Source organism: Sabethes cyaneus, chromosome 3, assembly GCF_943734655.1.
Source record: "Sabethes cyaneus chromosome 3, idSabCyanKW18_F2, whole genome shotgun sequence".
Taxonomy (NCBI): Eukaryota; Metazoa; Arthropoda; class Insecta; order Diptera; family Culicidae; genus Sabethes; species Sabethes cyaneus.
The window spans coordinates 4,555,440-4,814,288 of record NC_071355.1 but is presented as its reverse complement, the minus strand read 5'-3'; the positions used below and the strand labels follow the sequence as shown (position 1 = coordinate 4,814,288).

Sequence of the window (258,849 nt, the reverse complement as noted above, 5' to 3'; positions counted from 1 at the left end):
AAGCTATCATTAACTACTGATAGTTATCAGTAAGCAATACTATCACTAAGTATCAGTAAGGTTTCGCGGTTATCGATATTTACTGATACAGTTGCGTCGTCACGTTACAAAAAATAGTTAAATTAAACTTATTGGTCGGTAGTTCCGTACGATCGACAAGGATGACACATTTTAACGTCGTCATCGTCAACAGCCTAGAGCCGGGGCATCTCGAGCTGTGTCAAGCAGTCGTCTCCATTTAACTCGAACTTGGGACCACTCGTCGCCAATTTCCCAGGCGTCTCAAAAGTCGCAAATTACTTTCAACCTGGTCGAGTCATTTTGCGCATTGAGCCCAACTGTTTCTGATGGGGTTGCTGAAGACGACTGTTTTCTTCGCACTCTCGTTCGGTATCCTTACGACGTGTCCGGCACACCGTAGCCTATTGACTTTCGCCAGATGTACGATGGAAAACAATCACCCTTATTGTTGTTTTCGTTCGAAAGTTAAATCCGTATTCTTGTTTTCGTTCGAATCAATTCGAACGTTCGAACTCCCCTTCCTTTTGTGTATTCGAATATGAGAATAGTGCTTCCCGATTCGTTCGAAACAAACTATTCGTACGAATGCAGGATACGGCCGTAAACAAGAATAAAGGTGAATACCTGTTACTGATTCATACATCTCTTCCCTTCTTCGCTTTCAGTTTGTGCTCCGCCAAATATCGTCCGCAGTACCTGTCGCTCGAGCATGGTAAGACCACATATGTCCTCCGTGAGCAGCCTCACGATTTCAAGCCCATAAAAAACTACTGGTCTTAAAAAAAATAAATAAAAGTTTTGTACAGTGAAAGCCAAAATAGGCCCGATTTCCCGTTTGAATGCGCTGCTGGATCTTCTTACTAGTGTTGTTGTCCGCGCTGACCAGCGATCCCAAACACACGAGCTCATCTACCACTTCTAGTTCGTCACCGTCAACGGTTACCGTCCGTGGAAGGCACGCGTTTGTGTCTTTGGAGACCTGTTCCTTTCCATTTGATCTACAACGCATTTATTTTTAACCTGATTTTCTTAAACTGCTGCTTTCGCCGCTTTGATATCAAAGCCATCTTCACCTATCAACCCTCGCCGCGTCTCGAAGAAACTCGAGAGAGTCCCTGAGATGCGCACGAAATACATCACTCGATCCATGTTAGCTCTAATTAGTCGCGTCAGTTTATCTGGGAAACCGTGTTCTTGCATTAAACGCATAGCTGGTTTCGATCGACTCTATCGTATGCTGCTTTAAAATCAAGATGTGATGTGTGGGCACGCTGTACTTCCAACATTTCTGCCAGGTGGTAAAAATCTGGTTCGAAGTTGAGTGAGCCCCATGAAGCATGCTTGGTAAATTACAAAGCAAACGTACAATGAATAACGCCGATATAATATTACAATTTCCTATTTTTTGCTTCAATGCCGTGATGGGTAAAATTACTGATATTTACTGATAGTTATCAGTAACGTACTGGAAATACTGATAGAAAAATAGATGCCTGAAAAAATAAAATTTTGTCTTCTTTTTCTTTTTCCTCAAGCTGTGTTCTGTTTACAAAACTGAAAAGTTATAAAAGTCTTTGCCAAGGTACTACCAACACAACAAAAAAAGTTTGTTTCAATACGTTGTGTAGTTTCTGAGAAAAAGGTACATTAAGTTTAAATATCATGGTTTTTCAGGAGCGGCGTTTTATTCCGCCGAGGTTGTTCCACGCCGCACTAGAATGCTTATGTGTATGATCGTTTTTCGGCCACTTTCCTTGGTCGGATCATTAAAATTTAATATCAAAATAAGCGGAAAAGATTGCAGAATCAAAATCTGATATAAAAAAATAATGATTTTTTCAAAATTTTTGGTCGTTCATATCCCCTTAAATGCTTTTGAACAGTTTGGTGTTTGTTTACAGCACCTGTTTGTATTTTGTAGTTTTGGTCAAATAATGATCATGCTACAATAATTTGGCAACGTTAACTGAGAAAATTAGGGTAAAATGACTAATTTTGCCGCGGTCAAATACCCTACCATCGGAAACTACATAAAGTTAGCTTTCTTGTGTCGGAAAAAGATCGGTTTTATCTCAGCGGATTCCAGAGTTATTGATCAATACATCTCTGTACTCCTAGAAAAGTAGGGTAAAACCCACTTTATTTAGCCAAAACTACTAGAAACAGGCGCGTGCCGTAAACAAAGACCACACCATTGGAATCCCCATAAACATATCTTTCTTTTTAAAATCAAAAGATTGATCCTAGCCCAGCGGCATTTGGAGATATTGAGATAAAGGACTTTTTTGCAAAAAAATCCCCGCTGTAACTGTTGGGATAGGGAAGTGAATAGATCCAGATAGCAGCTTTTACGTAGATTCGACTCTGCTTCAATCACGACTGTCTCGAATACCTCATCGCTAGGATATCGGGGATGATCCGCAATGGCAGATGTAGCGGATTTAACGGAGCGCACCATGCGCTCCCAAGAGCCACCCGCATGCGGTGTCGATGGCGGATTAAACAACCAGCTTGTTTCACCGTTCGCGAAAGTTACGACGCAGTCCTCATGGATGTTCTCATAGGATGTTCATCATAGGCGGAGCTGGAACAACTTTTCTAATGCGACAGTTCAATAGTCCGGGTACAAAGAACCATCGACGCATTTCGTTGCAATCTGTTTCCCCATTGCTATGTAGAAACCTGCGGTGGTAGTCCTCAGTTAGAAGACGTATTACCGGGTGCTTCCTTGGTAGCACCATTGGGAACTGAGTGTCTGCTATTCATTTGGATGACACCTCGGAAAGCAACGAACTGATGATAGCGTCGACTATCAGATCGAAACCAGCACAGAGCCGTTGTCGAATCCGTCCACAACAAACGCTTGGTAATTTGAATATCCAGCGCGCTTAGAACGGAATCCATCAACCTTGGTTCGATCATTGCCGCTTGAAGTTCAAGAAGCGGGATAGAAAGTGGTTTCAGCGGGGCAACATTCATTTTCGCGGTTACCAGGACACATCTGGGTTTACCGTTGTCCATGAAGCGGAGATACAGAACCAGTGCACGGGCCATCTCACTAGCATCTACGAACAGGTGGACTTCAGTATCTTTGAGCGCAGTAATGCCTACCGCTTTGAAAAGCAACGAGATACCTTCACTTCGTCCAAACGCTGCAAGCATTGACACCACAGCCTCCACTCGTCCCACAATTTTTCCAGGTCCATGGATATTTGTTGACGCGCTACTGGTTCTCCGATACTTGCCAGGACTCCGACTGAATTGGGACAGAAGTTGGGAATCTCGAATCCTGTTTGAAGATGTATGTGCTTTACTTCGTTGACCAATTGGGCGGCCACCTCTTCGGTATCTACGCTATCTAGAAGATCATCTACATAGTGGTTTTGCGTTATAGCTTTCGCCGCCCCACAGTGGGACGGATCCAAAAAAAGGCGGACATCAGCTTTTACGGGGAAACTAGTAAGTTTTCCGCATTTGTGTCTTCATAAAAGTTTCTTGGTTTTTGAATTACATTTTTGTTTTCTTTATTCTTGTATTAAAAAAATGCCTTGAGACGGCAGGTCAATAAATAATCAATTAAACTTTTTTATTTAAAGCCAAAAATAAACAATGCCTAAGTAAAAGTTTCACAAAATATAACTTAAAGAGTTTTTGTCGAAAAAAGAAAACTTCCATCTCTTAAGAGAAAGAAGTTATTTGCTTTTAAAATAAAGCCCCTTAAAATTTGTTTGAAAATTAGACAAAAACTGCAATAACTCTGAAACCCAAAAGGGAGGAGTTACACCTCCTTCAGTGAAACGATGTATTTTTATAGTGTGTTCAACTTTGTGGAACTTCAAAACTGCGTAGAAATGGAAATAACCGAAAAAAATTAGAAAACCCGGTTTTGAAGGGATATATTAGTTTGCAGTACCATAACTTCTTATGAGATAGAAGTTTTCTATCTTTCTTTCTTCGACAAAAACTCTTTAAGTAATATTTTGTACAACTTTTCTTGAGCATTGTTTATTTTTGGCTTTAAATAAAAAAGTTAAATTGATTATCTATTGACCCATCCCCTTAATGCAATGTCTTTTAATATAACAAAAAAATAATTCAAAAACCACGAAACTTTTGTGAAGACCCAAATGCGGAAAAATTAGTAGTTTCCTCCTAAAAGCTGACGTCTGCTTTTTTTGAATCCGCTCCACTGTGTGCCCTCGGTAAGGCTCCAGCAAATTCCAAAGCGTTTTTGTTTTTTATAAATTATGCCAGACTTGGCGAGCATGACGCCACGAAGGTTGCTACGTCCAGGACGTACTCTTGGGGTTCCAGTTCTGGACCCCCCCTTTAAAGGGGGAGGCTCTCATGCGAATGAAATACAAATTTCCTCATAACTCAAGAACTAATAAAGCAAATGGAGCTAAATTATGCATGTAAGGGGTTTAAAGGCAGCATTTTTGTAGTATAGTGAATTAGGATGCCCCCCTTCTTTAAGAGGGGGGGGGGGGGGGCTCCCGTTCAAATGAAACACAAATTTTAGCATAACTCGAGAACTAATCAAGCAATTGGAACCAAATTTGCCATGTGGGGGTTTTCTGGAGGCAAGAATTATTTCTATCCCTTCCTTCTCTGGAACCGTCTATGGAGGAAACTTGAAACACTCGAGTTCAGTTTAATTTGTGGCAATACAAAGTTTGCTGGGTCAGCTAGTTGTATGTAAACTTTTATGTAGCTGTTCATCGTAAAATTTCCTCTGAAATTTCCACTTTGTTTGCAACCAATCTGCCTGTGTTAGGTCTGGGTTCTTGATGGATACTTCCCCGAGCGTCAATAATTTTTATAAATCCATTTCACAAATTGTTCTTCTCGGTATAGTGGAATAAGTTTCGGACCACTTCAAGAATATTATTGGTCTTTCTAGAGCAATTACGACTTCAATTAAGATATCATTTCTTTTAAAGGTGCAAACGAACTTTAACAAGAACGGCTTGAAAACTAACTTTGCAGACATGTCACATTGCTATACATAGTCGAAACCGAGGTTCAAGAGCACTCAAGCGAATTGCATCAAACATCAAACACCAAGCACGATAGACAGAAAAGTTTACGATTTAGGCTAGATCTACAACCATTCTCGAGCCGAACTGGCTTTTCCGATATTTTGGCACCTTTCTATCGCTTTTGAAATGCCGAAAACAAACCATCCAAAAAAGCAATGAAACGAACGAACTTCTCTGGCAAAGATCCATCGCCAAGCGTTTAAACAACGCCGACTGACGTACATTTCACGAAACGGATTTCAGGCTTAATCGCACATCTGGCTCAGTCCAAAAAACAACAAAAAAACAACATTCCATTAGATCCGGCACCACTTTTTTTCTCTCCGCCTGGAATCAGGTAATCAATTTTCCATAATGGTCGTTTTTCCGTCCAGCCGAAGGTGCATACGCTGCCAACACACCCACCGGAATCGGCGTCACCTGTCAACGTACGCCACCAGTCAGTCCGCAGCAGTCGATTTGCAGGGCTCCTTTCGGGGCACAGGCAACTGGCTAGCATGCACGAGCCAGCAAATCTCCCGCGAGGCTTGCGGGCGAACTTACTTCAGCTAAATTAGATTTAAAGATGTAATTTTTCATTGGATTCGAATTTCACGGTTCATGATTCCGATCATGATTATCGATGAACGAACAGCGTAACCATAAGCTATTAATTCATCCTGAAATCGTGGTTTATAATATATCGACACTCGCATGTGCAGTATTAGGCAAACAAAAATAACCAGCAATTGCGACGTACAGTTTACTGACTGAAACCCACTTAGCACAATATAGAAAACAGCCGACGTCGGTATTATGCGACTATTTCCATGCACAGCCATCAGCCAAATCCGCCTTTGGGGCCAATTGGAATGATGCATTTTCCAGCCAGTTGCAAACTGCATAGGAATCGAGGGACGCCGCCCGTTGCTGCTGTTCGATCCGGAGGCGGTCTGCAGCGCAGTTATTGTTTGTGGCCTGTTTATTAAGCCATTCAATATTGCAGCAGCGCAGCGAGGCAAAATGAGCTTTCCGTTGTACATGCTCTACGTTACACTACGGGCGCGCACCGTACGAAACCGCGGCCGCCTCCGGTTGAGTTATTCGTGGAAATATGCCATCCACCACCATCACCCGATTGCAGATATGTGTATGACACATCGGAATGCGACCGGCAGCCATCTGCTTCAATCGCATCGGTCGGCACTAGCACTAGGTAGGTAGGTACCTACCTATTTGAGTGTCAGCTCGTACGATTTTGCCCCAACTGTTTAGTTCAAGCCGGACCGGACACCGAAGTATGCAATGATCCGTGCCGTGGCTTTCGTATATGTAGGTCTGAACGGGTCATTGTGGGTCAAGTTTTATCATATTTTCACTTGAATGCTCATCGTACGACGAAAGTTACTTACTCTTCAGCTGTTTTAGTTTAATTAAAAACTAAGGGGTTTTTCGTTTACCTGTACAGTGCTTGTGTTGCATGCCTACAACCAAAGCAGGAACAACAGAGTCGCTAAATCGTCATTTTTTCTATCCAACGACATATTGACAATCAAATTGCATGCAGAGGTAAAAAAGTTATTGATGTCTGATATCTCTCATTCAAATGTTACAGTTCCATTTTCGTGTTCACAAAGACGTAGTCCTACGTCAGAAAAACTGCATAGTATTTTGTAAGTGATGGCCGAAAAACTCGATTTTTCTGGTGGACCTAGAAAAGGTAATCGTGCTGGTTCTGGACAGAAAAAAAATGAAAACCATCACCCGGGTGCAAACGCGACAAAAACTAGACAAACGGGATATAAAAAAGGGAAAATGCGACAGAGAAAAGGAGGAAAAACTGACTTTAAAAAAAGAGAAACGAAAAAAAAGGCGAAAACTGTAACAGAAAAGAAAAAAATAGGAAGAAAAATCAGAACTGAAAAGAGTGATAAACGAGAAAAAAAGAAAAAAAGCGAAAGGAAACTGCGGGCAAGAAAAAAGAGAAAAAACAGAGAGCGAGGGTGGGAAAATGAGACAAAGAGATGGCAGACCGAGCAAAAAAGCTGGAAAAACCGGAAAACAACAGGAACAGAAAACAAAAAAGAAAAGGGAAACGAAGACTAGCGAGAGAGAAAAGAAAATCGACAGCGGAAACGAGAAAAATTGGAAATAGAAATCAAACAGGATATAAAAGGAGAAAGATGAGACAAAATGGATTGGGAAAAAGGGACAGCAGAAAAAGAAAAGAAAAAAATTATCAAGAGAGAATAAGACGAAAACACGAGAGATTAAAAAGTAAAACTTGTGAGCAAGGAAAAAACACGAGAGCCAAAAGCAGAATAAACGTGACAGAAAAGAAAAATCAGGGAACCTAAAGGAAGAAAAACAAAACAGGTTAAGATGAATGAAAAAATGAAAAGGAAAGGAGATACAAATAGCTGGAAGAAAGCGGACTGGAAAAGAAAAAAGGGAAGAAAAAATTAAAGAAAGAGAATATTGAAGCGGAGAAAACTTCAAAGAACAAACAGAACCCTAGAAAAGGAAAAAAAACATGAAAGTAGAGGAAGGACGGCACAGACGAAAACCGGGAATAAAAAAGATGTAAAAGCGAAAACATACGAAAACCGGAACCGAATACAAGGCAAAATTCGGAACGGGACAGAAAATGATAAAAAACGAGACCGGAAAAAAGACGAAGACAAAAGACGAGACGAGGAAAAACGGAATTATTAGGACAAAAAAACGGAAGAGAGGAGAATCAGGACGCAGGAAACAAACGAAAAGCAAATGGCACAGGCAATGAACACAAAAACAGCACAACAATGGAAAAAGAAAAAGAAGGGAACACACGGCAATGTTTAATGGAAAACAAGAGAAGCTAAAGGAAAGAGGAGATTAGCGAGAGAGATAAAAGAAAATCGATAAAGGAAACGAGGAACTGTATCTAGTAACGGCGAGAGAAAAATCCTAATAAGAACTGGGAAATCGGAATCAGAAAAGAAAAACGGACTGGAGAAAAAGGCGAACGGAAGAGAAAAGAAGGAAAATCAATAAAGAAAACGAAGAAAACGAGAAAGAATGTGAGAACAAACTGGACAGAAAAGAAGAGAAACGAGATAGAAATAGAGAAAAAGAAAAGAGAGTAGCACAGTGGAGAAACGAGAACAGATAAGAAAATGGAGAAAAGAAATCGAAAGAGATAAAGGATAAACGAAAAAAACAGTACGTGATGGAAATGAAAAGCAGCACATAATAGGGAGACCGGAACCGGAACAGATGAAATCAGAAAGAAGACGAGAAGAATAGCGAACCGATAGACATAACACATAAAAAAATAACGACAAACTGGACAGAAAAAGAAAAAAAGTGGAATAGAAAAGGAGAAAATACGGGTGCAGGAAATTTAAAAAACGAGAACAAAAAAGCGGAAAATGAACAGAATATACGTAAACGGAACACAAATGGGAAAGAAACGTGACAGAAAAGGAGGAAAAGTAGGACATAATAAGAGATAAACCGGAACAGAAGAAAACGAAAAACTAGAATCGGAGTTGACGGGATAGAAAGCAAAAAAAAATGAGACAAGACAAGAAAAACGGGCCTGAATGTGAAACTTTTTCCTCATGTCCAACAAATTTTGACAAAATTTGGAAGCTATTTGAGTTCGTTTCACGGGTGGCAAATAAGTTTTTATACAGTTTAATTAGCTTTTATCATAATTTTTGGGGAAAATAGGACAAAATGGACCACTTCCCGAAGTCTACGCACGGGATGAAACCACCACCAATCGATTTCCTGCTTTTTTTTACATAGAAATAGGTATCTTGTAAGATTCTAAGCTAAGCTTCTAATTCTTGGGATTACGAACTCGTTTTTGCCCATTGTGCAATGTAATGACCGAAAAGCAGTAAATATTTCTGTCGATTTTCTTTATCTATTGGTATTGGTTAAGTAAATCGTTTAAAACGTTTTATTTCTATTTTTGCCGATATATTCTCCGAAATGTTCTCTCTATTTGCATGTTGTGTGTTTTGATTTCGCACCAGTTTTGTGCAGAGAATATGGTTTGGTGAACTATTTGTGGGTAATGCCGAATCATGGGTCGTTTGAGTTCGGGACCGGATGAATTCTGTGTGTCAATAGGATGCCAATACACACTTTCTTTGCTGTTTTGCTCAACATTCATGATTTGGTGCTGGCTATACCGAAAGGAGGGCCGAATCGTTTTTTAATGTTGTCTGTGGGTTGCAATCGTAATATTTTTCGATTTATTATGGGAACGGTACACCGACGCCTGAGACTGAGTCCACCTACGTTCTGGTAATACCGAGTGATGACTGTAGCATGAAACAGCTTAATACTTCGAAGCAGTTCTTTAAAGATTGATTTTCTAGTGCGATTGCCATGTCCAATATGTTTCGATAGTTACAACAAGCGACTGCAAGCTTTTATTTCAGTTTCATGTTGACGATTCTATCAGAATGTGATAATCGTGTTAATTACGTACTTTTCCAGCGATCAATCGTAGCCCAACTCACGAAACGAAACTGTGTTAGGTTTCATTTCCGTTGCTATCAACTGGTTGATTTCTGCTTTTCAAATTTGCTGATCAGCAAAACAAACTGACCGCAGCAGACAGCGGCCGGTCATCGAACGCAGCACGGCCGCCATACAAAACGTTAATAAGACAATTAGAGTCATTTTTCATTAACCGCCTTTGAATGGCTAGTGACCCAGCCAGCCAGCCAGCCAGCCGGGTTTACGTGGCGGCCCATCATCATTGTCAATTAGATGAACGACCTCGCCGGCCATCCATCAGCAGCAACCATCCGGTTGGGGCTAAGCTCGGGCAGGCAAATGAAAGGGAACGGCGAAGACTACTCTCACTCGCATCGATCATGTTGAGCTAGAAATTAAAGACGTGCTATTTATAATGTGTGTTTTGCACGTTCGTATATAGCTAAACATGTAGAAATAAAGCAGCATCAAAGCTCTTGATGTGATCAACATCAACAGTCAGTGTAACCCAATTTCAAAATTCGCTGCTAGCGCGACTCGACTGACTGACTGATCGATGAATGTTGTTTTTATTTATCTTTTTTTGTTGCTTCTACCGGTAGCCCTGAAAGTGAGAGGAGATCTCGATCGGTGATCTGCTTTTGGCTTTTTTTGTTGCTTTTGAGCCAACGCTGTTGGCAAACTGGGCCATCGTCACACCATGGTGCAACGGGTCAAAACAATCCGTCTGTCGCCACTTGCCAACACGACCGACGACGACGACCGGTAGAGGATCACTGTTTTACTATCTTAATTTTTTAGAAATTACGAGGAGATTTGCCGTATTTTTCATTAACTCAGTAAAAGCTTCCGACAAATAGTGGTAAAATTTACGACCGGTTGACTACTATGGGCAGGCCACAACATGGTTTGATAGGATTTGGTCGGTTTTGTTATGTTCTGGCAGGCAACGGTTGTCATTAGCGCCGACGCGTTAAACTGTCAAACGAGCGTCGTCTATGGCTTCGTACGTGGGCGGATCTTGTAATTGACTGGAGTTAATACCCTTCGGTGGAGCCCCGGCTGGAAAAAGATCAGACAACAGTCGAATAGTTTCTTCGATCAAACCGAAATTCGAATCTGAAATTTAAATTTCAATAAACTTCAAACAAGTTCCTCGGAACATTGTGTGAAAAATTCCGTCTTCCCCGTAATATTTTTAAAAAAAAAACTCATCTAGTTTCTGTTTGCTCGGGGCTGTTCAACCCACGGCGGCTTCTTGCGACCGGATCATATGTTTAGTAGAACATGCAGCTTAGGATCACTCCAAAAACGGGCTTCCAAGAAGCATATATCTTTCTCGCTTATTAACTTGCACACAAACCGTCCAACGCAGCACACTCGTTCGGTTATGGCCGTCTCAAGTGTAAACCACTAGTTTTAGCATGTTACGAGACGGCATCGGCTCACACAGCCGCATAAAGCAGGAAAGAAAGAAAAAAAGAAGCAAAGATGTGTTAATTTATTAAAATTAAGTGGACTGGGTGCTGTCAAGATTATTGCGTCAGAGGTTCGCTGCTCGCGCGCGGTTTCGCCGTACCGCAAAAAGTAAAAGCCTCTTCGTTAAAGATTCAGATAATTGGACCCCGATTTGGGGCAACTGAAAGAAAATATACTATCTCGAGTGCAGAGTGGTAAATGAGATTTTCAGCTGTAGATGCTCGGACTGCGGCTGAATAAGGGCTTTAGAATGCCGCTGCTGGTGCGAAGGCAGTGGCCCAACGGGAGAGATGCTTGAATAAATCACTTCGCTTTTCAAATGATAATTTCTACGGCAACGGGCGTCGTTCGTCGTTGTCAGGTAGAAAAGCACCATTGTAGCCACTAGGCAAGGCGCAAGGCGATGTGTACAGATAGATAGCCGAAAAGGTTACCATCCATCCCCACCCACCCGAGAACGGTAAAGTTATTGTCGGAGCCACACGGCGAACTTTTCGGCCTGTTGTTATTAGGTGTGGCATGGGAAAATTGAAACTTTTCAGTTTCGATTAAACTTGCCGGTCTGGGAGCTGCATGGGTGCAGAATTCTGCCTGAAACTGCTCCTTATGCAATGCGCGGGACTTCTCGTTGGTTCATGTGTTTTATGTAATGGGTGTAGTGATTTGGCTAAAAACGCTGGAGTCACTTTTTACATATGCAATAAGATGCATGAGCTATTATCAGTAATTTTACCTAACTTCGGCGGAACAGTTAGAAATCGTTTTTACCGGTCAGTTTTTGTTCTAGAAGTAACAAATTAAATCGAACTTCTATCTACCGGTTGTACCTAATGGATTTAACGAAAATAAATGATTTTTAATTTGCAAACATTTTCGATGGATTCTTGTTTTTGTACTGTTCTTCCAGGTTTATGTATTGGATAAATATCTGCTAGAAGGAAGATAACCATGCGTCTCCTTTTTCCTCGCATTCGATGGAGGTGCATTATCTCTGTCGCAAGTAAAACATGCATGTACAGTTGCATATAAAATTAGTAACTTTTCAGACAACGAGATAAGGTTTCTTCAACATCTGGGTGTTGATTCGCCGTCCACCGGATTTCTCTGCAGATATTTTTCTAGTTCGGGAAAAATTCGAAGTATTTTCGTTTTTTTTTCTTCGTAAATATTCATAACTCCTAACCTAATACAATTTTGTCAATGTGACAGAACTTCAAAATCCAGTAGTAAAGGAATTAATTCGGCGGTTCTTTACAACCAAATGGTTGAAATTCTTGGCTTTTTTGCATTAGTTAGTGAATGTGTCCTAGTTCAGAACAAAGTAAATTCAACGGGTGTAAAAGTGAAGTCAATGTTTTAAAGAGAAATGAATCGTCAATAGGCCGCATGGAAAGAACAGTTTGCTTTGCTTTTCCCGTCTGTAAACCCCTGTGTGATTCTGTGAATTTTAAAAGCAGTTTTTTTTGTTTGAAATAAAAAGAAAAAGCTTTTGTCTTGGGCCCAAAAACTTCTTCCGAAATTTGAAAATGCATTGACTACTATGTTTGTATGTTCCGGTATAACTCCAGAACGCGTTGACCGTTCTCCACCAAACTAAGTAGGTACATAGGTAGAAGGTTGAAATATGTAAGATGTAAGTAAGATATAAAGGGGCCCCGAGTAAATATTAAACAAAACAAAAATTTAACGGGATGCATCAAAGCTTTATCGGTCTTATCAAAGTAAAGAGCATATTTAAATCTTACATATAAAAATGGACTTCTGTCTGTCTGTCTGTCGGGATGTTCCTTAAAGAATCGAAAACTACTGAACCGATCGGCGTTAAAATTTACATGTAGAGGATTTTGGGGCTAGGGAAGGTTTTAAGGATGGTTAGAGACCCCTCTCCCCACTAAAAGAGGGGGCTCCCATACAAAGGAAATACGAATTTCCTCATAACTCGAGAACTAATCAAGCAAATGGAACCAAATTTGGCATGTGGGTGTTTTTGGAGACCAAAATTTTTTCTATTATGAATTAGGACCCCTCCCCACTTCAAGAGGGGGTGCTTCTGTACAAATGAAATACAAATTTCCTCATAACTGAAGAACTAATCAAGCAAATGGAACCAAATTTGGCATGTGGGTGTTTTTGGAGACCAAAATTTTTTCTATGATGAATTAGGACCCCTCCCCGCTTTAGGAGGGGGGGCTCCTACACAAATGAAATACAAATTTCCTCATAACTCGAGAACTAATCAAGCAAATGGAACCAAATTTGGCATGTGTGTGTTTTTGGAGACAAAAATTTTTCCTATGATGAATTAAGACCCCACTTTAAGAGGGGGTGCTCCTGTACAAATGAAATACAAATTTCCTCATAACTCGAGAACTAATCAAGCAAATGGAACAAAATTTGGCATGTGAAAGTTTTCGAGGGCAAAAATATTTTCTATGGTGAATTAGGACCCCTCCCCACTTTAAGAGGGTGGCTCCTATACAAACGAAATACAAATTTCCTCCTAACTCGAGAACTAATCGAGCAAATGGAACCAAATTTGGCATGTGAAGGTTTTCGAGGGCAAGAAAATTTTCTATGGTGAATTAGGGCCCCTCTCCATTTTTAGAGGGGGGCTCCTGTACAAATGAAATACAAATTTCTTTATAACTCGAAAACTAATCAAGCAAATGGAACAAAATATGACATGTGGGTGTTTTTGGAGACAAAAATTTTTTCTATGATGAATTGGGACCCCTCCCCACTTTAGGAGGGGGGGCTCCCATACAAATGAAATACAAATTTCCTCAAAACTCGAAAACTAATCGAGCAAATGGAACCAAATTTGGCATGTGTGTGTTTTTGGAGACAAAAATTTTTTCTATGATGAATTGGGACCCCTCCCCACTTTAGGAGGGGGGCTCCTATACAAATGAAATACAAATTTCCTCATAACTCGAGAACTAATCAATCAAATGGAACAAAATATGACATGTGGGTGTTTTCGGAGACAAGAATGTTTTCTATGGTAAATTGAAACCTCTCCCCGCTTCAGGAGGGGGGGGGGGGGCTCCCATACAAATGAAATACAAATTTCCTCATAACTCGAAAAGTAATCAAGCAAATGGAACCAAATTTGGCATGTGGGGAGTTTTGGAGGCAGGATGTTTTTAATCATGGTTTGAGACCCCTCACCCCTGTGGTAGGGGGATAAGGAGTATCATACAAATAAAACAGAAATGTTTGCGTAACTCAAAAACTAATCGAACTCGAGAAATTTTAGATTCTTTCATAAAACATTAATCAATAGCAAGACCACCAAAAACTATCAATAGTAACATTAGATAATTCATCGCGAGACGGCCCCAGGCCGTGAGTGTTGCCGGTGACTTGCCGTCGGAAGCGCCAGCCACTGCGGGGGCAGCCCCCCGTAGAGATCACCACTATTTAGGTTTATTTATTTTCCTAGATCTACTGACCTCTATTACTTTCCTTCAGTTGGGTCACCCCTGCGAAATGGTACGAAAAGATTTTCCGTGAAATGGTACATCACGCGTAAGGTTTATATTCCGCGTTATGGTCAACCGAGAATTGGTGTTCCGCAAAATGGTATTCGGCGAGATGATTTGTAATCATGGCGAATATTTAAATGCTATCCGCTTTATTTTATCATGCTAAGTAATGGGGGGAGCTGTTTCTACTTTACTGTGAGGAAAATTTGTATATTAAAACACCCTTGAACTCCCCAGAAACTTGCAAAACTCAAGATTGTGACAAAGGTCATCTAAGATTCGCGATTTATGTACAACACAGTTTAATTTATGGCAATACGAAGTTTGTCGGGTCAGCTAGTATAAAATAAAATTCGAAAAACAATAATTAAAATAAAACAAAAAATAACGAGAACAGTAAAATAATTTTAGACAATATTAACACAAAAAGGATGGGTATCGTAAATGAAAAATTGACAAACTTTCCGCACTAACAGCAGCATATTCAACGTAGCCATCTATTTATACGAACCCACCAGACGACACCCGTACATTTTTCCACTTTTATACTGTCTGTTTCCCTCCTATACAGGCGAGAAACACAAATTTTGGACACACGCTCGCAAATTGATTTCCGTTCGCTTCATTCGTTCCGGCATTCATTCATGCGGTTCGAAATTTCCCGATCGAATAGTTCATCTTCGCGAGCCATGAGATGATGACCGACCGACTTTGCATGGTTGGACGTTGGGATAGCAGAAAATTCGAGAACCTTGGGCTAACGGAACGGAACACGCTCAGCCTGAGATAGCCGTCGATTCATCGGCTATTAGATGGACCCTTCGTGTTGCCTCTAGAAAAAAAAAATCAATTTATCTTCCGTTCGCTTGCTTCCTAATTTACGATCAACGACGATTGAAACGACAAACAGTGTCTATTTCTGAACCGTCTAGAGTCTCTGTGGCTCCTCCTCGAAAGAAAAATACGGTGCTGTGCAGATCGGAAATATAGAGCAAAACACCACACCGACGGACGACGCCAGAGGAGCTGCTTTCTATTCAGCTGATCGATGGACAACACGTTTTATTTTGTGATGGCGTATCGCTACTCGAACAAAGAAATTTCAAAAATTAAACTTTTTCGCTCAAAATAAAATAATTGATTTCCTATCAGTAGAAGTCCAAGGCATTCGGTCGAATGAATAACCACGAACACGAAACCAATCGTTAGCGGGAATGCATGAAAATGGTTGAAAATGGCACGTCTCTGGGCGGGGAGGGGGTGGTTTGCGTTATTCCTATTGTCGCAACAGCACGCGCTTCGTTTCGCTTCCATCTTCGGATTTCCCGGCTTGTGTGACGGTAATGCAGTTTGTTCGATGGGAGTTGTGACGCCAAAGCTGCTGACGAAGATGCCACCGTTGACCTTGGATAACAACACGCTGTCAAGTGGCGGGGTTCTTAGGGTGGGTCGTTTCAAGCGAGATTCTAGTGGCTACTTTTCTCGGTACAAAAGGCTGGGCAAAATTATCATCCACCTCACCCACCCGATTGCTTCGTATATATGTAATAAGAGACGAAAGTGAGGGACGCCTCAAGGCGTCCTTCACAAAGAATTTCGATTCGAAACGGGAACAGTTCCTCTTCGTTCTTGAACGGCCAAGTAAGTGGCCGAAATAAGCCAATAATCTTTCGCAGCCAATACCGTTTCATGGTCAGCATCCGACTGTTTTTTGTTGTGCTGCGTTCGAAGTTAAGCCAACGATTGGCGAATCCGACGCCGACGACGACTATCTCTTCATACAGCATAAAGTCACTAGTCGCTCGATACAGTATTTACTCTGCATCAAAGCAAAGTTAGCTGATTTTGAAGAGCCATTCTACCGGTGCTCATTGAGTTTGCTTTTCATAGATCAAACCATCAGCCATATACTGATAGCTATGTAGACGTACCTCGATGAAATGGCTGCCGGCATTGAGAATAAATGGATTTATTCCAGCTGGAAAAATTCTTTGCATACTCTTTTGATAGATTAACCCGTAACGTGCTCCAGCACGAACTAAAAGGAATGAATACATACTTTCTTCTGCACGATTCGAGGTGCTTTCGAACTGAAGTACGAAGTAGCATAATGACATCAATTATCACAACCATGTTACATCCGACGGCAATATTTCAACGGAATGTTTACACCGTTTTGTGTGTGGAAACTTGTTTCTGTTTTTCCCAGTGGCATAATGCATACATCGTCTCTGATTGCATTACCCCAAGCTTCCGCGTCCATGCGCCCATGTTTGAATAGGATTTAATACTCGCTGTTTCTTTTTTGTTTTCGTTTAGCGCCTAATAAATTCTTTCGTGGTACAGTCCCATATTTGCTGCGAAACAATCCGGTGTCTGGTGGCAGTTCCTTGAGGTTGACACAGTATAGACTTCTGGTGTCTGGTTGCGCAGTTACGGAAATAAATATCTGTGCTGTGCTGTGCTGCGCTGTGGATACAGCAGATTCGTCGACGCTGACTTGCATGTGATGGTTGACGAAGCTCTTATTGAAATTCGAAATCGACACCGTACCATCGGGTGACGTTGTTTTACTAGCTGAACAGGACGAAAAAGTTAGAACTTTTATTTCCACTGGTTTCACGCAAAACACAGAATACAGTAATTTGTACGTTTATCGAAACTATCTGGCGTCCCACAAGGTAACTTTCTAGGACCACTTTTGTTCGTGTTAATTATTGACTTATTAACGTTCTAAATTCCAGGCTATTGCCGTATAAACCGCATCAAATGATATATTTTTTGTGATTTTGACTTTAAATATTTTAAAGAAATCATTCATTCTTCACCCATTGTTTTTTGACGTAGGGCTACGTCTTATCGCAGGGTGTCATTCCTTAATTTAGATTCTTCTTCAATCACAATTTAGTGAAAATTAACGAAAAGTTTCCTCCAGTCACCTCGTCCCAACAGGACGAAAATTCTCTACGACGATTAAATCTAGACCAATTTGATGTCTGCGTTAGGGAAGTGTGCTAGAAAAAAAATAACAAAAGTCTCTTGTCCCAACGGATCGCAAATTCTTTACCGCGAGACGATTAAACCCAGACGAATTTATTATCTGTGTTGGAAAAGTGTTCGGTTCTAATATCGATTCTATGTACGTGCGCACATTTGCCATTTTATTATTGTTGTAGAATTATCAAAATGTAGCATACGCTTCGACCTGATTAAATGTTCAAATTTGATATCTTAATGTAAAATCTATAAGAAAAGATCTGTTGTACCAATGTTAAGTGGAGGGCAGTACCTATATACACACATTCGTAGTCCTACGGCAAGCCTACCTTTGTGTCCTGAGACACAAGCCATTCTACTTTTTTTGTTTCAAAGGCTATACCTATTTTCTAGTGCTTGACTCATCCTTTTTTCGAGTCTTTTTTAATTATAAAACCAGCGTTTTTGTTTGAACGTCCGCTATTTTGTTATATGGGTCAAACATGAGATAATTTAATATACTTTCATATCGTTTAGGGATTTTTCACATCGGATAAGCCCCCGAGCGCCATGGTAGTGCATTTCATGAAAAAATAAAAAAAATAATAATTCCATGTGCAATTTCAAGACCAATTTAATATCCTATTTTAAAAACGAATTCAAGTCTAACTAAATTCTTTTCAGAGAGCGAAATAAGGCGCTATATCCTTGGCCAATTGCAGCCTGGCTTCTGGTCTAAATACCATTAGTTCATCCCAGAGGGTCTGGAGTATCACTTAACCTTTATTAGCAAAGATACTCCCAACGATTGTAAATAAATCATTATCTATGTATACGGGAAACGTTTGGTACGGGAGGTCCACGCTTTCTTCCTTCCCCTTGATTTCAAGGAGTTTAATGGAATTAGATATTTTTTCTGGTTCCACTTGATTCCTTGGAATTCTCTCTGCGGTACATGCTGCGTAGTTGGCCTGGCCGTTGACAAGAAAAATGATTGATTCAAGTAATCGTCATTTTCCAGGATGCCTTCAAGAATTGGCTGCGTTAGTGTGAGATTAGATTAGATTAGATTAGAATTCAAGTCTAACTAAATTCGATGTGAAGTCTAATTTAATGTCCCATTTTAAGTCCAAGCTCAAATATACTTTAATTTTAATTGAATTTCAGTTTCAACTCTAATTTGAAATCTAATTTCAAGTTTGATTTCAAGTTTGATTTCAAGTTTGATTTCAAGTTCAATTTCAAGTCCAGTTTGACTGAAGTTTTTGGAGCGTCTTAGTAGAATGCGAAACCTGGAATTAAACAACATAAATAAAATAAAAATAGTAGAATTAAATTGGATATGTTTTCTTTTTATTTAAGTCCAATTTGATGTCCCAATATTAAGACCAATGACAATTCTATTTTAATTACAATTTTGCATACGGTTTTAAGTTCACCTTCAAGTCCAAATGAAGCCCTAATTCAATTCCAACTTAGTGTCCCATATTAGGGACAATTTCAAGTCTTTTTTAATTTCAATTCTATCTTTTAAAATTCAATTTTAAGACGAAATTGGAGTGAAATTTTATGTCCAATTTCCGTTCTATTTACAGATTTAGTTTAATTCCTGCGACAACACAATACCACAACGTGACGCCCAATTTTATGTTCAATTTATTGTCCCATTTAGGGTCCAAATTGGAGTCAAATTCAACTTTGGATTCCAATTTAAATTTAAACTCATTCAATTTAATGTCCCATTTGATGTCCAAATTCCAAGTTCAGCTTCAGTTTCAATTTAATATTCAATTTCCCTGGGCATGGCATAACCTTGAGGATTGCTTAACTGCAACCAGGTCCCAGGGTTGGTTTGTATCTTCTTGACACAAATGAAAGATGCACTCTAGTGATGCCAAATGTGATGCAGCGGTATCACGGTACCAGAGGTATCGGTCAAATGAATTAGTTTAACATCCAATTGCACACCCTTAATGAAATTGCAGTTTCAATTTAATGTCCCATTTAAAGGACAAATTCAATACCAATTTTATTCCGGTTTCAACTCTGATTTGAAATCGAATTTCAAGTCTGGTTTCAAGTGCAAGTGTCCTATATTAATTGTAAATAAATCATTAAAAAATTGAATTTTGTTTTGCATTTTAGAAGTTGGGTTTAAAATTTGTTAAAGTTTAAAATATAGTCCCGTTGTCCCGTCCCACGATCCTAAGTATGTGACCCGGAAAAACCGCCGGCACTGAAGTGCCCCATCAATCCGTATCAAATAAACCGTTCAAATTTCCGCGCCGACAAAACCGATAAGAAGCATCACCCTCAACAAGTTTCTATCCGCAATTCCGGATTGTATCTGCGAAACCGTCTGTTGCGATCGGTGTGCCGCGATGTGCTGTTCGAAGAAAAACCTGCCACCGCCCATCCTCCGAAAGAACTCGGCGTTTACGATATAACAAACCGTTACTTACAATTTCAAACCCAATTCAAAGTGCAATTTAATGTCCCATATTAAGAACAGTTTCAAGCCTTATTTAATTCCAATTTCTACTACGATCCAAGTCCAATTTCATGTCTAATTTCAAGTAGAATTACCATTTTAAGTTAAAATTGAAGTCCAATTTTATGTCCAATTTAATTCTAATTTCAACACCGATTTCAAGTTTAATTTCAAATTTAATATCAAATGCAATTTCAAGTCCAATTTCGTATCCAAGTTAATGTCCCATTTTAGTTTACAATTCGAATCTAATTTGGTTTCAGTTACACCTCCAATCTTGAACTAAAGTTCATATGCAGTTAAGGTCCAACTGGGGTCCAATTTAAAGTCCCATTTGAGGGGATAAATTTAAGCATAACCTAATTTTACTATTTTAATTCTAATGTAAAGTCCAGTTTACTGTCCCATTTCAAGTCCAAACTAAAGCCTAATTAGAAAATTGAAGTCCAATTTCAAGTCTGATTTCGAGTGCAATTTTAAAACAAATTTAATGTCACATTTTAAGACCAATGTCAAATCGAATTTAATTCCAACTTTGCTTCCGATTTTAAGTTCAGTTTCAAGTCCAATTGAGTCCCACTTACAGTTCCAACTTAATGTCCCGTATTAAGGACAATTTCATCTCCGGTCTCTGGCCCAGTTTGAAGCACAATTTCATAGCTAACTTGAGGACGAATTGCAAATTCAATTTTAAGTCGAAATTGAAGTCAAATTTTTTATTTGATTTTAAGTTCAATTTTCAGGTTTAATTTCAAGTTCAATTTTATTTATCCGATGTCAAGTCCAATTTCAACCAATTTCATGTCCAATCCCAAGCCTCAATTTAGAGTTTAATTTCAAGTCCAATTTATAGTCCCATTCAATCCAATTCAATTCAATCCCATCCAATTTATTGTCCCATTTATTGTCCATTTATTGTCCAATTTAATGTCCTATTTAAAGTCCGATGGTAAATTTATTTTAATTCCAATTTTGCTTCCGATTTTGGGTTCTACTTCAAATCCAATTGAGACCCAATTTCAATTCCAACTTAATGTCTCACATTAAGTACAATTTATAGACTTAATCCATTCCAATTTCATCTCCGGTCTCTAGTCCAGTTTGAAGCGCAATTTTATGTTTAACTTTAGAAAGAATTTCAGACTCAATTTAAAGTCGAAATTGCAATCAAATCTCAACTCAAGTCTAATTTAATTCTAAGTAAATTCCCGTTTCAACTCCAATTTGAAGTCCTATCTCAAGTCTAATGGCAATTTCAAGTCCCATTTAATGTCCCATTTTAAATCCAATGACAGTTCTAATTTAATGCCAATTTTGCATCCGATTTTAAGTTCATCTTCAAGTTCAAATGAAACCCAATTTCAATTCCAACTTAGTGTCCCATATTAGGGACAGTTTCAAGTCTTAGTTAATTTCAATTCCATCTCCTCAAGTCTCAAGTCCAATTTGAAGTTCAATTTCGTGACTCACTTTAAGTAGAATTGAAAATCCAATTTTAAGTACAAATCGAAGTTCAATTTCATGTCTGAGTCCAATTTCAAGACAAATTTCATTTCAAGTTTCAAGTACAATTTTATGTTCAATTTAGTTCAAATTTCCATTCCGATTTTAAGCTCTCTTTCAAGTCCCAAAGCAGTGTCCCATTTTAATTCCAATTTTGATTCTAATTCAATTCCAAGTTCACCTCCGATCTTATGCCAAATTTCAAGAAATTTTCGGTTTCAAGTCCAATTTAATGACACATTTTAGGGACAAATTCAAAACTAACTAAGTATCAATTTTATTCCAGTTTGAACTCTGATTTGAAATCGAATTTCAAGTCTGGTTTCAAGTACAATTTTAAGTGCATGTCCCGTATTAATTGTCAATAAATTTTGTATTTTGTTTTGCATTTTAGATTTAAAATTTGTTAAATTTTCAAATAAATCCCCTTTGTTGAGACGCCAGACGATGTGCGTGACCTGGGAAGACTCCTGATCCGTGTCGAATAAACCGTAGCGAAATGTCCGCACCGAGTAAACCGAGCAGACACACCCTCAACAAGTTTCAATCCATATTACATTCTGGATTTTATCTGCGATCGGCGTGCCGCGAAGTGCTGTTCGAAAAAAAACTGCCACTGACTATCCTCCGTAAGAGCACGGCGCGTACGATATATCAAATCGTTACGGTACAATTACAAACCAAATTCGTAGTGCAATTTCAAGCCCAATTCAAAGTCACCTTTTAAGTCCTATTTCAAGTTTGCCTCCGATTTCAAGTTTAATGCCGAATTCAGTTGAGACCCAAATTCGAGTACAATTTTAGTTCCAATTTAATGTCCCATATTAAGAACTGTTTCAAGCCCTATTTAATTCCAATTTCTACTCCGATCTCAAGTCCAATTTCATGTTTAACTCCAAGTAGAATTTTATGTCCAACTTAACTCTAATTTCAACGCCGATTTCAAGTTTAATTTCAAATGCAATGTCTATTTTCGTATCCATGTTAATGTCCCATTTTAATTTACAATTCGAATCTAATCTGGTTTCAGTTACACCTCCAATCTTAAATTAAAGTTCAAGTGCAGTTAAGGTCCAACTGAGGTCCAATTTAATGTCCCATTTGAAGGGACTAATTCAAGCATAACTTAATTACCATTTTAACTCCGAAGTAAAGTCCAGTTTGATGTCCCATTTCAAGTCCAATCTCATGTCTATTTCAATTCTAATTGAATTCCAATTTCAAGTTTGATTTTGAGTGCAATTTCAAGACCAATTTAATGTCCCATTTTAAGACCAATGACAAATCTAATTTAATTCCAATTTTTCGTCTGAACTTCAATTTCAAGTCCAAGTTCAAGTCCAATTTCAAACCTTATTTAATTCCAATTTCTACTCCGATCTGAAGTTCAATTTCATGTCTAACTTACAGTAGAATATCAATTTCAATTTTTAGTCGAAATTGAAATCCAATTTTGTCCAATTCAATTCTGAATTAAACGCCGATTTCAAGTCCAATTTCAAGTGCGACTTCAAATCCAATTTCGAATCCAATTTAATGTCCCATTTTTATTTACAATTCCAGTCTAATTAACTTCCAGTTACACTTTCGATCTTGAGTCAAATTTCAAGTCCAGTTAAGGTCGAATTTAATGTCCCATTTGAGGGGACAAATTCAAGCATAACTTAATTACTATTTTAACTCCGATTTCAAGACCAATTCAAGCTCCCATTTCAAGTCCAAACTCAGGTATAATTCAAGTCCGATTTCGAGTGCAATTTTTAAACCAATTTAATGTCCCATTTAAGTCAAAAGACAAATCTGATTTAATTCCAATTTTGCTGCCAATTTTAAGTTTAGTTTCAAATCCAATTGTGGCCCAATTTCAATTCCCACTTAATGACACATATTAAGGACAATTTCAAGACTTATTCTATTCCAATTTCATCTCCGTTCTCTGGTCCAGTTTGATTCACAATTTCGTGTTTAACTTGAGGGCGATTTGCAAATTTAATTTTAAGTCGAAATTGAAGTCAAATTTTATATTTGGTTTCAAGTCCAATTTTAATTCAAATTTCCTTTCCATTTTCAGGTTTAATTTTAAGTTCAATTTTATGTCCGATGTCAAGTTCAATTTCCCAATTGTCCCATTTGAAGTTTGATTTCATGTCTAATTTAATTCGAATTTCCCCTCCGATTTCAAACCCATTTTCTAGTGCAATTTTAAGTCCACGTTCGTATCCGAGTTAATGTCCCATTTTAAGCCCAATTCCGAGTCCAATTTAATTTCAATTTCACCTCCGATTTCAAGTTTCAATTTCAAATGCAGTTTCAAGTTCAATCGAGGCCTAATTTAATGTCCCACTTTAAGGACATAATTCCTATTTTAGCCTCAATGTGAAGTCCGATTTCGTGACCAATTTTATGTCCCATTTAATTTCAGTTTCAACACCGAGTTTAAATCCAATTTCAAGTCTGGTTTTAAGAGCAATTTCAAGACCAATTGGATGTCCCATTTTGAGTCTAATTTAATGCCAATTTTGGCTCCGATTTTAAATCCAATTGATGCCCCATTTCAATTCCAATTTAGTGTCTCTTTTTAAGAACAATTTCAATTCCTATTTAATTTTACAATTTCATCTCTGATATCCAATTCAATTAGAAGTCCAATGTCGTGTCTAGCTCTAAGTAGAATTTTGAAACCCAATTTCCCAAGTTAATGTCCCATTGTAGGCCCAATTTCGAGTCTAATTCAATTCCAATTTTACCTTCGATGTCAAGTCGAATTTTAAATGCAATTTCAAGTTCAATTGAGTCCCATTAATTCCGATTTTAACATCGCGTATATTTCATTTCTATTTCAAGACTAATTTTAAGTGCAATTTCCAACCCTCTTTCAAGTTTAATTGAGATCCAATTTAGCATCCCGCTTTAAGGACAAATTCAAGTCTAACATAATTCCTATTTTTACCTCTGAAAGAAGTCCAATTTAGCCTCCCAGTTGCCTTCGAGATATGACGCTGGCCTAATAAGCCAGTTGTCGTATGTTCGAATCTCGGCTGGGAGAGGTTGTTGGAATCAATATGATCATAAGAGCAACTGGCCCTGTAATTGTCCTGTACTCTAACAGCTGGCTGCGAAGTCTGTCGTATAAAAACAAAAGGTCAAGTTTCGACAACGGAATGTAGCACCTAGGCTTTGCTTTTTTAAGAAGTCCAATTCAATGTCCCATTTCATTCCTGCTTCAAGACCAAGTTTAAATCCCATTTCAAGTCTGATTTTAAGTGCAATTTCAAACCCGATTTCAAGTATAATTTTAAGTTCAAATCAGATCCAATTTAGCATCCCACTTTAAGGACAAATTCAAGTCCAACATAATTTATATTTTAACTTCAATGTATAGTCCAATTTCGTGTCCAATTTAATGTTTTATTTAACTCTAGTTTCAATAGCGAATTTAAATCCAATTTCAAGTCTTATCTTAAATGCAATTTCAAGACAAATTTAAAGTCTGATTTCAAATCTAATTTAATTTAAATTTAATTTTAATTTCGATTGAGGTCCAATTCAATGTCCCACGTTAAGGGCAAATCCAAGTCTAACATAATTCCTATTTTAACCTTAATGTGATGTCTAGCTTCATGTCCAATTTGATGTCCCATTTAATTCCAGATTCAACGCCGAGTTTATTTCATTTCTATTTCAAATCTAATTTTAAGCGCAATTTCAAAGCCAATTTCAAGTGCAATTTCAATATCAATTGAATGTCCCATTTTAAGTTCGATCTCGTGTCCAATTTAATGTCTCGTTTAATTCCAATTTAATTTAAATTTAATTGTAAGTGCAATTACAAACCCAATTTCAAGTTCAATGGCGGTCCAATTTAATGTCCCACTTTAAGGACAAATTCAAGCCTAACATAATTCCAATTGCAACCTTAATGTTAAGTCATATGTCATGTTATTTTCAATGTCCCATTTAATTTCAGCTTCAACACCGAATTCAAGTCAAATATTAAGTGCAATTTCAAACCTAAATTCAAGACAAATTTAAAGTTCCATTCTAAGTGTGATTTCAACTTCAGTTTAATTCCAATTTCGCCAAGTCCAATTGATGCCGCATTTCAATTTCAATTTAATGTCCCATATTAAGCACAATTTCAAGTCCAGTTTAATGTTTCAATTTCATCTCCGTTCTCAAGTACAATTCCATATGCCATTTCAAGTTCAATTGAGGTCCAATTTAATGTCCCACTTTAAGGACAAATTCAAGTCTAATATAATTTCTATTTTAACCTCAACGTGAAGTCCAATTTTGTGTCCAATTGAATGTCCCATTTAATTCATGCTTCAACACGGAGTTTAAAGCCAATTTCAAATCCAATTTTAAGTCCAATTGATGCCGCATTTCAATGCCAATTTAATGTCCCATATAAGGATAATTTCAAGTCCAGTTTAAGTTTACAATTTCATCTTCGATCTCAAGTTCAATTTGAAGTCTAACTTTAAGTAGAATTTTAAATTCAATTTTGAGTCTAAATTGAATTCTAATTTCAGGTCTCACTTGAAATCCAATTTCAATTTTATTTTCAAATTTAATTTCAAGTTCAATTTCAATACGCGTAAAAAAAGATTTTTTGACGTAGAACTACGTCTTACCGCAGGGTGTCAATCCAAAATTTGGATTGAAGCCAGCGTCACGAAAGAATGAAAGATTTTGAACGGTAATAGCTCTTCCAATTGAGAATGGACTTTGATGGTTCGCATACCATTCGATTCATAAAAGATGCAGCAATTTTATAGCTTTGTTGAAAAGATTGTTTTACAATCGCTGTAGCTATGTGGCGGTTGCGTAGTGCTGCCTTCTTGGCATATAAAGACTTTCTACTTAGATCTAAACTTGGACCCCACCAATGGTAATTCGACTTAGATATCGTCATTTGTTAATTTATTGTACAAGCTTCACTTTCGATCGTATTTTTTGCTTGCTATAAAGCAAAGCAAATTCTACGAGCTGCATTCCGAATGCAGGACAATTGACGGGCTAGTGCAACGATTCTATTGACTATATCAGCCTCCCCCAGTCGAGACTCGAACATGCAACGTCTGGCTTGTTAGACCAGTGTAGTACCTCGAGGCCAACTAAAAGGCTCAAGTGTTTTACTTGTTACATTACGCTGGCTGCAAACAGGACACGTATACAGTCATGGACTGGCTAATGTAAATCAATTTTCGTGCCCTAACGGATGCAGCCGCGGAACGAGAAACCAGACAAGAGCGAATATGTTCAGATGGTAAAGAATAGAATTAAATGGCATCTGCACGACAAGCCATTTTTGCGATAAGTAAATTATTTCCATAAGAAAGATCCGTTATCTTACAACTACTTGATAATTTTTGAAAAGTCGGTGCTTCACCTTGCGTTCGTGTTTGGGCACGCCATAGCCATTAAGGAATTGGAAAACTGATAACCATTCGCAACGATGAAGAATTGAACAGACTTTTGTCAGAGCAACAGTAACAAGCCCAAAATGGTGTTTTGCCGAATGTTATCAAAGAAAATTGAAGTTCCCAACAGTTTCATCAATTACCAAAAACCGGCCTTTTCAGGACGAACACATTCGCATATGAAGATACATGAACTTCACTATGTATACATTTAATGTTCAACAATAAAAACGAGCAAACCCACGCCAACACCGCCGCACGGTAAATGCAGACAAACGGAGATCACCTCCAATCACGGCCGGCATCCGTCGAGAAGAGAAACTACCCGCGGGCTGTTTTAGCTGGCATAACAGCGCATTTACATATCGAGAGGGGAACGGTACATTTAAGCGGAAGCCATTCTTCCCGGTGCGCTCGCTGTCAATTTCAATGACAAACTATGCTTGGATGACGCGCTTTGCTTCATCCCGCGGTCGTAACATCAACACGAGCCAACGTCGTCGTCGTCGTCGTCGTCATTGCCCCCGACGCCGACCGTCCGGCAACATTCTTTCGAGAGGATGGCTGTCTAATGGGCTGTGTGATGTATTGTTTTCGAGTGGGGTTTGATTTTTCGAGAGTTGGAAATCGAATATCTGGGTAATGATTTTTTTTGGCTCGAACTTATTGATCATGCAAACGATGATGATTATGATGATGATGATGAGCGGCAAACCAGTTCTAATTGTCTGACTGCAGTACATTTGTTGAAAGTTTAAAAAAAAAACACAAATTATACCCAGTGTGAAATTATACTTTGAGGCCATTCGCAATTGGATTAACAACTTCCTCTGTTAAAGTATGAATGGCGGCAATTTGCCTTTGTCGCGATCCAAGGTTTTGCTTTCAAATGTGTCGCCTCATTCAGAAGTGGATTCATCCATTGAAAATAGCCTCTCTCCTCTTGGTGGTGATGTGATGTGTGATACGTACGTACGGTCGACATTAATCGAGTCTGAATAATATACCGGCCAGTTGAAAATAAGCCAAAATTTCATTCGCACTTGATTTCGTTCTGAAACCTCGCCTCGAAATGTAGTCACGATTTGGTTGGCGACGAATGCAAAAAAACACCGTCGACGTTGTCATCGGAAAATTGATTATTGTTTACTTTTTCTCTCGGATATGTTTTACTTTGCAAGTAAATCCTTCCGATTTGATAAGATCCTTCAACCGGCAGCAGTATTAGCCATCGTCAACCATCTGCCAACGGAGGTCTTTTGAGTTCAGCACAAGAAAAAAAAAGGTGAAAGTTGTGCTAGCACCAACCTCGAGCTACCGACAGGCAGTGACCCGATCCGAAGAAAGAAAATAGCTGCCTCACCGGGGAATATTCCGACCCTTGCATGCCTCCCTCCGTGGGGTCCTGTGTGTGTTGTTGTTGTTGTTGTTGTTGGGTCGTTGTTATTTCGAAGAGATAATTTTCCTCCACATCTTCAACCTTTTTGCATTGGAGCGAAATCAATTTGCTGCGACCTGACCGCGCCGCGACGGCGACGGCGGCATCCGGCAGCTGTTATGATGCATCTGTAAAGCATCTCTCGAAACGTGTCACCCGTCCGTCTTGTAATCTAATGAACACCCAGGTAATGCGAAAATTACAAATCATTACACCGGTTATATTCTCTGGAAAATTATGATTTTCAAAGGAGTGCGTCTTTGTCACGAACAGTTAAGGAGTTGGGATTAAGTCGTCCGAAGGAAAGCAATTGCACGGAAGCCCTTGCTCAGGAAATAATATATCAGTTCAGAATTATCTTTAAATGCTCACTAATGTTCTAATTAATTACTTAATTTAAATTCTAGTTACCGTCACGAAAATATCAAAAGATTTTGAACGCCAATAGCTCTGCCAATTATGAATGGTTTAAATACCGAGCGAATCATAACAGATGTAGCAATTGTGTGGTTTCAATTATAATTTTCTTTTTCAAACACGAATGAGTGATAATTAAAGAAAACTTTCAAGGTCAAATTTTTCTCGCGATCGTCTTGCTTTACAGGCAGAGACGATAGTTGAATGCACCTTCTGATTTAAACTGTGATTTGATTAGAAAAACAAGTGACAGAGCCGCCTCATCCCAACAGGTCGAAGATTCTTTACGACGTTCAGACTTATATTAATTTGATATCTGTGCTTGGGAAGTAAAAGGGATAAATCTCCTTGTCCAAACAAGATTTCTTAGGAACGTGATAAACCTAGTGCGTTTTTGTTTTCTAGACTTAGACTTGAGATTAGACTTGATTATATATAGGAAATTAGACCTGAAATTGGAATTTTATTTTTACTAAAAATTGGACTTGAAATCAGAGTTTAAATTTGCCTTCAAAATGGATTTAAAATTGTATTTAATTACAGTACATTTAAAGTATAATTTGGACTTGAAAGTGGACAAATTGGACACGAAATAAGATATGAAGTTTTACTTGAAATTAGGATTGGAATTATTAGTCTTATTCTTTTTTTTTTTTTTTTTTTTTTTTTGAGTGGTTTTAACCCAAAGGATCATTCACCACAGTCGTCTTATTCTCTTACACGTTTTACCTCTTTTCTATTCCGTTTTTCTCTACTATAGTCCGTTTTTGCCACTTTTGATTCCGTCTTTCGACTTGACTGTTGGCTATGGACGTTTGGCTTTTGACTTTTGATGTTCGACATTCGATTCTCAACTTTCGATTTTTGAGTTTCGGTTTTAATCGTTTGACTTTTGACTTTCGATTATGAATTTTGAACTTTGAACAAGGAGTTTGAACTTTGAGACTTGGACTTCGGATTTTGGACTAACTTTTGAATTTTGACTTTTGACTTTTGGCTTGATTTTTGAGTTTGGACTTTTGACTATCGACTTTTGACTTTTGATTTTTGGATTTTAACTTTTGACTTCTGGCTTTGATTTTTCACTTTTGACTTTCGGCTTTTAAAATTCCATCCTCGACGTTCGATGTTCGGTCTTCGACTTTCGATCTGCGACCTTGGACCTTGGACCCTCGACTTTCGACCTTCGATTTTTGACTTTCGACATTCGATCTTTGTCTTTCGCTAGTCGACGTTCGAAATTACACTTTACTTTTCAATTTTAAAATTTCGACGTTTCAACCTTCGACTTTAAGTCTTCAAACTGCGACTTTTGACGTTCGACGTTAAACTTTCGATCTACGAGGTTTGACTTTCGACCGTCAACCTTCGACTTTCGACTATCAACTTTCGATCTTTGACTTTCGACCCTCAACTATGGACTTTGACCTTCAACTTTCAGCATTCGATTTTTTGACTTTTGATTTTCATCATTCGACGTTGGACTTTCGATTTTCGATCTTCAACTTTCGGCTTTCTTCCTTGGGCCCTCGACTTTCGATCTTCGACTTTTACATTCGAATTTCGACTTTCGATTTTGGACTTTCCAGCATCAAACTTAAACTTTCGACTTTTGAAATTTCGTGTTCGACATTTGATTTTCAGCTTGCAAACTGCGACCTTTGTCTTTCGCTGGTCGACGTTCGAAATTCAAGTTTCCACTTTCGACTTTTAACATTCGACTTTCGATTTCTGTTTTTCGATTTTCGGCTTTGTACCTTCGACTTTCGATTTTTGACTTTCGATCGTTGACTTTCGACTTTCTACCTTCGAGCTTTCGACCTTCAACCATCGACTTTCGCCTTTCAACTATCATCTATCGATTTTCGATCTTCAACTTTCGACTTTCTACCTTGGACTCTCGGCTTTCGATCTTCGACTTTTACCTTCGAATTTCGACTTTCGATTTTGGACTTTCGAGCTTCAAACTTTAATTTTCGATTTTTGACCTTCGACTTTCGACCATCGACATTCGATTTTTGACTTTCGACATTCGATCTTCGAGTTTCGAAATTTCGTGTTCAACATTCGATTTTCGACTTTCAGCTTGCAACCTTCGACTGTAGTCTTTCGCTGGTCGACGTTCGAAATTCAAGTTTCCACTTTCGACTTTCGATTTCTGATTTTCGATTTTCGGCTTTGTAGCTTCGATTTTCGACTTTCGATTTTCAACCTTCGGCTTTCGACTTCGACTCTTGACCTTCAACTTTCGATCCTCGATTTTTTGACGTTTGATTTTCGACTTTCAACGTTGGACTTTCGACCTACGACTTTCGCCTTTCTACCTTCGACGGTGACCCTCGACTTTCGACCTTCGATTTTTTGACTTTTGATTACTAACTTTGGACGTTGGACTTCCAACCTTCGACTTTCGACGTTCAACTGTCAATTTTTAAGCTTCGACCTTCGACTTTCTTTCGAATTTCAACCATTGACTTTCGACTTTCGACATTCGATCTTCAACTTTCGACTTTCTACCTTGGACTTTTGACTTTCAACCTTTAGCTTTCGTTTTTGTACCTTCGACTTTCGACCATCAACCTTCAAGTTAGACTCTCGACCTTCAAATTTAAGCTTTCGACATTCGACTACCGACCATCGACTTTTAACGTTTGACGTTTGACTTTCAACCTTCGACTTTCATCTACGATTTTCGACTTTCAACCTTCGAGCTTCGAATTTTTGACTTTTGATTTCCGACTTTCGAGCTTCAACCTTCAACCTTCAATCTTCGACTTTTGACGTTCGACTTCGACCTTCAACCTTCGATCTTCGACTTTCTACCTTCGGCTTTCAAGTTTCGACATTCGATTTTAGACCTTCGATTTTTTTACTTTTGATTTCCGACTTTCGTGCTTCGACTTTCGACTTTGAACCCTTCAACTTTTACTTTCGACTTTCAACTTTCGACATTCGAATTTCGAATTTTCAGTTTTCAATTTTCAATTTTCAATTTTCAATTTTCAATTTTCAATTTTCAATTTTCAATTTTCAATTTTCAATTTTCAATTTTCAATTTTCAATTTTCAATTTTCAATTTTCAATTTTCAATTTTCAATTTTCAATTTTCAATTTTCAATTTTCAATTTTCAATTTTCAATTTTCAATTTTCAATTTTCATTTTTCATTTTTCATTTTTCATTTTTCATTTTTCATTTTTCATTTTTCATTTTTCATTTTTCATTTTTCATTTTTCATTTTTCATTTTTCATTTTACATTTTTCATGTTTCATGTTTCATTTTTCATTTTGCATTTTTCATTTTTCATTTTTCATTTTTCATTTTTCATTTTTCATTTTTCATTTTTCATTTTTCATTTTTCATTTTTCATTTTTCATTTTTCATTTTGCATTTTTCATTTTTCATTTTTCATTTTTCATTTTTCATTTTTCATTTTTCATTTTTCATTTTTCATTTTTCATTTTTCATTTTTCATTTTTCATTTTTCATTTTTCATTTTTCATTTTTCATTTTTCATTTTTCATTTTTCATTTTTCATTTTTCATTTTTCATTTTTCATTTTTCATTTTTCATTTTTCATTTTTCATTTTTCATTTTTCATTTTTCATTTTTCATTTTTTATTTTTCATTTTTCATTTTTCATTTTTCATTTTACATTTTTCATTTTTCATTTTTCATTTTTCATTTTTCATTTTTCATTTTTCATTTTTCATTTTTCATTTTTCATTTTTCATTTTTCATTTTTCATTTTTCATTTTTCATTTTTCATTTTTCATTTTTCATTTTTCATTTTTCATTTTTCATTTTTCATTTTTCATTTTTCATTTTTCATTTTTCATTTTTCATTTTCATTTTTCATTTTTTATTTTTCATTTTTCATTTTTCATTTTTCATTTTTCATTTTTCATTTTTCATTTTTCATTTTTCATTTTTCATTTTTCATTTTTCATTTTTCATTTTTCATTTTTCATTTTTCATTTTTCATTTTTCATTTTTCATTTTTCATTTTTCATTTTTCATTTTTCATTTTTCGTTTTTCATTTTTCATTTTTCAATTTTCATTTTTCATCCTTTTCTATATTTCTTTTTTTGATTTTTGCTCAAACTATTTTTTCTTTCATTTTCGTGTTTCCTTTTTTTTATAGTTTATTCTTTTATTTTGCTTGTTTCTTTGCTCCGTTTTTCTTCATTTTCCGACCCATTTTTTATAAATTTTCAATCCTGTTTTTGCTCTTTTTTTTACAATATTCTTTCCGGTATTCCGTCCCTTTTTTTCTCTTTTTCCTCTTTTCGTTTCCAGTTTCCGCCTTTTTTCATCTACTTTCTTTCCCGTTTTTCGTCTGCGTCTGTTCCGTTTCTCTTTTGTCTTCCATTTTTGATTTTATTTCTCTCGTTTTTCTTCTTTTTCTGGGGCCCTATTCTCACAATTCACCTAAATTTTGTGGGTGAGAGCACGATTCTGAGAATCACCCGGGTGACTCCACTCACCTCCACTCGCCGAAAAAAGCGATAAAAAATTCCAAAAAAGAGCTACTCAAAAAAAGGACGAATAGTCAAGGAAAATACGTTAAGAAGATGGCAAAAAGGTCATGATAATATAACAAAAATACGACGAAAAGATGCCAAAGACCTGAACCTGAACGGACCGCAGATAAGAAAACAGAAGATAACAAAAACGCTTTCAGTTCCTCGAGGGGCAACACAAAAATATGATGACCAAAGAATAACGAAAAGACAACAAATAGATGACAAAAACACGACTAAGAAGCGGCGAATATACGATGGAAAAACAACACAGAAGCAGTAGAAAGATAACTCTCAACAAGCAAGACCACCAGGAGAATGGCAAAAAAACGACGAAAAGACAATTAATAAATGGCGAACACAGACGACACGACGACAGAAGGCAATAAAAAGATGACAAAAAACGAATTAAAAGACGCCTAGCAACAACAAAACGACAAAAATGGTAAGAGCAGTACAAAAAAACACAAAAAAGACGAACAGATGACGAAAATACGACAAAAATACAATAAAAATACGACAAACACATGACATCAAGTTGATGAATACGTAGAAACGACAACAAAAAAGTGACAAAAGCAGACAAAAGAACGGCAAAAATCAGTAAATATGCGACAGAAAGATGACGATAGAATAGCTAAAAAGCAGCAAAAAGAAATAGGCGAAAAAACCCATCGGAAAAAAACGGAAGACGACAAAAATACGATGAAAACCCACAGAAAAACGCCATTAAAGACGATAAATTATAGCAACAAATCGCTGAAAAGAGCCAAAGAAACGATGTAAAGATGGCGGAAACACGACGAAAAAGACGACGAATACGAAAAAGTAGAAAAACTTTGACAAAAACCGCAAAAAAGTAGCGAAAAGACAACAATAAGATGACGAAAAGAGCCCAAAACAGCGTAAAAATGTGACACAGAATAACAAAGAAAACAAAAAACACGACTAAAAGACGTTTAAAAATGACAAAAACGGACGACGGAAATGACTAAACTAAAACCCAACAAAAACAAACTCGACCGAAACGTTGAAGCAAGTAGCAAAAAAGACAAAAACAAAGATCAACAAATGACGAACAGACGACAGAAGGGTGACGAAAAAGTGATGACAAGTAGGCGAAAAGCCGATGCAAATAAAATACGAAAGACGACCAAATTACGACGAAAAAAGGTCGAAAATACGTAAGGATAGGTCCTAGAGATTTGAAATCTTCTGCAAAAACGTGTATTTTGAGTCCTTCAATGATCGCCCAGAACCATATGTTCTTGTAAAATGCAACCAACATAAGCTAAGTAGAAAAAACTAATTTTTAAGGAATTTCCAAGGAAAATGCTCTATAGCTCTGCACTCGATAGGAATAGAAATGTCATTTCTTTAGCAAAGTTGTTAACCTTTATATTTTTCATAACTTTGCCGAAGAAACCATGTGTCTATCTACTAACACAAAAGGATGGACGTGTATCGAGCCTTTAGCGAACGTGAAACACATAAAACGTATGCTTGTCGTACTCTCATTTGGATGGTTGGGGACAAGCAGAACCCATACAAGTTTATAGTACTCGACTTAAGCTTTAAGATGAAGCACTGATTTCATAAATCCGCTTGCCCCATTTTACCTCATGGGCTCGTGAAGCTATGGAAATTTAAAGCTTGAATATGCGATAACTCAGCAAGTAAAGGTCCAAGAGATTTACGGTCTTCTTCGAAAACAAGTATTTTGAGAGCTTCGATAATTGCCTAGAACATTGTATTCTTGTAAAATGCAACTAACAAAAACTAAGTATGAAAACCCAATTTTTAAAGAATTTTTAAAGAGTATGCCCTATAGAGTTCAGCACTCGATAAAGATAGAAATTTTATTTCTTCAGCAAAGTTGCTTGTTTTTACCATGTTTACAACTTTGCCGAAGAAACTATATTTCCTAACACAAAAAAGTTATTTTTTTATTTTCATTATAATAAGCGATAACTAACTTTTGATAGTTTTAAATTAGGGGGATATTCTTACGAACAAAAGTGCTAAAGACCATAAATGATAAAATGAAAGCAAAAGACACTAGGAAAAAAGTTCCGCTTTTCACCCTTTTGGACCACACCCTTTTGCAGGGCACGGATACGGATGCTGACTTAGGATGCCATCTCTCACTGGATAAATTAAGTAAAATCGAAAATATCATCGGGTTCATAATGTGCCATGTTAAAAATGATCATTTTATTTATTTCAATTTTTACACTCGCGGAGGATGTTGGGCCTAACGCCCCGTTTCAAAACACGACGCCATAATCTACTCACTCGCTTCAAGCGCAGCAGACAAAGAGCTGGACAAATCATCGGAATCGGAGGTGCTCATTCCCGTCTGTCTGCACATCATCAGCCAGCTGTTATTTGAACGTCATCTTCAATAGTAAGCAAAAGCTGTGCGCAAACCGCAAGCTTAGTGCTAAAAGACAAAACCCGAATTAGACAAACAAACATGCCCTTATGTTTAAAAAAAAAAATACGTATTTATTGCAGCTCATCTGCGGTAGTTAAATTTAGAATTTCTGCGTCAGAATTGCTCAACTGTAGTTTGATGAAATTTCGTAACCCATTTGAACACATTTAGAATACTGTTTTGACTTCTAACGCAACAACCTTGCAGTCACCTAATTGGAACAAATCTGTGGCAACACCAATTAGGAACACCCTACTAACTGTGTTACGATCGCTAACGCAGCTCTGACAGACCCAAATAAACTCGTTAGTCATAACCGATGCCTATATTTCGCTAAGTAAACAACTTCTCACCCAGCGTGGCAGAAACAAGTTTAATTGATTAATTAACACGAGCCGAACGAACCTCATCCAGTACTAGTTTATTCTTGCGCCTCGAGATCCGGTTCTGCTGGCACGTCGCGGAACGGCACTGGCGCTGTATATAGAGTTATTCTATTAGTGGTTTAACCGACTAATTTTGAGGTTCATCGAGATCAGTGCCGTGCAACGAAAACTTGAATCGACGTGGATGGCGCCCGCGCCCGGAGGGAACAAGCCATTTTTCACACCTAACCATATGGTGTCTTCATCCGGCGCGTAAAATTTTCAAAATATTTTGTTTTTTATTTTGATAGACTGTTAATGATAATGCTTAATTGAATTGTTTGAATTGATATCGTTTGTTTCCAAAGCAACTCAACTCACAATCATTTCTTGCCAGAACAAATTTTTTTGAAAACCTGACACCACAGACAGAATTCATTGGCAACTGGTTTCGCGACGGACGGCCGGTTTAATCCCAATTTTCATGCCTATTCGGTGGCACCTACCGCCACGCCGCCGGCTGCCAGCCGGTCCGCTCAAGCCGCAGCAAGAATTTTCCTTAGACTATACGCAGTCGTCTACCTCCTCACCGGTCGATCATCCGCCCGCCGCCGGCCGTATCCGTTATCCGTTATGAATTTGCCTCGCGAGAAACCGCGGCGAGATATGCTTTTCACGCGCGCGCGATAATCCCCAAACAAATATGTACCCGTCCGGCTCCTCCGATCTCCGGCTCGGGCCGGACCAATAGAGCAGCCCCAAACAGAACATCTTATTGGCGCATTGATTTTGCTGTTTGGTATTTATTCGCGTATTTCTTTCGCGCTTCGCGTTGCTAGTTGGTCGTTTTCTTGCCAGATTGCACACCATCTGTGTGATCACCCAGCCAGTCCCACCCATTTCCTCGTTCGTTTTCTCCCAGACAAAACATACTGGTGGTCTGGAATTGCTCCACGATCCACGCGGAAAATTGTCGTAAAAATAATCGTTCAATTGGTGTGCTGTGCTGTTTCCTCGTGCAAGAAATATTACGAGAAATATTGTACAATTGTATGATACTATGTTGCACATGATCGGAACCATTGGCGTGCCCAGGCTGGGACACAATGGGGCACATGTCCCACCTTCTCTGTAGCACAATTATAAATTATAATAACTCCGTCCATTCATATATACATATATTTTCCGTGGAAAAACCTTCCAAAATAGAGTCAAAATCAATAGAATTTTTTTGCCGATTTTCGGAAATTATATTGTTTGTACTTTCACTTTTGTTTTGTGCTAGAAGCGTTAACATTTCGTGCACTCTTTCTTTCGAGTTCTTTAGGCTGTAAAACTGATTTATTGAGCCAATTTTGAAGGGCGGGGGGACCAAAACTTTAAAAATAATTTGCAATGGCCTTAATAGTGTAGAAATAGTTCCAGTTGCAAGTGCAGTTATAGAGTAAATTTCAAACCTAGTTTCAAGCATAATTGAAGCTCAAATTCAATACAAGGTAAAGCAAACAATTTCTTATGAAACTGTTTGTCAATTTTCTTAGCATATTCACAGATGAACTACCGATGGATCTAGAGGCAGTCCACCTTCTGCTGTTCTCCATAAAAATAAGTAAAAAAGGACAAAAGAGACAAAAGGAAAATCACGAGAAAAAAACACGAAGGAAAATGTGACAAAAACTGAACAAACGCAAAGAAAAGAAAGCAAAACTGGCATAGAAACTGAAAGACGAAAGACAAAAACGTGGCAGAGTGGGAAGACAACCGAGGCATTAAAAGGAAAAAAAATCTGCAATAGAAGAAAGCGGGAGAGCAACACAGGCAAAACGCACAAACATTATACAAAAATGTAAGGAACGGGAGAGAAAAGTAGGAAAAACCGCAAAGAAAACGAGAACGAAAATGAGGACGAACTCGAGAAAAAAGAGGAAAATCGGAATAGAAAAGAAGGAAAACAGAAGGAGAAAATACGGGAGTGAAATGATGTAGAAGCGAGAATAGAAAAAAATTAAAATGAAGAGATAGAAAACAGAAGGCAAATGGCTGGGCAAAGAAAACCAGCAAGGGAGAAAACGCAGGACATAATAATAGAAAAAAACAAAACAGACGAGAAAATGAAAAACGAGATTGAAAACCAGGTAAAAAGCGAAAAAAGTCAAAAGCTAAGACCGTAAAAAAGTCGAAACGGGACAGAAAGTGACGAAAAACGAAACAGAGAAAGAGGGAAAACAGGCCTGAAAACAAAAAACATGGATCAGTGGACAATTATGACTCAGGAAAAGAGCAAAAAATGGAAAAGGAAACAAAAAAATAAGAACCGAGAAAGAAAAAACAGAGCGCAGATAAAAAAGGAAACCAAACAAAAAGAGGCAAAACGAGACAAGAAAGCGAACAGAACAGAAAAAGGGAAAAACAAGGTAGAAATAAGAGAGTCAAAAGATGGAACGGAAATGGGAAAAGAGATCAAATCAAACGGAATATAAAAAGAGAAAGATGGGACAGAAGAAACAACGGATGAAAGCAAGAGGTAAAACAGAAGAGACGTTAAAAAACGAGAGATGAAAAAGGAAAATTGAAGAAAGGACAAATAGGCAGCCAAAGCCAAAATAAACGTAACAGATAGGATGGAAAAAGGAGGCATTAGAAAGAAGTAAAAACGTAAGAGACAACGATGAAAAAGAAAGGAAATAGAAAAAGTAAGAGAAGAAGGAATCTGGAAAAGAAAAAGGGGGAAAAGAGGAGAGAAAAGACGGCAAACGGGAAAGAAAATCACAAAAACTGAGTGAAAAAAATGTGGAAAAAGAACTGAAAATAAGAAAAAAATAGAGAAAACCCGATTTAATCCACCTAGTGGTGAAAGGAACCTTTGTTATACGGTCTTACTTGCTATTTAAGATAGAAATCGACACGTCTTCGGAATATAATTCATCTATTGGTTATCGTTGCGTAGTGCGTTGATTTACATAAAAGTTTTGAAAATTGAATAAGTTTACAAAATTTGAACAAAATAGGAACATTTTTAAATTTTGATAGATCCTTTGTTCATGAAATTGCCGAGTATGGATAAGTAAGTTGTTCTTAATCTGAGTAAGTGTAAATAAAAGTGAGTTGTAAGTGGAAATCTTATCCTTTAGCATATACGTTGTCTAGTAAAGGTCTAGTTTATAGGTTTTTGAGCTATGCATAGTTTCCTGTAATGCCATTCTATTTGACTCACATCAATAGAGTTTTCTTGAATAATTTTCATCAATTTTTATTAACTCACGCTGTTGTATTTTATACAACACGTGTAGGTTTTTCAACGCCATATTGTTATAAAGTAGTCGAGTAATGCGGAGTCAAAATTAAGGTATTTTGTATAATCAAAGTTCCACAGATCCTAAACAAGCAAACATAGAGGTATAGTATTTTCAGCAAAGTTGTGTATTTTTACTATTTGTACAATTTTGTAGTACATGAAAAAGTCATACAACAATTACAAAAAGAGCAAAAATAGATAAACTGAATTTACAAATTCATATACAATAAATAAGATATTTCTATCTTCGCTGCAGAGATAGAAGGCTACTGTCTTTAGCAAAATTTCTTGTAATAATATGCTCTATAACTTTGCAAAACACATCAATGTGTTATATTGACACTGAAGAAAAATAATTTTTTTATTTCACTTTTAGGGGGATTGATCAAAATTTAAATTCCACCAGACGATAGAGCTTTCAATTTCAAGAAACTCTTCCAAAGGTTCGATGAACCTAAAACCAAGTTTTCTCAATCAAAACTCTAGTGCGCATGTTTTCTTTGGTTCGGGGCTATTGTGCGCGCGAGTAACCGTGTTACAAAAGTTGGCGCGATTGTTCGAGGGTTAATATCTTTTGACCGGTAAAACCAATTCTTATGCAATTTTGCATATATATTCGTAGTGTCAAAACCTCTCGTTTGATATTAAAATAATTGAAATTAGGTAAATTATCTTGGTTAAAATCATTATAAATTATTGTTAATTTTGGTGTGGTGTATACGGTTGCTCATAATTTTCAAATTAAACGTCCAATCAAAAAACCATTCAATAGTGATCTATTAGGATATATTATCTTTCAAATGAGACTAATAGCGCATAAATCGGTTTGGCCATCTCTAAGAAACAGGCGATAATTATTACCTTGTCAAAACAGGTTTTTCAAGCATAACTTTTAAACTACTTGTTTGTTTTCAATTAAAAATTCCTGAACAATTTAGCTTAAATAAGGGCTTTCATTTGATACTAAGATCGTTGAAATCGGTCATGTAGTTCCGGAGAAACCCGTGTCACGTATTTTTCACATTTTTGCTTATAACTTTTAAACGAAACGTCGTATCACGAAACAACTCAATAGTGATCTACTAGACAATAACACCTTTCAAACAAAAGTAATAGCGAACCATTCGGTTCAGCCATCGCTGAGAAACAGGCGATAGAAAAAATCATTACATACATACACACACACACACACACACACACACACAGACATTGCTCAAATCGTCGAACCCTATCGATTGGTATATGTGACTTGGCCCTCCGGGCCTCGGATCAATTTCGTGTTTTTCGACCAATTTTTAAACCTTTGTTATAGTATAACAAAGGTAAAAACAAGAACTGAAAAAAGGAAAACGAGCTTAAAATAGGAAAAATGCAAGGAAAATAAGAGCAAAAACCAATAAAACAATACGGCAAAGAAAAAGAAACATTAAAAAAAGTGGAAAAACGGGATTGGAAAAGAAAAAAAACGGAACAGGAAGGGAGTAAAGCTTGAGTAACGCTTGAGCTGTTTGATTTCATGTCTATGTCCGATTTGAAGTAAAATTTCAAGTTCAAATTAGTCCAAATTTAAGTCTAATTTAGTTCTAATTTTACGACCGCTTAGTCGGTTTCGAGGTACGATGCTGGTCTAACAAGTCGTCGTATGTTCGAATTTCGACTAGGCGGTGCTGCTAGATAGAGTCAATTGGATTGTTGCACTAGCCCCGTAACTGTCCTAAAACTGCCAGTCCAAATTGCCTACTCTAAATTTTAGACCAATTTCAAATCTAATTTCAAGTCCAAATTGCAATTCAACACGAAGCGAAGCTACAAGCCGAAATTAGTCCAAACTCAAGCCTAATATAATTTTCTTTCCCGTTTGGCGTCTGTTCTCTATTTCTTTTCCATGCCAATTTTCTTCTCTTTTCTTTCTCGTTTTTCGTCTTCGTCTGTTCCATTTTTCCACCATTAAATGCTTTTTTTCGTCCTTTCTATCACGTTTATTCTGTTTTTGGCACTCATTTTTCCCGTTCCTCTCCAGTTTTCCTTTTTCTACATACTTACTTTCTTTAGCAGCCTTTTTTTATCTTCCGTTTTTCACATTCTTCTCTTCCATTGTACCTCTTTCTCATCAATTTTTCCTGTTTTTTCTGTCCCATCGTTTTCTGTTTGATATTCTTCTCTCTCGTTTTTTTACTTGTTTTCCCTCTTTTTAGCTCGTTTGCCCTTTTTTCTACCTTCTGTTTTCACTGTCTCTGTTCTTTTTCTTTTTGGAAGATAACTTCCCCGTTTTGGCCCTATTCCTGAGCCCTGATTTTCCTCTGTTCCGTTTTTCGTCTTTCTTCTTTCATTTTTTATAGCTTTCGGACCTATTTGTTCTCTTTTCCTGTCTTGTTTCTGCGTTTTTTTCGCATTTTAACTCCTTTTTTATTCTGTTTTTCATTTTCACCTGTTCTTTCTCCAATTATGTCCTGCTTTTCTTCCTTTTCTGAAGAGTACTGTTTGTCTTTTCCGAATCTTTTGCCTTCCGTTTTCATTCATTCTTATTTTCTTTTTCTATTCTCGTTTCTCCATTATTCCGCTCTCGTATTTTCCGCTTCTCTTTTCCTGCTTTTCAATTCCGTTTTACTCTTTTTCTTTCCTCATTATTATCCTCATTTTCTTTTTCGTTTTCTTTGTGGTTATTCTTACTTCTATCTCATTTTCTACTTTTCTTTTTCGTTCTTTATATTTTTCGGAGACAGACAGAAAGTTCATCTGTGAATATGCTAAGAAAATTGAAATAAGAAGTTGTTTGTTTTAACTTGTTTGGTTAATAGATGAAGTTTTGAACTAGAAAATATTAAGGAAACCCGAGTTATTAGATGATAAGAATTAAAATAAGAGCTAAAAATTTAAGTACTGTACAAAATTTTTGTATTAAATGTTTAATATTATATGGAAAAAAACTGGTTTCTTTTCTTTTGTTTAGTTATTGGAGGTTTGATGTTTTTTTAGCGTCCCCTCTACCCCTTCCCCACACTTCAACAATATGTTGGGACCTGGACATAAACTTTTTTTCGAATTTGAAAAAGGTTTATTATTTTCCATGCAAAACCCTACGACAATTTCAGAAATTCCATCGATCAAATTTCTATTTCGGTTTCGTGCTAGAAGCGTTAGTTTTGGTGGTACACTAATTTTTCGAGTGCATACAGACAACTGTATTTTGTAAAAAAAAATCATCTGTTATTCCACAAATTATATTTTTGCCTTCCGATTTTTCAAGCCAATTTCAAAGCGGAGTTGACAAAAACTTTTAAAAATATTTGAAAAGGCCTTATAAGAATTAAAATAAGAGTTAAAATAGTTCACAAGAAATCCATGTGACAGCACATAATTTTCTGACATTTCATTGGAGTTTTTCACGGTTACTTACAATGAAACTGGACCTACAAATGGAAATAAATTGGTTTTAAATTGCACTTGAAAAAGACTTAAAATTTGACTTCCGATCGGTGTTGAAATTGGGTATAAAATAAATATTGAATTCAAGCTTCAACCTAAACCGAAAAGAATGCCTTTGCTTGCGTCACACCCGCAGACCAACTAGGTAATGCCTTTTTTTTGCGTTTCCCTCCAAATTTGAATGGTTATACCTTCATAACCGCTAGGGGCTGTACCTTCAACCAGAAGGCAAAAATTACACCGTCACAAATACATCGAAGGCTAAATTTGGCAGGATCGCCAATGTCATATCAGCTTCCCAGTAATTGAACTAAGGCGCTGATTTGATTATGAATCCTGATAAATTGATTTTGAGAGTATAAAGGTTTCAGTTTCAGTTCCTTCTTTTTTTTTAAAGGAATGATTGGAGTTTTGCTCTAAACTGGCGTCCTACTGTTACCAAGGTCGTTAAGAGTAGGATACCAAATTATAGAGACTCAATTCGAACAACTTTTTTCAGAAGTTTTATACAATGATTTTAAACGCGCAACAACAATATATAAGGGATCGATTACATGCCCAGGAGCAAGATTTCCGGCTTCTAAACACCTGTTTTATACGACATAGTTCGCAACGTTAGAGTGCACAACAATTGCGGGGCTAGTTCCGGGGTACAATCGACACGCACAAATACTTCCAGTAGACACTACTAGTTTGTTATATCTATGATGTACTTAGATAAACTGATTAAGCGACTGGAGATGAATACCCTAATATACTTTCTTAATAACTAACTTACGTGAAGAAATTTTATATGTTTTAAATTGAAATCACTCCATTGCTTAGCATGATCTCTTGAAGCTAATGTGACAGGATTAGCCCATTTAACGCTAACTTAATTTGCATCAACACTTCCCTTTAAAATTTATTGTAAAACGAAACAGTTTCTGAAACCCAGATGACCGCATTTTCTATCTGCGCATTTAATCTGCCACCATTTATGCCATTAGTAAATTAATTGCGTTAAAATTGTTCCAGTTTCAAGTCCTATTTCAACTTTGATTGTAGATCCAACTTCAAGTACAATTTTAATTCCGATTTATATTTTATGTTTTATTTAAAACCAATTTAAATTCATTTCCAGTTTTAAGTCCAATTTTTTTAAATATTTTTTTCCTGGTTGTCAATTTCAAAACCTTTAATCATAACATTTTCTGTTGTTCCTGAGTTATAGGCGAAAAACTCCGTTTTTCTGCTTGACCTAGAGGTGACTCGACTCGTGCTGGTCCGGGACAGAGAATAAACGGAAACGATCACGAGTTAACACATGATAAAAACTGGACAAACGGAATATAAAAAAAGGAAAATGCGACAGAGAAAAAGAAGAAAAACTGTCATGAAACAAAGAAAAACGAATGAGCGATCGTGATAGAATGCGAGGGAAATATGAATAAAAAGTAAATGGGAGAATATACATAGAATAACAGGCAGAACGGAAGACAAAAGCAGAATAATGAGAGAAAGGAAGGAAAACGATTAAGAATTGGAGAAAAGCAAGAAAAAAATGACGACAAACTGGATAGAAAAACGGAATAGAAAAGGAGAAAATTAAAAAACGAGAACAAAAAGAGAGGAAAATGGACAGAATATATGAAAACGGAACACAAACGGGAAAGAAACGTGACAGAAAAGTATAAAAAGCAGGACATAATAAGAGATAAAACATAACATATGAAAACGAAAAGCTAGAAAAGGAGTTAACGAGACAGAAAACAAAAAAACGAGTCAGGAAAAGAAGAAACATGAGGAAAAAGAAAAAGACGAAAAACGTAAAAGGGATGAGAACAAGAGGAGAATCAGAACTCAAAAAGGCGAATAACGAGAAAAGAAGAAAAAGAGGAAACAGCGGAAAGACAAAAGAAACAAAAACAGAGAGCAAAGGAGGGAAAACGAGACAAAGAGAGGGCAGATCGAACAGAAAAGTTGGGAAAACAGGAAAGAAAAAGAACTGAAAACAAGAGAAATCGAAACGGAAACGAAGACTATCGAGAGAGCAAAAATAAAACCAATAGAGGAAACATACATAATACGGGATTTGCTGTACCAATACTGAGACCTGATCTCCACAGGTATATTTTGTAACAAAGAGAACTACTAGTTTTTTTGCTGTTTAGGCAAGCTGAAGTATCTGAATATAACAAATTTTCACTTAAAGAACTACAAAATCTTGTATTAGTCCACCAGTTTACGGCCGTAGCATGACGTTAGCATAGATTGAACTGTAACTGAGTTGTGGATCACAACGGACACACGTACTGGTTGTCACTATTTGCACAGTGGGTTCGTCAACATCCCCCCGCCCGTGTAGTTCCGGTAATCCCGACTTCTTGTTTAAACCATTTCCTGAAGGTTCTAGAACGTCCAACAGCGCTATCTTGACAGAAGGTCTGGTAATCAAGTCTTCCGCCGTTTGAAAGACCGCTCTGCGAACTTGACCTGCTGACCCTTTGATCACCTCAAGAATCCTGCCACGTGTCCAGCCATTTCGACTCTTCTGATCAACCACTACTACGACATCTGCTGGTTCCAGAGCTTTCACTGATTGGAACAACCTCGTACGCCGAGTCAATGTTGGAAGATATTCGACGATCCACCTTTGCCAGAAACTGGCCACTAAACTCTGAGCGATTTTCCAGCTATTTCTTAGGACTAGTCCTTCTGTCTCCATGACCACGGTCGCTTGATTGATGCCTTCGATGCCATAGAGAAAAAAGTTGTTTGGCGTAAGTGCTGCTTGCGAAGAGTGCTCAATCGGGACGTATGTAAGTGGCCTGCAGTTTATGATTCCGTCAGCTTCGATTAATACCGTCTCGCGGACTTCGTCACTTGGATGGTGGAGGTAATCTACCATTGCCGCAAGTGTCGCCTTCATGGAGCGTACCATACGCTCCCACAAGCCGCCCATGTGAGGAGGTTGCGGCGTTTGTAAAGGTCACGGCACAGGATTCATTAATTTGCCGTTTCTGGTTTTCCAGTAAGTTGTTTGTGTGATTTCTACGTGCACAGCTATAGTGGAAAGGCATGTAAAGAGACACACCCATCGTTTCACTAGACTGCGCGACTGTTTTACCATAAGCGGTCCAAAGTAATCACCTTATGATACTTAACTTCTTAACTCTAAATGCCACAAACGATTGGAATTTTCGACTATCAGAACGGAGCCACGCTGGCACCGTTAATGAATCCGACCAGAGGAATCTGCGCTGTATAGTTTACCGATCGGATGAGGTAATCTCGTTTAGCAAACGAGTTCCGAGAAGTGCCGCCTGAAGCTCAAGTCGGGGGATAGAAAGCGGCTTGAAAGGTGCGACTTTGGTTTTTGCCGCGATCAAAGCAAGATTAGGAGTTCCATAGTCGAATCTATGGAAGTATTCGACCGCTGCATCGGCCAATTCACTAGCGTCCACGATATCTTCTCGTTCCAGTTGGATCCTGACCGCCAGATGTTTTGCATGATGACCTAGCGTTGCACAGTGAAATGGGCGATGAGCCCAAGGTGGTCGAAAAAAGACATGATTGTTCTAAGAACTTGACGTTTGGTTGGTACGATCTGACATTGAAGTATTGAAGTATTAAGTCCACGTACATGTCCGATTTTAAGCCCAATTTCAAGTCTAAATTAATTTAAAATTTTAAGTCAAGTTTAAACTCTGATTTCAAATCCAATTTCTAGCAAAACATGAATTCCAATTTCTAGTCTAATGTTATGCAGTTTTCCAAGTTTAATTTGAATCGTTTTTAGTTTCGTTTTCGGCCACCAAACTAGGTGATTCTAGGTTTACTATAGCCGAGCAAATCGAATGTATCATTTTTGACTTTAGACCCCATTTTTTACCGAACATTCTTTTACAAAAAGCACTAGTAGCTTTGTAGATCACTTGTTCTATATGTGTATTCCAGTTGAGTTTTTTATCTAGAGTAATTCCAAGACACTTAGCTTCTATAGAAAACGGTAGAGGAGTTCGGTCTAAATGCAAATGTTATGAAGTTGGTTTTACTTCTTTTTGTAAATGGTACAATTGTGGTCTTACTAGGATTTATCTTATTTATCTTCTTTTTTGCACCATGAAAGGGTGAAACTCAATGCTGTTTGCATTCGTTCTGAAACTGTTGTATCAAATTTGCCACGGACTAAAATAACGACGTCGTCCGCAAAACCAATCACTTCAAAGTTGTATCTATTTTCTTTATTGTGTTTTTCTTGACAAGATAAACAGAAAAATTACATTGAAAATTTGTATCGTTATACGCTATTTTCTAAATTCCCGAGATATTGAATTTTTTCGGTAAAAAAAATAGCACTTTTTTGAGCTCAAATATTTCTCAAGCTGGTAAATGGTGGCAAATCAAATAACTCACACATAAAATCAACACAAAAAACCAATAAAACCAACAAACAAAGCATCAGTTGTCTGTATCTGATTGTATCCTCAAAAGATATTAATTACATAAATAGATTTTTAATTGCTTTTTACAAACAAATCATCATTTCAACAACTATAAGAGATAGTTACTATATTCGACGAAGCTACTTATTTTAGTATACTCTACAACTTTTAAACTCTTTTTCGATTATATCAGTTTTCCAATTAGGCCATTGCAAATCATTTTCGAAGTTTTTGTTTAGAAATTGGCTTGAAAAATCGGGGGGCAAAAAAATAATTTGTAGGATATGAGGTAATTTATTTTTATAAAATCAATTCTCTGTGGGCTCTACAGCCTAAAAAACTCGAAAAATGAGTGTACGAGTTGAGTTAACGCTTCTATCACGAAATATAAATGGAAGTTCGAACAGTGAAATTTCCGAAACTCGGTCAAAAAAATTTTCTTTCGTTTTTGTCTTTTTGTTCGTAGATTTTTGCATGAAAAGTAACAACGCATTTAATAAAAGCAAGAATAGATTTGGTTTTCACGTTTAAACTTACGTAAAAATGCCTAAAATCCATATTTTTTTTGCTCGATAAAAAAAAATCTTTTTGTTCACGGAGTTTGTTCAATACTATATCATGTCTAATTCCAAGTAAAACTTCCAGTCCGAATTACCCCGAATTTGAGTCCAATGTCAGATCTAGTTTAATATATAATAAACCTCCCAGTTAACCTCGAGGTACGACGCTGGTCTAACAAGCCAATCGTCGTATGTTCGAATCTCGGCTGGGAGAGGCTCTGTTAGAGTCAATAGGATGGTAGCACTAGCCCTGCAATTGTCCTGTACTCTAACAGCTGGCTGCGAAGTCTGTCGTATAAAATGCAAAAAGTAAAGTTTAGATAACGGAACCTAGGCTTTGCTTTGGCTACGAAATAAAGCTTCAAATTAGTCCAAATTCAAGTCTAATTTAATGCCCTATGCCAGCGGTTCCCTACCCTTTTTCGGTTCGCGTACCCCCTGACGGATTTCCCTATACTATTCTGAAGCGAACTAAAGTTTTGGCGTACCCCTGGGGGTTCGCGAACCCCCATTTGGGAACCGCTGCCCTATGCCATTCTCGTCCATTTCCAACTTTATTTTTAAAGCCAATTGCATCGCAAAGGCCGGTATTTTTGTTATATATATTCGTCATCTTATGCTAATTCGATTTTTTAGACCAAAACATTCTTCTAAAAGTTTGGGTGCCCTACCTATTGTTCTGTTTATGTCTGGGCACGCTAGTGTGCATCAAACATAAAGAGGTATAAAATAATAGAGTCATATTTACTTGCTATGCATATCATGCGTACGGCTTTACTTGGCTCCATCTCTCCCAATTAACTTATTTTTCGACCCCATCATTTGCAGCACATCGCTGTCTGTCAATTGAGTTAACTTCAAACGTCATTTTAAACAATTAAAGTCGTGTCACAATTTGCTGAATGATAAATGATTTCTATGCTTCAATCGTAAACGTTACCTTTCTCTCTCTCCCCTCATCGATGATAGCATAAGGGAACACAACACACTACCTTGGCCCAGCAGCTCTCTTCCATCGCGAAATAAATATTTAAAACACTGGATAGAAAGTTGCGCACTGCAAGGGTTCACTCTGCGTATTGTATATACAAACAGGAAACTGCGCTAGTCTGCGCAGCGCACCGCTCCGACCGCTCGCTGCCTGCTGCTGCGCTGATCGCTTAGTGTGTATCGCTCATTTATTATTCAAAAAACGCAGTCCCATCTACACGGCACTGGAAACGCGACAATATTCACGGTTTTCTCCAACCAGCGACCCGTCGAACACTTTGCATTGGCAGGCACGCAGTTTCTAATTTTACACCATTTTTCGCCTCTTGGAAACTTATTACAACAAAACACTGTACCCCTAGCAGCGGACGCGCCTTCTTTGATTTGAGTAAAACTTTTGACAACCCACGTATGAATGACGGCTGTCTACTACTGAGCTAAGCCACGGTATCACACCAATGCACGGTGCTTGAAGTGCAGATTCTTGTCTTCCAAAACGGTGGAATTTGATGTTTCCTCTAGCTATGGTAACCCCCACGCGCGCCGCGAGTTCCAATGATCACACTTTATTAGTTCCATCGGGACATATAAATATACAGAAACATACACACACGCGCGCGCGCTCGAGAACAAAATAACAAGATCCGCTGCTGCCACCCCCGCGTGTGCCGTACACTTACTTTGCACGTACATACACACCCACACGCGACCATTTACATCCACATACCCTCGTCCGATTCTATACGATTCCCACAGAGGCCTAAATGAAATCCAGTTCGGTGGTGGCGGCGGCGGCGGCAAGATATACGACGAATGAAACAATAAAGTCACCGATTCACGACCGCTGTCGCTCTAGCACTGATTATTGACCGCGGTGCAGCGCGAGTACGAACTGATGATCTCCAGCCAGCCAGCCATCGGTATCGAAACGATCGATCTCGCTCGCACAGAACAGCTGGAATTCAATGAGCATCAGGCACCGGGACCGGAGCGTATGAGAGAATCGTGATTTTTTGGTATTCTCACGAAAGAGAGTGCCTCTCGTGGGTCGTGGCATGCTCATACATATGTTGCTTCCGTCCGATCACATACATTTATGATTGCGATCAACTCTATGCTGGTCTTTTATAGTGCTATACGCTATACATATCCAGCTGTACGTGTTCATGGCGTTCTCCAGAAACACCGTGCCGAGCAACCATAAATCCCTCTCCTCCATATATTATGGGTGCGAGTCTCGTGCCTGACGATCTACGCGCGTCACTAACCCAAGGCCATATTCGACAACGACGACGACGACGACCAACAGCGCAATAAACATAACATATTCCTGTTTTAGCTCTAGTAGCGGTACTGTACGGATTATGCTATGTAGTGTTGTTCACAGTCAGCTGTTGACATGCATTATCCTGCCAGCAGCCAGCCATCGACTTAAATGGTCGTATTTTTTCTGCATTTCATACTTAACATAACAACGGCTTGTCGTCTATGCGAGGCGAAGAAGAGAAAATGCTATGCTGGTTGACAGATATCCCCATATAACTGCGCTGCTTTGCAGCAGTGATTTACACTGACCGGCTTAGAGAAGCCACCTCTTTTTCATTATTGTGAATTGTTGTGCTCCATTCCATACCATTAGCGGCTGTACTTATCCTTGATTCTAAATAATGCGAAATGTTTTTGCTCAGATTTGATACACATATGTATATGCACAGTCTTTTACATTCACCAACGAATTTTCATCGTGATTCGTGATAAGCTTTGGGTAGCTATTATATAGCTATATGGCTTTCAATACATTTGACTACGTTTATTGCTCGCTTTATTGGGATACTATGCTCAATAAAGAGTTAGTACCTCATTTGTCTTCACGTTTGAATTGCTTGCTATTCAAGTCGTAGCATGTGTAGCTGCAACATGATGACAGCCAAACTAGAACAACTACTAAATTCACCAAACACTAACATCTATTCGTTTTACACCAGGTTGGATTTTTGTGAATCTATTCACATATCAACGAATCTATTCAATTTCAACGAAGAATATTTAAACCAAATTCATAGCAATGTTTTGTCAATTTAGATCTAGAGTATTCTTGTTAATTTATTTTATGTTTATACTAAAGACACAATATAATAGTGCACGGCGATTAACTTGAACAATAAAATAATTAGATTTTTATAATGAAATGATGTCGACTTGTTTTTCTCTAATTCTATGTTGCATACATGGCATTTATCGTTCATCCTCTTACTTCTAGCAGCAAAGAGCCCGGATGGCTCTTTCCGTATCAAGAATTTTTCTCCGCTGTACTCGGTCCTGGGCGCCAATTCGTTAAGCGATCTGATCAGCCACGTCAGTTCGTCCGGAAAACCGCTCTCGTGCATTATTTGCCAGGACTGTTCGCACTCGACTGTATCGTATGCTGCCCTGAAATCCACGAAAATATGATGCATGGGCACGTTGTACTCCCGAAATTTCTGCAGGATTTGAGGGAGAGTGAAAATTTGATCCGTACGAGGCTCGGGCCCCGTAGATCCCGCTCAATATGGCTGTACATTTTGTTTTCTTATTGTAAATAGATGGCGTAACAAAATCTGAGAGAGCACCTTGTAGGCGGCTTTGATGAGCGCAACACTGCGGTAATTGCAGCAATCGAGCCGATCACCGTAGTTTTCTTCCTTCCAAATCCTTGGAATTATTCAGTGAAGTGCCGTTGCTAGTGGTTCTTGGCCATTTTTGTAGAGTTGTATTATTCTTGAGCCTCTCAGTTGACCTCGAGGGATGATGCCAGCCTAATAAGCCAGTAGTCATATGTTCGAATTCCGACTGGGAGAGGCTGTTAGAGTCAATAGGATCATAGCAACTGGCCCTGCAATTGTCCTGCACACTAACAGCTGGCTGCGAAGTCTGTCGTATAAAAACAGAAGATCAAGTTTCGATAACGGAATGTAGCACCTAGGCTTTGCTTTACTATTCTTGAGCTGGCCGATTTCTCGCATCCGATCTGTCCGCGCTGTTATCATATGTAGGCACTTCTCGTTTCACATCAAAGAACGAATTGTAGAATGGTACGAGAGCTTTAAATTGGTAGATAGAAGCAATCAACTTTATCACACATCACACTGTTTTGGGAGAAATTTGATAATTTTCAATTTTCAATACGAAATTTTCTCGAATTTTCAATACGAAATTTTCTCGAATTTTCAATACGAAATTTTCTCGAATTTTCAATACGAAATTTTCTCGAATTTTCAATACGAAATTTTGAACGAAAGCAACAGAGTTGAGCCAGTTAGCATAATTTTTGTACTAGTGCTAATTTAAGGCAAACAAAACTGAAAAATAAAAATATTTAATAACGCTGTAATGATTGAGATTTGACCATATGCGTAAAAGGATTTTTATTAATCAACAATTCAATATTAATTCATTTGACCACAACGTCTACATGAACAGAAGTTTACATTACAACTAACTATAGTACACCCAAGCAGCACTTGTAAACATCTTCTATGTTGCAATAAAATCATCTTTAAATTAAACCCTCGCCGCTTACAATATTGAAATACAAAACAAAAGAGCAACCTTGTGTTATTGATATGTTGCTTTCTAGTTATTCGTAGCTATATCCTAAATATTAGTGTGTATCTTTATCTAGTAACATAAAACTTCAGCGCAACATCGTGTTATTATTATGTCATTGGTAAGCATCATGTGTCATTGATGTTGCATCATGTTGTTTCAGAGATATTTTTGAATTATATGCCACCAAACAAGTACAATAAACGTAACATCTCATTCGGCCATATTTTATATAAGAAAAATATTGCGCAGCGAAGAGGGATTGTTCCGTTAATAATAATTTTATGAAAATACATCAGAATGCAATCCCATTTATTAAAATATTATGTAATTAGGGTATGTTGCTGCTTCGTCGTAATTGCCTATTCCCGTTCTATCCAACACAAATTATTAAAAATATCAGCAATATTTATGACACACAATGCAAAATTAGGTATTTCCTGATATTTTGGTTTGTTGACTATCATACGTGATCAATCAAAGTGAGCTGAGATTTATTTAAATGCCATTTTTCATTAAAGAATTCCTACTGTGTTACCTGACTCACTGTGCATAGCGTTGTATTCGCGGTATCGTGTTGGTTCGAAAGGTTTCGAAAAATATCGCCCTTGTATCGAAAATATCGTCGATTTTGATCACTAAAAATAACGTACTTAAACGTTATATTGCAAGTGCTAGTAGTACGCAATAATTGTATTGTGAAACTGAATTGTTATTTATGCAACTTTTTACAAGTTAAATGCAATAACAAAAGCACAACTTATAAAAAATCGGTTGTTATCGATATTAGCTGCATATGCGTTATAAACGAATAAAACGCATGGTGACGTTTTATTTCAATAACACGCATATTCGCAGTGAGTCAGGTAAAACAGTAGCAGCCAAATTTCCTACGTTTTTTCGTGCGACGAAGAAAATGTCGACTGATCGTTTCAATTTCCGTCATTCATAAAATGAAAATAACCGACGCAACGCATTGTCGTTATTCTACAGCCGGGAAAACCTGACCTGCCTGACCTGCAGAAATTTTGCAGAATAACATTTGTCATGCCGTCCTACACAAATACATGCGCGCTAGCTTCGTAAACATTGGTGTGATTTTTAGTTCGGACGATGAAAAATTTAAGAATTTAAGATATAAAGTCAATTGCGTAATTTGAATAAAATGCTTTAATAATCGCTCTTTAGTGAATTCAAAGGGCACGGATCGGAAGGTAAGTGGGTTTGAGACAAATCAGCAGCAGAACTTTTGGAGTATTCATATATTTGATGCGTAACCGACATCACTGGCGCCCGAAAAATGGCCTGTTCACCTTAAAACAATGTAACAATGTTAAATCGAGTAACAAAACTTGTTGCTGGCTGTACCAAATAATGGCAGTTTAAGATTATTTATGCAGTTTAGTGCAATTTGCTGAATATTCTTGCGGTTTTGTAATATATTATACATCATACACTATTTTTCTGTTGAATGAGTGAAAATACGAAAACAGTTTATCCAGTTTTGGTGGAAGCGGAATGAAAATAGATGTTTGTTACGCTGAAATCCTAGCGTGCCATCCCGTTAGTACAGTGGGATTTTAAATTTGGCATGCCTCGATTTTGGCAACAAAAGTATCCGTTTTTGGCAACACAATATATTTCACATCCAAAAATATGTTTAAATATCAGTCAGTTTCTGTATACATGCTTTAAGGAGAAGGTCGTCAGAGGACAGCTGCTGTTTTACTGATTTCAGTACTTGTTTCCACTATCGTTTTGTTTATGCTAAGTTTATACTAAGTTGCTAGTAGTAAGTAATAATCTGTAGTGAACAATTATGAAACGTAGAATCGCGAATCTATTTTTGCTGTTGAACTAGATCCGACAGTGCCTCGACAGTAATCACATAAAATGTTGTTTACGGTGAATTTTATTATCAGAGAATTTTATAAGTATATTTTCGACACTTTACGTCCGTTAATTTAATAGTGAAAATTATTCAATTTCACGCTCAACGTAAATATGGCATCACTCCCGTTTCCTTGGTAACGTATCAACAACGACGGTCGCGGATTCGGAATTGCAATCGAAACGAAGAAAAGTTTTTCATATCAATTCAATTGAACAGTTTAGGCAAAATCATTATAATATCTTACCAGATATCTTACCAGTTCGGGTGGCAAATTAAAGTTTTCTATGTTTCAAGTTAAGTTTCACGTGTGACGTGATGAATGGAACGGCCGAAAAAAAATTAAGGAAAAATCGACGGCGAAAAAGTGTACATATAGTGATGAATTTTAATTGGGCAGAAATCTCGGTAATTAGTGAAAGTTATGCTCCAAAAAGTAATAGAACCTATAGAATGCAATGTTTAGTGCTTCGAGTTGCAAGATCTGATTACGGCTAGCAGGTTAGTTGAACTAATTTTATTTTTTGCGATGGTTTCCCGAGTCTATGGGAGCATGTTGATACACTAAAGAAGGGAAGGGAAGGGTGATATTCGGTGCCATACTGACTGCCATAAATGGACTCTGAGGACCTTGTCCTTAAGTAACGAAAAAATGATGCCCTCAGTGTGTTTATTAAAAAAGTTTGCGGTTATAGCATGTTTCGAGCAATAATATATTTATTGCCGTAGGACTACGTCTCACAGCAGGTTGTCAAAAACGTTCGATCTTTTGTGATATCGCTCGGGTGTTTGCTGTCTAACACGCACTTCATTTATTTTTGCTATAATCGCTATTGAGTGAGCGATATGCTTATTGAATTTTGTGCGTGCTTATGTGTAGTTGGGTACCCTTCCTTCAATGCTTTTATCTACTTTATCCACCTCTTTCCACCTTCCACATAACAGCACTGCACACTGCACTGGTCAAATTTTGAAAAAACGCGGACATTCGCAATTGGGTAAAAAATTCATAGTTTTTCAAGGGTAGTGTCTTCGGAGAAGTTTAATAATAAAATATAGCGCATCTTTCTGCACTATTAGGGTGATACAAACTTTTGTTTTTTTAAATACAGTAATGACCCGATTTTGTCACCCCCATGATGAATTTAGGGGTGACAAAAACGGAACAGTGACAAAATCGAGTATTTTTTCAATTTCTATTTTTTTGCAGATAACTTAGAATGAACTACATATATTTCATTCTGATCACTTTTAGGACATTTCGCACTTCCATCTACCTCTCTGTGGACATTTGTCACCTGTTCACAGCAGTCCCTCAGGTATGAAAACACGCGTTTTTTAATTGCGCCGAAATGGTTGATTATAGTGGTTAACTATGTTCATAGAAATTTCATAGCGTAAAAAGCTCTTTCTTTTGGTATGAACGATTCTTTGATTAACCCCCCTAAAAGTAAGATAGAAAATTTATTTTTCACGCAGTAAGAGATAGAGCAAAACAATATTCTACAAAATTTTTGAGAAGATGATTATAAAGAACTTTGTCAAAGAAAGTGACCTTCTAGCTATTATAGTTGTGGAGATAAGAAACAACTTTTGTGAAAACTCCACGATAATCAACACAGTTCTTTTCACAGTGTTTTAACACATTTGACATGTTTCAAAATGATTTTCAAACTAAGCTTTTGATAAATCAAAAACGTGACAAAATCGGGTAAAAAACGTGACAAAATCGGGTTAAAACGTGACAAAATCGGGGGTGACAAAATCGGGGAGTGATAAAATCGGGGAGTGACAAAATCGGGTTACCACTGTACTTGTAAAATAACGCAATCCCAAGCAGCTCCATTTGTTGTATGAAGGGTTACGCAACTATAATTGAAACATTCAAGTATGGTAAAAGTTCACATCAGTTACCTTTATCGAACTGTTATGTGATTGAAAAAGCGCCAGTGGTGGAGCCTATATGCAACCAATTGTTACACATATGTTTTATGAAACATCAATGCGCATTATCTATCCATTCGCGACTACGATATTAAAAGAGATTTTAAGCCTGTTCGCACTCCCACGAAATCCTATGCAGCGTTGTCAAAACTTGCGTGAAAACAAAAACCAAAATACTTCCTTCTCTTTTTTCTCGCATAAAAACCATTGCGCGTTATCTACATACAAGCAAGTATTCGCGACTACGATACTAAAAGAGATTTTAAGTCTGTTCACACTCACACGAAATCCTATATGTCGCGTTTTCAAAACTTGCGTGAAAACAAAAACAAAAATACTTTCTACTCTTTTTTCCTCGGACAAAAACCAAACAATTATGAGCAACTTTGCAATCGCGAATTATGTTTAGCAGGAAGCAAATTTCCTCTCTGGTCTCCAAGACGAAAATTATTTACATTAATATCCTTAATGCAAAACAAAACTTTAGTTTTTTGGACCTATTATGAGCTAATCTTCATGCCATTCAAAATTTATCGTGCAAAATATAATTTTGCTTTGTATTATTTGATGCGCCTCGTGAAAGTTATTAATTTGTTATTTTTCAAGTTTAAAGAATTAAACCAGCCAGATTAAGAATTCGTTTACGATGGAAAAAACCGGTGTAAAATCGAACTAGATACTGTAATCAAATAATATTTTAGTAAATTCCATGGATTCCTGATGAATGTTCGTGTAATTATTGTTAAAATAAAAATATGTCTACGTTGAAAAATATTTTTTCATAAAAATATGGCGGAATATGATGCTACATTGATTGTATTTGTTTGGTTACATTTTATTTAAAAATATGCCGTAATCAACATGATGCAACATCATGTGACATTATTGTTTAGCAACATTATAATAACACGATGTTGCGATGAAGTTTCATGTTACTAGATATAGACTAATATATTTGTGACAGCCAGTATAAGTATTGGATAACCTGAATCTAACATCTTAATAACATGAAGTTGCTTATTTGTTGGGTGTTTCAATACTGTAACCGGTGAAGTTTTTTTGCAATTTAAACAAGACTAAATAGCAACATGGAAGATGTTGCAAGTGCTGCTTGGGATGTCATTGTCGTTAAGGTATTCTTGTAGAGACAAGTTGCGCTTGAATAAGAATTATAAGAATTATTTAAGGGCACCAATTTTTTTGCAAGATAACCATTCTAGTAAAAACAAAGAAAACGAAAGAACTAACAAAGCGTCATTGTAAGGTGTTGTTTGTGCTGGAGATTACTACCGCTTTTAAAAAATCATCACCTTCAACTGCTTCAACCCCTTTAAACATTTTCCAAACAAATATACCGACTAATGACCTCTATACACTCAAGTCGCTTTTTACGCCAAGGATACGTTCTGCGTAAATCAAAATCATCGCGTAAATTCCGAAATTTGCGTAAAAAAAACTTCGTGGATTTCAACACTACGTTAAAAAATAGACTAATTGAGCACATCCGCGTAAATTCCGAAAATCGCGTAAAAAACCGTGTAAATTCGAACAACTCTTGAACAACTCTTGAAACCCACACCGCCTCCGACAAAACACAATTGAACGAAATTTATCTAAAATTAGCAAAGCATAGCATAGTTTGACCGCCCGTGAGTTGCCCGCGATTGATCTAGATCAGCTGAGATTGCACAAAGAACCATCAGAATGATGCTTGGGAGTAGCAGATCATTCTCAGTGTGCATTTTCTGGTGATCTAGTTCTATGTGATGATCAATAGCAAAGCTGGCCACGCCCATGCAGGTCAATTTGGGAGAGAAAGGAATGTTAGTCCGACACTTGCTGCTACTAGAGACCGAGGAATCATCTGGATCATCCACAAGTGTCACAGGAAGGAGTTGTTAGTAGAAAGGAATTGATCTGGATCCATCGAGGTAGCTGGTGGGATCACTATCATTCAAGCTCGCATATGAATGAAATTTATCTAAAATTACATACAAAACTACCATTACATCATCACCGACACGGTCCTTCCCCATCTCAGTTGGTCCTAACATCTTCATTTGACTTCGTTAATTGTTCATGTGAAAGAGTTTTTAAATATTGGACAGATTTTCGTTTAAAAGATCCATATTTTTGCAGTTCAGACGCCCAATTTAACAGATTAGTTGTTTGCGGTAAAATGTTCTTTCTTAGGAGTATGATTTCTCTTTCAAGAATATACGTTTTTGAGTTTTATGACAGTATTATTTAGATAAACCAATGTTGCAGAAGTACGTCATACATTTACGTTTTAGTTTACTATACTGGGTCTGGGTAGCACTTTGTGAAAACGAAAGAAGAAGTGTAACGTTTAAATGAAAGATTTCAAATAGTAATAACTACTAAGCTACTGAACGAAGCTGAACAATTTATATGTCGTTGGATAGATAAAATGACCAGCAAATTTATTGAGGGGGTAAGAGAGCATATAAAATTGAATTTCTGTCGGTCTGTCTGTCTGTCTGTCTGTCTGTCTCTATTTTTCTTATAGACTCGGAAACTACTGAACAGATCGGTGTAAAAATTTGCATGCAAGGGTTTTAAGGGCCGGGGCAGGTTCCCCCGTAAGGGGGGTTCTGTCATGCAAATGAAACACAAATTTTTGCATAACTCGAGAACTAATCAAGCAAATGGAACCAACTTTAGCATGTGGAGGTCTTTGGAGGCAAGAATTTTTTCTATTATGAATTAGGAACCCTGCCTTCTTTAAGGATCCCCCCTTACACTTATTGATAATGCAGTTTTATGGGTGTTTCTTCCAGTCTCCTTCAGTCTTCAAAAATGTTAATCAAATAAGCTAAAATTCACTTGAAGGAAAATACACTTGATACACTGATACACTTTGCAATGCTCTGATAAAACTAATACAAGAAATGAATAATAATAATTGAACGTGAGAATGTGTTGAGGAGGAAATATAAACATGCAAATATTTGCTTTTTTTCTGATAGTCAAGCAGCACTGAAGACACTAAGTGCTTGCAAATATACATCTAAACTCCCACAGGATTGCATCCTTTCTTTGCGACATCTATGTCACATGAACTCAGTCAATCTGTACTGGGTTGCAGGACACTGCGGCGTTGAAATAGCCGACGAATTAGCAAAGGACGTCTAGAGCCTTTTTGCTGAATATCAAATTTCACAATAAAAGTGGAACTTAGACGCTGGGAAGAACAAAAAGTTCCAACCAATTGGATGGCAATCAGAGGATGTAACTAGTCAAAAAGATTTATTAATCCAAAATCAAAAACCACTCAACCACCACTAAACACCAAAGCTCATAGAGCTCAATAAGAGAGTTTCTTTGTGCATACACTGGCCTAGTAACTGGGCGCTGTCCGAGTAGATATCATTTTAGTAACATTGGTCGGGCTGGTAATGATATCTGTCGCTTTTGCAATTTTGAAAGTGAAACTTCGGAACATCGGCTATGCGTTTTATACGAACAGAATTAGATTTCTCGACAAGGGTTGGCTAATCCCGAAAAGGTTATTCATAAACCAGAACCAGATTGGGAATCAGAAATCCGAAAAAAAATAGTTTTAGCAGCAGTGCTGCCAAATATTTTTAAATTAGATTTGGAAACTAAATTTGCATTTTTCTCGCTATGAGCATAATTTGATCTCAGCAATTCCAACTCCCCACTCGTATTACCCAGATTTTTTACATAAGCGTATAATTTTAGTCATCTAAAATTTGAATAGAATTGTGTGTTTCTGCTTATAATCGACTGAATTTAAAATTTTCCTAAATAGGTATCAGTTTGTTCACTGAAAACAACCAATGAAATCGCAATTTCCAGACTCCCCAAACATCGCGGGAGGATAGAAAATCGAAATAACCACCGCAGCCTCTGACTGCGGGCCAAATTAGATCCCGCATGCCGGCAGATTGTTTTTGTTTTCCTTCTCGTTTTTTGGTGGTGCCACTTCACTGCGCGCTAGGTACCTACTAGGTTGGTATACTTTATACTAGGTTGTTGACGGACTACTCACTCACAACTCAAACACATGTACGTAACCTACCGATGTATGTAGCTTATGCCTGCTGCTGCTGCGTGCAGTTTCGGTCAGTCCATCCGTCCGAGACCGATCTCTTCTCTCGAGCTAAATTTAGAACTTTTCAGCAAATATTTGCGTGCTTTCCCTCACTCTTTCTATCTCTGTCTTTCTTGCTCCTGGTGTGGTTAACCATTGACTTTTCAGCAACTCATGCATAAAAATGCAAAAAGTAGCTGACCCCACTGTTGATTTGAACAATATCATCCGATAATTGGACAATACCTTTTAAAAAAACAGAAATTATAACAGTGCCAAATCCTGTCACTTGTATAGTTTTAATTTTTTCCTGGATAGGACAAAACTACATCCCATTACCGGCGCGCGGTGCGGCGGCAGAAATCAGTGAAGCGAGAAACATACACCACCCGAAACGAAATTGCCTCTGCCTGCGTTCCGAGTGGGCTAAGCGACGTTTGTCACGAAATTTCCATGTAACGTAAGTAAACCGGTAAAATGTTTGCACGTTGTTGAGTTGTTGAGTGTTCCAACCGAACCGTGCGCGCGTTGCCATTTAAAAGGCGACGGACGGCGTTTGATGGGTTCGCGAAACTGCGAAGCCGAATTTCGACTCCAATAATACGGTGAAACTTCGTGTTTTCTTTCGACATTTGCCGAAAATAATTTGGTGGAATAATTCTGTCAAAGTTTAGTTTAAACCAAATGACTGCAACCTGCAAGACTTTAATCGGTATGTTTCACTAATAGGACAAAGATCTGTACCTCACCCTATGCATGGCATGTGAAATTTCGGTGAAACTGGAACGAAATGCTATATTTATAATTATTTTGGAATTAACATTTGCTCGCCACAAGCTGCGTCATTAAGGCTGCGAGAGGTAATTTAAACGTGGATCACACGAAGGGTTTGTTCAGTTTTCTTGGGTTGTACTCTAAAATATTAATTTAGAATAATGGGATTTTTTCCTTCGAAAAATGTTCGTCATCTATGCTAATGAAGTATGAGTATGGAAAATGGTTCAAAGTCTAATTAAAGTATCTTATCTGCGATCACTAGTCGCTGTGACGGTATCGTTAATGCGAATAATATCTATCACACCATGGTTAAAACAACTGAACGCCGAAACCCGCACAGTCATTAAAAAAAACTGTGAAACCGCAGGCCGAAGTCGCTTTTGGAACGTCCTGCATTGAACCAACATTTTCCAATAAACCTAATTGATGGATTTCGTGCCTCAACGTCCGGGAGTAATCCTTTTCCTGACCAACCCATAAGAATGAATTGATGAGCCCCAGTGAAGGGGCCTGTTCGGCGCTGTAATCCTGCTCGATTTCTTCAAATTTACGCCCACAGCAGCCGGATGTGTCCTAGTTTTTCCTGTTTTCCGCCTACATGTGGTACGAGAATCAACCCTTAAGCCCTTCTATAGCAGACGTTTTGTGAAATATCGATTCTTGACGTGGTTAAGTGCATTTCGTGCAAGCATTTTGAACGTCAACGTACATGTCAATGACACACCTATGAGCGTAAAATATGGCAAAAACTGGGACGCATGTTCGGTGGTGTTGCAATCGCTCATAAATCCGATCAAACCTAATGAGGCCGAAGGAAGCTCATTACATCCAAATATGCCCATTAGCAAGCGCTGCTACCATCAATCAGCAAAGGGAGGGACGGAAAACGGCAGCACTATGTATATTATCGCATTACGATTATTATCGCCTTTCGTGACGTGGTCTTACCAGCAGCTCATCATCGCCGGCAAGCTCGCTGTTTGGTTAAGAAAGTCCGTCCGTCAGCAGACAGTGACAGAGATGAATTTTCCCCGGGCTCCGACAATCAATAGTCGTTGGATTATATTCCGTCTTGGATTTAGCTTGCAAGCAGTATGAAGCGGACCCCGAAAATTAAATTTAATTTCAAGGACGAGTTCCAGAACTACCGACAGAGGGAAGTTTCAAAAACCTGACTGATTTTATGTTGTCCAGAAAATTTGGATGTGGGCAAAAAACAGTTGTTTGTGATATATTTTCACTACTGTGACTGTTACGCGTTTATTTGTAATATGGGACTGACATAATTTGATATTTTTTTCAACATTTTGGTAACAAACATAACTTTTTTGTTTGAAATATTGAAAGAATAGATAATTTAAGGACGATTCCTAGGTTTATCTCAAAAGTGATGAAAAGTTACATGGGACTGTTATGCGTTTATGGGCAGTATACCCCCCAGGGGTGTACTATTGATAAGTTAACTACCAAGGATTGCACTATCCTCTCGGAGGTACAAAAATCACTCGGTATATATGTGTTTGTATTTGTCCAAATTCTTCATCCACCCCTTCCTATTCCTCCTGTTTTCCTTCCCGTCCTCATCAGGCTCGAGCAGCACGTTCCTCACAATCATGCGAAAGATTTGTGCCTTGCTTATCTTGCCCGTGTCATCGTTTGCCTACGTGTGGGTTACATGAAATGAATAATATCCCGAAAAGCATAACTTTATTCTTTCTGAGAGAAAGAAGAGAAGAGAATACTTTTCTTTAATGAGAAGTGTATTAAAAAAGGAAGATTTGCTTTATTGCTGGTTATAAAAACTAGCATTTCTCGCTTTGACCGCAGATATTTATAGTAGGTCTAGTAAAGTCTAAGAATAAGGTATATTTCCGGAAAGTTTTGAACTGATTGCTTGAAAAATAAAAAAGTTATAGGCACTTTCATGAAGACAAAAAATGTTGTCATAGTCGGGCCATGTTGTACAGGTTGGGCCACCGCAGAAAATCTAAGACATACGTATTGAAAGTCTATATAGAGACATGAAAAGAATGAATTCCGTAAACAATGGCTCATATAGGTACAAATACCCTATTCGCTTGCGATTACTGCGCTACTGCGCTTAAAATTATGGTGGCCCAACCATGACTACTCAAGTGGCCCGACCTTTACAAATAGCGCTTTTCTAGTGTTTCACTTTAGCCTTCCCAAACACCTTACTGGAGGGATTTTTTCTATAGTCTTCGTGTGCAGCACAACACACTTAATACATTTTCAAAATTTATCTCGATAATTGCATTTCATGAATCATTTCTTGAAGAAAAGTTCATTGCGCCTGGAAAACATTTTTTGTAAGATTTAGTAACTGAATGCAGTACGGGTGTTTTGAATACACGATTGAAACTCACAATATTGTGAAAAGTTAGCTATCACAGTAAAAAGTTTTACAATGGTTGTATCATAGATATCATGAGTTACTAAAACTGTAAAATCGGGATGGCCCGACCATAACAGTGACCCGACGATAACGACAATACCCTAATAGTGATATTTTCCTGGTTGAAGTGCGGCAAAATGGCTAAATATTATCATTTTTTCCCACATTTTGGCAGCTCCGTAATTAAATTTCTGTAGTGCGAGAGAACTTCAAAATCAAGCGAATAAGGTTTATGCATCAATGCAATCTGCATCATATTCAATATGCTCTTTTTACGCGACAAATAAAAACTCTTGGACTTTCAGAAAGCGATGAAAAATCAATGGAACTGTGATTAAAAGATGGCAAAAATACAATAAAAAGACATTTAAAAACTGTCAAACAGTCGATAAAACATACAAAAAAGACTACAAAAAGATGGCGAATATACGTCATCAAAAAGACGCCGAAAGAACAACGAAAACACAAGAAAAATACAACAATTTTGTTGTCTTGGCAACAAACAGGACGAGAGATGATAAAAAAATGACAATGAAAACGAAGAAAAGGCGGCAAAATGTCATAAAACGAAAATACGATGGAAAGATGGCAAAAAAGCATGAACAGACGATAAAAATATAACAGAGAAATGACAATGAGATGACGAATACGGAGAAAAGGCAATAAGGATATTACAAAAAGACGGGTAAACGGTTCCGAAAAAGCAACGATAATATGACGAACAAGGAAGCGTAAAGCAAGGTAGCGAAAAGACGATGAAAGAACGATGAAACGACAGCAAATAATCGACGAACAGGCAGTGAAATGCCTGCGAAAATATATGACGAAGAAGTGAAGACTAGGCGAAGGTAGGCGAAAAGTTGAAAAACGACAAAAATACGGTTAAAAGACGCCAAAAACGTCAAACAGCAGCAAACAGGGACAAAATTGTCAAAAAAGCCATACAAAACAATGTAGCCTTTGGCTAAAGGTATTAAAGAAACAGTTAAAAGTCAGCAAAACAGTAACAGGCCAAAAAAATAACTAATGACGATGCCATCAAACCAAAATGGCCACAAAAAGCAATAAAAAATGACAAACCAATCACTGAAAATAGACAAAAAGGCGATGATTGCAGATGTTAAAAATAACGAAAAACCATCAACAAACGTTAAAAGACAACAAAGAAACGAAAGGTCAACACGGTGTAGTGGTTAGCATCCACATCTCTCACGTCGAGGACTCGGGTTCAAATTCCAGTCCCACAGAAACCACGAATGACCCGAGCTTTGTGACTATAATTACATTAAAACAAACAAAAAACGACAAGAAGATGACAATAACAGTGGAAAAGTTGACGGAGTATACTTAGCAAAACAAAAAAAACGAAAAATTAAAGACAAAATAGAAAATAACCAAACGACGACAAATGAAAGAATTCGGAAAAATAAAGGCTAAAGGCGAATAACGAAAGTCAAGATCATGCGTTCTTGAATAATATAGAGGAAATTTGAAATGTATCATAAACTGAATCGATTCAAAAAAGTATAAATTTGTTTTAAATGCAATTAAGAATGCCTATGCGATAAAAATGTCACTTTTTAGTAAAACTGAGAAACACTTTATATGAAGAACGAATGTCGGTCAAAATTCCATTTAAATCAAAAGTTTGATTTAAAATTTGATTCGATTTTATAACGTATAGCCCTTTCCTCTGTCATTAAAACACAGATGGTAAAACTACGGATTTTTCTTCAGCAAAACCACATCACTGCCAGGCATCACTGGCTGTGACTGTTATGCGTTTATTCTAGCCTATTCAAGCACAGATAAACGCATATCGATAACTTCGACAATTTTTCTAAGTTTTGGAACAAATTTGAAGTCACTTGTGAACAAATTGTTTGTAAAAGTATTCTGTTATGTACATTCAAGTGATATTATGACGATTTGTTTCCAAAACCGACTCAATTAAATAAAGAAAAATTATCGCAGTTTCAACAGCGTTTTTCGCAGATGCACGTTTTTGCACATGTGACTGTCTTCCACTTACGGGCAGTTGGCAGTATACTCATGATAAATAAGAGCTTTCGGTAATAAACATCAAAATGTCTCGTAATTTTTGTCTTGATTTTTGTTGATATGATAATTAAGTCTCCAGTGACCAGTCAGTGATCTGACAAGAATACTGCAATTTACCTTCGAGTGATGCAAGAGAAATTTCGCAACCTTCTCACAAGGCTTAATAATGAAACTTTTCGTTTGACGGCAAGTTTCAAGATTATTCCAATAACGTTCACGATCAGATAAAAACCAAGAACGAATCTTTTGTCTTATCTAACATGCCGCAATTGGCAAAGCAGTGTTTTAGTGGAGAATGCAGTAAAAGTTTTCGTCTAATACTATGCAAATGGTGGAAGAAGAAGTAGTCAAGAATTATCGCGAAAAATAAGTTTTATTTCTGGCTAATAAACAGCGTTGGCAAGAAGAGCAATGCTGAAAGTTTCGTATCTAAAAAAGGTTCATCGTAGCAAGATAATTATGATGGGATTGGATTTAAATATTATTTTTGTCATTATATGAATGCACGAACATAACCTCAAAGAATACCATACAATGTTTCCAACGATTGTACTCGGAGAAAAATGCAACACTTTCTTTTGCGTATAATTTTTTACGTATAACCTTCCGATACGGGACGTGGCCAACCATGCCAATTCCTCCGTCTGGTTTGTCCAGCCGATAATGAAGCCAACCGGACTTCATGTCGTCAAGGTAAGGAAGGTGCCAACCGAACCGATAAACAGAATACGGTGGGGAAATCCCGCGCCAGGAAGCTGTGCTGCCGAAATGCATCGTAATGGACGACAACACGTACCTACATTAAAACCGACGCCAAGCAGATCGCCGGCCTGAAGTTTTTTGTCGGCAAATCCCGCCTGGACGTTTAGGAGAATTTTCCGAAGAAGAAGGTCGACGAATCTGCCAAGAAGTACTTGGTGTGAAAAATAATAGATTGGAGTTACTCCAATCCATTATTTTCTTTATATTACTTTTTCCGAAAAGGTAGGGTTTATTTCTAATTCCCGTCGTAGTAAAGCCATTCTAATTGTCATCATTTGTTAGATGGATTTAATAAATACTCCAAAAGTACTTGTGCTAATTTGACTAAAACACACTTACTTTCCGATCCGTGAACCTTGATATCACTGAAAAGCGATTATGCTGATATTTTTAACAATTTGTGTTGGATAGGACGGGAATAGACAATTACGACATTACGACGAAGCAGCAACACACCCTACTTAACCGATTGGCGTGAAAATTTCTATGCAGGGATTTTGGGGTCGGGAAAGATTCTTATGGTGATTAGCGATCCCTCCCCCTCTAAGTGGGAGGACTCCCATACAAAAGAAATACAAATTTCGGCATAACTCGAGAACTAATCAAGCAAATGGAACCAAATTTGGCATGTGAGGGTTTTTAGGGGCAGGAATTTTTTCTGTGGTGTACTGAAATCACTCCCTCCTTTAATAGGGATGCCGTAAACACAACGAAAATGCGATAAAAAAATGAAAAAGGGATGAGAAAATGATGAAAATACGATGAAAAGTTAACAAAAAGTCAACGAAAAGCGACAAAAACGCAATGCAAAAACGCCAAAACAACGAAAAAAAGAACAAAAACATGACAAAAAGAGGTTTGAAAAGCGTCAGAAGTCGGAAACGGCCCAAAGCAAGAACAGAAATGCGACAGAGAAATGACAAAAAGACGACAACAAGACGACGAAAATACGTCTCAAAAGCAATACGATGACGAAAAGAAACCAAAACTGTGACAAAAAATATGACCAAAGGAGGCAATCAAAACACAAACGACAACGTATCAAAAGAGTGTCAAATTAGAAAAGACGATAAAAACGGCAAAATCCAACGAAAAAGCAGCAAGAATGCCAAAAGCAGACTACAAAAAACGACGAACCGACGACGAAAATACGTTGAAATGGTGGCAAAAAGACCATGAAATGACGACAGAAATATGGCAGAGAGATGATAAAAAGACAACGTATACGAATAGAAGAAAACAAAAAGATGATACAATAATGTGTTTTTAATCCAACCCTCGGATCGGCAGTTTCTACCATGGGTTTTCTTTCTGTGACAGAAGCTCTTCATAGACGAAAATTTTAACTTCAAACTACGCCGTATCTTGTTGGATTGAACGTAATTTGCTCTTAGAAATAACTTTTAGTGCATAATGTAGCACTGAGAGTAGCTCAAGCAATTCCCTTTCTTAACTGAGGCGAGGTTCAAATTTCTATCAGAACATTCCACTTACCCGAGAAATGCTCATTTGGTGTACTATTTTTAGAGTTTTAGTTTAGTTTCATTGGTATGGGAGCCTTCTTGCAGAGAGGGGAGACTTCTCGAACCATCATCAGAACCTTTCCCGGCCCTATAAACCCCTGCATGCTAATTTTCACGTCGATCAGTTTAGTAGTTTCAGAGTTTATAAGGACCATACAGGCATAATCTCATTTTTATGGGTATAGCTGTAAGGTGAAGATCGTCAAAGTCCAGTTGCTTTTTTACTGATTTCAGTACTTGTTGCCACTATTGTTTTGTTGAGAATAGGGTTGCTAGTAGTAGGTAATAATCTGTTATGAACAATTAAACGTAGAATCGGGTATCTATTTTTGCTGTTGAACTAGATCCAACAGTAATTCTATCACAAAAAATGTTGTTTACGGTGGATTTTATTATCAGTAACTTTTGTAAGTGTATTATCGACATTTTACGACCTTTAATTTAATAGCGAAAATAATTGGTCAATTTCATGCTCAAACGTTTACGTTGGCATCACTCCATATAAACGTCCGTTCCCTTGGCAACGGACGGTTGCGGATTCGGAATTGTAATCGAAACGAAGTGAAGTTTTTCCTATCAATTCAATTGAACAATCTAAACAAAATGATTATAATATCTCTCTAAATAACTGCTCGGGTGGTAAATTAAAGTTTTTTGTGCCTCAAGTTAAGTTGCGCGAGGATTTGACGACTGAAACGGCTGAAAAAATTAATGAAAAACCGACGGCGAAAAAGTGAAAATATAGTGATGAATATTAATTGGTCACTAATCTCAGTATTTAGTATAATTAATGACCGAAAAAGTAATAGAACTTATAGAATGCAATGTTTAGTGCTTCGAGTTGCATGATCTTATTACGGCTAGCAGGTTAGTTGAACTAATTTTATATTTTTGTGATGATTTCCCGAGTCTATGAGGGCATGTTGGTACACTGAAGAAGGGAAGGGTAATATTCGGTGCCATGCTGACTGCCATAAATGGACTCTGACGACCTTGTCGTGTAAACGAAGTTCACCAAAAATTTACCTCGCCACAAAATAGTATACATAATTCCCCAAGATGGCTCGCAAAACAAAACAGATAGTAAATGACTGCTCTATACCGGGATATTCGCTAACTTTTGCTAATCTCAACTCAAGGATCGTTTTATTTGAGAGTGAGAGGACAAAGATACGAAGATTACACAGCTAACTATTCGACCAACCGATAGACGACTCAGAATATATGAAAGTAGTAAGTTACTTTTCAAACCGAATTGTTGTTAAAGCCTGGCTAAAAATAAATGTGGACGCCTCTCGTGCGGCACCGACACGCCCCTTGTGGTAGGAACTGGAACCATTTGACATAACTTTGTTTACAGGTTTATGAAGGTGGCGCAAGTTTCGTCAAAATATACCACCACGCTGCGCAGTAGTACAGAATGGAACTCGAACGACGTAAAAAAATCTTGCACAAACAAGCTAAAAATCCAAAAAAAATCGCTAAAAAAGCTCTGGATTAAACTAGCTGCAGAGAAAAATCCTGTAGCAGTGTGACTTGATTGTTTTCAACACGATCCGCTTCGGTTTTGTTTACATCAATTTTGCACAATAGAGCAAAATTGTGGATGTAACGTTCTGAAAGGTTATAAGGAGAACCTAGGTGAGGGGGAAGATATTGAGGTGCGTAAGTTCAATCCTAGCATCTCCACCCGGGACATGGTTAGAAGGTACGACGTCAACCATCAAACCACGCAGAACATTCTTGCTCGAGAAGGCTATATAGGTTTTACAGTGCCAGTAAACATCCGAATCGGCACTTCAAGCAGAATTAGGTAGCCAAGAAGCGCGCTAGTCGTTTGTACGAGCAAATTTTGACGAAATGCCACAAAAGTATTTTAATGGACGACGAAATACATGAAAATGGATTTCAAGCAAGTTTCCGGGCAAAATTTAACATTGCAACTGGGGCGTGGCGATATGCCAGGCAAGTATAAGTTTGCGTTTGCCGATTAATTCGCAAAGAAGGACATGATCTGCTTAGGAATATGTAGCTGTGGACTGAATACCGAGCCTTTCATCACTTCCTCAACAATGACATTTAGTTTATACATGGAAGAATGCTTGAAGAAACGGATTTCCCCATACATTCGTAAACATAAGGGTAACGTTATATTCTGGCTTGACTTAGCTAGCTGTCACTAATCTAAAGTGGTGCTTGAGTGGTATGCAGCTAATGATGTCGATTTCGTGTCAAAAGCGGTGAACCCTCCAAATTGTCCGGAGTTGCGACCCATTGAAAATTTTTGTGCAACTGTCAAACAACGACTTCGGTGAAGCGGGGGGACAGTGCAAGGTATGATGAGTTTTATTAAGAAAAAAGTTCGAGATTTTATCTGAACTAGAGAAATGCAACAATGTAACACTATGAAACTTAAAACTAAATAAAAATATTGCAATCCAGTCATTCATGGGGTTTTCTGCGACACTTAAGTCCCGAGTTATAGATTGTTCTATGCGTCCAAACTTACAATTAGTCTTTGACTTTGGGAGAAAAATACAACGAAAAATGCATTAAAGTTTAGTTATTACGACATTGGTTCAGGTCCAAGTCCAGATCAATATTCGATGCCATTCGCATTTAATTATAAAGGAACCAAATAACGCCAAAGACGTTATTATCATCATTAACCGAGTGCAGCTAAATGTCAAGAAATACTAAGCTAATACGTTTCGGGAGCTATTATTTCAACTAAATTGTGTCATTCTTGCGGAGATTCCCACGATCTTCGACAGTTAGTGTGTATCAAAACAATATTCCTTCCCATTCCTGATGCTTGCTAGTTACAGTACGAGTGTAATTCATAATTCAAAATTTGGCCCAAAGTCAAATCTGACGGCTGGCTGATGTGTGTGGATGAATTGCGGATGAGTTAAATAATAATTCATTCAGAACATAAGGAATACTGAGTTTTGTAAAATATGTAATACCTAATCGGAGCGTTCTGCCAAGCAGGATAGTATTACATTAAACATTGTTAATTAAACATTTTGTAAATTTTTGTCTTTAAGGTTTATTCATTGTCGGTCTTTTCTCAGAATCTCAAGTATCGATTCAGTCCAATTGCGATAGTATTGCAAGAAGCAAAACCCTAAGCTAACATAAATCTCTCAGGGCACAAATATGTATTACAAAAACCGAAAACATCGCAAAAAGTAGAACATAAAATGAAAATCACACGTAGAACTTGGCAGTTCCATCAAACAAATTTAATTGTGAGGCAGATCAGTTTCAACGAAATAAGTTTCCATCATTTTGGATCTCCACTTTCCCATGGTCTGCTAGTCTGGTTCATGCAGTTTAGCAAACGTCATGAATTTTCGATCAGTCTCAGACATATGATCTCTCCACCTGCAAATTTATTTAGCCAACCACAAGCAGTGCCGGAACGGTCAAAAACGAGTTTTATTGCCCGATTTTATGAACTTGCTAATAGATATGTTTCTCTATTGAAACCGCTCGATTCGATCTTCAGTTAAAAATAACTTACCTTTTCTCTAGCAGACGGCTGCTGTTGCTGGTCTACCCGTGCCTGCCGACACTCGATTCCTTGTTACACCCGACGAACGTCTGCCTAAAAAAGCACTCCGAGCTTCTGTCCTCGGTACGTTTGTCTGGAAATCGTCAGCGGAAATGCGGCACAGTCTGGAATCACTACTCTTCAGCCAGCAAGTTTCATTTGCAACAGACTAGAACAACAATGCTCGGCACTTTTCGCACGGGACTTTTTTTTCTCACGGTCTCAATTACACAAATATCGATTACCCTAGTCGTACATTTCTATGGCGATTGTTAACCTATTTTCCGACAAATTTTTCCACAAAACCATACACTCTACACTAGTCAAACCCTTTTACGTTCACTGGATTCGTCTACTTCTGGTCACAGATCAATCCCTGGCACTGCCGGAAAGGTCGAGAAAATATGAAAATTTTCCGGCTCAGCCGAGATCCAGGAAAAAATTGAACCGTCTCCTTCGAAAAATCACAAGGCGATACACTTTAAGCTACGGCGACGGCGACGACGAACGACGACGACTTCTGCTGCACCTTTTGCTTTTGCACCGCCGTCGTGGTATTGGATTGGATCGGATTGGATGGAATTGGTTGGCGAGCCGAACGCGCGCGGGCACGACCGCGAGAGAGCGTGAAAATGAGCAGAAATTTTCCTGCCCGAGGCATTTCCCCCTGTTGTGTCTGCTGCACGCACACACACACGGCAGGCGCCGGATACCGGACAACACACGCACACAGCACCGATGAACCGCCGTCCCGCCGTGGTACCGCAGGCCTGTGTGTTATTGCCTGTATGCGTCCGTATAGGAATAAGGGACACCACGGAATCTCTTCCTGGATGCGGGAAAGCAAGCGCACGGTAGTTCAATGAAGCAATTTTCGGGAAATTGTCAGTGTGTTCTTATTCGGTTAAAAAACAAGAATTACACTTTCAATACCGTGAAGGTACCTAATTCCGCTCACCTAAGGCATGATTCATCTATGAGTCTTCACTGAAAAATAAAGCTTTGAAATTTATTTACATGGTATGTGTCTTTAGCAAGTATTTTCAATTATGGTTCATGGAAAAATATTGAAATGCCTAAATTATTTACCGAAAGTTACAAAAAATGCATCAACGTATGACGTATCAGTGCACCTAATTCCGATCATCAATTTTACGGTGTGGTTCTAATTACGATCACAGCTGTATCTAATTCCGATCACGTCATGATGAGCTGTTAAAGTATAAAACTATTGTCAACTTACACCAAATGGATCTGAAATGTTTTCGTTTATATAGTCTGACAACCAGTTATATTCTGCTTGCGTTAATGATCATTATTATCATTAGATTAATATTCATAAAATTTGTGTACTCGAGAGCTAGACCAGCGGATTATGAAACTTTTCCCTTCTTCGTTCAACTGTTACAGTTACAATAAAATTGGGCCACACTCGAAGTTTTCATAAAGCTTTGATTATAAATAATACTAAAAATCAAATCAGAAAGGTTGTGTTCCAGACATGACTGCGTAGTTGGCATAGAACTAACCATAACTTTGATATGGTGATCGGAATTAGAAGTAAAAAAAAGTTATGTTCATAATTCCGATCAATCACTGTAATGGAAAAAGTTCCGCAAATTCAACATATTTTTAACCAAATTTGATATGCTTGTATCTATTTGTTATTATAGAATACCAAAGAAGGTAATATGGTTCCACGCTGCTATGATCTTAGCAAATTTGATCGTGCGCTTAGCACTTTGGCTAATAAAATACATTTTGATGGCGTTTTTCGCTACTGCCTGTCGAATTTAATTGATTTTGAAGTGCATGGTGCCCCAAAGGCAGTCATTTCTTAACGACTGACACATAAACACATAGCACAATAACTGAGCATGCTCATTCACTACAGATTTTGGCCCAATTTTCTAAAAATTGACTATTTAGGTTGAGTGATCGGAATTAGGAACTGATCGCAATTATTTGCGGTCACGGTACCTCAAAACAGTGGAGTTCGCCAAGGGGCCCGATAGTTTAAAAAATAAGTTGAATTTTGAGCAAACTTGAGATTTATATCCGGTAGTTCTTTATGGACTTGAAGCCGTGAGGCTGCTCACAGAGGACACACGCACCCTTGCCGTGTTCGAGCGGAAAGTGCTGCAGACGATCTTTGACGGAGCACAAACTAAACGCGGAGAGTGGCGGAGGCGTATGAATCACGAGCTACAGGCACTGCTTGGGGAGACTCTCATCGTACATCTAGCGAAAGTTAGCAAGCTACGGTGGGCCGGACACGTCGTAAGGGTGCCGGACGACAGTGCGACGAAAATAGTCCCATTCAACAACCCCACCGGCACCAGGAACAGGGGGCCCAACGTGTACGATGGCTCGACCAGGTCAAAAGCGATTTGCGACTTCTGAGACAACTAAGAAATTGGCGACGAGTGGCTCAAGCCCGAGTTGCTTGAAACAGCACGAACCACCCCGGTTCTATGCTGAAGAAGAAGAAGAAGAAGAAGAGAATACTGAGAAAAACGGAAAATTTGGCAACACTGTTAAGAAAAAACTTATTATATACTGTATACATGCTTCCACGGTACCGCACAGTGTTTTTACAATGCATAGAGACTCACTGCTTCATTGACATATATTTTTTTTGTTTAGATTATAGTCACTTTAACCAGTTTTAGGTCATTCGTGGGTTGGGATTTGACCCCGGGTCCTAGGCGTGAATGCTAACCACTACGCCGGGACTGACCAATGAAATGTAATTTTACTCTTGATTATTTATAAAAATCGGCTTCAAATTGCTGTAACATTGGATCGGCAAAGAACTTTCGGGTATTTCACCCGAGGCTCAGGATGTTAGTGTAACTAATCTGGTGGTTGAAAAACTCGAAACATATGATGTCAAAGTAGTTAAATTGATTCCTCGTGGTAAAGATCGCTCAACTTTGTCTCATATAAGATTGGATTACCGTTGACGTTGAAAGACAGAGCCATGGACTCTGGCACATGGCCAGTTGGCATTGTTTTTCGCGAGTTTGAAGACAAGACTATTAATATGAGGGTTTTTTGAAAACCAACAACAGCTTCAGTCAATATGGTGCTAACGGATTTGGTCCCACCGGCAAATCCTTAGACCGAATTCCCGAACAATTCACGTGTCGCGATGACCAGGTGTAGTGTGATAGTTTTGCGGCAACAACAAAAACAATCTGTTTCAATACACCTCAGATTAAACCTCTTTCTATTTACTAAAAAAACGTCCGAGGATTACGAACGAAAACAAACGATCTCTTTCTTGCACATTCATCATTTGATTATGCCGTCATAGGTTTCACTGAAACATGGCTCCGTAGCGACGTATCCTCATCCGAATTATCTGCACAGTACAACTTCTACAGACGTGATCGAAATAGCTCCACCAGTAGCTCCTCACGTGGAGGAGCAGTTAAAAAAGGCCTCAAAAGTAATCTGGTATCTGTCCCTGGTGATAATCGATTAGAACTGCAGTTGGTCAAGAATTGCCGAAACAGTCAGTTTAAATTTGTTGCGTCTATATTAAGCCTAACTCCGATCCTTTTTACAATGAACATTGCTCGGCGATTTCAATTTGCCGAATCTTATATGGAACTTCGACTCCGACATAAATAGCTATCTGCCGACAAACGTATCCTGAGAACAGGAAACCAGCCTAACGGAATCGTTTTTAGGAAATGTTTCCTTGTAGGAGAATTAACCACTGCGACCAATAATAGAGATCTATTGTGGTATACTCCACCGTAATCTAAGTGCATACTCTTGGCTCATCACTATTGACGAGTTGACGACCGTGTCAGATTGCACATGTGTCCCAGTTCGGTACTGCACTTCGTCCTTATGTCCTATTATTAGAATTGATGCACACCACAGACCTAGTACTCAATACTCGACTACGGATTTATCCATAGTTTTACGAATTTAGGAACTTTTCACGGACCTACGGATCAAGTGCTTAAATTTACGGATTCTTATAAATTTTGCGGAAAAAATGAAAGTTTCATTTAGTGACAAAGAACAAAAGTACGCTACACGCAGGGAATAATTTCCTGAAAAGCATAACTTTATTCTTTCTGAGAGAAAAAAGCGAGCAGAATACACTGAAGTCGCATTTTACGCGGTTTGTTTTTTACGCGACTATTTTTACGCGAATTTCGGAATTTACGCGGTTTTTTTACGCAAATTTCGGAATTCACGCGTTTTTTTACACGGTTTTGATTTACGCGGGACGTATCCTTCGCGTAAAAAGCGACTTGAGTGTACTTAACTTTAATGAGAAGTATGCGGTCAATAAGAGCTAGCATTTTTCACTTTGACTGACTTTGAGTGATATTTATGTTTATAGTAATACTGATATTTTCTTGAGTACGGCAAAATGAAAAAGTATTTTCATTTCTTTTATTCCTAGATTTTGGCAGCTCATTAATGATTTTTGTAGTGCGATAGAATTTCAAAATCAAGCGAATAAGGTTGTTCTTTATAATTAAGTAGAAGAAATCCTTATTCTATATGAATTAATGTTTAATATGCTCTTCTTACGCACGTGATAAATAAAAATGCTTGGACATATAAACCTTCAAAAAGCGATGAAAAGATGATTAAAATATATAGCAAATACAATGCAGAGACGGCGAAATATTGACGAAAATGTGCAAAGTCAATAAAAAAGTGATAAAAAGATGGCAAAAATTCGATAAAATGACGACGAAAAGAGTGCCAAAACTGCGACAAAAAATGGGAAAGATACATTTATAAACTGCCTAACAGGCGATAAAACAAGCTAAAATGACTGCGAATTGATGGTGAACAAACGTCTTCAAAAAGACGACGAAAGACCAACGAAAAGACAAGAAAAAGACAACCTTTTTATTGTCTTGGCAACAAACAGGGCGAAAGATGATGAAAAGATGACAATAAAACGAAGAAAGGGCGGTTAAATTTCAAAAAACCAAAATACGATGAAAAGATGACTATGGTGACGAAAAGACGATGAAGGAATGATGGAAAGACAGCCAATAAACGACGAACAAACAGCGAAAAGATATGACGAAGAAGTGGAGACAAGTAGACGAAAAGACAAACGACGACAAAATACAATTAAAAGACACCAGTAAAGGTTAAAAACCGTGACAAAAATGCCAAAAAACAGTAATACAAAACGACAAAAAGACTATAAATATATGCCTTTGACTGAAGTAAAACAGTGACTATGCCAAAAAAGACACTAATTACGACGCCATCAATCCGAAAACACCACAAAAAGCAATAAAAAAATGCCAAAAGAATATTGTAAAGAGACAAAAGACGATGACAGAACACCAGATGTTGAACATAACGTAGAGCAGAATAGAACAGGGGTCAGTCCCGGCGTAGTGGTTAGCATTCACGCCGAGGACCCGGGCTCAAATCCCAACCCCGCAAAAGTCACGAATGACCCAAGCTGTTAAATCAAATAATCAAATCAAATCTATAATCAAATTAAAACAAAAAAAACGACAATACGAAATAATCAAACGACAAAAAATTAAAGATGAAATACGAAAAAACAAAGGCGAAAGGCGAATGACTAAAGTCAAGAGTATGCATTCTTGAATAATATAGAGAAAATTTAAAATGTATCATGAACTGATTTGATTCAAAAAACTATTCATTTCTTTCAAATACAATCAAGAACAGAACTTATGCGATAAAAGTGTCGCTTCTATCACTTTTCAGCAAAACTGAGAAACACTTTATACTAACAAACCTTTAAATACAGAACAAATGTCGGTCAAACCTCAAATCAAAAGTATGAATTAATATTTGACTAAGTTTTATAATTTATAACTTTTTCCTCTGTGAAACACAGATTGTAAAACTACGGATTTTCCTTCAGCAAAACCTGGCATCACTGCACGACGTTCGAAACTCCGTTTACGATAAATCACTTGACGCGTGGTAACATGATTTCTCCCGATGTGACTTCGAAATCATCAATGATGCTATAGCAAGTATTAATTGGCGCAGTCTTCTAGAATTGAGTTCCAGGTAAAACGAGATCCATCGTCCTTCTGGAATTTTGCTCAGATTTTGCTACCTACGACAGTCAAGTGGAATCCCGTCAAGTGTCTTCTATAAGGATAGTAAAGTATCTGAAGCTGTAGGTTCTGCCAATTTGTTTGCTGATTTCTTTAAAACTGTATACTACAGCGACCCCCCGACTATTCAAAACGAAGCAATCAGCAATATACCTACAAATGCTTAACTTGTTTCTTTCTTCGTTAACACTATCGACAAACGAAGTGTCTATCGCACTTACCGCAGTGGACTCTTCTAAAGACCCGGGACCTGATGGACTAGCTCCATTATTCCTGAAACATTCTGCCAAAGCGTTAGCATTGCCATAACGATGATTTTTAATAAGTCTCTCAGTAGCAGTAGATTTAATAGTTTGATTGAAAATGTAAATTAGTTTTAAGATACAATTAGTCTGTACTGCCTTGTGCCGAAGACTGTATAACAAATTAAATATCTAAATACTTCGTGGTTTTGAGCAATTCTTAAATTGAAATGAAATGAAATTGAAATTTTTGAAATCAAATTGTACTCATTGAGAGAAAAGTGCAAATTTAGTTTTTAAATCGAATTTAAAAATATTTGGCAGTGCTGCCGCTCAAAACTAATATTTTTTGGATTCTTGAACAATTTCCTTTAGAAATATGATAAAATAGTCTTTCTAAACCAAGTATTTCCAGCGATATAAGCAAAAGAAAATAAGAGGATTTGACAAAAACGTGTCTTTTCATTAAACATGGAGGTACTTCATTAATCGAGGGAACGTCCAATAGGCACGGAATTTAGGATTTTTTCTTGCTGATCTGAAACGAACAAGTTGACAAAATTTGGTTCAAATCCGAGAAGGTCGATTACAAGTTTATACTTTTTCTAGATCGCTTGACGTGGAATGACCCCTATTCATTACCTCGTTTTTCTCGTTTCCTTAACCGGATTTAATTTCTCATGTTTTCTGTGCCGTATTCTCTTTCTAGTATCGTTTTTCCTCTTTTTCTGTTCGTTTTCTCTCCGTTTCTTGTCCTAGTTTTAGTCCTTTGCATGAATTTTGACTTAAAAATGAATTATAAATTGAAATTAAACTAGATTTGAAATTTGACCTGGACATGAAATTAGATATGAAGTTTTACTTAAAATTAGAATTGTAATTTTTCCCCTTATTCTCTCACATGGTCTACCTGTTTTCTGTTCCGTTTTTTCTTTTTTCTTGATCCGTTTTTCCATAGTTTTTCTCCTTCTCTGTATCGTTTTTGTTTGTTTTTGGTCTCCCTTTTGTTCCTTTTTCTTCTAGTTTCCCTTTTTTACTTCCTGCATTTTTCATTGTTCCGTTGATCTACGTTTTGAGCCCCATTTTTATGTCATTTTCTTTTCCGTTTTCCGTCTTTTTATTTCCCTTTTGCTTGTTTTTCTAACCCATTTCAAATCCTTTCTTTCTCATTTTTCAACTTCGTTCTTTTGTGGCTTGTGTGGTTATTTTGTTTCTGGCTCGCTTTTTTTCCTTTGCTATCTGGTTTTATTTTTTTATCTCCTGTTTTTCTTCTTTTGCCCGTTTTCGTTGATTGCATTTTTTCTTCTTTTACTGTTCCACTTTTCTGCTTTTTATCTAATTTTTCTTCTTCAATAGACCTTTTCACTCCCTCGTTTCTCCTTTTTCAGTCCACTGTTTCCGCTTTTTTCCTCCTCCTTTTCAGTTTTATATCTTTTAGAATCTTGTTTCGTCTTTTTTTGCCTTTTTAACTCCTCTTCTATTTTTTCGTTTCCGTTTATTCCATTCTTTATCGTACTACGTCCTTTCCGTTTCCATTTTTTCTCGCTATTCATTCTGTTCTCGTGCTCCTTTTCCTACTATTTATTCCATTTCTATTTCTTTCCATTTTCATTCTCGTTTTTCTGTCTGGTAAAAACAAGTAAAATGGTTTTTCTTACCTTTTTCTTGACCAATTTTTTCTTTTATGCCTCTTTTTTCCCACTTTTTCTCCCATTTTTCCCCTCCCTTGTCTTTTCCTGAAAAACAAATGAAAACAGAGGATAAAATAGATAAAACAGATAAAGTGGCAAAAAAAAGATGTGGCAGAAAACAATCACAGGACAAACAGACGAAAATATGATAGTGAAAGAGTTTACGGAACAAAAAACCGATACTAGAAAAGAGGAAAAACGGATCTAAAAATGGTAAAAAAGAAAAAAGAAACAGCAAAGAGCAAACCGAAAGGAAAATCTGTACAAAGAGGATGAAGACTGGAACAAGTAACCAAAAGAAAGAGCAAACCGAGGACAAAAAAAAGAAAAACAAGTGAGAAAAGGAGAGAAACCTGATAGAAAAAGTAGGAAATGAAAAAGAAAAAGAAGGAAAACATTATGGAAAACTAGAGAAAAGAAAAACAGCGAGTGGGAAAAAAGATAACCGATAGAGGTATTACGAAAGTCGGGGAAAAGAGGAGAAAGATAGGACAAAATGGGATGGGAAAATGGGACAGAAAAAGCAGAGTTCCGGTAGAATTTTCGGGTTTCCATAGAACGATTCAACCGCTCCAACTCCCAACGCATACTTCTGCTTTTCCAGGTAGCGCTTTTCTCCCGGAAGATTTCGTTTCGCTGATTTGGTTCTGAAGTGTGGCACTTGGCCACCCGCACAATGTTCTTCTCGTCCATCATCGCCCTCCATTCATCGTCAAATCAATCGTTCCGTTGATTCCGTGCTACACTGCTAATGGCTGAGTCAATGGTATTCCAACAGTCCTTGAGAGAGGCTTCGTCCAGCCTGACCCCTTTCGGCAGCGCATTTCTGAGTGAGGGCGTTTAGAGTACTCTCTTGGATGTTGAGAGATCGGCAGTTCTACGTCCCGAGTTTCCAATTCCAGTTCCAGTCCGAATTTCTTTGTTCTTCGTTCATTGTATCTTGAACAATTTTGAACAAAATTCCTACAACTCCTACACCGCTCGGTAACATGAGTTTTCCTTGTAAAATATCAGATTATGAAAACAACAAACACGTAGCCTGTACACAGCCAATGTATTAGTATAACATTATTTTTCTCCTCCCACACTATCGGCACACAACCGCTAGTGAATCGAAATGTTGAAAGAAAAATGCAATGCACCCCAAATGCAAGGAGACGTACACAACCCACTTCCAGAACCAACCCATAGCTTTCACCCCACATACAGAAGGCGAAATACATTCACCTTAACCACACAGGCGGAAATCTCGATATCTCGGTTGTTCACGTATCCGGAAATTTCGCCGAGAGAGACCAAAAGGACAACAGGAGAACTGCGCGCTTTATGATAAAGAGCAGAGAGAGAGGGAGAAAATCAAAACGATCACACAACTACAGACGCAAGCCCTTGCAAAGATGCGTCCCGGTGAATTCCTAACACAAGTTGCACCCTCTTGCTTATTACTAGCTGACGGACGGTCACGGACGGCAGCCGCTGCTGCAGCAAACAGTGTATAAATTAGTAGTTTGTAGAACAATTACGTGCAGTGTTTTTTGAGCCAAACTTTTTAATTCGTTTGTTAACATTAGTGTACTGTGATTCACAATAATATAAACGAATTTCAGTTAAAATCAAGTCAAATATTTATCCGGAATTGAAAACCACCACACTCAATCCGATTCATACACACGGTCGGTGGTGAGTATAGGCAAACGTCAAAACTCAAATCGTGTTCATCACCACCGCAAGATCACCACGACACGATGAACACAAACAAACGGGAAGGGTTGAAGCCACAATCCACGCTCGTTGCAGAAGCATTTTAACTGAAATTACGATGCCGACTATTCGAAAATGGGCACCAATTATCGTCCGAATTTACTGCCCACTTTCGCATCATTAATACGTGTAAGTAGGAATTCAATTTTTATTGAACAAAACAATTTTAATAAGAACCATAAACCACGTTACAGTACGGATTGTTGGTGCTACTCTCGAGCTGTTGTTATCTTCCGTTCCGCAAGGGAACGTTCGTGTTCGACGACAGTGTGGCGATTGTGAAGAACAAGGATGTTATCGACAGCAGCACACCCCTGTGGGATGTTTTCCGGCACGACTTCTGGGGTACGAACATCACCGATGCGAGCAGCCACAAATCCTACCGGCCGCTGACCGTGCTAAGCTTCCGACGGGAGGTCGAACGGTACGGACTGGATGCAACCCACATGAAGACGACCAACTGGGCGCTTCATACGGTCGTCGGATTGCTGTTGCCGAAATGCTTCGAAGCTGTTAGTGGGAGCCGGCCAAGCCGGCCCTATGGCTTTGAGTACTGGGCTGCTGTGCTGTTTGTGGTGCATCCCATTCATACGGAAGCCGTTTCCGGAATAGTGGGACGGGCTGAACTGCTAGCCGCCTTTTGGTTCGTTTTAGGTGTGTTAGTTTATAGTAATTTGTTCGCAGGTGAGTTTGGTTTTGTGGTAAACTTTTAAATCATTAAATGGAACTTATAGTAAAACATACACTAGAAATCGCACTTTAAAACATTTAATTAAATTTGAATTTGGACTAGTTTTGGGCTAGTTTTAAATTGAACTGGGAATTGGACCAAAAATTAGATTTGCAATTAGACTTAAATTTGGAATAATTTGGACTGGAAGTTTTACTTAAAATTAGACATGAAATCGGAATTAAAATAGAATTTGAAACGTTTATTTAAAAACTTTAAAAAAAAATTAAATTTAAATTGCAATTAAATTACACTTGAAATTGTGTTTAAAATCGGACAACTTTTACGTCAAAGCTGATATTGACACAAAATTAGATATAATGCTTCACTTGAATTTAAAATTTAATTGAAGATTTAATCTGTATCCGTAAGATTAAATCCCGTTCAAATCATGGCCACGCTGCAGCTCCGGAAGTAAAAGAAGAAGACTCCGAGGATGGCGTAGACGTAGAGACGTTGAAGCTGAAAAAGACCAATCCGAAGTTCAAAACGGGCCAAACGAGCCAAAACGGGCTGGGGCAACAGCGATCGGGGCCGACGAAGGCTCAACTGGCGGCAAGAAACGGGATGACAATGAAACTGCCTCTTTTCTCAGGAAAACCGGAGGAATGGCCGCTGTTTTACAGTTCTTTTCAAGCCTCCAACAACGCGTGTCCAAACTGGCGAGCTTCGTTCTATTCGATCTAGTGGACAAACTCCCGGACAACGACAAACGTGACTGGGTGCGCTACAAACGCGGCGAAAGCTGGTGACACTACAGACTTTCACCAATTTCATTTCGGAGATTGTTTCCGATGCCTGTGAGGCAAACGTGTGCCTGGACTACAAGCTGCTGAGCAAACCCGTTGCGGAAGTTCGACCTGGAAAAGGGAAAGCGAAGGAGAACGGTGCAGTTTACAGCCATGGCGAAGGTTCGAGTGGGGTCGACAATGAAGAGCGAACGAAGTAGAGAAGTCCACAACCCTCTCCTACATCCGGTGCAAGGGGTAGTCAGCGCTCATATCCGGGTCGACAGTCTTACATTGTTTCGGATGATTCCTGTGAACCTTCACTGCGGCGAACGGACGGTTAGTTCCGGTCTGGTGGACCGACTGGGAGCTGTCGGCGTCGCGGAGAAGCTAACGATTAAATGAACGGCCGACATTGCACGAGTGGAGAAGGAGTCCCGACGGTTGAATCTTTGGGCGTCAGCGTTAGGTGCGGATGAAAAGCTGTTGCTGAAAACCGTTCCGATCGCGTCGTACAACGGACGGCCGGAAATGCTTATCGGCTTGAACAACATCCACACGTTCGCCCCGATTGAAGCGAAGATCGGCTCCGTAGCAGTGCGATGTAAACTCGGTTGGACTGTCTACGGGCCGAGGCAAGCAATCGCAGTTGAAGCAAGTGGAGCTAACCTTGGCGTTCACCGTGAAATCACTAACGAAAGTCTGCACGACCTTCTAAAAACCCATTACGCGTTGGAAGAATCGGTGGTGAGCGTGCCGCGGGAGTCAGCTGAAGACGAGAGAGCGCGGAAGATGTTGGAGCTAACCACCAAACGAATCGGCGATCGCTTCGATACTGGACTTCTATGGAACACAGATGATCCGCAGCTCAGCTGCGTAATCAGCTTTTTCGTTCCGCTGGGCATAGCGATTTATAAGCAACTGCATTCGTAAAAAGAATGGTAAGCGGATCATCACGACGAAGGGGACAGAAAAGCAACGGGTGCTGATCAAAGCTCAGTACTCTTCGGTCCAAAAGCCTCTTAGCCAGGAAGAATTCCAGAAGGCCGAGATCGTTCTGTGGAAACAAGCGCAGTTCAACCGTTTTCCAGACGAGATGAGTGTGTTGACGAAGAACTTGACACTGAAGCCAGGGCAGGAACCCGAAAGGATAGCGAGATCCAGCAGCATCTACAAGCTAACACCGGTCCTAGATCAGGACGGAATTCTACGGATGGGCGGCCGAATGGAGACGTCGACCGACATGCCGTTCGATAAGAGATTTCCCATCATCCTACCTCGAAAGCACGGGCTGACAGGAAAGCTAATTCAAGTCTACCACAAGAAACTCGGACATGGCAATCGGGAGACCGTGATGAATGAGCTTCGCCAGCGGTTCTGGATCCCGAACATCCGAAGTGCAGTTTTTCAAGTAACGCGACAGTGCATTCGGTGCAAAGTACACCGCTGTCTTCCAGTAGCTCCGCGGATGACTCCGCTTCCGATTCAGCGAGTAACGCCCTACCTTCGGTCATTTAGCGCGGTGTGCATAGACTATTTGGGTCCCATCGAAGTGACCGTCTGCCGGAAGAAGATGAAAAGGTGGGTCCATCCGGAGGTTCTGCAAAGCACATGGAGCTCCGGCAGAAATCTTTTCGGACAATGCCACGTGCTTCCGAGGTACCGCCCACGAGATGCAGAAAATTCACTACGGATGTGCATAAGCTCTAGCGAGCGATGCGCTCGTCGATGCGACAGCATTGCATTTCAATCCGCCAGCCACCTCGCACATGAGCGGAATATGGGAGCGGATGGTGCGGTCGGTGAAGGAAAGCGTTGGACGGTGGACGCACCCTCACAGATGAAGTGCTGCTGACGGTCCTTGCGGAGACGGAAAATGTGATTAATTCTCGACCGTTGACGTACATGCCGCAGGAGTCAGCCAACCAAGAAGCGATTACCCCGAACCATTTCCTACGGGGAACAGTAACGATAGCGGACATGAGAGTGGATAGTTCAATCGATGCTGCCGAAGCTCTACGAGATGTCTACAAGCGGTCCAAGGACCAAGAGAACCAGGATTGGGAAAGGTGGACCAAAGAATATCTGCCAACGTTGGCATCGCAACCAACGTCAATAAAGTCTTTGTTGACTTCTCTGTAGTATTTGACAAACGCCGCAACCTCTTGGAAACCTCAAGAACGTCACCAGGAAGATAGGCCGATGCTTCAATGATATTGAATTTTCCCCTGACGGTTGTGTACCTCAACTCTGATCGCGACGATGCCTGGTGTTATGAACTCTGTAATGGAAAAACAATTAATGTTTGCATTGACCAAGACAGCGGCCCCCGGAGAGTCATGCTTGTCATCATAAAATAACTTGCATGTACTTGTTTGAATACCTTGTATTCTTCCTTTGTAGACCCAGGGCTCTGGAATCAGGGCCAGATCCACACCGTCTTAGATAAACTTCCTGGAAAGTACTCCCGATGTAGCTTTCGCATGATGGAGGTTTATCTGCACAACCCTAGTGCTCTGGATTTTTGTTTTTGGGAGAGATGGAATCCTTGGAGGTTTAGGCCTCATGGAGGCCGCAGTTTTCTTACTACCAGTACCCGAACTCGCTTTGGATCGAGGGGGAGCTGGCTGCGTGTGGTCTCACCTTTCCCACTGATCTTACGGGAGTTTTCTGGGCCACTTGTGGAGACCACTTTTTTGGTTCCACTTGGCCTCAGCACCGCCAGACTGTTAAGATCCAAGGGAATGGGAGACTCACCTCGATGAGTCTTCTCTTAACCAGAATCTCTGTTAGGACCCCTTTGAGCGCGTTGTAAGACCCCCTTTTTAGTACCAATGGTGCCCCGATTATCAAAATTCTTGGAGTTTTGAGACTCAGTGCCAACGTACCCTTGATCTTCTTTGACTTCGATAGTGCTGGCCTCAGAAATTATTGCCTCCATGAGCTGGCTTGCGATTTGACGTTGCCTCGGATTTACTCTGCTCATTTCTGAACGCGGAATATTCTTTGCATCCAGAGCAACAAGTCTTGGTCCTTCCCAAAGTGAAAGGCTAGGAACCATTTTCGTTAACCAATCCGAGATTACCCGAGATTTGCTTTCGCACGTGCTGTCCCACTCGCTCTCGAGGGCATAGATTCCTCTTTGCCTTTTGGGGATCGGTTTTTCTCCACTATTAGGCAGCTCCAATCCACGTGATCTGTTATCTGACAAAGAGTCAGATTGTGTCAACACTTGCTCCCGTGCTTCCAGCAGACCCCTTTTCCTTTTCTGTGCTTTAGTCAGGTTACATCTCCACGGAATGTCACTCTCAGCTGAACCTTCCACTTTAGGTCCAGATCTGGCTACGACATTTATTCCGCCGTCTTCGTCGTCTGTCGACTCACAATGAGTCGGCGTGTTGAAGATAGAACAGGAACAGGACTGAACCTCTGCTAACGCATCGTTCAGATCCTGTTCCTCCCCTATTCTCATCTGATCCTCCTTCGCGTCTCTGTTTTCCGGCAGAGAGAGAGGCTGCCGGAGCCCTGTGGATTGTTTTGTTTATGATTCTCCATGTAAATCCCACGAGTAACTCGGTAAGAGATGGTCCACTGCATCAGTGACTGGCTTAATGCAGTAAGGGTGATTTACTGTGAATGGCGCCCTGGTACTCCACAGGTTCCGTTTGCGGCTGAGTATTTATTAAACCCCCTCCACCATTCATCCATCGGCACAGGTCGCGTCACACCTTGGATTAGGGGTTTATCCATTCAGATCTTTACGCAATGGATAACAGCTATTAAAACCATCCTCCTTTTGGAGGCTTTGGACCCTCTGCTTGATAAATAGTTTACAGCAAACCCCCTCGATCTTCTCTGGATTAGTTTGATAGCATATAATTATATTGATTACATTTTATACAATAATCATTCCCGGTAGAAAACCTATAAAAGCCATTATTAACTATTGTAAAGCCTCTTTCTCCATTTGGACGTCTAATAAAGTACATCGAACTTAAACTCGAGTCTGCGATTTATCAGTGGCGACGAGCGAGAATCGCCTAAGTATCGTGAGGAAAAACACGTGCTAAGATATGCTGCCCGGAGGAAGTAAGAAAACGGACGGCACGGAAGATGCCAGTGCACAGTGGTTCAAACAGCGAAATACGTTATCGTGTGATATTGCGCCAAAACGTGAAGTTTTTCGCATATAGTTTCTTTAGGAACATTTCTTGGTATAATAAGCCCCTTCTTGTGAGAGAAATCTTTGGGTGATTAATTCCCTTAAAAGTGAGATACGAAATTTATTTTCTCGTACATTCAAGATACAGGTTTGGTACTTTCGGCAAAGTTGTAGTAAATATTAATGCAAACAACTTTGTCAAAGACACCATACTTGTATCTCTTCATGGAAATTATCTATGAAGCGTTATTCGTGGACAAACCCTTTAAAACAGTTTCTAAACCCTGACTTATTCTGGTCAAATTTTACACGTTCATAGTGTTCTAGAAAGTTGTTTATCTTGCTAAAATCAATGTTTATGTAGAACATTGTTATACGTGATTTTCTGAAGTTTCGGAGATTTTGAGCTTTTTTTATGAAAAATAGTACTTTTTTGAGCTTAAATATTTCCCAAGGTGGCAAATGGTGGCAGATCAAACAACTCGTACTTAAAAGTACAACAAAAAGATGTGTTGCTTATTTTATTTTTGGTTTGAGAAAAGTTAATTGTTAACTGCTTGTTAATTCGTGTTTTCTAATTAAATAGTTATTTAGTCATTCCGAGAAAATTCGGCCATTTGGATTTCAGCCATTCGTGATTCGACCATTTGTGTTTCGGCCATTCGGTACCAGCCCATTATGAGTGTGATCTTTTGAAAAGACACCAATCGAAGGTATTGAACAAAATAGACTTAAGTTAGTTATTTAGAAGTCTTGCTCTTATTAATTGCGGCAAATAATTTTAAGTCTACATTCATTTTCGACTCGAAAATAGGCGAAAAAATTGCTGGTAACTCAACTTGTTAGAAAGAGATTGTCAACGTAAACAAAATGGCGTTTATTGCATTCGAAGTACATTTTAATTGTTCTATAAACATGACTGAGATGGATTTTTAAAACAACTATAACTTTTGAGGATACAAACGGATACAGACAATTGACACTTGCTTTCAAAGGTTTTTTGTTGTACTTTTAAGTAGGAGTTGTTTGGTCTGCCACCATTTGCCACCTTGGGAAATATTGAGGCTCAAATTAATACTATTTTTCATCAAAAATGCTCAAAATCTCCGAAACTGCGGAAAATCGCGTATAATAATGTTCTACAAAAACGTTGATTTTAGCAAGATAAACAACTTTCTAGAACACTATGAACACATGAAAGTTGACCAGAATAAGTCAAGATTTAAAAACTGTTTTGAAGGGTTTGTCCACGAATAACGCTTCATAGACAATTTCCATGAAGAGATACAAGTATGGTGTCTTTGACAAAGTTGTTTGTATTAATATTTACTACAACTTTGCCGAAAGTACCAAACCTGTATCTCGAATGTACGAGAAAATAAATTTCGTATCTCACTTTTAAGGGAATTAATCACCCAAAGGTTTCTCTCACAAGAAGGGGCTTATTATACCAAGAAATGTTCCTAAAGACACTATATGCGAAAAACTTCACGTTTCGGCGCTATGTCAAACGATCACGTATTTCGCTGTTTGGACCACTGTGCAGTGTGGTGAATAAATTAATTGGATCTTTGGAAAATTTCATCCCGAGCCAGCATTACGACAAGTTCATCTCCGGAATCACCAATACTAAGATTCAAAGGGAGCTAATGAAAAGTGATGATAGTTCGACCTTCGAGCAAGCGGTAGAAAATGCAAAAGTTTTGGAACAAATCGGAGAGGACACGGAGAAAGTGCCCAACAAACAATTTTTTTGAATAGTAGCTTGTTCAACCATTGTACAGCTAATTACTAAGTAACAAGCGTTTGACAAGCTGTTATTCATCAAAAAATGTTTGTTGGGTGAAGACGCGGAATGGTGCGGTAAATCGAGTAAATACAAACGCCGGTTCCTGTGCAAGGAGAGACAGAGACAGAACTCGAGGAAGAAGCAGCTCTTGAAAACGAAATTACTCAGCAGGTCAAGGTCAACGAAATTTGAACTCAAGGCAAGGTTCACAAAGAAATCTATCGGCAGTGCGCTGCTTCAACTGCTTCAAAATGGGCCACATCGCAAGATTCTGCAGATTCTCGAAGGAGAGGATCAATACCATGGCGAGAGTAACCGACGATGACGCTTCGAGCAATAGTTCGGAGTGTAGTCAAGCACGCGCTATCAACCACGTGGCGCCTGAAGCACTCTTCCATGAGCTTTGACTATATGGAAAGTCTATTTGTGTTGAGATAGATTCTGGGGCGTCGTATACAATCATGTCAGAAATTGATTATAGCAATAACTTTGCCCAGTATCCGCTTAAAAATTCCGAAATTCGATTGGTGGTTATGACAGGGGACAAGTTGCCCGATCAGGAGGCCATAACAAGATTATATCTAAAACATAACACATTTTGATATTTTTAATATATTATGTTACAAATCGAAAATAAACTAATTAGGAAGCAAATTCAAGTTTGTAACAGATTCAAATACAAGTAGCACATTGAGTTATGAATGAGCTATATAGATTTCACCACTAAGAATGACACCTTTCGCTTTAATAACAAAATATGTTACTTGCAAATTACTTTTATAACAAAATATGTTACTTGCAAAACTTATTTTAATTACCATCATCATTTTAAAAGTATATTAAATACGTCACTTCACAGTTACTAATACTTGCTAATATAGGTTTATAAGCTGTGTTATTTTTGGAATACCTTGAAATGTTGACAATTAACCTTTAACACAATGTGTTACAATTAAGATAAAATCATTACAGGGTTTGTTATGAATCAGATATTAATTAGAGGCAGTTTAGTTATAATTTTTGATATTTTAACCACTCACGGAGGCTAATTTATAACAACGGTTGTTAAAATATATTATATTATAGAAAATTTGATAACAAAACAACAAGATGTGTTACAGTTTTGTTAGGTCCTCCTGATCGGGTACCCACTTCCCAATATAAGTGATATTTTGGCAAATTTGAGTGATTTCCGATATTACGCTAAAATAGACCTATCGGGTGCATACATGCAAGTGAGGGTATCAGAAGAATCTCAAAAGTTTTTGAAGATTAACAACGACAAGGGACTTTATGAGTATCTGCGTCTGCCTTTTGGAATATCGAGTGCCGCGTCAACGTTTCAAGGTATAATGGATAAGATTTTAATCGATTTAAAAGGGGTTCAGTGCTATCTCGATGATATCCTCGTTGGAGGTGACACAGTCGAGGACTTAATAGAAAAAGTGTTTGAGCGGCTAAAGCAGTATAAAGTTAAAGTGAATTTGAAGAAATGGTCATGAAATCTCGGAGAATGGATTGAGCCCTTGTGAAGAAAAAGTAAAAGTGATTGCGAGAGTACCTAGGCCTAAAGACGCCACACAGCTTAAATCATATCTTGGAATGGTGAATTTTTACTCGAAATTTGTGCTCAATTTGTCTATACGGCTAACGCCTCTGTACGCGTTAATTAGGAAAAATACGCGGTTTTGTTGGACGAAAGACTGTGAACTTGTTTTCCAGCAGTCAATTACTCAAAAAGTTTTACAGTTGTACGACCCGAGGCTGCCAATCGTCGTTATTTGGAGCTGTTCTGTATCATAAAATAGGGAAAGTAGAGAAACCAGTGTTTTACGTCTCGAGCACATTATCACACGCGGAAAGGAATTTTCCAAACTTGCACAGAGACGCTTTGGCCATAGTGTTTGCGCTAACTAAGTTCGCAAAATATATATTCGGAAAGAGAATAATAGTGGTTACGGACAATAAGCCGTTGGTGTCGATTTTAACCAGAACGGGATTACACCGTTGGCCGCAGCCCGGCTTCAAAAGTACGCGTAAGCGATATCAATCTTTGACTTTGATATCGTTTATAGAAAAGGAGAGAAGATACCAGAAGCCGATGCCTTCAAGCAGCGGTTCCCAAATGGGGGTTCGCGAACCCCCAGGGGTTCGTCAAAACTTTAGTTCGCTGCAGAATAGTATAGGGAAACCCGTCAGGGGGTACGCGAACTGAAAAAAGGTTGGGAACCGCTGCCTTCAAGGTTACTAATTGAAGGCGAAACAGGTATAGATTCAGAAATTCGGATGAATAATTTTCGGGAAGAGATTTCCATTGATTGGAATGCAATTGGAAGAGAGACGCAGAAGGATAAGCTGTATCGAAAGCTGTTTAAGTGTGTCAGTGACGGTTGCGGTGAGTTCCATATCGACGGATGTCTCTTGTATTGCGAAAGAGCGATGGTGCCAATATAATGCCGGTAACGTGTTCTCGAGCTATTGCATGGCTGTCATCTGGGCATAGTTCGGATGAAGCAAATGGCGCGTAAATACGTGTATTAGCGTGGACTGGACGAAGCTGTGGAGAGATTCGTAAAGTCGTGCCGAGTTTGTAATGTGACTGGTAAAGCCGTTACTAAGGAAATTTCCAAGTGGGCTTCGGTTAACAGGCCCTTCGAAAGACTGCACTTAGATTTCTGCCATATTGCGGCAAAAACGTTGTTGGTAGTAATAGATTCATTTTCCAAATGGATGGATGTAGTGATTATGAGGAACACAGATGCTCAATCAGTGATTTGGATTCGTTGTTTCTAATTTTCGGTTATTGTGAGACTATCGTTTCAGATAACGGACCACCTTTTGGAAGCGTTATGTTTAAGAGGTGGGCAGTCCCGAACCAAATGGATTTGCTGAACGAGCGGTGGAGACCGCGAAGACGTCGCTCAGGAAGCTGCTCAACGATCAAAATTATAGGCACAAAAGCTTAAGTGATTTGATTAAAATTGTCTGCTGACATGTATTTTTAATTTTGACCCTGCGTCCCGCAACGCTACGTTGCGAAAACACAACGCTGGGCGTTAAGGGTATACCGTTTTTGCGGTACCTTCATTATTATGCATATAAATACTTCATATTTTTTTACCGTTAAATCAAACTTGGGATTTTTTTTTTGGATTTTGAGTTTTAATAAAGATTAAATGAACGAGTAGGAGTATTACATGTTGTGTTTTATGATAGATATCGAAACATTTGGGTTGGAGATCATCTTTGCAATAGATGCATAGTATGCAGTTTGAATGCTAAATACATGTCATCGCAGATGATTAAATGCCTACCAACACGTTCCGGAAAGGTTGTAACATTAAATGTGGGTCTATGAAACTGTCGTTGCTGTCACTCAATTCCTCCATGCATTCCGGATGCAAAGTTACTTTAACGATTTTATTACGCTCTTATCACAAAAAAAAATCTGTGCGACAGCACATAATTTTCCGACTTTTGTTCGGAGTTTTCCATCATCCCTTAACTTAAAATTGAACTTGAAACTGAAAAAAGATGAATTGGTTTTAAATTGGAATTGAAACTGGAATTGAAATTGGAATACAGAAATTATTTTGTGTGTGAGTTGCTTGGTAGTTTGGAAGTCTATCTGAAATTATTTGAAATCAATCGCGATCAAATTGTAGGTTAAACACAGAATTTCGATTTTCTTTTTTCGACTACATTTTCAGATACAGAAAGTTCAATTTGGAAACACGTGACTATAATGCTGGCAGTGTTCATCTGTACCGCAATATCAATACTTTGTAAAGAGACTGGTATTACCGTATTGGTAATTGCTTCTAGGTTCTAACCATCCTTCTGAAACTTTAATAACTTTTTTACCTTTTCCAGGCCACCTGTGCGGCACTCGACATGTTAACGCACATGAATACTCGTAGTTCTATAAGATCTATTTTAAGGAATAAAATTCTTTTAACTCGCGTCGTCCTACTGTTCCTTCTGACCTGCACCCTAATATACGGCCGACTGTGGGTTCAAAACTTTACCGGTCCACAGTTCCGCGATAAGGACAACCAGGTAGCGATAAGCCAGGGACTAACTAAAATCCTATCGCAAAACTATCTCTACAGCCTGAACCTATGGCTGCTGCTCTGCCCGGACTGGCTGAGCTTCGACTGGGCGTTGGATTCCATTCCGCTGGTCAGTTCACTCTCCGACTACAGAATACTGTTTGTGATAATGTTCTACACATTTGTGATAAGTCTAATTGTACGCACTAGAAGTCGAACGCACGCTCTCAGGGGCCTAGCCCTGATGATCATTCCTTTTCTTCCGGCCTGCGGCCTTGTTCGTGTTGGATTCGTGATAGCGGAACGTGTCCTGTACATTCCATCGCTTGGCTTTTGCTACCTGGTAGCGTTCGGATGCAAACAACTTTACACGAAAGCGAAAACGCAATGGATTCGCAGGCTGATCGGGTTAGGATTCTTTTTCGTTTGTCTAGTGTTTGTTTTGAGGACTATACAACGCTCCGCGTACTGGACTACGGAGCACCTTCTGTTTCGATCCGCTCTGCGAATAGTTCCAAACAACGCCAAAGTGCACTACAACATTGCCCGACTGGCAACGGATCATGGTGATCGGGAAACAGCTTTTGCTTTCTACAAACAAGCGATTCAACTGTACCCAGAGTACGAAGCGGCTCACATGAATTTGGGAAACTTGTACCGAGATATTCAGGACTACGATCAAGCATTGATGCATCTGAAAAAGGCAATCGAATTCCACGAAGACTTCCATACAGCGTGGATGAATCTGGGAATCGTGCATGCGGCGATGAAGAATTACGATGCGGCTCTCGATAGCTACCAGCGAGCTCTGCTCAAAAAGAAATACTATCCAAATTGTATGTTCAATCTGGGAAACTTGGTAAGAAACCTTTTGCTACACGATAAATTTTCTAGCTCACCTCTTGTTTTCCCCCCAGTACAACGACATGGGCAAGCATAAGCTGGCTTTGGCTACCTGGAACGAAACCGTTCACCAGGATCCACATCACATCAAGGCATGGAACAACATGGTCAACGTGTACGACAACGCTAACCTGCAGGAGCAGGTCCTCACCGTAACCGATCGTGCCCTGCAGCATCTGCCGGGAAACCCGACCCTGCTGGCTTCGAGGGCCACCGCTCTTGCCAAAATGGGAAAATACCAACAAGCGGAACGAATCTACGCCGACCTGATAGCCGCCAATCCTCGGGTGGAAAAATATCACCAAAACATGGGAGTGCTGTACCACCGCTGGGGCAAACTGGAGCAGGCCGAACACCTCTACCGGGAGGCCCTCAAGCTGAACCCACGTTCCGAAATGGCCAAAACTAACCTCGCCAAACTTTTAGCAACGAGCAGCAAGCGAAGAGGCAAATTTTAATCACTTCCAATAAACCGAAACAGTTTTTTAACTACATTTTAAAAGGTTAGGATTTCTTTAACTCGTTCCGTTCGGTTAGAAAGAAAACCTCAGACTGTCAGACTGTTCTATTTCCCACTCTCCAACTCCCAGCTTACCCATTCACGATCCGTATACTGCCGTAGTCCCCCCCATCGACCAGACTGGCCACCTGGTTGGCGGTCAACACAGTCACCACATTCAGCAGTGGATCGTCATCATCGTCCTCCTCCGCACCGATGGCATCCGGTCCGGCGGTGCCAACGGCGGAGGCGGCGACGGCCGTATCATTCCCATCACCGTCATCATCATCATCATGCTCGTCGTCGTCGGCCGACATTATGGCACCGATCGATGCCGTTTCGCTGCAGCCTTTGGCCGACATCATGTAGTCGCTAATGTTCACCAGCTGCCCGAAGGGACTGCTGCCATCCGCCAGGCTGTTCGGATCGTCCTCCAAACCGAAGTCGGCACTTCGGTTTTCCATTGCCTCTTCGACCGTGATCAACTGCTGATCGACCGTGCTTCGTTGCTGGTCAGCTTGCTCCAGTTTATCGGCAATGACGATGTTTGTGCTCTGTGACGGGTTTTTATTACCGTTTCTGCTGATTCTATTGGCAACTTTTAGCACACTTTTGCCACTAACATTGCTACCGCTTACCGTCCTTACATGCGTATTCAAATGCGCCTTCAAATGATGCGATTTTGTGAATCGCTTTCCACAGTCTGGGCAGCTGTAAATTGACGTTAAAACATATCGTTAGTGAAGAAACTAAACCGATGGAAGATTAGCCTAATCCAACTTACGAGTATTTCTTAATCCCAGTATGGATTAACATGTGACTGTTCAGCACGTGTGAGTAAGTGAAACTTTTGTCACAAACATCACAGCTGTAAGGTCTGCAAAAAAGCGAGAAAATTTGAATGATCAGACATAACCTAAAAAAGGGTAGAAACTGTTCCTAACCGGAGATATTTATCTAATACTAGCTGGTTGTCCGATTTTTGTCTCTCAGTCAATCGTACATCTGTTATTGTAACGAAAATTATTATAATGCAAGAAACAAAACCCTTTTTCTTCATTTGAATGTGTTTACTTCCTTTGTGTAAATCGACACAAAGCCTTTTTTACGTTGTTGAACCTCCCCCTTGTTAATGGCCACCAAAAAAACATGTCTGGCCTGAATTTTGAATAAGTCATAACTGCATATGAAATATTCTCTTTGCGTCCCCCCTCTTACGCCTATTACGGATGCATGAAAGCACTTCAGTGCAATTTTTCTTAACGATTAGCTAGTATATGACGCCAAGAATCATATCGTGCGAAAAAAAGTTGCCGGCAAGTGTTTGTGTTACCATGAGCAACCCGGCGGTGGCATCCATCGAAGTAGCTGAGAAGAATGGGCAAGAAATGGCACCACCTGCTCTGCCCATAAATGCACAGTCCCATCTGACTTTTCACCACTTTTGAGATAAACCTGGGAATCATCTTTAAATTATCTGTTCTTTCAATATTTCAAACAAAAAAGTTATGTTTGTTCCCAAGATGTTGAAAAAAAAATCAAACTAATGTCAGTCCCATATTAAAAATAAACGCATAACAGTAACAGTAATAAAAATATATCAATAAGCATGTTTTTTGGAAATGCCTGGACCGATTCGACTGCAGCAACTACCAAACGGAAGATTTTATGGACTAGAAGAACACTATTGAGAATTTGGATCGGATGTACGATTCCGAAGTTACAGTGGGAACAAGTTCCGGAATGTACGGGACTTGAACATAGAAGCACCTTGAATCACAACAAACCCATCATGTGACACTTAGAAATACAGGATGGTAAATGGTTGAATAATGCGCTCTAGAACTACCACGAACTTCCACAGCCTTTTATTTAGCAACTCCCATCTCTACCTCCTCGTGGTACCATCCGGGATACGTTCCTTAGTGGAAATCGGACAACCGGTGGGAACTAGGGTCGTATGCGGACAGAGAAGGAGGCACTCATTCGAATGCTGAGTGTAAACTCTCCGCCTGCAAATGACGGATCTCAGTAGAAGCATGTTCATGAACCTGAAAATACTGAGAACCAGAGCAAAGGGTCGAAAGCCCCTGGAAAGGAGGATGGTTTTAACAGCTGTTAACCATGGCTAAATGTAAAAACGTGAATGGATAAACCCCTAATCCAAGGTGTCATGCGACCCGTGCCGAGGGATGAATGGTGGGGTTGGGGTTCAACAAATACTCAGCTGCAAACGGAGCCTGTGGAGTACCAGGGCGCCCCCCACGGTAATCTGTCTTTACCGCATCATGAGGGGCTCTGATGCGGCGGACTCTTCTTTCCCCTCAACTCGTGGGACTTTATATGGATGAAAACATAATAAATTTAACTTCAGTGAGCGTGGACGGATTAGATAATCCGTTCGCGAGAGGCGGAATCCAGAGATCTCCGCCGATGGTTACAAGTGGAAGCTCCAGCGTAAGCGGAAGAGGAAGCGGCACACCTGTCGCTCCAACTGCATCTACGCCGGACGCAGCGACGACCAGCCTGTCGCTAATAAAAGCAGCAAACCCGTTCGCGGGAGGAGGCATTCAGCGTTCTGCACCAAGGGTGGAGAAGGATTCACCTAGAAGCGCTAGTGTTGGTGAGAAAGGCAGCAGTATGCCTACCACGCCGGACACAGCGATGAACGGCCCTGCGCTAATCAGGGCGATGGGAAAGAATAGGGACGCACTGCCTAAAGTGGTAGCAGCGTCACAGCAGCTCGGTATAATACTCCAAGGACCTGAAGCAGAGCTTGCTCATGCTTCGGAGAACCTTGTGTGCAGCGACCAAAACACACAACGAGGTCTCGTGGCGCGTGCTGAAGAAGTGAAGAAGGGGACCTTGAAGGCGTCGAAGTCAGTGCAGACGGATGCCAGCCCGTTGACAGAGTGTCGCTACGCGGCTGAGAAAGCTACGGAGAGTGCTACCAACAGCGGTAAGGCGTCCGTCAAGCGTATGAGACAGTCACCGGGGGACGGCACCCCTAGTGGACCAAAAAAACGCCTGATCGGTAAAAGCCCTCAAGCGAGCGGGTTGGCGGAGCCAATCGATCACCCAGCGGGAAGCACCAAGACGGGTGGCCCGTGGATCGAAGTTAAGGTCAAGAAGAGAAAAAGAAAGAAAAAGGAAGCTCCACCTAAGCCGACAAGGAAGCGAGCGTAGAAGGGCGATGCTCTAATTCTGAAAACCGACGAGTCGAAATACTCCGAGGTTTTGAAGCCGCTCACGCACTGGCGAGTTAAAGAAGGACGCCAGCAAGAAAAGTCCCGCATACAAGTCGGTTGCGGAAGGAGTGCTCGGGGAGGGAGTGCAGGTACGTGCTCTCACACCAGAAATGACTCTCCAGCTTAAAAACCTGGATGAGATCACCGATGTGTGAGAGGTCGTACAGGCTCTCAAAGAGCAAAGTGGAGTGGTGATGGCAACCGAGGCGATTCGCCTGCGTAGGGGTCCTGTCGGGACCCAGCTAGCCACCATACGACTCTCGCTGACGGACGGAAACAAAGCCCTGAAAGCTGCCAGGCTAAAAGTGGGGTGGTCAGTATGCCCACTGAGCGTGCTCAAGCAGTCGGAGGCTTGCTTCCGGTGCTTCGAGCACGAGCATAAGACCTGGAACTGCAAGGGGCCAGATAGGAGTCAATTGTGCAGGAAATGTGGCAGTGCTGGCCATAAAGCAAGGGACTGCGCGGAGCCGCCCAAGTGCTTGATCTGTACCGGTAAACGGGACGCAAAGCACGTAACGGGAGGTCCAAGGTGCCCGGCTGGTGTGCCAGCGACAAAGCCACGATCGGTCGGTCAGATAACGAGGCGGTAGGCGGCGAGTAGAGCCGACACTCCAACCACCCGTGGATGGAAGACATCATACTTCGATCGCGAAGTATTTGTGGCAGCGATCCGAAGAGAGTGCGGTGACCGCGGTATGCCCGATCCGAACGCTGGTCATTGATTTGATTGAGGCACTTTCGCGAGCGTGTGACGCTGCCATGCCTAGGAAAAGCCGACCTAAAGCGGGCGTGATGGCGCCCGCAGAGCGATCGCCAGAGATGCTGGAGCGAATCATCGAGGGTCTCTTTCCGCCCCACGAGTCAAGGCCCTGGCCTCAAGCCGCTGAGTCGTCCCACGGCCGGCGTTCCAGTATCTCAGACCATAGCGTGGGATGGTCGGCCTCCATGCCGAACATCCAAAGTAACGTGGGCGACGGCGGCTTAGAGGTTGGGGAGGAAGCGATGGTTACGAATGAGGAACTCATCGCTAAATCCCTAAAGGTGAGCAAGGCACCGGAACCAGACGGAATCCCGAATTTGGCCATTAAAGCGGCTATTTTGGAGACTCCCGAATTGTTCGAAGCAGTAATGAGTAGATGCCTGAAAGATGACCACTTTCCGGATAGATGGAAGCGACAGAATCTGGTCCTATTGCCGAAGCCGGGAAAACCTCCGGGTGACATCCTGTCTGTCACTAAGACAGCCGAGGTGGCAATCCAGCGTAAGAGGACGGGTATACGCTATTACAGAGTTGTCACGCTCGACGTGAGAAATGTGTTTAATAGCGCTATTTGGGACTCCATAGCTAACTCGCTTCGGAACTTCCAAGTGCCGGTGTCGCTGTACAGGATTCTGGAAAATTATTTACAGAATTGGGTGCTACGCTTCAACACGGAGGAGGGTCAGAAGTACGTTCCAATCGCCGCAGGGGTTCCGCAAGGTTCCATACTGGGTCCAGTGTTGGGGAACGTCATGTGAATCTATCTACGGTGAATCTATCAGAGAGGTTGAGTTGACGGCTGCCCACTCTATAAGCATTGTCAAAGATTGGATGCGCTCCAGGAAACTCCGGGGAGTCATGGTCGACGACAAGCTCAAGTTCGGGAGCCACGTCGACTATGCCTGCAAGAAGGCTTCCACAGCTATTTCGGCATTGTCTCGTATGATGTCTAATAGCACTGCGGTATATGGCAGCAAGCAAGGTTTTTAGCCAACGTGGTCCAGTCCATACTTAGGTATGGCGGACCGGTGTGTTCATCGGCGTTAGCAACCAAAAGCTACCTAGGTAAGCTGGAAAGTACCTATCGTCTCATGTGCTTGAGAGTGGCGAGTGCGTATCGCACAGTTTCCCATGACGCAATCTGCGTCTTAGCAGGTATGATGCCTATTGGCATTATCATCAGCGAAGACGTAGAGTGCTTCAACCAACGTGGAACTAGGGGCATACGGAGTACCACAAGATCAGCCTCGAAGACCACATGGCAGCGGGCATGGTCTGATTCCACAAAGGGCCGGTGGATACACCGACTTATTCCGGAAGTATCCGGGTGGGTCTACAGGCGCCACGGCGAAGTCAACTTCCACCTGACACAGATTCTGTCAGGGCATGGTTGTTTTAGACAGTACCTGCACAAGTTCGGGCTTGCGGATTCTCCCGCGTGTCCGGAATGCGTGGATGTTGAAGAAACTGCAGAACATGTTTTCTTTATATGCCCTCGTTTCGTGGGCGCCACAAACAACATTCAGGCAGTGAGCGGACAGGACACTACGCCGGACAACTTAGTCCAAAGGAGGTGTTCTAGCTCGGTTGTCTGGGGAGCGGTCAATGCGGCTGCTACCCAGATTGTACTTGAGCTACAAAACCGCTGGAGAGCCGATCTGTACGCAACGAAGCGTGTAATTATAATTGCTTCGGAAAATTCCACTGTTTCCAGCCATTCGAATGTTCCCGAGTATTCCAAGTGGAAAAAACCAAACACGACATTTGCCAAACGATCGAGCATCGATCCTTCCCGAAGCATGCACTCACTCGAAAGCAGAGAGAAGGAAACAGCAGTAAATATTTTGTCCCTCCACGCGCCGACAGGATAACAGCGACGAACACGCGAGCGATTGCGCGATGCTCATTGGTTTTTTCCTACCACGCCACACACGCGCCGCGCATCTGGAACATTCCGAGTGCTATAAACCGATGCCACCAGTAGATGTAAGATGTAAGTTTTGAATCTTGTTAAGTTCACATCGAGAATAAAATATTAGAAAATTTTCCATCCTGTGCTTTGTGATCCGAACAAAAATACAGTCCGCCGTGTAAATCCTTTCCGTTTCGCGTTCAATGTTGGTGTCTGCCTGGATACGCAACACGATCAACGGCGAGTAAATAGCCTAACTACCACAGTCCAGTAGTTGTCTAAGAGGGTGCGTTAAGCAAAATAGCCCCTCCTTGAAGTAATACCCATAAGGTGGTCCTCACGCTCCATAAGGGGGATTGGGATACCAAACCCCACTCCCTGAGTTGTCTTTTCAGGTGTCTGATAGTACAGTACCGTATCTTCTAAGGTACTGAGCAGAGCCCTACCCGCTAAAAAAAAGGGGAAGTCCACTGTAGACGCCATAAAGTCCGTGGTGGAGAGGGCCGAGAAGCCTATGCTACGGAAAAGTAGAGGCGACAGGTATTGTGCCATAGTCACAATCGATGTCAAAAACGCCTTTAACAGCGCTAACTGGGGTGCAATCGCGTCCAACGATATGGTACGGTAGCCGCACGCAACGCGCAATGCCAACAGCCTGAACGCCTTATTCAGACATGCCTGATTGCGCTTACTATCCAAAGCCGGAGCCCATGCCGGTACACTATACCGTAGCACCGACATGGCAACGCTGGCCATCAGGCGTCTCTTACTGCTGCTAGGACCGTAGTCGTTCGGCATGATCTTGGACAGCGCAGTAACCGCCGTTGACGCTTTACCACAAGCATAATCCACATATTTGGTGAAGTTCAGCCTGTTGTCTGCCATAACACCCAGGTACTTCACACTTCGTTTGGAGACAATCACCTGTCCTCCAACGATTATTTTGGCCTCTAAGGCGGACTTACGGTTACTGATCAACACCGCTTCCGTTTTGTGGTGGGCCCTTTTGCCCCGTTTGCACGGTAGACGAGAAAACGGCGGAGTATGTGATGTTTCACTGCCTGCGTTTCACGACCACTTGGCGGGTGATGCTTGCGGTCGTTAAGACACCAACGCCGACAACATCGTGCAGAGAATGTGCGCTGATAACGGAGTTGCAACGGCTAGAACGTTTGCAACGACAGGGCCTGACATAGCTTAGCTAGGGTCAGTAATGGGTTGATTGGGCAGCCCAGGCCCTAGGTGAAGGGTAGTGGCGGTATGAAGTGACAAGGGTGCTGTGTGAACCCACATACGCAACGGATAAGTCGGAGTGCTTAGGTACGTCCTCCCTCCTGAAGTAAAACCTAACGGTAGTTTCTGGAGGGATTCAGGAATGGGCAGCAGGAGAATTTTTAGTAGGTAGGCGCATGTTGGCACCTTGCGAATCCTTTTCGGTGCCGTGAAGGTGCTGTCTATCAAGATTTTCTCCGTGCATAAACAATATAAAAAAAACTGGATAAAGTATGCTTCAACCGATATAAGTTCCTTACAGCTGCACGTGTTTGTGGACGCTAGCGACTCTGCCTTCGCTAGTGTTGCGTATTTCAGGGATGAAATATTTGGTCAAATTCATTGTTCCATAGTAGCTGCAAAATCGAAAGTCGCACGTATCAAGGTGCTCTCGATTCCCAAGTTGGAACTGCAAGCTGCACTTATCGTATCCCGATTAATTCACACTATTAGCTCCACTCATTCACTGCCAATCGTTCGTAGATTCCTATGGACTGACTCCCGAACGGTGCTGTCGTGGATAATTTCCGATCAGAGGACCTATCGACAATATGTTTCAATAAAAGTCGGTGATATCCTTGATAAGACAAAACCGGATGAGTGGCGATGGATCGATGGCCAGAACCAGGGATAGCTCGATCACTTTGACTCAATTTTGATTCATTTGACAATACCGTCTCAGCCGAGACAAATATGACAATGTTGTATATAGAACATTTGTAGAACTATTTTTAATCTACAATTTTTCTGAACAAAGTTTTGTTGTATCTTTGGTAGTTACGGTGCTACAACGCTAGTAACGCATCAGTGACTAAATGAACGTTCATTTAGTCACTAATAAGATACTAGCTTTGTACCGCCGCAACTACAAAAGATACAGCAAAACTTTATTCAGCAAAATTATAGATAATAACCTGTTCTACAAATGTCCCATACATAACTTTGTCATATTTGGCCCAGTAAAAACGGTACTGTCAAATAAATCAAAATAGAGTCAAAGTGATCGAACCATCCCTGGCCAGAACAACCGACGATCACAAGTAATACCAGCGAATAAAAGCGAGCACATATAGCAATTCATTTAAATCCCGTGCCATCAGTGCGATGGCAAAGATTTTCGCGATGGATGAGGCTTTTACGAACAGCGGGTTATGTATATAGATTCATCAAGAATTTGGGCCGCATGGCCAAGTAACTTCCTCGAGAAGACTTGACGGCAGCCACAGACAATAAAGGGAAACGGAACAAGTTGGAACGAAATAGCAAACTAGCAGCGTTGAATCCCTTTCTGGATGAAGACAGAGTTTCGCGTATGGACAGTCGGATTTCTGAAACTGCATTTGCAACCAACGATATGAAATATGCGGCCCAAACATCATTATGTCACTACTCTTATAATACAGTGGCATCATGAGGAATATCTTCATTGCAACGCGGAGACAGTTATTAACGAAGTCAAACAGCGGTATTCCATTTCTCGCTTACGTACGATGATTAAGCGGATTACTAAGGGATGCGCGCATTGTACTATACACTGTGCGACTCCAACGCCACCACGAATGAGCGCCTTGCCTTCCGGTCGACTCGGAGCACTTGCGCGACCGTTTTCATTTGTGGACGTGGATTTCTTCGGGCCTTTGCAGATACGTATTGGACGAAGACTTGCTAAATGGTCGGTAGCGTTATTTACCTACCTCACAATGAGGGCAGTCCATCTTGAGGTCGTGCATTCACTTTCTACTACTTCGTTCAAAAAGTTAGTTCGTGGTCTCCTACAGAATATTACAGCGAAAATGGGAGCAATTTTGTAGGCACCAACAATGAGCTAAAGCAGGAATTGAAAACCATTAATAATAATCTCGTGGAGACCTTCACCAATTCTCAAACCAAGTGGCTGTTTAATCCGCCCTCATCTCCGCACATGGGCGGCTCGTGGGAGAGGCTCGTGAAGTCAGTCAAGGTTTTTGCGGTAATAACAACATCAAAGCACCCAGACGAAGAAACTTTCGCGACGATAGTAGTAGAAGCGGAAGGGATTGTTAGTTCGCGTGCATTAACTTTCATACCGTTAGAGAATGGAACTCAGGAATCTTTGACACCGAACACTGTCTTATGTTTAATTCTAGTAATGTGGCACAGCCGATGAAAAATCTAGTTCAGGCAAAAGCTGCAACTCGTGGTGATTGGAATTTGTGTCGGTATTTAGTAGATCTCTTCTGGCTTCGATGGTTCAAGGAGTATCTTCCCACCATAACCCGGCGAACGAAATGGTTCCGGGACACAAAAGAGTTGCGCCCGGGAGACTTAGTCGTGGTTATCGAACAGGAAATTCGAAATGGCTGGATACGGGGACGTGTTTCAGAGACTCGCGCAGGACGAGACGGGCGAGTTCGTCGCGCAGTGGTACAGACATCGCGGGGCACTATGCTACGGTCCGCTGTGAAGTTGACGCTTTTGGACGTTATTCCAAGTAAAACCGATTCAGACAATATGGATCAGTTTTACGGGCCGGAGGATGTTACTTCCTACCTGTTATGACCCTACTGACTCTATCTAGCAGCCGCACCGCCTAGCCGAGATTCAAACATACGACAACTGGCTTGTTATATCAGCATCGTACCTACAAGCTAACGGGCGGTGGGCTCTCGTACAAATAAAACACAAAGTTTCTGCATAACTCAAAAACTAATCAAGCAAATGGAACCGCAATTATCACTCATAATTTATGTGCAATTTCATTGGCTATGGTTTTTGTTTCTTGGCTTCTAACTCGTGTAACTCTCATAGAAATACCCACCCTAATTAATTAATTTTTAAAGGTGGCAGCAGCGTACGACCGTCAACGAGAATTTGCTCGAATTAGATACAAATAAAACTACTTGATATTTTACTCGAATTTAGCTAAGACACTCACCTTTCTCCTGTATGCGTTCGTTCGTGTTTGATTTTACTGCCAAAATCAGAAAATTGTCGTTCACAATATTTACACTTGTACGGTTTAGCTCCTAAAACAAAAAGAAAAAACCGCAAGTTGCAAATTTAAGCAGAATAATAAATTGCTTCTCAGCCTTACCCGTATGCGTCCGCATGTGTCGTCTCAGCTCGAACGGTACCACGAAAGCCTTCTCGCAGTGCGTACACTTGTACGGTTTGTCCCCCCGGTGTCTCCTCAAATGGGTCTCCAGCGCGTGCTTGTACTTGTACGACCGTTGGCACAGCTTACATACGTGCCGCTGCTTGACGGTTTTCAAGTTTCGCTTCACACGTATTACCGTCTCCAGCGAACCGTCCGGACCAGGCTTCGTGATAATGTTCTCGATCGTAGGTTTCTCCTCGTTCGGCACATTTGCCTTCCGAATAGTTTGGATGGTTTTGATTAAATTCGATGGCGCAATATTCGACTGAACACGCATTGAGGTCAACCCAGTCGTGGGTTGAACTGTCGGTGCTTCCGCTTGCGGAAGCTTTCTAAAATATTCTTTACTATCTTCTTCGTCGCACTAAAAAATACAAACTAAAAATAAACGTTTTTTTCTAATAACAGGAGAGCAACTTACAATAACTTCCCAATCGTCTTCGTCATCCTCGCGCTTTATGCTCGCGAGTTGGTCCAGTAGATCGTCTTCCTTGTCGACGTACACCAGTTCTGCGTTGAAGAAAATATCTACACTGCTGTCGTCCGGTGGCTTTTCCATGTCGGGAGTTTCTAACTCGTTGATCAAGTCTGACCGCCGCGCTGTATTTGCTTCGTTCGTGCACTGCTGCTGCTGCTCTGCGTCAATGCTCCCAGTCCGGAACGTTAAAGGCGGCAGATCATCGTCATACGTTATCAACGAATCCACATCGTCGTCATCCGACGGCGGTGATTCCGGCTCGTCACCGGTGGAAGTTTCGTCACAATCACGTTTTTCCGCTCCGGACGGCATAAACTCAGCCCGGGGACGTTCGAAGATGACCGTCTCTCCGTTGTTTTCCCGAAGTACCGCTTTTTCCCGGGAAACCAATTTAACGTTCAATCCTGACGGTGGCTTATAGCTGTACATAACATCCGAACTGATCGGAATCTGAATCTCCGAGGAACAGTTCGAATTATCATCCATCTCGTCTGTTTTAACATCAACCGTGGCTTCGCGGTACGATTGCAGGATTGCATCGGAACTCTCGCAGTTAATTCGAAACCGATAGGCCACGTCCAGCTCGCGAATGCACTCGGCGCAAATAAGCTCCGGTAGTGAATCGTTCCGCCGGATTACGACACTGCTGCACTGCATCACCTTCGTGCAGTAGCTTAGTCTCGACCGCGGACAAATCTCGAACAACGATCGGAATTCTCCCTCACGCAGGCATATCCGGCATGTAATGTTCCATTCTGGATTCAGCGACATTTGAGCACTGATCGAATAATGCAACAATTTCTACCTTACTAAGTTCGATTGCCACTGCCAGTGGCTACATAACTTAAACAAGAAGTTAAAATTCTACCACAAAAACAGAGAAAATAACTTGATAAACACTCGAATGTTATTTATTTACGTTTTGATTTCATTTCTCGCAACTTGAATTCGAAGTTTTTTTTTTGCGTTTTGCGTCTGTTTGCGTCAAATGAAGTCTGGCATTTCACGCCGCGTGAAATGCTATTTCCCGGGATAAAAAAATATTCCGGGAAATATTTTGTCTACCACGAAACCCCACAAAAAGTTTGACAGATAGAATTTTATGCGTTTTTGTTATATTTAAAGCTTTTTTAAGTATCCATAATAATACCAAACATCATAGTGATTTGAAAACTTTAAGAGTCTTAAAAAGCAAATTTAAAAAAGCCTTATGTGAAAACTGGCAACAAAGTTTTCATTTTGTGCGTTGGCCCTTCTGTATGAAAAAGCCTCTACGCAGTTTGTGTTTTGTTTTGCATTCGGCCATCGGCCCTATTTTTGTTGTGGGATTTCTACGCATAGTGGCGAATGATCACTGGTTATCTCCGGTTAAGTACTGCCCATAAATGCATAACAGTCCCATCTGACTTTTCACCACTTTTGAGATAAACCTGGGAATCATCTTTCAATATTTCAAACAAAAAAGTTATGTTTGTTCCCAAGATGTTGAAAAAATATCAAACTGTGCCAGTCCCATATTACAAATAAACGCATAACAGCCACAGTAGTAAAAATATATCGATAAGCATCTGTTTTTTGGAAATTCCTGGACCGATTCGACTGCAGCAACTACCAAACGGAAGATTTTATGGCCTAGAAGAACACTATTGAGAAGGAATTTGGATTGGATGTACGATTCCGAAGTTACAGTGGGAACAAGCTCCGGAATATATGGGGCTGGAACATAGAAACCCCCTTGAATCACAACAAACCCAACATGTGCCACCTATAAATACTCGGATTTGCAAATCTAAACTATTGGTAGTCGTATAAAGTGTTCAAGACGTCATTGGCCACATCTAAACATGTCCGTAAATGTTCCAGATACCTCTACGGGGATCAGTTACTGAATTAAACTAAAATACAACATGTGACATCTCTAAGCCGGTACTCGAAATGGCAAAACTAGTTTGAAACAGTTCACTTGTTGTCACATATAGTGTCCAGAATCACATTGGTCATGCTCGGACACGTTCTGGGAGTGTTCCGGACACACAGGAAAGCGACCAGCTTCTGAGTCAAACAAACCCCATCATGGCGACCTCACTATAAACTCAAGATAACAAATTACAATAAAAAGGAGACGACCCAAATTTCGGTGTGCTGGTGACCGACCAAATAAAACAAAAAACAAATAAAAAGGAGAAAAGGCCAGGAAGAGATTTGAGTCAAAAAGGTCATTTTGAGCAATTGAATTGAACGAGCACGTAAATTATCAAAACAACAACGACACGTGTGTCGTGACCCTAATTAATTTGAACTTAAATAAACGTCTGTCGTTCTCAACAATATTCAACTGAATGAACTATCAATTCCTCTCTCGCTCTATACATTTGCAAGAACCAAATTTTCCCGCGTCTATTTCTTTCGTTCTCTCTTCTTCCTATGTAACCCAAAGGCATTGCACTTCTTCCGTGCCATTTGCTCATCATCCTTTTCGTGTGCTTTTTCGCCACACGAGCTGAGCGAATGATATTTGCTGCGTTGTGAGCAATATGTTAATGCACGCTAAAATGGTTTATTACAAAAGGTGGGATTTTCAGCAAATTTATTATTTGCATTTCGCTTACTCAATGGGATATCTCTAAACATTTGCCATAATCCCTACAACGTGGTCTTGAAAATACTACCGAGTCACCGACAACGCAAGGATCAAGGCATGCTGTGCCTGTGACTGTTATGCGTTTAGTCTTGCTTATTCAAGCACAAATAAACGCATATCAGTAACTACGGAAGTTTTTCTAAGTTTTGGAACAAATTTTAGGTTACTTGTGAACAAGCAATCTTGTAAAAGTATTCTGTTATGTACATTCAAGTGATTTAATGACGATTTGGACGATTTGTTTCCAAAATCGATTCAATATTAAAGAAAAATTGTCGTGGCTTCAACAGCGTTTTTCGTAGTTGCACGTTTTTGCAGATGTGACTGTCTTCCATTTATGGGCAGAGTACGTTTAGTAAGTAATAAATACACAATTTTTGGATTTCCGTTGGTAAATAATTGTTAACAATGCAAATTAAATATTTTAGAAGCAGCCAGTTCTGCAGTTGCTGCTGCGAAGATGATCCCTGCCGTACAATTGCGCGAAAGACCCATATTCGGGCGACAAAAAAAAAACGATGCGATGTTACCTGCATAAATAACACGGCCATTCACAAAGACGACATGTTTAGTACTTAAGCCTGGGCGGCGACAAGCATTTAAGTTACTTTCCGGCTCACACGAAAAAAGGCTATTTCACTGTATATATATATCACCTGTGGAGGGACCGGACAGATTTCGTTAGTTGCGCGCCCGAGACATTTACTATCGCTGAACTGCCAAGGCGTGATGCACTTGCACGCTGTGGTGAGCAGGGCTTCGACCGATCCTTTTTTTCTACCGCAGTCCCACCAACGCGCATTCAAGTTCACACCGTTCGTTTAGTGATGGAATACGAACGCTATGCGTAACACAACTGGCAGTTTGCTCAGTCAAACGCCGATGGCACGCAGGAGTATGAACGCATTCAAACGCTTTTTAACATTTTCGTTTCGATCAAGTTGCCTTTACTGTTTGGAGCAGCGAATGACTGCAAAACAGTCAAATGACTGGCAGTCACCACGCTTACGAAAAGCAACCGCACAATCGTATGATTCAATACTACAAAAAAACAACCACTACATGTGCATGGAAGAAGTCGGTCGGACTCCGTCCAATACAAACGAATATTTTGCTTGCGTCGGACCGACGTCCGGGTGACAAACTATTACTGTGAGCAGCCGATTTGGAGACAAAAAGAGAAACGAAAAAATACGTCACCGTATGCTTCCAGTCAGTTTGCAGTTTATATTCTCAAAGCGCAAAGCAAAACGGGAGATTGACTGTTTGCTTCTGCAGAGATGCCGCATGAATTGTAAGACGGCAGCAGCGCAAGCGGGAGATTGACTGGATTGAAAAAACAGTCAAATGATCGTTCAAAAAGCGGAGTTTGAATGCGGAAAGTTCGCATTCACGGCAGTCACATTCAACTTGCGATCCCTTTTCAAGCCCTGGTGGTGAGTTCGAAATGCTAATGAATGAACTGCTGCATTGTTTCACACTACCAATAGCGACTGCCACCGAGTATGAAACGGAAGTGGAAACCGAAGGCTTATCCTACAAAACAGTTTTTACGTATACCGTGGACCCCCGTTCGTTTGACCGTTTTTAATCTGAACATTTTTTAATTTGAACCCCGTTGGTTTGCACGACGTGCAAATTAAAAATGGTTCAAATGTCATTCTCAACATGGCATCATTTTTTTATGCAGGCAATGCACATAAACACGATTTGTTTGTACTGATCTAGCGAGTTTAATCTGTTTCACGTTGCGTTTTCCCAACGAATATGATTGAAATCCGATCGGAGAATTAAATATTCCTGCTTGCAACTGCCAACTAAATTAGGCAACCAAAACAATAACAAAGAGCAGGGCGACCAGTTCTTACAAGTTCCAGCATATTTCGGACTGCCAGTTGTTCAAATTAAAAACTAACCCCGTTAGTTTGCATGAGGAATCGTCCAAACGAACGTGGGTCCACTGTACAGAAGAGTATCCACACACATCACCTTCGCTGGAAATTGAAGATCCGGAAAATTTTCAAGATATAATCATCTCGAGGAGGACACATCTAACATCGGTTGAGTCGCTTATGATTTGAAATTGTTGCTCATGAAATTGTTATTGCGGAGTTTCCATCTATTTCCAACCAGCAGTTGATAACCTTGGACTGCTCTTCGCTGCTGGTCCGCTTCTTGTGAACCTAGTTTCGTAACCGACCTAGCTCATAAAAGTTGTAATCGATGGCCAGTTTATCGATGGCAACAAGACTAACATTTGAGTTCTCCGCGAAAAATAGAGTGCTAAATACATGGCTTGTCCAAATATAATTCTTATGTGTAGTTGCAACCACCATACTTGCAAAGTACTCCAGGCTTTATTCAAGATGTACCAGAATTGTTTTTTGCGGCGCTTCTGGAACGCGAAACGAAGTGATTCAAATTGGATCTTGATAAATCTTATCAAAAATTGGCCTTTAATGGTTTTGGAGACAGCAAGTTTGAATTCTTAACATCACCTCACGGGTAACACATTCCGCTTCACAAACCTGTGCAACGGAGGTGGAAGATTTGCCGATCAAATTAAATCCCAACTTTTCTGGTAGAAATAATAAGGCTGATCGGTGTCCCAGTTAAGAATGTTTAACCTTTTCTAGCCATTAGCGCAATGGCTAGAAAACAAAACAACATGATAAAAAAGGCCAAACGCGAAGCGCTGTCTAAAAACCGGCCTAATACCAAAATCATATCACCACTGACAGTAAATAAAAGCGATACTGTCGATAACTGACAAACTTTTGCTGTCAGCCGAATTGCGAAATTCTTTGATCTGACAGTATGTGTGCTGTGAGTCGAATGAAAACTGGATAATAGCTTACAAAACCACCACCTTTAAGCAGCCTTAAAGTAGTTAGAAAGCTGTGAGCCTAATGAAAACCTCTACTCTACACTTTAACACCTTTAAGCAGCCGTAAAACCACAAACTATACAGACACCACGCGTAGAACAAAAAGCATGAAAATGAAATCTCAGAGACCAGTTTCATTTGTAGTGAGTGAATCTCGTCCCTTGCATGTCTCACGTATCTCACGGCTCTCAAATGCTATCTATTCCTTTTACTCGTATAGCAAAATAGGAAATTCGGTCGCGCATACAACTCAATAACCCGGTTATTAACATGTTTTTTTCTTACCCCAAATGACCAATTGTTTACGAAATGACAAGGTAAATCAGTAACAAAATTAATATTTGCAGTTTTTCTAATTACTTTCTAATTTTTTTATATGTAGACGCAGCAACTAAATGATTTCTGTAAGCAACCGCTAACTTTCAGTTACAGCGACGTGGATCGAAAACCGAAGAAGTTCTGTTAGAATGTGTCTGGCTCAGGAATGCCAGGATACAATGTCTGAAAGTCGACCGTAAGAGCTCCCAATACTATCGGCTGGAGCTGGTAGCTCATCGGGTATTGGTGTATCTAGTGACAGCGCTACCGGGACTAGCGGCAGCTATAGCAAAAATAAATTTGACGTCAGCATCGAAGCCTGGCAGGATTATCGTTTGGTGCGAAAAGACTGCAGTCATCAAACTAGCTACGACATCGCGTGTACCGGATTACTTTTAGAACTTACCACGACGGATCGTGCTGAATCCATATCTATCGACTAGAGAAATTAGCTCGAATTGCTCGCGAATGCCGTTGATTCGAAAGGATTTCATGCAATTATAGACTTTGGAAGTAACATTATTACTTGCATTATTATTTTTTGTTTAACTTGAACATCGGGAGGCACTGCGGCAGGATAGTGTTTTTCTGCCACATACAGCTTCTTTCTTGGTGGGTGCATTTGTTCTAAGTTTTTCAGAGATTGTTCAGAAAGTGTCCTTTTGCTGTAAGATGGAAATAATACGGGGAAGTCTTGTATGGCCGGACAGCCTCTATGCCCGGGGAGTAGACTATAGAGACGGTTTAATCAGGCGTTGGTTGGTTTACTGGGAAACGGAGACTGAAATAGCCTTTCTTACGCTGGTTTTACCAAAAACGATCTGCCCGCCGTTTTCGAAGAAAACCGGTTGGGTGCTTCAAATGACTTGCGTATCTGCAAAACTGTTACCGTTCCTGCGGGTAGACTCTTTGGATTCTGCACTTAAAGCTGTATCGGTTGGCGCGCCTTTCTGGTCATTTGGGTGATTTCAGTCACCATCAGCTGCATCTCGTTCTCGATCACCTGCCTAGTAGTAATCATTTGCCCACATGCTTGATAATTTAGAGCCTTTGCCATGCCGGTTTTACCTGGACGGTGGCAATCGTCCCGGCTTGTGTCCCAGTTCCGACATAATATCCGTGTCGATACTGTTGATACGGATGTTAATGCACAGGAAAACATTCTTCATGCGTTTCCATTTGTTCTGCCAGTGGCCATTTGTTTACGGCCGTATCCTGCATTCGTACGAATAGTTTGCTTCGAACGAATCGGGAAGCACTATTCTCATATTCGAATAAACAAAAGGAAGGGGCCTTCGAACATTCGAATTGATTCGAACGGCTCAATTTTCGAACGAATATCATTCGAACGAAAATAAGAATAAGGGTGTATATTATGCATGGTAACCAATAAATTTTGTTTAACGTTACTATGTAACTTAATGAACTAATATCTGTATTGAAAAGTGAGACAAATGAGTACCAGTGAAAGGACCGTGAGTGACTTTCTCACGTCCCTTGTGGTACCTGGAAAAATTGTTCGCGTGTTGTCTGTATAGTTTGTGGTAAAACGATTTGAAGTTTATGGCTGTGTAGAGACGGATTGTTTATTGCAGAAAAATCCGCTATTAAGCCTGTATATCAGCCTTTGAGAGAGAGCTGGGGTGACATTGCGCATCTCGTTTCGAGTGATTTTGATTCGTTTCGAACACGTTAAACAAATGGGCGTCTCGAACGAAAATCACTCGAAACGAGATGCGCAATGTCACCCCTGGTTTGAAAAATATAAAGTAGTTGAAACATCGCTTGTTCAACCACCATTTAACATTTAACTGCTTAGTTTATGCAGCTTTCATCGCCTTAAAGCAGCCAGTAAACAGCAATTGCTCTTGTAATTCAGCTACCGTTGTTACTTGGGTATGATTGCTGGTCTTACAACTCGGCTAAATGCTGATGGAAATCCGGCGAAAGCTTTTAAATGTGATAGCCAATCAGAAAAATCTTGCCACCCTAACCGTTTGTAGGAAGGGTTTTCCCGGGAACTAATTGAATAAGCTGTCAGTTGACGGTTGTCGCTTTGCATGTGTTCGTTCGATTTTGTTGCATGATTTTGCTCATGCGATGATGGAAGCAGAAAAAACGTCAAACAAGCAACTTTTCCTTGCCAGTCGTTGCAAGCAAGCAAGACGAGAAGAAAAGAATTTCGGTTCGTTCGTGTTTTGTGGCACAGTAACTAGATCTGTACTGTATATTGCACGTCGTTGTCCTCTTGTCGTTGTCTCGCGCGTTCAATTAGACAATAATTCGTATAGGTAAAACACCATCGGGGTCAAAAGTGCATTCGTTAGTTTGCCCGAAATTCCGCATCGGATTCAGTGCTACGCACGGAGATTGCCCCAGGCTTTCATCACGGTACAATAAAACAGAAGGCAACGTTTATTAAACTAAAACAGATCGGTATCTGTTTTGCAGCCGAAAAGAAAACGGGATAGAGTTTACCCCTCTCGCGCTCGCCCCGCTTCGACATCAAAAAGAAAAGAAACAGTGTTTTCCCTTCTTCACACGTCCCGCACCAGTGTAGTGTTTGATATTCATTCTAATTTTTCGTGTCGGCCACGGATGGGGTGCGGTCCCAAAATAAAGATTTCCCGTTTTCGATACTGTGCTGTGGTTTGTTGTAGCCCTCAAACCAACTGCCTACGGTAGAGGAGGCCGAGCAAAGCAAGTCCCGGACCATCCGTGAAAAGAAAAACAAGTTGAATCCACTGATTCGGTTCTCTACAGAGGCAAAAACCCTGTTTTTCCCTGCTGGTGTCGCGATGTGTGTACAAGTGTTATCAGGGTGAACAAGATTACAAGAAATTCTTTTTCTGGAAGCAGCAAAGAGAGATTATGAAAGTGAAATAGTCAAGGCAGGAGCTACAATGAGCAAGCAGCAGTGAATTAAAAAATGGTGGACAGTGGTTGACATTCCTTGGTTCGCGCAGTCTTCATCCGGTCGCTTGCTTCAGTGATTCCTTGTTGGTGACGGTTGCTTTTGTGCGAATTTCCGCTCAAGAATACTGGGAATTGCCCTAAATTGGTCTGCTCGCAGACGTGTTTAATTTCTGAATTTCCTAAATATTTTTTTTATTAGGATTTGCTTAGTTTTACCTCATGAACGTAATGTAGTATGTGCTACGTAATTGTTTCGACTAACGGCTAGCAGTGTACAAAAATAGTGATCAGTGTTTTAAGTCATTCGCCAGCTGGAGTGAAACCGGGAACGCTAGTGGAAGCGTAGTGCACACGATAGATTGTGGATGCTGCCAGGAAGAGCAGAGTGTTATTAATTAGAGCGTCCATCGTCAGCTTCGCCGTCGTTTTGAGACGGGACCGGGAAGAGCTCCGCAGCACATCTCGGTCGGCTACGTACAGGCCACTCAGCTCCACTAGAGCACAGCTGGAATTGAAAACGAACCCGAAAATGTCACGGCTAGCCGATTACTTTGTAATCGTTGGATACGATCACGAGAAAGAGCGTAAGTTGTGCCGTTGCATAAGTTTGTTTTTAGTAGAAAATGCCGTACATCTCCTAACAAAGACTTCATTCATATTCATAGGAATCAATTATCGTCATTAGGATTGTTAAAGTAAACGGCGGCGTTAATTTGCAGCGAACGCTTTTTTCTGATCCAATTACATTTCAAGAAAAAAATTCCTTTGATGCATATAACTTTGGCTCCATCAAGGATGGCCATGAGCTGTATGCAAGGGTTAAAAACTATCGAAAAAACAGATTTTTCGGATGGTTTATACCTATATAAAGTTGAGCTATTTTTTGCGTAATATACAGTTAGTAGAAAATTTAGTGTTCAATTTTTTTCTGTGCATCGAAATTACTGAATTACTGTGGTGGATATTGTAACCAACGAAGCTGCTAGTGAGAGGTTAAAAAATAATTTATAAAAAATTTATCCTGTAACTTAATTAAGGCTCCATCATTATTTTAACCCAATTGATTTTAATATGAAAAACTGTGCGGCAAAATTTAGAAATTCGTAGATTGTAACAGCGTGGCTTGAAACTAAAAGCATTTAAACTTTGAATCGACCTGCCAAGGTTAGGTACGTTCAATTTGATAGAACAAAGCAGCAAAGAATTAGAAAGAAGTTTGGATGTTTCGTAACGTGGTATAGTTAGTGTTTCCGAGTTAATTAACTCGCAACGTCCGATACGAATCCATTCAAATGAAGAACCTGATTCAGGATTTTTACTAAATATTCCTTATGTTGGTTAGCACCTCTTGATTTGATTAGTGAATGATAATTTTATAATTCTAACTCTCCCAGACACGTGCCACTAAATCGTGTGGTAAGAAAGTTATCACCTTAGAACGGCAAACATTTTTATTTTTTGGCGTAGGACTAGGTCTTTCAGGAAGGTAGTTTGTACAGGGGGTCATTCCAAAAATCAAAAAATGCGAGTGTCACAAAAAATGATAAAGAAGAAGGGTCAAGTTCCTAAGGACGTTTAATATCCATGGCTTTACTTTTTTGCGTTGATCGATCGGAAAATCTTCTACGCATCAACTCCAACAAAGAAACCTATTGATTTCAAAGTATGCACTATTCGCAGCTCAGTATTGGTGTTTGCAGGAGGAAGGGGGTTGATGTGGCCAGTTCTCTTCGGCTTTATATAAGAAGCTAGGCTCGCTAAACCATTCGGGAGACAATCCTGAATCACTTCTCCATTTCGTGAGACAATCCGCAATATTCATTTTGGATGGTATCCACCTGCACTCTGACTCTGAGAGTTTTGTCATGGTTAGAATTTCCTCGACATAAACATAAAAGAAACAAACATGCAAAAGTGGGAACAGAAGCTCCAATCCAGAGCCAACAATGCAGGAAATATCGGATCTATTATGGTCAGCAAGAAACAACGGTGCTCCAGGACAAGACAATTTACGAAACGAATTCCTAAAATATGGGTCGGAAACACTGCTTATTGAGCTAACGAATCTAATGAAAGACGCGTACAGAAATAACAGGGTCCCAAAGGACTGGACGGAAACAGTGCAAATTTCAATACCGAAAGTCATCTACCCGAAGAATGTCGATGATTCCCGTTGTATTACTCTCTGCTTACAAAATTTATGCTAAACTGCTCTTGAATAGACTGAGAATCCAAGTTGCGTCAATTCACGGCTATCAGATGGCCTTCCAACATAAACGCAGCGCCTCTGATCAGATCTGTTTTAAGACGCGTAATCGACGAAATGTGGAGAAAGGGGAAAAGAGCGATTCTAGTTTCGCTTGATGTCAAACAGGCGTTTGACAGAGTCGACACGACAAAGGCAGGCGCATTACTTGCTGATCTAGGAGTATCTCAAGCTTTGATCGACCGAATTATCGCGGGATGCTTATGCGAAACTACTAATTCAGTGATTTCGCCAACGACCGAGCTCAGTGAAAAACAGAGGGGGATTAAACAAGGATGCCCACTTAGCCCCCAGTTGTTTATTCTTATGCTCCACCACGTTTTATTGACCTTGCAGCAATTCCTCCCAGAGCTAAAGCTTGATCATGTAGACTCCATTCGGCTCCCGTGCATTCTCGGGTACGCAGATGATATCCTGGTTATATGCGAGCGTGAAGGCGACATAGAAAGGCTGCTGGATGTCCTGGAACCGTTGCTCCAATCCATCGGATTAGAGATCACGAAAAAAACAAGAGTGGTCATACGCGATCCGTATTATATAAATAACACGAATCCAGATGCAGTTGTTCATTTCGGGAAATACGAACTCACAGTAGTCACGAACCTGCAATACCTCGGAGCCTACGTAACGAGCAGTTTGACACGGAGTTCCACAACAGCGGAACGTATCAAGAAAGCTTACAAAGCCTTCTATGCGCTGTGCTTGTTCTTGAAAAACCATCCGCTCAACTGGCTCACAGTCAGGAGGCTGTATCACTGCATCATCACGCCAGTCATCACCTATTCAATGGAAGTGGCGACGATCCTAAAAAGGAATCGGGATTCAATGAGGCGTATGGAGAATGACATGATCTTCATTCTAAGGAGTCTGAGCAAGGATGATTGCTCGATAGAGATAGACGATTCGCAAAGGGACAAGGGCGAAGGAGACAAGGATAACGAGACAACACGTAATGAGGATGCAAATGCACCAGTAGACGGAGCACAGAATAGTGGAAGCACGCCTCAGCTAACCGGAACTGATAGTCCGCATATTGCGCAAAACTGGTTGGAGGGCCGCACAATCAACAACAAGGTTCGCGTGGCAAGATTGAATTACTATGGACACGTCCTAAGAAGAGGAAACGTGGGCATCCTCAGAAAGGCGCTAAAGTTCAAGTTGAATGGTCCTAAAAAAGGGGAAGGCCGCCACATACTTGGCGAACCTGCATTCGCCGTATCCCATTAGCAGTACTGCAAGAGCCAGCGGAGAATAAAACAAAGCTAAAAGACCTGACTAAGAAACTGTTCCATACAATGCAATGGTGAAATCAGAGTATGAAACCTCAAGCGACTCGGATTGCGTCAGTGGAAGTTCCATAGAGGACGAATAGTCTGAGGAATTCAGTGATAACGAAATGACGGCTTGAGGACTGAACTCGGACCTGGAATTTGAATAAAGTGCGTAGCCCATATGTTCCAAAACTTCAATCGACTATAGTATATTTATCATCGTAATCCGGTAAAAACAGAATCACAAAATCAGAAAACAAATAACGTAATAAGTTAGAGAACGAAAGATTTGACGAAAGAAGGGAAAAACGAAAAAAGAATAAAGGGGAGAAAAGTAAAATGGAGTAAAACAAGAAAAAAGAGATACGAACAAGATTTAGCAAAGCAGATTTCTCAGGGTAAGTGTTACTCAATTCATTTCAGAAAAATCCAGTAATAAAATGTTAAGAAAAATGGTTTGATTAATCACACACATTTTTCAGTCATAGACCAAGAAAGGAGGGTGTACGATTATGGGCTAATATTTTACTATATTGCAAACTAATGGTAACAAAACCTAGGGAAGAATAGGTCACAGCTCTTCACGTTTTATAGCATTTGCAAACCACGGGTTTTTGAATATTAGTTACAATACGTCCCCAGTGAGCTCTGGGTTTAGAATTGTCCGTAGACGGACACATTACAATGCACCTAGATATGAAGTCTTTCTCTAGATTTCGTTCTCCTCTCCTCAAAACATGTCAGATCCAGGCAACGATTGACGAAGGCCTGCGGTTGTGTCCGCTGAAATACTTCACATCTCGCAGGCAATAGAACGGATTTCACGTTCAAATTGAAAATTCATGTTAGGGTCGGTAAAATGATCTGATTTGAGCGCCAAACATTTCCAAGATCCAAAAATCACCGCTGGCCTGATTCATGTTCCTATATCAGTCCTGGTACCACCGCCTGGGGTTATCTGCTACCAGGATATAAAAAATCTACCACCTCAACCTCTACTGTGAAATTGGAGGGATTGTTGATGTTCACTCCCACTGAGTTAATGTTTGCGACATTGACTAGAGACCTGTTGCCTTAGAGTTATCGAGTTTTTCCTGCACATCATATTGCGTTTGAGCGAGAAAGATAATGTCGTCGGTCAAATCGAGGTCAATTAATTGCTCATTTGTCAAAGGGATCCAGAGCAATCCTCGGTTAAGTTTACTGTCAATGGCTCCAATTAAAATTTCGTCAATAATGACGAGGATCAGTTGTGGTGAAAGTATGTAACCCTGTCTCACTCCTGCAGCAACCCGGCAGGGGGCCTCATAATGAACGTCGATAACATAGACTAGCTTACCAGGAACTCCTCTACGCCTTAGTGCGCCCCAGATATTTTCGTGATTGGTATTTATTGGTAGCAAGTAGCCAAAATTGGTTAAATTTTTACCCAAAATTTTAGTTTGAACACTTTAAGGGCATTTTGAGTAGTTTCAACTAAGTGCTAAATCTGATCTATTTACAGGTAGTATCATTTTAGAGTGCACTATCGAAGAGTAGTATCGTTTTTTTCTGAATTCGATTGAGGATCACCTTTCAGAGTATGAATGATACAGAGCACCATGATACCGCCCTAGTTCCCACATTCAGATAGGTTCCATCAGAGCCGGCGTTTACACTGGCAAACCCTTGCGGTAGCGCTTCGAAGAGGCCTTGCGCTTGGTGATGACTAGAGAAAAACGTTTAAAAGAAATCTCATTCCTTGGCTGTATACAACACAATTGGCTATTCAGAATATATTTGCATGATTTACATTGTTTCCATTTCTCTTTTATTTAAATGCAGAGTGTAGTGCCAAGAAAAAATCGATGAAAGTGCCGAACGACTCGGCTCAGCTTGTGCGCCGATTGCTTACGGAGGTTTTGAGGTTTTGATCAAATCACTTAGATCCTTTAAACCAATGAAATGTTCAGGTCCGGATGGCATTCTACCCACTTTTTTTTCACAGCAAATCACTTAAATATCCGGCAACGGCACTTTGTGCTTTCTTTGATATTGAAGGAGCTTTCGATTACACGTCGTTCATTTCAATTATTCCGGCTCTTTTTCAAAACGCAATTCACCACACTCAATGAGTTAGATTCAAGCAATGCTTTCGAGCAGAGAAATCACAACATCATTGGAAGATACATCGGTCACGATTTCGGTGTGCAAAGAATGTCCATAAGGAGTTCTCTCCAGTGGCGACTCGTCCGCATGTTCAACCTGTTCATAGGACAGGCAAACAAAATTCAGCCCGACAAAATTTCGTTTGCACCGCGCATATGCAATGCAATACGAATTTAGTTTAGTTACGAAGCTGATGAGCAAACCGTTCAACACGACATTTGAACGTTTCTTTAGAGATCTCAATGCACAAGCATACCAACGCATTATTCCTGGTATTGATTCTTGATATTGAATTAGTACCAGGAACAATGTGTTGGCACGAAGAAGGTAAAAAGAGAATGTGACACAGCTTTTACTCGAAAGCGCGGGCGCTTTATTGTCTCGTTCATCTTCAGCATTGAACAACTTACTACCACATATCCCTATGGCCTGCGCTTTGATTCACGTTCGCGTTTTATTTAGTTAGGAAGCTAATGAGCAAAACGTTCAACACGACGTTTGAACAATGCTTTAGAGATTAGCACCAGGAACAGTGTGTTGGTACGAAGGGGATTTGAAAAGAGCGCGGTTGGCAATTTGGCAAGCATTATTCGCAAAATTTTCTCAATAGCTCGTTCATCTTTAGCATTGAACAATTTACGCATATTGCTTGTTGCTTTAAACGAAAAGTTTTCGATTCGTAATTAAAATTCAGAGACGAGTTTGCTGATAAAGTAAACCGTCGTATTTCGTTGCTATTTAAATAAATAGGGATATTCACGTAGCACTTGCTTTGTTGCGAATACGGAGTATTGCGTATTTTTACTGCCGCTACTCGCATAACAGTTCCATCTCCATAGAAACTGGAACTGCAATGCGAATTGCGGCAGTATATACACGAAATACACCATTTACGCAACATGGCAAGCGCTACGGTGAAAACCCCTAATGTTTGTTTTATGATTAAAATATAGAAATGCGATAATAAAAAAAGCTGCGTATTGATGTGTATTTTTCGCTGGTTGAACAGGTAAGCTAAACCCCCACGAGTCGCCACTGGTTCTCTCCCTGATAATCAACCTGTTATGAGAGTATTGCTTAAGCCATCAACGTAGAACTTATCGTCAGAGAAAATTTTAGCGCAGTATTGTCAAATTGTTTGTTAGGAGCTCTAAACACTACCATGTATAATGGTTACAAGACGGGCCTAATATAAACCTCACAAAAACAGTCGCTTTATCATTCACTAGGTGAAGAAAACATGCTATTACCCTATACTGATTGCTGCCAGGCTGAGCTTCAGTAACCGCCTATACTATGCTGTTAAGAAAGCATTCCGTTGAAATCAAATACAAGGTTGTAGACTAAACAGTCTATCCAAATCCTGCAGCAGCTAAAAACTACTCAGCTTAACTCCTAGTGAACTACGCACAATTACGGGACTCCTAACTGAACACTATCCCGCTTTTGGTCGTTTAAGGGAATTTTGAAAAAGCTTAAATTTTTTATTTCAGAATTTGATTCTGCAGTCTTTTCCGCTTATTTTAATACGAATTTTGTAATGTTCCGACCACGGGAAGTGGTCGAAAAACGATCATACACATAAGCATTCCAGTGCAGCGTGGAACAGCCTCGACGGAATAAAATGCCGTTCCTGAAAAACCACGATTTTTACACTTCATGTACCTTTTTCTAAGAAACTAGTCAACGTATTGAAACAACCTTTTTTGTTGTTACCGTTCGAAAACTTTGCCCCATAGAACCCCCTAAGAGCACTCAAAGCCGGAGTAAGAGAGTAACAAGCATACTAGAGTTCGTGGTGATCGAATTGAGATCCACGCTGTAATTAGTTAAACTATTGAATCGATGATAAATATGCTATGATTTTAGACTATGATAAGTATGCTATGATAATATTGATTTAAATTGATACGTATATTATGATTAATAAAACAGAAGCTCAAATGAAAGTAGGGAAAATAAGGAAATAGCTAGATAGAATGATGAGCGGCTAACGGTCATTTCAAATAAAATTGTAAATCTACTCACACACGAAATTAACGCAACAAATAACACTGATAAGATCTGCCGGAAAATGGGGATATTTGGAGTAGGATGGAAGTATGAAAAGGAAGGAAAAAGGGAAATTAGAGCTGAAAAAGGGTTATAGATAATTAGCCAAGAAGGGCTCAGGCATTTCAAGTTCAATCAGCAAAGGAAAAAGGTTGACGAAAAATATTCTAATGTTACACGTGCAAGTTTAACCCAAACTATTACTAGTGTCTGATAAAATTAAAAGAAAGCTTAAGCTTGAGAGCTATAAGCTTAAGATATACGTTGATTGAAATAATACTGTGCAGAAATCAGACCCATTAAGTTTAACCCTGAAGAACTATCAGAGGCAGTTACGTGCCGTTTAGGAGGTTCACCGTGGAAAATCCATCTGCATTGGAGATTACGACAACGACGGGCAACTCCTCGCTCCTTGAGTACGACCCGCACGTTAGCAGTGGCACATCTGACAGCCACCCATCCGGAGAGCGGCAATTTTCCCGCAAGCAGCAGCTAAAGCCACAAGCAGTGGCCGGAACAGACAGCAAAGACCGAAGCCGAAGGCAATCGCCTTCCCCTTAAGCAGTAACCTTCCCCGATAGCAGCAGCAAGCCCTAACAGCAGCCGTTCGTACGTCGATAGTAACCCCTCCGCAGATCCAGCAGCAGCCGGCCGGCAACCACAGTAATACACACCCACACAATCATTGTAAGTTAGGTTAAATAAAATTAATTAACTAAAGTGAGAGTTTTCAGTAGTCGCCGTGTGTCCCTGATCGGTGTCATAAAGCCGACCTCGAGAAGGAGATTCTCTCCCTCTAGATCGAGCTAGCCTAAGAAAAAGAGATCTTGAGTGTCCACCCCGGAAGTCCCCAGTGGTTCGACCAGGGACTTGGGGTAGTAGCGGGAGACCCGTCCGGTCCCCGAGTAATATTGTTTTGTTGGTAGAAGTGGTAGAAGTTTTGGGCTTTGTAAACGAAACAACGGGTAACGAGTGTAGACGGTATTCGCTTCTGAAGCTTCAGAGCTATATAAGAAATTTTTTGTTTTGAATTGACAATATGAAAAATGTATTCAGGACAGATTTCTTGGTATTTTGATATTAATTCTGACCATGCGTTCTAAAGAATATAGGTGATAAATACAATGAAAAAAAAAACGAAGAAAAGACGCCAAAGCGGCAACAAAAACGCCGTCGAAGAAAAAACTACTAAAATGCCTAACACAGAGGACATAAACAACAAACAGGTCAGACGACGCAAATACGATGAATAGTTAGCATCGAGATCAGGAAAAACTACAAAAGTTCCACGATAGATAACAAATGCTAAGAAATGGACAACAAAGAGATGACAAAAGACGGTCAAAATGCGACGAAAAGAAACCAATATGATAAGGTAAAGACGACAAAAGAAAAACAAAAATACAGCGAAAAAGCAATGGGAAAAATGGCAATGGAAAAAGTAGTGACAGGTAAGCTAAAATACGATGAAAAAAGATAAAAGACAACAAAACTACGTTAATATTTTTTGAAACGATGGTTCTACAATTGACGAAGGGACGGTAGGGAAAAGAAATGAAATTTTTTTTTTTTTGGTGAAGGTGGGGAAGAGCGGAAAGGAAGGGGGGGGGGGTATTGGTAGGCTCCTACCTTTTGTCCAATGCTGGAGGGTGCATGAGTCGAACCAAGCAGTAATCTAAGATTATAACCGGATTCGAACCCACAACACCCGCCAGGGCATGTGGCTCGCTGGTACTTGTACCTTTGAACCATAGAGGCGCTGGACAAAAGGAGACCGCAAAATCCGCTTCTCAAGAATAGCGACGCGTTTGGTTGGGTTATCGACACGGGACGTTATTTGGACGGGTTATCGTAAGGGCCGGCATAGTGTCGTCGTCCTGAAAGTAAACAGTAGTTAGATTAAAACTTCTCGCTCGGTGGTAATCTGCAAGTGATGTAGGAAGCGGCACAATATGTGTCGATAACCCAACCAAACGCGTCGCTATTCTTGAGAAGTGGATTTTGCGGTCTCCTTTTGTCCAGCGCCTCTATGGTTCAAAGGTACAAGTACCAGCGAGCCACATGCCCTGGCGGGTGTTGTGGATTCGAATCCGGTTATAATCTTAGATTACAGCTTGTTTCGACTCATGCACCCTCCAGCATTGGACAAAAGGTAGGAGTCAAAATGACTACTTGTCAAGCATAGCTACCAATACCCCCCCCCCTTCCTTTCCGCTCTTCCCCACCTTCACCAAAAAAAAAAAAAATTTTTTCATTTCTTTTCCCTACCGTCCCTTCGTCAATTGTAGAACCATCGTTTCAAAAAATATTAATATATATGTACGACCGCATTTCAAGGTCAAGACTAAAAACTTGAGATTAGTCTATAACAAAAATACGATTAAACGATGTCGAGAAACGTCAAAGATGTGACAAAAATGTAAAAAGAACTGAAAGACAATGAAAAACTTGTAAATAGATGCAAAACGGGCAATGAAAAGACGAAAAACAGTAAACAGGAATGCCCAAAATAAGACTTCAAATGACAATGAAAAGACGTCATGGAGAGCAACCAAAACGCCACGAAAACCGATAAAGAATACAATGTAAACAAGGTGAAAGAAAGGCCTGAAAGAACTGAAAACGACTAACATAACTTCTGAAACGCAACAAAACAACGACAAGCAGACGACAACCAAAAGGCACACAGTAAACATGACTAAAAAAGACGGAAAAATAAAGACGAATGATCAATACTCGACGGTAAGCCTCGTTGAATAGTTTGAGTCAAATTTTATTAATTTTTGCTTCATTTAGAAACAAAATTACCTCATGCTTCGGTGATAAAAAACACAGACGGCAAAATTACGGACACTTCGTAACACTGGTTGATAAATGGTTGGATAATGCGTTAAACAGACCCCATTGTGGTCCCTAGCCTCTTATCTAGCAACTCCTACCTCTACTTCCACGTGGTACCAGCCGGAATACGAGCAACCTTAGCGAAGATCGGGTAACCAACCCCGGTGGAAACTAAGGTCGTATACCTACAGGGAAGAAGGCGCAGTGTGCCTCGACACTGCAAGATGGCAGCCCCATCACGAGACTCGGTAGCGTAAGCTCTAGTACGGCTACCTATCTAAACCTGAAAAAACTAACCTTCAGAGTCAAGAAATATCTTCTCGGAACATTCGGCATGGACCAGGGCGACGAAATAAGGACATGGGATGGAGAATTGGTACCTGGAACTGCAGATCGCCAAATTTCGTTGGTGGCGACAGGGTGCTGCTCGATCAGCTAGAACCCCGAAAGTTTGGCAACGTGGCACTGCAGGAGATCTGTCGCAAAGGCGAGAAGGTGTGGAGGATCCGTGGCGGCAAAGCCCGATTTTTTCAGAGTAGTGGAGCGGCCAACGAGCTGGGAACGGGCTTTGTAGTGTTGGGCAAAATGCAGGATCGCGTAATGGACTGCGAAGTGATCAACAAGAGGATGTGCGTGTTGAGGATAAAAGGCCGCTTCTTCAACTACACCATCATAAATGTATATTGTCCATACGAAGGTAGACCCGACGACGAGAAGGAAGGGTTCTATGCGCAGCTGGAGGCAACGTACGACAGCTGTTCACGACAGGACATCAAGATCGTCATCGGGGATATGAACGCCCAAATCGGCAGGGAAGCAATGTATAGACCGGTGATCGGGCCCATAGCCTGCACACCGACACGAACGATAACGGCCAGCGATGCATCAACTTTGCGGCTTCCCGAGGCTTGGTGATCAAAAGCACCTTCTTTCATCACAAAGATATACACAAGGCCACCTGGAGATCACCTCACCAACGAACCTCGAACCAAATCGACCATATTCTCATCGAGGGCCGGTTTTTCTCGAACATCACCAACGTACGCTCCCTACGGAGTGCGGATATTGACTCGGACCACTACCTAGTAGCAGTACATGTGCGCTCAAAACTATCGACGGTTTATACCTCACGACAAAGTCGCCCTCCTCGGCTAAACATTCGACAACTAGACAACCCGCGAACTGCCGAAAACTACGTGCGGTTACTGGATGAAGCTCTGCCTTCCTCTGTGGAGCTAGATGCTTCAAACCTCGAAAACGGATGGAGTAGGATAGGCTCGGTCGTCAACGAGGCCGCAACCGCGGTGCGATAAAGAGGGAAAAAAGAGCTTGGGATAACTATCTGAGCATATCCATGAGCAAGAATTTGGCCAAGTATCGACGAGTGAGGAATGAGTTGACCACAATCCTGAGGAGGAAAAACCGCCAGAAGGAGGACAAAGATCGTGAGGAGCTAGAACAACTATTTCGGGCTAATGACACCCGCAAGTTTTACGAGAAGGTGGACCAAACTCGCAAGGCCCACACACCAAAACCTGACATGTGTAGGGACGAGGGAGAGGATCTAATCACAAACGAGCGCGAGGTGGTCGACAGGTGGAAGCAGTTCTTCGATGAGCACCTCAACGGCGATATAGCAGCATGAGACGCAATGGAAGTTAACCTCGGAGTACCTACAAACGACAAAAGCGTACCGGCTTCCGATCTCGAAGAGATCCGACGAGAAATCGGTCTGCTGAAGAATAATAGAGCCGCCGGAAAGGACCGACTCCCGGCAGAACTCTACGAAAATGGCCAAGAACCGCTAGCAACGGCACTTCACTGGCTGATTTCAAGGATTTGGGAAGAACAGGAACTACCGGAGGAGTCAATGAAAGGTGTAGTCTGTCCCATCTACAAAAAGGGCGACCGGCTGGACTGCTGTAACTACCGCGGCACTACGCTGGTCAACGCTGCCTACAAGGTGCTCTCCCAGATTTTGTTGCGTCGTCTATCCCCAATAGCAAGAGAATTCGTAGGGCAGTATCAGGCGGGTTTTATGGGGGCCCCTGCTATTACGGATCAAATTTTTACTCCGACAAATCCTCCAGGCATGTCGAGAGTACAACGTGCCCACGCATCATATTTTCGTGGATTTCAGAGCAACATACGATACCGTTGAATTCGAACAGCTATGGCAGATAATGCACGAGTACGGTTTTCCGGACCAACGGATGCGGCTGATCAAAGCTACTCCGGAACGAGTGACCTGCTACGTGCGCGTTTCGGGGACACTCTCAAGCCCTTTCGAATTGCGCAGAGGGTTACGGCAAGGGGATGGACTGTCTTGTATGTTATTCAATATCGCTATTGAAGGTGTGATCCGGCAAGCGGGCATCGACACGAGAGGAACAATCTTCAGCAAGAGTAACCAACTCCTATCCTTCACAGACGACCTCGACATCATTACTAGAAACCTTGGGACGGCGGAGGCAATTTACAATTTAAAACGGAGGCTAGGAAAATAGGGTTACAAATTAATGCATCGAGAACCAAATATTTGGTATGAGGAGGCTCCAGGAAAAGCAACATTTGCCTCCCACGACAGTGACTATTGACGGCGATGAACTGAAAGTGGTTGATGAGTTAATATATTTGGGATCTCTGGTCATCGCTGACAACAATACGAGTAAGGAGATCCAACGATGCATTTAAGCTGGAAGTCGAGCCTACTGTACCCTCCGCGAGACGATTCGATCAAGGAGCATTCGCTGCCGCACAAAGCTAACGATGTACAAAACGCTAATCAGACCGGTAGTCCTTTACGGACTTGAGATAGTAACTTTGCTCTCGGAAGACATACGTGCACCTGCCGTATTTGAACGAAAGGTGTTGCGGACTATTTTTGGCGGGGTACAAACGGATAGCGGAGAATGGCGTGCGCATATGAATCACGAGCTACAGGCACTGCTAGGAGAGATTCCCATCGTATACCAACCTGGCGAAAGTTGGGAGACTACAATGGGCCGGCCACTTCGCAAGGATGCCGGTCTAACGTACCAGACAGCTCGACCAGGTTGAAACCGACTTGCGTGTTTCGAGACGCGCAACGAATTGGCGCCGAGCAGCCCAGGATCGAATACAGTGGAGAGGAATTCTTGATACGGCAAAGCCATCCAGGCTCTCGTCTGGTAGAAGAAGAATATATAATTATATAAAAAGTGCTAAACTTTCGAATGTGCACCCGATCGTTTAGTTTACTGAAGATTCCTCTGCGGTTATATTTTTTTATTTTGTTTATGTTATTGTTGATTTCCTGCAAACGATCTTGAACGTGGTGTCTTTCGCTCTATTTCTAACAATACACGAGGCTTTGTGGTTAACGATGAGCTGTTCTAGATATAAAAAGTGCAAGAAAATCGAACTCGTAACTAACCGCTAATAGTTGTTACAAAACCACAATAGACGCACGACATTATAGTTCTGATTCAAAGACGCAGTTAGAAGTTGATCGTTGGTTTTTTTTGCATCTGGATTAGAGTGCCGTTGAAAATAATTGTCTGTCACTCAAGTTTTTTTTTTCTTATTAAACAAATTAGATTGCCAAAGTTTTCAGGAGGCAACCTATCGGATAATTTGCGCGATCAGACTGACAATATTGAACTGGTCGAAAGTACAGGTTTCTCTACTGTTGATACCTCGAATTCAGCGAGATTTACTGGCACTGGAAAGATAAATTTTTATGGAAGGCAAAGAAACAACTGAAATCTGTGTGGAGCAACCTACAAACATTGAGGAATAACAAATTCGCAATAAATCGGTCATTAAGTGGGGTGGCCTCCTGGGTTGTAAATTGGTGAGAATTTCCCGATCGTCTACAATGTCTACAAAAGCTTAATTAGAGAATGATAGATGATTTTGAAAGTTAACCGCGGGGTTTTCTATGCTAAAAGGCTTATAGGGAACAGAATAGGGAAACAGATTTTCAATCCAAAATTGGTTGTGCGAAATTTTGATTCAGAAAATCACGAATTCGCCCTGTAATTTCTGTTTGCAAAAAAAATTGAATTTTATTTTTGTAATTTAATTGATCACTTCTAACCTTCTGATAAAATTCGACGAAGCCAATCGAAATATTATCTTGCTTAATTTTAAAGAAAATTTATAAAAGTTCAATTTTTTCTAGACTTTTCTGACTGCAATCCTTAATTAATGCTGGCCTTGTAGAGTGAAATGACTGAACAACCTGCTGAACAGCCGTTGTTTCTATTGAATAAATGGTTAATTGGTTAATTTTGCTCAGAACAAAGCTACGAAACCTGAATCGACTCAGGTGGCTTATTACTGACTGAACAACTCAATCAGGCTACTGCCCCAGAGGGGGGCAGCACCGAGTCGATTAATTTGTGTGTGAATGTTTAGGTTGACGATCGGAAGGCTTTAGGAACGGCTCTCGAATCTGATCGAGTGGCATATGTAATTATCTCTCTCCTTGAAGCATGCACGCAAAATGAAAACCAGCTGAAGGATGATCGTAACGTAATGAAAAGCATATCCAAGCAGCATAAGTATCAAATGGTTCAAACATAGTACGCAGTCAAATCGGACACCGTTTGCTATTGATTACCGCAAATTCACAGCCTATCGAATCCCGTTGTTTGTCTGGTTGACGTAAGCTACATGTCGTGAGGTTCGTGGGATGTCTTGGCACACGGACGGAGGGAGGTCCGATGATGACATGATTCTGAACCGACGGTGAAATGCTATACGCGGAAATACTGGTGGCACAAGTCAACACATGAACGACCAGTATGCGCCGCACTTGTCGGGGGGGCTAACAAGTGCACCGTGAGGGGTATGTATCGTCGAGGTTCAGTTGCTGTATTGATTACTTACTCGTTTCTTTAACAACCTCTCGCGGTGAAGCTCCGTTTTGAGTGCTGACGCGATCGAAGTTAGCGGTCGGAATGGCAAGTATGTGTATCAATTCCGTGCGGTTCGATTTGGTGGAACATCGGCCCGGCCAAATTGTGTCGGTCCGTTCGTTCCGCGGGGCCGGCGGCGCCGGCGGAGGAAAAATAGATGGACCATCATATGGTATCCACATAGCAAGCGAAAGTGAAATAAACATTTCGCACCGTAAAGCACAATCAAAGCAGAAACCCAGAAGGAGGGAGGAGGAAATGGGCGGAAAATGCGCGCTAAAATAGATTCGATGGATCCAGAGCGGTTCGCATGTTACGGTTAAAAACCACGCAGCCTGAGATGGACTTGAAGACCCCGACGCGGTTTATTAGTAGTGACCGGCTGGTGGCGGGGGTGAAAAATGTGAAGGTAATAAATTTCTAAGCGAAAAGCAGTAGTAATCCGTAAAACATTTAATTTTTATGTAATTTTCCTCGCCATTCACTCTCGGCGGAACTCGACGGTGGCGATGACGAAAGGCGCGGCGCGGTGTGTAGTGAGGTGTAACTGAAGCTGAGCGCCATCAGCGCGTGCCGGTCGTGTCTCGCGATTTTTCCGCCCGTTTTTTTTTTCGTTTTCGTTCAATGACTGACCTTAAATCAAGCGGTCGGAAGTTTTACTGCATTCCGTGTGACACTGAAGACGAGACGACCTCGGGAATGGAATGGAAAGCGTATCGATGGTTTTCTTTTGCGTTCTCGACAAGGTTTAGTTCGAAGGAAGTTCTTTTCCGCTTGGTTCGATCGAATGTGAGTCATACGGGGGCTTATTGTTTTGGCGAAAAAAGGTAAAATGGATCAATTAACACACTCAATAATAATGATTAGATACAAATCTTTCACCCGATCGTGCGTGTTGAACATTGTGTATAAATTGGATTACAACTTTCAGCACATTTCTTGAATATCTCTGAAGTAGCTACTTACTTTAGTGGCAACGGTCCGTTACCGATCCTGCGCCGAACGAATTACGGTCCTCGAGTATCGTCGGTCCTGGGCTGCCGTTCTCCAATCCCCACGAACACCAGCTGAACGTGCATCGTCTTCGACAGCACACACCCACCGGGTGCGGGGTCTGCCTCGGAGTCTACGGCCTCTCCCTGGTTCTCTGCTGAAAATAGTTTTGGCTACTCTTTCATCGGGCATTCTGGCTACGTGTCCAGCCCACCGCAGCCTGCTACGTTGCACTACCTTCACTATATCAGCATATTTGTATACTTTGTACAGCTCGTGATTCATGCGTCTGCGCCACACTCCATTTTCCATTTTGTCACCAAGTATAGATCGCAGAATTTTACGCTCAAAAACCTCAAGCACTCGCCGATCAGCTTCCTTTAGCGTCCATAATTCGTGTCCGTAAAGGGCCACCAGGAGGATTAGTGTTCTGTTGAACGTCAGTTTTGTGCGAATTTGCAAACTACGGGACTTCAGCTGGCTACGTAATCCGTAGACAGCCCGATACGCAGGTGCAACTCGTCGTTTCACTTCGCGGCTTACATCGTGTCAAATGTCACGAGTGTACCAAGGTATATAAATTCCTCCACTACATCATATCGTTCCCCATCTAACTCCACCTCGGCACCAACACCACTTGGACTCCCACGTTCCCTACCAGCAACCATATAGTTCGTTTGGGCGGTGTTAATGATAAGTCCCAATCTCGCCGTCTCCCTTTTAAGGGGCCTGAAGGCCTCTTCTACTGGTTTACGGTTGATTCCGATGATATCGACGTCATCCGCAAAACCAAGAAGCATGTGAGATTTCGTGATGATAGTTCCATTCCTTTCCACGTTTGCCCTTCGTAATGCACCTTCTAAGGCAGTGTTGCATAGCAGGTTAGAGAGTGCATCCCCTTGCTTCAGTCCATCCATCGTCACGAAAGCAGCTGAGGTCTCACCCGCTATTCTAAAGCATGATTTGAATCCGTCCAGCGTCGCACGAATCAGCGTAACTAGTTTCGTCGGAAAACCATGTTCTAGCATTATCTGCCACAGCTCATTGCGTTTAACTGAATCGTACGCCGCTTTAAAGTCCACAAACAGATGGTGTGCCACGAAAACCAGCTTGGTACTCGCCGATGAAGGACTCCGCTAACGGTCTCAGTCTGCAGAACAGGATACGGGAAAGCACCTTGTAGGCAGAATTGAGCAATGTAATTCCTCGATAGTTTTTACACTCCATTCGAAGTCCCTTTTTGATATCTTCTCCTTCTACCTGCTGTTCTGCGATTCGTTGGTCTAGCGTCCTGGCGTACTCCACTGCTACGCCGTCTGCCATTAACCGCTGGATGTTGAAACGCAGCGTCCTCTCAGTACGAGCTTTCGCCGTGTTCGACAGCCTTGCGCGAATCTTACTCACTACGAGATAGTGGTCAGAGTCGATATTTGGTCCCCGAAAAGACCGTACATCGATAACATCCGAAAAGTGTCGACCGTCAATCAAGACATGATCGATCTGAGAGCCGGAGTCTCCATTTGGATGCCTCCAGGTGTGTTTCCGAATATTCAAACGTAGAAAGTAGGTACTACAGATGGCCATTCCTTTGGCCGCGGCAAAATTTATGCGTCTCAGACCGTTATCATTGGTCGACAGATGAAGGCTATGTCTTCCAATAACTGGACGGAAGAATTCCTCCCTCCCGATCTGCGCGTTTGCATCTCCGATGATGATTTTCACGTCGTGTTTTGGGCACTCTCCATAGGTCCTCTCAAGCCTGTCATAAAACTCGTCCTTAGCATCATCGGATTTATCATTTGTCGGTGCGTATAAGTTGATTAGGCTTTAGTTGAAGAATTTGCCCTTAATCCTCAACACGCATGTACGGTCTCTACGAGCCTCCACCGGATAACTCATTGCACCGGATAACTCGCGGTAATTGAGTTTTCGGTATACTACCTCACCGGGGTCGCGATACCTACATCCCGCTGATGGGTCTGCCATCGTAGGTATAGCTTGCGGGATACAGCATTTCATATTCAGCTGCCCGTTACGTGACAGACGCTGTGTGAGCCGCCCCTCACCTGGAGAACAGGCGCTCTAGTTCGCACCTCCTAGCGTAGCTGCTTCAGTAAGTACATGCAGCATTTCCGGGTAAGGCCATCGACCGTCATCATTAGACTTAGATCTGCGTGGAGGCGCCAGGTGGGAGCTTGAGAGAGCCAGAGCTATGTTTGATGCTCCTTACAGGTAACTCTCTCCATTTCATACCTACACATATCTCCGAAAAATGTCGGATTAATTGAGTCGGTCGGGGGCTTAGGGTTAGTAAGGGGATGTAAGCGGGATACCAGATCCAGTTGGATGCCGAAGGACCACTCTGTAATGATTACGGGTAATGGCACTTCTTAGGTAGCAGATGGGAAAATTAGGTCAATTCGTGTCGTGTGTTCGAGTCTCGGCTAGGCGGTGCTGCTAGATAGAGTAGGATTTTTGCACTGGCCCCGTGGCTGTCCTATGCTCTGATGGCCGCCCGCGGGGTCTGTCGATGGGAAGGGGTCGAGTCTTAGAGAGACGTTTGAGCCCAGACCTTTACTGCAGTAGCTCTTTGGTCTCGAGGGTTGGAAGGCGGGTGAGTCTCTATATTTTGAAGCTTCTGTCGACTACCGCGAACGTCCAGCTTCTGCTGCGCTCAATTTACTTTGTATCGCGGGACAGTGCATGAATGCAAAGGGGATGAAAGATTAAATTTGCCCTGATAAGTTGATAACCATTAATGCTCCGAAAGTTGTCTTGCCTATTGGTTCATTTGTGGTTGTTTGTGTTGGAAAATTGAAAGCAGGCGCGCGGTTGAAGACCGGTGTCAGGCGGGGCTGACGAAGCCTCCACTTCTTCACTATACCACATATTGTAACTCGAGTGGTACAAAAAGTCCAAAGCACATTTACAAATTCGATCTATCATTTTTCTTCTCATCATCATCATTATCATCATCATCGTCGTCATCATCATAATATATTTAAAATATGACATTCCGGCCTTTGGCAGAGAGATCTTAGAGTCAGTTCGTGGAGCCCGCGCAGGGCCGGAACGCCTCCGCCTGCAGGTATAGGCGTAACGGCTATGCTTGGGGATCTACCTGTGTTTTAGTGGGCGACATTGCCTGTCTCGTCAGGTAGAACTGATGTTTGAGGTCTCCCTGGCACTTTGTTGACATCACAAAAGGGCCCAGCGCAGAGTTTTATACGCTATCAAGCGACCAGTGGGATAACCCGAAAAAAAGGAAAAAAGAGGATGTTAAACTCAATTTGAAAATACTTTACTTTTAATTCAAAACTGTTATTTTCTTGATTAAGCGTGTAGGGCGCTATATCTCTGCATATTAACGTTGGTAAGAGGAAATGCTTATCAACTAAGGGACTATATTGGCTCGTTTCATTATGCCTGATTTTTATTTTCAGGTATTATAAGTTCAAGTTGTCATACGGTTTTCAAACCGCAAATCTCGCTTGCGCATAGTATTTTTCTATATAAATTAACAATATATAGTTGTTTATGAGTACCATTACCGTTATATTAAATTTATAATAAAAAGGATATATTTTATATCTTAATTTTCGTAATTGCCGGCCCTACAAGAAGTTTTCCGAAAATCCAGGTTAATTGCATATAACTGGTGCTTACATACTTACATTACCCAAGTAACAATTTGGGTTTTATAACACTCTTATGATGGCATTTAAGACCAAAATTGGTCATGAAAACCGCCATAAAAGTACAATAAAACTCACATTGTTGCGTGGGTATCCATCTAGCTCCCCCATCTACTAACAACAATTCCTTTCCCGAAATACTTGTGAAGATGCAGAGTATTCCCTGGTCTTCAGTAGCAACAAGTATTGAACTAACATTCCTGCCCATCTTACCAGGACCCGCATTCGGACGTGGCCGGCGTCGGTATTGATCAGCATGCAGGGACCTGATAAGGATGCACAATGAGAAATAGCATGCTGTCCCAAGCATGATTTTCCAGCCATCATTTTGCAATTTTCATCGGTCCTGGTCAATAACGGATTAGCAGCACACGGGCGGTATCTAAAACGCTAAAATCTTCTAAAATCTTATGCTAAAACTGTTATTTTCTTGATTCAAACAGAATTCCGTTTTGAAACAAAAATATTTTTTGGTTATTTCGTTTGAATCAAACTGGAATTTTTTCGCTCCGTGATAGAAACGAAGCCTTTCCCCGAAGACCCGCGTTGAGAATCGCTACTAAAACGCTCACAGACGAACAGTGTCGCGCGCAGTACCTTGAAAGTCGCAAGGACTTGGATGGTGTCGTCGTCCCGTCAGTAAAATGAGTTAGATTCTCGATCCATGAATCGCACTTTTACCCCGTCAGTAAAACGAACTTTTGCCCCGCTAGGCGTTTGACGGGGTTTGATAAAATTACGGAAAAGCGAAATATATTTTTTAAATTCTTCTCAACGCAATTTCAAGAGAGATATCTGAGTGATGTCAAACGGCTACAATTTGTCAACAAGTAATATCCTCCTGTTGATATCGTATTTGCCGTATAACGAAATATTACATCAAAAGCATTCTAAAATAACATTCAGCCATAGCTCAGCAACTATGCTTCGTAAACCACAAATGGTTACCATAGGTAAATTAACATATTATGGTTATGCATGTGATACCATTACATTATATAAAATTCATTAATTTTATTAAATTTATAAAAAGATGTATATGTGATCTTAATTTTCGTAATTACTGATTACAAGAAAATTTTCGAATATCCAGGTTAGTCTCAAATAAATGGTGTTTACGTAAAGAGTATCGTTTCTTGTGACAATTTAGCACCGTTTGTTTTTGCTCCTCGTTTGTTGCATTATTCCACACCGAAACTGCGCGTAGTTTTCGACAAGTTACGTTATCCATTAAACTTTATCTTTATCTAGCTCCCTCCTTTTGCTAACAACAATGCCTTTTCCGAAATGCTTGTGAAGATGCAGAGGATTCCCTGGTCTTTAGTAGCAGCAAGTATTGGACTAACATTCCTTCCCGTCCCACCAGGACCCGCATTCGGACGTGGCGGGCGTCGGTATTGATCAGCATGTAGGGACCTGATAAGGTTGCACAATGAGGAATAGCATGCTCCCCCAAGTATGTTTCTTCCAGCTATCATTTTGCAATTTTCATCGGTCCTGGTCAATAACGGAGTAGCAGCACACGGGCGGTATCCTATGCTTATGCTTATGCTTAATTGACATTTTACAATTTTTATCATGGTTTTGAAAAGAAAAATTCTTTCAGTGTATTTTTTTCTAAACACTTAATTTCCTACAACTTTTCCTTTGACGCCATTTTGATCAAATAAATAGTTTTCTAGATATGATGTTTCGAAAAAAAAGTAATCTCATTTCTAAATACGCCCTTTTGAAGAGTTACTATTGACGAATAAAGATCACAATTATTGGAAAATGAGTTCTTGCGTGGTACCCAACACATCGGCAAAATTTCATTCCAATCAAAAATAGTCGCCTTTTTTCAGCGAATTGCTCAATATTTACCTGAAAATTGTGAACCTTGCTACAGATAACTGGTTGTTTTAGTCTGTTAATGCCATTGCACATCTAATTTTATGAATGTTTCTTGTAGCATCTTTTCTCAGTTTTCCAATGAAGGTATCAAAACGAAAATCGGTTGGGGGCTCATAGCGAAAACGGCGATTTATTGATAAAATCCAATATGGCCACCAAATCCAAGATGGCTGCCAAAAAAAGTTTACTCCGTTTGAAAACCCTGTTATTCTTCACAGAACCGGGCAATTTGTTAGTTTTTTTATTGCAAATTTATGAAATATCACATGATATAAATCTCAAAGTTTGCTGAAAGTTCAACTTTTTTTTTGAAACTGTTAGACCCCTTGGCGAACGAGGGGTCCACTATTTCGAGGTATTCCAAATGTAATTCTCATTTTTTACCATTTTCAATCAATTAAGTGCAAAAGTTCTAATATGTGAAGACCTCGTGTCAGTAGTGGCCCCGTTTCAACGGGAATTACTCAATAATAACAGGAATCAATTATATGTTTCAATGGAAAATTATTTTCTAGCTTGAGCAACCAGCTGCTAAAATTTCCTTGGAATGCAAGTAACCATTTACTTATCCTGTAACACAATATGTGCGTCAATCTGCCGAAACTTATATAACAGCTTACTGATGTGGGACGACTACATAGGTCAACATTGGTCTATCATCTTTCAAACATTACTTTTGTCGCCAGACTATTGTTTGCATTAGCCAGCAAATATGTTACTAATCAGACTTAGATAATTATTAGCTGTCGTTTGAGGAATTCATATATTCTTCAGTTTCGGCGCTTCATATAAATCTCAGTCAAAGCAAATCCGAATTTAATGAACGAGCTTTTCACAGTTTCAAGCGATGCACCAGGCACTATCGATATGGTATTGAAAGATGACTACCATCTGCGTCATGCTGAAAGTTAATTACCGTCCGTACCCTTTTCTAAGCAGTGCACAAACTTAACGCAAAATTCTAATAAATTAATAGCCATCATCAATTAGAACGTCGGCATCCGACGCTCCGTCATCGGTGTTTAGTAAATTCCATACATCTCAATCATAATCGTTTCTATTCACATCTGTTACAACAAGACCCGGTCACGTATCAAAACTAGAGCGGAATGATCTTTTTTGTGCTCCTTTGAAGGTGCAAGAAGTGATAAATTGAACCTGAAAACTGTAAGTTCAATTGAAACTTACAAATTTTAATTCATACATCCGTGAAGAACAGTTTTATGTGATGAAAAATATCGAACAATTAACAAAAGTGTTATAAAACAATTTTTTGTCTTATTTTTTCCAGGAACCGGCACACGAAATGGCAAAATCATTCAACGTTTCCCAGAGAAGGACTGGCCCGATACACCGTTCATCGCCGGCATCGAATGGGTATGTTAAAAACCACAGAGTAAACTTAAAACCTCCAATCTTACGAACCTCCCGTCTCTTCTTTCAGTTCTGCCAACCGCAGGGCTGGTCGCTGTCGACCGTTCGCCAGGAGCCACAGTTCTTCGTGTCCGTACTGACGGACATCGACGCCAACCGGCACTACTGCGCCTGTCTCTGCTTCAACGAGACAATCGCAATCACCCCCAGCAAGCCGATCGACGAAGAGGAAGAGGACGATAGCCTGTCGGCGACGAGCAGGGCACTGCTGGCCGCCAGCAGTGGGCCTCCTTCGATAACCCACCACAGCATAATGTATGCCCCGAAATGCTTGGTGATCGTTTCCCGCCTGGATTACATTGAAACCTTTCGGAACTGCCTGGGAACGATCTACACCGTGTACCTCGAAAGTTTCAAATTCCACCTGCACCATCTTATCGGCAGCATACTGGGATGCATCCAGGTGCCCCCACCCGGGGGACCTCAGGTTAGGTTTTCCATCGGTGCCGGTGATAAGCAGGTCCTGCAACCGCCCCTCTCTCACACACTTCCGGTGACGGGATCCTGCGTCAGTTTGCTGTTTCAGCAGCTGGGAACGAAAAATGTGATGCTCCTGTTTTGCGCGGTTATGACCGAACATAAAATACTCTTCCACTCGACCAGCTACTCACGGCTAACGGACAGCTGCCGAGCATTGACCGCACTGATGTATCCATTCCGCTACAGTCACGTTTACATTCCGATTCTGCCGGCATCGCTGGTGGAAGTTCTGTCCACACCGACGCCGTTCATCATGGGTATTCACAGTGCGATGCAGTCGGAGGTGACCGAAGTGCTGGATGTGATAGTGGCCGATTTAGACGGGGGATCGATACACATACCGGAATCGCTAGTACCTCCGGTAGCGAAACTTCCACGCGCCCTGTGGGAAGCGACCGAGAATGCACTGCAGTTAGTGCTGCATCCGGAACTGGCACTAGCCGACCTTGCCTTTCCGCCGAATGTCAACAACAACAATAACAACGGCGCGGGTTATGGCTTTCGGACGGAACACAAAACGGATGCCATGCTGGACAAGGAAATACGGGCCGTGTTTATGCGGTTATTTGCCCAACTGCTGCAAGGTTACCGCTCCTGTTTGACACTGATCAGGATCAACCCAAAGCCGATAATTCAATTCCATCGAGCAGGGTTTCTGGGAGCACGCGATTTGGTGGATTGCAACTTTCTATCACGAGTCCTGGATAGTATGTTTTTTACGGGATTTGTTACGGAACGAGGGCCTCCGTGGCGACCCTGTGACGCGTGGGATGAACTGTACAGCTCAATGAATGATTTGCTCAAACAGGAAGCGCACGATCCGGGCCTAGTGCTGGTGCACATCCAGGAGCTGGCGAAGCAGTTGTACACTAATGAAAATCCAAATCCTCAACCGTATCAGCAGAAGATTTTGCGACCACCAGAGGGTGCATTCGAGCGCATTCATCAGCCTCCGATGCCGCTGATCGATGCGCAGGAGGTTCAGAGTGTGATAAACAATGGACTGGCGGCGAACGATCTGCAAGCTAGACTGCAGACCATTCGACCTACGCCGAGAATTGTTCCGATGGGACCCTATCTCAAGGCGGCCCCCGAGCTGCGGCCGATTGTGAACAACAGTGCCAGAAAGTTGGAAGTGCTGAAAACCTGCATAAGCTGTATTTTCGACAATAAAATTACGGAAGCGAGGAAAAGTTTTCCGGCCGTGCTTCGAATACTGAAGCAGCGGGATGCCCGGTCGACGCTGTGCCGAGAGTTGGCCAAAATTGCACACGGAAATAAGCAGCTGGATCATCAGCAGTTTGATCTGGTGGTTAAGCTGATGAACCGCGCACTGCAGGACGACTCTTCGAAGGATGAGTACGGCGTTGCGGCTGCGTTGTTACCGCTTTCGACTACCTTCTGTCGGAAGCTGTGTACCGGAGTGATACAGTTCGCTTATACCTGCATTCAGGACCATCCGGTTTGGAAAAATCAACAATTCTGGGAGGATGCGTTCTATCACGATGTGCAAAACTTTATCAAGGAGCTTTACCTGCCCCGGCACAGCACAGCGGACAAGTCAAGCTACGGCGGCTGGTCTACGGTGGATAATGGATTACCTCATTCGACGTCGCGTGATAAAATGGACCGAGCAACGTTACTGTCGAGGGTATGTAGAAACTCCCACGTATTCTTTACAGTAATAGATCATTTTAGGTGGAACTCCACTGCAAAAAATTCAATTTATATTTTGAAATGGGGTATGCTTTGAATTGTTAACACCATTTGACCGTTTGCTCTAAAACCGTCGTTTAACGTTATTTTGAAATGCAAGATGGCGGAGCATTTTTTTTACTATTTTAACCCGTATCAGTCCACCCCAGCTCAGCCCAATTTGCAATCTGGCCTGGAACCGGGGATTCGATCCCGACCTAGCTGATCCAATTCAGACCCCATTAGGCAGGAAGTAGAACACGACTAAAAGTGCAGTGCAATAATAAAACATGATTGTCCGTATGGTTGCCATCTACCGCTCATTTAAAAACGATTCTAGCTAGCTTATATCTAAATTGAGGTCCATCGAAACCCAATTTGAGTCATAAGATACAGAAAACAATTGTGTTTACAAGAAAAATTTACTTGGTTTCTAAATATTTCATAATAGTGACTTTTTTAATAAAAAGTAATGCAATCTCATGACCCCTTTTACCGCTCACTTGAAATATGACGATCCATTCACCGCTCATATGGGTGTCATTTACCGCTCATATTTTTTACTGTTGCCAAATAAATAAAACCCGCGTCTTGACCCTTGTTTTTGGTTTGGCAATTATAGCAGAATAGAACGCTAATATAAATACTGTTGACTTATTTCGTGTTATGTAGAAGAATAGTTTCTAAAAAACCAAAGCAACAAGTTCGCTTGAGCTAATAATTCATTTAGTCATTTGCACTTAATAATGGCCTTAATAAAAACGCGATCAAAATGGCATTTTTCGCTCCTCACTATAAAGATTATTTATCTTGGAAATGAGCCTTTATGAATATAGCGGAAATTTATGTTTAATTCGTATCATTAAACATATAAAGTTATTTTACTATAACGAACCATTTTAAAAAGATATAAGCATTTTTTGTTTGAAATGAGCGGTAAATGGAGCTGAGCGGTGAATGGCGACCTTATATTAGCTTACTTGCAAAAAAATTCTACGCCCTTGCGAGTGGCCTTCCGGCAGTTAACCGGAACATTCACCATGGCGGAAGAAACATGCGTGTAGGCATGTTTTTGAGTTCTTTCTTCGTTTTATTTATCAATTCCTCCTCAGTTTTCGCGAAAAAATTGTTGGAGCCTATATCTTACACTTTAGGTTTGCCCAGAGATTCTCGATGGCGTACGCAGCTGGGGGACGTTGGGCAGGTTCGCCGACTTGGGTTCCACATTTCCTCCAACGATCACTTCGAGTAGTAAGCCGATGCCAGATCCCCCGGCCAGAACACCACGTCTTCACCCTTATTGCTTGATGAACAACGCCACTTCCGGCAGACACTTCGTACTATAAATTTCCCCGCTCACGGCCAGTCCGGATCGAAAGAAGAGCGGCTTTGACATCCCTTTCTCGCTGATTGTCAACCACAGTAGCACCTTCTTGGGGAACTTAGTGTGTGAAATCAACTTCACCTCGAAGCCCACTTCCTTCGGGGGAGAAGTAAAATACGAAGTGCCATGCCAATCGTTGCCATCCAGGGTGAGATAGGTCTCGTCGTCCATCACCACCGCCACGTCGCACGTCGCGATTCGCCGGAAAAATCGTCTTGACCATCTTATTGCCTGCAGCTCCGAGACCAGTGGACGGGACTGCTACTTTCTGACATGTCTGTCCATGTTCACCAGGTACTTTTTCACTGTTTGGCCGGTTGCACCGACCTTCCGGCCAAACACACGCAGCGATGTAGCCATTTTTACCTCGGTCTTCCTCTTCAGCATCCTTTGGAGCTTATTGTCGCTCAGGGTCATCGGCCGTCCGGAATCGGGCTTTCTTCAGATGCTCTGATTGTTGTGCAATAGTACCAAGATGTAGATGCCGGAACGGGCGCATCGGACGTCCACAAAGTGCCGCACGATATCCGTTTTCGACGCGGCGGGGTACCGTTCTTTGAACGCTCACACTTCTGAACGGAGTAGCTTTACTGTTTTCGCCATTACGGTTAGGGTTCGACTGATAGAGCTGTTGAATTTTTTGGCAAGTAAGCTAATATAATTACCTTCCATGGGAAATTTATCAAACTCAATTAGCTGTCTTAGTTTTTTTTATCACCATCCGAAGAAAGTTCATTTTTTTATGCATACGTTATCAGAATATGCGAGGTTTAAGGACTAAAGTAGACGACCCATTCCTTATATCTAATGACTGCAACTATGATGTAATCATTCTAACTGAAACCAGTATAGATGACTACATCGATTCTCTTGAGCTGTTTGGATCAGCCTTCAACGTGTATCGTTGTGATCGTAGCTCTTAGAATAGTGACAAAAGTAGTTTTGGTGGCATATTAATTGCCGTTGCTCAACAGTTTCCTAGTTCGGTGGTCAACTTAAAACATGGAAATTGTCTCGAACAAGTCTGTGTTTCTGCTATCATTAAAGGAATGAAGATTTTGCTTCCTGCAGTTTACATCCCACCTGACAGAAGTAAAGTTGTCAAGTTTATCGACGAGCATATTCTCTCAATCTGTGAATTCCCGGACAAAGGGTCTTCAGACGACAGAATTCTCATTTGTGGTGATTATAACCAACCGCAAATTTATTATTTTAATGGAGAGGATCGAATACAGTACCGTACGACAATTCTCTCCCGCTTCCTTGCTTCCCGCTACCATTCTTTATGGGGATAGGGTGCAGAACCAGATCGGTACTAGTCACTAGAGATGGACGGGTATCCAGCTGTCAGTTTCGGAGTTGCGCCTCTAAACTATCGTCGTATTAACTGTGATGTACTGGTGGGTCACCTTTTGTCTCTGAATTGGACTACATTATTGTACGAGATCGATGTGGATGACGTGACATGGCGGTTTTGTGATGCTATTTGCACTGGACTGAATGAGAATCTTCCCAAAATTAGACGTCCTTCAAAACCTGCCTGGAGTAATAGTGAGTTGCACAGACTACTTCTTAAGCAACGAACACCGCAGAATAAACGCGTTTGCAAATATGCCAGCGACGCATACCGTAGGCTAAATAGCGACACGGAATCAGTGACTGTTACCGAATCTTGCGAATGGTTTGTTGATCATTTTTCTTCTGTGTTCGCCAATGGATATACCACGCAGTCTGATGTTGAAATAGCTGTGTCAGGTGTCTCCGATGGTGTTGTTGATCTGGACATTTTTTACATCACTCTCGACATGGTCATTTCTGGTGCAAATAAATTGAAGAGCTCCTACTCACCTGGTCTCGATGGTGTTCCAGCTATTATTTTCTGTTACTGAGCTACTGCTCTTGCCATGCCTCTAAGGCGAATTTTCGTTTCGATTTCGACCAAATCGTTTGGGCAGCGGAAGTTTCCAACGCTGTGGAAACAGTTAAACGTGCTTCCCGTATTCAAACAAGGAGAAAAGCGAGATGTAAGGAACTACAGAGGCGTTAGTAGTTTCTCTGCTGGATCAAAGTTCTCAGACGCGTCGATCAGATCAACGATTTTCTAGTTCTGTTGGATGACAAGCTCATGTTTGACAAACATTATACTGCTGTCATCTCAAGAGCTTCGCAACAACTTGGGTTATCACAAAAAAAATCCCGAGACTTTACATCGGATCCCCATTGTTTGAAGGTATTGTACTGCGCGTTGGTACGCCCAATACTTGAGAATGCATATGTCATCTGAAATCCTCATAACTTGCGTTGGAAAGCCACAATAGAACGTGTTCAACGAAGATTTGTTCGTATCGCCCTGCGACATCTACCCTGGTGTCTACGTAGACCGATGCCAGCTTTTGGATTTGGTGACATTAGAGACACGTTGAAAGATTGAAGAAGCGTCTTTTGTGGCCAAGCTCCTTAACATATTGATTTACGAGCTTCACGTAGACAGCTTAGCTCATCTAATTTACTGACAACCAGATTACATCGGACCATGTATGGTTTTTATGAATCGCTGACGTTATGTCTTCCGCAATTTAATCTGGTTGTCGATAAGCCGGTAACTCCGTATGCTTTGAAAGTATCAAGCGATAAGATTTCAGCGTGATTGTTTTTCTCCATTGATTGTTGTAGTTCTCAAGCGAGGTTTTTTAGTTGGTAATTTACAGATTACGGTCATACAAAGGCATACTGTCGGGTATCTAATAGTTTCCGGTTTTCTAAGGTCCACAATAGTCGTCGATTTATCATTCGCTTCATTATGTTAGCGGGACAACTAGAGAGCATTATCGGTCTGTGGCTTGCCGGTTCTTTTGGTTGTTTGCTGGGGTTCAGGATTGGTACGAGAAGTAATATACCAAGATTGCCATCTTCCCATATGTTATTCGCACAAGAAAGGTGTTCTTCGTCTGTAAAGGTAACCTTTTGAGCATTTCATAATGTATTCCATTTGGTCCATGGCAAGAACCGCGAAGAGTCGAGCACACAGAGCAGTTCGTTGAGGCTAAACGTCATTACTGACCGCTGGATAGTTTAGCGGCCGGATATCGGTCTTGCGTTTGAGTTCACGGAATGTAGGGTTATAGGAGGAGTCCGATGGAACGGATTGATAGCAACTTACCAGTACGTTCGCGATTTGCTGTGGTGAAATTTTTTTTTGTATACAGGGCGTTCGTTAGTGCCTTTTGGGCTCCGTAAAGTGCGAACTTTTTTCCATACGGTGGATGAAGCAGTACTCGGGTTAAGTGAATTAACAAAGTCTTCCCACGATTTCTTTTTGGATGACCACGTCAGCTTTCAGGCGAACCTACGAGCTTTTTCAAATTCTTCTGGTGCTCTACACGGATTATGATAGGGAAATGATCACTGTCATGTAGGTCTGGGTTCTGGGAGTACTTCCCATAAGTATTTAGTTCTAAGATTTTCTAAGCTAAGGGATATATCAATTGCGTCAGTCATGCCAGTACTGTGCGTCAAATGAGCATGGGTACCGTAATTTATAATGCATGCTTCACCGTCGTTTATTGATTCTTGCACAATTTTCTTACTAGGCAAAGTTTTTCGATTTCTTCAAGAACAACTATGACAATTGAAAACGCCTAGTATGAGGAACGGTTGCGGGAGTTGTTAGTAAAGATTCAACAGTCAGCTTTTTTGTTTTATTCCGTGTGGGAAATATAACGAAACGATTGTGAGTGACTCCGAAAAGTTTATCCTGACTGCTACGGCTAAGAGAGGGGTCTGTGTTTTCTGAATTGCAAAATCTCTCGTAGTCTACTGCCGCTACTCGTAATACAGTGGATTTTCCTATGTAAATGATACTGTTATGCGAGTAGCGGCAGTATAGATCTAACTTCATTCATTCTTCGCGATAGTCCATTGGCATTCCATTGAGGGATTGTCCTGCCCATTTGTCTTCGTGGTTTATTTGTAATTGGATGCATGTTTGTGGTGTTGAGAGTTTCCTAACGATTGTGTCCGATGTCTGATAGCGGGAGGGTCTGGAGTAGCGGTGGCTTGTTTTTTTCTCTGTGGAGATTCACACTTACTTACTTAGGTGGCTTGCCGTCCTAAGACAAAGCCTGTCGAACAAAGTTTCTCCATGTAACTCGGTTGAGGGCTACCGCTCTCCACCGAGTACTCTTCGCCAGATCTCGCTCCACCTGGTCTAACCATCATGCTCGCTGCAAGCTCCTGGTCGCCTTGTTCCTACCGGATTTGAGGCGCACACCATCTTTGCAGGGTAATTGTCCGGCATTCTTGCAACATGCCCTGCCCACCGTATCCGTCCAGCTTTAGCCACCTTCTGGATACTGGGTTCGTCATAGAGCTGTGCAAGTTCATGGTTCATCCTCCGCCTCCATACTCCGTTCTCCTGTACGCCGCCAAAGATCGTTCTTAGTACTTGTCGTTCGAAAACTCCGAGCACCCGCAGGTCCTCCTCGAGCATTGTCCATGTTTCATGCCCGTAGAGAACAACCGGTCTAATAAGTAGCGTCCTGTACAGGGGGGTGCACTTTGTACGGGGACTTAGTCTGCTCGACCGCAATTGCTTGTGAAGCCCATAGTAAGCACGACTTCCGCTGATAATACGCCTTCGAATCTCACGGCTGGTATCGTTGTTCGCCCGAAAGCCACTTGCCAGAATGAACCAGTTCCCAGAAAACCATTCCCCAGAATGAACCATTTCCCAGAAAACCATTCCCCAGAATCGACCATTTCCCAGAAAATTATCCTCTGTCTCCCAGGAAACTTCACCAGAATGGACCAAAATAGATGTATTTGCATGAGCTTACCAGAAATTTGAAGCAATTAAGCGTTTTATTGGTTCTTGACTCTTTTTTTTTGTATGTCAGAAGGGCATTGGGTTAAAAGGCCACTGCGACAGTCTTAATGATCGTCTTTTGTGGCAGGCCCCGATTGCTGTACACAGTTTACGGACCGCTCATACCCATTGATGGAGTTGAGCGGGATAGTTGTAATGCTGTGCCCCAATTCGGTACTACATGGTTTATAAAGTCAATGACTGTTTTAGGATTTCGGCTCTATACCTGATATGGAGTAAGAAAGAAACTTCCGAGGAAGAGTACATTGTTTCCGCAAGTTCCTTTAGTTTTACCGTGAACATGCGGAAGCAAGACGTGCGATGTATTACTGAAATGTCAAAAATGCCGTTCAAATATTACGAACACGTCCGCCATTATAGGTCGTAAAAAGCTGGATACATGGATCAAGTGTATGATAAATGCTTGAAAAAATTAAAAAGTTTCTTGTTGTCTAGTTTTCGAATAATTTCCTTCTTGCAAAATAGCTATTAACATTTTCCCTAAAATCAGCTTGTAGTAATTTGGATTTGACTATTACTGTTCGAAAACTGCGATAGCATGTTCGGCCTACTTATTGAGTACATGCTGTCCTTACTCGCTATCGCTCGTTCGGACTGAACTAAGGGATAGCCCCTACTAGTCAATAAACCTTTTTTTTTTGTGTGTGTGGATATTATCACTACGACCAAAGTCAATAAACCTAGGAAAATGCTTCCGACGGCGGGTCGCCGGCGAACACTCGCGGCCTACGGCCATTTCGCCCTGAATCATCTAGGAAACACTTGCTGCTAAGACGGTAAATAAGTCACACCTTGTAATGAGCATAACTCATTTGCATTTAAGGGAAAGCAAAAAGGATTTGTTATACAAGTAATATATTTCCATTTGTGTATGGCCACGTAAAACCCAATGTCCTGGTAACCAATGCAAATAAATGCCATAATAAACCATAAACCAGAAGCAGTAGATCTTGAGAAATGCTTTTTTCTTTTCTTCGTTATCCCATATTCTGCTTAAACGCAAAAGATTAACTTTGAATTGTTTTTATGACGGTCAATGTTAGCCTTAAGAATATATTCTTATTAATGTATGATATTATTCGAGAAAAGTTTTCAGGAAAAATAAAATTTCGGGAAAGAACATATCGGAAAAACGGGGAAACGGGGCAAAGAGATGAAAGAGTCTATATTCGGGAGAGTTGTACTACGTGTAACGCTGCTATATACCGTGAACGTACCATATTCTGCGCAGTTAAGACATTTTTACGATTCTTCCGCTATTCTAAGTATTCTAGATTCAAATTAACAACGTGGATAGCCTCAACGTGTAGTGCTACGGTCCGCTATCGACCAGCAATGAGTATATTTTTCGTTTTGTAAACTTATCCACGGTGCCTAATTCTGCGCACTTTCTTGCCCATGTTCCTAATTCTGCGCATGTTTGCTCCTAATTCTGCGCACCCATAAAGTGAAAATAAATTCTCCTACCATGCTGTTTATGTCTTTATGCGCTGAAAGCACACCAAATAATCCGGCATTAGCCATTACCATAATTAAATCCATGATCCGACCTTCTTGTGCCGTCCGTTGTGCTCATTTTAAATATTTTATTCTCGATAACGTGAAGGGCGAATTGATTCGGGTTTTCTGCATACTGAACATTACACTGTAAACTAAGACTAAAAATTGTGTTTTCATGTAGAAACCACTTCCCCACTCTCTGACAGCCCCATGAGGTTGGACATTAAAAAAGAGAAGACATGGTTTCATGAATTGGCGCTCGTAGGTTCGAACCTCGAGACACAGCACAGGGTGCCAATCAATGCAAGTTAAAGATTCTACTTGAATTTTTATGCCTCTATACCTCAGCCACTTGGGTGAGGTTGCATATTCCTTTGCGATTTCTTCGTAGGATACATTACTGCGCAGAATTTGGAACATGAATAAAAAATCTGTGCCTAAATCTACGCATTATTGCATCGCATTTTTCTAAGGAAAGCAAGGCATGCAATCATTCTTTTTGTCTAAAACATGACTAAAACCAATAATTCTTTCTAATTATGCTGATCATTGCAAAGAATTTTGATCATAAATTTGTTAATTTTCTAGGACAATTTTAGCGTTGGTGCTACGACGATATTTTCTGTTATGTAAAATACTTTCAGTTTCACGTTATTTCGCTCTCAAGTACTATGGCTCGTTTGAGAATAATGGCGTAATATTCAACAGACATTTATAAAAAAATAACGCAATGATCATAGTTATGCACAATGTTAAAAAATATTTATATAAAGGAAAATGCGCAGAATTAGGAGCAGCGCAGAACTAGGAGCGGTCACGGTAGACAGTAGGATCGTTACACTAGCTCCGTAATTATCCTGTACCCTAATTACCGATTACGGATAAAGAACGGTCAAGTCTTATGAAGTTTATAATCCAAGGCTTTGCTTTGTACTACGCGTAAAGATTTTTTAGGAAAATAGTATACTCTGGAAAATGGAAAATCGTTTTCGGGGAAAAGTCGTACGACGCAGATTGATATATTCCGCCAGATGGTCTTCACCAAAATGCGAAAAATGTTTTCATTTATTAAATTTTTTGGAGAAGAATCTATTCTGGGAAATGGTTTTCTGGCGAATGGTACATTCTGGGAAAAATATTTCTGGGGAATGGTACATTCTGGGGAATGGTTTTCGGGCAAATTGCATTCTGGCAAAAAAATTCTGGGGACTAGTTTTCGGGCAAATGTCATACAACCGATTTTACTCGTGGAAATCAGTATTCGGGTAAATGGTTTTCGGGGAAACGATACCTTCTGGAAAATGTTTTTCGGGGAATTGGTATATTCGGAGAATTGGTACATTCGGGGAAATATCTGTCGGGGAATTAGTACATTCGGGGAAATATCTTTCGGGAAAATGGTTTTCTAGGAATTGGTACATTCGGGGAAATATCTTTCGGGGGAATAGTTTTCGATGAAATGTTATACAATCGGCTTCTTCTGCTCTTTTTTTTAACTTTTTTTGCTTCTGCTTATCCTTTTTCTTTTTTTCTTTTATCTATTTATTTATTTTCATTTTCGCTAGTGAAGGAAAGTCCGTTGGGGTGAAACTCCTTTTAAACCTCTTCTCCGACAGGCACAAAACCTTCAATCTTTTTAAATTGAATACAGTGGTGTGCACTTTCCAGGACCGAATCGTTCACATTGGAGTATAGCTTGTTGGTAGGATACAGGAATGGCTTTTTAAAAACAGTTCTCAGGCACCTGTTTTGTAGTACTTGTAGTTCTCGCAAGTTCGCTTTGCTCGCTGAACCCTATTCGCAACAAGGTATTAAATTCGAGAATACACCAGGGAGAAGTACATCATCTTTAGACAAGTTAGCGGCAAGAATGGTGAGACTCTTCGCAATATTCCGCATAATAAACTCAGCTTTTTCTTTGATGAGTTAATATGCGCAGTCCAGCTCATTGTAGCATCGATTGCCATTCCCAAATAACAATACTCGTTAACCTTTTCAAGTGTTACACCTTGGACTGAAACAGGCACAAGGTCTGGTATCTGCTTCCGCATGGAGTGTATCAGCATGTATTTGGTCTGACTGAGATTGAGAGACAATTTGTTTTCATTGAAGAATTCCGCAAGCAGCGTAACGTCCTCCTGGATTTGTTTTATAATCCTTCTGTAGTCGAGCGCTTGGTAAAATGCAGAAGTGCCGTCAGCGAACAATCGGACCTTCCCGTGCAGCTTCAAATTGCATAGGTCATTGATAAACAGTAAAAAGAGCACAGGATCTAAATTGCTGCCTTGTGGAACAACAATTTTGTCGATTATAGACAACGTTGAGACTGATCGATAGTTGTTGAGTTTTTTCGTGTCTCCTGATTTGAAAACAGGAACGACGCGGGCTATTTTTAGACTGTCAGGATACTGCCCAGTTCGTATGATTTCATTAAAAATATCCGTTAATAGCCGTGCGAAAAACTCGCGATGGGATTTAATAAAGTTCGCTGTTATTTTATCTGCTCCAGTAGATTTTTTGGAGTCTAAATTGTTAATAAGCAGCTCTATCTCATTGATGGAGGCTGGTCTTAGGAACATAGATGATGAAGACTCCAGTGTGTACATGAAGCATTTCCAGATATGGCCATCGATCGTCGTCATTTGACTTAGATCTACTAGATCAACAAGACTATTTTATACATAAGGATGTCGCAAATTCAATTTTCCTAACTTAGCATTGTTTTTTTTTCAACTTCAGGTACAGGAACCATCGGCACTGGAGATTGCCGCCGATCAAATGCGCATTTGGCCGTCCGTCGATGCCGAAAAGCAGCTGGAGCTAATCAGTTCGGAGGAGAAAACCCTCTACAGTCAGGCCATTCATTACGCAAATCGAATGGTATTCCTGTTGATTCCCCAGGATGTCAACACCGGCGGTAAGGTTCAAAAAATGGATTCTCACGCGGATGACGACGCTAGCGTTTCGAATAGCGTCATCGAATCGCACAGTCACAGCGATCACAGTGACGAAGGGTTTGAGGATAACGATCCCGGCGAGGTGGGCTCTCAGGTGGGCAAAATGGTGTGTAAATTTATCGATCGGGTGTGCAATGAGGGAAACGTTACCGCGGAGCATTTGCGAAATCTCCACCAGATGGTACCTGGCGTCATACAGATGCACATCGAAACGCTGGAGGCGGTCAATCGGGAGGCCAAACGGATTCCTCCCATTCAGAAGCCTAAACTGCAGTATCCGTCGCTTCTGCTGGGAGAGGAAATTATCGGCGAACCCATGCGGGTGTACCTGCTGGCGGACGGCCGAGAGGAGAAGGAAGTGGGTAATTCGAATCTACTGCCGGCGGAGGGAGCTCTATTTCTGACAAACTACCGTATCGTGTTCAAGGGATGGCCCTGCGATCCGTACTGCTGCGAGCAGAGTATCGTGCGGGCCTTTCCAATCTCATCGCTAACCAAAGAGAAACGTCTAACGGTGATCTACCTGCAGCATCTGGAACAGGTGCTGCAGGAAGGTATGCAACTGCGGTCCTGCACCTTTCAGCTGATCAAGGTGGCATTCGACGAAGAGGTGATGCAGGAAGCGATTGAAACATTCCGGAAGACCGTGCATAAAGTGCGCCATCCGGAGGATGAGTTCGGCCATTTTGCGTTTGCCACCACGCACGGGATTGCAAACCCGACGCCACTGCACAAGGTGAAGGAAAAAAATGCCACGCTTAAGGACTTTGCCAAAAAGACTCTACTGCGAACGGCGAAGAAGGCGGGATTCAAGCAGAAAGGTGCTACGAAGCGGAAGTATATTTTGCCGGGGGCCGATTTTGAGGAAACCTACGGGAGTAGTGCGACGGGGATTAATGAGAACCCGGAGGATGAAGATGGTTCGGATGAGGGTGCAGATACGATGCCCCGAGTGACGGTGAAGGACGTTGAACGGCTGAAGGAACGCAGCTACGTTAAGGATTGGTTTCGAGTGGGACTGGGGGATGTGCAAACCGGTTACCGAATAAGCTCGATCAACTGTAACTACAGTTTGTGTAGAACGTATCCGGCGATGTTGGTTTGTCCCAAAGATGTTAGTGACGATGCACTGCGGAACCTTTCCCGGTGTTACAAACATCATCGAATACCTACCGCCACGTGGAGACACAAAAATGGAGCAACACTGCTGCGAGGCGCGGTTCCATTGGCCAAGGGTGTCATGGGAATGCTTAAAGGACACCCCGGCTCATCGAACACCTCAGCAGATTCAGCCAGCTTTCAGGAACAGGATCGATATTTCGTGTCAGTAATTAAAACCACACCCCACACTCGACCGATTCGACACACCTGGGGTCTGTCCGATTCCAACAGTTCGTTGGATTCGCTGACACAAGCAGCCAATATACCCATCTACATGTCCCGCTTGGATAATTCAACCCTCACGCCGGACGCCGGCCGGAAAAGCAACAAAGGCAACAATGGGCTGTATTCGATAAACAATTCGTCCTTCTCGAGCTTTGGAGCGATCCGACCGAACCCGAAAACCAACAAATGGGGCTCACTGAAACCCACCAGTGGCGGCGGAGCCGCTTCCCGCGAAATTCGGGACCACTGGGATCCGCAATCGTCGCAAAACTACACCTTCCAACGTGTGCCATTGTATTTCCTCGGCGAAAAGTCCCAGTCCAAGTCGGCCAAACTGTCGGAAATGTGGGCTGAGTTCATACCGGTCGACTACACGGACGTGCGGCATTCGCGGAATGCTTTCAAAAAGCTAATGCGAGCTTGCCTGCCGTCCTGCGTCAACACCGAACCAGATCAAACCTTCTCCCGGCTGGTAGAGCAGTCGGAATGGCTGCAGCAGATCCGTGGTCTCCTGCAGCTGTCCGGTGCCGTGGTTGATTTGATGGATCTTCAGGAGTCCAGCGTAACGCTCGCGCTCGAGGACGGCTGGGATGTGACGGCTCAGATTTCCAGCCTGGCCCAGCTGTGTCTGGATCCCTACTATCGAACCATCGAAGGTTTCCGCGTGCTCATCGAGAAAGAATGGCTTGCGTTCGGTCATCGCTTTGGCCACCGAAGCAATCTCAAACCGAACAGCAGCTCTGGCTCTCCGTTCGCTCCAACCTTTCTGCAGTTTCTCGACGCAGTCCACCAAATCCAGTCCCAATTCCCGCTAGCCTTCGAATTCAATGAATTCTACCTTCGATTCCTAGCCTACCATCACGTCAGCTGTCGCTTCCGAACGTTTCTGTTCGACTGCGAACTGGAACGGGTCGATTTCGGTATCACCGCCATCGATGACAAACGTGGTTCACTCAACTCCCACCACAAACATGTGGTGGAGACGTTGACCGTTTCGGATGATGACAACATCTACCCGGGTGGGGTTGGCGGCGGTGTCGGTCGTGGCAATCATGCGTCCAACACGCAAAAGTTCGGCCCGTCGCTGTTCGATTACATCGAACGGCAGCACGCCAAGAATCCGATCTTCTACAACTTCATGTACACCCCGGATCCGGAGCGAACCGTGCTGCGGCCACAAAGCTCCATCTCCGTTCTGGAAGTGTGGTCGTACTATCTGGACGAAGAGCTTGCGCAAGGACCCCCGTACGATCCCGAACTGGTTTGCAGCGATAACCTGGAGGAGGAGAGCGACTACATCAGCAGTAGTGGCAGCGGAAGTGGAAGTGGAAGTCTGGTTAACCGACAGCCCCGCCGGAAGGTGGTCTCCGTTGGCTACGACAGTTTGAACAAGTACGATGCCGACGTGTTCTCCCGTCTGCTGGAGGAGCTTAAGAATGCCGAAGCCGAACGAGGGCTGTTGCCGCAAAAGTGGCGCCAAGTGTGGGACAAACTCGAGCTGCCACATTCGGATTCGCTCACGCGGCATGCTTCGTTCAGCAGTGCTTTGGTGCGGTGTCACGGCCGGTTGCTCCACAAGAGGTTACCTTTTGCATTAACGGTCCATCATCCCAATTGATTTTAAATTGAATTTTGTTTCCGTTTTAGATCCACACTTGAAATCATCATGCGCGGACGGCAGGTCGGCTATCATCAGGAAAACTTCCTCCATCCACATCGGTTCGAGAAGCACGCCTACTCGGCTCCGATAAACTGCAACCACTGCGGTAACGTCCTGTGGGGACCACTCCTCAATGGATTACGGTAGGCTTTCGTTTAAAACCGATGATGATGATGGTTTTAAAAAATCCACTTTCAGGTGTGTCGACTGTGGTAACACCTACCACGAAAAGTGCGCCGAATCGGTGCCGAAGAACTGCACCAAGTACAAGGCGGTAGAGGGTAATCCGCCGACGTTGGCTCGCAACCAGGGCGACAACTGTAGCGTCTCGTCCAGCGTGAATACGGCCAATACCACCAGCCAGCACTACTACGATCAGTACAGCAGCAACGTACCGGACGATAGAACTCATGAAGGGTAAATGGCTTGTGCTTTGTGGTGTTTGACAATATGATTGATCTGATTGATTGTTCCCTTCGACAGATATTTGTACAAACGAGGTGCAATACTGAAGAACTGGAAGCAGCGGTGGTTCGTACTGGATTCTCACAAGCATCAGCTACGGTACTACGATGCCATGGAGGACTGTAACTGTAAAGGGTTTATAGGTACGTAGTCGGTGGTCTATTTTACCCGCATTGCGATTCTGATCGAAGTTTTCTTTTCTTTCCGCTCTAGATCTGGCCGAAGTGCAGTCCGTTGCACAGGCACCTACACAAGCCGCACCGGTACCTTCCAAAAAAATTGACGAAAAGGCATTCTTTGATGTAAGTATTGCATTCTAAGTACGGAATTCTATAGTGATAAGTAATTGGCCTGGCCAGATATAAGCAAAAAGTCCGAACTTTCAGAAAAATCTGCTGGAGTAATCGTAAGATAATTACTTATCGTAAAAATACCGGTTGATTGCCGGCCGTTTAAAAGTGAATTGATTATTTCCCGTTTTTGTGTTTTTAAATTTTTTGCTCTTCGTCGTTTTCCGTCCTATCTGTCGCATTTCATCGGAATAAATGATCGTTTTTTTCGCTTTCGACTCCGGTTTTCCTTTTTTATATCCTGTTTGTTCGTCTTTTTCTTTTTAGTCTGTTTTTTCTGTTTTACTTTTCTTCTTTGTCTTCCAGTTATATGTCCCAGCTTTCTCTTTTCATATCCCGTTTGACCTCTTTTCCCCGTTCCCTCTATCAATTTTCTTTTTTCTCGCTATTTTTTTTCTTTTGATTTCTCCTGTTTTCTATACCGTATGCCCTTAGTTCTTTTTCTCTTCTTTTCATTCTCCTTTTTTCTTGTCCGCTGTTTCCTCTTTCTGTGTGTCTTGTTTTTTGTCATTTTCTGTACGACTTTCTACTTTTTTCTTTTATTGGGTTTAGAGTTTCGCCTTTTTTGCTCCTTTTCCATCCCGTTTTCGTCTTCGTCTGTTCTGTTTTTCCTCTTATTATGTAGTGTTTTTTCCACTTTTTTCTGTTGGGTTCTGTTCTTCTTTCCGTTCCGTTTTCTGTTCTGTTCTTTCCGTTTTAACCTTTTCGTCTTCCGTTTTCATTTTTGCTTTCTATTTATTTCCATCCCGTTTTTTTTCTATTTTGTTTCGTTTTTTCTCATTAACCAAGCCTTTTTCTTGATTTTTGCTCTCACTTTTTACTCTTTTTCTCTCGTCTTCTATTTTTTCTGTCATGAGTTTTCTCTTTTATCCTATCCTGTTTTTTTTATCTATTCAGTGCTGTTTTTCATTCGTTTTTTGCTATTTTCTTTCCCGTTTATCGTTTCTATTTCCTTTCTCTACCTTCTTTTTCTCATCCGTGTTACCATTTTGTTAATTTCGTTCTTGTTTGATCTGTTTTTCTCGTTTTGCTTGCTTGTTCTATCGGTTTTCTGTTTCTCTTTTGATTTTTCCTGCTTTGTGTTCCGTATCCCTTTTCTTTTTCGCCCCTTCTTTTCCTTTTTTCTGTCCGCCGTTTCCTCTTTCTATGTTCCGTTTTTCTTCTTTTTCTGTCTCGTTTTTGTCCTTTTCTGTCTGACTTTCGACTTGCTTCTTTTACTTGGTTCCGGTTTTCGTTTTTTGCTTTTTTCGGTTCTCGACTGAAGTTTTTGGGACGTCTTAGTTGAATACGAAACCTGAAATTAAATAAAAAGAAAACTTATCCAATTTATTTCTATGCAATTTATTCTTCTATGCATATTTTATTCACGACAGATACGTATTTCGCCTACGACTTGCAGGCTTTCTCAGTGTCTGTTTTCGAACTAAATTGGATAAGTTTTCTTTTTATTTTTCGGTTTTGCTTTTAAACTCCATCCTGTTTTTCCTTTTCTATTGAGTTTTGTTTTTCCTTTCTGTTTTAACTTTTCTGTCTTCCGTTTTCATTTTCTCTTTCTATTTCTATCCTGTTTCGTCTTTTGGTTTCGTTTGCTTTTCTCATTTACCAAACCTTTTTCTTGATCTTTCTCTCCCGTTTTTCCTCTTTTTCTTGTCTTCTATTTTTCCTGTCCTTAGTTTACTGGTTCATCCTATCAATTTTTTTATCTTTTCAGTCCTGTTCGTTTGTTTTTTTTCCTTTTTCCATCCTCTCTTTTACCGTTCTCGTTTAGAGATTTCGTCTGTTTCTAACTTTTTATCTACTTTTCTTCTCCTCTTTTGCTCTTTTTGATATCTCATTTTTTTGGCTTTTTTTCGTCGCCGGTCTTCCGGTATCTATGCCCCGTTTTTTCGTGTTTTTCTTAAGTCCATTTAAATCATGTTTGATCTCTATTTCCCATTTTCCATGTTTCCTCCATCGGTTTTCTTTTTCTCTCGCAATTCTTTTCCCTTTTGTGTTCCGTGTTCTCTTTCTTATTTAGTTTTCTTTCTTTTTCTCCCTTGCTTTTTTCTGTCCGTCGATTCCTATTTCTCTGTTCCGTTTTTTCTCTTCTGTCTCGTTTTTTTCTTTTTCTGTCTCGTTTTTTTTTTGTTAGGTACTGTCCGACATTTTTCTTTTTTCGGTTGCGGTGTCTTTTTTTGCTTTAAAACTCCTTTTCTATCCCGTTTTTGGTTTCGTCTGTTCTTCCTCTTATTATTTTTTGTTTTCCCCTTTTCTGTTGGGTTATATTTTTCGTTTCCGTTTTAACCTTTTTGACTTTCGTTTCTATTTTTCTATTTAATATTTCTATCCTGTTTTTTTCTTTTTGTTTCGTTTTTTTCCTCATTTACCAAACCTTTTTACTGATTTTTGCTTTTTGCAAAATTGTTGCATTTTTTCTCTCTTTCTCTGGTCTTCCATTTTTTCTGTCCTGAGTTTCCTGTTTAATTTTATTCTGCCATTTTTTTTCTTTTCAGTCATGTCTTTCATTTGTTTTTAATACCGTCTTCTCGTTTTCCCTACTCGTTTCCAGATTTCGTCCTTTTCTAACTCTTCATCTCATTTCATTCTCGTTTTCCGTCTTCGCCTGCCCCGGTTTTGCTCTTTTTGATACCTTATTTTTAGCTTTCCTTTTCGTTTTACGTCTTTTTTTCCTTCATGTTACCATTTTCTTTAGTTCGTTTTTCCTATTCCCGGAACAATTCGTACTGCCACCAATTTAATTAAATAACGTAGATGGTAAATTTTGGATGTACTCAGAGTGTACTGTCTAATGATATGCAACATATATTTAAAACTTTTTGAGAACAGAATTATTGCACCACCTGCTAAATTTTCATTGCCACCGAAATCTATTGTTCTGTTAAACACCCTCAAACGTTTTTTTCGGGTATTTTCCTTAAAAATGGAGGCGCTCCTATTAATCGAGGGAATGTTCGATCCGTACCAAATTTTGGATTTTTACTTTTTGACCGAAAACGAACTATCTGGCAAAATTTGGTACAAATCCGTGAATGTCGATTACACGTTTGAACATTTTCTCGGTCACTTGGCATGGAATGACCCTTATGCATGTAATGAGAATGAGCGGAAGCACATTAGATTGGCAGTATCTCACCACATTTCTGAAATTGTCGCTGGGAGACGGTTCATCGTGTGGTAAGTATGCAGAACAGTAGACATAGCGCCTATGGACATCATCCACGACGAGTTCTACTGTGACTGCACAAATATCTCAAGTAGTCAACTCAAAGATAGGGCATGCACTTATTGACCAACGTAACAATATGCATGCCCTGGGCATCAAACGAGGATTTATCATGCCAGTTTTGCTGAAAATAGCAAACTTTTGATTTCCAATATCCGTCGAATGAAAGGACCTCTTGCGAAAATATGGCTCCTGAACCAATGCGATGGTGGCAGAGCCTTTAAAAAGTTTTTCGCATAAATACAAATTTGCTGCCCGTTTGTGTTTGACTAGCGGAGTATATGCACAAAGAATCTCCAACACAGATCAGACAGCAAATTGTAAGCGAAGCCAATTATGTTGACCAGAACGCACTTGGCGTAATACTTATAAGGGAAATTGGGTAGGACTCCTATGTTGTTCCCACGAGTCGCAAAGGACTAAAAAGGTCGACCGTCGCAGAGCCCCGCATGGCACAGTAGGGGCAAGATGCCAAAAGCACTCCATTCGCGACTGGCATGTTTTCACCCCTCCAGCCATTCAGTCATCGGTACGGAGTTAGACCTTGACTTAGGGGCTCCTCGCTTCGTGGCCGTAGAGAACCACTGGGAGAATTAGCGTCCTATAGAGCGCGAATTTGCAAGTTACGGGACCTCAGTTGGTTACGTAATCCGCAGAAGGCCCTGTTGGCAGCCGCTATCCGCCTTTTTACTTCACGGCTCACATCGTTGCCACATGTCACTAACGTAAACAAATTCGTCGACAACTTCAAAAGTATTCCATTACCGCCGCAATTCCAACATCCGAAGGGCTACCACGCTCTCTACCAAGCACCATATACTTTGTTTTTGGTAGAATTTACGACATTTATCCTCGCAGCTCCTTCCTTAAGATGCGTGTACGCGTCTTTCAGAGCTTTACAGTAACCACCGATTATATCGATGTGGTAACGCTTCTCTGCACGCCTGCCTTTCGAATAGCACCTTGCAATGCAATGTTGAACAGCAAATTCGTTAGTCCGTCACCTTGCTTCAAACCATCTAACGTCACAACACATAACGAATTCTTTTAAAAATCAAAAAAGTTTAAATTAGTGATGAATCACCAATAATGCATCCATCGGCTTTGAATTCTATCACGAACATAGCCTCATTGTGAGCATCGGAATTCGCTCAAAAATTGAATACAGAATATTGAGTGTGGTTGATTTAGCGAGTATAGCATGCCCGGGGACGCCGAAAAGTGTTCAAAATAATATCACCATGAAAAGAGAATAGTTTAAAGTAGTGTTAGTTGTTTTAGAAACAGCAGAAGGTGTTATTTCGCACTTTTGCATTGCACACGATATTCGTATATTCAGTGATGCTATGAAGCATGAATGTATGTGGCTTATTAGTTATAGGCGAATTGAACTGTTCGCCTCTCATGATAAAATCGTTTGCCGATGCTTTCCAACCTCTGATAGTTTGACATGTTTCAATAATCTTACTTTTAATCGTTTGTGGCCTTTAAAAGGGCCGTTGATTACAAATAAGAATCAAAGCCCAAGCGTGTTCGTTGCAAGTACGCAAATACGACATTTTGCGCATTTGAGAAAAATTTCAACTAAACTTCATTTAGTTCGTTTGTGGCCCTTGATTGAGCCATTGGTTACGAATAACATCAAAGCCAAAGCACGTTATTCGCAAATACGACATGCCAGTCGAATGTCCTTCGCTTTTGATGCGAATGCCAATCGATTCACTGTCTCTCGCACCGAGATGCTTTTACTAGTTTTACTTTCACAGAAATTTGACTTTGAAACTTTATGTACATTTTCACTATTAAGCGCATAAAAGATTATTACCATCAAATTGCTGGACATTTTATTCATTTATCCATTTTATTTTATCGTTACACTTCTATTTTAGTTTTCACAAAGTGCTACTGTGCCGGTACATGAATAATACAAACGTGCCCAACACCGTAACCCTGGTTACCGCTTGATTTGGAAAATAACAAATCAAAGCAATCGGGGGTGAAAATTTTCACTAATTTTTCAAGCCCTTTCGTTGGGATAGGTTTGTTGTGAATTTGCCCGGCTTAAGATTGTTTTAAAATAATGTACTAGTTATTACGTAAGATTGTTAATGGCTACAAAATACAAAATCGTGGTTTTGTGTACTGTCCTGTACCCACATTTTTGGCGCTTCTCTCCCAGGTAAGGGAAGACTTCGTCCTGCTGCAAACTGTGCCTACGTTTTTTGTCCTTCGAATGCCCTATATGGAACCACAGTTACGGTTATATGGAATCACAGTTACGCCGTTCAAATAGAGAAAACAAAGGAGCGGTTCCGAAGCGATCTGAAAATTTCACGTTAAACCGTACAGAAAAACTACCCAACATGTATCGTACTCCAGTTAACAACAAGGATTCGCAAAGTAAAGATCTACCGCCTAACACTGAAAAAGTTGTCTCGGCACAAAATGTGGATGTGACTGAGTGCCAATCAGTGGTTGGTTCCCATCGAACAAATGGTGCTGCCTATGCTGCAAGGCGTTCAATTGCAAGTCGCTCTTCTATTGATGGCGAAGCTGGTAACCAACTCAGAGCTCTGGAGTTGGAAGCACAAATCGAGGAAGAGGAACTGAGAGCCTCAATTGAAAGGGATAAGATTTTGGCGGAAAACCAATTAGCTGAACTGCAGATCAAGCAAGAACTGGCTCTGAAGACGGAGCAGAAAAAGATGAAATATATGAAAAGGAAACGTGAACGTGAACTGAAAATAAGCGATATAAAGTCTGGTTCAAGTCGAGGTGGAAGCATCTCGAGTAAATCGAGCGCATGCACGAGTGCATCAAAGCGTGTTACGTACGAAATGGTTAAGTGAATCTGAGCCAGCCTGGCAACCAGAGTGATTGCCGCGTTACGAGCCTGAAGAAGGTTACGAGCTTTCAATTCAGACCTTAGTGTAAATCAACTATTGTCTCAAGCTTTCGGCGCTCTCCAGGCTCGAAATATCAAAGATTTGCCCTCGTTTTCTGGCAACATTATGGAATGGACAATTTTTAAAGATGAGTTCCGAATGTCCACAGAGAAGTTTAACCGTAAGACAGTGGAATCGTTGCTTTCGTCACAGCTACCCAGTATAATAAACAAAGACGCGTTAAAACAACGATGATGAGTTTTTAGAATGAGTTTCTGTTATCATATGCCTTAAACCATAACCTTAAAGTTACCTTAAATGCTGCTTAAAAACTACTTTGCAAAATATACGGTTACTTCACTGCTAACCTTCTTCCGTTGCTGACAATGCTCATTTGCAACTGATTTCTGACAAGCGGAATTAACTTAGAATTTTGATTACCAATTTATAATAGCTATCCATTCAAAATGCAAATTAAAGCAACCTACAGTACAAATGCCAATAAGCGGTTGATTTACTGCTTACGTTAATGCTTATTGGCTAAAAAATAACAAGTCAGCAGGAAACGATTGTATTGGAGTGGAACTTTTTTCAAACTAGGCTCAGACAGGCTTGTCAGACGTCGGCATCGTTAAGATTTGGGATACGGAACGACTACCGGTGGAGTAGAAAAATGCGGTCATCTACCCTATCCACGAGTGGTCGCTATCGGAAAACCGCCTACAAAGTGCTTTCCCAAGTCACCTTCCATCGACTGTCGCCAATAGTTAATCTTTACCTTGCGGCAGATCCTCAAAAAACTTGGTACACTTGGTACTTCTAGTTGCAATAACTTATTTGCAACTAAAATTAATCGGTTGCTTATACTGTTTTGTAAAAACTGCGCTAGTAGGGTCGAACTGGTCTAGCAATCTAGTCGTCATGCACTTAGCACTAGCCCTGCAATTCTGCTGTAACCCAACAGCTAACTCAGACAGTTGAGAAGATCGGTCAATCGAAAAACGATAAAATCGCCGGTATTGTTAAGACCTGGAAGGCGTCGATGAAAGGCATCGGTCAACCTACAAAACTCGCATAATCGCGTTGCTGAATGCCGCCTCCGAGGTATATCAAGGTACTTTGCCATCGTCTTCCACCGATGCCCAAGCTGCCATGCATCAGGCTTTCGCGAGATGGTAAACCGCGGATTTGACCGCCTGCCCATTCAGCATTTGTTTGAGTGACTGAAGTCGATTGACCCAACTCGACTCAGTTGCAGTGTTTCTTCGCTGAGCGATCGACTCAAATGAGTTGCTCGACAAAGTTTAATGTTGTCATCTTGTCGCCAGGTTTTATAACAGTTTTAGTTAGGCTTTAAAACTAAGAAGTTTACACTTTATTTCCGCAAAATATTAACGAGCAACTTCTTTTGTTTTCAGCTGAAAACGAGCCGACGCACGTACAACTTCTACGCCGCGGACGCATCCAGTGCCCAGGGCTGGATCGAAAAGATACAGGCCTGTCTGCAGTAGACGACGACGACGAAGATCGACGACGCTCGAGCGGCGCAGTCGCTTTCCAATAGCATGTACAACCCCCCAGTCTCGAAAAATAAAACGGAATCCCCCCCTTTCAGCATCAGCCAGCAAGATAACTTTGAATTTCCCAACGGATTTCGATCGACACATACTCATCGATAGTACATATACACATATATACATAGGTAGGTAATAGAGATTTTAGACGCAATCATCCGATAGGAAAGTACCGTGTGGAGAAATGCGCGTGCAAATGTTAGGAACGGAGATGCAATTTCATATCAAGTGCATGGATGATGTCGTGCACGGGTGAAGAGAAGGACGGGCTTTAGTTTACTGTAATAGTGAATAGGATAATAATCAACACTTGCTTGAAGACATGTTTTCAGCTTCAGCTCCACGGGCAGTGATCGGCTAGCGAACCGACCAAGGTCGAATCAATAATCAAAACGAAATGCAAGTATTTATCTGTGCACACGTGTCATTCTATTTGTTTCGCATTTTTCTTATATAAAAATTTTTTCGGTACAATGCTGGTAGGTATCAAATATGTAGACATATTACTAATAAGAAAAGACGAAGAACTGTGTCATAAGAAAGAGAATTCTCGGAAGAAAAAATAAGCAATCCAGAGATAATGTTAAACTAGGCTCATTCATCCTGTTTCCCAGCATTTTCCGGGGAGTCATCCTGGCACTAAAAGATTTTTTACGACAATTATTGTTTTCATTTTCTTCAACGCGCATTTATTTTCTATTCAATCGGTTAGCAGGACGTTCTTTCAAAAAGAACTTGTCCACCAATGCTACTACCATTCATTTATCATTCTAAATACCATCCAAGCTGCAACTTGTATTATATTATTATTATTATTATTATTATTACTACTATTTTACTCTCTATTTGTTTCTAAGTGTTGTATCGTTTCAAGTTCGGCTATACGTTAGGGTTAGCAGAAACAGCTCAAATATGTTAAGTGTCGTGCATCTGCACCGGATCGTGGGGCACCCTCTCAGCTTGGAAAGAATTTCAACCTACCGCGTTTATGTAGATTATTGACAAATTTCATACTCTAGGTGCCTATAATACATTTCGATTTCCTCTGTTCGACTTCCAACCGACAAACCTTCGATGTGATATGCTGCTTTATATTGTTTAGCGTTTACTTTATGCTAGTTCTAAACCGTACAATACATATAAGAATAAGTCGGACCCAGTGTGCCGTTAGTTTTGTACAACTATTTCCCATTACACACTACACAACACTGTTCGCATTGCATCATGAAATAGACGGCAAGGAGGGGGGGGGGATGCGAATCAGCAACGAGAAGCACTCATCTCCAACACTTACACCAGTGAAGTAAGGGACCATTCCTGTGTAATCACACTACCCGTTTCATTTCCAGTACAAACTGTCTTCCCAGCGTTCTTCAGGATTCGAGCGATCCTCCTACGTTTACCATTTCCTTCCAGTAGTGTATTACTGTTGTTACACTTCAGTACTTTGAAGTGCGCTATATGCCTCTATCCATTCAGTTGCTTTTCGTACCATAATGTACCGTTGCAAAACTAGCGTTTAGCTAAAGCAAACAATCTACAGAATTAGAAACGTAAACGTAAAAAAAAATCGACCGGAACGTAGGACTTCTAACCAATATTCGATATTATATAGTGGATATTATCCCAGCATCCTGTACAAATTTTCAAACAACTAGTTCTTAGTAGGTAACGTGATTGTCTAGCAAAGAAAAAAAAAGCATGAAGAAAATGTGAATGAAAAATATAAGTGTCTATAGGTCAAAACTATTACTATTATGAACATATGACTATTACATATAAAGTTATATATATACAGCAATGTGAAAAAAGAGTGCGGTTTTTTCGTTATGCCGAAATTTTTTAAGCCAGAAACTACTACTAAATGCATATTAAAACTTGCCTTGTAGGGATGGGAAACCTATCATTAACTACTGATAGTTATCACTGTACGGACCACGACAAGTCTCCAACGAAGATCTTCATTATCACTCGAAGAATCGGTAGTCTGAGTGCAACGGGAATCAGCTAAAGACAAGAGGGCATGGTCGATCCTAGAGCAGACTACGAAACGCGTAGGGGATCACTTCGACACAGGTCTCCGCTGGATGAAGGACGACGTGAGCTTCCCCCGGACAGCTACCTTATGGCGCTGAAACGGCTCAAGCAGTTGGAGAGGAAACCGGAAAAGTCGCCGGAGCTGTACCAAAACGTTCGGAAGCAGATCAATGATTACCAAGCGAAAGGATATGCTCAAGAAATGCATGCCTTGGCCTTCTCCGCAACACCCCGGCCGGAAATGCAAGCCTACTTGTGCGGGGAAACTCGACCAACAAAATGAAACGTCCTAAGCTGTGTTATGGGATTTTTCGACCCGTTGGGGCTACTGTCTCCATTTACAATTCATGGCAAGATACTCGTTCAACATCACTGGCGAATGGGTTGCGAGTGGGACCAAGAGATCGATGAACGCTGCTGGAACCTGTGGCCAATCGTTGCATTTGTTTGCTTCCGGAAGTCGAGGCACTACGAATTCTACGATGTTACCTTGGTTGTGCTAAATCTTCGACGGTAGAGTCCCTCGAGCTGCACATCTTTAGGAGAAGTGAACTGTAGTCTGGTCACGTCGCGCGCGAATGTAGCGCCATTAAAACCTCAGTCAATTCCCAGACTGGAACTGATGGCTGCCGTACTCGGTGCTCGAATGAGCCAAACCTTTCTGGAAACGACTTTCTTCCTTCCTTAGGTGGCTTGCCGTCCTAAGACAAAGCCTGTTGAACAAAGTTTCTCCATGTAACTCGGTTGAGGGCTACCGCTCTCCAATTCCTCGGACACCGAGTACTCTCCGCCAGATCTCGCTCCACCTGGTCTAACCATCTTGCTCGCTGCGCTCCGTGTCGTCTTGTTCCTACCGGATTTGAGGCGAACACCATTTTGCAGGGTAGTTGTCCGGCATTCTTGCAACATGCCCTGCCCATCGTATCCGTCCAGCTTTAGTCACCTTCTGGATATTGGGTTCGCCATAGAGCTGTGCGAGTTCATGGTTCATTCTCCGCCTCCATACTTCGTTCCCCTGTACGCCACCGAAGATCGTTCTTAGCACTCGTCGTTCGAAAACTCCGAGCACCCGCAGGTCCTCCTCGAGCATTGTCCATATTTTCTGCCCGTAGAGAACAACCGGTCTAATAAGCGTCTTGTACAGGGTGCACTTTGTACGGGGACTTAGTCTGCTCGACCGCAATTGCTTGTGGAGCCCATAGTAAGCACGACTTCCGCTGATAATACGCCTCCGAATCTCACGGCTGATATCATTGTCCGCCGTTACCAGTGAGCCAACCCGAGCAAAGTTTTAGAGCAAATTGAAAACAAAATTTGATAGCTTGATGTAATGGATTTTGATTACTCAGTGTGATTTCATTTTGGTCGACTTAGTGGTTAAAATATCAAAATTGAATGCAAAAATTCCACGACGTGAAATTAAATTGAATACTACTTTTGCTATCAAAAATATCAAGCGGAAAACTAAATTTGATGTTAAAACATATCAAGAAGAAATCAAAATCTGTTTTCATTTTGCTAAAAAGTAGAAGAACTGATTACAAAATCCTGAGAGCAAGTTTTGCTTTCATTTTGATAAATTGCTGAAAAGTGGATAGTGGAAATAGCATATTTTTCCATCAAATTGATAATTAACAATAAAAATACAAGAAATACAAAGTGGAATGTCATCTGAAATTACAATTCTCAATTGTGTTACTTTAATATTACAACGTTGTTATTCAACAGAAGTTAATTATTTATAAGAAATAATATGTAAGTTAAGAAACAAGAAATATTTAAGGGTTATTAAATTTATCGAACATTTAATGGTACAGAACGGACTAAATCATTAGCGTTTGCTATTGCTAATGACCATCTGCATTAGTCTCTTGCATCCAGCCGAGATTTTGTGTGCAACATGGTCGTTATCGCTTAGGTGAATGCGTCTCTCGTATAGACGTTCTGAAAGAATAAAATTTTTAGTAAAACTAGATATTTAAAGAAATTATGATATACCTTACCTTGTATGTACTTCACTTTTTCTGGTTCCAAAGCAGTTGTTTGAACAACTTGCATCGAACCGCATACATCCGGTACAGTATCGGAAGCCGACGGTTTAATTTGATTGATTTTTGGGCGGCCTTTGGGGTTGTTAGAGTTCCTTCCCGTAACCGATTTTCCCGTGAAACCATTCGGCCATACAGCGTTCATCAATAGTTTTATAAAGACGTAGTCGCTGTCTCTAGCCTCTATCGACATTTTTAGCAAGGTTTCGCAGTCGGGAAATCCATGAATCTGTTTGAAGGCCTCTTTTTTTGTAGGCAGCAGTTTCGATACGAGAGCTTTTTGAAGTTTTGCGTTAGACAACTCGAGGTCATGCCTCTTCGCCTTGAGCTTCAAAACTTTCCTTTTCAAACGCGTCATCTCCGTTTGTAAGCCACAGGAACATACTAAAATTTAAAAAATAAAATAGTAGAATATGCACTACAATCAAAAATGAAATTATACCTTTTTCAATTGACTGCTCCGGAGCATCATTCGGGTTTGCATGGTCATCATATGCCACAGCGTTGGTAGAGTCAACCGTCAAATGCTCAACTGAGACCTCTGCGTCAACCGGATGGATTTCGCTCGTCGCTGCTGGTTCCTCAGTGCAATTTTCCCCGGTTACTTCACAGGAGGAATTCTATGGGAGATGAAAGTGAGGTTATGGCAAAAATGCATGTAATTTTTATACTTACATTAGCGTCAGTAAGTTCATCTTGCAGAAACTGAGAATTTGCCGCCTGAGCAATCTTGAGAATACGTTTTTTTGACGCATTACGACGTTTGTTGCCCATTTTTGGGTTTGAACTGGTGAAATAAAACGGCCCGAAGAAAACGATGTGCGCGTACTTGCAAATCAATACGGTATGACGTGCAGAGTCGCCAGATTTTTGGTGCTGTCTTTATTCGACAATAAAAATTTGTAACTGGAATTTTCCAAGAGGTAATATTTTGTAATGACCGCAATTCTATATTAAGACCGTATTAAGACAAATGATATAAACTTTTAATGTATAATGTACCTGTTTACAATAAAACGAGGTTTTACCAATTTTTTTTGTCTGCTTCTTAATTTTATCCTACCACGTTCAATTGCAAGGTTAAAACCCTGTCGGTAGTATTAACCTATGGATATAAGCCCAATAAAATGATTACCACTCCTTATTATTTTTGGATATCTTACTTCGTTGCTGACACTCAAGTTATATTGACATTTTAAAAAGTATATAAATCGTAGACTTTGACATCTACTAACATCAATGAATTAGTTATGAAAATTATGTATACATATACGAATTCTTGGTAGCTATTGCGGTCAATACATAATCATTAATTGAATTTCTCTTCAGTACACTTTGTCTAAAACCGCTAATTTGCATTTATTTCCGTGCGCGAGTTCGCGACATCAATGGCAATTTAGCATCACTGCTTTACCCACCCCATCGATATCTCTATATCGAGCTGCAGTGAACGTCAGCGACAGCATGTCTTGGGCTCAAAATTTGACAGCGGGCCCAAATCAAGCTCCTGGCAGTCGCGTGAAACGAAGTGATGAAATGCTATTCCATTTTCGCTCACGCTGAGATGTAGGCTGCAAAAGCATGGTTGCCTGTCGATGGGGTGGCTGTACCATTCGAGCTTGATGTGCAGCAGTAAAGGTGTGGAGGAACGTACCGTTTATTTGTGTTAGCAGTACAAATAATGTAAACAACGAAGATGACGTCAATCTCGCACAATATTCTACGGGCATAAAAAAAACTAGAAAACTACACAATAAGGTTTGGCACGGGTGAGCATAACCTCACTTCTTTGACGTCCATCAGTGGTTTGTTTACATGAACTTAGAACGTGGGTTAACATGTTGAAAGTGAATATCCACGAGTGGATGTCAAATGGGTGAATTGCGTTCATTCCGGTTCATTCGTGACGTCACCTTGCAAAACCTTATTCAAGACTATGCATGAAGTAATTTGCGGTTTCATCACTAACGAGAATGACATTAGCTGCGGCTCGTTTATGTATAGAAGTGAGAGGGGAGCGAAGAGTGGAGGAGAGGATCCGAAAGTTTGATATTTGATGTTTTTGATATTATTCCTACAAGAGGCTGTTTGCAGTAGGAATGATATCAAAAACATCAAATATCAAACTCCCGGATGTCATTCTTGTTAGTGACGAAACCGCAAATTACTTCATGTCAAAAATGTTTATCCAAGTGGGGACATTGGTTGTCGGTTCCCTGTGGCAAATAACTAACAGTTTGCCGTACACAAGTACCAATGTGCAGTATTAAAAGTGTGAAAGAACGCATCGTTTGTTTGTGTCAGCAGCTCAAATAATGTAAACAACAGTGTTTTTGTTTAATGTCCATAAGAATATTGTGCGAGATTGACGTCATCTTCGTTGATTACATATTTGTCACTGCTAATACAAAGAAACGGTACGTTCCGCCACACCTTTACTACTTCACTCGGTTTGTCGCCATCTGTCACCATTCGCGTTGACGGTGTTTGTTGCTATTCCTATAACAGACGGTAACAGCATTTAATTTTCGTATTGTAATCGATGTAATACACTAAAGTACGTATAATTAATAGACTCGTGACTAAAGAATACGTTACAATATGCAGCAACGAAAGGAGCGGCATCATTACATGAGAAATGAATATTTTAGTAGAAAATACATTCGCAAGGTATACGCTGTAGTAAAATAACAAATGGACACCAAAATCAATTCGAACATTATATTTCAGCCCGCCCGTAAACGTTTTTTGACATCAAATATTCCTCAAACGAATAAAGCGTTCGATGGTCAACAGTCAATATATCAAACCAGTTATTCTGAATGTTCCAGTGAGTCGGATTTTGAGGGATTTGACAACTCTCATACAGAGCATGAACAAAAATTAGTTTTGCTTCGTCAACACATCGGAAATATGGAACAATGTAACAAAACAATTACCGGCGATATTCCAGGGTCACAATTAACGACGAAAGATTCTACGTGGAGTGGCGATCAACATATTACTGATGAATTTCCAACTGATGAATTTTCAGACAACTTGGGAACTGAAATCAATTACACTATTGAAAGTTCAGATGAAGATATATCGATGAAAAGTTTCATTTTTGGCATGGGTAGCAATAAAAGACGGCAGTCCTACGAGGTAGAAGAGTAATACAGTAATCTGTACGTCGTCTGTATTTTATGTTTAATAATTTTAGGATGGTGGAACATACAGTAGACCACTAACGTTTTTTCCTGGATTAAAAGTTTGTGATGTGTTATACATGATATTGAATTTCTATATCAGATATAAGCTATCTCAAAAGGCTGTTATTGAGCTTATAAAAATGATAAATATTATTACCGGCGCTAAAAATCTTCCGGAAAGCTTCGAAACATTTATAGCTGCATTTCCAGATCCATATAACACCTATCGGGTTTATTTCTGTGCCGAATGCCAATGTGAATTTGGCAACGATGCCCCTACAGAAAGAACTATTTGTTTGGTACCAGGTTGTAATTCAAAAACCTTTGATTTTTTTGTCGTCATTCCTATTGAAGATCAGATAAAGGAAACTATTGTGAGGTACCGTAAAGAAATAGATGAATATGAGTGTACTGTGCAGGAAAAAAACATTTCAGACATTAATCAAGGAGATATGTATAAAAAAATTGAAAAAGGAGAGAAAGGAAAAATTATTTCTCTTTCCATAAACACAGATGGCGCAGCAGCATACCGTTGGACGATAAATAAACCATGTTATCCGATTTTTCTTGTTGTGAATAATCTTCCGCCACGTTTGCGTTTTGCAAAATATAATATCATTCTTGCTGCTATCTGGCTTAGTAAAGGAGATCCAGACATGTGCATGTTTTTTAAAAATCTGTGTAAAGAATTAAAACTTTTGAGGTATAAGCTGGAAATTGGCGATGATGTATACAAAGTGATCGCACTTCAAACATGTCTTGATTCAATCGCCAGACCTAAGGTACAAAACACAACACAATTCAACGGAAAATTTGGTTGCTCGTTATGTCTTCACAGTGGTAAAATTGTTAATGGGAATCAAGTACGTTATCCTTACCAGCAAGCCAATCACAGAGACCATAACGAAACACGGCAGCTGATGCTAGATATTAATGAGACTAAAGTTCCACAATATGGTATTAAAGGACTTTCGGTTTTTCTATATGTTCCAGATTTTGATATTATACGTGGTAATTATAATATCGATTAACTATAATTTAACCTGCAATTATTAATAATTATTGCAGGTTTTCCTCCTGATTACATGCATAATGTTCTTCTGGGTGTAGTCAAGCAACTGTGGGAACTATTCACAGCAACCTCTAATCACACCAAGCCTTATTATGCAGGACGCAAACTGGAAGAAATCGAACGGCGAATGATCGGTATACGTCCACCAAGTTCTTTCCCTCGATACCCCGGAAAACTGCACGATATGAAGAAAAATAAGGCCTCTGACTGGGAAAACATGTTGTTCCATTACTTTTATCCATGTTTTTTTAAAATTATTCCAAAAATTTATCTTGATCATTTCATGCTACTTTCTTCATGTATATTTGAATTATTAGAAATAAGCTTAACGTCGACTCAAATAGGAAAATGCGAAAAAAATTTAAATATTTTCGTCAAAGAATTCGAAAAATTCTATGGAGAAGAGAATATGGTATTTAACATACATTTAGTAACTCACTTATCGCAAAGTGTTAGAGATTTTGGTGCTCTATGGAATTCATCATTATTTCCATACGAAAATGCTAACGGTATGATACTTGGATTCAAAACAGGCAATAATTCTCCGGCAGTTCAAATAAGTTCTAAATACGTATTAAATCGAATATGTCAATATAAAACATTTCCAGAAACAATACTTAGGTCTTGGCATTGTCGTCTCTGGAGTACGAACAAAACATTGAAGCTTAAATATGATCCACGTAACTTATATGTACTACCAGAAAATGTTGTTATAGATGAAAATCTTGATGAATGCGATTTTAGTCAAGTCGATAGAATTTTTATAGAAAACATGCAGTATCGAACCAGCGATTCCTGCAAGAAACTTGGCTATGATGATTCTTTTGTCTTTATAAATCAAAAATTTTATTGCATCGATAAAATATTAATAGATAGAAGAGATGTCACTTATATTGTTGGTGTAAGGCTAATTACTAAAAAGCATTACTATAACATGTTTACATATACTAAGAGTGAAAATTGTTATTTAAAAAAAACTGACAATCTGTTTCGTCAATGCATTAGTATTTCCATAACTCTAGATGAAAAAAAAATTGATTTTATATCTGTATGCAAATATAGTAGTCAGGTTGATTGAAAACTGAATAAACCGGCAATCTTAACGTATTCATTTGTTGTAATTCATAAATGTCCAATAAAGGGATACTCCGATATCAGACTATAATTGTCTATTTATATTTATTGTATATTTATCATTTCAAAAATGATGCCCTATATCAAAATTGTCTTATATTTAGTATTTAGTATTTTAGTATTTATTCTATACTTGTAGAGTAAGAGTAATCTCTTATTAATTTCTACAATCGGCATCATTGTTATTCATACCACATTTCCAAAAAAACTAATACAACTCAATTATAATTATATTTAAACATGATTTTTTCGAAAAAAAAGCTTTAGCTATGTTTTTGAGCTGCTTATTATTGGTTGAGCTTACATGAAGCTAAAACCTGTCTTATATCGTGGTTGTTTTATATCGAGGTATCCCTGTACACGTTTTACTTAAAATGAGATCAAAATGAAAGCAAATTTAGATAACTCATAGGCTCTATTTTAATTTGCCAACAAAATATGATTTCAGTTTGATGTCAATAGCAAAATATGAAATCATTTTGATATACTTTTGCTGTAAAACCTTGCTCGGGAAGGTAGACAAATTCATCGACTACCTCAAACTCATCGCCGTCGATCAATATACTACTGCCCAAGCGGTGTCGTTCGGCCTCGGTTCCGCTGGCCAGCATGTACTTTGTTTTAGACGTATTTACCTTTAACCAAATCTTTTCTGCTTCGCGCTTTAGTCTGGTGTACTGTTCAGCCACCGCCACAGATGTTCTGCCGATAATATCCATGTCATCGGCAAAGCAGACGAATTGACTAGATTTGTTGAATATCGTGCCCCGCGTGTTGATATCCGCTCGGTTCATAACACCTTGTAGCGCTATGTTGAACAGCAGGCATGAAAGACCATCACCTTGACGAAGCCCTCTGTGTGATTCGAATGAACTTGACAATCCACCCGAAATCCGAACACAGCACTGTGTACCATCTAACGTAGATTTAATCAGTTTGATGTGCTTCCTGGGGAAGCTGTTCTCGTCCATGATTTTCCATAGCTCTTTCCGGTCGATGGTATCATATGCGGCTTTGAAGTCAACGAATAAATGATGCGTGGGAACTCTGTATTCACGGCCCTTTTGGAGGATTTGCCGCAGTGTAAATATTTGATCCGTTGTAGACCGACCTTCGACGAAGCCGGCTTGATAAGTTCCCACAAATCTATTCGCAATTGGTGATAGACGGCGGAAAATGATTTGGGACAGCACTTTATAGGCGGCATTGAGAACGGTGATCGCTCGATAGTTCTCACAGTCCAACTTGTCGCCCTTTTTGTAGATCGGGCAGATAACCCCATCTTTCCATTCCTCCGGTAGCTGTTCCGTATCCCAAATTCTAACAATTAGTCGGTGCAGACAAACCGCCAGCTTTTCTGGTCCCATTTTAATAAGCTCCGCTCCGATGCCATCTTTACCAGCTAACTTGTTGTTCTTTAGCTGCATGATGGCCATTTGGCCGCCCGCGCAGCGTTCTCCTCATCCATCATCCTCCTACATTCATCGTCAAACCAATCGTTCCGCTGATTCCGGGCCACATGCTCGATGGAGCTCTCCGCTACACTGCTGATGGCTGTTTTGATAGTGTTCAAACAATCCTCGAGAGGGGCTTCGTCCAGCTCGTCCTCTTCCGGCAGTGCAGCTTCGAGTGAATGCGCGTAGTTTGCGGCGACGTCTGGCTGCTTCAGCCGCGCGAGATCTAATCGAGGCTGGCGTCGGTACCGAATGTTGTTCACAGCGGAGAGTCTTGGGCGCATCTTAACCATCACTAGGTAGTGGTCCGAGTCAACGTTAGCGCTTCGATAGGATCTGACGTCGATAATGTCTGAGAAGTGCCGACTGTCGATCAAAACGTTGTCGATCTGTGATTCTGTCTGATTTGGTGACCTCCAAGTGTACTTGTGATGGATTCTGTGCTGGAAAAAGGTACTTCGTACGGCCATGTTCTTGGAGGCGGCAAAGTCGATAACTCTTAGGCCCATTTCATTGGTCCGCTGGTGTGCACTGAACTTTCCAATCACCGGTTTGTATTCTTTCTCCTGGCCGACCTGACCATTGAAATCTCCGATGACGATCTTGATATCATGTTTTGGGCAGCGGTCGTATTCACTCTCCAACTGCGCGTAGAATTCATCCTTGTCGTCATCGGTACTTCTGAGGTGAGGGCTGTGCACGTTGATGATGCTTATGTTGAAGAATTGGCCCTTGATTCTCAACCTGCACATTCGAGGATTGATTGGTGTTGATTTATAACCAACGAAGAAAACAAGCTTTCAAATTTTTAATCGTATATTGATGACGACGGTGACGTCGAAGATGACGACGACGACGACGACGATAAAAAATTTCTGTATGCAAATACATATTTGTATAATTTAAGAATATCTTTCATTTAGCTTTTCCACTTACGTTTAGTGTTTCCAATTTACTTCCTGATAGTTCCTCCTTTTCTAACCTCTTCTAACTAGTTCTTCTCCTTCTTCTTCTAATTTCTGTTACGATCTGCTAAACCTTTTCGTTAGCTTTCTCGTCCTCCGCTATTTAGTGTGCTGTGTTAAATATTTTAATCAGTTTATCTCAGTTTTGCATGTTACTTTTACAATGTTTTACCAGATCAATTCGTATGGTTGATGAACACAGTTAGCACTTAAACATTAGCCGTAGCATAGTGTGTATAACCTATAGCGCAATTTTTAATCATAATTAGAGTTAGTCTGCATGATAATGTAATATACTTTTACCTAGTATTTCGGCACTAGTTGGCAGGTTATTTAATTCTTAATTTTAAGTTAATTTTAGCACTAGTATATTTTTAACACTAGATCGTAAGCACAAACTTTGATTATCGTAGTATTCACCGCATGTACGAAGAATCACTTCACTTTTTATCCATTTACCATCGATGACAGTTTTCCTTTGTGTTGCCAGATATGCCGATGACGAGTTACCGTAACAAGTGAGGCGCGTCGACCAAGGGGTCGTCACACTCCCCCCCGGATACACCAGTGTCCTGGCTTACCTGTCCATTGCGCTGAACATCGAGTACCGCCAATTTAACTAGTAGACGTTCGTAGACTCCACCAGTAGCTGTTTGAACTGCCGCAGATCTTACTCTTCCGTCTCTGCCTTTGTTCACGGAGATCACACGCCCTTTGGGCCAGCAGTTCCGTGGGTGCCTAGGGTCCACAATGACTACAATGTCTCCTACCTCGACTGCTTTGACGTCGAAGAACCATTTCGTCCGTCTCGTCAAATCCGGCAAGTAATCCCGAATCCAGCGCCGCCAGAATATATTTGCCTCCACTTGAGAAGTTCGCCACGAACGCTTTAATAGAGCTGCGCTGTCATCCAGCAAAGTTGCCGGCTTCAGACCACTTGATGAACCCAGAATAAAGTGGTTGGGAGTAAGGACTGGAGCTTCGGGATCATCTGCTGGTACGTGGGTCAATGGCCGTGAATTGATAGTGACTTCGATTACGACCAGTAGATTTCTAAGAACTTCGTCGCTGAGAAGACTGTGCGGTTGGATCTGCTGGAGGTTACGCTTCACGGTCTGGATAAGTCTTTCCCAAGAACCGCCCATATGGGGAGATGCTGGAGGAATAAAGTGCCATTCGGTGTTAGGACCGACAAATTCCCTGACAATCTTTTCCTGATCCAGCTCTACCAAGGCTGCCTCGAGTTCCTTGCTTGTGGCCACGAAATTTGTGCCACGGTCGCTGAATATTTGATTCGGAACACCGCGTCGCACCATGAAGTTTATGATTGCCATAATACAGGAATCTGCGCTTAGCGTATGCGCGACTTCTATATAGACCGCCCGTGTCGTCAGACAAGTTACCAATACACCCCACCGTTTTTCTGATCTTCGCCCCACTGCCACCGTAAGCGGACCAATGTAGTCCACCCCCACGAAAGTAAATGGTCTGGTGTATGCCGCCAGTCTAGCTATAGGGAGATCACCCATAGGGGGAGCCTGGGGTACTGCCCTCTGGTTCTTGCACACCTGACAGTTCGCCCTAACATTTCGGAACACTACGCGCAGTTTCGGTATTCTGAATATCTGCCTTCGTTCGTTGACCACAGTCTCGTGATTGCGGTGATGATAGCGCTCGTGATAGTCCCGTACAATCAGTTGCGTAATATGGTGGTCCTTTGGAAGACTAATTGGGTTTTTCGCATCCATTGTCGCATACTCGCATCTGCTGATTCTTCCCCGCATCCGCATAATTTGTTGCTCGTCCGTGAACGGATTCATTTTGAAGATTGTGCTTTGCTTGGAGAGTGTTTTCGATTTAGCTGGATTACTCGAGAGGATACTAACTTCCACCGGGAACGATTCCCTTTGTGCCTGCTTGAAAATGTAATTTGCTGCTTGTTGGAGTTCCGTCCTAGATAACGGGCCTAGGTATCGCTGGATTCCCGTAGTCTTACTTCGACAGTTCCTCAAGAAGCGGAATACAAAGGCTACCGTGCCGACTAGCCGTTTCCAGCTACTGAACTTCTCCACAATGATGGACGGTTTCGCAGGAACGCTATGGTGCAGCATGTGGTGTCGCATCTCTTCCTTAGTGCACGCAGTTGTGAACGGTTGTGCAGGCCATCTATCACGCTCCTGTCGTAAGAACTCCGGTCCATCGAACCACCGACCTCCGCTTCCGAGATCTGGCAGCCGTTGCCACTTGGTACCATCATCCGCGACGTTGTCTGCTGTGCCAACCCACCTCCAGTTCTCAATCTCGCTGGTCTCCAAGATGTCGCTTACTCGAAAGGCCACAAGCTGTTAGTAACGACGAAGGTCGGAACGTGTCCAACACAGTACGTCTCGAGAATCGGCCCAAAAGAATTTTTGATTATTATTGAACGTCAGACTGCTGGCACCCGTATTCGCTGGTCATGCTCCTATGACTGCAGCCTGTAGTTCGAGCCAACAAACAAACTTGAAACAAACTTGAGTGGTGCCACTCGGGATTTCGCCGCAACGATTGCGCACTCCACAAAGCAGCCCTGTTGGAAACATATAGATACACTATTGTACGTTAGTCTCTGCTCTCTGGATCTAACACGGTCAACAGCCGATAGCATCTCGGTATGCGGACGTCTTGTAGCGATGGAAGCACCTTTAACCACTTCTCCCATTTCGTGCTGAGATTCCTTGGAATTTCATCATCCTAGCCGACTCCTGAGCGTCAAATCTCTTGTAGCAGGACCTTAAGAAAGATCAACACGTGTGACAACAATCCTAGAGGATCGAAAATGGCCATCAGTGTACGTAACATTTCCTTCTTGGTTGTCGCTTTCCCGACATCAGTTCGGATTCGTGCTTCGGCGATAGCTTGAATGTGAGGGTGTCGGTTTGTGTGCCCCATCATAAACCTAGAACCTTTTCTGTGACTAGTTCAGATCCCAGATTAAGGCTTTTCTCGTCGATTCGTTCCCGCTGGAAAGCTGCAAGGACTGCGGGAGAGTTTGAGAGCCAATTACGCATCTCAAAACCGGCTTGAGCGTGGACGTGTCGAACGTCAGGAGCTAGCTGTATTGCCTCTTCTTCCGTCTCCGTGCTTGTGAGCATGTCGTCCACGTGCTCCATGTCCATGTCGTCTTTGTGCTTCTTAAGGCACTTCCTGCACAGACCGAATTCCTTTACGGTTGCCCATCAGGAATTCTAGCTGAGTTCGGCAAACCGTGAGCACTTGTCAACAGCCGTGACAGCCACTTTTGCACACTACACAGGCTTTAACTAGAGGATTTGGTGGGGCAGATTTAACGACTTGATTTGGCTTGGTCCAACGGGCGTCCTCCTTTTCCTCCGTGTGCGCGTTGAGGTAGGCTGGATTCTCTTGCTTCGAGTTGATTTAGGATCTACGCTTGGCAGCACAGCAATTGAACATACAGTCTCGGCGAGATCGTACAATCATGTCGAAAAGGTAGTGAGATTGACGTGCTGCAGAGTTCGTCGGTATTTGGCCCAATCAACCTTGAAAGATGAAGGAAACTTATCCACTAGTTCACGTAGCAGCACAACATTGTATGTATATTCGTCCAGTTGGCAGGCCTCAATCGTGGCACACAGGTTCTGGACAGCCACAGAGAACTCGATAAATGTGTCTAGTTCCCTTAGAGCACTTTTGAAGACGCACCAAGTTTTCTTCGGGGGTATAACCGCACATATTGGTCGTGGTTGTTACATGTAAAACTTGAGAAATTCCGAACTCAATAAATACGAGATTGTTTGCATCTTAACTTACAGTTTTATTATTCTCCTTTTCTTATTCCCGTGCTCCCAGTTTATTTTAAATGTATATCAATGTAACAATCTCCCCTTACAATGGTTTAAATGATTACAGTATGAAATTTATTGGTTTAATCGATTTACAGTATCAAATTATTCATTTAAATTTCGACTTCGTAGTCGTCAAAATGGATCGGACGTCTAGTCTCACGACGGGGTCTGTCCAACTGCACGCTCTGGTTTTCGAGTATTTGAGATCCATTCGAACATGGTGTCTCGCTGTTAGAAGTCGTTAGTTCCTCGTTCTGCTGATCATAGTTGAATGGTACTTGCTCTTCTACAACTCGCTTCAAGTGTGCTGAATTTCGTCGATACTTTTTGCCGTTATCTGTCTGTACAAGAACACTGTTCCCCTTCTTCTCTACCATTGTTGCTGGTTGGGGATCATACAAGGAAGACAATTTATTTTGTGGTGTTAAATTTCGCATGAGTACACGATCCTGTGGATGTAAATCCGACTGCGCAGTCCTATTTGTTGAGTCGAATCGAATTTTAGATCTTTGTTTGTAAATCCAATCGTGGTCCTTGATTTCTTCATCTAGATCAGCGTTACTACTGTGGAATTGTGGGATCCAATCTCGAAAGTTCCTCCCGAATGCCAATTCAGCTGGAGAACGACCTGTAGCTGGATGACGTATCATTGAGTAAACATAGTTCGCTTCTTCTAAATCGTGTTTCCAATCTGTAGCATTTATTTGAGAAATTCGTAGAATTTTTAGGATCGATCTATTCTGACTCTCCACTTCGCCATTGGATTGTGGCCAGTATGGCGTTGTATGCTTCAGTTGTATGCCATATCTTGTGCCAAATTCAATCATTTTACTGCTTGAAAAGTTTTTAGCGTTATCAGATATTAAAACTTTGGGAATGCCAAATCGAAAAAATATCTTAGTCAAGACTTTAATAATGTCTTCCGACGTCGTACTGTTCATTACTTCAGTAATTCTATATCGGCTGTACAGATCAATTACCACAAGAATAGATTCACCCGATGGAACTGGCCCCAGGAAATCCATTGCCAAAGTGTACCATGGTTGACTCGGCATTTCTCTCACGGCCATTGGTTCTGGCGTTGCGTTGTTACTTACTAGCTGACAATCCATACATGATCTTACTGTCCGTTCCGCTTCTTTGTCAATATTCGGCCACCATACTTTGCTCCGGAGTCGCATTTTTGTGCGTTCAATTCCTGGGTGTCCAATATGAGCCAGCAGTAGTACTCTTCGGCGCAGACTAACTGGGACAACTATTCTATCGTTTCGCATTACTATCTCGGTGACTAGCTGTAACTCTGATCGAAACGGAAAATATGCTTTTAAATCTTCCTTCCAGCGACCTGTGTTCAAGGCTTCTTTTACCGATGACAGCTCCACATCCAATAGCGTTTGTTCCACTAAGTCACCCATACAGAGCGCCGTAGGTTTTGCTGACTCTAGCACCGCAAGTAGCATTATTTCACCTTGTTGATCATAGGTAGAGCAATTTTGAAATTTCGGTAAACGCGACAAAGGATCGGCAATATTAACCTTTCCTGGAATGTGGACAATCTTGAATCGGAAAGATTGCAATCGCAATGCCCAGCGTTCTATTCTCGGACACTGCTTTCGCCCATCCCCGAATATAACCTTGAGTGGCTCATGATCCGTGACAAGCAAAAAATTTAATCCTCGCAAGTAAGGCTCGAGTCTTTCGACCGCCCACACTAGGGCCAAAGCTTCGTGTTCATTTTGAGCGTACGCTTTCTCAGCTGTGGACAATCCCTTGCTTATGTAACAAATTGCACGTTTCTTTCCATTTTTCTGTTGCAGCAATACTGCACCAATGCCAACCGGACTGGCATCGGCGATTACGATCGTTTCATCGTACGGCGAATAATAACCCAAGTTTTTAGGATTTGCTACTTCTTGCTTCAGCTTTTCAAATGCCACAGCGTGTTCGTTCGTCCATTTGAATCTTGAATTTTTCCGCAGCAACTCTCTCAATGGAGCCGTGTAGGTGGACAAATTTGGAACAAATTTTCCCAGGTAATTAATTAATCCCAAAAAGCTTCGCAATTCTTCGGCATTCTCTGGGTAACGAAACTGCTTAATCGAGTTAACTTTTTCAGTTGCAGGGTATATTCCGTCACTGCTCAACCGATGTCCCATAAATAATACCTCACCACGTTTGAATTCACACTTTTTCTCGTTGATAGTCATTCCACATTCATCAAGTCTCGTCAATACAAGTGCAAGTGCTTTATCATGTTCTTGCATATTGGCCCCGAATACCAAGATGTCATCTATGAATGCTTTTACACCCACAATACCAACTAGTACTCTTTCCATGACGCTTTGGAAGACCTCAGAGGCGCAGTTCATTCCAAAAGTCAGCCGCCTGTATCTAAAGTATCCACAATGTGTAGAGAAAGTTGTGATCATTCGAGATTCTTCGGCCAACTCTATCTGATGAAACGCTTTATTAAGGTCAATTTTTGACTTTACAGTTGTGCAAGTGGGGAATAATATCATCAAATCTTGGGAGCGGGTAGTGTTGAGGGATAATTGCTTTATTAGCATCACGCATATCAACACACAGGCGGATATCATCGGAACTACCGGGCTTTGGTCTAACCACCACACGCGAAATCCACCGAGAATCACGAGGTGCTGATTCTATTATACCTTCATTTAAAAGCCTTTCTATTTCGCGTTCTACTTTCGGTTGAAGGGGTATTGGAATTCTGCTCTGAGTATGTTGTACTGGCTTTACGGAAGGATCGATTTGTACAGAAACTACTACTCCCTTTACTTTACCAATTTTCCCAGCTTGTTGTTGAACTGCGCAAATCGAATTGTCGATTTTCAAAATTCCCAACTTGGTAGCTGCTTCTCTACCCAGTAAATTGCAGCCACTTTCCTTTACTACGAAAACTTTGTCTTTAATTGATGACGTTTTTGTCGAAATCGTTGCAACAAACATGCCTTTCACCGATAGCTGGTGATTACCATACGCCATTAATTTTTTCGTTACCCGGTCAGTTTGAAATTCAATCTTTACTTTTTCTGTTTTCAAATAGTCCCAAGCAGATTCACTAATAAGATTGACCCCGGCACCTGAGTCAACCATCCAACTCATCTTTACTCCACCAACCTTACAATTCACTTTTTCGTTACAGTTTAGATCTACCGCGAAAACATAATGAACACTTCCCTCATCCTCCACCGAAGAGCACGACTTCCCGTCATCATCACTTTTGTTATCCATGATTTGTCGAACATTTTTCTTTTTCCTGTCGCTTTGATGGGTAGTTTTTGTTTTGCAGCATCTCTTAAAATGACCGATCAGCTTGCACCGCTCGCACTTTTTGTCTTTTGCAGGACAGTCGTCATTATTCGCATAGTGACCAACTCGCCCGCAGCGGTAGCATGCACCCTTCGTGCTAGTAACGCGGTTTACTTCATCGTGGCAGTTTAGATTTTTCCTGTGCTTCGCAATGGTTTCAAGAGAGCGAGCCAATTCGACCGTCTGTGCAAGTGACATATTGGGTTTCGTCAAAATCTTCGCACGCAAGTCGTCCGAAAACCCTTTTTCAAATATTTGCTCTTTAATATTTTCCTCCAACCAGTCGTTATATTCACAAAGATTTCCCTGTTCACGAAGACGCAACACAAACTTTTCAATTGGCTCATCGGGTGCCTGCTCCAAATTCCTGAAGATATGTCTTTCCCTTGGTAAACACTTGAGCGGCAGAAAATAGTTATCAAGCAATGCAATTGAAGTTTTGTAAACATCTGATCCTTCTGGAATGGCAAGCTCCTGCTCACCACAAAGGTTGAAATATATATCCTGAACGTCATTTCCAGCATAATGAAGAAGATACGAGCGTTTTCGTGCTGCGACTGTGACGTTGTTTACTTTGAGAAAAATCTCAAAACCTCTTTTCCATTTCTTCCATCTACTGGATACTGTTGATGTATCGCTGGTATCGAACTTGAAAAGGTTTACGTTTCCGGGATTATCCATTTTCAATCTTCCGACGGGCTCACTACCCGTTTCGCGCACTGTTAATGTATTCTCTTTTTACGGTACTGTACTTTTCCTGTCGCTGCCAATCTTTTGCATTGGACGTCACACTTTTATCGTCTGTTGCCGGTTTTCCCCGACTTAACGCGAACGAATTAAATTCTTGTCACATATATCAGCATTTAAGCACGCATTTAAGCGATTAAACTGTCCTCGTCGCCAAATGTTACATATAAAACTTGAGAAATTCCGAACTCAATAAATACGAGATTGTTTGCATCTTAACTTACAGTTTTATTATTCTCCTTTTCTTATTCCCGTGCTCCCAGTTTATTTTAAATGTATATCAATGTAACAGTGGTGATGAATGTCGCGTAGAACAAGGGCCACTCCGCGCGAGCACCGGTAAAAAAAGCTTTCGCGACACCGCTTGACGAGCGGCTATTTGGCTACGGGACAGGTTTGCACTATCACTATCAGTAAGCAATAATATCCCATTTGTCTTTCGTTTGCATATTTTCTGTCAATTGATTTTTCATTTTCATATTGCCGTATTTTATCCTTTTCTTTTCTTCCGTTTCTATCACATTTTTTCTCTTGTTTTGTCCCGGTTCTACTTCGTTTCTGTCTGATAGAAAAAGACGAAAAGAAAAGGAGAAAATACGGGAGCATGAAAATGGAGAAATGAGAACAGCAAAATGAGACAGAAAATGAATACCCAGTAAGAATTCGTCGCACGACGTCGGACAGACGCAAGCAAGAGTCATGCTTGTGTCGGACGACGTCCGTCAGACAATTCTTACCGGGTAAAGGTACGACCTAACAAGAAGAAGAACGGAAGGTGAAAAAATAGGCAAGGAGCTAGCGGATTAGAAAACAAAACCATGGCCAGAAAAGAGACTCCTTGCTGCGAAAGTGGAATATAAAAGAATATAAAAATGAGACAAAACGAAAGAATAGGAATGGAAAAATGAAACAGAAAATGAAGAAAAGAAAAACAGGACCAAATATAAAGGTAAAGCTGGAGAAAAAAGACATACGCGGGAGCTTACAAAGGAAAACGAACAGCAGAATAAACGTTACAGAAACACAGACGAAGTCGGAAAACGAAAGGGAAAGGAAATAAACTAACTCCGAAGTGACTGTATGAGAAGAGGGGGCTTCCACCGAGAAGGGATATATGAAAAAACTTTATTTCGTTTTTGTAATAGGGATTTCCATAGAGCAAACCGATGCATAATTAACTACGTGACAGGAGGGGGACCTGATTGGCGCTTACCAATGCGCGCTATGTTCTCGCAGCACCGAACGCCCGTTGCGGTTTACCCTAGAACCCACCGTGGCATTTTTCAGCTACAAGACATGGGAAATAGCTTAAGCTTTTGTTTAACTTCAATCCTTGGAGAAACCGCCCAAGTAACATTTTTGTTGCATAATAGCTTATTAAACTATTGTATAGCTAAATCCCGTAGAACAACTGCTTGATAAGCTGTTATACAACAAAAATGTTACTTGGGCGGGGCCGCCCATCCCGAAGATATGGTATATTTTTACGCCAACGTCGGTCGTTCTACTTTCTGACCAACGCGGCAGGTTTTAATTTGTATGGATTGAGCAGGATTCAATCCTCTCGGTCCAGGCTAGATTTCTGAGTTGGATTACATGGAGGTTAGACTCGTGGTTGTCCAAGTCTGGGTACAGTGCTGTGAGGAAAACATTGCGACATCCTTGAGGTTGAGTGAAATTCCTTGAGAATTCCAGGTTTTATCCGAGTAGTTACTCGGTAATCTCTGAGAATTCTCGGTTTTACCAGCTTGTAGATCCCCTGACACAAGCTTTCCGGTCCATTTTTGAACAACATAATAGATAATTTAAAAAAATGCCCGCGCAACTAATCGAGACATCTGACGATGTTTTTCATTTGTATTACATATTGGTTTGGATTAGAAAATATGTTTCCGCCTAAGAAGAAAAACACGAAAGTGTAGCTATTACACATTGAACTGCTTTTTACTTTTAAGAAAAATCTATTGGAAATCCTCTACCAATTGATAGAATTTTATGACGATAGAGATTATGAAAATGTTTCAAAAACATTTGAACTCGTTGCAGCTTCCCGCTTTCCACTTCTTTGCTATGGCTTTGACTATCATCGGTTTCGTCTTCCTTTTGATTGGATGGTGCGATTGCATCTATTTGCCAGCGGCACCGTTGGTAGTAAAACACAGCCCCGAACAGATGCCAAATGTTGAAGTCCGGCCACAGCGTCTCGGTAAAGTAGATCACCGCCGAGCTGGTTTGCCAGAGAAGAAAATCGCTCAACCGTACCTCGCCCGAGGTTCGCACCAACAGATCCGGCTTGGAGCATTCTCTGCTGTACATGCATTGCTCCAGCAGGTGCTCGTCGATATCGTCCTCGCACAATTGCCCCGCATAAACGCCTTTCGCAACCGCTCTAATGGAATGTGTCATCTCGTCCCGAGAGGTGTAAGCAAAGGCAACATTCAAGAATGCCTTGCTATTGTTTTCGGTTTCTAAAACCGCTGTCCTTATGCTTTTTTGCACACTGACGGGGAGGAGGCCTATATTCCCAATCACCCGAATACGAATGCCACGCTCGCGCAGCTTATCAGTTTCCCGATGCAGTCGATTGAACTTTTCCTTTGCTAGATTCAGAAGACTATCCACCTCATCCTGGCTGCGCTTGAAGTTCTCTATGCTGAAAGCGTAGACCGTGACCTCTTCGATACCGATATCCAGACACCACTGTAGCGTTTCCGATAGCTTATCGAATCCCTTGGAATGACCTTCGGCTTTTTCGATGTTTTCCTTGCGGGCGAAGCGTCTGTTGCCGTCCATAATAAAGGCAACGTGCCGCGGAATGGCACCCGCCTTCAGGATCTTGATAATCGTCCTCTGGTACCAGGGCAGGTGGTTTTCGCTAACCCATTCCGATGCAGTACACTGGTCGTTTGATTGCTGAAAGAGGAGAAAAACTGATCAAATGCAAATGTTTTGTGTGGCAGTCGACTTACTTTTGTATTCAGCGGCTCGTTCATAGTGGCTTAGTGGTGATTGTTGGGAATAAACAGCTTAAACTGGGAAGAATTGAAAAATAATAAACTCTAGCTGAGCTGAGCTGGATCGTGTCGATTTGGAGCCTGTTTCGTTTCGTTCGTCTTCGTCTAATCAAACCAAACCCTCACATGACAGCAGTTCCTTCTCTATTCAAACAACTGCTCGAAAAAATCAGACAAAGAATGTCGGTAAAGCAGTTTTTGAAGCGACCAGAACGACCGTAACTGGAAACTGGAAAGAGCGTATATTAGGCATATTCTCTTACTTTTCCTTATTAAATACGTAACCGGTTTTGTACTTCCGGTTTCTTTCCGGTTAGTTTCTGTAACGAAAATTGAACCATAATCTAAGTTCGCTGGACCCTGGCATTAGCATTTGCGAATCAAATTACTTGAGCTGCTGAAACCCTATTTGATTCTCGAAAGCTATTATATGATAGAAAATTTATTTCTCAGCTCGTACTCGGCTCTAAATTAACCGTTTAATTTACAATCTGACACGGATAGTAACCAGGATAGCAAACCAAGATTGATTTAACATTACTTTCGAACTCGTTCGAAGCATGTTATAAGTCTAGCAATTTTAGAGCACTCGTCGCACGCACACCTGACGTCCCTCACTTGCTACGCGCCCTTCAGTGTTGTGGCCTTTATTTATGCTGCTCGATTCCACCCAACTGCTCGACTGCGTTGGACGAGCTCGAGCACACACGCACACACACACCGATGCACACTTGCGCGATTTCATTATTTCGAATGAAAACCATCGTCAGTGCGGTCGTCTAGTCGCGTGTGCTCTCGGAAAATCGCATTTTCTGTTGTGAAATTCGATTGAACGACCCGAAATATGGTTGCAAACGGAAAGTGAGACCTACGGTGACACGTTAATCGGGATATATTGTGGATGCATGTGCGAAATAAGCCCAAATTCGGTGTTTTTAATTGAGCAATACGAAGCCTTGCTGAAAACAGGAGGAGTGGATTTCTGTTGTGAAGTCCGTCGTCTGCTGGAGCTCTCCTCGATAGAAGAGCACACGCTGGTGTGAGTGCAGTGTGTGCATGTGTGCGGATGTTTTCGAAGCACCGCTCGACGCTCGGTGTATGTGTTTTCAATACATTTGTATACAACGAACAAACTGGCCGCTCGTCGTCGGCTACGAGGGTTTTCAATCGTTCATCGCTCGCCCATACGAGCAGCAGAAGTTAAGTAATGGCGGATGTGTTTAGTGCTTAATGCTGAGAAAAAATGACATTTTCTGAAGGATTTCGCTAGTGAAACAAGTTTGTGATGCTATAGAATGGAAGAGCAAAGTGCACAGAATAGGAATATACTTATTCCAGGTAGGAATGGCAGATTTAAGCTAGTGAAATCAAGTCTCAAAATCAGATATTTTCATCGTCGATCGGCCGTCCCCAAGTAAAATCGGCCTGTTCTTGGGTCGGATTTTCTGGTACAAAGAGCTGTTGTGAACGTTTCAGCGCTGCCAGATTGACGAGGATGAGGAAGGATTTGTTAGATTTCGGATGATTTCTTGTTGTGTAAAAACTTGTTAAGATAATTCAATTTTTTTAAAAACAATTAAAAAATTGTCAAATTATTAATATATTTCTTAGAAAAAATTTTCATTCTGCGAGTTTTGTAGAAAGATTATATTCAAAATTAAGTTACTGCAATTTTTCATGGTCAAAACAGCATTTTATTATAATACCTAGAGCATTTTTACTTTTTGTTTAGCAGAATTTGGAAAGCGGTTGAGATGGTATAATTAGTTAATATACTTCTTCTTCTTCTTCTTCTTAATTGGCCTAACGTCTTATGACAAGGCCTGCGCAGTATAATTTCTCCATCTGTTTCGATCCATGGCAACTGATCTCCAGTTCCGCGGGCACCAAGTGCTCGCCAGATCTAGCTCCACCTGGTCTTGCCACCTCGCTCGCTGTGCCCCTCTTCGTCTTGTTCCTACCGGATTTGATGCATTTTTGCAGGATAGTTGTCCGGCATTCTAGCAACGTGTCCTGCCCAACGTATCCGTCCAGCTTTAACCACTTTCGGAATACTTGGTTCGCCGTAGAGACGCGCGAGCTTGTGGTTCATTCTTCGCCTCCATACACCGTTCTCTTGCACTCCGCCAAAGATGGTTCTTAGCACCCGCCGTTCGAAAACTCCGAGTGCTCGTAGGTCCTCTTCTAGCAGTGTCCACGTTTCGTGCCCGTAGAGGACAACCGGTCTAATTAGCGTTTTGTACAGTGTGCACTTTGTACGGGGGCTCAAATAGTTCGACCGCAAGTGTTTGTGGAGTCCGTAGTAGGCCCGACTTCCGCTGATAATACGTCTTTTAATCTCACGGCTGGTATTGTTGTCCTCTGTTGCCAGCGAGCCAAGGTATACGAACTCGTCGACTACCTCGAACTCATCCCCGTCGATTACCACGGTACTGCCCAAGCAGGTACTGTAGCGCTCGGTCCCAAAGCCAGCATATACTTGGTTTTAGACGTATTTATCTTCAATCCAATCTTCTCTGCTTCGCGTTTCAGTCTGGTGTACTGATCTTCCACTGCCTACAATGTTCTGTCGACAGCATCCACGCCGTCAGCAAAGCAGATGAATTGACTGGATTTATTGAAAATCGTGCCCCGCATTTCGATCGCCGCTCGTCTTATAACACCTTCAGGCGCAATGTTGAATAGCAGGCAGGAAAGACCATCTCCTTGTCGAAGTCCCCTGCGAGATTCGAATAGGTCCGACAATCCACCCGAGATTCTCACACAGCACTGCATCCCATCCATCGTAGCCATGATAAGTCTAGTAAGCTTACCGGGAAAGCCGTTTTCGTCCAAAATTTTCCATAGCTCTTGTCGGTTTACGCTATCATATGCGGCTTTGAAATCGATGAACAGGTGGTGCGTGGGGACTCGGAATTCGCGGCACTTCTGGAGGATCTGCCGCAGGGTGAAGATTTGGTCTTGTAGACCGACCTTCCATGAAGCCGGCCTGGTAACTTCCCACAAATCTATTGGCTATTGGCGATAGTCGATGAAAGAGGACTTGGGACAGCACTTTGTAGGCGGCATTCAGGATAGTGATGGCTCGGTAGTTCTCACAATCCAGCTTGTCACCTTTCTTGTAGATAGGGCAGATAACCCCGTCTTTCCACTCCTCCGTTAGTCGTTCCGTATCCCGAATCTTGACAATCAATTGATGCAGACAGCCGGCCAACTTGTCCGGGCCCATTTTAATAAGTTCCGCTCCAATGCCATCCTTTCCCGCTGCTTTGTTGTTCTTCAGCCGCTGGATGGCTTCTTTAACTTCCCTTATCGATGGGGGTGGCACATCGTCGTCGCTTGCTGCACCAATGTGGTCACTTGCTCCGCTAGCATGGTCTTCCGCCTGCACGCCATTTAGGTGTTCATCGTAGTGCTGCTTCCACCTTTCGATCACCGCACGGTCATCAGTCAAGATACCTCCATCTTTATCTCTGCACATTTCGGCCCGCGGCACGAAGCCTTTGCGAGATCCGTTGAGTCTCTGATAGAACTTCCGTGTGTCGTGAAAGCGGTACAGCTGTTCGAGTTCTTCGCACTCCTTCTCCTCTTGGTGGCGCTTCTTTTCCTTGAAGAGTCGGGTTTGCTGCCTCCGCTTCTGTTTGTATCGCTCCACATTCTGACGGGTGGCTCTACGCAGCATTTGTACCCGCGCTGCGTTCTTCTCATCCAATATCTGCTGGCATTCCTCGTCAAACCATTCGTTACGTCGATTCGGTGCCACACTGCCTAGGACGTTCTCCGCTACGCTGTTAATGACTGTTTTCACGGCATTCCAACAATCTTCAAGAGGGGCTTCATCCAGCTCACCCTCTTCCGGCAGCGCGGTTTCGAGAGATAACGCGTAGTTTTCGGCGACCTCCGGTTGCTTCAGTCGCGCTAGATTATACCGTGGCAGGCGGCGGTATCGTATGTTGTTTACAACAGATAGTTTTTGACGTATCCTTACCATTACTAGGTAGTGATCCGAATCAATGTTAGCGCCCGGATAGGTTCTGACGTCGATAATGTCTGAAAAGTGCCGACCATCTATCAGAACGTGGTCGATTTGTGATTCCGTCTGGTTGGGTGATCTCCAGGTGTACCGATGGTAGAGGTTATGCTGGAAGAAGGTACTACGTATGGCCATGTTCTTGGAGGCGGCGAATTCGACAAGTCTTAGGCCGTTTTCGTTCGTTTGCGGGTGAGCGCTGAACCGTCCAATCACCGGTTTGAATTCCTCCTCTTGACCAACCTGAGCATTACAGTCCCCAATGATAATTTTGACATCATGTCTTGGGCAGCGGTCGTATTCACGCTCCAACTGCGCGTAGAATTCGCCTTTGTCATCATCGGTACTTCCGAGGTGAGGGCTGTGCACGTTAATTATGCTTATATTGAAGAATCGGCCCGTTGACTCTTAATCTGCACATTCGGGGGTTGATCGGCCACCACCCGATCACCCGCTTCTGCATCTCGCCCATCACTATAAAAGCTGTGCCCAGCACGTGTGTATTGCCGCAGCTCTGGTAGATGGTATGACCATCTTTATACGTACGTACCATCGTTCCTTTCCAGCATACCGCCTGCAGCGCTACGATGTCGAACTTGCGGCTCTTCACTTCTTTAGAAAGCACGTGGGTACCTCCGAGGAAATTTAGAGACCGACAGTTCCATGTTCCTAATTTGCAATCGTTAGTCCATTTTCGTCGCCTGGGTCTTTGCCGATTGTTTCGATTAGAGTTATTATTATTACTTACGGAGTCCATTGCTTTGGTTTTTTCAGTGGTTCAGGCTTGCAAAGCCCGCAACCAACCCCACAGTATCGTCGGAGGGCCAACGTAGCTCGAAGGAGCCCTCCTCCCCTGTCAGCATACGACCTTGGTTTCCACCGGGGTTGGTTACCCGATCTCCACCGAGGTTGCTCGTATCCCGGCTGGTACCACGAGGAGGTTGGGGTAGGAGTTGCTAGGTAAGATGCTGTGAACCACTGTGGGGTCTATTTTACGCCCAGTGCACAAGGCACCGATGGTACGCATTACCAAGCCGTTTACCAGCCTATTTAGAACTTATCTCAATCCTTGCCAAGAATCACGCAAGGTATTGGGTTTATTTTAAATATTACCGATTATATTTTGACTATTCAATGAACCCGTAAAGTGCGGTGTCAATACCATTTTTCAGAATTAGCTTATTGATCATAATGTTTACGGTTTTGTGAGAGTCTAACGTTTTACCGCAGGGCAGGACGGTTTAGCATCCTAGCAACAAAGTGCCATGGGCGCTCATTTCTAATGTTAAATTTTAAAGTTTGATTTTCAAAATAATCAAAACATTGTTTACGTTAAAAAAAGTGAAAAAATTTGACCGTTCTATTGCATATGCAAAATTGTTATAACTTTTACGACAGTTATTGAAAGAGCGACAAATAACAACGAAATTAAACAATTTCAGCTAGGGTTGGGATACCAGGAGTGCCGGAACCGGTACGTCCGACCGATTTTCCGGTACCGAAATACCGGTCTGGCATGCGAGAATACCGGTATTTTCGGTTCCAGACGCTGATGCTGAAATTCATATCCATTGCAGCAGAAATAAAACTGATAATCATCCCTGATAACTTTGTAATATACAACGAAGTTTTTAGTTTCGATAATGGTCACTCTTGACTTCTACAGGGTTGGGATTAGAACTCAGGTCCTCGGCGTACTACACCTAGATTGCCTTCTACGAAGTTTACTGACCAACTACACAACAAAAGAATCAGCCCAATAGTTTGGTTTATCAAAGAAATTTCATTCCATAATGTTCATCGTTATTAACATTGATTATCATAAACAGAAACCATTCATTAGTAAAGAGACGAAGAGTGATAGATAGATTAAATTCAGTACTTCAAGGCAGTTCCAGCTTCAACGAATTCGATTACGCCAAGATACCAAAGAAATCTGAAATAAATCGGTTTCCTTCAATTTGCCCTTGACAGGCAAAGCTTTGTTTATGTTTTTCGATGCCTTGAGTATCTTTCTCGTGAAGTCGGTAGATTCCAAGAGGGCCTTGAATTATAATACTAAGATTCGTTTTGGCATGGAAGACAATGCATTGAATGTCCGGTGAATCCTTCTACTTCTCATCTAGCGGGTTCTCATCTAGTCAGGGTGGCTCATGCTGTAACAAGAATTTGTCTCCATTGCACTCGGTTCTGGGTACCTGAGCTATTTGTCGCTAATTCGTTGAGCGTATCGACAAATTCTCAAGTCGGTTTCAATCTAGTCGAGCCATTAGGCCATTGGGTCTAGCGCGTTAGGACCCTCTATTCCTGGTGCCAGGGGAATCCCTCAGCTTCCTGATATTCGCCAGGTGTACGATGGAAAGCTCTAAGTAATGCTTGCAGCACTTACTTGAGCCTACGTCACTTTCTGTTTTCCGCTTATAATAGTCCGGAATACCTTTCATTCAGATGAGGCAAGTGCTCGTATATCTTCCATTTTAAAGTCGAATCTCGAAGACGAAAAACAGCAAAGTTTTGGGCTCAAACGTCTTTCTAAGACTTGGCCCTTTTTTATCGACAGACTTCACAGCCGGCTGTTAGAGTACAGGACTATTACGGGGCTAGTGCAACGATCCTACTGCCTCTATCTAGTAGCACGAAAACAAATCTGTTAAAATAAATATATTAGTTTTTTCGGTTCTTGCTATAAATAAAGTTTATAATTCTTCAACACATATGGGTACCGGTACTGGAACCGGTACTACAGGTATTGATGCTCCCTGTACTGAAATACCGCTTCTCAAAAAGAGTGTCGGTACTCCCAACCCTAATTTCAGCTAAACACGTTTTTGAATTTTAAGTGCGATTTTATTTACCACTTACTGGTGGTTTGTGGTAGAGATGGTCGGGTAGCGGAAAATTTACCCGAAACCCGCACCCGTACCCGTACCCGCCGGGTACGGGTCGGGTTCGGGTATTGAAAAAAAAATAATTTGCGGGTTCGGGTCGGGTACGGGTTTGGTTTTGAAACCGGGTACGGGTCGGGTCGGGTCTATTGACCTCGTTTAACACTAAAGATTGTCGGGTATCCGGACCCGTACCCGTGCCCGACGGGTTGCGGTCGGGTTCGGGTAACAAAAAAAATTAACTTGCGGGTTCGGGTCGGGCACGGGTTTTTATTTTTTTTCCTAATCGGGTACGGGTCGGGTTCGGGTATTCAAATTTTCATACCCGACCATCTCTAGCCTTTCTGTGGTCCTGTTGTCCACCAGCACCTTGCAAACCTGCTTTTTGAGGAATCTATGAAGCGAAACAAAGCATTTTTACGTTTTTAAATCTTCCCTTTTCAATGGTCACATTATGCCTCCCTTTCAGAAACCTCCTCATGTCATCCAGTCATTTGTACAACTACTATCGGTCCAAATGCAAAAGAAACCCAACTCCTGGACTTCCCATTGCGATCATTATTCTCATCCATTGTGGCGTATCCTCTTTTAATTTATGACATCTCGTATCAGTAAGCTATTAAAATTTGTAGAGGTACTGCTGTCGGCATTTAGTATGAAAATTATCACCTGATTGGGAAGCAGCATTCTTCCAAATATCGCAGGAATGAGTCAGCCCCTTGTCCAGGTATCTACGTCGTTTCTGATATAGTGCAGCACGGTCGCAAAAGGAATGCTCGGTTCTTTCAATCTCAAGATTACAAAAGCGACAGCTAGCTTCATTAAGCTTACCGATGAGTTTCAGGCGATATTTACAAGGATAATATCCTGTTATCAGACCGGTGTATGTACTCAAGTCGGATTTGGAGAAGTTTAATTTTTGTGTTTGAAGAGCATTTGGCGTTTAAAACGTTTTGATTGCCGGGCATTCGAGGTAATATTCGAGTTAGACTGTACCTTTAATTTTTCCCAGTTTCTAAGTTCCATTTTAAGGGCACAGGAAGTCCAACAAAAGTTCCTATGATCTGCATGGTTGATCCTTTTACCAATCGATCAGCAGTTTCGTTTCCTTTAATACCGCTAGTGTGTAGAAATCTCATATTCAATTTATGCAATACGCCTGAATTGATGCAATATACTGCTTACTACAGATGTAATGAACTCAGCATTGCCAACCTGAAAATAATGATTCGGGCGATTCACTTGTGCTCATGTTTGTATTGTTCTCTACATTCATTCATCCTCGATAATAGTGAATGAAATCAAATGTAAATCATTCATTCATTTTGAACTACCGACAACGGCAAGTTAAACTTCAATAAACTGTATGCGCTGAATACGTTTTATATTCGCCTTCATACAGGGCTGTCAATTTTTTCGAGCACTGGATTCCGCAAAGACCAGGAACCTAGTAGTGGTTGACCATATTGTGACAGGAAAGTTTCTCTAGCAGTAGTATGCATTTCCATTCCTGTTTTTTTGGATGCCACTGGCACTGGGTTGAAAGGCCACTGCGACCGTCTTAATGATCGTCTTTTGTGGCAGGCCCCGATTGCTGTACACAGTTTACAGCGGGATAGTTGTAGTCCTGTGCCCCAATTCGATACTACATGGTTTATAAATGTGCAAATGCGAGAATCTCTTTTCGTCTCGTCCCTTACGCTTATAATGGCGACATAAATGCGCTTGAATACGTATATTTTGGCCCCCATTTTTGAACCAATTGTAAAAAAACAGATAGTTCGAGATGGAAGATCGGGCCCTTCATTATTCCCCATTGAACGATCTGTTTCAATCATCTTATCTGGAACGTCCATATTGGGCCTGGCTTCCATGCCGTCAGAGACTGAAGTTACTAAGGGTGTCAGATTGAACTCCCGAAATATGCGAAGATGACCGATTTGGTCACTTTTGAGAATAGTTTTATTCCTTTGCAACCGTAGTGCGCCGAGCTCTGCTTCCTTGTTCATATGAAGATGCAAAGGCCATTGAGTATCTGAGCATGTATCAGATATTTCCATTTTTGTAATTCCTTTTTATGCAGATTGATACACATTCTAGTATTTCAAATATTTCTGCTTGAAATACAGTGGAATCATGAACATTAAATAAAAAGAAAACTTATCCAATTTAATTCTACTATGTATATACAGTGGGATGTTTTCCCATTAAAACTGAAACGTTAATTCCTGGGCTTGCTATACCAGTACCTACAATGTTATCTTGTCTCGGTTCATGTGTGTAGAAAACCAGAGATTCTGGCTGAAAGGCTGGTTTTCTGGCATTCCAAACAGAGCGAATTAGGTCAAGAACTCGAAACTTGTGACCGAAGTAGTTACGCTTTGACATTATGGTCTTCGTTCATCAATATAAAAAGACTTATGGAAAATTTCTTATTTTTATGGATACTGAAAAGTCCAACAAGATCACCAACGAGGAACCTAATGGATCGTTTGAGCCTTAGAGCACTTTTCACAGCAATTGAATGAATTGATATGAAGGAAGAAGATCGAGTAGAGCTTCTAAGGCTTAGTGATACTCATAGCTGTTGTTATGAAGATGGTAACAAGCCTTTGTAACTATGTTATATAATTTTAGTTAATCTCAATGATTTTTTGTGGTCATTTGAACAACCAAATGAATCTCCACACTCATACTTTTTACCCTTTTATATACACGTTTAAAACGATTTTATCAATCACATTTTATGTAGCGTGAATATGCATAATTTGAGAAACATTAACATGTTCAGATGAATGGTAGAGTTCTACGGTCGGCCAGTAACTGTCCTTGAGTGGCAGTTTCGCAGTTCCTCATTTCCAAGTTGGAGTATAACTTCGGTTACCAGAATATAATAGGATTTGCCGAAATAATGTCATGTTCATTAGTGTCCGGGCAACGGACCTTGGTCAGTCCCAGTATTTAGACTAGCCCCTCTCTTGTCAATTGAGCCGACTTGCCTTACTGAGCAAGAGTCTGTGAAAATCATCATAACATTTCGCAGCTCTGAATTTAAATAATTGAATAGAAAGATTTAATTATGAATTGTAAAATGATGAGTTTTGAATGGAAGTGGTGAATTTGAGTTAACCGCACTAGATTAAATTCCCAAGTAACCGCTATGTACTGCATTAAGCTTGAAAACTGCTTTATATTTGCAAGTTACATGCTAAAAGGTATAATTCAGCATTTTGAATATATAGCAGCTTTAAATAGTATTCTAAATGGCAAAATGAATGATTAGATACTTAGACGCATTATAAATGCTTAAATAAACGTTAATGTAATGAAAAGCCAATTAAATTTTCTAAGTGAGCGTTATTTGCGTTGATGGCAGTAAGAATTTTCGTACGCTACTCACATGAAATGTTATTCCGAGCAGTCAATGTACGCGTGATGATAAAAGAGAAAACATGCTTTTTTCATGAAAAATATCAGCAACACCAGCGTCGCGTTTTCCCTATGTTAGAATAAACATCAAAAGAAATATATGTAACTTATGACATGGAAAACGGATCAACGGATGTATTTGGCGAGGGAAGCTCTATAGTTTTTCCAGCTAGACGTGATTTTGGCCCTGTTGAGCAGACGCCCAGCCTTCCGACGGAAATTGCTCTCAAGCGTCTCATTCCACCAGGGCACATCACGGTAAACTGTTCGCGTGTTTACGGTACAGTTTGTGTGATCCTACATTGGAGGTCACTAGCGGCGATATCCAGCTCAACTGGAGTTCGTATATTATTGTGACAGAAATTACGTGAGGCAATCAGATGTTCCCTGAAGGAACTTCAATTGGTTTTCCTCGGATTCCTGAATTGTTCTCCTTTTAGATAGAGGATTAGCCTCGATGTCGAAAATGAAATGTCTGTGGTCTGATAAGCTTGGTCTATCAGAGACATGCCAATTTTTGACTTTCTCAGCTACAGAGGCGCTACATAGAGTAAGGCCTAGGACCTCTTGTCTGATAGCGCTTATAAAGGTGGGGTCATTCCCTACAATGATTACATTGACATCCGAGCTGCCCCATATCTTGTGGTGTGCATTTGCGTCGCAGCCTATTCCGTACGGCTTGTTGAATGCTTTGCAGTACCGCACGAACTCAGCAACCTAGGACGGCGGTATTTCATCCTTGTCCCCTGGAAAGCGTGCGAACGCAACGACTATCTTCTGCTTCCCTCTAGTCATCGGGACTACCACCGTAATGGCAACGACGTCGCGTTGGATGAATTCTGTAATTGGAGAAAATGTTATTTTCTTATTTAACAGAATGGCATTTCTAGGCTTGGAATGTGTATTATAATAGATCAACTTATCATTAGCGCCGGATAGACCGAGGATCGTGGTATCGATGATCCATGGCTTCTGGATCAAAGCAGCATTCAGCTGTTCTTTTGTTAACCTCCGGCATAAGACACTGGACCCGCCCTTGGCATGGTAGAAGTTTACCTGAATGTAGCGAAAGCTGCTCATTTTGTGGCAGGATTGCCGTTTTCAGTTTGATCCAATAATGCATCGAGCCTTGGCAAACCAGCAGCGTTTTCGCTGAGTTGAGCGGCCAGGTCGCCCACACCAGCACTTCAGTTGCTGCAGGCGACAGGCCTTAGATGTCCGACCCGCACTTAACGGCGGATTGAGTCTCTGAGGTTTGCTATTGATTGCGTCCTTTTACGAGGTTTTCGCGGTGCCCGTCTAGTCTGCAGAATTATATTGTTTAGGTGGTGGCGGGGCACTCCCGGAGGGAAGTTCCGCACTTTCCAACCTCAACGTTGCGGGATTGCATTGACTTGGTGGTGGCGTGGCGCTCCCAGAAGGGAGTTCCACTAGTATGCTAGTAATGCTAGTATCTTATTAGTGACTAAATGAACGTTCATTTAGTCACTGATGAGTTACTAGCATTGTAGCACCGAAACTACAAAAGATACAGCAAAACTTTGTTAAGAAAAATTGTAGTTTAGAACTAGTTTTACAAATGTCCCATATATAACATTGTCATATGTAGCTCGGCTGAGACGGTACTGTCAAATGAATCAAAATTGAGTCAAAGTGATCGAACCATTCCTGCTTCAAGGTACTTCAAGGTGAAGGTGTAAGCCTTCGGCAAGTCCTTCGTGTCGTAGGCCCGTAGTTGTGCCCCTTCCCACGGAACGACAGTAGTTGCCGTTTGCTCCAGCGATTTGACCGTGTTCTGGTCAGAGCAAGCCAGCATCAAGTAGCTGCACTTGAACTGGCCGCTCCTGAATTTGGACCTAATGTCTGGAGTCTCCTGGTCAGCTATGTGATCCAGAAGAACGGCGCGGACAGTTTGGAGCTGATTCGTAGTGAGCAGGGAAACGGGATAATCAGCCGTAGTTATGGCTGAAAGCATCTACTATTTCCCTGTATGTGCACCCCGAGGGTGGCTGAAGTAGCCGTGCAAGCTCGGCTGCGCGGTCTCTTTTTATGGGGCTTTGTTCCTGATATTCGGGGACGCCGAATCAGCGGATCGTTGCCTTTTGGTAACGACCAGGTCGCCCGATCAGGCTGGCCAGCCGGTAAAAGACCAGTTCCTCAGCTTCCTCCTTTGAGTAGCCCTTGCTACGATACCAATTCGGCCGTCGCTGTTGAGCGTTTGAGAGACGCTTGGTCACATCTCCGGAATTCTCAGGTTGCCCCTTGACTTCAAGTCGCCGAATCGGGAAGGTTTTCTGCGTCACTCTTCCCATTTCCTGTTAGTGAATTGAGGATCAGAGATGAAGCCGAGAGTCCTTCTTCCAGTGATATGATGTCGAGGTTGAAGTCCTTTTCCATCCCTGTGTCCATCAATTCGCTAGTTTTGTCCGTGCCGATCGGACTCTTGGGGGTCGTTGATTGCCCCATCAATTGTTTTTGTAACGTTTTCCATTGCGATGGTTGTACTCTACTGGGAAGAGAATCAACTGTCCTTTAACAGTTTGGAACAGAGGGAGCAATTTACTGCATAGGGTGCTCTGGTACCATGCAGGTTCCGTTGGACTTTGGAGAACTTTACTACAACACCTCCCCCCCCACCCCAAGCATTCATCCCTGAGCATGGGTAGCATTACCCTGTGGATTGGGGTCCTCTGCCGCATTTTGCTCAGAATGTAGCATGCTCTTTGACTACTTGCTTTATCCTTACTTGTGACAGACAGCTCAGGTCTCGATCCAATTTCCCCATCACTTGTTCATTCTTTTTTAGGGAGCCACACGTGGCGGTTCATCAGCAAAGGTCCGTCACTGGCGGAGTTTATTATTGATATTAATGTAGTTGTTTTTCATTTAAATTTTGATTAGAAAAGCAATCATAATTATCTCGAATTCAAAAACAACAAACATTCACTGGAATCCCTCAATCTGGCAGCACTGTTGTTATTCGGAAACGATTGGCTGCCTCTGGCTTCGGATGCCTGTCTAATAGTGTGCGATATCGCGGAACGGCCGTCTGTATGTGTGTGAATCAGTTGTTTGTGGGTTATTTTTCTTTGCGGTTCCTTCCGTACTGTGCTGCTGGCTGCTGCTCTGCTGCTATACTAGCTCTGGGCCGAGGCTGGTCGACCGACAGCGTCGACGATGAAAAATAACGAGAGTGCAAATGACTCAAAATCTGATGTTTATTTCTTGCTCGTTTCAGAATTATATTTTTTAATTTGCAAGTTCCTGGACGATGGTCCGCTGCGGGAAACGGCCAAGGTAAGTAAAAAAAGGTCCTGCGGGATACGGCCGAGGGCATGGTACCATCAGCTGAGTAATTTTTGTTTCGTTTGTTCCAGGTATTGGCCCGTGAATTGGAGCATTTAAATGTAAGTTGATTGTATACAAACGGCACTTTTCACCCGCGCGTCTGTTTGGCTGGCTGTCTCGGTTCAAAATATTTTGCTTAGAGGATCGCACGTGCTCGCCGAGCTGTCAAATCGCTCGCGAGGAGTGTTGAGTCGAGGTAGCTTGGACCGTTGATGACGACGACCGACGACGGCGACGTTGGACTTTGCCGGGATAAAGAAGGGGCAAAGAAGATGAGGAAGAAAAGTACCAAACGTCATAGCGGTAGTCGGTGTAGAGTACTATGTGTTGTGACCTTGACCTTGTCCTAGTCAGCCAGTCAGCCAGCCAGACGAGCCTCCAAACGGAGAGCAGCCGTTCTGTCTGGGACGAAAGTTCATTGACTTATGCGAGTTTTGTTTTGATCTTGTTTTCTCCGTTTCTCGACGATAATCACCGATGGCCGTATAGATTTTACCGCGCCGCCTGGATTGGACCGGACAGGAGCATCACCAATCGTTGCAGGAGTTGGTAAGTTGGCATTTTAGTTTTATCTTTGGTTTTGGGAAAAACTTTTAGTGTTTGCACCTAATCTAATCATTGACGTCAGTTAGGGATGAGTCATAGCGAAACCACTTTCGCTTCCCCGTTTTCGGCCACATTCGCACACAGACACAGGCCGAGCGCCTGAGCTTGTGTACGGGTCGGCTGTCTGCAGTGCATGCACGGCGCTGCCGCAGCGCTTTGTCTTTGCAGCTCGCTGCTGAAGGGCGTCCGGGCTGAAGGTGATTTCGATTCCGGACCGGATTTGAGGCCGTTCCGGGTGAAATTTCGGGTTTTAGGGTTATTTTGTCGCAAAAATATTACTCCCGAAATTTATGGTCATGTTTTAAAAACTGTTTTGGTTAATCAGAAAACCAGTAAAAGTTGATTTTGAACATCCGGAACCAGGAACTAACCCGGAACATCCGGTAAAAATCATATTTTGTGATTATGTAATCATTATATTAAAACCTAACGCAATGGAGCCCTCGTGGTCGAATACCGATGAAACATTGTCCAAATAAACTCAAACAACCCGTTTTGTGGCCAAAATCCCGAGCGCAACCCGGGATCTTCGATTTTTCTGCCAACACACACGCCGCAGCAGCGGTATTGATTTTTCGAGCAGCGTAGCCGCCATCTTGAATCGGTACTGAGCACGAGCGAAGCCAGATTAGCACTGTGCAGGGCGATAGTTTAGCAGCCCACCAGACCAGATCTGTGCTGACTGTGATGAAGACCCAAGTCCTCCTGGTCGGATTCCGCCAATCGGAACTCTACACTTTTGTTTGTTGCCCATCGCGGATGGAAGATTTTTTTTTCGCACACTGTATGTCGAGTCAGCTGAAACATACTGCCTGCGTTTCGCTTTGGCAGCAATCGTAGCAACCGTAGCTGTTGAGGATGAATGAATGAATAGTATTTTAAAGATCAAACGGTTTTTGACTTTAATAAAAACTATTGTGTTATCAATGGGAGTATGAGTATCAACAGAAAAGTTAAGAAATGATTGGTGAGCTGCTCAGATGGTTTACGATTTTTGTTTAGGATCAACTTGGTTGTTAAAATCTCTTTAGGATTTTCTTAGTTCGTAAATTGAAGCCATCTTTTGAGGTCGATTTCGATAAATTTCGTTGTGCGACGCCATTTTACCAGAAACGTATTTTTCAGCCCTCGTTCGCTCCTTGTGAGCTGTATTTTCCATCGTCATTCACCACGACAGCCACTGCCGCAGCACAAACGGTCGGTTCACACCAGCAAACCAGTACCAGACCTTGCCTGTGTGTAGAGAGAGAAAGAGGGCGATCGATGAATGATAGCGAAACGCTCCCCGCTCGCTCGCTTACTCACTCACTCACTCATTCTTCTTTTGGTTACCTAAGCTGGTCCGGTACGATGTTGGCTCGGCTGGTTGAAGTCTTGAGCATTGATACTTTGTACGCGCGATGCGGGTGAATTAAATCCTTCAAAAAGGACTTCAATTTGAAGGTCAATTTGAATGGTTTGTTTACTAACAGGTGTCAAACATCTCCGCTAGTGCGTCCGTAAGTTTTCAGCTCAATCGGAGCACATTTTTGGTGCCCAACGCAAAAATACAATTTTTCACTTTTCCACATGTATCTACGGTAAGGAGTGCGAAAAGTTTAAAATTTCGAAAAAATTTCACATTTGTTAAAATTGTCCTTAGCGAATAGGTATTTCATCATCGTCGCTCACGTCGCCATATTTGAACGTTTCGCTTACAGTTGCCCAGTCGGTCGTAAAGGCAGACAGGCAGCAGCAGCAGCACAGCACACACATAAAAATCAAGCAGAATCGACCGTAACCGTCGTCGTCGTCAGCCTCAGCGCTCTGTTTGCTGTGGTATTTTGCGAGAGAGAGACAGTGAGTGTGCGTAAACGTACTCTGCTAGCTAGCCCAGTCGGTCGGTATGAGTGTAGCAACAGTGCGGTACAAAATAGTAGACTGTTGTGTTGGGTTGGGCATTGAAATAAAAAAAAATCTAATAAATTTTGTTTTAATTTTGTAAAGTAAAATTACATTTGTGTTTACTATATTGGGGTGCCACTTTAGAAGTACGAGAATTGAACATGTAGCGAAAAATGGTAACCAGTTACGCGTTTATAACAGCCTTTTTCAATGGGTTTTATAGATATTTGCGTTAATCGATCAGAAATTTTCCTCTACATTGATTTATTAGGCACTGTCAAAAAAGAAACGAATAGGTCACGCATTTGGTTCTTAGATCCTATTATACAGCCCCGATTTCGTTCAATTCGATTTTAGAAAAAAGTGACAGAATCTTCCCGTTCCAACAGGTCAGGAATTATTTATTACAAAAAACCTTTACCACGGTGATGTCCTGAAAGTAAACCGTCAAAGAGAATAGCGCGACCATCCTTTCTTTTCAACCAACTACATATATCGATATACTGAATGAATTTATTCGAAACTGAAGTCTTGGACGAAAACGTGGTACACGGAATATTCGCGCATGATGTTACGCGTTGCTGAAATTTTCAGACTGGAGAGCTGCACTCAAAGACTAGCGATGGAACTCTTTATATACTTTCGTTTGTATTGCTGGCAAGTATAAAAATAACTGAAAAGCAGAGTGTCAAAGTAGCTTGTAAGGTACAGAGAACGTCAATAATAATTGATAAAGTTTTAACCTGTATAATTGTTAACTGGCGCGTTTCAAACGATAGTTGATTGATTTCAAATACTGCATAATAAGGCCATTACAAATATTTTAAAAAGTTTTTGTCCCTCCGGTGTTGGACCACTGAAGGGGGTGTTGCGAAAAAAAAAACAAAGAGAATTTTTTAATAGAGCAAAAAAAATGGATTTTATTCATTTTTACTTACCGTTTAAACGCGAAAACCAAATCTATTCTTGCTTTTAATATATACGGATTTATTTTCCATGCAAAAATCTACGAAAAAAGACCAAAACGAAAGAAAATTTTTTGGCCGATTTTCGGAGGTTCCACTGTTTGAATTCTCATTTCTATTTCGTGCTAGAAGTGCTAACTCAGCTCGAACACTCATTTTTCGAGTTTTTCAGGCTATCACTAATGTACTAATGTACCTGTGAACTATAGAGGCGCTGGACAAAAGGAGACTGCACAACCCCCTTATTAAGCGTGCGACGTATCTTCAAACTTCACCATCTGGTTTGCCTTTTCCTCGGTCTATTGTAATCGAACCACCGAATTGAGAAGTTTTAATCTAACTCGTTTTTACTCACGGGACGACGAAACTGTACCGGCAATTTCGTCCGTTAGCGTGTTAGCCGCGATTCTCAACGCGGATCTTCGGGTAATCTATTGTATTGTAATAGATTCTTAGAAAAAAATTCAATCGATTGATACCAATATCTCTAGAATCTATTGAGGGATGACTGAGTTATAAGCGAGCAAACCATAACCACTTTTCGTTACATGTTTTTTTAAAGTTTTTCTAAAGTGCACCTCTATATAAACATAGTCTTACGTCAAAAAGAGGATGGAAGTCTCACTATTGCCATCAAAGAAACCCAGGAAGTTCTAATGAACACGGAGTTTCATGGCTCGGCAGTAACCATTGCCCAAGACATAGGTGGGCATATGGCAGATTCAGCTCGCTGAATCGTAGCCATATGATAATTAAGTCTGCAGTGACCAGTCAGGGATCTGACAAGAATACTGTAATTTACCTTAGAGTGTTGCAAAAGGAATTTCGCAACCTTCTCACAAGGCTATGCAATAAAACTTTTCGTTTGACGACAAGTTACAAAATTTTTCCAATAACGTTCATGTTTAAATGAAAACCAAAATCGAATCTTTTGTTTTATCCAGCATACCGCAATTGCAGTTAGAATGCTTAGTTCTTCTAATTGAGTGTGGCAGGCGATGACTGTTTTCGATTTAGAATTAGCCGCACAAAGGGCTTTTATAGCGGCTTGACTATCAAAACAGGGGCTGGTACCGAATGACCGAAACACAAATGACCGAATCACGAATGGCCGAAATCCAAATGGCCGATTTCCAACAACAGTCATAGTAGGCCGAATCGCGAAACACCGAATCACGAATGGCCGAATTTTCCCGGAATCCCTAAATCAACAAAAATTTTATTGATTACTTTGTGAGACCTTACACATTTTGAATAAATTTTTTCGTCTATTTCTCTTCGCGAATTTGAAACATCCCCCTGAAAAACTTTTAAAAATTTTCCCTCTATTGCCGTTTGTTCCACTCACAGCTCTGTGATGATCCGCGTCATTGATAGGTCAAGGAAAATAGCTTTTCGTCAAATTCTATACCTTAGTTTCAGAAAAACAAGACATACTCTGCGTCTTATTTTTTATTTTGGTAGATAGAGTATAGATGATTGATAGTTGTTTCTTTCATAAAGCGTGAATGATTTACGTTTATTATAGGCAAGCAGCCCCTTACAGCGGGGGCAGCCCCCCCCCCTCGCAGAAACCACTACTATTTAAGTACATGCATTTTCCTAGGTTTTCCGACTAGTAGGGATTATCCCTTAGTTAAGTCCGAACGAGCGGCAGCGGCTAAGGACAGCCTATACCCAACATTTGTGCAGGTTGAAGGCCGTGATTATTTTCGGCCGAATATGACGTTTGGCCATTCGTGTTTCAGCCTTTTGTGATTCGGCCATTCGTGATTCGGCCGTTCGAGATTCGACCATTAAATATATTATACCATTTATTATTTCGGCCATTTGTGTTTCGACCATTCGTTATTCGGCCATTCGTAAGTAATCCCAGAGCAGAAGTAGCCAATCTTGCCTATCAGTTCTTTTTGAAGTGCACACGGACAACTACATTTTACAACCCAAGTAGTATAATATACATTCTTGTATTCATGTAGACAAAAATTGTCCGATGGATCAATAAACAATAATAATGACAAAATGTCCAGGGCAAAGCACACTTACAAATTCGATCTATCTATCACAATAGATCAACTATACTGGTCGCACTACACACTAGAGATGGTCGGGTATGAAAATTTGAATACCCGAACCCGACCCGTACCCGGTTAAGAAAAAAATTCAAAACCCGTACCCGACCCGAACCCGCAAGTTTATTATTTTTGATACCCGAACCCGACCGCAACCCGACGGGTACGGGACGGGCCCGGGTTCCCGACCATCTTTAGTGTTAAATGTGGTCAATAGAGATACCCGACCCGACCCCGGTTTCAAAAACAAAAATTAAAAACCCGTACCCGAACCCGCAGATCATTTTTTTTAATACCCGAACCCGGCGGATACGGGTACGGGTGCGGGTTTCGGGCAAATTTTCCGCTACCCGACCATCTCTAGTACGCACAGAAAAAAAACTCAAAAAAGGTCAAAAAAAGAAAAGTAGTTTGAAATTTACTTTAAAATTTTTTGACGTAGGACTAGTTTTTGACAAGACAAGTTTTGAAAATCGAAAAATGCGAGCGTCACGAAAAATGATAGGTTTTGAACGCTAATAGCTCAGCGGTTTTCCGATAGATTTTCAATATTCTTACACCAATCGATTGGAAAATCTTCTAGGAATTGGCCCAGATGGAGAAAAGTATGGATTCTTGATGTTGAACCATTGAAGAATTGAAAATAATGAACCTATGTTTTACCAGAATTCTCGCTTCGTGATTGGTTGTTGGAAATGACGTCATCACGTGGAAATGCGTTTTCACGCTTCGGCTTGTAATTCAGTCAATTTCCAATGAGCGTCATTGGAAAATTGAATTATTTTCGTTTATTTGCCTTCCCACGTCAGTGCTTCCCTAGCACGGATGACAGAAATATATACGATGTAAGCTATGGGTTAAGCTTCCTTATGATTATATTTAATTTACGCTCTATAGAATCTGATGGAAAATTGTTGAGCTTCAGCTGTTGCTGCTTCCCCGGATAAGGCAACGAAGACATCCAAATTCACCAAGCGAGACGCCAACAAACCGAAGAATCCATCGCCATCTCATCCGCCAGTGAACGATATGGTTTGGTCAGCGGTTTTCGTTGGCGTTGGTGGAACATCTGGCTGCTGAAGTTCTGGAATTGGCAGGAAATATGCTGCTCGCAACAACAAAACGATCAGAATTATGCCACGTCACTTGCAGTTGGCCATGTGGCCAGGACTGGTATTTCATCGTGACCCATGACCATACACGAACGGCTTCGTCGATCGCATAGCTGCTGAGGCTTTCCGACTGGTCCGCTGCAACAAGCCGTGCCTGGTTAGCGGTTATCGGTACTCCAATTTACCGAAAAGAGAATTACGTTGGGTTAGTGCAAGTTTATTGCAAGCTAGAGTTATGATAACCAAACAATCGCTCCTTTTAAGGATCACACAACGGTTGAAGAGTTTATTATATTTTCTTGCCCTGTTAATACCATAATAACACAGGCAACTAACGAGAGAAAAGTTGAACTTTGCGCCGTAGTGGACGACCAACAGATCGCGGGAACAAGTTTTCTGGTCACGGGGGACATTTTCTGCCACTTTCAAAACGTCTGCAGTTTGTAAATGCTTTATCAGTGTTCTTTTTTTGTAAACTGCAGAAAAGTTTTGCGCAAATTTTTCAGCTTTTTGAAAACTCGCGCAGTACCGTCTACCGATTACCAGAGGAAAAGCACTATTCAACGTAGTAACAGATCAAGAAAATTTATTTACTGTTTGGTTTAATGTGACTTCGATTCGTTTTAATAAAATAGATTCAATCAATTCATGCAAATAACTCCGAAATCGGTTGAAGATTGAACGTATACAATGTTACTACTTTGATAAACGTTACGTATATATAAAAATGAAATGTTGTTCGTGTGTCCGGGTTAGACTTGCAAACCGCTCGACGGATTTTGATGATACTTGGCAAACGCATTACATCTGATGTGAGGAAGGGGGGGATCCCATACAAATGAAACATAAATTTCTGCATAACTCGGGAACCAATCAAGCAAATGGCACCAAATTTAGCATGTGAAGGTTTTTGGAGGCAGAAATTTTTTCTACGGTAGATTGAGACCCCTCTTTTCTTTAAGAAGGGGGGCTCCCATACAAATAAAACACAAATTTCCGCGTAATTCGACTGTTAATCAAGCAAACGTCACCAAATTTGGCATGTGCGGGTTTCTATAGACAGGATTTTTTTCCATGGTGGTTTGAGACCCCTCTCCTTTTAGAAGGGGGGGCTCCCATACAAATGAAACAAAAATTTCCTTATAAATCGACTGCTAATCGAGCAAATGGAACCAAATTTAACATGTGAGGGTTTCTAGAGACAGGATTTTTTTCTATGGTGGTTTGAGACCCCTCTCCTTTTAGAAGGGGGGGCTTCCATACAAATGAAACACTAATTTCCTTATAACTCGACTGTTAATCAAGCAAATGGAACCGTATGTGGCATATGGGGGTTTTTGGACGCAAGTTTTTTTCTATGGTAGTTTGTGATCCCTTCCCCTTCTGGAACGGGGGAGGGGGGGGGGGGTGGCTCTCATTCAAATCAAACAGAAATTTTTGCATAATTCAAAACGTAATCGAGCTCGAAAAATTTTAGATTCTTCCATAAAACATTAGTCAATAACAATACCACCAAAAGCTAGATGATTTAGGAGAGACGACCGCAGGCCGCGAGGTCTACCGTCCATACAAAAAGATAGAATAAATTTGGAACAAAATTGTTGATAATAAATCGGTCAAGCCTCGATAACGAGTCAAGTTAAATAAATGTAAGAAAATGTAATACTTATTTTAGAAACAAAATTGAAAAAAAAATACATTTTTGAAATGAAAATGTTAACGAAAAAATGCTAAGATTACTCTGGTCTATGATTTTTGACCAGTTTTCAAATGAACTGCACTGATATTTATTGCGAATTTGACAACATCACTATTTTAAGGGTTAGTAATAAAACTAAAATTGCTACGAGATCTTAGAAATTTGCGGTATGATTTAGGAATATCTTAGTTTGTTAAAAAGAAAGCTGTTGGTTGCAAGATTACAATCACCTTCAGTATTATGCAACTACCCTCTTTTTAGAATGGCGCAGCAACGCGCGCCGGGTCCTCTATTTATTACATACATGGATACATCCTACTATCGCCACAAAGAGAGTTACGTAGTCCTACGTCACGGATGCGATTTGTCTTGTGCAGAACCCCTCAGATTTTACTTTGGGGCGAACCAACCAATGCACAATGGGCAAAAACGAGCTTGTAATCCCAAGAACTAGAAGCCGCTGGTTTGGAATCTTACAAGATACTTATTTCTATGTAAAAAATGCAGGCAATCGATTGGTGGTGGTTTCATCCTGCGCAGACTTCGGGAAGTGATCCATTTTGCCCTATTTTCCTCAAAAATCATGATAAAAGCTAATTAAACGGTATAAAAACTTATTTGCCGCCCGTGAAACGAACTCAAATAGCTTCTAAATTTTGTCAAAACATCAGAAGAATCAAATTCCATCCATTCTATACTGTGCAAAATGCAGGTATAGTCCATTTTGCCCACATCACCATAATAACATCACCATAATTTTCAAAATTTTTCGGAATTTTTGTTTTTGAAAGATTATAACTTTTGAATGTATGGTCAGAATGTTATGATATTAGTATCAAAATGTCAAGAAATCTGTTCTGAACACATTTTGCATATTGCCAATTAAAAACAAATTTTGTATGCGGCTCTGGAGCTTCAAAAGCGAAGGCCGTCTAAAGACGGTCTTACCCGTTAGAGGGTTAACTTACACTAATTTGTGTAGATGTAAGTTACGGGAGTAGCTCGCCGTTTATTTTGTCACTTACTGTAACCACATCCACATTGGCAGTCAAACCATTCCAAAGAGAATGATTGTACGAAGATGCTATCAGCATAAAACAACACATGACGGATGAACGAACGAACGAACGACCGAACGGAGAGTGTAAAACTTTTCCACTACCTATGGGTAGTTGTCTCGGTTAGAAAGCAGAGCACCAAGCACGCAGGCAAACAAACGCGCGGTGTTTTTAAGGTACCAGTACACTGTTTGCTTTATCGTCAAATTTTCTTCCTGTCAGAATTTGGGCAAATTTTGGTATTTGACAGACATATTTGTCTTGCCCAGTACACTGTTTGTCAAATTTGATGTCAAAAATTCGATCTGAGACGTTACCCGTGTTACAAAATCAAATAAATTTTGACATATTTTGTGGGGCCAGTACACTGTTTGCAAAACAGCATGAAATTCGTGAGATTATCAAATACATTCGGCCAGAAAGGGTTTGCGCCAGCAGATTTCTGTGCAGATCAAACTGATCAAATACGCAAAAAAAAGTACGCTCGGAAAGTGAGGCTATTCATTTAACAGGAAGCTGAAAGCCATTTCAATTTTTTTAAACACGTTTTAATACAGTCATTATTATTAATTCAAAATAATAAATACAAATTACTGCGGTATGAAAAAATGCAATTTATATACACTGAAATCGCTTTTTACGCGATTTTTTTACGCGACTATTTTTACGGGGTTTTCGGAATTTACGCGGTTTTGATTTACGCGGGACGTATCCTTCGCATAAAAAGCGACTTGAGTGTAAATTCAATTTCTACATTTAGTGATGTCCGGTAATCGCTCGATTAATCGATTACAACATGGAATAATCGAATAATTTGTAATCGAATACTGCCGGCACGAGTAATTCATTAATCGAATAGTTTAAATAAGATAAAAAAATGCGAATAATCCCCATTAATCGTTCATAATCGTACGATTAATCGAATAATTTAACGAAATATTCGAATATTTATAGTCGAATACTACTAGCTAGACCGACCGACCGACCGACTAGACCGGAACCCGGACCTCAATTTTCGTTCCAATGTCGAACACTACGACTAGCACGAATACTGAACTAATCGATCAGTGCCTACTCGGTCGATTAATCGGTAATCGAATAATTAAAAATTTCAGACATCACTAATATCAATACCAATGTCAGCCGTGTCGCTTTTGTCCAATACCAATATCAGCCGAATTGACCATTTTACGAACCATAACAACATTGCTGATATTGATTTTGCTTCAGAGCTGCCATCAATACAGATATTTGTGCATGCATAAATTTGGGACCCTACCGTTTTCTCCGGAGTATTTAATTTTATCGATCTAATCTTTTAAATAACATAAATAGTTTATGGACTACTTTAAAATTCAGGAACATTAGTAGAGCCAGAAATCACAGCAACTGAAATAATTGATGGGTCCCAAATTTATGTATGCACAAATATCTGTATTTGTGGCAGCTCTGTTTTGCTTTCCCGTGGGGCATCTGCGGATTGTCAAAGTACCAGCACAGCACAGGGAAAGCGCCACATCAATATCAGCAAGTCAGCATGTCGCTTTGTCACGTAAAATGCTCTTTACATAAAGGCATTACTTGGTATACATATAATAAGTTGGGCACCAACTTTTCAAAAGGTCGTAAGCAGATGCCAGATATATCCAACAAACATTTCTATTGAATAACAGTTAATCAAGCGCTTATTACCCGGTAATCTATACCCCTACTATTCAAGAAAAATGAATGTTGGGTGCATGCATAAATTTGGGACATTATTTTTCCGCAGTATTTCATTTTTGCAGTCTAATTTTTGCTATAATGTACATAGTTTATGAAGTACTAGTACGTATTATAGAGATTGCTGACATTTACCGCACGCACAGTTCGCATTTGTTTGTTTTTTTTTTCGCTGCGAAAAATTTTTCACGATGCACACAAACCACTGTATTAGTCGCACATTAGCAATCCTGATACCGTCCGTTATTATGGCAGATGGTGTAAAAAGCTGGATAGCGCATCACTGTGCGATTACAGCGCACTACTTGCGACACACAAAACCAGAATAAAATTGAATGTCACACAGCTATCCACCTATTCGCGTGCGTAATGACGGCTACTGGATACAACTTTCGGAAAACGTCAGCATGATTTTGGCAGCTTTATTCACGTTAAGTTAATATTTCCAGCCTTAATTGTCGTTGTAGAACTTTCAAGCATACGTGAGCGGAGTTCCCAAAAGCAAATAAACATGGTCGAAAAGCGTACCCACAGTAGAATCAATATATATAGAATGCCAGTGTCGCTGTTTTGCTATAGGACTCATTGTATCATACAATCTGTATCAAGTCTGTGAATCGGGAACTTCATTGTCAATGTTGCTCATTGTTATATATCTGTTCTTTATCTGTGCGCTGGCTGGTGCTGTCTTCAGTGCGTTCTCCGCTGTGTTTTTATGCTAGTGAAATGGTAACGTTCTTTTTCTTTTCGTCCGGATGAATAGAATCCCTCACTGCGCCCTTTTACACCGATTTTTTCAGAAATTTGAAGCAAGCGAAGTTTCCAATCACATTACTTGGTAGCCATATTTGAAATTTCAAACTGATTGTCAAAGTTTGACAATGAGATTCCCCTTTTAATGAATCTCAGACGCACATACATTTGCATATATAATGTAAATACATTATCTGAACATGTGTGATGTTTACCACGCGCACTGCAGCGACACTGGCATTCTATATATATTGATTATACTGTACCCACTAGCCGCCATTAAGCGCGCGAAAAGGTGGATTACGGGTTTCAACTACAACAGCAATATTAATATTGCTAGTCGAATAGAGTCGGTGGAACGGAGGTTTATCCGCTTTGCCCTCCGTAGGTTACCATGGAATGACCCGTTCTGGCTACCAAGCTACGAACAGCGCTGCAGATTAATCAACTTGGACACCCTGCTAACACGTCGGGACGTAACTAGAACCGTCTTCGTATCAGATGTTCTGACATCTCGGATTGACTGTCCTTGGTTTCTATGAAGACTAGACATCTTAACTCGGTCTCGCTTAACGCGGAATAATTTCTTCTTGCATATACCGCATCGGAGAACTAACTACAGTACTTTCGGTACTGTAACCGGCTTACAACGGAACTTCAACCGTTGTGTGTCCTATTTCGACTTTGACGTCAGCTGCAACGTATTGAAAACCCGATTTAGAGCTCTTGCTATTAGTTTTTAAGTAGTCAGTAGGATAGAAAAATCTGTTGACTTTTAATTAATAAACAAATAAACAAATATGGCCAACAATAGTTTTTAGGTATCGACCTTTACGCGTGCGTAATGGCGGCTAGTGGGTACAATTTTCGGAGAACGTTAGCATGCCTTTGGCAAGTTGATATTTCCAGCCTTAGTTGTTGTTGTAGAACTTTCAAGCATACGTGAGCAAATAAACATTGTCGAAAACTGTACCCATTAGCCGCCATTAAGCGCGCGAAAAGGTGGATATGCATACAATTGTTCATATTTTCTAGTAAATTATCAATGTTAACAGAAACAGAATGTAGCCTTTCGATCCTGAAATAAACGTTTACATGCTGACTATTTATTTACTAGATATACTAGAATAATGTTTCACATATGTAGTATTATATACGTGGTAGTGCCTAATTTTAGAGAGTATTTAAGGTGAAATTAGTCGTCATCGATTCTGCCAATTTCAAAAGCAGTTTTTTTGTTTGAAACAAAAATTCTGTTCATGAAAATATATTCGCTGTGTTCAGATTGGCAAGAAGAAGGCAGTATTTATATTTTTACAACCAGACCCCAGCTATTGGGTCCAAAAACTGCTTCCGAAATTGGGCTCTCCGACGAAAAGTTATTGACTGCTAATTTCCCGTTAAACAAATCATGTTCGAAAAACAGGTCTATTAAGTGATTTCCTCATTATTCATAATCTTTTTAACTTTTCACTATTGATTTAATAATGTCCTGATTTATTCCAGTGTCATTTCCTTTGCAAAACTTCCTTTCTGCACGATTTTTCCTGTACCAAATTCGATTTTGACAGCAGTTCAAATAATAAACATTGTGAGCTTTTTTGATAAGTTTTAAGCAAACAAACCGGCGAACAGCGCAAAATGTTACGAAAACAAATTTAATTTGATTGGCATATTACACTGTTTTACAAACCACCAAATTTTATTGGAAAAGCTCGGCGACATTTTGAAAAATAAAATTTGTTCGAATATTTGGTTGGGTCAGTACACGGGTTTTCAAATTTATTTGATGAAATAGATCAAATATTGGATGATTCAGCAAACAGTGTACTGGTACCTTTACGCTATTTCTGCGCTGCTGCTGCTGCTGCGGGTCATCGTTAAAAAACACGAGTGACAGCTCACTCACGCACATTTCGAAATCTTTTCCCAGCAGCAGTGGAATATCAACACCAACTACAGACAGCAACAACTTGATTCGAACTCATACCGTCGCGACTCGCGACGGTCGTGATTTAGGGGTTGTCGAAAAAGTATTGATAAGACCCGTGCTTCCACTTATTGCCTACTGTGATTGTTCTGTTAGGTCATTGATTTGTGTTTGCCCGAGCAGTAGTCAATCAATCGTTGACTGCTCGATGTTAACTTAACATACTTACTTCTAAGTACGTTGATACAAGTTTATGTAAATCATATGTATGTTTTAATAGAAACTTTTTACAGAAATGCAGAACTTATTACCATCTGCTAAATTACGTGTTGACCTAGTTCAACAGGTGCTATATTTTCCCCAACAAATTTTGTTGTTATGTTTGAGTCGCGGTTAGTTTAATTTAAAATATGTTGGTTTAAACCAGAAAAAATAAAAATAGCATTTGGCACTGCATTCACCTTTCCCCGTTTATGCTTATTCGTGTGTTGCCTAATCTTGGTTGAGTCAGGGAAACAGCATCGAGTCTTACTCAGTTAAAAGAAACGCGTTCTGAACCTGTTTTTGGTTCTCGTTTCAGGAACGAAAATATCCCCACATTGGCCCGCAGCATCTGCTGGAACTATGCTCCCGCATTGGACCGATCCTGGACAAGGAGCTGGCACCGGCCGTTCCCGGTGTCCTCTCGCTGCTCGGTGCCGGCCGGCAGAGTGTGCTCCGCACGAAGGAAAGCATAACCCGGCCGCGCCAGCTGGTCGACTACTGTACGCGCCTGCACCAGATGCCACTGGCGGATGCGATCCATCGCAACAATACCCACAACATCGTGAAGGTGCTGTACGGGCGGGAAAGCGCCGGACCGATAGTGCGCAGCTTGGCCATACCTACCTCATTCTACTCGAAGCAGACGCTGCAGCGGCAGACACTGGGTCATCTGTCGGCCGTGTACTGCGTGCTGTTCGATCGAACCGGTAAGTACGTCATTACCGGGGCCGACGATCTGCTCGTAAAGCTGTGGAGTGCAATCGATGGCAGACTGCTGGCGACCTTCCGGGGGGCGTCGGCCGAAATTACGGACATTGCAATCAATCTAGACAACACGATGCTGGCAGCGGGATCGCTGGATCGGATACTACGCGTGTGGGATCTGCAGTTTGGCGGCCCGATTGCGGTTCTGTCGGGACACACGGGAATGATAACGTCGGTAAACTTTTGTCCTTCGCCGAAGGCGGATTTACGCTACTTGGTAACGACCAGTACGGACGGATCGGTAGCATTTTGGGAGTACAGCACGCGCAGTGGAAAAGCTTCGTTCAACGCAAAGCCCGTCATGTACCATGAAAAACTGCGTCCCGGTCAGGCACAGATGATCTGTGCCTCGTTCTCGCCGGGAGGTATTTTCCTCGCAGCCGGCTCGGCGGATCACCACGTTCGGGTGTATCTGATGGGAGAGGATGGTCCCAAGCGCATTCTCGAAACTGAATCCCACTCGGATACGGTCGACTCGATTCAGTGGGCCCACAGTGGGTTGAAATTTATCTCTGGCAGTAAGGACGGAACGGCGCTGATTTGGCATTTTGAGACGCAGCAGTGGAAATCGACACGGCTGGTAATGACGGAAAGACTACCGAGCTGTCCGGCACCGTCCCCGGAGGAGAACAGCAAACCGAAGGTTACGATGGTTTCGTGGGACAACACCGATGATTGGGTGATAACGGCGGTAAATGATTTTACCATTAAGATTTGGAATGCTCGCACCGGCAAGCTGCATAAGGTGTTGCGGGGACATACGAACGAAATTTACGTGCTTGAATCACACCAGAAAGATTCCGGTGTGCTGCTTTCTGCCGGTCACGATGGTCAGCTTTTCATATGGGACATTGTACGGGGGGTGTCTCTCGCTAATTTCCTTAACCACATCGAAGGTCAGGGCGACGGAGGAATTTTCGACGCCAAATGGTCGCCGGATGGAAACATGATCGCTGCGACCGATTCGCACGGTCACATCCTGATGTTCGGCTACGGTTCGGGCCACGAGCGCCTGAAGCAACTGCCCAAGGAGCTGTTCTTCCACACGGACTATCGGCCACTGATTCGCGACGCGTCCCATCACGTGATGGACGAACAGACTCAAACGATGCCCCATCTGATGCCACCGCCGTTTCTGGTAGACATCGATGGCAATCCCTACCCGCCGGCCATGCAGCGATTGGTCCCCGGACGAGAGAGCTGTCCGACGGATCAGTTGATTCCAAATATTGGAATCGGAGCGGAACCGGAGGCTGCACAAGAGGGAGCCTATTCCAACATTGACCGAATGATTGAGGCGTTGGCAAACCGACAAGCACCGGCTGACGACGCTAATCAAGCCCCCGACTCTAACAACGATCGAGACAATCGCAATCGCAACGGACTGCAGGAAGGTCAGCTGAATGATCCGAACCGCCCGATCGGTCTTTCGCAGCAAGGATTCCAGCGGTTCAGTGCCGGCAATTGGCACCGGGACGGAAGCTACAAATTCCACCGTCGTCAGTACGTGCGTCCCATGAACCATTCCAACCTGCAGTATCTCAAGCAGAAGATTTACGCGGCTGGACTTCAGGAGCACGAACAGTACCGGCGGGAAATGAGACGCCGTCCGCTGATGATCAACACCTCGAACAACAGCAGCACAAGTGGCGCTCAATCAAGCAGACGACCGACCGGAGGTCGCAACAGTTCAAACCAGCAATCGTCCCGTTCTGGTGGTCCCGCGAATGGGGAATCGAATGGACGCACCCAATCCGCTTACCGAACGCGTGCGGTACGCGAGAATATATCGGAGCCGGAGGCTCCCGAGCATCCGGAATCTTCCTCATCCGAATCCAGCAACAGCGACGACTCAACCGCAATCGAAGAAGAACTGGACCTATCGGCATCGTCTAGTTCGGATTCGGAAAGCTCCGACTACTCCGACTGGGTGTCGCACGAACCGGGCCGCAACCTAGAGCCTCCGAAACGATCGAAACGCAAGCACGTCCAACGGCGAGCCTACTCACCACCGGAAATCGAACAACAGCCGGGCCCAAGTACCAGCAATCGACGTCCCAAAATACGCAAGATCCCAATCACGCGTGACGGCGAAATACCGGAACAGTACCGTCCGCCGGAGTGGCTAAGCGAGGTAATCCCACGCAAAGCTCCCTACTACCCGCAGATGGGCGATGAGGTCGTCTACTTTCGGCAGGGCCATGCCCGCTATCTGGAGGCGGTTCGCACGAAGAACGTATTCAATCTGGGCAACAAATGCGAACCTTGGGGCTCGATCGAGCTGCGCGATCACGAGTTCTGCAAAGTGATCGGAATCAAGTACGAAATACGGCCGCCACGTTTGTGCTGCCTCAAGCTGGCCATCATCAGCGAGGATTCCGTGCCGAGCGGTCGATCGTTTGTGATAAAATATCACGATATGCCGGACGTGCTGGATTTCCTGGTACTGAAGCAAACGTTCGACACTTCCGTTCGGCGAAACTGGGGCCCGGGCGATCGGTTCCGCTGTATGATCGAAGACGTTTGGTGGCTCGGTCAAATCGAATCTCACAACCAGCTGTCGGCGGAGTTTCCCGATTCGTTGTTTATGTGCTTTCGCGTTCGGTGGGACAACGGCGAGTACGAGTTTATGAGCCCGTGGGATTTGGAACCGGTCGACGAGAACAGGCTGCCGGCTGAGGTTGGTGGTGCGGTTCCGGTGCTGCCAGAGGAGCTGCGTGCGACGTTGTATCAACCGAAGGCGGAAGAATGGCCGCGCGGTGATCGGGATGCGTCCTGTCGGCGCATTATCGCTGGAATGGAACAGGTGAGTAACCTATTGTTGGTCCCCATCCATACGAATTTCTAATGATACGAATAAACTCGCAGGTTATGGGATTGGCCATTGCGGACCTGTTCCTCGCACCGGTGGATCTCAATATTTACCCGGAGTATGCATTTGTGGTGGAATATCCAATCGATTTGAACACGATCAAGGCGCGGTTCGAGAACCATTTCTACCGGCGTATAACTTCGGCGCAGTTCGACGTTCGCTATCTGGCTACCAATGCGGAGAAGTTTAACGAAAGCCACAGCAACATCGTGAAGCATGCGCGTATAATCACCGATCTGTGTTTGAGAATACTGGGGTAGGAAGCTTTAGCTGGCGTGTTGTGGGGATTCGATTTTTATTCTTGGTTTTTTTCCTAACAGTGATTTGAACAACGTGGATGTCCCCGCAGTTTACCACCAGCTTGTAGACACGTACATTTCGTCCGATTCGGATAGTGATGCTGGAAACCAGCCGGGACCGTCCACCAGTAACAGTACTAGCAACAGACGGCCTCCAGCCGGATCTAGAAGGTAACGAAATTGGCTGAGTCCAACCAGTGAGTGAAGATTGAATTAATGCGGGTGTCTTTTTGTTGTTTTTTAAGATCTCGTCGATTAGTTCCCGAAGGCGACTGGCGTGTTGATTGCCTGGAACTGCTGGAGCTGATTTGGCAGTGCGACGATTCGGAACCGTTTCGTGAGCCAGTTGATACACTACAACATCCAGGTAGGTGTGCGTTATTAAAAAAAGTATTTCTAGATCGGTATGAAAGTTTGAGGACAGTTCAATCTTAATTTCTCGATAGTTAACCTTCCTTCAAATCCTCCTGGGATGGTTCTGCGATTGGTTCTAAATGGTCGATAAATTAGAAAATGTTCCGATGTCAGCATTTCCATATTCTTGGTGTCGCTTGGCTTAATACGGAGCTACAGACTTCGAGTTAATACCGCCTTCGATCTAAACTGTCCTATCACAGTATTTCTTGTTGTTTACTTAAGATACCCTTTTATGGTCTTCACCGCAGTCTCCCAAAGTGCACCAAAGTTTGGTCTCTTGTGACACAGCTTGAGCAAAATTCTGGTTTTCCAATGCATGATGTAACCCATCGAAGTTGTTTGCATTGACACATTATGATATAAGAACAACCCCGTCTAGAAAACAAAATCTTTTCGGTGCAGCGATAAATGGTGACTTCCAAGTGATTGGCATTTATTACGAGGCATACAATAGGACATTAATCTTCCCTTTTGGTGAGTTCACGTATGCTTGAAAGTACCAGCTGAAGTTCAGCAGAAAGAAAGAAACGCTCATTGATGTTCCCGATATATACAGGTCAAATGTACATCAGTAAAATGATGTTTTTATTACATCTTGGTATACTGAAAGTAAGTACCTCTTGAGCACTTGATTACATTTCGACGTCGTTATCAAGTATAGGAAGTATCGTAGCTCTGGTTGTTGGTCTTTTCTCTGTTGTATTCTCCTGCAGCCGGTACTGTCACTACCTGGGAGATGCCGTTTTTCCCATGTAGAGGTGGTACATTTTCCTCCTTTATCAGCACTAACATATTCTTTTGAATAGCAGTTGGCTTCTCCGTCCATTTATTTGGTGCGTTGTTCTGTTTTATACTTCTCCATACTAACGGCTCGCAGTGACCGCAGTTACTTTACGGCCGATAAAAAATTTGCTAAACCAATAGTACGATCATCAAGGCGAATCCCAAGATTGCTGGCATAAAGGGCGTGAGCTTAACGCTGCAGCTTTGATTTGAAACGCCAGTATATTGATTTCCTCGTATGAAAGATAGGACTGGCTTGAAACTCGGTAAAGTTAGTATTTCGCGCTCTTTACATCCGCCTCCCACAATCCACCTTGATGCGAAATTCAGCTCTCTCTTTTGTCCAAAATCTGTGAACGTAGTAACTCCAATGAAGTCGTTCCAGTGGTCTGACCACAGTTCGCATATATTTCCTCGTCTACCAGTAAAGCGAAGCAAGGCAGCCAACAATCTACACTTCTTTTTTTTGGAAGAGAGGAATGTCTGATGCTAAGAATGATGAATTGAGTGAACTGAAAAATTTCGATGTAGACCGAAAATATTTCGGGTTGTGTACGGTCTTTCGATTGATACTCAACTGTTTTACTGACTACTGGCACCGGGTATATATCAGATAGGTGTTACTATTTTCTCGTTTCTATCATACCGCATACGCATCACACATTCCTCTGCGACGGTATTATTTTTATATGACTGCTCTTGGTTTCTGCCGCTGAAAAGATAGACTGTTATCTACTCTATAAGTGCGAAGATTTCCCGCGTTGCCATCACTGATACTAACAATGTGACAACCGAACAGCAGAGAGACCAAATCCTCCCTCAAAGAAGACGTCATCGTGGCGATCAAAGAGCAAGGCTAACTCTAGGAACAGTGAAGCTTAAAGGATGAAGGAACTCAAGTTAAAGAAGCTTGCGGAACAGCTCGAGTTGGAGAAGCGGTTTCTCGAAAAGAAATACCAGCTATTAAAAGCTTACGGAAGTGAAACTTCTACGACAGCTGAAGACGACGAAGACAACGTATCTAAGATCGAGCAATGGTTAACAGATACCGAACGTCACCGTGAAGATTCCGGATTAGCACACCACGTATCGGATGTCATTTATCGCCAGTGAAATCCATCGATCCTTCGTAATAACTAGCTCGGCTTGTTTTCACAGTCTGTGCTACGAGCCAGCCAACTCAAATTAAATCAAGGTGGTCAGTACAATCGTAGCCTGCACGATTTCCATTCCCTGAGTGCTGCGCTAATGCGATTCACTGGCGCTGATCCGCAGATACAGTCGAGCAGCTGTTATCACAAATTCATCATTCAGAGAGTTACACTCCACGTTTCAACGATGGGGCAACGCTCGGGCCAGCGATGATAACGAATGATCTCCATCAACAGTATCATCAGGATGTTCGAAATCCAAGATCCGGAGCGAGGGTTTCGTATGTATTTCCCACCTGTAACTAATTATCGAATAGCCACGCCAGGACGTCTTTCGTCCCTTCGATGAATCTAGGTGCATTGAAGGAAGGGAACCATTTCATTCCGCACAGACACAGACTCGGGAAATGTGGGAAAAAATTCAGATGTTCAAGTTGTATTGCTTGTTAGATTCTGAGAAACATGTTGACAACCCTGCCATTCTGAGACAAATAAGTTGAAGATCCTGAACGAAATCTTCGACTTCGTACCAGGAATTTCCTCCACCTGCAAAGACGAACTGAAAACCGTGTGCAACTGGGAGTGTATGGCGCTCACTGCTCAGCTTTTTCATAATTGTAGTAAAGATACAGCTTTCCAGTAGGCTTCGAGGTACGTCGTTGATCTGACAAGCCACTCGTCATAAGTTAACCAATGCATCCAACATTTTGAATTATTTTCTTATATTCCATTTTTGTCTTTTTGCTGATGACTGATAACTTACTGATGCGTCTATGTCCTTTGGCTTATGGTTCGGCAGAACGAAGGGATGAAATCTGGTTTCTCAACTGTCGACGGTCATCTGCCATGGTTTTTACCTGTCACCAGGAGAGGTTCCAATAATAATCTGAATACAGTTGGCAAGACCACACCGTCAGTAACCTCTAGATCGCTTCTTCTGTTCTCCTTTTGAGTGTCTTTCTCTTTTAAATACTTTCGTTCTTTCCTCTTTTCAAAATATGTCAGATCAACCTTCACTTACGCTTCCGAATCTGTGTTTCTATCTGAGGCCACGAAGCCCGATTAATATATAATGAAGGCATGCAGCTGTCTCCATCGATACGCACCACATCTCGGAGGTAATAGAACGTTATTGTTCAATCCCGCTGACTTGGTCATTGCGACGTTGACTATGAGACCTGCTACTTTGGAGTTGTCGCGGAGATCATCATGTTTACTCTGCGTATCGTATTATCGTTAGCAGAGCAAGAGAATGTCGTCGGCCATAGTCAAAAAGTCTCTAGGGTAATCCCTGACAGTACATATGTAGCCCTATCATATGTCACTCCTGCAGTCCGACAGGAGGTCGTCGTGCAGCAATTTGCACTAAAACAATGAAATAGACTACCTTGTCACTCATCTACGCCTTAGTGCTCGCCATATGTTGTCGTGCTTCGGTCGAATGCTTTTTCGAAATCAACTAGTACCAGAAGATACGAGCCCGGAATTTCAATAACTTGCTCCAACATAATATTGAGTCGTGATATGATCCACACATCTGTCGGCAGGATATCTAGTTGGCTATTGTCGGAGAACATCGTCGATTTTCTCCTAGATTGGATTTAGGAGTTTCCACATTTAGATAGGTTCCCTCTCTTGGTGACTTTTACCGAGGCATCATCCAGTCGACTGCAACTAATAAACTACCTGCAAGTGGATAGATCTTTTGGCAGCGGCCATATCCTCATCAGCTCATCAGCTGGCTCTCTTATCCCGTTTACAAGACTTCTTAACAGCCCTCTCCAGTTTGGGGTGTCGTTGACGGACTGCTGTCTCAGTCGCTTTGGTTGATGCCCGTTCAATGCTGGTTTTCGCCGTGTTTAGAATCAGTTTTTATCGACAGTTTTCATCGTTATCGCCTCCCACCTCATCAAGACCGTGTGAATCCCTGGGCTCAGCAGAAATCCTACCAACAAAGAGACAATATCGGAAGAATTTTTTCTACGTTTTTCATTTTTTTTTGTATGCCACAGGGCACTGAGTTCAAAATGCCACTGCGACAGTCATGGTGATTGTGTTTTTTAGCTGACGACTGGCGATTGCTGTACACAGATTACGAATTGCTCATATATTGTAAGACTGTACACCAATTAGTTACTACATGGTTAATAAAACAAATGACCTTCTTGGGATTGAGTTTCCATACAGAGTATTATCTATTACTAGCTGACCCGGCAAACTTCGTACTGCCACCAATTGAATTAAATGCCGTAAATAGTAAATTTTGGATGTACTCAAAGTGTAGGTTAAGTTTTGTGCGTTTTTGAGAAGTTTATCTTTTGAGGGAATGGTTAATTGACTACCGGATTTTCATAGAACATCTGTTTCTTACAACTGTGCTAAACCATTAATTAGAAATGGCAATCAAAATTGTAAAATTTATTGCCAAATATACGCTAAAAACATGTGGAAAATGCTGATTTTTCAATTCTCAGTACCCAACAGTTGTGCTGAGTGTCAATTTATTTTTTGTAAAAGTAGACTCGATGTTATTATATAACGCCTAATTCCGTCTACTGCAGTTAACTGTCTAATGATATGCAATATACATTCAAAACTTTTTGAGAACAGAATCATTGTACCACTATATTTTACTATAACTATATTTTCATTGCCGCCGAAATCTATGATTGTTCTGTTCAACGCCCTCAAATGTTTTCTTTCGCCTTTGTGCATTCCCCCATTATTGATTTGAAATTTTGCAGGTTTTTTTTACGCAAATTGTTGGTTTGATAAACATATAATTTGTTGACCCTTTCGATTTCCTCTATCGAAATCAGAGCTTTGTTGTGATTGCCACCGTAATTTTTGAATTTAAATTTGATATTCATATGTATGAAATGAGAATGTCAATTAGATTCATTAGATTTTTAATTTTACTTATCAATCGATTGGTAAGAATTTATCGAATGAATTATACTCTACTGAAAGTCCTCAAATAATTACCTTTGTTAGTATATTATACCAATCCGATAGGTTTCATTATTCCTCAAAATATAATCAATGTTATTTGCTAATTTCATTTCTTGCTGGGCTCCTCAAACATACGAAAATGCAAATAAATGTACGCCTTGTCTTAAACCCTTTTTTGACTTCTTTATTACTTTGGTATTTCAAAACAATTTGAAACAGAATTATAATTTTATGAGCCTTTTTGCACTTTTAGAAGTCTAATCAGAAGAGAAAAAGACAAAAAATAATTAACGTTGTTTTCAATACGATTTATTCTAGTGGGTTACATGTACTTTTAGTGCTAATTTATTTCAGCTAATATTCTTTTCAAGTACACTTTTCAATTAAATTTAATACATAAAGTATATTCTTCACTTGACGGTCATATAGCTTCATACCTAATTTTTAGTCATTGAAGCATTTGTAAACATGCATTAGAAACGCATACAACATAGAAAGTTTCCAGTTCTGATTAATTTCATTAATTTGATAAATGATATGAAAGAATTAGTTTTAGACTATTAGGCTCTTTTATAAACATTATACATTACGCATTATACAACATTTATTATTTTTTAAATTTGCTAGCCTATAAAACTGTTTATTAGCAAGAATAAAGATTCTGTTTCAATATATGTATATTGCATACCATATTAACGGACAACTACAGCAGACGGAATTAGGCATTATCTAGAGCTATCGAATTTACTTTTACAAAAAATAAATTAACAGCCAGCTTAACTGTTGAGTGCTATAAATCGAAAAATCAACATTTTCCACATGTTTTCAATGAATATTTGGCAATCAAAATTGTAAAATAAGTTTTAGGATTCTGGAAAGATTACCATTTCTAACTAATGTTGATTTCAGATAATCGCCGCCACCGCAATGTTTGTTCGATTTAATCGTCGTTTTTCGGCGAAATAAGTATGAAGATTTTTAAATACCAGTTAGTCCGGACGTTTCGAGCTACTACTGGTCTTCGCTCATCATCTGCGGACAACTTTTTCGTCCATTAGGTTCTACTTGGACTTGGAGAAAGATAAACCAAGTAGAACCTAATGGACGAAAAAGTTGTCCGCAGATGATGAGCGAAGACCGGTAGTAGCTCGAAACGTCCGGACTAACTGGTATTTAAAATCTTCATACTTATTTCGCCGAAAAATAGCGATTAAATCGAACAAACATTTCTAACTCAGTTTCTAAGTATTTCAGTATTCAGTATTTCTAACACAGTTGTAACGAACAGATGTTCTGTGAAAATCAGGCACTATTGACCATTCAATCAAAGTTACCCTCATCAACATGTTTGTTAGCCCAGCAACGACGCTTCATATTGAATGCGACGCCGGTTGATTTGCACCGATAATAATCGTAGTAGTCTAAAACATTATCTATGCGACGAATGGCGGGAAAAGTAAAATATCGGTTTTTTACTATTTTTCAGTTTTTCGCGTAGATTTTTAATATTTTTTTTTGCGTATAAACCTGACGCAAACCAAAACACATCAACTGAAAAAAGTATCATGCAATTCCGCCCTGCCGTTCTTGAGTTTATCCCTTACAAACAAACGAACCAACTTGGTTTTATTATATAGATAACTTCCGAAGAAGCTGTACTTGGAACACAAGCAAGAGCTCCACTGGAGCAGAGCAAATGCGCTGAACTTTATAGTTCCTGCAAAAGCGGCAAATGTCAGCTAAGATCTTGCCTTATTCTCTTTAAATGATTAAGAGATGGACAATGCTCGGTGAGGAGTCCCGTGATTGTGCGTAGGTCACTACGCGTTAACTTGAGTTGATCCTTGTCTCGCTATACTGGCACCCAGAATAATGAAACTTTGACGGCAATCTAAAATGGAAATTTCCTTTAATAATGAAAAATCTACTTTTCGCACATCGATGATAAATAAAGTTTGTTGAAAGAGAATTTTAAAGGTGTACGATTTAATTGTTCTGCGGTTTAGATGATTGATTTTAGAACGGAAAACAAAGGAAATTTTTCGGGAGGAGGAAATTGTCGGGAAAAATTAAAATCTGATCGGGAAGTCGGGAATTTTTTTCAAGAAGTTCTGCAGCCACCCTGTAATTCCGCATCGTTTCAGTCGTCCTTTATAAGCCAAAAAATGCTTAACGAGCTAACTCTAAAGGATAAAATACGATAAACGATAAAATACGAGCACACTTTAAAGGATCAAGACTTAGCAAACGAGCTAGGTGTTGAAGGACCGAGAAAGTCTTTGTGTTTGAAATGGAGAAGATGGATTCCAGCAAGTAAATTTACGGATATCACAAGGCGCAAAGAAATATAAACTACGTGGAGTGTACACAATATATTACCTCCATATTCACCCGCAAACGTTAGTGCTGTCTTAGATGTAGAAGATGTATCCACACCAGGCTGGAACACCACTTGATGAGGCGTATTAAGACATCAGTCCACGAATCCTGATTGGCTTGGACAACGCAAAACTTGGACATGTAGGTAAACAAGAGTCGAGAGGGAAAGCAAAATGAACCGATCGCCGTGGAAACCCGCCTAGGTTGGATGGTATACGGTAACTGTACTGGTAAGAAAGAGGCGGCAAGTCATACTTTGCACTAGATAACCTCGGTGTCTTGAAACCACGCAAGCTTCCGCTCTCATAGAGAAACAGCGACTATTGGAGTCACTCCCAGTCCTTAGGGAAAATCGCTACGGGTGCGGTTTTTTACGAAAGTACGAGAATTACCGTCTTCCAGACAGTATAAAGCAATGGCCCTCCGTCGATGGAAATGCCTTCAAAACAGGTTTAGGGGAAGCACTCAAGGCTAAAATGCAGGAACACATCAGCAAGGAGTACGTCAGAATGCTATCCTCACAGGAGCTCCTTGAACCGCATTCAAAGGTGTGGTACCTTCTGATATTCGTGGTAGTAAATTCGAACAAACCGGGCAAGATTCGACTAGTGTGGGACGCTGCAGCCACTGTCAACGCCATAATATCAAGGAAATTCAGACAAAGGGCGGGTTCGAAATACGAAATTGGATTTCGAATTCTAATAAGGTTCAGGCAACTCTCGACGGTAAAGTAGCCGAGGAGATAAACCTGGATATTGGAGAGGAAGCCAAAACGGAGAAAGTGCTGGGGATGTGGTGGAGCACCGTAACAGATTGTTACACGTACAAGATGTCATCTCGATGATGTTCTTGTAGGTGCTTTTACAAGAAATCTGGAGAACATCGACCGGCTGGGATGATCCGATTTTCCTCAGATAACCTTCTCCGTATTGGTATTGGTGTCAGCTTTAGCCTTACATATAGGCTAACCGACGCGCAAGGTGTCGACTTGATGGCATTTGTTATTTGTTTACCGTGCGCGATGAAGGAGTAGCGCAACGTCGTATAGTAAAGTTGTTTGCGAGAGGTGAGTGACCCGGCGACATATTTCGGCAGTTGAAATCCCACGGGGTGAAGCGGAATTTCATCTATAACATCATCCATCGATATCGGGAGACGGGCTCGGCCAATGACCGTGCTAGATCCGGGCGGCCGCGTTCGGCGAGGACGCCAGCAGCCATCAAGGTGGTAAGAGAGCGGGTTCGCCGAAAAATGAACCACTCGATCCGGAAGACCGCTATTGACCTGGATGTGTCGATCGAGACTGCCCACACCATCATGGCCAAGGACCTGGGATGCAAGCCGTACAAGAAACGCGTGAACCTTGGTAACGCAGGCTACAACGAAGACAGGGTGTCGACTCAAATCCAAAAATAAAATTCCCTGACTTTCCCTGATTTTCCCTGATGCACAAAATATTTTTCCCTGACCCTCAAAACTCGAATATAAAGCTTATTTGGGCGATTTCTGGCTTAAGTTTTCAACCCTTTAGCATGGCTTATGCGACCTGCTGAAAACTAAAGCTAGATTTCTTCATGTTTTAAGAACACATTTCAAAGATTCTTAACCTATTTCTTACCAGCGATTCTAAAACGCAACGCACTCTTCTCTCGATTCTAGGGACAATTTTGTTTGAGGTATCAACTGGAATCCAAAGATACAAAGATTGAGAAATAATCTAATCGACCTGTTTTTGCCCAAAGCTTAGATGTTACGTACAACAAAATTACAGCCGTGTAAACATAACAAATCTTGCTAAGTTTCGGTCAGCTCAAACTAGTAACTTTGCCGCTGGAAACTGGACACATGTCTGCGGTTTTTCAGTTGAACTAAAACAAAACTTTCCTGGAAGTTCAGCTTGTTATCTCTGCTGCAAAAAGTATGGGGTTAAGGAGATGATTCTCCAAAGATTTTAGGTACAAAAACGTGCGTTTTGCTGGCTTCGAGGTACGGCAAAAGTTTAGCTAGATATATTGTTAGAAAATGTCCAAATGGCAAATATTTTAACCCTCAACAGTGGACAGTATGCGAAGTTAAGACTTAAGACTAAAGCTGAGTGTCATGATTTTGGATTGCAACTATCGAGGCTTGAGAGCAACATTGACTCGAAGGAAGTTCGGTCCGATGACCATATATGGCTGTTGAGAATTAAGGCAAATTCTTCAACCACAGCTTAATCGACGTATACTCACCAACAAATCATAAATCCGATGATACTAGGGACGAATTGAACCACCCAGTTAGCTTCGAGGTACGATGCTGATCTAACAAGCCAGTTGTGTTCAAATCTCGGCTAGCCGGTTTTTGCTGGATAGAGTCAGTAGGATCGTTGCACTGACCCCGTAATTTTCCTGTACTCTAACAGCCGGCTGCGAAGTCTGTCGATAAAGAAGGATAATGTCTAATGACGGTTTAAGCTCAAGACTTTGCTTGGCTTTGCTAGGGACGAATTCTATGACAGGTTCGAAAGGATTTAAGGGGTGCGCACGACTTGAAAATTCAAGACTCTAGCTCCCAGATCGATCCTGTTGAACGGTCGATACTTTTTAGAAGTCATCAATGTAGGTCTTTTCTTAGCGACTTTGACCACTATCTCGTAGTAAGATCCACGCAAGGTTATCGAAATCGGCGAAGGCTCGCAATGAGAAGATGTTGCATTTCAACATCCAGCCGTCTACGGCATATGACGTTGCAGTGAAGTACACCAGAAAGCTTGATCAACGAATCGCAGAACAGCAGGAAGAAAGGGAATAAGATGTAAGTGGGATGTGGAGGATCCTCCATGGCACCAATAACTACGAGGGAAGTGATAGGCACGACGTGTAGAAGACAATGTAACAGCTTATTTGAAGTCGAATGCCAGAAAATGATAGACGAGAAGAACCAGGCCAAGAGTCGCATGCTCACTGCGGATCACGTCAGAACAGAGAAACATGTAAGCTTACTGCTTATTACGTAACCAGCTGAACCGCAGTCCCGAAGGTTGCCGCCAACTCGCATAAACGCAAATTCTACAGAACGTTAATGCTTCCGGTAACCCTTAACGGACATGAATCATGGGCGCTGAAGGAAGATGATCAATGCTTGGGGCTTCTGAGTGTAAAATTCTGCAATTGGTGAAAACGCTCTAGATCGCGTGTAAATAACAGTCTGTTTTTTTTTTGTTTTAAATTTTTTGAATAACAGTCTGTATCGTGAGGCCTGCCATTGCCGATTTCGTGCACTACAGCGAGTGAAGTCTGACAATTGTACGGCGCAAAACAAATAAAAAATTTACGGCAAACTGAAAGATAATCGAATTGCCACTAGACTTGTAACAAGTTTTAAATCAACCGATCAATCTGCGTATATTTTACACGAAAATTGATTCGATTCCAAAGTTTATCAATAATATTGCCGGGTAAATAAAATTTCCCTGATTGAATTTCGAAATTCCCTGATATTCCCTGATTTCCCTGATCCAGAAATGAATTCCCTGATATTCCCTGATTTTCCAGGTTTTTCCAGGAAATCGACACCCTGGAAGAAGAGGCTGGACAGAGCAAAACTGATACTTTCGCGGCACGACGCTGGTCAGGAATTCGTGTTTTCTGATGAGAAACTCTTAATCTTGCAACAGCCGCACAATGTCCAAAATGATCGGCTGTGGGCGCCGACGTTGGCCAGCATCCCTCCGTCCCACATGCAGGAGGGATGCGTGATCGAATGTGCCTTGGCAGGAGCTAAAACTAGCGTAGCACCACTGAAGTTCCACCCAATTCCACGATCCGGGCCTTCAAGTAGCTCTACTTGGTGTGTGGCTTGCGAATACCATACGAAGTCTCTATCCATCCAAATCTCGAGGCGCCTCTTTTCGACGGATTCCAAGGACGTGAATAAGGTCTAACGTTACAGTCAATTCGCTGCCTTTCGGGTAAATAAAATCCATGAACCTACAGATTGGCGACTGGCGCTGGGTTCGTACAAAGCAAAACGCTACCGATAATGGAACCAAAGGGGCACGAAACCCAGATCTATCCGCAGATAGTCGCTGGTTTAGAAGACCAGAATTTCTTCGACAAGGAAAACAGGAGTGGCCTGTTATACCAAGCTTCGGAAAAACCACCGACGAGGAACTGCGCCCACGCTTACGTGGGACAAATCGGTAACAAAGTCAGTGATAGATCCACAGGCTTTCTCTAAGTGGACTCCTTCGTCACACAGCCTACATTTTTCGCTACGTTGATAATCTAAAACGAAGAGAGGAGAAGAGAAAGGAAGATCGCATCTGTGGGCCATTGAAGCAGCAAGAATTGTCACAATACGATCATGAATGAGCTTTTCTGTAACGCTACCGTATTCCTCCCTTGAAAGCGACCTACAACGCTCTTCGGAAGAGCTGTTAACATTGCAAGAACTACACAACGAAACCACAACCACCGATGATGGGCGACCTTTCACAGGCACGCCTGGCTGCATTTAGCCGTCCTTTTAGGTACATGGGGGTGGATAACTTCGGTCCGATACTAGTCTCTATGGGCAGACAATCTGCAAAACGGTGGGGAGTTCTTATCACTTGCCTGACAACACGCGTCATCCACCTGCAAATCGCTCACATACTGTCCACCAACTCCTGCATAACGGCAATCCGGAACGTCATAGGAAGCTAGAAGGGGAGCTCCTGCTGTTATATATAGTGACCATAGAACGAATTTGCAAGATACCAGCAAAGAACTAAAGACAACTATTGAAGTGCTCGACCAAGACAAATTAGCGAGAGAGTTCACCATCTCGGGGGTGCCTGGGAACGTCTGATCCGTAGTGTGAAGCAAAACTTTGCCAAGTCGTGCAGACTGTCAACCGACGAAGTGCTAAAAATAAATATTATTAACTCTCGACTGTTGATCGAGATTCCCTTGTTGACACTTAACGACTTCCTGTTGGGGTCAACAAATGGTCTAAAGTCTTGGGTTCCCTTCGATGATAGGCCGCATAAAACAAAGGAGCTGTTGGACGCAATCTCAAATCATGGCTGATCAATTCTGGAAGCGTTGGGTACTACATGCCCACGATCAGTGTTGGGCACCGCTAATTCGCTAACCGACCAATCGCGAAACGCTAGTTATACTTTATAATTTATACTCAAAAAGCAAAGCCTGGCTGCTGCTGATTCCGTTGTCGAAATTTGACCTTCTGTTTTTATACGACAGACTTTCGCAACCTGGGAACACTGGGAGGCGCTTTATACTCTACTTATACTTATTTATATTCAATCAAACCGAATTGTTACTGATCCATAATTCTAAATAAAGTGCGGGTGATTATTTTAAAACTGATAAATTGTAACACATTTTATTCATTATACCGTGGATGCACCATACTTGACGCGGGTCCAAAGTTGACGCACTTTTCAGAAATTTTCTATAATAACTTATCTTGACTATTAATATTTCGCAAAAGTGTACCTTTGATACTTTGTTTACACTTATGAAACGCATTCATGCCATAAAAAGCTTTTGATTGGTCATTTATAATTGTAAATACAAAATAAACAGAAAGGGTGTTTGTCAAATGCGCCATTTTTTTCCTACCTTAGCACAAACGCTAAAGAAACACTCAACTATGTTTTATATTTTTTTACGCGTAAAAGTGCTTTTTTGTTCTAATATCTTCGAAAACTGTTAAAACTTAAGTATTATTAATATATTGTACACGTTATTCGAACTGTAAAAGCTTTTTAGCTTATTTCTGGACAAAAATGTTTTGCGTCAAATTAGGCTCTTAGTGTTCCTTATTATTTACAGAGTAAGATATAAAAAGTATATCATCTTTTCCGACACTAAATATCTCGTAAGTCACCAAGAAAGATATTGGTTCAACAGTTTACCGTCTCATTAGGTGTTACAGAGGCCACAGTTCGTCGGAAAAAGCTGCAGAAAACACTTTCCCAGGGCAAACATATGGTTTTAGCGTTGGAGAGGAGGTCCTATAAACTGTAAATGACTTGTTTTGCTTATGAGTAAAATCAAGTTCCCCAAACGGGTAGGGCAATCAAAAATATTGGTTTAGGTTAAATTAGGACACTTTTTTCGTTGGTCTGACCGATCCAATCCCGCAGTTACTGCAGTTTCCGGTAAGTGGCTAATTTAGTTTTTCCTGCGACACCCTGAATCTTGATACTTTCCTAGCTGTCATTCAAAACAATGTACAACTGTTTTAGGAAAGTCATTTCCAGAATTTTCATTGTTAAACACAAATTATGTAAGATTTTTGAATAGCCTGGTTGTGTTTGCAATATAAACATATCGGCTGTGGGCTGTCCCAATTCTCCCAACGTTTTCGCAAAAACTGGGGTGAAATATATCCACACAAATAACGAAAATCTTGTGCAACTATTTAAAATAATGCGCAGTTATCTAAAATACAAAATACATCGTCGTTTTTGTTAAATTATACTAATTTTTCAAGTGCGTCAAATAAGGAACATTTCGCGTCAAATAAGGCACGTTGCAAAATTCATGCGTCAATTTAGGATCCCGAGCGTCTTACAAAAACTTGACAAAATATAAAGAATTCAATGCATATTTACTGTTTGTTTATTTTTTACATATTCTTTGCTAGTCTAACTATTACTGTGCAAAACCTTGACTTTATTGGCCAAACCGTCATTTTGAAATTAATATTTAAAATTGAAAATTTCTTAACCGCGTCAAATTTGGTGCTTCCACGGTAATAGGTTTTGATCTCAGTTTTATTAAGAAAAGCCGTGTAATAAATATAAATTAGTAATAATTTGTACAGTGATAGATTACAATGCAAGTTGCTGCGATATGTTCAGAAATAAACAGTGACTGTTAATTTGCAGTTTGCGATTAGTGATTAGCGAAATTTTCACGATTATGAAGCAAAATGTATCGGTATGCGAATTAGCGAATTAGCGGTGCCCAACACTGCCCACGATCATTCGTCGAACCAAGTAATTCACATCCGCAAAACCTATTGCCGTCGGCGAAATCGTTGTTGTCGTGGACCCGAAGTTTCATCGAAATCGTTGGCCGAAGGGATCGTCCCGCGATCGAAGAGCAATGCGGACTATGCTGTCCGACCCCGACGTACAATAAAGAGAATAAAACCAACCAGATCGATCAGTGTGCTGTTGGCAGCGATTTCTTACATCTACTTAAAATTGATCCTAAACTTTCTAAAAATTACCAGTTTTACGATTAAAAGTAATCGTTAACCTAAATATTTGCTTAAATTAGCTTACGGATTAGCCTTAATCGCTAAACATAAACGCTGCTCGAGCCAAAGATGCTGATACACACCGCCGCCGGATTTTGGCAACATACAAACATTATTATAACATCAACCTTTCACTGCAAACTAGAACGTTTCCCACAGCCTGGAAGAGCTCGTGTATGACACCAGTATTTAAAAACACAAAACGGATATTGCCAACTATCGTGGGATAACATCGCTGTCCGCTGAATCAAAATGCTTTGAGATCATATTGAACAAAGGGGTTTTTGAGGCGTGCAAACACTATATTACGCCATCCCAACATGGGTTCTTCCACAAGCGTTCTATAGTGTCGAACCTCTGTGATTCACTTCCTTCTGTATAAGCAACATGGACAGTGGTATGCAAAATGATTCGGTATATACAGACATCAAAGCAACTTTCGACACAGTAGACCATGAAATAATACTGTACGCAAAATTTTGTCGTCTCGGCTTCTCGGATAGACTGTGTGACTGGCTGAAACCTTATTTGACAAAAAAAAAGCAAAGCCGTGTGCTTAAACCGTCATTAGACTTTACCCTTCTTTATCGACAGACTTCGCAGCCGACTGTTAGGGTACAGGAATTACGAGGCCAGTGTAACGATCCTACTGACTCTATCTAGCAAGCAACGCTTAGCTGAGATACGAACATACCTCGAAGCTAACTGGGCATTTGATAAACTGACAGCTATATGAAAAGATAGGATCGGCTGAATCGACAACATTCACTCCGCAGTGCGGCGTTTCTCAAGGAAGTAATTTAGGACACCTTCTATTCGCTCTCTTCTTCAATGATGTCTCCCTGATCCTACCAAACGGAAGTGTCCTGATCTACGCGAGTTATTTGAAGATGTATCTTGTCATCCGCAAGTTAGATGATTGTTTCCGTCTAGAGAATATGCTGAATAGGTTTACCAGATGGTGCCGACTAAACCGTTTTGTGGTTAGTATAGCGAAGTGCTATAAGTGCTATTATAATTTCTTATCGCAGAGTTAAATACGCTACAAAGTATAGGAAGTAACCTAGGACCGCTGGTGTTTTTTTTTTCTGTTAATCAATTAATCTTCAATTCGGGCAGTCTACCTAAGCCAAGCTTAATCAAATAATTTTCAATTCATTCATCACGGTTCTGTGGAGAAAGGAAGGTTTATTTTAGTTTTAAACTCCTTGAGGTTCAAGGTTTTGTTGCATTTCAAATATTTCCATATTTTTCATCATAATTGTATATTCAATATGTTTTTTATTTTTTCTGCTATTAACCAAGACTTTCTTACCACTTCCAGACTATCTGCAAATCGTCGACACACCGATGGATCTTCGCACGATCAAGGAAGACCTCCTGGGAGGAAACTACGAGGCGCCGTTAGATTTCTGCAAAGACATGAAACTGATATTCCAGAATTCGCGAAACTACAACACTAACAAGCGATCAAGGGTAAGTTTTGCTCGTTTGCTACAATGGTTTTCCTTTCTTTCTTACAAAGACACAAGATAGTTTCCATCAGCGTATAGCACCAGCGCGTTTAGCTAACATTAAATAGTAGAAATATATATTAGCTGGCCAGGTGGTTGTTGCACAACCATTCCCAGGAATGAGAATGGTTGGGCAACATTTTTTTAGCTACTCGCGTGCGCCGCCACTCTTGCTGAACTCCATATTTCATTCGTCTTTGTCTTTGTTTTTCTCATTCCACCCATGCACTCACCGCCACTAATAAAATGAACAAAAAAAAAATCTAACAATTCTCCCCAAACCCACGAATGAGCAATTCATATAAAAATTTATTAAAACGTAAAAATTTCCAACCGATTATCTCTTGTGTATTATGTGTGTGTGATATGATAGGAAAGTATTGCGGTAAGAGATCCTTTCTTCTTCAGTATGTTTACAGTTTTCGTTTCTTTGCCTAATTTTTCCGGGACCGGTACGAAGAGTTTGTGCTTCTTCGCTTTGAATGAATGAATGAAAACCAACACTTAGTGCCCGTTCGTCCCGACTCTCTTATATGACGTATGAGTTTCCTTTCAGTGGATTTTTTTCCTTTCAATTTCAATGCATGGAATTTGTATGTTGTTAAATGGAAACGGAACGTTTCCCCCCTGATATTGGACAAATTTTACAATCGGAACTTTCTGTAGTTGTGTATTGCTTTGTTTTAATTTTAATAAATTTTTATTGAATTGTGCGTAAAATTTCGTGATAAGTCAAAAACAGTATTAGTTGCTGCCTAAAATATGTTTCCCTCGTTTGATTGATAATTTAGAAGAAGAAAAAGGAAAATCCTAAAATTGACGACGGTTTGTTCTGTTTGCTTTTGCAGATTTACTCGATGACCCTGAGGCTAAGTACATTATTTGAGGCTCACATGAAACCGATTATTTACGTGTGGAAGTCGGCTCGAAGGCGCGGCAAAGCGAACGCTGCCAAGCGAAAAACTGCTGGTGGAGGAGGCGGAGGAGGAGGAGCAGGCGGTGGAGCAGGGCCTAGCGGGTCGGGAGCGGCGAAAAATCGCCGAACGGCAGACGATCGGAGCAGTCGCGGTGGCGGAGGAACCAGTGGTGGTGGTGCGTCGAATCGTCGCTCCAATCAGAGTCATAATACAACCGGATCTTCGTCGAGAACGCATCGTTCCGACGATGACGATGATGATAACGGGGACGATCACACCGGAGGTGGAGGAGAAGGTCCAAGAAAGAGGCCTACACGGAATGGAACAGCTGCTGCTGCTGCAGCAGCAGCATTGTCCTCTAGCACTAGACGAGGACAAACCAGCGGCTCGAATGGGGTATCGTCCAGCAGTAATAATGCAAGTAGTGCTGCGAATTTGGCCCAGCCAGGGCCCAGTCGAAGTCGGGCAGCGGTTGGGACGTCGGCAGGATCTGCAAGTACGACTCGAGTTACGAGAAGATCTCAGGAGACAGAGGAAGACCGCACGGTGAGCACCGAGGAAACCGAAAGCTCCAGCGAGTCGAGTGATAGTGACAGTGATGACAGCACTGGAGTACCGGTGTCGTACCGAAGGAACTATGATTCCGGCGATATTTACGATCCGTACAAGAGTAAACGAAGAAGGAAGCCAAAGCCGAAGAAGGACAAGAGAAATCCCAGTAAAAGTGTCGTCAGCAGTTCGACGACTAAAAAGAAACCGTCAGCTGCCGCTAGTGGATCCCGTTCGGAAGGAGGGATGTCAACAAGCCGGCACCAGTCAGCGTTGCGGTCGAGAAACGCTAACTCAAATGCTGCCGGAATATCCGGCTCCAGCAGACTGCTGGAGCGTGTAGTTGATATGCGTGATGAGCGCGAGGAACGTAGGAGAGAGCAAGAAAGTGATAAGCCAAAGAATACCAGCACCTCCTCCACCACCACCACCAGTCCGGCTAACAGCAGTGGACGAACACTGCGAAGCGCTCGAAACAATACCGGAAGCGACAGTGACGAGGATGATGCCGGAGAAGGACCTAGCAGTGGACGAAGGCCTCTAAAACGGCCCCAACGCTACGAGTCGGATCACAGTTATCACATGGAACGACCGAAAGCTGCACGCATAGTTTCCGACTCCGAACACGAAGAATTTCCGCGATCAACGCGAGGCAGCACCCGTCGGGCACAAGCCGAGTGGGGCAAGAGTGAAGACAGTTTAGACGTTCAGGACAATGACGACGAGCAACCGTCGAACTCGCAGCAACCACCTGCCCGAAAGCGGCTGCGTACTCGGATATCCGACCCGGAACACAGCCAGGAAGAGGTGACCAACATCATCAGCAAGCGTGTTCCGTCACAGCGAACCGCGGCCAACCGAACCGCTCGCAGCAACCAATGGCGAGCCAGTGAAAGTGACAACGACCCGCACGGTCAGCTACAATCTCCCGAACAACCGAGTACGAGCTCTGCCGGGTCTTCTCGTTTGCGCTCGCTTAACCGCTCGAACGGTGGAGCTTCCCCCGCTAAGTCTCCTCGAAAACCCGAAAGCCGAGCAGCCACCAGTCGAAGAACGCGAAACGTCTCCCGCAGTGAACCCTCGGTAACACCACCTCCGCATACGGTCGATCACAATTATGGTGAGCCATCGTCACGGAGAACGCGCAATCGGCACCAACTGTCGCGGCATCAGCGAAACGCAGATGAGCTGGATCAAACGCCCGATGACCACACGGAGGAGGCCAGTGACGACGACGTTCCGCTGAGGCCTCGATCGGGTCAAATCAGCTCTCGACTACGCAGCAAAACCAACTCACCGGCCAAACGAAAAAAGTCCAAAGCTGCTGCCGCCAGCTCGGATGACGAGCAGGCACAAGAGGAGGACTCCGACGAAGAGTTTGTCGGTGATCCGGACTCGGACGAAGAGGAGGAGGAAGAGGAGGAAGAAGAAGCCTCGGCGGCCGCCAGTACCGATGACGACTCGGATGACAACACACCGCTGCACATCGTTTCGTCGCAGCAGTCGCGCGGAAGCCGCTCGCGAACGGCCAGCAGAAGGAACCCAGAGAAACCGCCACGGGTTAGCAGCCAAAACGTTAGCAGTCGCACTCGGAATAGAGAGCACTATTCTTCCGAGGATGAGTACGGGGTAAGTTTTAACACTTTTAGCTTAAAAGTCCAATATCCGACTGTTATCGTTGCACGACAACTCAGAAAATTTGACGCAAAACTTTCGGACAGAAATTAATAACACTCTCACGACTCTCACCAGTATGCATCGTACAGTGTAGTATAGCTTCAGTTTGTGCCAGAAATCTGTTCAATTCTTCAAACGTTAATCTTGTATCGCCGACAATCCGTTTGAAATTTCATCGATTTACCATCTGCTTCCCAAATTCCTCCGAAGTGGGGACTTATAGGAGGAACGAAGTGCCATTATATACCCTTGGCAGAGCAGAACTCAGCCAATTTCTGCCGATGCTGTTGGTCCTCGAAGAGCCTTCTTTCCGTCGTCAAGTTCGACATCAACTCTAGGTGTATTCCCTCTCTACTTCCATACGTACAAAGACAATGACGTATCACTTGTATGGCTTGGTACTTCTGTTGCTCAATCGCATCATGAAAGGTCCTGCGCAATCAATACCCACTCTGCCAAATACAGGCGCCGGATTAACTTGAGATTCCGGCAGATCACTCATGAATTGGCTTCCCAATGCTGGTCCATGTTTAGCACAAATCTGAGGACACATCGAAACAGAACCGTAACGTGGCATTGGGGCGCCCTTGGCGAAGACCAAATTTAGCACTCTCTTTGTTACCTTAAAACCGTGATCTTTCCGGTAAAATTTTTTAAATCACCAACCAGATTCTGAACGGTTGTCCGACTTTCTCTAGAAAACCAAACACCAGAAAATAAAATGCCGAAGCTTATTCCCCAGAATGAATCATTGTCTAGAAAACCAAACTCCAGAATGTACTGTATGCCAGAAATTTTTTATCCAGAAAGTACCAAACTCCAGAAAACCATTTTCCAGAAAGCACTACTTACCAGAAAACTATTTTCAAGAACGAACCAATATCCAGAAAAATATCTAAAAGAACAAGTACCGTGCAAGCACCATATTTAAAACAGTGCCAAATTCCGAACAGTTGCATATTTCTCATAAATATTGACTAAATACTAGCTATTTAAACGATTTAATCACTACATCTGATGATTTCATATTCATAGAGTTTAATCAATATTTAAAAAAATGCAACTGTTCAGAATTAGGCACTGTTTTGAATATGGTGCTTGCACGGTAATTTGAGATATACGAATTTATTGAATTTAAATATTTACAGTTATTTTCTATGTTAACATATATTTACTTCTAGTATATTTACAGATATTTTCTAATTTAACTATTCTGGAGTATCAAAGCTATGGCTAAAATTTGCTCCTCCAAAGGCATATTATCGTCATCTGCTGTTGTTAAAATGTTTTTTAATTTACTTTCTCTTTTAGATGATTTTTTTCCCTGTCGTCTATTTGCAGCATCTCCTTGCAAGTAACGTAGGTACTCCGATGACGTTGACTGCTCCTCCTCCATAAATTGGCGTATCACAGCGTAGAATTTCAGGTCGCTGGTGCCCTTTAGAAGGGCGTTAAACTTATTATGAAAACCTTCTATGGCATTTGATGTTCTCGGGACGTCATTTATCGTATTTTCCCTCACTGACCACAACTCCGGGGGAAACCTGGGATGATTACCGCGCTTGCCTAATACATAATTTTTACTTATGTATTCAAAAAAAGGTGTCATGGTTTCTGGTGCTGTGGACTGGATAATGGCTAAGCCTTTAGGCACATTTTTTGGTTCCAAAAAGGCCAAGGCTTGGGCTTGTTTGAATGCCATTTGCATTTTTACACTTTTTGCGTATTGTCCATTTAAGCCTAGCTTCTGAATTCGTTTCCACCAGTTTTTTATTAAATGGAAGTAACATCCATATTGCGCGGCATTAGGGAACACTCTCCGAATTGCTTTGATTTCGGCAGCTTCAAAATCGGTTAATACGATCGAGGGGTTTACGTTAATATTGTTATCACTTGCGAAAGTTTTCAAAAGTTTTAAAGCTTTTTTATACGTTAATTCGCTTTTGTCAGGAAGAAGCATATTCACAAAAGGGAGAAATTTGCGTTCTGCACCATTGCCCACGGAGCCATGTATCGTGAAAACTTGCCGAAATTGTTTTGGCGATGACGAGAATGTTCCGTCGAGAATTATGATTGTAGACTGACTCAGTCTAGTCAAGTTGGCAATTGTAGTGAAAATCATAATACGTCCTTCACGAAATTGTATGTTTTTTATTAAGAAATCCCGACCATCGAACGTTTTGTTAAACGATGGATCGATTGTGTCATAATCGTCCGGATCTACCGGAAGATGCCCTTTGTGGCGTTGTCGTTGGCATTGCCTTTTTTGTGCTAATCTTGACATCGTTGTTTGAACCTATGAAAATAATTGCAAATGTATTTATAATGGGTCAGCACCAAAAGGATGCAAATTATAAGGTTGAAAGGCTATAACGTAATGCTAAAGGCAAAAAATTTAAGATATTTCATGATTTTATCAGAATGAAAAGAATCTAAGAAATTAATTATAATAGGGTAGAGCGAGGCTAGCTGATCAATTTTTAAATTAAATTCATATAGCAATTTACTGGTTTCCTTGTCGTCGCTTATTTGAAAAATCACATGAATCGAGAAAAAACATTTCAAGAAAATACATAGAATTTTCCACGATAAGGGAAAACTTCTATTTTCAAAATATTTCTTTTTCATATTCGTCAATTCATAATCTTTTCCTGACAGAACTTTTATAACTTTTTTGCTTATTTAACATTTGCCGAAATCCATAATCTTTAACTATTTCGCGGTGTACCATTTCGGCAAAAATCATTTTGCGGAAAATACCACTCCGCAGACAATATTGCGGAAACTTTTTAGCAGAAAGATTTAATTCGCGAAAAACCAGACAGTGTAAACTATCCTATGAAAATCCATGTAGCAGAGTGTATAATTTTACGCAAAACTATCTGACGGTCAGAATATATGTATTATTTTGCAGTAAACCATTTTGTGGAGTACCGCTTAGCAAAATGTTTTTAATTTAAAAAATAGGCCACGTAAAAATAAAAATTATATATCATTTGACGAAAATATTGAAAAAAGAATAAATGATTTTATATTTATTATGTTTTATTCATGAGGATGCGATGCACAAACAATGCAAAATGTTGTAAGCACTCGCCTCTATTCTACATACCGATCGGAGCCGGATCTGATCAGAAATCGCGCGTCGATCGAAATACATCGTATGCTATACACACGTCGATCGGAACGTTTCTGATCGCAATGAGCCCGATGGAAATGCAGAATCGAGGCGACTTTCTAGATGATTCAGGGCGAGACGGCCGTAGGCCGCGAGTGTTCGCCGGCGACCCGCCGTCGGAAGCGCCGGCCACTGCGGGGGGGCAGCCCCCCCGCAGAAACCACCTCTATTTAGGTGCATGCATTTTCCTAGGTTTACTCACCAGTAGGAGTTATCCCTTAGTTGAGCCCGCACGAGCGACAGCGAGTAAGGGCAGTATTTATATACCTAACAAATGAAGGCCGCGATTGTATTCTATTGTGGAATATTACAACTATTATGGATATTATGGAAAATAAAATGTTTAAATAATCTATTCTCCAATTTAAACATTTCGCATCTCGTTAGTTATTGAGAAAAGTTTCTCACGTTTGATATTATAATACGAGACACAACAATTAATATTCTTGCAAAACGTAGATTGGTAGATGCCTTGGCTGATGTAAAAAGTTTCAAGGTAACTACCCAATTGTTGACTATGACTTGTTATTTCACCAGTTTTATGAAATGATTTTAAATAAAGCTGTGTTAAAATTTTTACCTCGACTGGAAACTGCGCTGCGCACAAGCGGATTAATTTTTCGGGTTTCTCACTTCCTTCCAAAGCTTTCCTTTTGAGGGCAACTCTGTATCGTACCTTCTCAACGTGCAGTGGATCGGGCATGTGGTTATGTTCTGTGCAGGCTATCATTCTATGTTTTCCGTTGATGATTTCTGTCCGAGATCTTCCTGTACATTTCGAGCTTGCGTCTTGTGCTCGACGAAGTGCACACTGCCAATAGCATTTTTCTTCAATCTAGAAATTCAGACAACATTATAATAATTTTGGATTAGTGAACAATATTAATTAAAAAATCGTTTTGATTTTAAAAGGTTATCTGCGTACCTGTTTGTCTTTGTGGTAAATGTAGCCCTCATGTAGCAGTTTTAAACCACTTTTATTGATTTTCACCACTTCACAAGTATCATCATTTAGAGATGAAATCTCCTCAAACCCATAAAAACGATCTTCCATCTTCAAGTACTTTTGATAAACTAATATCTCGAAAGCTCACCAAGCTTTTATATATACCTCGCGCTACAATAGAAATGCTCTATTGTTCACAGAAACAGTAGAACAAGGAATGTCACAATGGAAATATTATATGTACTGCTCTTATTATCAAAGACCGAATAACACATCAGTAGACATGTTCTATTATTTTTTACACAATAGAAGATATATTTTAAAGCTGTGTCGTATTATCTCTCAGATTGTGTCTTGCTTCATAAAGAAACAATAAGTAAGTCGTCCTTGACAGCAGACAAGTTCGTCTGGACATTTTACCGCAATCTGCTTTTAGCATATCTGATAACGGCTTGAGGTAGAAAATTCAGGCGATCTTTATTGTAATTGTTCGTTGCTTCGCAAGAATTCGAAGAATTTTTTTAAATAATTCATATTGATCTAAAACATCTAAAATTTAATTCATATAATTAATTTAAAAAAGATTTAAACATTTAAAAACATTTTCGCAAACTCTGTTTGGAATTCCGACAGACCTATTTACCCGTTTGATTCCCCAACAAATTTCTCCGGAATTGGTCCGCATGAATACTGTGATGAATATTAACAATTAATAGAGATGAAAATTTCAAATAATCCAACCTATAGGTTGATGTTATTTCAAATTTAAGTTGATATAACTAACGAGGCGTGTAAGTACACTAAATAAAAATGGTGTAACAATTATTTCGCGGGTGTTGTTTACAGAACTTTGGTTGTTTCTGGAGAATAGTATTCTGGGAATTAGTACACTCTGGACAATAGTATTCTGGAAAATAGTACTTTCTGGCAAATAAATTTCTGGCGATTAATACATTCTGGTTAACTGTTTTCTGGTTATCGGTGCATTCTGGTGTTTGGTTTTGTGGGGAAAAAGCTTCGGCATTTTATTTTCTGGGGAATAGTTTTCGGGAAATTGTTATACAATCATTCTGAACCTGTACTAAATTCTAGACCATAATTTTTTTCAGATTTTGGTTTAAATTTTGTAAAAAAATTTAGAACAGAATTAAACTAGAATCTGGACTTTGGATTTTGGACCACATTTTTGATCAGATTTTAAGTCAGATTGTGGACCACAGTTTTTTAATCAGTTTTTAAACCACCAATCAGATTTTGGACCAGGTTTTTAACCAGATTCCGGACTTGAACTAGATTGCGAACCGCATTTGTTATGGAACCAGTCATCACATTCTGGACCAAATTTAGGACAACATTTTTATCAGATTTGGATTTGTATTTTGAATAAGATTTTGGAACACATTTTTTATCACTTTTTGGGCCTCATTTTTGAACAGATTTTGGATCAGATTCTGGCCCTATGAATAAGATCTTGGGGCTGCACCAGATTCTAGATCAGATTTTAAACCATATTTTTATCAAATTTGGACCAGGTTTTGGATGATACTTTGGACCGCGTTTTTTTTATCAAATTTTGGACTAGATTCTAGATCAGAACCAGTTTGTGGACTTTGCCCCGATTCTGGCGGATAGTAATTTTTATCAGATTTTGCATGACATTTGGCTCCAGACTCTGGAACTGGAAGGGATTGTAAACCAGGAGATTTTGGGCTACATTTTTTATTAGATTTTTCTCCACCAACCAGATTTTGGATCAGGTTCTGAACCAGTTTCTAGAACTGGACCGTATTTTGAACCTAGACGGACCACATTTGCTATCAAATTTTGTTCCAGATTTTTTAACAAATTTCGAACAGATTTGTACTAGATTCTGGACCAGCTTTTGGGCTATATGTTTAATTAGATTTTGGCTATATTTTGTACCAGACTCGGGATTTGAACCAAATGCTGGATATGCATCAGATTCTGGGCCACAATTTGAACCTTATTTTAATCAAATTTAGACCAGGTTTTAGATAATATCTTGGTCCACATTTTTGATCAGATTTTGGATCAAATTTTGGACCAGATTCTCAAACTGGGTCAGATAATTAACTAGATTTTGGACTGCATGTTTGATCAGAGTTTAGACCACATTTTTGAACCAGCAATTTAAACCAGCTACCGGATTCTGCACCTGGACTAGTATATGGTAGACCACGTTTGTTATCAGACCTGGTTGCAGGACCTGCGTCGTAGCGTGACATTGTGGTGCCCTTGGCGAACAACTAATTTGGCACCTCCTCGTTTCTTAAATCAGTATTCCTGCGAAGTTTATTATTTTTTAGAATTGGGCTGTCTTATATTATGCGTACAACTCCCGGTATCCAGTAATTCGCTAAATTCAAGAGAGTTCGATCGTCGTTTTTACCCGTAAAGGCCAATAGCCTTCTCTCACGTTAGCAAGTATTCCACTGGGACCTACGTATGTCGTATACAAATAGTCTTCTGATAAGGATGATAATCACATGATGTTTTTCCGGATTCCGGATTCCGAGTATTTCAGACGCCCTCCAACTCGAATCGAACCGCCATCTGCTATGAACGGAGCGATATTATCTAAGTTGTACCGTTCTTTATGTTCTCATTTGAAGTCTGTTTTGACATTCCTTGTTTGGCTGTTTGGCTGTCGTTTAATCGGTTCTTCAACGCCTTCTCTGCGTCTATTTTTGTCTTTTCGTCGTTTTTTACATTTTGCGTTATTTCTCTGGCGTTTTTCAGGTGTCCTTTCATCGTATTTTTGCTGTCTTTCGTCTTTTATTTTCATCAGCTTTTCGTCTAATTGTCATCATTTTTTCGTCATCTTTTCGCCGCCTCTTCGCCAACTTTTTATCGTCTATTTGCTGTCTTTTCTTTATTTTTTGATGCTTTTTTATCATCTCTCTGTATGTCTGTTTTTGTCGCCTTTTCATGGTTATTTTGCCGTGTTTACGTCACATTTCCGTCGTCTGTTCGTCATTTTGTCGCTCAGTTTGTCCATTTTTCATCACTTTTTTCAGCGGCTTTTTACCGTTGTTGTCGTTTTGTTTGTTGCTGTTTTGGCATTTTTATTTTGACATCATTTTGTCGATTTTTTTTGTCATGTCATTTAACCATAGTTTTTTTTTGTGTTTTTGTCACCTTTTTGATATCTTTTCTCGCTGACTCTTTTGATTCAGAATCAAGTAGCCATCGCAGTGATGGCCTTTTAACCCAATACCCTTTTGGCACATATAAAAAGCAACCAAAATGTTGCTTTCTTTACTGTCGTTTCGTCGTTCGTTTGTTGTCTATATTCGTCGTGTTTCTTGCATTCAATGTCGTCTTTTTGGCGCTTTCTAAATGACGATCGTTTTTTCTGTTTTTATTGGTTGTTTTACGGCTTTTTATCATTATTTTTGCAGCTGTTTTGGCCTCTGTTCGTTGTCATGGTCTCGGCTTTTTGCCGTATATTCGTCATTTTTTCATCGTTTTTTGCATGTTTTGTTGTACTTTTGACGCTCAAACGTGTTTTTATCGTGTTTTTTCGTTGAAATTTTGGCGATTTTCCATCGGTTTCACCATGTTTTCATGTTATTTCCGTCGTCTATTCATCCGTCATGTTTTGAGCTCAGTTTTTGGTACTTTTCGTTGATTTTTTCGTAGGCTTTATGACTTTTTTCTAGGTATTTTTGCTGCTGTTTTGGCATCTTTTCTTCGTCATTTTTTCGTCTTTTTTGTTTTTTTTGTTGATTTTTGGCATCGTTTCGCCGTTTTATTGTTGACCTGTTTACTATGCAAAAAAAGCGTCTTCTGTCTTTTTGTTTTTTTTTTATTAAAGCAGGGGAGCGTTTGGTGCGAAAAATGTTAGACTGAATACTGGGAAAGTTTCGATCTGCGCCTAAAAATATTGGGTTAGTTTGTGGCAGTGGGACTCCAACCCACAATTTCTCGATTAGTACTTGAGTGTCTTTTTGTTGTTCTTTCATCATCTTTTTTGCGTATCGTATCTTTTTATCATCTTTTAGAACCTTTTTAAATGTTTTTACTCATGTTGTGTTCTGTCCCTATTTTACCGTATTTTTAACGTCTCTTCATCAGCTTTCCTACAAATATTTATAGTAATTTCATAACCTTTTTTTGTTTATTCGATACCTTTTCGCCTTCTTTTTGTCCTCTCTTTGGTTTCTTCTAGTCGTATACGTCGTCTTTTTCTCTCTGCTATGTTCCTGTCAACTTATAAATTGACTTTTTTACTTAACGTAAGAACCACTTAACACAAACAAACAAGACACAGCACTTATGGTTCTTACAAAACATTAAAAGTACCGTGACCGGCCCTAACTCTGCGCAGCTTCTAATTCTGCGCATTTTTCTTAATATGAGTATTTTTCAACATTGTACATAACTATGATCATTGCGTTATTTTTTTATAATTGTCTGTTGAATATTACGCCATTATTCACTAACGGGCCATAATATTTGAGAGCGAAATAATTTAACGTGAAACTGAAAGTATTTTATATGGCAGAAAACATCGTCGTTAGCACCAAAGCTAAGATTGTCCTAGAAAATTAACAAATTTATGATCGAAATTCTTTGCAATGATCAAATTACCCAGCATAACTAGAAAGAATAATTAGCTTTAGTCATGTTTTAGACAAAAAGAGTGAGTGCATGCGTTGCTTTCCTTAGAAAAATGCGATGCAATAATGCGCAAATTTAGGCACAGATTTTTTATTCATATTTCAAATTCTGCGCAGTAATGTATCCTACGAAGAAATCGCGAAAGAATACGCAACCTCGCCCAAATGGCTGAGGTACAGAGGCATGAAAATTCAAGTAGAATCTTTAACTTGCATTGATTGGCATCCTGTGCTGTGTCTCGGGGTCCGAACCTATGAGCGCCAATTCATGAAACCATGTGTTCTATTTTTTTGTTAATGTCCAACCACAAGGCGGTTGTCAGAGAGTGGGGAAGTGGTTTCTATATGAAAACACAATTTTTAGTATTAGTCTACAGTGTAATGTTCAGTATGCAGAAAACCCGAATCAATTCGCGCTTCACCTTATCGAGAATAAAATATTAAAATGAGGCAATCAAAATGATAATAATATTCCTTTGCCACCCGGACAGCACAAGAAGGCCGGATTATGGATTTAATTATGGTAATGGCTAATGCCGGATTTTTTTGTGTGCTTTCAGCGTATTAAGACATAAAAAGCATGGCAAGAGTATTTATTTTCACTTTTTGGGTGCGCAGAATTAGGAACATGGGCTAGAAAGTGCGCAGAATTAGGCACCGTGGATAAGTTTACAAAACGAAAAAATTCTCAATTGTTGGTCGATTTATAATTCCCATATTTTTTTACCAGATACTATAGACCGTAGCACTACACGTTGCTGCTATCCACGTTGTTAATTTAAATCTAGGATACTTAGAATAGCGGAAGAATCATAAAAATGTCTTAACTGCGCAGAATATGGTACGTTTACGGTACCTTTTATGCTAACCGGTTTTGGGTTTGATCCAACCCATCTACGGAGCGGTGGTCGACTGCATACGTATTGTGATTTGTTGTCTGCTACAGATTCAGTTTCGTCAGCTGGAAAAGTGGCGATGAGATGAGGGCCTCATTCTCATTCATTAGAAGCCGGTCTGCGGTGCTGATGTACATCGATTCCCACGCATTCAAATGAGAGGACATTCTCACATTTTATAGGAGCTTTGCGTTCTGCCAATCATGCCAATTTTGTGTTGGAGGCCGATAGAATGCATCGCTACACTCGAATCGTTGGTCCTTTAGTTCTCCACTGCTTTTTTATGTTCTTTGAGCCGAGTTTTAAATTTTCGTATAGAACCCGATCGAAAATTGTTGAGCTTCAGCTGTTGCTGCTTAGCCGGATAAGGCAACGAAGACATCCAAATTCACCAAGCGAGACGCCAACAAACCGAAGAATCCATCGATTCATCCACCAGTGAATGATATGGTTTTGGCTGCTATGCCTTTTACTGCGCATCGTCAGTCGGTCAGCGGCTTTCGTTGGCGACACAAGAGTATTTGATGATCTACTGTGACGAACGCTGCCTTAATATCTGTGTACACAGCATCGATTTGCGATCCGGCTTCCATTTGTGAGATGCAGGTCACAGCACGACCCGGCATAACTGACCATACTGGTCAACTGAAATATAGTTTTTGGTGCTGTTCAGGATTACACTACTGACGATGATTTCAAAAAGCTTTGATCCAGCAGAAAGACTTATAATGCCTCTGTAGTTCCTTACGTCTCGCTTTCCTCCCATCTTAAATATGGGAAACATATAGGACTGTTTCCACAGCGTAGGAAACTTCCACTGATCAAACGATTTGTTAAAAATCCGACTGAAGGGCAGGGCAAGAGCAGTAGCGCAGCGACAGAGAATAATAGCTCTTCAATTTCTTGGCACCAGCAATAACCATATCGGGAGTGATGTCAAAAACATCCAGATCAACTGCACCATCAGGGACATCCGACGCAGCTATTTCAGCATCAGATTGTGTAGTACAATCACTCGCAAACACAGAAGAAAAATGATCGGTAAACAATTCGCAAGATTCGGTAATTGTCGAGGATTCCTTTCTACCCAGGAGCACACTAGAAGGAATGCAAGTTTTTCCTCTTGGAGTTTACGAATGTTCAAAACCTTTTAGGATTATTTCGCAAACCAAATTGGTCCCGCAGTACATAGGACTTGTAAAGAGAACTATTCAGCCTACGGTAAGCGTCACTGGCATCCTTGAAAGCGCGTTTATCTAGCGGTGTTCGTTGCTTACGAAGTAGACTCTGTTTTGCGTTGCGATGCCGTTTCAATCTGCGCAGCTCACTGCTACTCCAAGCAGGTTTTAAAAGAGGTTTAACTCTAGGTACATTTCCATTCAGCCAAGTGCAGACGGCATTGCCAAACTGCAATGTCATATCATCCACGTCCATCTCGCCCAATAATGCAGCCCAGTCCAGTCCCAGTTCGTCGAGTGCCTCAAAGTTTATACGACGATAATTTAGAGGTGCCATTCCGACATTGATAGCAGGAGCGTCAACGGGATCTACCACTATAGGCAAAACCAATTCCAGAGGAGGATGGTGAGAATCGACGAGAAGCAGCGGAGATATAGCGCAAATCACTGAGATCTCTTGATCAGAAAGGCAGTACACGAGGTCGAGTGTTCGTCCAAGGTAATTACTCAGTGGATTTAATTGTTTTAAATTTAGGAATTTGAATCCATCAACCACAGCAGTACTAGCAGCAGGAAGCATGAGGGAATTGTCGCATTGTACGCCATCCTCCCCATTAAACCAGGAAATTTGCGGTTGGTTGTAATCACCTCACGTAACTCACGAATCGAGAGGATATGCTCGTCTATGAACCTTGCACCTTGCATCTATCGGGAGGGATGTAAACTGCTACAAGCAAAAACTTCGTGCCTCTGATAACAGCAGAAACGCAGACTTGTTCGCGACAACTTCCATGGTTTAGATCGACCATCGAACTAGGAAACTGTTGGGCAACGGCAATCAATACGCCACCAAAAGAGCTTTTGTGACTATTCTTTGAGCTACGATCACATCGATAAACGTTGAAGGCGGATCCAAACAGCTGAAGGGAATTGATGCAGCCATCTAATCCGGTTTCAGTTAACATGATTAGATCATAGCTGCAGTCATTAGATGCAAGGCGTCTACTTTAGTCCTTAGACCTCGCACATTCTGATAGTACGCTCTAATGCCATCCGTGCCACTGGTGTGTGTTGATAGTTCCAAAAAAGTACTCCTTTCACGTGGAGATCCCGAGCTGCACGCAGGAAAAACAGTACGACGGCTAAACGCGGGCCGAAACTCGTTTTAAGCATGTTTCGCACCCTTTAGATGCGTTTTAAACCTCTTTTTGTTGTTTTTTTGTCATTGTTTTGGCGTTTTTGCAACACCATTTTTAGTTGTTTCCGTCTTATTTTAGTCATTTTTTGCTGTCTTTTTGTCAACTTTTCATCTATTTGCGCCATCTTCTTATCACTATTTTATTTTTATCGTATTGAGGTCGTCTTCGTTGTCTTTTTGCTTATTTTCGATTTTTTTTCGTCGCCTTATTTTTGTATTTTCTGAAGGCTTTCAACAGTTTTCGATTGTTGCGTAAACTAAAGTTAATTACAAAAATTATATCGGAAACTATCAAAATGTACGAAGGAATTGAAACGAAAATATTCCGCCTTTTGCCATACTCCAGCAGGGAAAATATAAGTGTGAATATACTACTGTCAGAGGAGACCGCGACAAGGACATGGAGGGCGAAACTTTCGGACAGAAATTAAAAACACAACCGTCGTGTTCAACGTGTCTTATTGTTATAACTATTATCCGATAAAGTTCCGTGTATTTTGTGTTAAGGTTTCACTCTACTCATATTTAATCGTTCACTAACTAATTTATTGCAGGGTCCCGGTCCATCATCGCTGCGCAGCAGCAGGAACGTGAAACGACCGCGCTACAACGAGGAAAGTGAAGACGACGATCCCGTCACTCGGCAACGGCCCCGGCGATACCCGATGTTCGGCAGTCCACCGAGCAGTCACCATACTAACCACGGGCCGTCGTCATCTTCGACGGTGCACCGAACGAACGGAGATGGAGTGGCTGCTGCTGCTGCTGCAAGCAGCGGTGACGCAAGCGACGGCAACAGCGACGACAACGAAGCGCTCACCAGTGTTAGCAGTCGCGGCCGGGTGCGCCGGATCAATCCGAAGGCACGCAAAATTTTCCGGGAATAGTATCCCGGACGGGTTCGCCCATTTTTGTACAGTACCCCCATAGCAGTAGCAGTCCCTGTAATATAATCCCCGTTTCCTAGCTGTAAATGCCAGAATCCCGTTGTTAGATGTTAATTCGTACGTTACTGCAGAAGCGAACTTCGTCTGAACCGTGTGCTCCGATACTGCCACTTTTTTCAAAGCTTTTGTTTTTTTCGTTTAAAAGTTGTTTCCTTTTTTTTTACAAATCATTGCTTGTGTGTGCACACCTGCACCACTTCTGAATTCGATTAATCATCAATGCCGGGAACTGCATTCGAAGAAAGTTTACGACTTCCGTAGAACAATCGAAACAAACGGTCATTTAATGCCTGCTACAGAACGAAAGATCCGACAGTGCGCCCTGGTTTCGTCGTAAAAAAAAGCAAAAACAAAAATCGGTTATAGACAAAAAAAGACTGATCGAATATTGCGTGCATTTGGGTTTTCGAGCATTCTTTTTACCACCTCACAAGTCACAACGACGAATCAGTAAAACATAAGCTGGTGTACTGTGTAAGAATGTTTGCCTGAAGCGGTCTGTGCTGCGCGGTCGATCTAGTAGAGGCGGCTCGTCGAGTTACACAAATAACTCTTACAATTTACTTTCATAGTTGCGCTAGGTTTGCTGCATATGCGGAATACAACAAAACAGAAAACAAAAACACACATCGTGATTCATTACTACCAGAGAGAGATAAGGCGAAACAAAAACACAGATTTAAAAATCGCTATCGTTTAAGCTTAGTATAAGCAGTCCGAGTGCGAGAGAAGTTAGATTAATAACCATCAGAAATGATCTTAACTGAGCGGTGTTTTTTTCTGGAAACTTTCTACAACATGCCGAACTAATCCACACCATTTTTTGTTTTTACAGATCAGAAGATAGACGCCGACAGTGGCAGTCAAGAATGGATGTTGCTGAAACAAGAAAAAAAAAACTAATTCTTCTCCCCGACGGGGAATTGAACCCCGGTCTCCCGCGTGACAGGCGGGGATACTGACCACTATACTATCGAGGAATTGATGAATTTTGTTGCACAGAAAGCCACCGAACGAAGATTAGTGTTTCCGTTATGCGTGTATTAAAGTCAGCGGCACCTTAGAAAATGTTCTTAGAGTGAGCACTTGGTTGTTGTCATTTGATTGGTCTCGGATGAAATGCAGACTATTCCTGATGATCTGTAAGACTTCATATATTTGAATGTCGCTTCACGCGATGTACTGTGGGCGTCACGGGCTGCTGATTTTGTTGGCTTGCGATATTCAAGACTCGGAAGAATTATTCAAATGTTAAGCTCAACGGTTAAGCCGTTGTACAGACGGTCGATCAGTAATTAACTAGCTCACCACTAATGCGGTAAAAAATTTCTACAATAAGTGGATATGTCTATTGGAAGTAACCCTTTCTTCCTCCTCAACTAGTTAGTTGACCCTGGTTCTCTTGTCCCGTTTTACAAGGCTTCTCGACAGCCCTCTTCAGCTTGGCGTATCGTTGATGATCGTTACTGTCTTAGTCGCCCTTGTTCGAGCACGCTCGATCCTGGTTTTCCCCGTGTTTGGAATCGGGCATCAGGAGGGATCGTTTTTATTGTTTATCCGTTCCCATCTCATCAAGGCCGTGTTAGTTCCTTGGACCTCGATTAGTTTCAGTATTTGCAACTAACACGTAAACTTCGAATATTTCGATTTTTAAAATGTTTAAAATGTCTCGAATTGTGCGTTGCATCGAAGCATACAAAAAGACTTATAACTCATGTTACTTTATTTTGTTACTGTCTGACTACCAGGGCTTGTTCGTTCATTTTGACTCAATGTTGATTCATTTGACAGTACCGTCTCAGTCGAGCAAAATTTGACAAAGTTATTTATGGGATATTTGTAGAACCAGTTATCTACAATTTTGCTGAATAAAGTTTTATTTGTATCTTTTGTATTTACGGTGCTGCAATGATGTGAAAGCATCTCTTGATTCTACCAATCAACTGTTTGCAATTCGTGGCTCTCCAGTTATTTTTGTACACCAAGAAACTCAAAATCCCGAAGAGATTTTCAATTGGGCGCTGAGACAGATTTTTCGGGTCGTGGTTTTTGGGTAAAAATGGGATCGAATGGGTATTCAGGAACGATTTTGTTTTTCTAGCGTAATGCGATGATAGTCTATCCGGCCAAAACACGTCCATCTGAATGATATTTTTGTAGAAACAAGATAAAAATTTTCTTCAAACATTCGTCTGGTGCACATCTTAATTGATTGCTTGTTGTTGAAAGCATGAGAAAAAGAACGATGTCCTTTTGCAGTTCATAGAAATAAACAACGCACTCTTGACATGCTTTTTGTTTCGACGCCATTTTAAGCAAAACTGAATAATCATAAACAAAATAAATAAACCTCCTGCCAGGCAAGTTCGAAAATATTAATTCTCATCCCACTAGTGACCCGTACTCTGCTTCCAGTCCTTTGCTTCACAACCGGGAACCGTACAACCGCACAGAAGTCCAACATATTCACTGCTACTACCAAAATGTAGGTGGCATGAACACGACTGCTGTCGATTATCTGCTCTCATGCGCCGACAGTCTGTACACCGCAGCATACACAATAGCCGCAAAAGTACAGGAGATGAAATCACGATAACACTCCATTGTCAGTTCAAAGCCTCCATCGTCGAGAATGACAATTGGCTACCCATCGAGCAAGTGTGGGTAATGGTAAAGCTTGCAGACCGGAGCCTGTTCTTGTGTGCACTGTATTTGCCTCCTGATCGCATCCGCGATCCCGTTATCTTGAATGCCCATATGAACTCAGTTAATGCAATAGCTTCAATGGCGTCTTCAGTAGACGAGATAATCGTTATTTCAACCTGCCTGGGTTAAAGTGGCGCGGACGTGGCAATGGTTTCATGTACGTTAACTCTAGCTCGTCGTCTCTATCTCCAATCACTAACGCGTTGCTTGATTGCTACAGCCCTGCCACCAAGTGTAACAAGTCAACAACATTGCTAACGAAAACGATCGCTTTCTCGATTTCTGCTTTGCTAGTGTGCAAGTTCAGGTTCCCGAAATAGCGATGACTCCTTCCCCGCTTGTTAAAGACGTTCTACATCATCCACCCTTGCTGGCTACTATCCGTCAACAAATGCGTCATGACGTGACTATTTCACCACCGATCGTCTACCATGATTTCGCCCGTGCGAACTTTAGGGAAATCCAAAGAACCCTCACTAGCATCAATTAGGTCGCAGTTTTGGACAAGGAAGATGTTAATTCTGCCGCAATGACATTCTCTAATATCCTGAATTACACTATCGATCGACATGTCCCAAAAAGAACCATGCCCTGGGTAAACGCTACGTTACGACGTCTAGAATCCGAGAGGAAGACCGCTCTCAAGAAATTCTCAAAACATAGAACGTTGCCACTCCGTAACCGCTACCTGCCAATCACCACGCGTTATAAACGATTAAGTCGCTCCTGCTTCCGGAACTACCTGAGTAACATTGAACGCAGACTGAAAAGGAATCCGAAATCCTTTTGGAAGCACGTCAACGGACAGCGGAAGGACAACGGGCTTCCTTCGGTAATGGTCCTGGGTAGTGAAACTGCCAGCAACATAGAACAGATTACCCAACTATTCGCGCGGAAATTCTACAGTGTATTTGCTGATGAAAGGTTGACAAGAGAAGAAATTTCCGCAGCCGCCCAGTGTGCCCTCGTGCTAAGCAAATGTTTAACTCACCTTTCTAAAATCTGCTAAAATCCTCTCGTTCTTCCGGACCGAATGGTATTCCGTCTCTTCTGCTGAAACAGTGTATCAACGCCTGGGTTGCTCCGATGAGGCACCTGTTCAGTTTATCAATCAGTACAGGTGTCTTCCCAACAATATGGAAATCGACTTACATGTTTCCTGTTCATAAAAAGGGGAATAAAAAAAAGTGATAAGCAATATGTCGTAGACGATCAACACGGCTTCATGCCCAAGCGGTCCACGACAACCAATCTTCTAACTCTTACGTCCGACGTGATAAAAAGTTTTGACGACCGTCCGCAGACGGACGTTATTTACACGGATTCCGCTGCTTTCGACACATTGAACCATCGAATCGCCATCGCCAAACTGGACAAACTCGGAATCGGAGGCTCATTACTACGATGGTTGATTTCGTACCTCCGACCGGCATCTAGAAGTTAGCATCGATGGTTTTACCTCCAGACCTTTCACTGCGGACTCTGGAATCCCACAAGGTAGCCATCTCGGACCTTTGGTATTCCTCGTCTACTTCACCGATGTCAACTTCCTGCTCAAATACCCGCAACTCTCTTTTGCCGACGATCTGAAGCTATATACTAAAGTCGATACCCTCTCGTCTTCGACTACATGCTACCAGACGTGCCTCTACGCCGCGAAAACTGTGTCAAGGACTTGGGAATACTGCTTGACTCACAGCTTGATTTCAAACAACACATCGCATTTATTGTCGATAAGGCCTGCAAGAATCTGGGATTTATCATGCGGATCGCCAAGAACTTCAACGACATCTACTGTCTCAAAGCTCTCTACTGCGCTCTTGTCCGGTCCAATCTTGAGTACTGCGCTGCAGTGTGGAGTCCTTATTACCAAAATGGAGTTGACCGAATCGAGTCTGTGCAGCGCAGATTCATACGTTTCGCTCTTCGGAAATTACCCTGGAATGACCCCTATTAGCTGCTATGAACAACGCTGCAGGCTCATCGATCTTGACCTTTTGAACACTCGTCGCGATGTGATCAGAGCATTAGTTGTTGCCGATTTGCTGACCTCGAGAGTGGATTGCCCTTGTCTACTCGCAAATCTCAACATATACGCTCAAAGTCGTGTCCTACGTAATGGTCCATTTTTACGTGTACCGCATCGGCGAACCAACTACAGCACTTTCAGCACAATCACCAGTCTGCAACGCCATTTTAATCGCTTTGTACCTAGCTTCGACTTAAACGTGAGCCGCGATGTACTGAAAACTCGATTCCTGGCACTAGCTCGTAGATTTTAGGTTAAGTGTATCAGTAGCGCCAAAAGGCCTGTTGACATTTCTATACAATAAACAACAATACCGCCTCGGAAAAAAATATTGATAAAAAGAGGAGAGAGAGGGAGAGAGCTTACACATACATACTCTCAATTCTCTCTGAGCTCGTTTATTGTTGAGTGTAGGGCCGCGAAAAAATTCCAAAATTTTAGTTGCCAGCCGTTACCAATTCAAAGGTCTAGAACCGTTCTACAATTCGTTCTTTGTCGAGAAATGCCTATCTCTTTTACCTTCGTCGTAATTTAATTTTAAACGTATCATATTGATTGGCGAATTCATACGTCACGCATAGCACACTAGATCACCGCGTGTAATGGACCACGGAACGACGCGTATGGAAGGAAAGCAACAACAAAACAAAATTCTCGTGTTTCTGTAGAACGTTTCTGAAAACGATTGCAGCATCAAAATGTATTCTTTGGAAGAACTCGCGGACATCCACCTTTGCCATGGTTTCTCTAATTGTGCAGCCACGGCGCACAGTGTGGGATGGATTCCAAAAAAGTGAGACATAAGTTGTAGCATCGAAACCTTAAGATATAGCATAATAGTTGCTTCAGAAAAGTTTCTTCATTCTAAAGGCACTTTCTAATGGTGAAAAAATATTTGGGCATTATGGTGTCCCTAAGCAGATACAAAAAATATTTTCTCTATTTTAAGTCAGAAATGATTGCTATTTACAGAAAATTTGTAGAAAAACTAGCACACCATAGCAAAATAAATATGACGCGTTCCATATTTTTAAATTTAAAAATATATGATTTTTTGCTTGCATAAAGGTTGATGAGATGTTGATTAAGCGACTGAAAAAGCATTGCAAAACTATTTCTCGTTCTAAAAGTAGAATTGACAGCGTTGCGCAAATTGGTTGTTTAAAAACACGCAAAAGCCTCTATTAAGCTCCATTGCAGCTTTGAAAGCAGCTACCTAAGTAACAATTTCAGGCTGATCAAATGCTTTATTAGCTAAATTTATTCAACCTGCTGTGGCTGAACTATGGTTTAGTTTTAGAAACAAACACCTTTTTTCAGCTCTTAAATATCTAAATCTGGTGATTTTATCAAGCCTCGGGCTTGATAATAGCTGCTTTCGAAGCTGCAATGGAGCTTAATAGAGGCCTTTGCGCGTTTTTAAATAACCCATTTGCGCAAAGCTGGAAACACAAAGGTTATATAAAGGGCGATATAACAACACAATGCACAATGCTTAACAAATGTTTTTTTCTGCCTCAAACGAAATAGGTTGTACAAGTTCTCCAATTTCTGCTGAATAAGTATTGTAGAATCGTTTACATAAAATTTATTCGATAAATATTCAGCTATGGCTGAATAGTAATGGCTGCTTGTGAAACTATTATGTGAAGCAACTGATAAACAGCGCATTCGTTAGTTGGAATCTTCGAGGTTCTTGACCTCTGAAATTCCTGTTATTCATTTCGAAGGGACGTCTGAAATTTGTTTGTTGTTGATAATATCCTCTTCCTTGTCCTTGTCCTGAGGCTTGCTGGTTGTTATATCGTCTGTTGATTTGTAAAACTGATGATGAGTGGCCTTCGCGTTTTTTCTGTTCGTTTTCCATCGCTACGTTGATGGCTTCTTCTATAGTCTCAAATTTTCCAATTCTAAGCATCATCTCGGTGGTACTGTTGCTGGTATTGTCGATCATGGCAGAGATGGCTGCTTTTCTGGCCATCTTTTGTGCTACTTCGTTCGGGATTTGTTCTCGAACGTAAGTTTGTTGGAGTTTTTCTGTGAGGATTTCTATTTGTTTGAAATCGTCAACTGTTTTGCATTTAATTCCCTTCAGACTGGTCAGTGCCAGGTCTGAGGTGCATTTGTCTGCACAATGTAGTTTGAGTTTGTTTATTATATCATCGATTTCCTGTGGGGGGCCTGCGAAAAGGTTTCTGGCTTTCCCACTTAGCTTAGTCATTATCAGTTGGATTGCGGAAACTTTGTTCTCGGCTGGTATTATTGTTTTTACTAACACCAATGCATCCGTAAATGAATTTAAATTTTCACTATTTCCGTTGTAAGCCGGTAATAAACCTGCTAACTCGGAAGCTGTTTTTATGTTTAGGGCCATATTGCTTTTTCTTTGGCAGCAGATAATGATTTTTGTAATAGTTTTCAATTTTAACTTCCTTTGTCTGAGGTTGATGGAACTATCAGCTCTCAGTAGGGAGTCTTCGGTTAGGAGTCTTCGTCTTAAGGTTTGCGGTTTGATTCTATGTTGCGTGGTTTCAGGATCGCTGTCGTATGCTCTTTGGGATATAACGGTATTATTTAATATTTTAATGCACTTTTCGTAAATTGTTTTTAGTGCGTTATAAGATTCGACCGCTTTATTCCAGTTCGAGGTGGACAACCTGTATTCGTTAGACCTTATAATTGTTTTGTATTCAGAGAAGCTATCTTGTAACTGAAGTTTCTTGGTTTCTATCCCTTGTAAAGTTCGTGTTCGAAGTTTACTTTTTTCTAGGTTCAAGTGTTCTCGTCTTATAAACGTTTCAATTATTTGTAATCTGTCCATTCGGACATGGTTGGTGTTACGGAAGGGTTAAAATTCGCACAAAGCACAAGAATTTCAAATTTAAATTACAAATGTCTATTTATTTTTAATAATTTCGTCGATTTCTATCCACATTTCCGGTGGTATGTCTTCTATCGTTATAAATATTTTCATCTCTCTCTTTTTTTTTTTTTTTTTTTTTTTTGTTAATTACTATTACATTAATTGAATGACGTATAAATTTATAAAGGTAAGAATAAAATAAAAATGTTTTTCTTCTCCACTTGCCTTTGCTGCTGTCGTCGTTCGATGCCGATCGATTTATTCCAATTTCCATTGCTTCTCGTCGTTCTTTACCCGTTTTACGCTGGGCTTAATGCTGCTAGCGTTTTCGCTGCCTTTAGGGCTTGTCGCCTTAGGTGGCTCGTTACTAGTCTCACCAGTGTTACAGTTAATTGGATCACTGTTAATACCAAAATGATGTTTAATTTGATATTATTTTCTTCGAGTATCGACGTATGTACGGTTTGGGTTTGCACTACCGTCACGTCGTTATTTCCATTTATACGTTCACTGCGGTTTCCCATAGTTTTTGTGACTTCAGTCCATAATTTGGTTTACTTCATTCGGTTTAAAGAACTAATCTTTTTCGGGTTCACACCTTGGATTTACTTCATTCGGTTTAAGAACTAATCTTTTTCGGGTTCGCACTTTGGAGTTACTTCATTCGGTTTAAGAACTAATCTTTTTCGGGTTCGCACAAGACACAAATTTTACACTTCAGACAACTACCCACGTTTAGTCACTGCACTGTGCTTTTTCTATTTTTATTCGCATCCGCGGATTGCACGCTCGAAGTCTACGGTCGCCATTTCCTATTATTGCTAAAAGGTTTTCTTTTCTTGTTTGAATAAACCCGTTGCTTTCCTTGAACATCATAAAACTGACTTTATTACTGCTCCAACAGGTTAGTTTTATCTGATCAACTTATTTCCTAGTGTTAGTAAGTTTACAGGGTATTGTTGGAGGTGTGGCTTAATCTATTCAACCATGATGCAAAGTCTGAGTCGTGTCAATATGATTGGTCGAGAATGTCGTGTTAAGTCGGATACGTGAGATAGAACGTAAGTTAGAATGAGCGAGTTTGAATGAGTGTAGAGAGGGAGAATTGAATGAGTGTCGAGAGAGAGAATTTGTGATAGCGCGTCGGTGGTGAATATATCGTGAGTTCTCTTGGGTGCATGACGTGTGTAAAGTAGTTCAAGATCGCACGATGCACTTGAGCTTGTTGTTTGTATAGAGGAAAAATGTCGTGTCTGTTTCGTTTATTTTGATGAGGTGTGATCGTACATGGGTCTGAGGCTGAGCTTTGTCTTGTAGGTTGTTTATGAGATTTGTACTTGATGTTTTCTAAGGAATCTTGTTTTAACGGTGTTTTGGTTCTGGTTTCGTTGTAGGGTGTCGGGTTATTCCGTGAATCTGATATGGGTTTCTTGTAAGGATTTAGAGTGGGTTTGGTATGAGTTATGTTCGTGGGAATTGTGGTTCGTAACATCTGTGGAATGTTGGTCGGTCATGTTTTTGGGAAGAGTCTGGTCTTTGTCATGTGTCATTGTAAATTCTAAAACATCGCTTAATGCGTATAGCATATCAGTTGGGATTTGCTTACTTTTTTAACCTGGTGCGATGTTCCTCATGTTCCTTTGAGCTGCATAATGTTTCGCCAGCAAACTCGGTCCATGGCTGTCCGTCTCCAATTTCTCGACTGTCCCACACTCTCCAGATCATGGAGTTCACTTGGTATAACCATCGAGCACGCTACGCACCTCTGCGTCTGGTACCAATTGCATTCGAGGCGAAAACCATTTTTGGAAGGGTTGTTGGGTACCCTTCCAGCTTTTGCAACTTTCTGGATACTGAGTTCGCCTAAAAGCTGCGTTGGGCCGCTTTTTCCGCAGATTTATCAACCATGTTTGCCTCACTGTATCCGCTGGGTGCAGACCGTTCTACGCTGATGACCTAAAAGTTTCCTTAAGGGTGAAGTCTATTGATGATTGAAAGCTGGTACAATAGATGATAGACTTGTTTGTAGATTGGTGTTCTGCAAATGATATGGAAATCAGCGCTTAATGGTTCTAACGTACAGACTGGTATGAGCCAGACTCCCTCTCTTATTTTTTCATGTACTGCGAAGAGTTTTTGGCTCTGCCCACTTTCGTTCGTCATTGTGAGGCCCACACTTTTACCTGCCACACATCATAATGTGCCGTTGGCTTCGTGAGCAGGCTGTGCAGAAAAACGCTACGAGGCTGTACGCTCGCCAGTGTATAGTTAGTAGAATGTATGCACACAGTGGAGTAAGCGTTGGATGCTATGCTTCTCACGCTTGCATGCCCACTCGTGCTAAAAGTAGGTATCGTTTGCTTCTCGCTCGATTTGCAGCATTGCTTTCTAGGACCTAGGAATTTTGCTCGATACACAACTTCCGGTTACAGACCAATGCTCCAATGTTATAGCAAAAGCTAATCGCAACCTTCGGGTCATTTTCCGGATCTCTAAGGAATTCAACAATCCGTACTGTCTGAGAACACTGTACTTTCCACTTGTGCGGTCAATACTTGAAACTGCAGCCGTAGTGTGGAGTTCATA

General features: G+C 41.1%; 5 protein-coding genes and 1 non-coding gene across 9 annotated transcripts; 3 read left to right on the top strand and 3 right to left on the bottom strand.

Annotated features, from left to right (window-relative positions):
* Positions 1–80,952: 80,952 nt before the first annotated feature.
* Positions 80,953–94,012, top strand: LOC128741556 (protein O-mannosyl-transferase TMTC4). The gene is made up of 5 exons (XM_053837465.1): positions 80,953–81,304; positions 81,370–81,859; positions 92,295–92,395; positions 92,458–93,495; positions 93,554–94,012. Exons 1-5 carry the CDS (start codon positions 81,251–81,253, stop codon positions 93,995–93,997), a joined length of 2,127 nt encoding a protein of 708 aa, XP_053693440.1. The 5' UTR covers positions 80,953–81,250; the 3' UTR covers positions 93,998–94,012.
* Positions 94,013–94,130: 118 nt separating this feature from the next.
* On the bottom strand, positions 94,131–105,764 carry LOC128741557 (myoneurin-like). Its single transcript, XM_053837466.1, has 5 exons — positions 104,788–105,764; positions 104,304–104,730; positions 104,145–104,235; positions 94,823–94,915; positions 94,131–94,749 (listed from the first exon to the last, which is right to left on the bottom strand). The coding sequence occupies exons 1-5, from the start codon at positions 105,613–105,615 to the stop codon at positions 94,131–94,133; spliced, it is 2,058 nt and encodes a 685-aa protein (XP_053693441.1). The 5' UTR covers positions 105,616–105,764.
* Positions 105,765–112,874: 7,110 nt separating this feature from the next.
* On the top strand, positions 112,875–163,304 carry LOC128741358 (myotubularin-related protein 13). 4 transcript variants are annotated; one of them, XM_053837134.1, is made up of 10 exons: positions 112,875–112,981; positions 113,806–114,190; positions 136,961–137,046; positions 137,114–139,234; positions 149,787–152,971; positions 153,038–153,193; positions 153,249–153,467; positions 153,534–153,658; positions 153,729–153,817; positions 161,392–163,304. In XM_053837134.1, exons 2-10 carry the CDS (start codon positions 114,136–114,138, stop codon positions 161,482–161,484), a joined length of 6,129 nt encoding a protein of 2,042 aa, XP_053693109.1. In that variant the 5' UTR covers positions 112,875–112,981; positions 113,806–114,135; the 3' UTR covers positions 161,485–163,304. The 4 variants fall into 4 exon arrangements, with proteins under 4 accessions (XP_053693109.1, XP_053693108.1, XP_053693106.1 ...); XM_053837133.1 differs by having other exon boundaries at positions 112,878–113,081; XM_053837135.1 differs by lacking the exon at positions 112,875–112,981 and adding an exon at positions 113,677–113,689.
* A 19,970-nt stretch (positions 163,305–183,274) lies between these two features.
* LOC128743077 (dehydrodolichyl diphosphate synthase complex subunit DHDDS) lies at positions 183,275–184,474 on the bottom strand. Its single transcript, XM_053839595.1, has 2 exons — positions 184,343–184,474; positions 183,275–184,286 (listed from the first exon to the last, which is right to left on the bottom strand). Exons 1-2 carry the CDS (start codon positions 184,364–184,366, stop codon positions 183,324–183,326), a joined length of 987 nt encoding a protein of 328 aa, XP_053695570.1. The 5' UTR covers positions 184,367–184,474; the 3' UTR covers positions 183,275–183,323.
* A 686-nt stretch (positions 184,475–185,160) lies between these two features.
* LOC128741569 (PH-interacting protein) lies at positions 185,161–249,408 on the top strand. The gene is made up of 11 exons (XM_053837490.1): positions 185,161–185,725; positions 197,970–198,028; positions 198,109–198,138; positions 198,569–198,628; positions 212,461–215,715; positions 215,778–216,037; positions 216,102–216,251; positions 216,326–216,447; positions 232,347–232,498; positions 233,385–235,631; positions 248,273–249,408. Exons 1-11 carry the CDS (start codon positions 185,683–185,685, stop codon positions 248,603–248,605), a joined length of 6,711 nt encoding a protein of 2,236 aa, XP_053693465.1. The 5' UTR covers positions 185,161–185,682; the 3' UTR covers positions 248,606–249,408.
* Positions 249,409–249,573: 165 nt separating this feature from the next.
* Trnad-guc (transfer RNA aspartic acid (anticodon GUC)) lies at positions 249,574–249,645 on the bottom strand. Its single transcript has one exon. It is a non-coding gene; the product is annotated as a tRNA-Asp (tRNA).
* Positions 249,646–258,849: the final 9,204 nt, after the last annotated feature.

What these genes read in the sequence shown, in the direction of transcription:
- LOC128741358 (XM_053837134.1), top strand. Translation starts at nt 114,136, where the DNA reads ATGTCACGGCTAGCCGATTACTTTGTAATCGTTGGATACGATCACGAG. An exon ending in CCACTCCTCAATGGATTACG is followed by an intron (nt 153,194 to 153,248) that starts GTAGGCTTTCGT and finishes ATCCACTTTCAG; the next exon opens with GTGTGTCGACTGTGGTAACA. An exon ending in TAACTGTAAAGGGTTTATAG is followed by an intron (nt 153,659 to 153,728) that starts GTACGTAGTCGG and finishes TTTCCGCTCTAG; the next exon opens with ATCTGGCCGAAGTGCAGTCC.
- LOC128741557 (XM_053837466.1), bottom strand. Translation starts at nt 105,615, where the DNA reads ATGTCGCTGAATCCAGAATGGAACATTACATGCCGGATATGCCTGCGT. An exon ending in AAGACGATTGGGAAGTTATT is followed by an intron (nt 104,731 to 104,787) that starts GTAAGTTGCTCT and finishes TGTATTTTTTAG; the next exon opens with TGCGACGAAGAAGATAGTAA. An exon ending in ACACATGCGGACGCATACGG is followed by an intron (nt 104,236 to 104,303) that starts GTAAGGCTGAGA and finishes TTTTTGTTTTAG; the next exon opens with GAGCTAAACCGTACAAGTGT.
- LOC128743077 (XM_053839595.1), bottom strand. Translation starts at nt 184,366, where the DNA reads ATGAACGAGCCGCTGAATACAAAA. An exon ending in ACGAGCCGCTGAATACAAAA is followed by an intron (nt 184,287 to 184,342) that starts GTAAGTCGACTG and finishes CTCCTCTTTCAG; the next exon opens with CAATCAAACGACCAGTGTAC.
- LOC128741556 (XM_053837465.1), top strand. Translation starts at nt 81,251, where the DNA reads ATGGGCACCAATTATCGTCCGAATTTACTGCCCACTTTCGCATCATTA. An exon ending in TTATAGTAATTTGTTCGCAG is followed by an intron (nt 81,860 to 92,294) that starts GTGAGTTTGGTT and finishes CTACATTTTCAG; the next exon opens with ATACAGAAAGTTCAATTTGG. An exon ending in AGACTGGTATTACCGTATTG is followed by an intron (nt 92,396 to 92,457) that starts GTAATTGCTTCT and finishes TACCTTTTCCAG; the next exon opens with GCCACCTGTGCGGCACTCGA.
- LOC128741569 (XM_053837490.1), top strand. Translation starts at nt 185,683, where the DNA reads ATGGAAGAGCAAAGTGCACAGAATAGGAATATACTTATTCCAG. An exon ending in TAGGAATATACTTATTCCAG is followed by an intron (nt 185,726 to 197,969) that starts GTAGGAATGGCA and finishes TGCTCGTTTCAG; the next exon opens with AATTATATTTTTTAATTTGC. An exon ending in CTTCCGAGGATGAGTACGGG is followed by an intron (nt 235,632 to 248,272) that starts GTAAGTTTTAAC and finishes AATTTATTGCAG; the next exon opens with GGTCCCGGTCCATCATCGCT.